The sequence below is a fragment of the Salmo salar genome, chromosome ssa19 (genome assembly GCF_905237065.1).
Source record: "Salmo salar chromosome ssa19, Ssal_v3.1, whole genome shotgun sequence".
Taxonomy (NCBI): Eukaryota; Metazoa; Chordata; class Actinopteri; order Salmoniformes; family Salmonidae; genus Salmo; species Salmo salar.
The window spans coordinates 56,960,113-57,213,948 of record NC_059460.1 but is presented as its reverse complement, the minus strand read 5'-3'; the positions used below and the strand labels follow the sequence as shown (position 1 = coordinate 57,213,948).

At 42.7% G+C, this 253,836-nt stretch overlaps 18 protein-coding genes across 41 annotated transcripts; 9 read left to right on the top strand and 9 right to left on the bottom strand.

The window, feature by feature from the left end:
* Positions 1-16,596: 16,596 nt before the first annotated feature.
* On the top strand, positions 16,597-28,510 carry rhot2 (ras homolog family member T2). The gene is made up of 19 exons (XM_014158910.2): positions 16,597-16,822; positions 17,817-17,875; positions 18,445-18,526; positions 18,778-18,821; positions 19,989-20,042; positions 20,233-20,285; positions 20,442-20,550; positions 20,742-20,843; positions 20,959-21,057; positions 21,718-21,826; positions 22,005-22,125; positions 22,465-22,549; positions 22,782-22,927; positions 24,742-24,842; positions 25,655-25,785; positions 26,018-26,098; positions 26,197-26,319; positions 26,478-26,680; positions 26,863-28,510. Exons 1-19 carry the CDS (start codon positions 16,786-16,788, stop codon positions 26,978-26,980), a joined length of 1,857 nt encoding a protein of 618 aa, XP_014014385.1. The 5' UTR covers positions 16,597-16,785; the 3' UTR covers positions 26,981-28,510.
* A 5,370-nt stretch (positions 28,511-33,880) lies between these two features.
* h1-0 (H1.0 linker histone) lies at positions 33,881-35,380 on the bottom strand. Its single transcript, XM_014158911.2, has one exon. It carries the CDS (start codon positions 35,107-35,109, stop codon positions 34,513-34,515), a length of 597 nt encoding a protein of 198 aa, XP_014014386.1. The 5' UTR covers positions 35,110-35,380; the 3' UTR covers positions 33,881-34,512.
* Positions 35,381-58,250: 22,870 nt separating this feature from the next.
* On the top strand, positions 58,251-114,453 carry LOC106579218 (rhomboid-related protein 1). 2 transcript variants are annotated; one of them, XR_001322610.2, is made up of 9 exons: positions 58,251-58,712; positions 73,078-73,236; positions 80,272-80,496; positions 81,366-81,514; positions 82,566-82,678; positions 106,408-106,508; positions 110,863-110,923; positions 111,399-111,742; positions 111,996-114,453. XR_001322610.2 is itself a non-coding variant. In XM_014158912.2 (8 exons), the coding sequence occupies exons 1-8, from the start codon at positions 58,674-58,676 to the stop codon at positions 111,668-111,670; spliced, it is 1,119 nt and encodes a 372-aa protein (XP_014014387.1). In that variant the 5' UTR covers positions 58,251-58,673; the 3' UTR covers positions 111,671-114,453. The 2 variants fall into 2 exon arrangements, 1 of the variants encoding a protein (XP_014014387.1); XM_014158912.2 differs by having other exon boundaries at positions 111,399-114,453.
* A 6,935-nt stretch (positions 114,454-121,388) lies between these two features.
* On the bottom strand, positions 121,389-123,983 carry zgc:112496 (uncharacterized). Its single transcript, XM_014158917.2, has 6 exons — positions 123,770-123,983; positions 123,183-123,355; positions 122,817-122,910; positions 122,460-122,619; positions 121,980-122,132; positions 121,389-121,742 (listed from the first exon to the last, which is right to left on the bottom strand). The coding sequence occupies exons 2-6, from the start codon at positions 123,314-123,316 to the stop codon at positions 121,567-121,569; spliced, it is 717 nt and encodes a 238-aa protein (XP_014014392.1). The 5' UTR covers positions 123,317-123,355; positions 123,770-123,983; the 3' UTR covers positions 121,389-121,566.
* Positions 123,873-132,157, top strand: wdr24 (WD repeat domain 24). Of its 4 annotated transcripts, none has more exons than XM_014158914.2 (12): positions 123,873-123,948; positions 124,428-124,529; positions 124,882-124,943; positions 125,136-125,619; positions 126,690-126,867; positions 127,042-127,714; positions 127,841-127,950; positions 128,035-128,150; positions 128,306-128,410; positions 128,751-129,091; positions 129,408-129,592; positions 129,948-132,157. In XM_014158914.2, exons 4-12 carry the CDS (start codon positions 125,139-125,141, stop codon positions 130,114-130,116), a joined length of 2,358 nt encoding a protein of 785 aa, XP_014014389.1. In that variant the 5' UTR covers positions 123,873-123,948; positions 124,428-124,529; positions 124,882-124,943; positions 125,136-125,138; the 3' UTR covers positions 130,117-132,157. The 4 variants fall into 4 exon arrangements, with proteins under 4 accessions (XP_014014389.1, XP_045558498.1, XP_014014391.1 ...); XM_014158916.2 differs by lacking the exon at positions 123,873-123,948 and adding an exon at positions 123,993-124,011; XM_014158915.2 differs by lacking the exon at positions 123,873-123,948 and adding an exon at positions 124,064-124,280.
* A 236-nt stretch (positions 132,158-132,393) lies between these two features.
* anks3 (ankyrin repeat and sterile alpha motif domain containing 3) lies at positions 132,394-137,346 on the bottom strand. Of its 3 annotated transcripts, none has more exons than XM_014158918.2 (16): positions 137,244-137,346; positions 136,706-136,920; positions 136,415-136,613; positions 136,152-136,273; positions 135,978-136,059; positions 135,730-135,847; positions 135,457-135,612; positions 135,182-135,307; positions 134,897-135,012; positions 134,631-134,798; positions 134,378-134,502; positions 134,060-134,201; positions 133,687-133,957; positions 133,494-133,565; positions 133,283-133,386; positions 132,394-133,161 (listed from the first exon to the last, which is right to left on the bottom strand). In XM_014158918.2, the coding sequence occupies exons 2-15, from the start codon at positions 136,876-136,878 to the stop codon at positions 133,304-133,306; spliced, it is 1,953 nt and encodes a 650-aa protein (XP_014014393.1). In that variant the 5' UTR covers positions 136,879-136,920; positions 137,244-137,346; the 3' UTR covers positions 132,394-133,161; positions 133,283-133,303. The 3 variants fall into 3 exon arrangements, with proteins under 3 accessions (XP_014014393.1, XP_014014394.1, XP_014014396.1); XM_014158919.2 differs by having other exon boundaries at positions 133,295-133,386; XM_014158921.2 differs by having other exon boundaries at positions 134,664-134,798.
* Positions 137,347-137,753: 407 nt separating this feature from the next.
* cssa19h8orf33 (chromosome ssa19 C8orf33 homolog) lies at positions 137,754-144,664 on the bottom strand. Of its 7 annotated transcripts, none has more exons than XM_014158925.2 (6): positions 144,290-144,664; positions 139,538-139,650; positions 138,921-139,429; positions 138,741-138,831; positions 138,429-138,575; positions 137,754-138,154 (listed from the first exon to the last, which is right to left on the bottom strand). In XM_014158925.2, exons 2-6 carry the CDS (start codon positions 139,563-139,565, stop codon positions 137,931-137,933), a joined length of 999 nt encoding a protein of 332 aa, XP_014014400.1. In that variant the 5' UTR covers positions 139,566-139,650; positions 144,290-144,664; the 3' UTR covers positions 137,754-137,930. The 7 variants fall into 7 exon arrangements, with proteins under 7 accessions (XP_014014400.1, XP_045558496.1, XP_014014404.1 ...); XM_045702540.1 differs by having other exon boundaries at positions 144,358-144,631; XM_014158929.2 differs by lacking the exon at positions 144,290-144,664 and adding an exon at positions 140,314-140,663 and having other exon boundaries at positions 137,754-138,093.
* h3f3d (H3 histone, family 3D) lies at positions 140,744-143,174 on the top strand. Of its 2 annotated transcripts, none has more exons than XM_014158930.2 (4): positions 140,744-140,852; positions 141,956-142,097; positions 142,201-142,354; positions 142,721-143,174. In XM_014158930.2, the coding sequence occupies exons 2-4, from the start codon at positions 141,970-141,972 to the stop codon at positions 142,847-142,849; spliced, it is 411 nt and encodes a 136-aa protein (XP_014014405.1). In that variant the 5' UTR covers positions 140,744-140,852; positions 141,956-141,969; the 3' UTR covers positions 142,850-143,174. The 2 variants fall into 2 exon arrangements, with proteins under 2 accessions (XP_014014405.1, XP_014014406.1); XM_014158931.2 differs by having other exon boundaries at positions 140,790-140,885.
* A 703-nt stretch (positions 144,665-145,367) lies between the features above and the next one.
* Positions 145,368-146,684, bottom strand: uqcc4 (ubiquinol-cytochrome c reductase complex assembly factor 4). Its single transcript, XM_045702541.1, has 2 exons — positions 146,479-146,684; positions 145,368-145,923 (listed from the first exon to the last, which is right to left on the bottom strand). The coding sequence occupies exons 1-2, from the start codon at positions 146,565-146,567 to the stop codon at positions 145,596-145,598; spliced, it is 417 nt and encodes a 138-aa protein (XP_045558497.1). The 5' UTR covers positions 146,568-146,684; the 3' UTR covers positions 145,368-145,595.
* A 615-nt stretch (positions 146,685-147,299) lies between these two features.
* chlsn (cholesin) lies at positions 147,300-163,992 on the top strand. The gene is given in 6 exon segments (NM_001146629.2): positions 147,300-147,339; positions 147,680-147,830; positions 147,965-148,099; positions 162,091-162,320; positions 162,597-162,678; positions 163,042-163,992. Coding segments are annotated over 5 exon segments (753 nt in total). The 5' UTR covers positions 147,300-147,339; positions 147,680-147,695; the 3' UTR covers positions 163,213-163,992.
* On the bottom strand, positions 148,101-151,736 carry LOC106579224 (G-protein coupled estrogen receptor 1). 2 transcript variants are annotated; one of them, XM_045702539.1, is made up of 2 exons: positions 151,721-151,736; positions 148,101-150,996 (listed from the first exon to the last, which is right to left on the bottom strand). In XM_045702539.1, the coding sequence occupies exon 2, from the start codon at positions 150,724-150,726 to the stop codon at positions 149,713-149,715; it is 1,014 nt and encodes a 337-aa protein (XP_045558495.1). In that variant the 5' UTR covers positions 150,727-150,996; positions 151,721-151,736; the 3' UTR covers positions 148,101-149,712. The 2 variants fall into 2 exon arrangements, with proteins under 2 accessions (XP_045558495.1, XP_014014398.1); XM_014158923.2 differs by lacking the exon at positions 151,721-151,736 and adding an exon at positions 151,613-151,673.
* LOC106579223 (uncharacterized) lies at positions 155,408-161,051 on the bottom strand. The gene is made up of 2 exons (XM_014158922.2): positions 160,845-161,051; positions 155,408-156,909 (listed from the first exon to the last, which is right to left on the bottom strand). Exons 1-2 carry the CDS (start codon positions 160,845-160,847, stop codon positions 155,860-155,862), a joined length of 1,053 nt encoding a protein of 350 aa, XP_014014397.1. The 5' UTR covers positions 160,848-161,051; the 3' UTR covers positions 155,408-155,859.
* Positions 163,993-167,709: 3,717 nt separating the features above from the next.
* On the bottom strand, positions 167,710-174,201 carry gnptg (N-acetylglucosamine-1-phosphate transferase subunit gamma). Its single transcript, NM_001141599.2, is given in 11 exon segments — positions 167,710-168,129; positions 168,271-168,352; positions 168,519-168,644; positions 168,861-168,943; positions 169,052-169,166; positions 169,347-169,440; positions 169,572-169,655; positions 169,869-169,923; positions 171,292-171,359; positions 171,468-171,522; positions 174,069-174,201. Coding segments are annotated over 11 exon segments (912 nt in total). The 5' UTR covers positions 174,136-174,201; the 3' UTR covers positions 167,710-168,046.
* A 13-nt stretch (positions 174,202-174,214) lies between these two features.
* Positions 174,215-179,917, top strand: tsr3 (TSR3 ribosome maturation factor). The gene is made up of 6 exons (XM_014158932.2): positions 174,215-174,659; positions 175,234-175,444; positions 175,680-175,873; positions 178,448-178,615; positions 178,848-178,902; positions 179,023-179,917. Exons 1-6 carry the CDS (start codon positions 174,539-174,541, stop codon positions 179,180-179,182), a joined length of 909 nt encoding a protein of 302 aa, XP_014014407.2. The 5' UTR covers positions 174,215-174,538; the 3' UTR covers positions 179,183-179,917.
* A 733-nt stretch (positions 179,918-180,650) lies between these two features.
* pdpk1b (3-phosphoinositide dependent protein kinase 1b) lies at positions 180,651-190,798 on the top strand. The gene is made up of 14 exons (XM_014158934.2): positions 180,651-180,849; positions 184,908-185,180; positions 185,425-185,467; positions 185,579-185,716; positions 185,865-186,009; positions 186,234-186,331; positions 186,492-186,567; positions 186,730-186,798; positions 186,956-187,052; positions 187,233-187,406; positions 187,575-187,798; positions 187,979-188,036; positions 188,293-188,445; positions 188,621-190,798. Exons 1-14 carry the CDS (start codon positions 180,826-180,828, stop codon positions 188,732-188,734), a joined length of 1,686 nt encoding a protein of 561 aa, XP_014014409.1. The 5' UTR covers positions 180,651-180,825; the 3' UTR covers positions 188,735-190,798.
* Positions 190,799-191,225: 427 nt separating this feature from the next.
* Positions 191,226-224,159, top strand: kctd5b (potassium channel tetramerization domain containing 5b). 5 transcript variants are annotated; one of them, XM_014158935.2, is made up of 8 exons: positions 191,227-191,867; positions 210,006-210,114; positions 210,268-210,359; positions 212,760-212,855; positions 213,044-213,148; positions 220,406-220,531; positions 221,824-221,891; positions 222,552-224,159. In XM_014158935.2, the coding sequence occupies exons 1-7, from the start codon at positions 191,646-191,648 to the stop codon at positions 221,866-221,868; spliced, it is 795 nt and encodes a 264-aa protein (XP_014014410.1). In that variant the 5' UTR covers positions 191,227-191,645; the 3' UTR covers positions 221,869-221,891; positions 222,552-224,159. The 5 variants fall into 5 exon arrangements, with proteins under 5 accessions (XP_014014413.1, XP_014014410.1, XP_014014411.1 ...); XM_014158938.2 differs by lacking the exon at positions 213,044-213,148 and having other exon boundaries at positions 191,226-191,867; XM_014158936.2 differs by lacking the exon at positions 221,824-221,891 and having other exon boundaries at positions 191,241-191,867.
* Positions 224,160-229,050: 4,891 nt separating this feature from the next.
* ube2ib (ubiquitin-conjugating enzyme E2Ib) lies at positions 229,051-241,622 on the top strand. 4 transcript variants are annotated; one of them, XM_014158940.2, is made up of 7 exons: positions 229,051-229,942; positions 239,469-239,548; positions 239,759-239,842; positions 240,084-240,156; positions 240,488-240,597; positions 240,690-240,769; positions 240,844-241,622. In XM_014158940.2, the coding sequence occupies exons 1-7, from the start codon at positions 229,870-229,872 to the stop codon at positions 240,905-240,907; spliced, it is 564 nt and encodes a 187-aa protein (XP_014014415.1). In that variant the 5' UTR covers positions 229,051-229,869; the 3' UTR covers positions 240,908-241,622. The 4 variants fall into 4 exon arrangements, with proteins under 4 accessions (XP_014014415.1, XP_014014417.1, XP_014014416.1 ...); XM_014158942.2 differs by having other exon boundaries at positions 229,051-229,959; XM_014158941.2 differs by lacking the exon at positions 229,051-229,942 and adding an exon at positions 231,265-231,414.
* A 4,380-nt stretch (positions 241,623-246,002) lies between these two features.
* On the bottom strand, positions 246,003-253,812 carry LOC106579378 (interleukin-21 receptor). Of its 3 annotated transcripts, XR_006760747.1 has the most exons (9): positions 253,622-253,812; positions 252,436-252,580; positions 251,891-252,093; positions 250,028-250,188; positions 249,774-249,942; positions 249,575-249,662; positions 249,387-249,465; positions 248,616-249,295; positions 246,003-246,120 (listed from the first exon to the last, which is right to left on the bottom strand). XR_006760747.1 is itself a non-coding variant. In XM_014159218.2 (8 exons), the coding sequence occupies exons 1-8, from the start codon at positions 253,689-253,691 to the stop codon at positions 248,876-248,878; spliced, it is 1,335 nt and encodes a 444-aa protein (XP_014014693.1). In that variant the 5' UTR covers positions 253,692-253,812; the 3' UTR covers positions 248,474-248,875. The 3 variants fall into 3 exon arrangements, 2 of the variants coding, with proteins under 2 accessions (XP_014014694.1, XP_014014693.1); XM_014159218.2 differs by lacking the exon at positions 246,003-246,120 and having other exon boundaries at positions 248,474-249,295; XM_014159219.2 differs by lacking the exons at positions 246,003-246,120; positions 252,436-252,580 and having other exon boundaries at positions 248,460-249,295; positions 253,622-253,800.
* Positions 253,813-253,836: the final 24 nt, after the last annotated feature.

Genomic DNA, 253,836 nt, shown 5'->3' with positions numbered 1-253,836 from the left:
GAAGACGTGTTCGTAGAGGGACGTGGTTTACCTAGCTAGCTAGACTACTGGTGCCAAAATTTGACAGCAGGGTGTTAAAGGTTTCCCCTATTTATCTATGGCAAATATACTTCTAGGGTTTCACTTTCATCCGTATCTGGTGTTAGCTAGTTACTGGCCAGCATTGGGGAAGAAATTCTGTTTGGAACTCCGACTCCGTTGTCATGTCAGTGCGGCTATGAACTGCAATAGAAGAGACATGCCAAACGATGTATACAAAATGATTGATATCATGGCAAGGCATGGTTTATGTACATGGTCTGGCAGTCAACAAATGTAATCGATGAAGTCAACCCAGGCTTTTTCCTGACCAGTTTCAAATGAAATTGTCCAACATGAACTGAGACAGGATGTTGTCTATATCGATGCGGTTACAAAAACCAAACAGTTGGATAGACAAATAATTTGTGAACCCATGATGTGATGTATGACAGGATTGGATTGGAATCTTATTTGAGTTGAGCTTCCTGTATCAGCACATTTGCTTGAGATGATCTCGCTGCAGCATTGCATCCAAGTTGCTGGCAATCAAGGTGAGCTCCCCACCCACTCAGACTGGTCCTTCAGCCTTACTGATAGTTGGAGGTAAGAGAAAAGGTCAATTCTGAGCATTTGAATCTGGGTGGGGGGGGTATTATGGGTGATGTTTTAGTCACTCAAAAGCAATTTTCTTTGGGAAATATGACCTTTTTAAGCTTATGGTTTCCGATTTTGTAATTGGGTTTATACTCAAAAGCTCATGTGTATAAGTTATTTTTGTTATGTGACTGGATGGCTTTAACCTTTTATCTCCGTTCCCCTAATGTTGATAGAGCAACTGATTAGCTGTAGTTACGCATTATGCTGTTAAATGCAATACTGTACATATCGTCACAAATGAAAAGTATGATTGCGAAAGGGAGGGAACACAAGAATAGATCAAAGGATAAATATTAACAGAGAGTGTGTGAGAACATGCAATAGTTGATCACACATCAACTCAGAAAACGTCTTGCACTTGAACCCTGTGCTTTCTTCCAAGTGTGAGCTCACTGAGTAGCTTAATAACTAAAGCCTTGGTTCGGACAGCAGGTTTGTATTATCAAGAAAGCATGGGATCCAAGCATGGGGGGGTTTCTCACCCATCTACACACATTCCCCCATAATGACAAAGGGAAAACCTGTTTTTAGAAATGTTGGCAAATTTATTGAAAATGAAATATCTCATTTACATCATGCCCCTGAGTCAATATGTTAGAATCATCTTTGGCAGTGATTACAGCTGTGAGTCTTTCTGAGTAAGAATCTAAGAGCTTTGCACACCTGGATTGTACCACATTCAAGCTCTGTCAAGTTGGTGGTTGATCATTGCTAGGCAGCCATTTCCAAATAGATTTGTCAAAAGTGTAACTAGGCCACACAGGGACATTTAATGTCGTCTTGGTAAGCAACTCCAGTGTATATTTGGCCTTGTGTTTTAGGTTATTATCCAGCTGAAAGGTGAATTTCTCTCCCAGTTTATGTTGGAAAGCAGGGGTTGAATACTTATTGACTCAAGACATTTCAGCTTTTCATGTTTTATTCATTTGTAAAAACAAAAATCTAAAAACATAATTCCACTTTGACATTATGGGGTATTGTGTGTAGGCCAGTGACACAAAATCTCAATGTAACCAATTTTAAATTCAAGCTTTAATACGACTAACAACAAAAAAACACAGGTTGGGAATAGTTTCTGGAGGCATTGTATATACAGTGTGTATATATGTGTATATATATATATATATGTATATATAGTATATAAACACTGAGTGTACAAAACATGCTCTTTCCATGACATAGACTGACCAGGTCAATCCAGGTGAAAGCTATGATCCCTTATTGATGTCACTTGTTAAATCCCCTTCAATCAGTGTAGATGAAGGGTAGCAGACAGCTTAAAGAAGGATTTTTAAGCCTTTGAGACATGGATTGTGTATGTGTGCCATTCAGAGGGGGAATGGGCAAGACAAAAGATTTAAGTGCCTTTGAATGAGGTATGGTAGTGGGTGCCAGGTGTACCGGGTTGAGTGTGTCAAGAACTTCAACGCCGATGGGTTTTTCATGCTCAACAGTTTCTTGTGTATCAAGAATGGTCCACCACCCAAAGGACATCCAGTCAACTTGACATAACTGTGGGAAGCATTGGAGTCAACCTGTGGAATGCTCTTGCCCCGACAAATTGAAGCTGTTCTGAAGGCAAAAGGGGGGTCAACTCAATAGTACGACGATGTTCCTAATGTTTTGTACACTCGGCAGCATTGCAAATCTTGACACACTCAAACTGGTGCGCCTGGCACTTACTACCATACCCTGTTCAAAGACACTTCAGTCTTTTGTCTTGCCCATTCACCCTTTGAATGGCACACATACACAATCCATGTCTCAATCCTCTCAAGGCTTAAAAATCCTTCTTTACCCTGTCTCCTCCCCTTCTACACTAATTTGAAGTGGATTTAACAAGTGACCTCAATAACTGATCATAGCTTTCAATTGGATTCACCTGGTCAGTCTGTCATGGAAAGAGCAGGTGTTCTTAATGTTTTGTTGTGTGTGTGTGCAACTGTTTCAGAATGTGCTTCTCTACAACTTATCTGTCATGATTCTGGTCTTACATATGCGTATGCGCCCAATAAAAATGTGATAAGATTTATGAACACATTGACCAGAAAAACAGCTTTTGAGCATCATTGACGATTTAATGTATTTTGACCAGTGGAGGTTGCTGAGAACGGCTCATAATAATGTATTTGATACCATTCCACTGATTCCACTCCAGCCATTATCACGAGCCCGTCCTCCCCATAAGGTGCCACCAACCTCCTGTGATTTTGGCTGACCCATACATTGTCTTTCAGCCATATGTATCATATAGATATCGATGAGTGTAACCTCTCCATCTGTGGAGAACATTTGCATCGGCAACTACATCTGTCAGTGCCAACCAGTGTTCATGGTTGACGCAATTGGACAATGTTTGGGTAAGAATTGTGAAATAATATGTATGCGTTTGTCTTAAGTGTAAGCCTTTCCTTGTCATCACACTAATCTCTCTGTGTGCACTACTTCCTTTTAGTTTTAAAGGCTCAGTGCAGACAAAATGTGGGTTTTTCTGTGTTTTTCGTATCATGTTGAACAAAAGAACAGCTGATGAAACTAACACTGTAAAAGTGTGAATAAAATATGAACAGTGTTTTTTTCCTGATTGTACTTTCAACCAGCAACTATCTACACAGGACCTTCTTGTCAGCAGGATTGCATAGGTGGGAGTTTTGGGCTTTCCATGGTGACATCACTATGCAGTAAATTGAAGGTACCACATTCATCTGTACAAACAATAGTACGCAAGTATAAACACCATGGGACCACGCAGCCATCATTCCGCTCAGGAATGAGACGCGTTCTGTCTCCTAGAGATGAACGTTTCGGGTGGTCTTCCACAAACTTCCCACAATAAGTTGGGTGAATTTTGGCCCATTCCTCCTGACAAAGCTGGTGTAACTGAGTCAGGTTTGTAGGCTTCCTTGCTCGCACATGCTTTTCAGTTCTGCCCACAAAATGTCTATGGGATTGAGGTCAGGGCTTTGTGATGGCCACTCCAATACCTTGACTTTGTTGTCCTTAAGCCATTTTGCCACAACTTTGGAAGTATGCTTGGGGTCATTGTCCATTCGGAAGACCCATTTGCGACCAAGCTTTAACTTCCTGACTGATGTCTTGAGATGTTGCTTCAATATATCCACATCATTTTCCTACCTCATGATGTCATCTATTTTGTGAAGTGCACCAGTCCCTCCTGCAGCAAAGCACCCCCACAACATGATGCTGCCACCTCTGTGCTTCTTCACGGTTGGGATGGTGTTCTTCGGCTTGCAAGCCTCCCCCTTTTTCCTCCAAACATAATGATGGTCATTATGGCCAAACAGTTCTATTTTTGTTTCATCAGACCAGAGGACATTTCTCCAAAAAGTACGATCTTTGTCCCCATGTGCAGTTGCAAACCGTAGTCTGGCTTTTTTATGGCGGTTTGGAAGCAGTGGCTTCTTCCTTGCTGAGCAACCTTTCAGGTTATGACGATATAGGACTCGTTTTACTGTGGATAATGATACTTTTGTACCTGTTTCCTCCAGCATCTTCACAAGTCCTTTGCTATTGTTCTGGGATTGATTTGCACTTTTCGCACCAAAGTAAGTTCATCTCTAGGAGACAGAACGCGGAATGACGGCTCCATGGTCCCATGGTGTTTATACTTGCGTACTATTTTTTGTACAGATGAATGTGGTACCTTCAGGTGTTTGGAAATTGCTCCCAAGGATGAACCAGACTTGTGGAGGTCTACCATTTTTCTTCTGAGGTCTTGGCTGATTTCTTTTGATTTTCCCATGATGTCAAGCAAAGAGGCACTGAGTTTGAAGGTAGGCCTTGAAATACATCCACAGGTACACCTCCAATTGACTCAGATGATGTCAATTAGCCTATCAGAAGCTTCTAAAGCCATGACATCATTTTCTGGAATTTTCCAAGCTGATTAAAGGCACAGTCAACTTAGTGTATGTAAACTTCTGACCCACTGGAATTGTGATACAGTGAAAAAATCTGTCTGTAAACAATTGTTTGAAAAATTACTTGTGTCATGCACAAAGTAGATGTCCTAACCGACTTGCCAAAACTATAGTTTGTTAACAAGACATTTGTGGAGTTGTTGAAAAACGAGTTTTAATGACTCCAACCTAAGTGTATGTAAACTTCCAACTTCAACTGTATATTCAATATGAAAATATATTCAGGTTAGTCTGGCTGCAGTGTTCATTTAAAAAAAAAAAAAACAGAGGTAGAGGTTGTGGTGAAGAGGGACAGGACACCACCCCGAGGACCAGTCAGACTGACCAATGAGAACACCCTACTTGACACCACCTTGGAGACAGCGATCAGCGAGGACAGGAATTACCCAAGTACAGTCCCACTCAGCAGCAGTGGCATTAGGCTTCTTAGTGACAACAGGCTTAAAGAGGCGAAGCCTGAAATCCAGATGATTCCGGTTGATGAAGACCCAACTCAGGCCTTTCTTTCTCCTGCTACGTTAGATTAATTGGTCAGAGGGTGGAGAGGTCAAGCCAACGTTGCACCTCAATGGTGTCCAACTCCACCCACGCTGTATGCTCCTGCACCAGAGATCTGCATATAATGACGAGATGCACATGTCTCCGCACAAACTTTGGGAGTTGACCCAAAGGCGGTAAGGCAGGCGACAAGCTTAGGTCAAAAGTAAGCCCATAGAAATGCACTGGTCTTATTTTGGACAGATTTTGGCGAGAGTAAAACGTCTTGCTTCGCCTCTCCCTCTCTGCCTGCACCCATCTCAGCAGCTTCACCCTGTTCAGGGGAGTCCAAGAGTGAAAGGTGATGCACAACAACACTGTAGAACTACTAAGAGGAAAAGGAGTCTGACTGCCACATCGCGGACCGCACAGTAAAACCCCCTGCCTAATAAATATCGTTATGTATGCACGTTAACAATCACTTTGCACTATACACATAATATATAACATTTACATTTACATTTAAGTAATTTAGCAGACGCTCTTATCCAGAGCGACTTACAAATTGGTGCATTCACCTTATGATATCCAGTGGAACAACCACTTTACAATAGTGCATCTAAATCTTTTAAGGGGGGGGGGGTTAGAAGGATTACTTTATCCTATCCTAGGTATTCCTTAAAGAGGTGGGGTTTCAGGTGTCTCCGGAAGGTGGTGACTGACTCCGCTGTCCTGGCGTCGTGAGGGAGCTTGTTCCACCATTGGGGTGCCAGAGCAGCGAACAGTTTTGACTGGGCTGAGCGGGAACTGTGCTTCCTCAGAGGTAGGGGGGCCAGCAGGCCAGAGGTGGATGAACGCAGTGCCCTTGTTTGGGTGTAGGGCCTGATCAGAGCCTGAAGGTATGGAGGTGCCGTTCCCTTCACAGCTCCGTAAGCAATCACCATGGTCTTGTAGCGGATGAGAGCTTCAACTGGAAGCCAGTGGAGAAAGCAGAGGAGCGGGGTGACGTGAGAGAACTTGGGAAGGTTGAACACCAGACGGGCTGCGGCGTTCTGGATGAGTTGTAGGGGTTTAATGGCACAGGCAGGGAGTCCAGCCAACAGCGAGTTGCAGTAATCCAGACGGGAGATGACAAGTGCCTGGATTAGGACCTGCGCCGCTTCCTGTGTGAGGCAGGGTCGTACTCTGCGAATGTTGTAGAGCATGAACCTACAGGATCGGGTCACCGCCTTGATGTTAGTGGAGAATGACAGGGTGTTGTCCAGGATCACGCCAAGGTTCTTAGCACTCTGGGAGGAGGACACAAGGGAGTTGTCAACCGTGATGGCGAGATCATGGAACGGGCAGTCCTTCCCCGGGAGGAAGAGCAGCTCCGTCTTGCCGAGGTTTAGCTTGAGCTGGTGATCTGTCATCCACACTGATATGTCTGACAGACATGCAGAGATGCGATTCGCCGCCTGGTTATCAGAAGGGGGAAAGGAGAAGATTAATTGTGTGTCGTCTGCATAGCAATGATAGGAGAGACCATGTGAAGATATGACAGAGCCAAGTGACTTGGTGTATAGCGAGAATAGGAGAGGGCCTAGAACAGAGCCCTGGGGGACACCAGTGGTGAGAGCGCATGGTGCGGAGACAGATTCTCGCCACGCCATCTGGTAGGAGCAACCTGTCAGGTAGGACGCAATCCAAGCGTGGGCCGCGCCGGAGATGCCCAACTCGGAGAGGGTGGAGAGGAGGATCTGATGGTTCACAGTATCAAAGGCAGCAGATAGGTCTAGAAGGATGAGAGCAGAGGAGTATAAAGAAATATAAGTAATGATGCGACACTTGGTTTTTGTTTCATATATCCCATCCATAACTTTATTGCAGAAATGCACAATTAGTCTTGACATTTGTTATTATCGTTTCTCTATGTTGAGTCGACGCGTCATTATTACGTTGTAACAGTCACTGGTATCATCTAACTTTATAATTGAACTGATATCCTTATCTACAAACAGTTAAAGTTCTAGGTAATGTCTTCTGTTTGTCTCCGCTGTTACCGGCCCCATGTCTGCAGCATGGAAGCCAGCTGTGTTCTGGTAAAGGAGGTCCGACCGGAATTCCGTTGTTAAAGTATGGTCCCGGAGGGGAATTGGGAAGTGCCACCCCTCTGTTCACTGCGGGAGAACACTTTTTGCTTCACATGTCGAAATTCCAAAGTACCTTTCATACATTGATACTGTTAATGCTAAAATAACTATGTATTTCAAATCTGATCAGCACCCTGAAACGTTATATTACGATCATGTGTATTGAAAATGTATATCTTGCGAAACTCACCTTCTACCAGACAATGGAACTGTCCACTCACCATACACCCAGTATACCAAACATTAGGAACAACTTCCTAATATTGAGTTGCACTCTCCCCTTTTGCCCTCACAACAGTTTCAATTGGTCGGGGCATGGACTCTGCAAGGTGTTGAAAGCATTCAATGGGGATGCTGGCCCATGTTGACTCCAATGCTTCCCACAGTTGTCAAGTTAGCTGAATGTCCTTTAGGTGGGCCATTCTTGAAACATGAAAAACGGTTGAGTGTGAAAAACCCCAGCAGCGATGCAGTTCTTTACACAAAGAGGTGCGACTGGCACCTACTACCATACCCCATTCAAAGACACTTACATCTTTTGTCTTTCCCATCAAATCAAATTTATTTATATAGCCCTTCGTACATCAGCTGATATCTCAAAGGGCTGTACAGAAACCCAGCCTAAAACCCCAAACAGCAAGCAATGCATGTGAAAGAAGCACGGTGGCTAGGAAAAACTCCCTAGGAAAAACTCCCTAGAAAGGCCAAAACCTAGGAAGAAACCTAGAGAGGAACCAGGCTATGAGGTGTGGCCAGTCCTCTTCTGGCTGTGCCGGGTGGATATTATAACAGAACATGGTCAAGATGTTAAAATGTTCATAAATCCGATGATACCCCAGAACAGGGCCAAACAGGCAGGCTATAACCCCGCCCACTTTGCCAAAGCACAGCCCCCACACCACTAGAGGGATGTCTCCAATCACCAACTTACCATCCTAAGACAAGGCCGAGTATAGCCCACAAAGATCTCCGCCACGGCACAACCAAAGGGGGGAGGGGGGGGGGCGCCAACCCAGACAGGAAGACCACGTCAGTGACTCAACCCACTCAAGTGACACACCCCTCCCATGGACGGCATGGAAGAACACCAGTACGCCAGTGACTCAGCCCCTGTAATAGGGTTAGAGGCAGAGAATCCCAGTGGAGAGAGGGGAACCGGCAAGGCAGAGACAGCAAGGGTGGTTCGTTGCACCAGCCTTTCTGTTCACCTTCACACTCCTGGGCCAGACTATACTTAATCATAGGACCTACTGAAGAGATAAGTCTTCAGTAAAGACTTAAAGGTTGAGACTGAGTCTGCGTCTCTCACATGGGTAGGCAGACCATTCCATAAAAATGGAGCTCTATAGGAGAAAGCCCTACCTCCAGCCGTTTGCTTAGAAATTCTAGGAACAATTAGGAGGCCTGCATCTTGTGACCGTAGCGTACGTGTAGGTATGTACGGCAGGACCAAATCGGAAAGATAGGTAGGAGCAAGCCCATGTAATGCTTTGTAGGTTAGCAGTAAAACCTTGAAATCAGCCCTTGCCTTAACAGGAAGCCAGTGTAGGGAGGCTAGCACTGGAGTAATATGATAAAAAAATTGGTTCTAGTCAGGATTCTAGCAGCCGTATTTAGCACTAACTGAAGTTTGTTTAGTGCTTTATCCGGGTAGCCGGAAAGTAGAGCATTGCAGCCTAGAAGTAACAAAAGCATGGATTTTTCTGCATCATTTTTGGACAGAAAGTTTCTGATTTTTGCAATGTTACGTAGATGGAAAAAAGCTGACCTTGAAACAGTCTTGATATGTTCTTCAAAAGAGAGATCAGGGTCCAGAGTAACGCCGAGGTCCTTCACAGTTTTATTTGAGACGACTGTACAACCATCCAGATTAATTGTCAGATTCAACAGAAGATCTCTTTGTTTCTTGGGACCTAGAACAAGCATCTCTGTTTTGTCCGAGTTTAAAAATAGAAAGTTTGCAGCCATCCACTTCTTTATATCTGAAACACAGGCTTCTAGCGAGGGCAATTTTGGGGGTTCACCATGTTTCATTGTAATGTACAGCTGTGTGTCGTCTGCATAGCAGTGAAATTTAATATTATGTTTTCGAATGACATCCCCAAGAGGTAAAATATATAGTGAAAACAATAGTGGTCCTAAAACGGAACCTTGAGGAACACCGAAATTTACAATTGATTTGTCAGAGGACAAACCATTCACAGAGACAAACTGATATCTTTCCGACAGATAAGATCTAAACCAGGCCAGAACTTGTCCATGTAGACCAATTTGGGTTTCCAATCTCTCCAAAAGAATGTGGTGATCGATGGTATCAAAAGCGGCACTAAGATCTAGGAGCACAAGGACAGATGCAGAGCCTCGGTCTGACGTCATTAAAAGGTAATTTACCACCTTCACAAGTGCAGTCTCAGTGCTATGATGGGGTCTAAAACCAGACTGAAGCGTTTCGTATACATTGTTTGTCTTCAGGAAGGCAGTGAGTTGCTGCGCAACAGCTTTTTAATTTTTTTTTGAGAGGAATGGAAGATTCGATATAGGCCGATAGTTTTTTATAATTTCTGGGTCAAGATTCGGCTTTTTCAAGAGAGGCTTTATTACTGCCACTTTTAGTGAGCTTGGTACACATCCGGTGGATAGAGAGCCGTTTATTATGTTCAACATAGGAGGGCCAAGCACAGGAAGCAGCTCTTTCAGTAGTTTAGTTGGAATAGGGTCCAGTATGCAGCTTGAGGGTTTAGATGCCATGATTATTTTCATCATTGTGTCAAGAGATATAGTACTAAAACACTTTAGTATCTCCCTTGATCCTAGGTCCTGGCAGAGTTGTGCAGACTCAGGACAATGGAGCTTTGGAGGAATACGCAGATTTAAAGAGGAGTCCGTAATTTGCTTTCTAATGATCATGATCTTTTCCTCAAAGAAGTTCATAAATGTATTACTGCTGAAGTGAAAGCCATCCTCCATTTGCGAAGGCTGCTTTTTAGTTAGCTTTGCGACAGTATCAAAAATAAATTTTGGATTGTTGTTATTTTCCTCAATTAAGATGGAAAAATAGGATGATCGAGCAGCAGTGAGGGCTCTTCGATACTGCACGGTACTGTCTTTCCAAGCTAGTCGGAAGACTTCCAGTTTGGTGTGGCGCCATTTCCGTTCCAATTTTCTGGAAGCTTGCTTCAGAGCTCGTGTATTTTCTGTATACCAGGGAGCTAGTTTCTTATGACAGATGTTTTTAGGGGTGCAACTGCATCTAGGGTATTGCGCAAGGTTAAATTGAGTTCCTCGGTTAGGTGGTTAACTGATTTTTGTCCTCTGACGTCCTTGGGTAGGCAGAGGGAGTCTGGAAGGGCATCAAGGAATCTTTGGGTTGTCTGAGAATTTATAGCACAACTTTTAATGCTCCTTGGTTGGGGTCTGAGCAGATTATTTGTTGCAAACGCAATAAAATGGTGGTCCGATAATCCAGGATTATGAGGAAAAACATTAAGATCCACAACATTTATTCCATGGGACAAAACTAGGTCCAGAGACATGTTGGACAAAACCCACCGAGTCGATGATGGCTCCGAAAGCCTTTTGGAGTGGGTCTGTGGACTTTTCCATGTGAATGTTAAAGTCACCAAAAATTTGAATATTATCTGCTATGACTACAAGATCCGATAGGAATTCAGGGAACTCAGTGAGGAACACTGCATATGGCCCAGGAGGCCTGTAAACAGTAGCTATAAAAAGTGATTGAGTAGGCTGCATAGATTTCATGACTAGAAGCTCAAAAGACGAAAACATCATTGTTTTTTTTTTTGTAAATTGAAATTTGCTATCGTAAATGTTAGCAACACCTCCGCCTTTGCCGGTTGCACGGGGGGTGTGGTCACTAGTGTAACCAGGGGGTGAGGCCTCATTTAACACAGTAAATTCATCAGGCTTAAGCCATGTTTCAGTCAGGCCAATCACATCAAGATTATGATCAGTGATTAGTTCATTGACTATAACTGCCTTGGAAGTGAGGGATCTAACATTAAATAACCCAATTTTGAGATGTGAGGTATCACAATCTCTTTCAATAATGGCAGGAATGGAGGAGGTCTTTATACTAGTGAGATTGCTAAAGCGAACACCGCCATCTTTAATTTTGCCCAACCTTGATCGAGGCACAGACACGGTCTCAATGGGGAAAGCTGAGCTGACTATGCTGACTGTGCTAGTGGCAGACTCCACTAAACTAGCAGGCTGGCTAACAGCCTGCTGCCTGGCCTGCACCCTATTTCATTGAGGAGCTAGGGGAGTTAGAGCCCTGTCTATGTTCGTAGATAAGATGAGAGCACCCCTCCAGCTAGGATGGAGTCCGTCACTCCTCAACAGGCCAGGCTTGGTCCTGTTTGTGGGTGAGTCCCAGAAAGATAGAATTTGTAGATAATTGGCCATCTTTTGGGAGGGGCAGAACACAGTTTTCAACCAGCGATTGAGTTGTGAGACTCTGCTGTAGAGCTCATCACTCCCCCTAACTGGGAGGGGGCCAGAGACAATTAATCGATGCCGACACATCTTTCTAGCTGATTTACCTGCCTGTGCCATTAAACCCCTACAACTCATCCAGAACGCCGCAGCCCGTCTGGTGTTCAACCTTCCCAAGTTCTCTCACGTCACCCCGCTCCTCCGCTCTCTCCACTGGCTTCCAGTTGAAGCTCGCATCCGCTACAAGACCATGGTGATTGCCTACGGAGCTGTGAAGGGAACGGCACCTCCATACCTTCAGGCTCTGATCAGGCCCTACACCCAAACAAGGGCACTGCGTTCATCCACCACTGGCCTGCTGGCCCCCCTACCTCTGAGGAAGCACAGTTCCCGCTCAGCCCAGTCAAAACTGTTCGCTGCTCTGGCACCCCAATGGTGGAACAAGCTCCCTCACGACGCCAGGACAGCGGAGTCAATCACCACCTTCCGGAGACACCTGAAACCCCACCTCTTTAAGGAATACCTAGGATAGGATAAAGTAATCCTTCTAACCCCCCCCCCCTTAAAAGATTTAGATGCACTATTGTAAAGTGGTTGTTCCACTGGATATCATAAGGTGAATGAACCATTTTGTAAGTCGCTCTGGATAAGAGCGTCTGCTAAATGACTTAAATGTAAATGTAAATGTAAATTTACACGCTGAAGCTATGTTGCGCTTCGTGACCTCTGACTGTTTCATCCTTATATCGTTGGTGCCGACGTGGATAACAATATCTCTATACTCTCTACACTCGCCAGTTTTAGCTTTAGCCAGCACCGTCTTTAGATTAGCCTTGTAGCCCTGCCCCCTGGTAAACAGTGTATGATCGCTGGATGATTCGTTTTAAGTCTAATACTGCGGGTAATGGAGTCGCCAATGACTAGGGTTTTCAATTTGTCAGAGCTAATGGTGGGAGCCTTAGGCGTCTCAGACCCCACAACGGGAGGAGTAGAGACCAGAGAAGTTTCGGCCTCCGACTCGCTTAATGGGGAGAACCGGTTGAAAGTTTCTGTCGGCTGAATAAGCGACACCGGTTGAGCATTCCTACAGCATTTCCTTCCAGAAGCCATGAGAAAGTTTTCCCATTCACCCTCTGAATGGCACACATACACAATCTGGATTTAACAAGTGACATCAATAAGGGATCATAGGTTTCACCTGGTCAGTGTGTCATGGAAAGACCAGGTGTTCTTAATGTTTTGTATACTCAGTGTATATTCTTGAGGTAAAACTCCCACTTGTCAGTTTTTTATTTTTGAAGTTGATTCATGAGTTTATTTTTATGTTACATTCTGTTCTTCACTTTTTGACTTCAATTATTTTTGAAGTTGAAGCTTTAGGACAGTTTGTTTTCATTTCAATTCAGTTTATTTGTCTATTTTAATACTTTTTGGTTCATCTTTTCCTGGCATTTTAATACTTTTTGGTTCATTTTCTCCTGGCATAATTTGTATCTTTTGCAAGTTGAATGTCACAAACGGTGCCGTGTTGAAGGGAAGACCAAAATGCAGCGGGTATGTGGATACTCATTCTTTTAATGGAAAAAACAAAAAGCATCCACAGGAAAAACAAAACAATACTCACAACTAGACAGTGCAGCAGGCTCAATAAACGCAGTGCTCACAAACAATTACCCACAAACACACCCTACTAATATAGGACTCCCAATCAAAGGCAACTCAACACACCTGCCTTCAATTGGGAGTCCAATCCCAATTAACTCTACATAGAAAACAAACCTAGAACCTATACCCACAACTAACTAACTAAACCTAGAAATACATAAACACAGAGCAGTGCCCAAAACCCCCGGAATACATAAATAAAACAACCTACTACCTACACCACCACCCCAAACCATATAAAACAAATACCCTCTGCCACATCCTGACCAAACTCCAACAACAAATAACCCTTAACTGGTCAGGACGTGACATTGAAGGACTAAAACTCCTCATATTTGCACCATATCTCAGTGTCTCTCGTTGCCTACTTTGTCATCCGTGACAGTCTTAGATCTGTGACAGAAACACACTACAGCCTATGTCAGTGTGTATCATGCTTGGTGATAGTTTTGTCATGTTTTTATGTCGTTTTAGAAGGCTGTGTGTTCGATGTGAGTTGAGTATCCATGTTTAGACGTTCTGTGTTTGATTCCTCATTGACAGAAAAATGGCCAGGTGATGCAGGTGGGTTGGAATTTCTGTGGTGCTGGCCTGTGTGGTCCTATCCCTGCTTAAAGCCTGTGGTGTCACCCTATCAGCCAAGAAACACAATGGAGGCCACCGGTCGCAACAGCATTTTAACCTCAACTTAAATCAATGTTTTTTTCCTGCAATTCCATGCAGTAGAACCCATTCAAAACATGTTATCAATAGTCTGCCAATAATTTGTCATTATTCGCCATTCTGACTTGCCTAGTTAAATAAAGGTTAATTATATACTGCTAAAAAAATAAAGGGAACACTTAAACAACACATCCTAGATCTGAATGAAAGAAATAATCTTATTAAATACTTTTTTCTTTACATAGTTGAATGTGCTGACAACAAAATCACACAAAAATAATCAATGGAAATCCAATTTATCAACCCATGGAGGTCTGGATTTGGAGTCACACTCAAAATTAAAGTGGAAAACCACACTACAGGCTGATCCAACTTTGATGTAATGTCCTTAAAACAAGTCAAAATGAGGCTCAGTAGTGTGTGTGGCCTCAACGTGCCTGTATGACCTCCCTACAACACCTGGGCATGCTCCTGATGAGGTGGCGGATGGTCTCCTGAGGGATCTCCTCCCAGACCTGGACTAAAGCATCCGCCAACTCCTGGACAGTCTGTGGTGCAACGTGGCATTGGTGGATGGAGCGAGACATGATGTCCCAGATGTGCTCAATTGGATTCAGGTCTGGGGAACGGGCGGCCAGTCCATAGCATCAATGCCTTCCTCTTGCAGGAACTGCTGACACACTCCAGCCACATGAGGTCTAGCATTGTCTTGCATTAGGAGGAACCCAGGGCCAACCGCACCAGGATATGGTCTCACAAGGGGTCTGAGGATCTCATCTCGGTACCTAATGGCAGTCAGGGTACCTCTGGTGAGCACATGGAGGGCTGTGCAGCCCCCCAAATAAATGCCACCCCACACCATGACTGACCCACTGCCAAACCAGTCATGCTGGAGGATGTTGCAGGCAGCAGAACGTTCTCCACGTTCTCCAGACTCTGTCACGTCTGTCACATGTGCTCAGTGTGAACCTGCTTTCATCTGTGAAGAGCACAGGGCGCCAGTGGCGAATTTGCCAATCTTGGTGTTCTCTGGCAAATGCCAAACGTCCTGCACGGTGTTGGGCAGTAAGCACAACCCCCACCTGTGGACGTCGGGCCCTCATACCACCCTCATGGAGTCTGTTTCTGACCATTTGAGCAGACACATGCACATTTGTGGCCTGCTGGAGGTCATTTTGCAGGGCTCTGGCAGTGCTTCTCCTGCTCCTCCTTGCACAAAGGCGGAGGTAGCGGTCCTGCTGCTGGGTTGTTGCCCTCCTACGGCCTCCTCCACGTCTCCTGATGTACTGGCCTGTCTCCTGGTAGCGCCTCCATGCTCTGGACACTACGCTGACAGACACAGCAAACCTTCTTGCCACAGCTCGCATTGATGTGCCATCCTGGATGAGCTGCACTACCTGAGCCACTTGTGTGGGTTGTAGACTCCGTCTCATGCTACCACTACAGTGAAAGCACCGCCAGCATTCAAAAGTGACCAAAACATCAGACAGGAAGCATAGGAACTGAGAAGTGGTCTGTGGTCCCCACCTGCAGAACCACTCCTTTATTGGGGGTGTCTTGCTAATTGCCTATAATTTCCACCTGTTGTCTATTCCATTTGCACAACAGCATGTGAAATTTATTGTCAATCAGTGTTGCTTCCTAAGTGGACAGTTTGATTTCACAGAAGTGTGATTGACTTGGAGTTACATTCTGTTGTTTAAGTGTTCCCTTTATTTTTTTGAGCAGTGTATATATTTTAAATACACCATTCTGTATGTTTGGCACTTTATTGGTGTATTTCAATTGTCACAAACGTGGTCATTGTTTTGGTTCTAAGATTCTCATGCCAATATTAATACTTTATTTACTTTCTTGTGATTTTACTAGAGGCAACCCTGACCTATAATGGCTAAAGATAAAGTTGTGGATATATTCTGAACCCCCAAAAATACATAAATGTATTACAACATAGATATAACAATAAATTGCGAAGTTAAAATCTGTCAATTTTGTTTAACCTTTTTATATGATGTGCATAACAACTTTATCCTGTGCCTACGTATATGAAATTGTCTAGTTGGCTGCCTGGAGACCTGGACCATACATCTGAACAGTGACCAATCTTTGATTTGATTAGTTCGACAATGTGCAGATTATATGATTGTTATTTAAAGTAACGTGATAGCCGCCATGGTGGCCCCCAACACTTAGGTTACATTAAAGAGGGTTTGGTAAGACCAATAAACATACTACCAATACTGATGACCAATTTGTATCTTTATAATACAGCGTCTGACTGTTATCCATCAGACTGATTGGTTAGAGCCTGTAAGAGAGCCTGTAAGTAAGCATTTCACTGTAAGGTCTACACCTGTGGTATTCGGCGCACGTGACAAATAAACTTTGATTTGATTTAAGTATTGGGAAAAATGGACAATTAAATCTGACATTGTGGAGTCAATAAATTGGTTGTTTGCTTTTTTTGTGCCTCAGGCTTATAGAGAGGACATTCTTAAAACCTGTAGTCACTTGCTGTACTTGGTACACATGATATTGTTACAGTAGCTACAAGTTCGCCCACTCTATGGACGACAGTGGGCGCTATTTTTGGCTCTCTTGAACCGGAAGCCACTAGATTTCTCCTTGGGTGCTGCTCGCTAACTGTAGCTACTAGCTAGCTAGCTGGAATGGGTCCGAGAGGTAGCTAGCTACCTGAACAGCGGTTAAAAAGTCAAACTAATTTAGACGCATTAGACCCAGCAGAGTACACTCATTGGAAAAGGGAGCGAAACATGAAACGAGATGTCAGGATACTGTTATTGGGGGAACGTAAGTCAATTCTAATTTAATATTGACACACATATTTAGCGCGCTAACGTTAGTTAGCCACTGTACAGCTAACGCCTTAACGTTGCCAACGTTGTTAGCTACAGACTGCCTGATGGAAACCTGCAGTTTTCTGGATTCCCCCCCCGTGAATTACTAGCTAATTACCTAATGTTATAGCATTGCCAGCCATCCCATCATTATGATTTAGGTACATAACATAGCTAGTCTAACATTAGCTAGTTAGCCAGCACCAAATCTGACAGTACTAGTCAGTACGTGTTGTTTTGCACATGCACTTACAGTACTAGCCTACGTTAGCTAATGTTAGCTAGCCAAGTTAGTAGCTAGGTAGAACTATTTAGCTAGATAGTTAACTGTCAACATGTTTTCTCATTCGTTAGCTAGCTAACTAACTTAGATACCTTGCCACCAAGTGTGCTAAAGAGCATGTTTGTTATTTGACATGTTTTGCTGACAATATTGGTGGTTGGTGGTTCGGGGAAAAAACAGATCTATTCTAGCTAGTTAGCTAACTGTTACAAGTAACTACCCCCAAGTATTTTCCTAATTGTTATCTTTGTATCCCTAGCTGCATTGTAAGTTTAGCTACTTTGATTGCCCCTTTATTTGAATAGGCTATTCATGAACAGGGCTATTCATGAACAGACCTATTCATGAACACTGAACCCATCGTGTCCAGGACGTGGAAACTCAACAAGAGAATGTCAGAGAGAACCCCTTATCAGGCCGTACTCTGTGGTTAATAAAATAAAGACATTTAACTAGCTAGACTTAGTTATAGTTCAGCTTAAGTATTAGCCCCCCATGTAATCCAGCTCTGGCTACTTATGAGCTGGAGAATGTGATCTATTTACCTGAGGGTATGACCTCAAGGTGAAGTGTGTTTTGCAGTCCAGAAATACTCTTCTTCCATGCTTCATTTTCCTCCTTTTTCAGTAATGTCTCGTTCCACTTTTCACCCCTCTGTCAACAGCCAAGGTGGGCAAAACATCACTCATCATGTCATTGGTTGGGGAGGAGTTTCCTGAACATGTAAGTGTAGCTATGACTGTACATTCCCACTGGTTTATTTCTCAGTTTTGTCTGCAGTGCTGACACATCTATCAAATTATACCCACCGAATGCAAACACTACATTGATGACTAAATAGTCAGCTTATTTATAAAAGATGTATCCACTGACTACTGCTACACCGTACAAAAGCAGTATTCTCATTGGCTTGGTACATTCAAAGTTTGCATACACATTGTCTGCTATCTACACCACAGCACACAGAAGGTGGCTCTATTCAGTTTGGTGTCGGCGATAACCATCAACTGTGAAAGTGTGATTGGTAGGGAAAATAAACCTCCATTAGTCCTCTTTACTTTGCATATATAAGCACTCGTTATTGTAGTATTGTACTCATAATATGCCACTTCTCCTCACCTCATCCAAAAAAGAGGACATTTCCAAGTCATTATCCCAGTCTCAGACAGTGTAATGCCTAAACACTCCTCACACTCTAATCATGAAGTTAATTTCAGCCTGTCAGTTCCAAGCTAATTAAAGGTTAATGGAATCCCTCTGTCAAACTGTTGAATCTATATAATCCCCCTTAGGTGCCCCTCCGAGCTGAGGAGATCACTATCCCTGCCGATGTCACTCCAGAGAAGGTGCCCACACACATAGTGGACTACTCAGGTGAGGTGCTGTTCGCTCAGTGGCCTAATACAACTCTCTTGCTGTAGTCTGTGTATGTGCCTGTGCGTCTCTATGAAGACCAAATATCTTCCTAGCTGCCAGAAAGTCTTGTCTGCAAGCTAACAGAACTGCTGGTTAAGTGTAATTGCTTGCTTATCGGTCCAATTCAGTGCTGCTGCTGATGAGGTGCTGTGACTGTTATCAACTGGTTATCAGTTGATTAAATTGAGTGCATTGTTTTGGCCCTACAGAAACGGAACAGACTGATGAGGTCCTCAGAGAGGAGATTATCAAGGTAAGGCTAGTTCTCAGTGTTGACCCACTTCTTCCTTAGCTGAACGCTCAAGGGTGAAGTTTCCCCTAGGTACAGATCTAGGATCAGCTTCCCCTCCCTCAATCCTAACCTTAACCATTAGTGGGGAAAATACTAAACTGACCCAAGATCATCATCTAGGGGAAACTTCACGCTACACCTAGCTGAACAGGTAGTGCTAAGCTATTAATTGAAATATCTGTTATTTTTCTGTTTTTAAACAACTAATTGACTGACGTCGGTTAAATCATTTTTTAGTTTTTTTTCCTGTGAGCTCAATGCGCAGAAAACATGATAATATACTACAATGACCATAATCCATTGCGTGGCTGCTTGTCTGGTCTGTTTCTTTTACGCCTGCCACGTAAGAGATAGAAGAATGTGCAATCAAGAGGGGATACATAGAGAGCAGTTGCTTTGCGAGGTATTGTTATTCAGCAGTCATAAAAGTATGCCTTATTTACGTTGAAAACTACAAAAATAGTGATTTTGTCAGACAGCATAGGCAGCAGCTCTAAAAAGATGAGCTGATGACTTGGAATGAAATAATAGTGATCAAATAAAACAAATGTAATATACACAACAACATAAATATTTTATTAAAGTAATGTGAATAACTTTGTGTTGTATTTATTATGGATCCCCATTAGCTGCTGTCAAAGCAGCAGCTACTCTTCCTGGGGTCCAGCAAAATTAAGGCAGTTATACAATTTTAAAACAATACAATACATTCATTACAGAATTCACAACACACTAAGTGTGTGCCCTCACTTATTAACTGGTGGTTAATAGGTGATAAGCTTTAATGGGGAGTCACTACCATCATGGGACTTTTATTCATTGTTTTAGTCTGTGTTACAGCATTCAACCCACATAGTGCATTTTTAATGTTTTAAAAAATATATATTTTTACTAATCTAACCGAAACCTAACAGCTGTCAAAGTGCACTAATGAACAGGAGAAGCATCTGTAGATGACCACCAGTTGATCTCGCCTCATTATTTAATCATGTGTTGAGTATGTGTGGTAGTGAGCCTTTCCCAGCTGTACCTTACAAATTCACAATCATTTGGAGAATGTGTTCGATTGCGTGCTTTAGTTGACGATAAAGACCTTGCACTCCAATCATGATTTCTCAACTCATGCAGGCCAACGTGGTGTGTGTGGTCTATGACGTCACCCAGGAGGAAACTATAGACAAGGTATCCTCTCTCACACATGTGCACTGTTTTTGATAGAGCTTAAATTTCCTTCTTGGAAAAACCAATATGGAAGCATTTGGCATGGTATAACAAGCATTTGTATAATGTAGCCTACAGTATGGGACCAATATGATAAATGAGAGATTTTATTAGTGTTTTGCTATAATTTCTTATGCTACTCGCCTTTCAGATCCGAACAAAATGGATCCCCTTGGTAAATGGCGAAGCAGAGAAGGGGAATAAGTATGTGCATACTGTTGTTTCAATGACATGTGCTTAGAAGCTTGTGTGTGTCGTCGTTGCCTTAAAGTGTTGTGCTTGAACTAGCCTCTTTGGCCTTTTGTGTCATAAAACATTTGGATATCTTTGATCTTTAATGCATTCCTTATGATGTCACAGAGTTCCCATAATCCTAGTGGGGAATAAATCGGACCTTCGCTCTGGGAGCTCCATGGAGACCATTCTACCTATCATGAACCAGTTTTCTGAGATTGAGACCTGTGTTGAGGTAAGGCTTGCATCTCATAACTCACTCTGCTCTCTTCAGCTGCCTCCCCACTCACTCAACGCAATGAGGACCTGGTTTCACACCAATAATTACTCCCACCGATCTTATGCAAACAATATTTAGTTAAACTGTTTTTGTTTGAACACACCTATGATTAGGGAAACCTGAGGTTTTGACTTTTCTCTCCCAAGTGTTCTGCCAAGAACCTGAAGAACATCTCTGAACTGTTCTACTACGCTCAGAAGGCTGTGCTCCACCCCACCGCCCCGCTCTACGACCCGGAAGACAAACAGGTCAGGGAGGACATTTTGAGGATCGCTTTAGCTTATACCTTGGAATGACCTGGTTTTACTGCGGAATCTTGGTTGTTGAGTGTTAACTGTGTCTGTGTGTTGATGTTACTTCCAGTTAAAGTCAATGTGTGTCCGAGCACTTAGCCGAGTCTTCAGCATCTCAGACCAGGACCATGACCGCATCCTCAGTGACACTGAACTCAACTGCTTCCAGGTGAGAATCAAATAACACTCATCCATCCATCCTCATCCTTTAATCTATCAACCATACGTCAATTAATCTATTAATATATACACTACTAATATATACACTAAAGTTTGGGGTCACTTAGAAATGTCCTTGTTTTTGAAAGAAAAGCCAACAAAAATGTGTCTATTAAAATAACTTGAAATTTATCAGAAATGCGCCTCACAAGTCCTAAAACTGTCAGCTTCATTAAATAGTACCTGCAAAACACCAGTCTCAACGTCAACAGTGATGAGGCGACTCAGGGATGCTGGCCTTCTAGGCAGAGTTGCAAAGAAAAAGCCATATCTCAGACTAGCCAATAAATATAAAATATTAAGATGGGCAAAAGAACACAGACACTGGACAGAGGAACTCTGCCTAGAAGGCCAGCATCCTGGAGTCGCCTCTTCACTGTAGACGTTGAGACTTGTGTTTTGCAGGTACTATTTAATGAAGCTGCCAGTTGAGGACTTGTGAGGTGTCTGTATCTCAAACTAGACACACTAATGTACTTGTCCTCTTGCTCAGTTGTGCACTGGGGCCTCCCACTCCTCCCACAATGGCATGGCCATTGGAACACCGGGTATAGTTTCAACTCTCTCTGTGCGTGTGTGTGTGTGTGCGTGCGTGTGCGCGGTTCCTCAGAAATCGTGTTTCGGGAACCCTCTAGCCTCTCAAGCTCTGGAGGACGTGAAGACTGTGGTGTGGAAGAACACGAGCGACGGGGTGCAGGACAATGGCCTTACCCTGAACGGTGAGGGATGAGCCTACAGTGAGATGGCTCAGCCTATAAAGATATAGGACTTGTTGGGTTTAGCCTCTGGTAAAATTGTGAAATTCAATGTTGCTAGTAGCGGCAATAGTTAGTATGGAGCCGACGTGATAAGATGGCGACATAACAGACCTGATTCTATTGTATCCTCTATCACCAGGCTTCCTGTTCCTCAACACGTTATTCATCCAGAGGGGTCGGCACGAGACCACGTGGACCATCCTGAGGAAGTTTGGTTACGATGACTCGCTGGAGCTGACGGATGACTACCTATACCCACAGTATGTGTTCTGGCTCCACTACTTTATGTTTCTGACCCACTCACAGACATATGTTAGAGACAGTTGGTTACCTCCCCCATGTAATGTGATATTGAAGATGATACTGCACGGGTATTGTCACAAAGGTTTTTGGTGAGTCAGTGTTTTCCAGAAAACATCCTGCCCTTACACGATTTATGTTAATTTGTCAAGCCAGAGTGATATATCGTCCGTTAGCTAAACCTCAGACAAGTAACGTCTCGTGGGTTTGTGTGTGTGTGTGTGTGTGTGTGTGTGTGTGTGTGTGTGTGTGTACGGTAAGCCCAGGTATTTATATGGCTGTTTGTTGTGTGTTGCCAGGTTACGGGTTCCCGTGGGCTGCACCACTGAGCTCAATCATCTGGGTCACCAGTTTCTCCAGAGGCTGTTTGACAAGTATGATGAGGTGTGTGACCGCCTCAGTGGCCATCAATCAGGAAGTCCATTTATTTATATCCATCTGTCTATTTGTCAACAAAGCACTAAGCAGGTTATATTTTTAGCGGAAAGAGAATACACATTTTAGGCATTGAAATGTACCCCCACTCCAACAGCATGGCTGTTTTTATGGCTGCTGACAGTTTGTTAGGACTTAGTGGTGTGTTTTACCCCTCTATCAATATTCATTTTTACACCAGGATAAAGACTCTGCCCTCTCTCCCGCGGAGCTTAAGAATCTCTTCAGTGTGTTTCCCTACATGCCCTGGGGCGCAGACGTGTACACGGCGGTCTCAACCACAGACGAGGGTTACATCTCCAATCATGGCTACATGTGTCAATGGACGTGAGTATTGACCCTTGTTCGCTTTGTAGCCATCTTGGTATGTACAGTGCCTTCGGAAAGTATTCAGATCCCTTGACTTTTCCCCAATTCTGTTACGTTACAGCCTTATTCTAATATGGACTAAATACATTTAAAAAATCTACACACAATACCCCATAATGACAAAGCAAAAACAGGCTAGAAATTTTAGCAAATTTATTACAAATAAAAAAACAGATACCTTATTTACATAAGTATTCAGCCCTTTGCTATGAGACTCGAAGTTGAGCTCAGGTGCATCCTGTTTCCACTGATCATCCTGGATATGTTTCTACAACTTGATTTGAGCCCACACTGTCAGCTGTGGTAAATTCAATTGATTGGACATGATTTGGAAAGACACACTTGTCTACATAAGGTCCCACAGTTGACAGTGCATCTAAGAGCAAAAACCAAGCCATTAGGGTTGAAGGAATTGTCCGTAGAGCTCCGAGACAGGATTGTGTTGAGGCGCATATCTGGGGAAGGGTATGAAAACATGTCTGCAGCATTGAAGGTTCCCAAGAACACAGTGGCCTCCAAGTTTGGAACCACCAAGACTCTTCCTAGAGCTGGCAGCCCGGCCAAACTGAGGAATCGTTAAATAAAGGTTAAATACATTTTTTTAAATAAAAATCGTGAGAAAATGGCCTCAGTCAGGGAGGTGACCAAGAACCCGATGGTCACTCTGATAGAGCTCTAGAGTTCCTCTTTGGAGATGGTAGGACCTTCCAGAAGGACAACCATCTCTGCAGCACTCTACCAATCAGGCTTTTATGGTAGAGTGGCCAGATGGAAGCCACTCCAGTAAAAGGCACATGACAGCCCGCTTGGACTTTGCCAAAAGGCACCTAAAGACTCAGACTAAGGACTGATGAAACCAAGATTGAACTCTTAGGCCTGAATGCCAAACGTCATGTCTGGAAGAGACCTGGCACCATCCCTACGGTGAAGCATGGTTGTGGCAACATCATACTGTGGGGATTCAGCGGCAGGGACTGGGAGACTAATCAGGATCGAGGGAAAGATGAAAGGAGCAAAGTACAGAGTTTCTTGATGAAAACCTGCTCCAGAGCACTCAGGACCTCACTGCGTGGGGGGGGGGGGTTCACCTTCCAACAGGACAACGACCCTAAGCACACAGCCAAGACAACACAGGAGTGGCTTCGGGACAAATCTCTGAATGTGCTTGAGTGGCCCAGCCAGAGCTCGGACTTGAACGCGATCAAACATCTCTGGAGAGACCTGAAAATAGCTGTGCAGCAACTCTCCCCATCCACCCTGAGAGAGCTTGAGAGGATCTGCAGAGCAAAATGGGAGAAACTTCCCAAATACAGGTGTGCCAAGCTTGTAGCGTCATACCCAAGTAGACTCGATGCTGTAATCGCTACCAAAGGTGCTTCAACAGAGTACTGAGTAAAGGAATACTTATGTAAATGTGATATTTCAGTATTTTCTTTTTTATAAATTAGCAAACATTTCTAAACCTGTTTTTGTTTTGTCATTATGAGATATTGTGTGTGGATTGATGAGAGGGGGGGGGAAACATTTTAATCAATTTTAGAGTAAGGCTGTAATGTAATAAAATGTGGGATAAGTCAAGGGGTCTGAATAAGGCACTGTAGCTTTGTGTGCATGTCTGTCAGACAATGTGTGTATGTCAGCCATGGGGGTTTTTATGTTTAGAATTTCTGTGTAAGGAGGTCCGTGAGTACAAATGAATGTTAGGTTAGGACAGTGAGTGTTTTCCTATTCCCTCCTCTAATTTCACTAATGTGACTACTCTCCATATACAGGCTTTCAGCGTACCTTGACATCCATCGCTGTCTGGAGTACTTGGGATACCTGGGCTATTCTATTCTCACTGAGCAGGACTCCCAAACCACTGCAGTCACAGGTCTGTGACTGTACGCATGTCAACACATCTTTTTGTTTTGTTTTTACATTGCTGCAAGTAGCCTCTCTGGGAAAATAGACTGTATGTTAACAAGAACCTATAATCCTAGTGCCGCAGTAAACCTCACTCGCTGTACATAGAGGAGGATTAAAACTATAATCTGGTTCACTATAGGCCCTACAGACGGAATTATATCCAGTACATGTATGCCTTCTGAGGATGTACAGTGACTCTGAAAGGTCAACTTTGAGTATGCTATTTGACTGGTGTGAAGACTACCAGAGTGTGTGTTGTGTAGTTATTATATGCGCTGCTAACACAAAATTCACACATTTATTTGAGGGTACCAATAATGTCGTAGTTGCATTCCTTCAATTGGTCATTTAGTCAATTAACCTCAACCCACCTTCCAGTGAAACCAAGTGGGATTGTTTGAAGCGGAAACCTGCATCCACAAGGGTGCTTCAGGAACGCTGGTTGGTGTGTGTAAAACTGAGGGCGTGGCTGCATGGGGTAGCAGGATTAGGGTAGGGTGACGTAAGTCTCACACCCACTCAGTCTGTGCCACAGAGTCTAGCAGGTTTAGCTGACCCTGCTATAAATGTGGGAGAGGTCCTACCACCTTAGATCAGATTCAAAATGTATCCCGCATTACCCACAAGGGGAAATACGATTATGTTTGAAATGCTTTGATAGTGCTCCATCATATTAATCAATGGTTCCCTGTCCTGATATGTTTTTCAGTGTATGTGTACTCCCTGTGTTTTCGGTGTGTGTCTGTATTGGCGCTATCCGTATGTGTCCCTCTGCAGTGACGCGGGAGAAGGCTGTGGACCTGGAGAAGGGCCAGACTCAGCGGTCGGTGTTCCTATGTAAGGTGATCGGACCACGGGGTACTGGGAAGTCTGCCTTCCTCCAGGCCTTCCTCGGCCGAAACACAGCGGTACGATCATCTCGCTGTTGTTGGCCTGTTATTTAGACTAAATAGCGATACAGAATCACACATTCCTGGAGGAACCGTTTAGTACTTTGTTACTAGTAGTACGCCTTGAACTCTTCATTGTAAAACCATCCCGCTTTGTCAATACGTGTTCGAGCTGAGAAATGATGTTGAAGACCCCAACTACTAACATTGCTACAACTAATGAGAGTAACAGTCGGTGTGTTTGTTTCAGAGAGAGGAGCGTTCCACTGGTGGCTTTTCCCTCTACACCATAAACACTGTCCAAGTTAGCAACCAGGAGAAGTTCCTCATCGTGAGTTCCGTACCTTTTTACTTTGACCTCAACTCTGACCCCTGACCGTTGGTAGAGTACATTAGCCTCACCTCCCATCTGTTGTCTTCCCCTGGCAGCTCTACGAGGTGGACGTGGAAACAAAGTTCCTAAAGGAGTCGGATGCGCTGTGTGACGTAGCCTGTCTCATGTATGATGTCAGCGACCCCCACTCCTTCGACTACTGCGCCAGCATCTACAAGGTGTGTGGGATATCATGTCTTCTTCAGAGCTTCTCTGGTTTTCACAGATATCAGGAATCTGTTCAATGTCTCCCTCCTTTCTTTCTTCCCCACATCCTCTTTCTCTTCGCCATATCCCATTCCTCTTCATCCACATCTGTCTACTTTCCTTTCTGTAGCAACACTACATGGACAGCAGTATTCCCTGTGTGATGGTGGCCTCCAAAGCGGACCTCCCCGAGGTGAGACAGCTCCACGGGATGACCCCGGCAGAGTTCTGCTACAAACACCGACTGCCTCCGCCGCTCCCCTTCTCCGGCCTGTCCCTGGACTCCACCAGCAAGAACATCTACACCAAGCTGGCCTGGGCCGCCATGTTCCCGTACGTATGAGTTCTCTGTCACATTTGACAAACTGTTGGTCCCTCTTTCAATCACTCACCATTTAATCTATAGTTTCGCGATTCAGTGTTGAGAAACAGGAAAATCATGTCACTTTTTTCATGTCTGCACCTCTATGCAGTTTCATATGTCCTTTCATTGACGCCTTTGTCCCCCCCCACAGACATCTGAATGGCTCCGACATGAGCAATACATCCTTCTGGCTGAGAGTGACGCTAGGAGCAGCAGTGGTCGCGGTCCTAGGCTTTGCCATGTACAGAGCTTTCGCCCGACAGAAATGACTAGGCTCCTGACCGGAGCCCACCTTCCCTCTTTTTTCCCCACAACCCCAATCTCCAGACCAATCCTCCAGACCAAGCGCCTAGACACACTAGACCAGACAGACCAGACAGACAAAACACAGATACGGTTTACTTTGTCATGATTTATACCCTAACCTCCCCTCTCCTCGTCTTTGCTCTGCTCTTCCAGTCTACTCCAGTTAGTCACGTCTTCTTGACTGACTGTAATAATCTCAGTCAAAATGGAGGTGCGTGACAATATCTCTCACCCTCTCCTGACCACCTTTGCTCACTCTGCCTTATGGTGTCAAAATCCAGGCTAAGGAGGTATCCTCCCTGTGCGCAACGCAACGATTCCCCCAAGAGCTGCTACGAATATGTGGGTGCTTTATCAAATGAGGATATACAGATACAAGAAGAGAGACATTTCAAACCCAAGACTTTTCCACATGCATCCACAAGGTGTTCAGGAGAATGGATAGATTTATTTTTAATGTGTGGTCTTTCCTAAGGAAGAGAATCTCAAAATGTAATAGCAATTTGGAAGAACATATCAAACTTTAAAAAGTCTGGTGCTGGTTAGAAACCAAAATGGCAAATTCAAACAGTCCATATCACGGGAGGGGTGGGGGGGGTGAAGACAAGCCTTCAAGCACAAGCTATGGAGGACCCTGCTGCAAGGACGTAACCGAGCAACAGACACTCTGAGCGGGCACAGGAAGTCCCCTGCAGAAGCTAAAGACTTGTCTTCCCATTGACCAAGCCACTGAGATAGACTTTCAGACCTGATTTGCCAAATACAGAAGCCTCTCTCTTACGGACCGTTCCAGTAAAATACATGCTTATCACTCCATTAGCTTCTGCTACAATACTACAGTTGTGGGTGAAATTAACTAGATACATTTATTTATGTAAAAAAAAAAATAATAATACAAAATAGCAGTAGTTGTGGCTTGCCAGATTAGAATTGAGAAGGAAGCAATGTCTTGTTGAGAGAAGTGACTATATTGTATTCGATTGATGAAAAAGAAACACTGAACTCTGTAATGCATCCTCCTTACTCAAAGTAATCAGTCATGTTAAAACAGCCAAATCATTTTTATTTTATGGTATTAAGACTAAATCCTGCCCCGTGCAAATTAACGCTTTGAATGATCATTATAAGGAAAATATCTGCCTCCCCTGGTCTTGGCTTTTATGTGCATTCACCACAAATTGGAACTTAGGCCCCAAATGTTATTTCTGATAAATCAGCCATGTGTGTGGGTGCACATGTATATTTGCATGTGTGCATACATGAACCTGTGTGTCAAGATTTTGATTGTATAATTAATTTTCCCTTTTTTTTCTCTTTTTTCGTTTTAAATATGGGAATCACACATTTTTATTGGTTGGTTATTTTAGTTGGGGACCTGCTATTGCCACAGAAAAAGTGATGTGGATCTTATTGATTGAAAGGGATATCAAAACAACTAAAGTGAAATGCTGAATAAAACAAAACAAGGATTGTTTACTGCTTTGCCAAACTTCTATCCTTGACTGTCAGACTGTTTGAGTATTAGAGTGTGTTGTTGGTGCGTGAGTAAAATCACTGGGGAAGCCAAGCCAAGCCCCCCCGCCCCCCCAAAAAAGGCAGAGATAGTAAGTAAGAAGACAGTGGTATAATAAATTAAATCACACCTTTTTTGTTTTATCACAAAACCTGGATAGCAACCTCTGTCCAGTGACGTCCACAAAGCAAATTGCATGTACAGCAACAGACAGTTACATGACCTACAGCATGGTCAAGCAAGTTCATGTTTCTGACATTTTCCGACCACTAAACAACTATTGATTTAGAATCACAGAGAGTTACCGCCAGTTACAAAGCAAACAGGAGGTGCCTCTGCTATTCCAGCACCATTTGAACTTTAACATTTCGACATCATCAAATCAACTCTGTTAAGTCTTAAGACAGTGACAACTAAAATATACCAAAAACAATTTAGTCCAATCAACATAAGCTAAATATGTTGCTGTCCATAGTTCTGATTTTTTTTTTTAAATGCATCTTTATTTAACGTTCTCATTTACAACTGCGACCTGGCCAAAATAAAGCAAAGCCGTGCAACACGAATAACAACACAGAGTTACAGTCAATAACACAATAGGGGAAAAAAAGTCTATATACAGTGTGTGCAAATGAGGTAAGATAAGGGAGGTAAGGCAATAAATAGGCCATAGTGGTGAAATAATTACAATTTAGCAATTAAACACTGGAGTGATAGATGTGCAGAAGATGAATGTGCAAGTAGAGATACTGGGGTGCAAAGGAGTGAAAAATAAATAACAGTATGGGGATGAGGTAGTTGGATGGGCTATTTACAGATGGGCTATGTACAGGTGCAGTGATCTGTGAGCTGCTCTGACAGCTGGTGCTTAAAGTTAGTGAGGGAGATATGAGTCTCCAGCTTCAGTGATTTTTGCAATTCGTTCCAGTCATTGGCAGCAGAGAACTTGAAGGAAAGGCGGACAAAAAAGGAATTGGCTTTGGGGGTGACCAGTGAAATATACCTGCTGGAGCGCGTGCTACGGGTGGATGCTGCTATGGTGACCAGTGAGCTGAGATAAGGCGGGGCTTTACCTAGCAAAGACTTATAGATGACCTGGAGCTAGTGGGTTTGGCAACGAATATGTAGCGAGGGCCAGCCAAAGAGAGCATTCAGGCCGCAGTGGTGGGTAGTATATGGGGCTTTGGTGACAAAACGGATGGCACTGTGATAGACTGCATTCAAAAAAAAAATCAGTGTTGGAGGCTATTTTGTAAATGACATTGTGAAGTAGAAAAACATGTTAACTCACCCTACTTGTAGAGAAACGCCAATGCCATCCTCTCTCTTTCATGTTGATGAAACTTTCTATCACTCTGTCATACAGTACACGTTTTAATTTTTTTGTTGTCCTATGCTACCTGGCTAATTGCTTGCTCGCCAGCCTACCTTCCAATCATGGGTAACCTTAGCTAGTTAACAGTAGCCTTCTACATCTAGCTACATATTAAACTTCCATCCTCTCAGGCCAGGAGCACAACAATGTATGAATTAGTGGTTGGATCAGAATCACCGTTATAATCATTGGCCAGTACGGATAATTAACTAAAACCACAAGTCCAAATCCTTATCTCCATCCATGGCTAATTAAGGAAAGGGCCAATTTTAGCTAGCTAGCCACCGGAGGACAACAACACAACGAGATGCAACAATTCGTGTTTTTCTGTCAATGATGTTTGCTCTCAATGGGCTTTGATAGGAGTGACTCCAAATCCCCGGTGAGTCTGGCACTTTTTTTTGGTGCGCTAGGACCATTCACAGTTTAGTATACTTTTTTTGTCATGTGAGGCCAGATGCTCTCTGGCTTCCCTTGCGTTCAGTGCTATGGGCAGCAACAATGTCATACTCGTTTGGACCAGACAGCATCATATACAGTTGAAGTCGGAAGTTTACATACACCTTAGCCAAATACATTTGAACTCAGTTTTTCACAATTCCTGACATTTAATCCTAGTAAAAATTCCCTGTCTTAGGTCAGTTAGGATCACCACATTATTTTAAGAATGTGAAATGTCAGAATAATAGTAGAGAGAATGATTTATTTCAGCTTTTATTTCTTTCATCACATTCCCAGTGGGTCAGAAGTTTACATACACCCAATTAGTATTTGGTAACATTGCCTTTAAATTGTTTAACTTGGGTCAAACGTTTCAGGTAGCCTTCCACAAGCTTCCCACAATAAGTTGGGTGAATTTTGGCCCATTCCTCCTGACAGAGCTGGTGTAACTGAGTCATGTTTGTAGGCCTCCTTGCTCGCACACGCTTTTTCAGTTCTGCCCACAAATTTTCTATAGGATTGAGGTCAGGGCTTTGTGATGGCCACTCCAATACCTTGACTTTGTTGTCCTTGATGCGTTTTGCCACAACTTTGGAAGTATGCTTGGGGTCATTGTCCATTTGGAAGACCCATTTGCGACCAAGCTTTAACTTCCTGACTGATGTCTTGAGCTGTTGCTTCAATATATCCACATCATTTTTTTCCCTCGTGATGCCATCTATTTTGTGAAGTGCACCAGTCCCTCTTGCAGCAAAGCACCTCCACAACATGATGCTGCCACCCCGTGCCTCTTCACGGTCGGGATGGTGTTCTTCGGGTTGCAAGCATCCCCCTTTTTCCTTCAAACATAATGATGGTCATTATGGCCAAACGGTTCTATTTTTGTTTCATCAGACCAGAGGACATTTCTCCAAAAAGTACAATCTTTGTCCCCATATGCAGTTGCAAACCGTAGACAGGCTTTTTTATGCCGGTTTTGGAGCAGTGGCTTCTTCCTTGCTGAGCGGCCTTTCAGGTTGTGTTGATATAGGACTCGTTTTACTGTGGATATAGATACTTTTGTACCCGTTTCCTCCAGCATCTTCATAAGGTCCTTTGCTGTTGTTCTGGGATTGAGTTGCACTTTTCGCACCAAAGTACATTCATCTCTAGGAGACAGAACGTATCTCCTTCCTAAGCGGTATGACGGCTGCGTGGTCCCATGGTGTTTATACTTGCGTATTATTGTTTGTACAGATGAACGTGGTACCTTCAGGCGTTTGGAAATTGCTCCCAATAATGAACCAGACTTGTGGAGGTCTACAATTATTTTTCTGAGATCTTGGCTGATTTATTTAGATTTTCCCATGATGTCAAGCAAAGAGGCACTGAGTTTGAAGGTATGCCTTGAAATACATCCACAGGTACACCTCCAATTGACTGAAATGATGTCAATTAGCCTATCAGAATCTTCTAAAGCCATGACAACATTTTCTGGAATTTTCCAAGCTGTTTAAAGGCACAGTCAACTTAGTGTATGTAACTTTCTGACCCACTGGAATTGTGATCTGTAAACAATTGTTGGAAAAATTACTTGTGTCATGCACAATGTAGATGTCCTAACCAACTTGCCAAAACTATAGTTTGTTAACAAGAAATTTGTGGAGTGGTTGAAAAACGAGTTTTAATGACTCCAACCCAAGTGTATGTAAACTTCTGACTTCAAATGTAGATGGCCTACACATAGAGACAGAGGGGCGCTGTGTCGCTCGAATGCTTTTTCAAGTGAGATCCATTCAGCCGGAACATTATGAAACACAGAGAGACAAAATATAAATTATTTTGTTATTTATTTGTCCATTTCTTTGGGAAGCCTGGCTTCCCTTTGAATCCATTAATACACACCACTAGTGTGCACTGGTTCAATGTGTGTTTAATGTGAGGGCCCAAAGGCATATGGCTAAATATCAAAAGATTTTGTGCAAAACTCCACATAAAATTATACCGGTTTTACATAAATGCATTGATAATATGGTAAAAGGTATAGCCTAACAGAATGGTGTGACTGGTTATGCTATCAGAACTCTTTAAAAAAAAAACCGTTTCTGATGTGCCCTCTGCTTATTTATCTATTTTTTTCGAACTCTTTTGTACGTGAGCAGTTGGCATCCTCTGAATTTAATGAGGCAACTTTGCGGTTAATAATACTATATGGGCATGTCACTATATTGTGACCAAAAACATTCACAAATTCAAATACGGCAACCTTTTAAAATATATGTTATATTTGGAATGTGAAAAACGGCAACCTTTTAAAGCATATTTTATATTTGGAATTAACTCCTGTCTCGACCCAAGTGCATATTTGTCATGAAGAACTACTGAACGCAAAATAGCTGTTCACTTCGGCTACCTTCACAGGCAGCTGTGAAGTTGAAATGGTAGGATAGGCCTACCAGGACCAACCAAGAGTTTTTCCTTCTTTACAAGCAGTAAGTAGCATAGCTGAATAACTGAAATATTGATGTTTAAAGTTGTTCAAAAGTAATAGAAAATAAATGCTAGACTACTTTGAAGAAAAGAACGTTTGAATATTCTTGTCCTTTTAGAAACATTTTAAACTGCACTGAAAACCGCATGAAAATATGGAGAGCGACCAGGAGATGGAAGTATCGAGTTAACTTCAGGTAGAAAAAACTGTTTTCTTTAGGGGTGGCATCCTTTCCTTGTCCAAATCCCATCTGCACTGTACATACAGTAGGACAGAAAAAAGCGATGGCTTAAAACAGATGCTCCGCTCCAAAAATAATGTTGCTTCACCTATAGTTTAGGCCTACATTACAGAGAAATGATACAAGGAAATTAGCGAAGGATGCTTCTTTAGCTCGACTCAGTTCCTGACCTTTAGTTCGGGCTAATGGGCTTGGTTCAGGATTTGGAAAATGTACTTTCTTTAAAGGTGTACCTTGAGAACATAAATTACAAGTCTAGTTTATTTAACAACACAGTTTTTTTCAATACTTGTTGGTAATTGATAGGCACATGTTCTAAAACTGTAATAGCTTTGTCAGTTTGTGTAGGTAGTGTCACGTATGTTTGCAGTGTTGGTTGATGTCTGTTTTTGTCTTAAGACGTGATGTCCTAACTGTAGCGTAGAACTACATCTGCCCAATAAAATAAAAAGCCTTGAAGTGGGCTTTCTATGACCCCAATTCTAGGTAATTTAATCATATAGGACATTTTTAGGTCTGCGGTAGCTAATAGTTTCAGTCAAAACGCATAAACCACATAAAACATTTATTCATTATGTTACCAATTTGGATACCGGGGCGCATAACGTCATACGAGTCGAACATTTTCAGCTGGTTGCAGATGTCAAAGAAGCTCTCCTTTTGACTCGTTTTATATGCGTAGAATTTAGTTAATAATTGTTTCATTCCTGAATAGCCCCTCGATTACGTAATCTGTGCAATTCATTCAAATAAGTGTTGCGAACGGTAGTTTAGACATGTACGCCTACGCTTGCTTAAAATGCGCGTGAAGTTGTGACACATATTTCGATGAGAAAAGTTTATTGTATTATAAACAGTTTCAAAAGTAATGCAATACATAGTCCACAGTGTATTACAAATAGACTGAATTAATTGAACATGGTTGGTTTTCAAAGTAGTAGCATTAATTAATTGAACATGGTTGGTTTACAAAGTAGTAGCATAGAGTCCGCATTTGGAGCCATTACGCATCACATGAAAATCTTGCTGACGTCCATTGGCTACACAGTTCTATACATTGTATAGTTTAACAATGCTCGCTATTGAAACGTGTGTTTTCAGAATTTCAGAATGACCTCGTGCAAAGAGAACAATAACTATTCACTTGTTCCAATAGCCTAAACAATAATAATTCCAGATTAGTGTCACATATATTTTCTAACAGGTCCATATGCTACAGGTTTCAAAGATCACAGAGGAATAATAGCCTACATAGTAGCCCAACAATTAATGCTGTCACACACCAAAACTTTAATTCCAGACCCTCTTTTACTGCATCAATGGAGTGGAAAACAATAGGTAAAAACGTATAAGTTCGCATGAGACCATACAAAAATAATATTACATATACGAAAAACATTTCCTCAAAGTATTTACAGTGACTTTTATTATAATAAGTCTCTCTGAAATGTCCATTTACTTCTTCTTTGCGGCTTTCTTGGCTGCGGCCTTGGGTTTGGGTTTCGCAGCTTTGGCCTTCTTGGGTTTCGTTGCCTTGGCTGGCTTGGCCACCTTGGTTTTCTTTGCTACTTTCTTGGGCTTTGGTGCCGCTTTCTTCGGGGACTTTTTCACTTTCTTCACTGCCACTTTTGCTTTCTTGGCTTTTGCTGGTGATTTGGCCACCTTCTTGGGCTTTGCAACCTTCTTGGGCTTGGCAGATTTAACAGGCGACTTCTTTGCTTTCACAACGGCTTTAACTTTAGGTGCCTTTTTGGTGTCCTCTGCTTTAGCCAGTTTGAAGGAGCCTGACGCGCCGATGCCTTTGGTGTGGCGCAGGACCCCTTCACTCACCATCCTCTTCAGGGACAGCTTAATCTGAGAATCGGCATTGTCCCCCACCTTGTAGTGGCTTTTGATGTACTTCTGGACAGATTGTCTGGACGCACCTCCACGGCTTTTGTCTGCATGGACGGCTGCCTTAATCATATCCGAGTATTTCGGGTGTGAAGCAGGTTTCTTGGGTGCCTTCGCCTTTTTTGCCTTTGGGGCTGGAGCTGCCGCCGTCTCTGCCATAGTTGACTCGTGAGAGTTGTTGAATTCTGTGAGAATATGTGGGTTCAGTCCAAGTATTCCCGTCTGTCACAAAACGTCAAAAGCGGCTAAATAAATACTTCCTAACTTGTAATAGTCCTGGAAAGGTCCGGGTTTGCTATAACGCAGAGCTTTATAATACAAAAAGTTGATGTAAATTTGCCACACACGATGGCGCGTCACAGCTGATTTTCTATTAAGGCATCTTATTCTACAAACGTTCCTCTGACTTTATGAAGCGTACGCGCGGACGTGATTGAGAACACCAACCGCCAGCAGCTGATCCAGCAAGCTCCATGGAACTCACGTAGTCCCGTTTGTGTTTCTTCATCCTCGAACTCTTGCTAAATTTAAAAAGTATTGAATTGCATATGTCTACAAAATCGACTGGCTTGAAAGTAGACACTTTGGGCTTTACGGGCATATTAATATTTGTATAGAATTCGCTGACCGATAAACTTTTATTTCATGAAAACCTACCCGAAGCACTGCGCGTTGTTATCAATATTGAAGAATTCCGATTAAATTGACCCAAACAGACAGAACCGACGATACAAATGACGAATGCATAATGAAAATGAATCAATACTTTAACGAATGCACATGGTTTGACCCGTGCAACAGCTCGTTTTTGCTTTTAATACACCGATATAATTTTCGAACTAACACAGCCCGGCCATTGACTTTGAGTGACGTGGTCGAGATTATTTACTGTTAAACCTCCTATAAATAAATGACAGAATATGTGATGTATGGGTAAAGCATCTGATGTTAATATAGATTTATATAGGCTTTAGTGGAATGGTTACGTTTCATTTCTTTGATGTTTTAAGGCAGAATTGGGAATAAACAAACTGGCACTATGCTTCTTGCGACTGTGCTCCATTGTCAGGAAAGTTGCCAACACCTCCAAAGATCTGCTTCTCTGATAATAATTCACGGAATCTGTCAACATTTTCATCAAAGAAACATGATTATCTGATATTTGACGTGGTATTCGCTCAAGTGTGAGTGACTACTATCTACACAAAACTAAACCTATGATTTAACATAGGGCGCATTGATGACATTCTTTTGTTCAGTGGCTGGTAGTCTATAGGAGCGTCGACTGAACAACATGACGACGCGTGGATCAACACATATTTCCCACTGCTATACATGTTTGATGCGCAGTGATGCAGGCTACATTTGTTACAACAGGAAACATTGCAATTGTTTGTTTTTATTTCAGATTTTCATCTGATATTTTTTCCCTGTAGCTCAAACGCCATCTTGGATCCCTTAGTAAAAGTCATATTACTTTTTAATTCATTTTCTGATATTAGGTCTTTATAACTGTTATCAATAAAGTAATTGTGACGTACTATTTTTCCTAATATATATATATATATATATTGTAATCACAACTTTTTATGTCATACTTTGCAGTTGGTCCATAACGTCACATAACACTGTCAAGCAGGTTTAAGCTAATTGTAGCAGGTGATGTTTCCAATTTTGACCATTATTCAAGTAGTAGGATACCTAGCTATGCCCATAGCCTACTAGTCATCAAGCGTATGTATTAAAAATCGTATGAAAAATGTATTCAAAATCTTATGGAATAGACTGCACAAAGACGGACCAAGACTATACAGTTTTGCTGTATGCTCTCTCTCTCTCTCCTTCCTCGCTCTGACCCTTTCTCTCCTCCCTCTCTCAGATGAATAGCCTATAAGTGCGTGTGCGACAGTATGTGTGGGTTAGTGGGTGAATGAGTGAGTGTTCATAAGGGAGCGCGCTAAATGAACGAATGAATGCGCGCGCACTGTCGTTCGGTATGTAGTGAAAATTCGTATTCACGCTGACGAGTGCCAACAATTTGAGAGCAGTAGTGGTCGACCTCTTTCGGACATTCATGGCCTCCTTAATCGATATTAGTCCATTTTCTAGTGGGTCATTATGGTCACAGAACACTCAAAAGTGTCAGAAGAATGGTAGTTCTTCCGTCGGGGGTTGTGCCTAGGGTTTGGTGCTGAAAACAGCACCCAAACGCACTTCTCGCGCTACAAGGCCACTCCCTCCTTTCACCGACAGAGGGACGTCTTTAACAATGGACGGACGGCCTGTTGGGTCAACAGAATCCATCTTTGATTATTTGAAGACCATAATGAATCAGTAGTCAATTCGCCAACTGTAGAGTTTGTAAATTAATTGACCTATGGCTACTGTAAACATACCCTCACTTGAATCTGTGCAGGATCTCCAGCCATTTGTAAGACCTCGCAATCATTGCATAATAGTGCCATATTTGGGTGTTTTGCTCCTGTTTCTGATGTAAGGTGTGTTGTGATTGTTAGATGTAGGAAATTTACAATTATTGATTAATGATGGTGATGGTTGTTAGAATGATGGAATTAGTAATAATAAGTAACATAATTATACATTATTGTCTGTATTTAAAAAAAAAAAATTATGAATAATTATTATGACAGGCGTAGGCAATCAAGAACTTATTAACAATTAACTTTTGCAGACAGTGCAGCCTAATGATAAGAACACAATTGACTGTTAAGAAAACACAATTGTTATTTAGCATTTTTCATATGACAACTCCCTGTCATGCCCATATCCTGTAGGGCTATAATAATAATTACATATTTCAAAGCTTGCATATTCAGAAAACAAAGTTCACAATACTTTAAGAAGTATAGGCAAGTCAGGTAGTTTACAATACTTTAAGAAGTATAGGCAAGTGAGGTAGTTTACAATACTTTAAGAAGTATAGGCAAGTCAGGTAGTTTACATTACTTTAAGAAGTATAGGCAAGTGAGGTCTAAGTTTGCACATATACATCAATATATTCTTAGAGGAGAACTAAAGAATAGTGTCAGAAATTCTTAGTCTTAGTTACATCTAAATGTATCCCTTTGCCAAATAGTAATTTTAGCCTTTCATTAAACCCTCTCTAGATCTGGTGTGCGGTGCCGCAGTCTCAAAGTATTATGGGAAATGTCAATCTCCATGTTGCTCAAGTCTTGTGTGTTTATTATGGATGGTTGCCATGGAACCATTGTCTTAGGGTGCAAACAAATACAGCAAATTGGATCTACATATACTACGTTATATGAAAAGGTTTCCATCTGAGACCCTCAACTGTAGTTAGATACTCTGTAGAGTTTCGTCACTTTTGAATACATTCAGATGAAGTGAGTGCACATGAAAGAGTAAATCAATTATCCTGAAGGTGCACTGTACAACTATTTTGTTTGATGTTATGTCCTTGCACAGTTGTTCTGTGTTCACTCACACACATGCTGTTACTGTGTGTGAGTAACTTTTTTACTTTTGACAGTTGTGACAACACGAGTGTCTGGGTGAGCAGGTGACGGAGAACAATTGCAGCAGCCTGCACCACAACCCTCATGCATACACACACACACACACACACACACACACACACACACACACACACACACACGCACACGCACACGCGCACACAACGCCACACAGAGCAGTTTGTCTGTATGGGGCACCAGCCAAAGGCTCTCTTTGTGAATCACTCAACCTTCCTGCCCCCTAAATACTGCATCTCCCCCTGAGCTGAGTATTTAGAGCAGGTAACTATTTCCACTGTGACAGCTGTCCCCCCCCCCCTTCCCCCCTGACAGTCCCCTTATCTGAAAGGCACCTGTGTGATGTCAGTCAAGCCAGCAGACTTAGTCTGATCAAGGCTGTTCTAGCTATTATAGTCCATGCCTTTGATCCACGATAAGAATATAACCATTAACTTACTCTTTATTGCTTTTGAGTTGATATGTCGTGTCAGCAGAAGTATGTTTCATTTCAGTTTAACACCGAAATTGAATATATAAGGACCACTTTCAATTTGATCACATGCTATAACCATTCCATCACAGTGTTTTTAGGAAAGGCCTTTGATCTTTTCATCGTGTAGCAGGTTCCTTTCTAGAGCAGTGTACATCTTAGCATACATCTTAGCTGACATCACAAGCATTGAAAACATTAGGCTACATATTCTACAGCTCTCAGTAAGTTAATGCAGCAAAGTTGTGTGGCCAATGGGCATCTTGTTTTTGGACCAGCAGCAGAGGTCCAAGACTGTCAAGGCTTTTTCTCTGTTGGTCATCTAGATGTATCCTAGCTACCTCTTTCAGCTCTGATTTGGGTGTTGAGGTTAGATATATTGATCATATTTCACTGGAGCGTGGTTAAGTGTTCTGAAACCATTCTAATCTTCAGAATTATTTTGTAAACCATTAGTTATCTACAGAGCCTAACAATGTCATGATGTGTGAGCATTGGTTAAGCTTCATACATAAAGCTTTGTTGCTGACTGACAGATATCACGATCTGGTTTGAAATAGTAAATACTTTTTTTTTTTATTCACATGCGCCGAATAGGTGTAGTAGACCTTACCTTGAAATGCTTGCTTACAAGCCCTTAAACAACAATAAAGTTTTAAGAAAATAAGAGTTAAGAAAATATTTACTAAATAAACTAAAGTAACACAATGCAATTATGAGGCTATATACAGGGGGTACCGGTACCGAGTCAATGTGTGGGGGTACAGGTTAGTTGAGGTAATTGAGGTAAATATGTACCTGTAGGTAGGGGTAAAATGACTATACATAGATGATAATAAACAGTGAGTAGCAGTAGTATTAATAAAAAAATTAGGGGGAGTGAGGACATTGCAAATAGTCCGGGTAGCCATTTGGTTAATTGTTCAGCAGTGTTATGGCTTGGGGGGAAAACCGGTTATGGAGCCTTTTGGACCTAGACTTGGCTCTCCAGTACCTCTTGCCGTGCAGCAGCCTATTTGTTTTCTTTCAAATATTTAAGGTGCACTTGATTCATATAGCTTCCTGACTTAACAGAATGGAATCAACGGAAAAGTACAAACCCCGCCTACGCACCTTAGGTATTTGAAAGAAAACAAATACTTTTTGGTCCCGGGCTTTTGCTCTGAAGTTGGGCCTTGATGTTAACTCTTTTCACCAACAGATGGCAGCAGCCTCCTAATAGGGGCACTATAACAGTGTTAACCTTAGCCTTCATATAGCTTACAGTCTAGGGTGACTTCGACCTATGTTTTTTGCCAGGGCAGTCTGGTTTTCAATCTTGTGTCAGAAGGAAGATGTGAGATAGAAAGTCAAATGTAATATTGCAAATATATGGGCAACTGCTCAGGTTTCTGCCAGTGATAAAGGCAGCATTAGTACTGCAGTCCATTAGGGGTGCTTGGGTAAAATCACTGGGGAAGCCAAGCTAAAAATGTATAAAACATTTAGCAAACTATGTGTTTTGATAATTGCGTTGTTTGCTCTATAACCTGTTAGTTCATATGCCTTGCCACCGTGATATTTTTGTTTTTTAATTGTTTATTATATATATTTTTATGATATATAGGCCTAAGGCCGAGACAATAATAAGACAGTGGCAGAATCAATTCAACCACGCCTTTGTTTCATTACAAAACTGGATAGCAACATCTGTCTTGTGGAGTCCACAAAGCAGATTTCATGTAACAAACAGTTACATGACCTGTCTACACCATGGTCAATCAAGTTAATGTTTCTGAAATTTTAGGAAAACTATTTATTTAGAACACCGGAGAGTTACCGCAAGTCGCAAAAAAACAGGAGCTGCCTCTACTATTCCTGCACCATTTCAACTTCAACATTTCAACATCATCAAATCAGCTATGCTTTGTCAAGGGAGGCCAAATGCTCCTAGTCAATGCTATGGGCAGCAACAGTGTCATACTCTTTTTGACCAGACAGCATCAGATAGATGGGCTACACATACAGAGACAGAGGGGCGCTGTTTCGCTCGCTCAGATGATTTCTCCGCGAGATACATTCAGCCTCTTGCGAAATTAAGGGAAATTATGAAACACAGAGAGACAATAACTTATTTTATATTTTTTTCTTGGTCAATTTTATGGGGAAGCATGGCTTCCCTTGGCATCTATGAATACACGCTACTGCTGCAGTCAGTATTAATCTGACACACAGACCAATTCAGTGGTTTTGGACCTTCCTGGTCAACCTAGGTAACAGGCATTGAGGATAAATATTCAACCTTCCACAGCAGTTCTGTGATTGCCTGGTTGCCACGGTGAATTGGATTGGTTGTTGTGTCCAGACACTAGAGTACTCTCCACTCTGTTCACTCCAAAAAACAACAAGAGTTTATTATTGCACTACCTCAGCTATTCCAGTTTTACCCTTATCATTGGAAACTGCTTAAAAGGAGCGAGGCTTGATTCAACTCACGAAACAAATCTCTTTGCCCTGACACCAAAATGTCGAAACGTTGCATATATTCTAAACAGTTCAGAACCTCCTCTGGGACTTCAACATTGCAGAGATCTTGCAGAGCAATGCAGATCCCATGTGTACATCTGGGCGATGGCAAAACCTATCAACCTTGAGCATTTTGTCATCCTGTGAAGAATAACCTTAATGCATTTTATGCGGTAAGAATGTGAACTCAAACTATCATATCTGTTTGTGCTCTTCCTTTCTCTTTCTCACTTTCTTTTACTTGTTTTCACTCTCTTCTCCTCTCCATTCTCCCCTCACTCTCTCCCTTTGTCTTTCTTGCTTTCCCATGGTTTCACTCCTCTCCTCTACTGCACCCTCTCTCTTTCTTAATTTTTTCTCTTTCTCCCTCCCGATTCCTCCCTAATGATTGCATAAAATAGGGCATTTTGGACTAAAACTGTGTCAGTCACTGACCCGATTCATTCGGCTGTCGTCTTCATCACATGGGTGATTCCCCCCACTGCACATTAACCATCGCCGGGCATCTGAAAGCGAGAGGGTCAGGCATCATCTATCTTAATTCCCATCATTCAGCTCTGATGACTTTACCCCAGAGAGAGTGATCCCAAAACCAGCTTGTACCTTAATCTCGGGGCCTGTTAGCTGCAAAACATTTTGCAATGGAAAACATAGCGTTTCTTATTGGACAAGTTAATAAAATACCTTCGTTTTTCATTCCATTGATACGTTTTTATTTCGTTCATTACTACTCTTTTCTAATACATCGACTATCCAGCTCTTTCCAGCAGCAATTGCAAAGGCCTTGTTGATTGTGTTCGAGCTCTTGATCTTTCTCTCATCTATCCATCTATCCATCCATCCATCCATCCATCCATCCATCCATCTATCCATCCCTCCATCCCTCCTCCCTCCCTCCCTCCCTCCCTCCCTCCCTCCCTCCCTCCTCCCTCCCTCCCTCCCTCCCTCCATCCCTCCATTTCTCTCTCTCATTCACTCTCTCCTTCTCCCTATCTCCTTGTCCCTCTCCTTCACTGAGACCCTCAGCTCTTGAATGGTGCAAATGTTATGTAAAATAATTACTGGCTGTTGGTGTCTTTGTATAATCTGTACCCTTCCGCCCTCTTAGAGAGACTAGAGGAGGGCTGAGTCACAGGCCAGCACATTACTCTAATGAAGTAGGATCCACGGTGATGGACACACACACACACACACACACACACACAGTATTTATATTACTCTAATGAAGGCGGAACTGTGTAATAGATACACTGTACACACACTCTAATGCAGAACAACCTGGTAGAAAAATGCTCATCCATACATCCTCCCACCCACACTAACACTTATAGGCTTGTATATGCTAATGAAGACACTCTTGCAATATGGGGTCACACATACACACACACACTGGATAAAGACCTGCTTTAGTGCAGGCCGCACACGTTTAAACTTAAACATCCATTCTACGGAAACACACCATGATAAGCTGCCTTACGGACATTAGGGTCATTAAGCCTGTTAACAGAGTGCAGGCTGACTGGCGGTCTAATTAACGTGTGTTCCTCTCCGCCTGAAAGGCCTCGTTATTCTCCCCCAGGCCTCTGACGTCCTTGTTAAAGACAAACTAACTGGTTGTGTTTGGTCTTTCTATCGAGGTGAATAGAACAACATGGGGGGCTTAAGTCAAACTCAAGTGAGGGATCTTTCAGCCAGTGAGGCCCATCTTGTGTTTTGGTCTTGACGGTCCTGATCTCAACATTTATTTTATTTTATTTATTTTACCTTTATTTAACTAGGCAAGTCAGTTAAGAACAAATTCTTATTTTCAATGACAGCCTAGGAACAGTGGGTTAACTGCCTTGTTCAGGGGCAGAACAACAGATTTGTATCTTGTCAGCTAGGGGATTCGAACTTGCAACCTTTCGGTTACTAGTCCAACGCATGGCAGGAATGTTAGTTTATAGAAGATTTTGTTTTAAGATAGGAAAGGTGTTAGTGTTGGGACGTTTCTGATGCTCCCACAGTTGTTTTATAGGATAAATATTTGTCTCAAGGCCAGACTGAAAGATTACATTAACCACGTTTCCATCCACACTTTTTATGCATGTACAATCATACCATGTATAAATAAAAATAATCACGAAAGCTGTGATGGAAACGGGAATTTTCGGTACCACTTCATAAATGCCGACAGATAATTTGTTAGTTCGACATGGTGTGATCTTTTTGTGTAGGTAAAGTTAATTAATGCAAGAAATTGCAGTGCAAATGCCATTATGCGCAAATACTGATATAATAACCATTATATCGACGTTTAAACTTGGAGTCGCACAATGATGGTGTGTGGTCCACCCACTACAACTAGAGAAACCATGCAGTTTATTAGGCTACAGATGAAATAAATTATGATGAACTTCACAGGGTGGTGAAAGTACACAGTGATCTTGATGCTCCTTCCCTATAAATATCGATGGTCTAATTCTGGTGACATGATGAGCTTGACTGCCATTTGACAAATAAACATATTATCCATAATAATCTCATCATGTAGACCAGCCTACCCGCACAGTCTACCTGCATTGTATCTGCCAGCTGTTGGATAGAATGCACGTGCCAAGACCAGAGAAAGCACATGTTCTATTTAACCAGTAGCGGTGCCTGGGTAATATCAGTGAGAAAGCCAATCCAAGCCAGTAAAAAAGCCATATTACAACCTATGTTGTGATATTTGCGTTGTTTTCTCTATAACCCACTCATTAATATGCCACCTTAATATACACTAAGGCCGTGATAACAAAAAGACCACAGTTACATTGGCGAAATAAATTCAACTTCACATACATTTGTTTAAATGTCCCTTTGGGCATGGTGAAGTTATTAATTACACTTTGGATGGTTTATCAATACACCCAGTCACTACAAAGAAACATGCATCCTTCCTAACTCAGTTGCCAGAGGAAGGAAGGAAACCGCACAGAGATTTAACCATGAGGCCAATGGTGAATATTAAACAGGGTTTAATGGCTGTGATGGATCAAAACTGAGGATGGATCAGCAACATAGTTACACCACAATACTAACCTAAATGACAGAGTGAAAAGAAAGAAGACTGTACAGAATAAAAATATTCCAAAAGATGAATCCTGTTTGCAATAAGGTACTAAGTAAAACTGTAAAAAATGTGCCGAAGAAAGTAACGTTACGTCCTGAATACAAAGTGTTATGTTTATGGCAAATCCAACATAACACATCACTGAGTACCACTCTTCAAATTTTCAAGCATGGTGGTGGCTGCATCATGTTATGGGTATGTTTGTCATCGGAAAGCACTAGGGAGTGTTTTAGGATAAAAAGAAGCAGAATAGAACCAAGCACAGGAAAATTCATAGAGGAAAACCTGGTTCAGTCTGCTTTCCAACAGACACTGGGAGACAGTGTTCCCTCTAAGTTGCGTGCATGCGAGGCACTCAGCAGCCCGGAGACTGCCTTGCAGAAGAAATATCAGCCCACTGGAAAGAAACACAAGATTGAACTTCGCATCGGAGTAGGATTCTATTGCGCACAACTCAGCCTGTACTCAACTAAAACCAGTGTGGCATAGCCAATCAGAGCTGCAGTAGGCCTATCTGCAAATCGACCATTACCATATATGGATATGTGCCATTTACTTTGAACTGGACTGTGTTTACAGCTGTGGTTGTGAGTAGATGCGCTTGTTTTGAGATCAAAGCAAAAGCTGCATGTAGCCACGTGTGCACATTTTGTTCATATTCTTTGCTAGTCAGTGAGTTATTAACCCAGTTATAGATCATTTGTGTTCAGCAATAGGGGAGTGATTGCTTCCTGCAAGAGCACAAAACATATACATTTCTACACATCTTTGAAAAGCAAGTCAGGTAATGAGCTTTTTTGTCTTAAAGGGACAGTGTTTTATTTTGAAACAGGCTTGAATAAGCTAAGTAGCCAATAGGCAGAGGGTAGCATCATTTGTCTGATTCTCTGTAGTAATGGTATGGGAATAATAATGCATTTTATTTTGTAAAGTGGTTTATTGCATCAAACAAAACAACAACATTTTCAGTCACCTCATTGTCTGAAGGACAAGTGGATAAACAGGTTCATGTCAAGCCCTGCATGTTTTTTTTCAAATGTTTCATGGAATGTAGGCCAACATTGAACACCACACACTGGCTGCTACTGTAGGCTGAATGATAGGACAGCTATTTCCATGTTAAAATGTTATGTGATGCATTTTCTCCATTGTTTTTGATGGTAGGCCACTCTGGTAGTCCAACACTATGATCAAATAGCCACAGTAGCCTACTTGGCCACTGTTAAAACTTTAACTTAAAGCCGGTACAGCCTCAGTGTTCACAGTAAACGTACGCTGGAAGTTGCACAGAATTTTCACAACTTTCAAGTTTGCTCTCAGCAGACTTGACATTTGCTCAGTGCCGCAAAATAATTGAGGGAACATTGCTAGGAGATAAATGCACCTTTCAGCAGGACAATAACCTAAATCTCAAGGCCAAATATACACTGGAGTTGCTTACCAAGAATACATTAAATGTTCCTGAGTGGCCTAGTTACAGCTTTGAATTAAATCTGCTTGGAAATCTGTGGTAAGACTTGAAAATGGCTGTCTAGCATGATCAACCACCATGTGCCAATATTGTACAATCCAAGTGTGCAAACCTCTTAGAGACTTACCCAGAAAGAGTCCCAGCTATAATCGATGCCAAAGGTTATTCTAACATGTATTGACTCAGGGGTGTTTAATTTTCAATACATTTTTTACATTTCTAAAAACATAAAACATATTTTATTGATATCATTACGAATTCAGGCTGTGACACAGCAAAATGTGGAATAAGTCAAGGGGTATGAATACTTTGTGAAGGCACTGTACATTCATCTGCCTGGAGAGTGTGGGACTGTGTCATTCAACCAAGATTAGTAGGCTCCCCTCATTAGGAAAACACCCAGTCAGACAGTGCTAAGAGTGCAGGTGTGTGAGCCCACCCAGGGGACCACCCGTCAGAGACCACTCCATCTCTTACTGACAGGAGAGTGGCATTGGTGAGAGGTCATCGGGGCGTCATATCTGACCTGAATGATCTGACTACATTTCACCATACTGTAACTGCTTTCCAGTTCCTGACTTGACGTATTCGTTTGAGTTTGTTGTGGTGCAAAGGGTCTCAACAGTGCATCTCCAGCGAACCTTTTTCTGGGTAGTTTTCTTGGCTTCATCCCAGGACGTTCCTGCCTTCTTCACCTCTTCATTTTTCCTTTATTTTTCCCTTTGCCACTTTCTGAAGTCGACAGCTTTCCGGTCATACCTGTGGGCACGATTCACTGTGTTAATGAGGTCTGGATATTGATGTTGTCTAAGATGAGGTCTTTAGTCTGAATGTATTTACCAAGAGCTGGAGAGTCACAGTGTGTGGTACAATTACGAGACAAACAGAGAGAGAGAGAGAGCAAGAGAGAGTCTCTGTCTTGTCACTGGGCCAGAGGCAGAGCAGAGCACCATAGGAGCTGAGAGTTGGCACTGGACTGGGAATGGAGAGGGGTTCATAGCTTATTGTTGTCACACATTGATGACCTCATACACCAGCAGGTCATAAATGAGCCACAGCAGCCTTACCACATCGTTCAATTGGACACTAATAAACCAATTCACTTCATAAGGCAGGATTTACTGAATCCCCCGCCATCCTCATTGTCCTTAAAATAAGTGATTATGATTTATGCATTCGTGAATAATATTGTGTTCTCTGCTAAGGTGAGCCCCATCTGAAATAGGTCTGGTAATAGCACTGCTCCTACCACGGCTGTCCACACATGGGGTTACGAGTCGCCATTCATCAATCTGATGTTCTGACCCAAATCTGATGTTCTGACCCTCAGGCCCCCATACAGCGGTCTCTTTGTCATTTACATTTATTATGCATGGGATTAACATAAAAAAAGGCTTTGCACTGGTATTACTTGTAAGGATCTATTGTACGCCAGGTATTTCTGCCGAAGTGTTATTGCAGTGGTATTAATTTGCGTGTTACCACGGAGGGGGATTCGGTATGCCATCCAAACTCTCTCTCTCAGTTATGCATGCCTGTTTGTGAGTGTGTGTCCCCGATTGCATGTGCTATAATGTCAAATCAAATTGTATTGGTCACATGCGTCGAATACAACAGGTGTAGACTTTACAGTGAAATGCTTACTTACGAGCCCATTCACAACAGTGCAAAGTTAAAAAGTAAGACAAGTATTTGCAAAAAAAAAAGAAATAGTAACACAATAAAAACAATAACGAGACTATATACAAGGAGTGCCAGTACTGAGTCAACGTGCAGGGGTACGAGGTAGTTGAGGTAATTGAGGTAATACAGAATGCACGAAGGGGTAAAAGTGACTAGGCAATCAGGATATATAATAAACAGAGTAGCAGCAGCATATGTAAAGTGTGTGTGTGTGTGTGTGTGTGTGTGTGTGTGTGTGTGTGTGTGTGTGTGTGTGTGTGTGTGTGTGTGTGTGTGTGTGTGTGTGTGTGTGTGTGTTGCGTTAATAGTCGTATATGTGTTGGAGTGTCAGTGTAGTATGTGTTAATGTAGTATGTGTTCGTGTCTGGTTAGTCTACTGAGTTGCATAGAGCCAGTGTAAGGGAGTCCGGGCAAAACAATTAAGTTAAATAAATAATATAGGGGGTCAATGTAAATTGTCCGGGTAGCCATATGATTAATAACAGTTCTGCAGTCTTATGGCTTGCGGGTAGAAGCTGTTCAGGTGCCTTTTGGTCACAGACTTGGCGCTCCAGTACTGCTTGCTTGCTGTGCGATAGCAGAGAGAAAAGTCTATGACTTGGGTGGCTGGTGTCTTTGACAATTTTTAGGGCCTTCCTCTGACACCGCCTAGTATACAGTGTCTTCGGAAAGTATTCGGACCCCTTGACTTTTTCCACATTTTGTAATGTTACAGCCTTATTCTAAAATGTATTCAATCGTTTTTTCCCCTCATCAATCTACACACAATACCCCATAATGACAAAGCTAAAACATATATATATATTTTTTTACAAATTTATTGAAAATAAAAAACAGAAATACCTTATTTACATAAGTATTCCGACCCTTTGCTATGAGACTCGAAATTGAGCTCAGGTGCATCCTTTTTCCATTGATCATCCTTGAGATGTTTCTACAACTTGATTGGAGTCCACCTGTGGTAAATTCACTTGATTGGACATGATTTGGAAAGGCACACACCTGTCTACATAAGGTCCCACAGTTGACATTAGAGGTTGACCGATTATGGGCCAAAAAAAAGTCATTGCCGATTAATCGGCCGTATTTTTATTTATAATAATGACAATTAAAACAATACTGAATGAACACTTATTTTAACTTAATATAATACATCAATAAAATCAATTTAGCCTCAAATAAATAATGAAACATGTTCAATTTGGTTTAAATAATGCAAAATCAAAGTGTTGGAGAAGAAAGTAAAAGTGCAATATGTGCCATGTAAAAAAGCTAACGTTAAAGTTCCTTGCTCAAAACATGAGAACATGAAAGCTGGTGGTTCCTTTTAACATGAGTCTTCAATATTCCCAGGTAAGAAGTTTTAGGTTGTAGTTATTAAAGGAATTTTTCTCTCTATACGATTTGTATTTCATATACCTTTGACTATTGGATGTTCTTATAGGCACTTTAGTATTGCCAGTGTAACAGTATAGCTTCCGTCCCTCTCCTCGTTCCTACCTGGGCTCGAACCAGGAACACATCGACAACAGCCACCCTCGAAGCAGCGTTACTGTAACGGCTGTTGCAAGGAGAGGACCAAGGTGCAGTGTGGTACATGTTCATCATGTTTATTAGTACTGAACACTGAATCAAAAACAAAGTGGAACAAAGCAGGTGAAAAACACAAGACAGAAAACAACTACCCACAAAAACCCTGTGGGAAAAGGCTACCTAAGTATGGCTCCCAATCAGAGACAACGATAGACAGCTGTCCCTGATTGAGAGCCATACCCGCCCAAAACAAAGAAATACACAAAACATAGAAAACAGAACATAGAATGTTCACCCTGGCCTAACCAAAATAGAGAACAAAAACCTCTCTATGGCCAGGGCATGACAGTAACCCCCAAAGGTGCGGACTCCGGCCGCAAAACCTGACTCTAAAGGGGAGGGTCCGGGTGGGCCTTCCTTACGGTGGTGGCTCTGGTGCGGGACGTGGACCCCGCTCCACCTTCGGCTTGGCCCACTTAGGTGGCGCCTCTGGAGTGGGGACCCTCACCGCCGACCTCGGACTGGGGACCCTCGCAGCGGGCCCCAGACAGGCGGGCGACTCTGGCGGCTAAGGACTGGAGGGCGACTCTGGCGGCTCCTGACTGGAGGGCGACTCTGGCGGCTCCGGACTGGTGGGCGACTCTGGCGGCTCCGGACTGGCGGGCGACTCTGGCGGCTCCGGACAGGCGGGCGACTCTGGCGGCTCCGGACAGGCGGGCGACTCTGGCGGCTCCGGACAGGCGGGCGACTCTGGCGGCTCCGGACTGGCGGGCTACTCTGGCGGCTCCGGACTGGCGGGCGACTCTGGCGGCTCCGGACAGGCGGGCGACTCTGGCGGCTCCGGACAGGCGGGCGACTCTGGCGGCTCCGGACAGGCGGGCGACTCTGGCGGCTCCGGACAGGCGGGCGACTCTGGTGGCTCCGGACAGACGTCAGGCACAGGACTCACCAGGCTGGGGAGACATGCAGGAGGCCTGGCTCTTGGAGCAGGCACAGGACTCACCAGGCTGAGGAGACATGCAGGAGGCCTGGCTCTTGGAGCAGGCACAGGACTCACCAGGCTGGGGAGACTTGCAGGAGGCCTGGCTCTGGGCGCAGGCACAGGACTCACCAGGCTGGGGAGACATGCAGGAGGCCTGGCTCTGGGAGCAGGCACCGGATAGACCGGGTCCTGGAGACACACTGGAGGTCTGGAGCGCACGGCCTGCACAACCCCTCCTGGCTGAGTTGTCACTGTAGGCCGGCACGGGCGGAGCGCAGGCACAGGACGAACTGAGCCCTCCCAGCACCCCGGAGACACAGTACGCAGAGCCGGCGCAGTATACCCTGGGCCGAAATGGCGCACTGGAGGCCAGACGCGCTGAGCTGGCACAATCCGCACTGGCTCGATGTCCACTCTCGCATGGCACTTGCGGGGAGCTGGCCTATACCACACCGGGCTATGAGCGTGTATGGGCGACACCGTGTGCACTTCCGCATAGCACGGTGCTCTCCACGTCACCAGCTCCCCACAGTAAGCACGGGGAGTTGGCTCAGGGCTCACCCCTGGCCCAGCCAAACTCCCCGTGTGCCCCCCAATTTTTTTGGGGGGGGGGCTGCCTCTCGGGCTTCCTTGCCAGCCATGTGCCAGCATAGCGTTCGCTCCACTCTCCTGCTGCCTCCGCTCTCCTGGCTGCCTCCACCTGTTCCCATGGGAGGAGATCCCTTCCAGCCAGGATCTCCTCCCATGTGTAGGATCCCTTTCCGTCCAGGATATCCTCCCATGTCCAAGAGTCCTTCTTACCACGCTGCTTGGTCCGTTTGTGGTGGGTAGTTCTGGAGCGTCTGGGGGTCTCGGTCAGCTTGACCTCCGGTTATCACCCCGAGAGCAATGGGCAGGTGGAGAGAGTGAACCATGAGGTGGGTAGGTTTCTGCGGTCGTATTGCCAGGACCGGCCAGGGGAGTGGTCCAGGTACGTCCCATGGGCAGAGCTGGCACAAAACTCACTCCGCCACTCCTCCACTAACATGTCGCCATTTCAGTGCGTGTTAGGCTACCAGCCGGTCCTGGCACCGGGGCATCAGAGTCAGACCAAGGCTCCTGCGGTGGAGGATTGGGTGCAGGGCTCCAAAGAGACCTGAAGGGCTGTCCAGGAATACCTCAAGCAAGCAGGTGGACTGCAGAAGAGGAGAACTGACCGCCACCGCAGTGAGGCCCCCGTATTCGTACCGGGGGACAGGGTCTGGCTCTCGACCCGAAACCTGCCCCTCCGCTTGCCCTGCCGGAAGCTGGGGCCGCAGTGTGTGGGGCCCTTCAACGTTCTGAGGAGGATAAACGAGGTGTGTTACAGATTACAACTCCCTTCCTATTATCGTATTAACCCCTCGTTTCATGTGTCTCTCCTCAGGCCGGTGGTAGCTGGTCCCCTGCAAGAAGGTGAGGGGCCTGCAGTACCTCGTGGACTAGTTAAAAGAAATTCATGTTAAGAGGCAATATTAACTAAATATGCAGGTTTAAAAATATATACTTGTGTATTGATTTTAAGAAAGGCATTGATGTTTATGGTTGGAGCAACGTGTACCTAAGCGATTATATGCAACGAAGGACTGGCTAGATAAACTAGTAATATCATCAACCATGTGTTGTTAACTAGTGATTATGATTGATTGATTGTTTTTTATAAGATAAGTTTAATGCTAGCTAGCAACTTACCTTGGCTTCTTACTGCATTCGCGTAACAGGCAGGCTCCTCGTGGAGTGCAATGTAAAGCAGGTGGTTAGAGTGTTGGACTAGTTAACCGAAAGGTTGCAAGATTGAATCCCCGAGCTGACAAGGTAAATATCTGTCGTTCTGCCTCTGAACAAGGCAGTTAACCCACCGTTCCTAGGCCGTCATTGAAAATAAGAATGTGTTCTTAACTGACTTGCCTAGTTAAATAAAGGTCGATTTCCGATTGTTATGAAAACTTGAAATCGGCCCTAATTAATCGGACATTCCGATTAATCGGTCGATCTCTAGTTGACAGTGCATGTCAGAGCAAAAACCAAGCCATGAGGTCAAAGGAATTGTCCATAGAGCTTCGAGACAGGATTGTGTCGAGGCACAGATCTGGGGAAGGGTACCAAAAAATGTCTGCAACATTGAACGTCCCCAAGAACACAGTGGCCTTCATCATTCTTAAATGGAAGAAGTTTGGAACCACCAAGACTCTTCCTAGAGCTGGCCGCCAGGCCAAACTGAGCAATCGGGGTCGAAGGGTCTTGGTCAGAGCTCTAGAGTTCTTCTGTGGAGATGGTAGAACCTTCCAGAAGGACAACCATCTCTGCATCACTCCACCAATCAGGCCTTTATTGTAGAGTGGCCAGACAGAAGCCAGTCCACATGACAGCCCGCTTGGAGTTTGCCAAAAGGCACCTAAAGACTCTCAGACCATGAGAAACAAGATTCTCTGGTCTGATGAAGCCAAAATTGAACTATTTAGCTTGAGTGCCAAGTGTTACATCTGGAGGAAAAGCTGGCATCATCCCTACGGTGAGGCATAGTGGTGGCAGCATCATTCTGTGGGGATGTTTTTCAGAGGCAGGGTGTAATGATCGTCAAAAGGAGTAGACCAAGGTGCAGCGTGGTATGTGTTCATCTTGATATTTATTTTAACTCTGAACACTTAAACAAAACAATAAACAATGGAACACGACCGTCACGTCTTGCAGGCTTTACACAGCAGTACAAAAATAAGATCCCACAACTCAAGGAGGGAAAAGGGCTGCCTAAGTATGGTTCCCAATCAGAGACAACGATAGGCAGCTACCTCTGATTGGAAACCATACCTGGCGAAAACATAGAAATATAAACCATAGAATGCCCATCCCACACCCTGACCTAACAACATGGAGACATAAACCGTCTCTCTCAGGTCAGGGCGTGACAGTATCCCCCCCCCAAAGGTGCGGACTCCCGGCTGCCAACCTGAACCTATAGGGGAGGGCCCGGGTGGGCATCTATACTTGGCAGCGGCTCTGGTTCGGGGTGTAGCCCCCACAGCGCCCGCTGATCCCCCCGCTTCTGTGTCGCCAGAGGAACCAGACCGTGGACCATCGCCGGAGGCTCTGAACTGCCGACCGCCGCTGAAGACTCTGGGCTGCAGACCGCCGCTGAAGACTCTGGGCTGCAGACCGCCGCTGAAGACTCGGGGCTGCGGACCGCCGCTGAAGACTCGGGAATGTGGACCGCCGCTGGAGGCTCCGGACTGGGGAGCGTCGCTGGAGGCTCCGGACTGGGGAGCGTCGCTGGAGGCTCCGGACTGGGGAGCGTCGCTGGAGGCTCCGGACTGGAGAGCGTTGCTATAGGTTCCGGACTGGGCAGCGTCGCTGGAGGCTCCGGACTGGAGAGCGTTGCTATAGGTTCCGGACTGGGGACCGTCGCTGCAGCCTCCGTGCCATGGATCATCACTACAGGTTCCGCGCCATGGATCATCACTGGAGGCTTTGTGCCATGGATCATCACTGGAGGCTCCGGGCCATGGCTTATCACTGGAGGCTTCATGCCATGCATCATCTCTACAGGCTCTGGGCCATGGATCATCCCTACAGGCTTCGTGCCATGGATCATCACTGGAGGCGCACTGGAGGTCTGGAGTTTAGGGCTGGCACACCCCGTGCTGGCTGGATGGTTATTTTAGCCCAGCAAGGGCGGAGCGCTGGCACAGGACGAACTGGGCTGTGCTGGTGAACGGGAGGTACCGTGCATAGAGCTGGCGCATGATAACCTGGGCCGAAGAAACGCACTGGAGACCAGGAACGCTGAGCCGGCACACTTCTTCCTGGCTGACGGCCAACTCTAGCACGGCAACGGTGAGGAGCTTGCACCGAGCGCACCGGGCTGTGAGTGCGCATTGGCGACACAGTGCACATCACCGCATAACACGGTGCTTGCTCGGTCACTCGCTCCCCACGGTAAGCACGGGGAGTTGGCTCAGGTCTCAACCCCGACTTTGCGAATATCCCCGTGTGCCCCCCCCAATTTTTTTGGGGGCGCTGCCTCTCGGGCTTCCGTTGTTTCCTTGCCTGTTCCTCCCAGTATCGCCGTTCCGCTTTTGCTGCCTCTATCTTCTCTTGCGGACGGCGATACTCCCCAGGCCTTGTCCAGGGTCCTGCCCCATCCAGGATTTCCTCCCAGGTCCAGTCATCAGGCCCACGCTGCTTGGTCCTTTGGTGGTGGGATCTTTTGTAACAGTTGTGCAAAGGAGTAGACCAAAGTGCAGCGTGGTATGTGTTCATCTTGATATTTATTTTAACTCTGAACACTTAAACAAAATAATAAACAATGGAACACGACCATCACGTCTTGCAGGCTTTACACAGCAGCACAAAAATAAGATCCCACAACTCAAGGAGGGAAAAGGGCTGCCTAAGTATGGTTCCCAATCAGAGACAATGATAGGCAGCTGCCTCTGATTGGAAACCATACCTGGCCAAAACATAGAAATATAAACCATAGAATGCCCACCCCACACCCTGACCTAACAACATAGAGACATAAACCGTCTCTCTCAGGTCAGGACGTGACACAGGGACTGGGAGACTCTGGAGAGACCTGAAAATAGCTGTGCAGCAACACTCCCCATCCAACCTGACAGAGCTTGAGAGAATCTGTAGAGAGGAATGGAAAAATCTCCCCAAATATACGTATGCCAAGCTTGTAGCATCATACCCAAGAAGACTCAAGGCTGTAATCACTGCCAAAGGTACTTCAACAAAGTACTGAGTAAAGGGTCTGAATACTTATGTAAATGTGATGTTTCAGTTTTCTATTTTTAATAAATTTGCATTTTTTTTCCTAAACATTTAAAAAAAAGAACAATAACTGTTTTGTGTTGTCATTATGGGGTATTGTGTGCAGATTGATGAGGGGAAAAAAATAATTTTATACATTTTTTAATAAAGCTGTAATCTAACAAAATGTGGAAAAAGTCAAGGGGTCTGAATACTTTCCAAAAGCACTGTAGAGGTCCTGGATGGCAGGGAGTTTAGGCCGAAGTGATGTACTGTGACGTACACACTACCCTCTGTAGCACCTTGCGGTCGGATGCCGAGCAGATGCCATACCAAGCAGTGATGCAGCTAGTTAAGATGCTCTCCATGGTGCAACTGTAGAACTTTTTCAGGATCTGAGGGCCCGTGCCAAATCTTTTCAGCCTCCTGGAGGGGAAGATGTGTTGTCGTGCCCTCTTCATGACTGTGTTGGTGTGTTTGGACCATGATAGGTCCTTAGTGATGTGGACACAGATGAAATTGAATCTCTAGACCCGCTCTACTACATCTCCTTTGTCTTGCTGACGTTGAGGGAGAGGTTGTTGTGCTGGCACCACACTGTTAGATCTCTGACCTCCTCCCTATAGGCTGTCTCATCGTCATCGGTGATCAAGCCTACCACTGTAGTGTCATCGGCAAACTAAATTATGGTGTTGAAATTGTGCACAGCCACGCAGTCGTGGGTGAACAAGCTGTACAGGAAGGGACTGAGCACGCACCCCGGGGAGTTAGGGTCAACTATGGTGCCTTAATGAACAGCATTCTCAAGTAGGTGTTCCTTTTGTCCAGGTGGGAAAAGGCAGTGTGGAGTGCAATAGAGTTTGTGTCATCTGTGGATCTGTTGGGGCGGTATGCGAATTGGAGTGGGTCAAGAGTTTCTGGGATGATGGTGTTGATGTGAGCCATGTTCAGCCTTTCATAGCATTTCATGGCTACCGATTTGAGTGCTACGGGGCGGTAGTCATTTAGACAGGTTAACTTGGCGTTCTTAAGCACAGGGAGTATGCTGGTTTGCTTGAAACAGATATTACAGACTGGGTCAGAGAGAGGTTGAAAATGACAGTGAAGACACTTGTCAGCGTCCTGGTAATCCGTCAGGCCCTGCGGCCTTGTGAATGTTAACCTGTTTAAAGGTCTCCGGAGAGCGTGATCATACAGTCTTTCAGAACAGCTGATGCTTGCCTCGAAGTGAGTATAGAAGGAATTTAGCTCTTCTGGTAGGCTTGTGTTACTGCGCAGCTCTCGGCTGGGTTTCCCTTTGTAATCAGTGATAGTTTGCAAGCCCTGCCGCATCTGACGAGTGTCAGAGCCGGTGTAGTAAGATTCAATCTTAGTCCTGTATTGAAGCTTTGCCTGTTTGATGGTTTGTCGGAGGGCGTAGCAGGATTTCTTATAAGCATCTGGATTTGTGTCCTGCTCCTTGAAAGTGGCAGCTCTAGCCTTTAGCTCAGTGCAGATGTTGCCTGTAACCCATGGTTTCTGGTTGGGGTACGTACGGTCACTGTGGGGACAACATCGTCAATGCACTTATTAATGAAGCCGGTGAAGATGTGGTAGACTCCTCAATGCCATAGGATGAATTCCAGTCTGTGCTAGAGAAACAGTCCTGTAGCTTAGCATCTGCTTCATCAGACCACTTCCGTATTGAGCACGTCACTGGTACTTCCTGTTTGAGATTTTGCTTGAAAGCAGGATTCAGGAGGATAGACTTAAGGTCCAATTTGCCAAATGGAAGGCGGGGGAGAGCTTTGTATGCGTCTCTGTGTGTGGAGTAAAGGTGATCTAGAGTTTTTATCTCTCTAGTTCCCTCAAACTCATCTGAACCTTGAATCTAGTTCGACACAATGTGTTTCCCTCTAATCAGGGACTGATTTAGACCTGGGACACCAGTGTGTAGAATTAATTATCAGGTTGTACAGAAAACCAGCAGGCTCCGGAACTCATAGGGTAAGAGTTGAATACCCCTGCTCTAGTTGCACAGGTGACATGCTGATAGAAATGAGGTAAAACGGATTTCAGTTTTCCTGCATTAAAATCACTAGCCACTAGGAGTGCTGCCTCTGGATTAGCATTTTCTTGATCCATTCCACTCGTTGAGTGCGGTCTTAGTGCCAGCATCGGTTTGTGGTGGTAAATAGACAGCTACGGAAAATACAGATGAAGACTCTCTTGGTAAATAATATGGTCTACAACTTATCATGAGGTATTCTAACTCAGGCGAGCAGAACCTCGAGACTTCCTTAATATTGTTAATAAAGAGACGCACACCGCCACCCCTGATCTTACCGGACTCTGCCTCTCTACCACTCTGTCCTGCCGATGCATAGAAAAACAAGCTAGATTTACACTATCCATGTCCTTGTTCAGCTACGAATACGAGAAGCATAGTATATTACAGTTCTTAATGTCCCATTGATAGGATAGTCTCGAACGGAGCTTGTCCAGTTGATTTTCCAGCGATTGCACATTCGCCAATAGAACAGAGGGTAGAGATGATTCATTCATCTCACCATGGTGCCCGCACGCCGGCCACTATAGCACCGTCTTCGCCTTCTACAAGTGTCGGCAATTAGTGTCCTGTCTTTTGCATCCGACACATTGAAGTAGAAGTCCTCGTCCAAATCGAGGTTAGTGGTTGTTGTTCCGATGTCCAGAAACTCTTTTCGGTCACAGGAAACGATGGTGGAAACGTTATGTACAAAAAAACTTTAAGATCAATGCAAAAAAGACACAAAATAGCATTATTGGTCAGGAGCCTGTAAACGGCCGCCATTCCCACCGGCGCCATTCTAATTACAATGTGCATCCTAGTGTGTTTGAGTGTAATGTTTATTCACATTTGTCTGTTACAATATGTGATAGGCCTGCATGTAGATGTATGCATATAGTCCTTCTGTTCATAAGTAGCTTAAGTGTTTAATTATTGTCTGTCTGTCTGTCTGTCTGTCTGTCTGTCTGTCTGTCTGTCTGTCTGTCTGTCTGTCTGTCTGTCTGTCTGTCTGTCTGTCTGTCTGTCTGTCTGTCTGTCTGTCTGTCTGTCTGTCTGTGTTACAGATGTGCCTACGTGCATCCGTATCTGAGGCCGCAGTGGAGCTTATCCTCTCCCCCTCTCCAAGACGCCCTCCTTGCAGTGAGGAGAGGAGCTACAGCCAGTGGCCCCTCCTTCTCCGGTTCTCATTGGCCGAGAGGAGCCACCTCCCTCCTCTATCTCATTGGTATGCAGGCAGTGCAGTGTGAGTGAGTGAAGAGAGAGGAAAGAGAGAGCGAGAGGGAGCAGTCAGTGCTGTAGGGAGGAGGAGAGTGAGTGAATGAGAGCTTCTGGATCTGCTGTTTGATTGTTATGCTGGGCTGCCTCCTTCCACACTGCACTGGCACAACAGAGTACCCTGCCACCACTACAGACTGCTGATTACTCTGCTAGTTAGCCACACTGCTAGCAGGAGAGCCAGGGGCCACCAGGAATCAGGCAAGCTGGGCTTCTCCATCCTTTGAGCAGGGGACGTAGCCACGTCGTGGAGTGGAGGGGGCTAACACTACGGTTTAGGCACCCGCTCCTACTTCATCCAAACATCCCTCTCCCCACCACCACCACCAGCAGCAGCCCGCTCGCTCCTCCCTATGCCCTTGTCCTCGGCGGCTCCTCTCAACTCCCTGGCCAGTATATGGATAGAAGCTCTCTGTTTCAGCTCATACAAGAGCAGGTAAGCAAGCAAAGCAGCGATTGGGGGTTTCTATGGTTACCGTCTCCTGCCAGCAGCCAGCCGCTGTCTGTCTATCTAAAGATGTAAGGCAAGAGGCAGGGGTGAGAACTGCTGCTAGGGGAGAGGGGAGTGGGAAAAGGGGCATGTCGGCACACTGGGGTGGAAGGTGTAGTAGACTGATGCTACTGAGGAATACTCAGGCAATGTAGGGTCATGGAAGAGTAGCCCTTTGAAGGTGAGGTCAGATCATGGATCACAGTTTGCTGAGGTGGCAGTGGCGTGTTCTCCTGGTTTACCTGTGCAGCAGTGTTATGAATTCATTGATTGTAGGTAGCGGTGGTCATGAGGTAACTTACCTGGGGATGGTTGGTCCTGACCTGATGATTATACTGTGAACAGTGGGCCACTCATCTGGGCACTAGTTCTGGTTGTACCTGTGTTATTGTGTGCCATAGGTCTGTCTAGACGTCTAGTCTTTTTCCTAGTCCTTGAGTATCTCAAAGACACTCAGAGATGTTACTCTTGGCCAAAAAAGAACCCAGAGGCGATGCTGTGCTCTGCAATATCAAGGTCCAGCACACAGACGGCCACAGACGGCCACAGACGGCCACAGACAGCCACAGACAGCCACAGACAGCCACAGACAGCCACAGACAGCCACAGACAGCCACAGCCTCAAGCACCTTTTCAGCTCTCTAAGGAGGTATTTATTCATCTTTGAACATTCTTCACATTTTTCAGTTCTAGTATTTAAAGTGTTTTGTTAGCTAAATCAACGCCTACTTTATTGCTTGTGTGTGTGTGTGTGTGTGTGTGTGTGTGTGTGTGTGTGTGTGTGTGTGTGTGTGTGTGTGTGTGTGTGTGTGTGTGTGTGTGTGTGTGTGTGTGTGTGCGTGCTAGTGTTCATCTTATCAGTCCGCCCTCCCTAACCCTAACCCCCCCTAACCCTAACCCCCCCTCATCCCTCATTCATTTTATTAGCTGACTGGACCATCCCACTGTTCTGAGGCACCAGTGGGGGATTTGCCTGATTGATAGATAGAATGGGCAATCATACTGCTGAGAGGGAGGCATTGATTATCTGCTGCAGGGTCTAAGGGTCACGAGGGGCCTATTTGTAACACATTGATCAACAGACTTAGAGTGTGTGTGTGTGTGTGTGTGTGTGTGTGTGTGTGTGTGTGTGTGTGTGTGTGTGTGTGTGTGTGTGTGTGTGTGTGTGTGTTTTACCTGACCTTTTTTCAATATGTGTGTGTGTGTGTGTGTGTGTGTGTGTGTGTGTGTTTATGTATGACAAGGAGAAAGCCACCAAGGAATATTGGGTGAATGTCAATGTGGTTAAAGGATGTGCTGTGGTCATGGTGGTGGTTTTCAAAGTTCCCAAGAAGCAGCAGGCATAGTGGATCGTTTGTGAGCAAATCCTCGAAGGTACACAGGTGACAGCGAGATCATTTACTTGTAGCTTTAATGTGTGAGGTTTCAGTGGAGAAACACTCTTTATGTTAGAGGGCTAGTTGCAGGCACCTCTTTCGTATTGGGCTGCTACATCAGACTCTGCAGAGAGAGAGAGAGCGAGAGAACGCTACATGAGTGACTTTATTAGTCTTTGTCTGCAGGAGGTAGCTGTGCTGAGCTCAGGCTGTTTCTGTTCAACCCCCCCCCCACACACACACACACATATATTTATATAGCAATGACACTTAATAAGGAAACTGGGAGCTAGAGCTCCACCATCACGGAGCCATGTGATCATTAGTTGATAAATATCTCCTCTGCGATTCCCCTCCTTACAGAGTTATTTTCCCCTGCTCCATAAAGGACAGGGTTATACCGTTTTCACGTATATATGCCAACCACAGCATGGATAAGGTTCTTATGTTCCCTTTCTTTTCCTAGAGGTCTGATACCGTCAGTGTGGTGCTTTTCATGCACGGCATTTGAGGAATGTCTCTTGACGTTTTTTTTTGTGTGACAGTGCTGGATGTGTAAATGGAAGAAAATGTAGTAATCGGTTCGAGAGAGAGAGAGCTGTTGTGGTGGCCTGGCTGCCACCATCTTGCAGTCAGTCAGTGCCACAGTAGCCTAGAATGCTGCAGCCGTATGATAATTACAGAGTGGCCCAGTCAGAGAACAGCTGTGGATACCCGGTTAGCTCAGACACTAGCGCTATGCTAATACACTGCCACGCAAGTACTACTGCAACACTTGTACTACTCTCATAATACTGCAATACTCAGATGCTTCATGTATACTACTACACTACTACACCACTCTAATACTACTACAGTACTATACTGAGTGTACAAAACATTAAGGACATCTGCTCTTTTCATGACATAGACTGACCAGGTGAATCCAGGTGAAAGCTATGATCCCTTATTGGTGTCACCTGTTAAGTCCACTCCAATCAGTGTAGATGAAGGGGAGGTGACAGGTTAAGAGCCTTGAGACAATAGAGACATGGATTGTGTATGTGTGCCATTCAGAGGGTGAATGGGCAAGGTAAAAGATTTAAGTGCCTTTGAACGGGGTATGGTAGTAGGTGCCAGGCACACCAATTTAAGTGTGTCAAGAACTGCAACTCTACTGGGTTTTTCATACTCAACAGTTTCCCGTGTGTATCAAGAATGGTCCACCACCCAAAGGACATCCAGCCAACTTGACACAACTGCGGGAAGCATTGTAGAGTCCACGCCCCTACGAATTAAGGCTGTTCTGAGGGCAATATTAGGAAGGTGTACTTAATGCTTTATACACTCAGTGTATATTACTGCACTTCTACTACTACAATGCTAAATTAGTACACTCATGTTACTACAGTACTTCATAGATAGGTACTGCAGAAATAATTACTGAAAGTACCTAGAACTTTCTTGTTTTATTTATGGCTTCGGTCTGTTCCCAGGTCAGGGTCTTCTCCCCTTCCCCACTGTAGTGCTGGTTGCTCAGTTAAGTGAGGTCTGCACTGGGGTCAGCCTCAGTGGCTGGTTGCTCTGCTGACGGTAATAGAGGTCCTGGGGGTTAACAGAGCGGTCATTCCCCTGCAGCCTCCTTCTCATCCGCACTATTTCCTCCCCCTATCTTCATCCATCTTCTTCTACTTGCTCCCACCATATTTTTCTTCACCCTATCTCGTCCTCTTTCTTTTCGTTAACCCTTTCACCCTCTCCATTCCTAGGTACTGGTGTCACCCCCACTTGGGCCCTTAGCCCTCCCTTCTTTCATCATCCCTTTTTCCTCAGCTCATCCTTTTATCCATTCCCCTCATTATCTCTCCATCCATCTATATCCATCTTTTCCTACTCCAGTGCTCCACCTCCCCCTCTAACCTTTCTTCATCCCCTCTCTTCCCTCTTTATCTCCTTCCATCTCTTCTTCACACACACGTATATTTATATAGCAATGACATATAATAAGGAAACTGGGAGCTAGAGCTCCACCATCACGGAGCCATGTGATCATTAGTTGATAAATATCTCCTCTGCGATTCCCCTCCTTACAGAGTTATTTTCCCCTGCTCCATAAAGGACAGGGTTATACCGTTTTCACGTATATATGCCAACCACAGCATGGATAAGGTTCTTATGTTCCCTTTCTTTTCCTAGAGGTCTGATACCGTCAGTGTGGTGCTTTTCATGCACGGCATTTGAGGAATGTCTCTTGACGTTTTTTTTTGTGTGACAGTGCTGGATGTGTAAATGGAAGAAAATGTAGTAATCGGTTCGAGAGAGAGAGAGCTGTTGTGGTGGCCTGGCTGCCACCATCTTGCAGTCAGTCAGTGCCACAGTAGCCTAGAATGCTGCAGCCGTATGATAATTACAGAGTGGCCCAGTCAGAGAACAGCTGTGGATACCCGGTTAGCTCAGACACTAGCGCTATGCTAATACACTGCCACGCAAGTACTACTGCAACACTTGTACTACTCTCATAATACTGCAATACTCAGATGCTTCATGTATACTACTACACTACTACACCACTCTAATACTACTACAGTACTATACTGAGTGTACAAAACATTAAGGACATCTGCTCTTTTCATGACATAGACTGACCAGGTGAATCCAGGTGAAAGCTATGATCCCTTATTGGTGTCACCTGTTAAGTCCACTCCAATCAGTGTAGATGAAGGGGAGGTGACAGGTTAAGAGCCTTGAGACAATAGAGACATGGATTGTGTATGTGTGCCATTCAGAGGGTGAATGGGCAAGGTAAAAGATTTAAGTGCCTTTGAACGGGGTATGGTAGTAGGTGCCAGGCACACCAATTTAAGTGTGTCAAGAACTGCAACTCTACTGGGTTTTTCATACTCAACAGTTTCCCGTGTGTATCAAGAATGGTCCACCACCCAAAGGACATCCAGCCAACTTGACACAACTGCAGGAAGCATTGTAGAGTCCACGCCCCTACGAATTAAGGCTGTTCTGAGGGCAATATTAGGAAGGTGTACTTAATGCTTTATACACTCAGTGTATATTACTGCACTTCTACTACTACAATGCTAAATTAGTACGCTCATGTTACTACAGTACTACACTCCTACCACTTCATAGATAGGTACTGCAGAAATAATTACTGAAAGTACCTAGAACTTTCTTGTTTTATTAATGGCTCCGGTCTGTTCCCAGGTCTGGGTCTTCTCCCCCTCCCCACTGTAGTGCTGGTTGCTCAGTTAAGTGAGGTCTGCACTGGGGTCAGCCTCAGTGGCTGGTTGCTCTGCTGACGGGAATAGAGGTCCTGGGGGTTAACAGAGCGGTCATTCCCCTGCAGCCTCCTTCTCATCCGCACTATTTCCTCCCCCTATCTTCATCCATCTTCTTCTACTTGCTCCCACCATATTTTTCTTCACCCTATCTCGTCCTCTTTCTTTTCGTTAACCCTTTCACCCTCTCCATTCCTAGGTACTGGTGTCACCCCCACTTGGGCCCTTAGCCCTCCCTTCTTTCATCATCCCTTTTTCCTCAGCTCATCCTTTTATCCATTCCCCTCATTATCTCTCCATCCATCTATATCCATCTTTTCCTACTCCAGTGCTCCACCTCCCCCTCTAACCTTTCTTCATCCCCTCTCTTCCCTCTTTATCTCCTTCCGTCTCTTCTTCATGCCCCAGCACTCGTAAAAGGGAAATGCAAAAACGTGTAACCATGGCAACAATGTGGTTTGTCAACGCGTCATCCTCCCGCTGTTGGATCGCTTCAATAACAGCTGCCTTTCAGCACCATCCCCTCCCTCTTCTCCTCTTTCACCCCTCCTCCCTCTCTCTGTTTCCCCCATCTCTTTTCCTTTCTTCCTCTGTCAGACAGTCATGAACCCCACTACCCTGACTAAGCAAAAAGGCTCCGCTTACAAGCGTCATTCACGCGACTCCGTTTTCCAAATTAAATGTATTAATTGTTAATTGTTCTAACTACCAACAAAGACCAATCCTTCACCACCTCTTCACCTTCTCAGAAGATGGTTGCTCCTGGTACTTGTTAAACCAGGCTGGTCTCATAGACTAGACGTAACATAGTAAACAAAAATAAGGGATATTCAAATCAGTGCGATATGTTACGTTTGGTAGGCTTATATAAGACAGAAGGTTACTTAAGGGAATAATGAAAAGAGATTTGCGCCTTTGAATTTTATCACGGACAACTTTAGCATTTTAGCTAATTAGCAACTTTTCAACTACTTACTACTTTGCAACTCCTTAGCTTGTTAGGTAACCCTAACCTTAGCCCTGTAATGTAACTCCTAACCTTAACCTTAACCCTAACCCCTAGCGTAGCTTACATTACCACCTAGCTAACGTTAGCATTAGCCACCTAGCTAATGTTAACTCCCAGTAAATGATAGAAAAGATCTTTGGTTAAATCACATTATCTGGTGAAACAATCTGTAGTTAAGAGAGCTGGTGATCAGCAAATGATGGGAGAGGTATTCATGATGAAATTGCCATTCGAAAGAAACATACAGTAAGTTCAGGGAACACTGCGGGAGAAGTGTTGTCAGATCAAACTGCCATTCAGCTCCTCTTGAGTCATCTTCTGCTTGAAATCCCGCATATGTCCAATCCATCGAGAGGGATACAGTTCTGCTACAATGACACACGCAGGCAGAGGAATTATGTTTCTCCACATGAATCCACACCAGGAAAAAGCCAAGGCACCACACGGTATTGTCTGTAAAACAAAAAAGTATAATAAATTATACTCCTTTGCAGAGTTTGAACGACAGAGAAACTGTGCCAGCATAACAACATTAGGGTAGACTAGTTGAACATGCATACATGTGTACAGGCACATAGATTACATTTAGATATCTAGCCTAATAGACCCCTTTCTGTGTTTGCAAACATTGCCGCAAGAGAACGACGTGCGTAACTTGGTGGCAGAACAAAGGGGAGTTCTTATAGAACGGCAGCAAAAAAAAACTATTTACATGTTGCTTATAAGTGCATTTCGCACTACTTTTGGATTGCAAGGCTCGTATGAATGTCCTACTTAATATAATGTTTTTGTCATCATCGCAAATCAACTGCATTATACTTTAAAAAACTATCAAAACATAATTGTAAGCGTATGAGAACCCCAAAAAGTTATTTTGTTTAGGCTATGTTGAATGGGCGCAGATGGCGATGGCTTTCTCACTGCCGTCAAGAGTTGCACGCATCTGTGCGTGATGTCAGTGTGATGTGTACTAGAAAAGGGTCTATAGAAATATGGCATAACTCTCAACCTTTGCACAGTGACCAGACTGTACAAATGTACCTAGGTAGTTAGGTAGACATCTAGCTACAGCCATGTCTATCAGGCATGATTAGGCAAATCTTTTTTTATATTGTAAAACCAACTTATCAGTTTTAGAGATTTACAACAGTTAAATTGTTGTATTGTTGTTTCTACTCACTGTTAGCTACTAAACTTAATAATTGTTATTGACGTCTGTGATTTTGAAATCATGACCAATGTCAACCCTCATCAATTATGTTACATGTTACATAGCTGGCAAATACAACTATTTACAGTTAATGTTACATGTTTGCTAAAAAGTTACAAACGCAAGGCCTGGCGCATAGTAACAAGTTAGCAGGTGCCAGGCTAACTAGCTAGCCAACTCCAGCCGTGCTAACGTTTGCTGGTAAACCTAGCTTTAGGTGGCTGGTTGTAACGTTGTAGCTTGCTGTTTAGTAGCTAGCCATATCTACTACTAAAAAGAGAAGAGGTTTTACAATCGAGATACAATAGATCTCCGATTGTAACAACTAATCTACTTTTAGTCATAGATATGACTACCTGTAGTTGTTTAGCTAACTTAGCAAGCTAGACTTGCTAGCTAGCTACCTGTAACACATGTTAGCCAGCAATACACAATATGAGTTTCAGTAGTTAAACTAAAGTTAGCTAGATAGCTAGGGGGCTTGCAGGAAAAATAACTTACTTAGCAAGCCACCATATTTGTAATCTGCCCTCTTGGTGCTGCCATCGGCTGTAGCTGAGCTTTTAGCTAAATCTAACTCTTTGTTTCAAATCCTCTTCGCTATATTCCGGTTGAAACATGTATAGTTGAATGTCACCATGTAGCAAAAAAAATGCTCCATTGTCGAATTCGTGTTGGTGAGAGGAATCACTTGAAGCCATTGCGGTCTGGTCAGTTTTTTCAGTTATGCCCAAAGGATTGTGTTATTGGTGTCCGTCTCCATTTCAAAAAAGCCTGCCTTAGGGGAGAGACAGGGCAAGAGCACGAAGCACCACCCCACATGGGTTGTAGTCTTTCAGAGACTGGAGAAAAGGTGTCAGCTTGTATATTTAGCAATGAATCCGTTGATAGGAACATCATTGAAAGACTTCCAATGGCTCTATCGAACAAGGACAACCATATCAAGGACAAGGACAACCATATCAAGGACACCAGAAGCAGTCATAGGGTGTATCAGTCAGCGTGCAAAGCCCAGACCTTCCTCCTGGGCAATTATGTATGAAACACATCTCACTGACCTAGAAATGCCTCGGACATGATGAAAACAAGCCCAGATTCTCCCAGGGTGAAATTCCCCTTTAATGTTTCACTACTTTTATTTTTTTGAAATTCACTGAGTAGGATGGTAATCCCCATCCTCTTTTGAGGAGCCTCCTGGTTGAAGGGCTCTGGCTAGTCTTACGTAGACAGCTAGAAGGATGAGTCAAGAAGCTAACGTTAAACGGAGCGTACCTTAGCAGGCTACTAAGTTCTCATAATAACTTTGCTTTACAGAGAATAGACTACTGAGACAGAAAGTGATGTGATGCTCAGTGGTGAAGCTGAGGTAGGCTGCAATGCATGCAGAAGGAAGCAGAGGAGACAGAGGGAGAGAGGAAGCAAGCAGAGAGAGAGCTTAGTACAGTGGTTCCCATACTTGGGTACTAATCTAATCAAACAAGTTAGGGAAAAGATACAGTATGTTTCAATATGAACATTCCACATAGCCTATCTTCCCTACATTAAGATGCAAACAAAGTTCTAAAAATGTTTTTGTTTATATCAGTGGTTGTTCGTCTTATCTCGATTGCCCACTGGAGTTTAGTTTACCCAATACCCACTTTTTTTTACCTCTATATCACTGATATTAATATAGAATAGTAAGTAATATTCTAGAAATTCATGTGAATGTGATAATACGATCATCTGTGTGCTCCATTGATGTCTGTTTGTGCGGAGCTTGATTAGTAATGCCTAGGAATACAAACGTGAAGGCTCTGTAGTTTGAGAAAAGAGATATCCATGTGAAGAGTTGATGATTTCATGCAATTCATCATTATAACTGACTGAACAGTCGCTGATGCTATACATGTCAGTGTCAATCACTTCTCATATTTCCCTCCTTTCAGGGGTATAACATTACAATTGTATAGCTAATAGGCTATGTGTTTGTAGATTGATTGAGGTGAATGAACCTACAGCAGCCAAGGTAATAATGGCTGGGGTAATTTTTGCTAGTATTTGCTGTTTTCTTTGCTTGTCCCCCCCCTTCCGAACCTCACTAAAACTCAAACCATGATTATGGTCCTGCCCTCCCATTCTCCCCCTCCTATCATCCTAGTGTCCTACAATCAGCCTGTGTAAAACGCTGGTTGTATCTGCACCGCTTCGCTCTCTCTCCTTGGCACCGGGGGCAGAATCGACTGTGATTCAACAAACCTCCGTGAAACACACAGTAAGGGGATTAAGTAAATATAGATCTGAGCCTTCTTTCTTTCTTGGTTCATTTTCATACATGCATTCGCTTTAGCTGCATTTCAGGAAGCCTCATACAAGCTCCAGGCAGTCAGGCCCAGCCAGCGAGGGGCCCCGGCGTTCAGCAGAGATTACCCAGTGTGTGTTATGTCACGAGTTGACTGATTACCAGTTTGTGTGTGTGTGTCCATATCCGCGTGTTGCAAATTAAATGTTATTTGTCACATGCACCGAATAAAACAGGTGTAGACCTTACAGTGAAATGCTTGTGTCCGTGTCCACGTGTGTGTACATTTGTACGTGTGCCTGCCTGTTGGGATTAAAAATAGCTTTTACAACAAAGTGTGATAATGAAAACACAGGCATTTACAGTAGTTGCTGCTATTAGCATTCAGAAAGGGTAGGGTGCTAACATTTGATTGCTAGTATCAACAGAGCTAACATGCTACCATCTGACTTGAACCATCATCAGAGCTTACACACTAGTACATGTCTGCTAGTACCCTGCCCCTGGGTTAATAAATAAATAACAAGAGACCTGGGGAGGGTGAGCAGTCGATTCATTTGAATTAAAGAGTTGGTTTTGTTCAATTAAACAGCTGTAAACGCTGCTGAAATCAGTACAGTGGAGGAGGAAAATAACTCCACAAAGAGAGAGTGATAGGCCTTCAGAAAGTATTCATACCCCTTGATTTATTCCACATTTTGCTGTGTTACAGCCTGAATTCCAAACTTTTTTTCTCACCCATGTACACGCAATAGCCATAATGACAAAGTTAAAACGTGTTTTTAGAAATTTTAGCAAATTTATTGAAAATTAAATACAGAAATACCTCATTTACATAAGTATTCACACCTCTGAGTCAATATTTTGTATGCACCTTTGGCAGCAATTACAGTTGTGAGTCTCTAAGAACTTTCCACACCTGGATTATGCAACATTTGCCCATTATTCATTTAAAAATTCTTCAAGCTCTGTCAAACTCAGTAGCCTTGTTTTCTCAAACGATTGCGTCGCCTGGTTCACCAACTACTTCTCTGATAGAGTTCAGTGTGTCAAATCGGAGGGCCTGCTGTCCGGACCTCTGGCAGTCTCTATGGGGGTACCACAGGGTTCAATTCTTGGGCCAACTCTTTTCTCTGTATACATCAATGATGTCGCTCTTGCTGCTGGTGAATCTCTGATCCACCTCTACGCAGACGACACCATTCTGTATACTTCTGGCCCTTCTTTGGACACTGTGTTAACAACCCTCCAGACGAGCTTCAATGCCATACAACTCTCCTTCCGTGGTCTCCAACTGCTCCTAAATACAAGTAAAACTAAATGCATGCTCTTCAACCGATCGCTGCCTGCAACTGCCCGCCTGTCCAGCATCACTTCTCTGGACGGTTCTGACTTAGAATTTGTGGACAACTACAAATACCTAGGTGTCTGGTTAGACTGTAAACTCTCCTTCCAGACTCACATCAATCATCTCCAATCCAAAGTTAAATCTAGAATTGGCTTCCTATTTCGCAACAAAGCATCCTTCACTCATGCTGCCAAACATACCCTCGTAAAACTGACCATCCTACCAATCCTCGACTTCGGCGATGTCATTTACAAAATAGCCTCCAATACCCTACTCAACAAGCTGGATGCAGTCTATCACAGTGCCATCCGTTTTGTCACCAAAACCCCATATACTACCCACCACTGCGACCTGTACGCTCTCGTTGGCTGGCCTTCGCTTCATAATCGTCGCCAAACACATTGGCTCCAGGTCATCTACAAGACCCTGCTAGGTAAAGTCCCCCCTTATCTCCGCTCACTGGTCACCATTGCAGCACCCACCTGTAGCACGCGCTCCAGCAGGTATATCTCTCTGGTCACCCCTAAAGCCAACTCCTCCTTTGGTTGTCTCTCCTTACAATTTCTCTGCTGCCAATGACGGGAACGAACTACAAACATCTCTGAAACTGGAAACACTTATCTCCCTCACTAGCTTTAAGCACCAACTATCAGAGCAGCTCCCAGATCACTGCACCTGTACATAGCCCATCTATAATTTAGCCCAAACTACTACCTCTTCCCCTACTGTATTTATTTATTTTATTTATTTTGCTCCTTTGCACCATATTATATATATTTTAACTTTGAACTTTCTTCAAATAACAAATCTACCATTCCAGTGTTTTACTTGCTATACTTTATTTACTTTGCCACCATGGCCTTTTTTGCCTTTACCTCCCTTATCTCACATCATTTGCTCACATTGTATATAGTCTTATTTTTTTTCTACTGTATCATTGATTGTATGTTGTTTTACTCCATGTGTAACTCTGTGTTTTTGTATGTTGTCGAACTGCTTTGCTTTATCTTGGCCAGGTCGCAATTGTAAATGAGAACTTGTTCTCAACTTGCCTACCTGGTTAAATAAAGGTGAAATAAAAAATAAAATAAATAAAAAAAATGGTTGTTGATCATTGCTAGACAACCATTTTCAGGTATTGCCATAGATGATTTTCAAGTAGATTTAAGTAAAAACTATAACTTGGTAAGAAACTCCAGTGTAGATTTGGCCTTGTGTTTTAGCTTGTTGTCCTGCTGAAAATTGAATTAATCTCTCAGTGTCTGGTGGAGAGCAGACTGAACCAGATTTTCCTCTAGGATTTTGCCTGTGCTTACTTCCATTTCCTTTTTATCCTAAAAAACTCCCCAGTCCTTAACGTTTACAAGCATATCATAACATGATGCAGCCACCACTACGCTTGAAAATATGGAGAGTGGTACTTGCTAATTTATTGGATTTGCCCCAAACATAACATTTTGTATTCAGGACAAAAATGAATTGCTTTGCCCACATTTTTTGCAGTTTTACTTTAGTGCATTGTTGCAAACAGGATGTAGGTTTTGGAATATTTGTATTCTGTACAGGCTTCCTTCTTTTCACTCTATCAATAAGGTTAGTATTGTGGAGTAACTACAATGTTGTTGTTCTCCTATCACAGAAATTCAACTCTTCAACTGTTTTAAAGTCACCATTGGCCTCATGGTGAAATCCCTGAGCAGTTTCCTTCCTCACCGGCAACTGAGTTAGAAAAGACTGGGTGACTGGGTGTATTGATACACCATCCAAAGTGTAATTAACTTCACCATGCTCAAAGAGATATTCATTGTCTGCTTTAGGTGCAATAGGTACCCTTCTTTGCAAGACAATGGAAAACCTTCCTGGTCTTTGTGGTTGAATCTGTGTTTGAAATTCACAGCTCGATTGAGGAACCTTACAGATAACTGTGTGGGTTGGGGTACAGAGATGGGGTAGTCATTCAAAAATCATGTTAAACACTATTATTGCACACAAAGTGAGTCCATGCAACTTAATATGTGGATTGTTAAGCACATTTTTACTCCTGAACAAAGAGGTTAAATACTTATTGACTCAAAACCTTTCAGCTTTTCATTTTTTATTCATTTGTAAACATTTCGAAAAACATAATTCCATTTTGACATCATGGGGTTTTGTTTGTAGGCCAGTGACCCCAAAAAATCTTGATTTAAGCCATTTTATTTTCAGGCTGTAACACAACAAAACACACACACACACACACACACACACACACACACACACACACACACACACACACACACACACACACACACACACACACACACACACACACACACACACACACACACACACTGTATCAGGCACTCCCAGGGATTTTCTGATTGATCTTCCTTGCTAAATTGAGCTGTAAAGCTGTTGACCTTGTGGCAGCTGCAGTATAGACTGGTACTGCCAGGCTCAGTGATTGTACAACCAGTCTCCACTCCTGATCCTGAGGCAGTCAGGGAAATTACCTCTGCCCACTGAGTCACAGGGCCATCTATATTCAGAACGAAATGGCCCAAACCACAATGGGGAACATTGAGAGTCCCTCCTATCTTTACACAGACCAACATGATACACACTGTGGGTGACTCCAGAGTGATGCAACAGCTGAAAGACCACTGTTCCGCCCTGGAGCGACAAGGAGCTGTTGGTTTACTCTCAGATGACTAATGAGTCTACGTTAGCATTACTGGAAACATAGTAAAGGGCTAGGCACTGAGCGGTCGTCCCATGTGGTCTGTTTGTGCTGGATGGGTTTGGCCTTAGGTAAACTCATTCACAGGCACAGCTAGACACCCTAAAGAGAAACTAGCACTGGATATTAATGAGCCATTGAATCAAATTAAATTGAATATTTAAAAAAGGAAGGAAAATAGGCAGTTGATGACGGATAGATACAGTACAAACATAAAAACACAGTCGGACGAGGGCTCATACACACTGTACACCACACGCACATACACGCTATACTTTATGGGCCATTTTTAACCGGCACTATTTCGGACGGTTAAACTCTGGCGATTTTTATGACACTCCCCCACTTAAATTAATCACGGGTAGACCGAGGCATGCGAGCTTCAGCGGTAGTAAGACTCCAGAGAATCTAATGCTCTCTACTGATTTCATTCTGTACAACGACATATGGTGACAGCGGTGGGATTTCAGTCGTACAGTGGGTTCAGGTCACGGTGTACCATTTTGACATGTTGGCCCATTTTGGTTATCAGTCCTGCCAAATGACTGATGTTATCAGCCTGCTCTTTTCTTCTCGCCTGCCCATTTAATTAGAATAAATACAGCTAGCTAGTGTTCTGTTTTTCAGCAGGTCTAATTCTTCCATTGACGTTCCCACTGATAGTATGGCTTAATTAATGCTGCTCTCATTGACAGACTCTTCTCTCTTGGCTCCGTTGCTCTCCATTGTCCTGGTCTGTCTGTTCTATTGTGTGTCTGCTGTCGACTGTTGTCTACGGACTAGTTGATAACTACAGTACCTCTCTACATAACTGTTGCCTATTGAGCGCAGGATGCTTTTAAAAAGCACTGCAGAAAAGATGTGTTCTGATGATCAAGAATGGGAGGTAGAGAAAGAGAATTATTCGAAATGAACAGGATTAATTCCCTTTCAATTTACTCAACGTAGGAAAGGAATGTCACTTTTCAAATCTTGAATTCCCTGAATTGAAATGGAATTGAGCCGATCCTTGCTAATAAGCACTACTACTAGAATCATCAACAGCAGCATTCTGATCAGCCTGCACTGATATTCATGTGTTGTTGTGTTTTGCCAGCTGGACCCAGACAACACCGGTTTCATCGCAGTGGAGAACTTCACCAGTCTGGTGGAGCACCATGAGCTGCAGCTGGACCCCTCCAAACTGGACATGCTGTTTGCCCTGGTGCAGAGCAACGAGGATGGACAGGTGTGCTACCAGGAGCTCATCGAGCTGGTGAGTGACTGGGAACGGACACACACACACACACACACACACACACACACACACACACACACACACACACACACACACACACACACACACACACACAGACACACACACACACACACACAACACACACACACACACACACACACACACACACACACACACACACACACGTATAGTACGTGCACACACTTGCTACAGAATGATTCGAGAAAAGACAGGTTCATGATGTCAAAATGCACCTGCCCATTGCAGTTTTTAGTTCTTCAGAAAGAGGTTTGATCTTTTTAATTAAATGTAATTATAAATACACACAAACACACACACACACACACACACACACACACACACACACACACACACACACACACACACACACACACACACACACACAGTGATACATTATACTGTATTAGCTGTTGGTGGAGCAAAGGGGAAAATCCTGCCTCAGTGTCTTCTACTGAGCAGTGTTCTGAGTTCTGATGCTGCTAGGAGGTCAGAGACATTCTTATTCATTCCTCTCCACTTAACCTGTCTGTGTTTAGACCTTTGTTCCTATATATCGAATTAATGCAAAGCCTTTTAAAGGGGCTGAGGTGATTCTTAGCCCTGAGTGTAGCCGTAGACCAGAGCATGTTTCTTCTTCTCGCAGCATATGGGTTTAAGCAGCGTGATTAATTCAACACGATGCAATTCCTGACATGTTTTCACTTCCCTAAGCTGGTTCATTCCTTCGCTACTGTTCTGCTCATGGTTTGTAATGAAAGCTGTTCCATTTAGTTCCCCTTCCAAATGCTCAGGTCTCGCTTCTAGTGTGTGAGCAGCAATGCAGATGCAGGTGCTCTCGCTGACATTCCAACCCCTTCCTTTAGTTTGCCCTTCTCCTATCGTCCACCCCTCCCTTTTTGGATCTTCATGCCTCTTCCTTCTGTTACTCCCTCCATCCCAGATGTGATACTCTTCCCTCCGACTACTCCCTTCTGCAAATCTGATCCTCCTTTAATAGTATCCCTTTATTCATAACGTACCCCCCTCTCTCCCCAATATCACCCCCCCTTTCCTTTAACCCCCCGTCTCAACCGCTCAGAATTTATTTTCTTCTCCGTCACCCGTGCAGCTCCAGATCGTATGTTAAAACCCTCCCCAGGTTTAGGCAGCATCAGCGAGACAGTTTAATATTCACCGTCAGCCAAATGCAAATTGGGTTCGATCAGCCAGGCATTGGTAGTAGCAGGCAGTAATCTAAGGTAATTTGAGATTGCTCAGCCTCACAGAGATATCGACATCCATGTCTGATTGGTAAAGATTTGTCTGACAAACGTGTGCACACACACAGTTTGCATACATTTTTCACTGAATGGGCACAGACACACACTCACAGAGGACGTGCACTTGCTCACTAACACATGATCAGGGAGGCTAATACATACACACACAGACTCATTCATCATACACATGCTCAGCGTACAAATTTGCTGACTAATTTGGATGATATTCAAATGCTGACGGGAATCTGCTCTCTTCTCTGTGTGATGTGTATCTTATAGGAGCAGGTCTGTATTGGTGGCGCTCTGGTTTAGTTTGTCGGGGAGAACATGCAAATGTAGCGTGACATTTTTAACCAGGTCATAACCAAGCTGACACCCCCCAGCCTCCCTCTGGTTGTCTTCTTCTTCTCTTTCTATCACGTTTTATTTTTCCTTCTCTCTTCCTCCTTTTGTCCCCTCTTTCTTTCTCTCTATCTATCTATCTATCTATCTATCTATCTATCTATCTATCTATCTATCTATCTATCTATCTATCTATCTATCTATCTATCTATCTATCTATCTATCTATCTATCTATCTATCTATCTATCTATCTATCTATCTATCTATCTTTCTTTCTTTCTTTCTTTCCATCTCCTTCACTTTTCCTCTGTCTGCCTGCCTCTCTCCCTCCCTCTCCTTCAGGGAGATTTATAAGAGGGACACCATTGACAGTATGTGATGGATGAATGGTATTTTGAGTTGGAAAGCGCACAGCTGCCATTGTATTATCTCCAGTGTCTACAGTCTGCCGTATGGCCTGAATTAAGACCTGGCAAAGAAGATAAAACACCCCTGCCTGTGGAGCTGGAGCAGTGTGTGTGTGTGTGTGTGTGTGTGTGTGTGTGTGTGTGTGTGTGTGTGTGTGTGTGTGTGTGTGTGTGTGTGTGTGTGTGTGTGTGTGTGTGTGTGTGTGTGACACTGTGTGTGTGACAGTGTGTGTGTGACAGTGTGTGTGTGACAGTGTGTGCTTGTGCATGTGTGCTGTGTGTGTTTTCACACATCTGTACACTGTGCACTCTACATACTGTACATTAGCGTTATGTCTAGCCGTTTGGCCCCGAGGCTTGGGACTTTCATCCTGTTGGTCTGCTGAACAGGGATGTTAAACTTTCCTTTGCGATATTGGTCTTCGGGCTCGGTGTGAGTTGTTGATCCACACATACTGTCTGTACGTGATTGGGTGTAAATGTGTCGGAAGCGAGCTCTTGGCCCAGTAGCGTGTGGCTGCGTGAGTGTGTAAATGTGTTTGACTTCATGTTTTTCATGCCGGCTGATCGGAGCCAGAGAGCTCCATCGGACCAGCCTGAGGGATGAATAACTAGCGCTCCACTAAAGCCTCTCAGGAGGATCGCAGACCTGTACTCCGAGAGGCCCACACACACTTACAAACACACACACACACACACACACACACACACACACACACACACACACACACACACACACACACACACACACACACTTACAAACACACACCTCATTGTCAGGTGACTGTGTTCAGGAAATATTCCTTTCCCTAGTCATTGTTCCTCCTTAATCGGAGATACACCAATACGGATCCCACCACTGCCACCATCTGCCAGTGTGCGTTGTGTTTTAGTCATGGCAGACAAATATATAAAACGTTAGGCGAACTTTACCAAGCATGCTTCAGTCAACTACAGTACATAGTGAAGTGACAATATTTCCGGTTTTCTGTTTAACACTAATATTGCTGCAGGGATTCTGTGTTTCTGCTTCACTTGAAGAGGGGACGAGGTTGACACCCTAAGCCCAGAGCACCGTTTGTCACTTGTGACCTGACTGAAGCTCTCTTTGGGAGTGTTTAGAGTCCCCAGCAAGGCCATTTGGGATATTTAGTGGCTCCAGTGTGGTCGTTCTAGTGTTTAGAGACTTCAACGGAGTCGTTCTGACAGTATTTAGTGCCCAGGGTGCATCTGTCTTCTGAGTTGACGTGCAGGGTCTCACTGGAGGGAAAGACAAAGAGGATACAGATGCACCTTATCATCCCTGACACACACACACACACACACACACACACACACACACACACACACACACACACACACACACACACACACACACACACACACACACACACACAATGGCTGTTCATCGTACATACATACTGTACATCAGCTCCACACACACACACCCTCGCAACACACACACACACACACACCCTCGCAACATACACACACAAACACACTCTCGCAATACACACTACAAACTCAGGCAAGCACCATGTCTCTTTTAGGTGGGTTGCTGGCTCTAAAGTGGTGCACTTTGCTTAAGTGTCGTGGAGTGAAGGTTTTTCCAGTTTAGGTCCTGATGATTAAACCATGAAGGAGGGTTATGGCTATGGGCTGCTTGGGAGATAAAGGTGGGCTCTCATTTTAAAAGGATTTTGGTAGAATGGCTCTGAGAATCTGGGTCAGTGGAAAAGGTGGGCGAACACAGTGATTACTGTGTGTGTGTGTGTGTGTGTGTGTGTGTGTGTGTGTGTGTGTGTGTGTGAGTGAGTAGTGGTGAGTGGTGTGAGTGGGTGTGTGGTGAGGAGGGTGAGTGAGTGAGTGTGAGTGTGTGTGTGTGTGTGTGTGTGTGTGTGTGTGTGTGTGTATTTAATAGCTTAATAATGCATTATTAATGACCAGTAAATGAGAAGTAAATGGTGTGCTGATCCTGTTTAACAGAACTAAGTGATGGTGAGTCATTTACTCCATGGTGATTCAGGACTTTTTTATTTAACCTTCATTAGGACATTAGGATTCCAACCTGGTTCTGCACAGTATGTAGTAAATCATTTAGTTACATTAATTGAATGAGCTCTGCATTGCTTGCTGTTTGTGGTTTTAGGCTGGGTTTCTGTATAGCACTATGCGGCATAGCCTAGTAGCCTAGTGGTTAGTGTTGGACTAGTAACCGCAAAGGTTGCAAGATCGAATCCCTGAGCTGACAAGGTAAAAATCTGTCGTTCTGCCCCTGAACAAGGCAGTTAACCCACTGTTCCTAGGCCGTCATTGTAAATAATAATTTGTTCTTAACTGACTTGCCTAGTTAAATAAAGGTGAAAAAAGTGATATCATTAATACATTTGATTTGATTATTCATCAAGCTAGCTAGCTTTTAGCAGTAGGACTCTCTGACTGTGCACCTGGAGGACTCTCCCAATCAGCGATTCATGAAATAATTTCAGCTCACATTGTTTGGTGAGCATCAGGCCCAACTTTGGAAATGTTCTGGAATGGATAGCCTGAATAATTTAGAATGACTCCATACCGAACTCAATATACACATGTACCTCTATAAAGAGACGACTATGGATCAAATAGCATCTTTATGTTTCATTATTAATTCAAACTATTGAGCAGTACAGTATTGACCAAACACCAGTACTAATTAAGTCATGAAGGACAGAGGCTGGAGCTGAGTACCAACATGTACTGTAACCACCCTGCTGTTTTAAATACACACACACACACACAGGTACACACACACACCGATGTCAATTAGGTCCAATCCGGTCTCCCTGGAAGGGAATTGTATCTATAGCTCCATCCTCAGACTTAGCCTTTAATATCAATTATTTTCCCTGGCATCTCCTTCTTGTAAGGGGAGTTTTAGCAGCGTACCATGTTGATGCCAGAGTCTGAGGTTCTCATGAGTAGTGATGGGATGTGATGCTAGCACACCCTGCTAGAGTGCTCCTACTGAGTTTCTCAGGGCTCACCAGTCAAGTCGTCAGCTCCCGCGCTAACGCGCTTTATTGTCTGCCTCCCTCTCTCACGTCCCGAACTTCAAAGGCCGCTTAATGCTCATGTTAGAAGCGGCGGTTCCTCATGTCGGGTGGAGAAGGCGGGGCAGAATGAGAAGTGTCTATCGGGAAATGTCTCCCGGGAACATTCGGGAGCACAAATGTCAAGAGAGCGAGATGAAACGTGCCACTAAGAGGAGAGGCAGCAGGTGTTTTGGGAGAACGAACAGATAAAACACTGGAAACACAGGCATCGTTTAGAAAATAAATCCCACAGAGAAGAAAAAAAATATGTTTGTGTATACATCCCCCAACCACACACAAACACCTTCCTTTTATCTTAAGTCTTCTAATAAAGACATTATTGAAGACGGGTGGAAACAATTCACTTCCGCAGTCCAACGGCAGCCGTCCTTTCCCGGAGCGAGTCGATCCACACCGGTATCCCATTTTCCCTCCCTAATTTCCCTTTCCTTATTTCCTAATGTCTCCCACCCACCCCCTCTCTTCTGCTTTCCTCTCCCTCCTAGCGCACGTACAGTATAATTACATTTCCTGGGCTCGATCTCCGTGCTAAAATATGCTGTGGTGCATCCACGGGAGGGCCGGCAGCTCCTCTCGTGCTCACGCTGGTTATCGCCATGCCACAGGCCCACACTCGCTCATTGTTCAACCCCGGCATCGTAATTACTTAATACGTGTCTCACGGCATCCCGCTCCGCTAAACTTCCCCACCACCATCCACCACCGCTCTACAGACTAACTATATTTCTGTTATTATTAAATTATTTACTTTAATATCCTCAGACAGCTAAGATCCATTTGTATGTGATTTGTTTGTTTATATATTTCTTAGTCTCCTTATTTTTCTTTCTTTAATTAGGGCTGTATTGATATTGCCCCCAATTTCTTTCATTATTATTATGCTCCCCACAATGTCCGGATTTAATGAGCCTGCACACAACAGCACCTAATGAATTACGGTTGGTTTGCTTTAGCTGCCTGTCTGGGGGGGGGGACTATGACAACTGCTGCAGTACAGATGGATACAATAGGAATGTGGCTTGCAATATTGCCTGTGTGTCATCTTGGATTGAAGCCTTTCTCCATTGTATAGGTAAACGCAGATCGGTTTGCTTTTTCCACTGTCCTGTCCTTGTGGAGCTTTCAGATTTATCTTCGCTATAATTTTTTGTTCAATTTTTTATATTATTTAAGAGGACGTTCATTTTCTTCCAGATTCATGCTACAATATGTGTCTTATCTAGTAATATCTAGTGATATTTTGGGCTTCAACTGTCAGAGTGATGGTTGCACCAGGGTGTTTTCTCAAGGTCCTACCAAAGCAGCAAACATCCAGGGTTCCATGTACCATGTCACGCTAGCCCCCAGCAGTGCCGTTACTGCTAACTTAGCAAACCTGGAGTCTCCATGATAACAGGAACCTGTCACCCGTCTCCCCACCGCATTCTCCTTCCCTCCTCCTTTGGTAAAACAGTTCTACTCAGCAGAGCTTTGCCCCTCAATGGCAAAATCACACATTTATTTTGAGTGAAGAGAGTGTGTACCTGTCAAGGCAAGGCAGCACTGAAATAATCTCCTCCATTTTTAGCACTGAACGGTTCAAGTTGACGTACGTCTTTACTCTCCCATGGAAACTGGAAGAACGGAGATTCTCTTTGTTTAAAGTTAGCACTTTGAATGTCTTAGCCCCAGCTAGGCTCATGGCTTTTTGGTTCTCTGTGCCTTCAAAAGTTTGCTTCAGCACTTTTGGAAGACATGGGGTTACTGCATAATGGTTGTGTTTTAACTTCTTAAAGCAGTTGGAGGTATTTAGCATGCCAATTGTAATTAGCAATCAAATTATAGCTTTCTCTGTCAGATTCAAAGAAATACTAACTTCTCTCTCTCTCTCCTTCTCGCTCTCTCCTTCTCTCTTTGTCTCTCTCTCTCTCTCTATCTTCCACCCTCCTCAGATGAGCAGCAAGCGCTCCAGCAGTTTCCGACGGGCCATCGCCAATGGCCGCCGCACACTGCAGCGGGAGATCCTATTGGACGAGACGGGCCTGGGCGTGTACAAGCGCTTTGTGCGCTACGTGGCATATGAGATCCTGCCCTGCGAGACAGACCGGCGCTGGTACTTCCACCAGAACAGCTTGTGTCCCCCTCCTGTCTTCATGGCCATCATTACCATCATCCAGGTGAGAGGTCTAAGATGAGTGAGCTGCTCATTGTTAAGACTTTATTACGTTGTGACCCACCTGAAGATGTTAGTATTAACGTATGACCTTTAAAATAAGCAGTGCAATGTTTCTGGCATAAAACATACTTAGCTTGAAGAATGAGGAAATGGATGTGACCCGATAATGGGCACTGGGCAGTCTGGACACTGACCCACGCTTTGGTAAACAGTGGTTAAGGGTGCGTATATTCAATGCCCGACCTCGAAGGCAACACTGTCAAATTGGCTTTCATGTTCGGATTCTTGGATTCTTATCAGCAACTGATGTCGAACTGGGCAACCAAGCCAGTGGAATATTCTCTGGCCAATTTAGGGATGTTAATGGAACAATTTAGTGACGGGAAAGAAAAGAAAACCACCAGACCACTTTAGCCCGGGTGGCCATGACTTGAATAGGCAATGCTATAAAACCTGCTGCAACTCAACGAAGCCACAGCACTTCCTCTTCTAACTCAGTGTCATTCTGAAGAAAGCCAAGTACTGTAAGTGCTCTTAAATGCTTCACAATGGCAGTGAACGGTCTGTAATGACAATTTGGCTACGAAAAATACTATTTCCCGTTCATTTAAATTCATTGAAATGATGATTAATTGATCTATGAAAAGGAGCTAATGGAATCGGACCAGCTGTGTGTGTCTCTCTCTCTGTGCATCGCCTGTCGGTGCCAATGGAAGTCTTCAACAAAAACAAAAAGACAACATTCATGGCATTTATTAGCTGAATCCCAATTGGCTCTCATAACAGAACTCTGTACTATAAGATATAAATGAGTGTCTGAATGAAGAGACGCGGGTATGAACCCAGCGCGTGTGTCGCCTCTCCCGTCAGATCATTGTGTTCATGTGCTACGGCATCATGCTGAATAAGTGGGTACTGCAGACATACCAGCCAGACTTCATGAAGAGCTCCCTGGTGTACCATCCCAGACACCGCCTCCAGGTGTGGCGTTTCTTCAGCTACATGTTCATGCACGTTGGGTAAGAAACCACTCCACCTCATTCACACACACACACACACACCGTCACTCACTCACAGTGCGAAGCAAAATGTAATTGATACTGCATTGTCAGATAATAGACAGGGTTGATGGATAGACGGTGATAGATGACTTCTGTAGATACCTTTGATGAAGTGTCTAGACCAAAGGAGCTGATTTAAAACACTAAATCAAATCAAATGTATTTATATAGCCCTTCTTACATCAGCTGATATCTCAAAGTGCTGTACAGAAACCCAGCCTAAAACCCCAAACAGCAAGCAATGCAGGTGTAGAAGCACGGTGGCTAGGAAAAACTCCCTAGAAAGGCCAAAACCTAGGAAGAAACCTAGAGAGGAACCAGGCTATGAGGGGTGGCCAGTCCTCTTCTGGCTGTGCCGGGTGGAGATTATAACAGCACATGGCCAAGATGTTCAAATGTTCATAAATGACCAGCACGGTCAAATAATAATAATCATAGTAGTTGTCGAGGGTGCAACAAGTCAGCAACTCAAGAGTAAGTGTCAGTTGGCTTTTTCATAGCCGATCTTTGAGAGTATCTCTACCGCTCCTGCTGTCTCTAGAGAGTTGAAAACAACAGGTCTGGGACAGGTAGCACGTCCGGTGAACAGGTCAGGGTTCCATAGCCGCAGGCAGAACAGTTGAAACTGGAGCAGCAGCACGGCCAGGTGGACTGGGGACAGCAAGGTGTCATTATGCCAGGTAGTCCTGAGGCATGGTCCTAGGGCTCAGGTCCTCCGAGAGAAAGAAAGAAAGAAAGAAAGAAAGAAAGAAAGAAAGAAAGAAAGAAAGAAAGAAAGAAAGAAAGAGAGAATTAGAGAGAGCATATTTAAATTCACATAGGACACTCGATAAGACAAGAGAAATACTCCAGATGTAACAGACTGACCCTAGCCCCCCGACACATAAACTACTGCAGCATAAATACTGGAGGCTGAGACAGGAGGGGTCAGGAGACACTATGCATTATTCCTTTGTCATTGAGACCAGTGTCCTCCTCCTGTTCACTGTCCCTGTTCACTGTCTCTCAGGTTGGAACAGCTGGGGTTCAACGCTCTGCTCCAGCTGATGATCGGTGTTCCCTTGGAGATGGTCCATGGCATCCTACGCATCAGTCTGCTCTACATGGCTGGTGTAGTGGCAGGTGAGTGTCACTGTGTTAGCATCATTGGTTGATGTGATACTATGGTGGGTTAATGTGTTAGCATTGCTGTATTTATTTTACTGCTGATAGTACTGTATTTTGGTACTTTGGTGTTTTAGTATATTATTGTGTTGGTGTGATATTGTGGTTCCTTTGTGTATTAGTCTGTTCCACATGGCTGATAAGTTAGCCATAAAGGGTAAGTGCGCACTACTGTTCTCATCCAACACAGTGGTTTGTATAAGTGTTTTAGTATGTGCACTTCAAAGATCACGTACTGTCGTGGTCTGTTTGATCCTTTTGATATATGAGATCGACCGGCTCGATTCAGTCTTATGTAGCAAAATTTGTATTGGTGTTTTTTACATTGGATAAAAGTAGAGACTCAGAGCTAGAACATTGTATAGCATACTCTACAGTTGAGGAACAATGGGAAAGTAATTCTGCTTTGAAAGTTGACAAACTTGTAACCCCACTTTTGAGAAAATGTTCCTTGAATAATTTGGTATCCCTACTGGAGAGCTCTTCTTTGTCTACACCCATTCAGCATCGTTCACACCCTCTTAAGCCTTAGCTCCACCCGTCTCTTTAAGGATTCACGTGAGGCCATGTGCTAAACAAAGTGAGTACGGTAGTGTACTAAACAGCCAAAGGTTTCACGACTAAAGGCTTGTTTTTACTACGTCTATCAACATGTCTTTAGCTATACAGTTGTCGTAGTGACATCAGGAACATTCTATTGTCGTCCGACATCAAACTTGTTGTTGTCTTTATGAATAAGTAGAAACACAAAAACGACAGGCTGCATGACATTAGCAGCCTGGTGGTCCAACATCGCATAACTGGTGTATTTTAACACCAACAAACCCATCTGTTTAAAAATGAATTTAGTATATGTCAATCAAACAAATTAGGCAATGTTTTGTTTCATTTTTAGCGTGTTAGCTATCTACAGTGCTGTGAAAAACTATTTGCCCCTTTACAATTTTCTCTACTTTTGCATATTTTTATTACAGAATGATCTTCAACCAAAACCTAATATTAGATAAATGGAACCTGAGTGAACAAATAACACATAATTACGTACTTATTTAATTTATTTCATGAACAAAGTTATGCAACACCCAATGCCTCTGTGAAAAGTAAATTCCCCCCTTACACTCAATAACTGGTTGTGCCACCTTTATCTGCAATGACTGCAACCAAATGCTTCTGTAGTTGTTGATCAGTCCACTGATCTGCTTTAACTCAGCAACTTTTGTGAGTCCAGGTCACATAACTGTATATATATTGAACCACTTTTGTTCAGAGCAGGAGCTGACGCACATGAAGGACTGTTGACAACAAACTTCCTTTCTTTCCGTCCTCCTCATTGGCAGTGTGGAGATTGAGGCCTATGAATCCACTTTGATTCTGTGATGATGTGGTTTCCGTTGCCATATCCCACCCCCACTACTGCAGAAATCGTATCGACACTGACGCACAAAACTATTGTTTCCATAGCTCTCTTCCATCTACATTCTGCATTATTTTGTTTTCTGACTTCGTAAATCACTTTCTCAATTACTTTTATTTGATTGCTGTCAGAAGCTGAAGCCTAATTCCAATTTAGCGATATTCATTCATTTTGCTAGACCTGAATAATTTCATGGACTGTTTCTCAATTGTCTACTAAAAACAATTCTTTCACTACCCCTGTTTTCCTCCTAGCGTAGAGATGTAGGATCTTAATTTGTGCCAGTTTGCTACAGCAGCAAAATAATCCTTCAACAGGAAATATGAATTATTATGTGGGTTATAATTAATTGATATTTTTGTAGGGGTTGATATATTTTTCGTAAGAGAAAATCAAGTCTGAAATTTCAGTGGAAATTACAAACTTCAGAAGCCTTGTTAAACCGCAAATACACTGCACGTTTTATATTTCCTGTATTGCAGTAAAGTTCTCCAGCAACAGTGTGATCAAATTAAGATCCTACATCTGTAAGCTGGTCTAAATGTCGTTCAACTCCTTGTACTCCCTGAAAATGACGCACACACACACACACAGTACATGCTCATGCATTATTGGAGCTTTGATGAAAAAAAATGTATGATGACAGAATCGCAGAGAGGTGGAAAGAGAGAGAGAGAGAAAGCGATAGGGGGAGAAGCTGAGTAATGCAGGCTTCATCTATCTGATATTGGCATAAGAGCAGACAAGATTGTTGGATTTGAGATGCAATCAAAACTGAAGGGGGAGGAAAAGCAGTGGCAGACCTTTTCGAAGCAGGTGGAGCAGTGCCAGGGGAGTTTACATTTTTTAATTTATTTTTTATTTCACCTTTATTTAACCAGGTAGGCAAGTTGAGAACAAGTTCTCATTTACAATTGCAACCTGGCCAAGATAAAGCAAAGCAGTTCGACAACATACAACAACACAGAATTACACATGGAGTAAAAACAAACATACAGTCAATAATACAGTAGAAAAATAAGTCTATATACAACGTGAGCAAATGAGGTGAGATAAGGGAGGTAAAGGCAAAAAGGCCATGGTGGCAAAGTAAATACAATATAGCAAGTAAAACACTGGAATGGTAGATTTGTAGTAGAAGAAAGTGCAAAGTAGAAATAGAAATAATGGGGTGCAAAGGAGCAAAATAAATAAATAAATAAATAAATACAGTAGGGGAAGTGGTAGTTGTTTGGGCTAAATTATAGATGGGCTATGTACAGGTGCAGTGATCTGTGAGCTGCTCTGACAGCTGGTGCTTAAAGCTAGTGAGGGAGATAAGTGTTTCCAGTTTCAGAGATTTTTGTAGTTTGATCCAGTCATTGGCAGCAGAGAACTGGAAGGAGAGACGGCCAAAGGAGGAATTGGCTTTGGGGGTGACCAGAGAGATATACCTGCTGGGGCGCGTGCTACAGGTGGGTGCTGCTATGGTGACCAGTGAGCGGAGATAAGGGGGGACTTTACCTAGCAGGGTCTTGTAGATGACCTGGAGCCAGTGGGTTTGGCGACGATTATGAAGCGAGGGCCAGCCAACGAGAGCGTACAGGTCGCAGTGGTGGGTAGTATATGGGGCTTTGGTGACAAAACGGATGGCACTGTGATAGACTGCATCCAGTTTGTTGAGTAGGGTATTGGAGGCTATTTTGTAAATGACATCGCCGAAGTCGAGGATCGGTAGGATGGTCAGTTTTACGAGGGTATGTTTGGCAGCATGAGTGAAGGATGCTTTGTTGCGAAATAGGAAGCCAATTCTAGATTTAACTTTGGATTGGAGATGTTTGATGTGAGTCTGGAAGGAGAGTTTACAGTCTAACCAGACACCTGGGTATTTGTAGTTGTCCACATATTCTAAGTTTTACTTGTATTTAGGAGCAGTTGGAGGCCACGGAAGGAGAGTTGTATGGCATTGAAGCTCGTCTGGAGGGTTGTTAACACAGTGTCCAAAGAAGGGCCAGAAGTATACAGAATGGTGTCGTCTGCGTAGAGGTGTATCAGAGACTCACCAGCAGCAAGAGCGACATCATTGATGTATACAGAGAAAAGAGTTGGCCCAAGAATTGAATCCTGTGCCACCCCCATAGAGACTGCCAGAGGTCCGGACAACAGGCCCTCCGATTTGACACACTGAACTCTATCAGAGAAGTAGTTGGTGAACCAGGCGAGGCAATCATTTAAGAAACCACGGCTATTGAGCCTGCCGATGAGGATGTGGTGATTGACAGAGTCGAAAGCTTTGGCCAGGTCAATGAATACGGCAGCACAGTACTGTTTCTTATCGATGGCGGTTACGATATCGTTTAGGACCTTGAGCGTGGCTGAGGTGCACCCATGACCAGCTCTGAAACCAGATTGCATAGCGGAGAAGGTGCGGTGGGTTTCGAAATGGTCGGTAATCTGTTTGGGGTTTGGGGTTCATAGGCTCAGCCGGGACTCAAAATCACAGGTTCAGGTAGGGTTATAGGGGGACTAATGATGAGAGGTACATGTACTAACAGGGGAGTTGTGAGAGAGCGAGGATTGACTTCCAGGTGAGAGGTCAATGGGGCCAACCGCCGCAGCTCTAGGCATAGTGGGAGGGTAATAAAGACACGGAACCCCGAGCCCTCTTGCCTTCGGCTAACATTTTACATGAAAATAACAGGCAGACATTAAATGGGGTGGGGGGGGTGGGGGGTGGGGGTGGGGGGGGGGGGGGGTTACTGACGCTCCGACTGGAGTTTTAGTTTGGCTTATTTAATGGCAGACACGATATAGCAAGCCTTAAAGCTTTATGCTGTTGGAATACATTTTCTGTGATATGAAGTTTGAGTTAGGGCCCAGCAGCAGCCTCCATTAACATACTGTAGGCGATCATAACAATACATTTTCTACTGTGCTTTCCATGGGTTATTCCAATATGCCAATCTTTTGTGAAGTTAATGCCTACCTCAAGGAGAACAACCCTGTGACGTTGAGTCTTCTTTTTCATTCAAGTCTCTGTTTTTCCCAGAAATCTCCTCTCTTTGATTGTTTGTGAATTATATAAAAGTTGCCCAGGGATACAGATTACTGGAACTCAGTTTGTAGCCTCATGTTTATATGCATGTTTTGTCTTGCTTACGAGTTCAATCGTGTCAGAATGTGTTTGTTTTTCTTGGAGAGCAGTAGACCTCACAGGGTTTAGTCGTGCTCTGTGATTACATCCTCACAGACCTTCAGCAGCTAGTGAGCGTGTGTCTTCACTCGCGGTACAAGAGTTATAGGGAGTCGATTATACACAGTAAACATGTCCAATCTATAGTTATTTTCAGGTTTCTCTTTTGAGTAAATATACCATCAGCTCTTCATTAAATTATGTGGAGGATGATGAAGCCTTGCTAATCCATGAAAGCAGCACTGCTGGTTTTCAGTATTCACCAGAACATAGCCTAATTAATTCATTATTGTAATAGAAGGTCACTGCACAAAGCCTTGTATTTCCAAGTGTAAATACGCTTATACTTTCATTAGTGTGTGTGCATTAGTGTGTGGGTGTTGACCGAAAAGCAGTGGACCTTGTAGGCCTATAGGGACCAGTGGCGGCTGGTGACCTGAACAATTTAGGAGGATGGGAGACCCACGGTATAGGCAGACCGCACAGAGACGACAAAGCCTGTTTCAAAATTGTTAATGGCAAATTCTTTTATAACCTTAAACACTTAAAGACATTAAGAGTAAAATATGTTGGGGAATGGGAATGAGAGGTCTACTTACACAGTGTTGGAAGGGAATCACAGTAGTGACTGAATGAGGGTATGAGGCATGAGTGGAGCTGTTCAGACTTGACTTCAGTGCAGGACAGGCTCATCGTGGTTGGACGGTGTTGGAGAACAGTGCGACACTTCCGCTGAGGGCAGGACAGGATTTGACTGGGAAGTCAAAAAACAAGAACACAACGCAGATAGACAAAAAAAAACTAAGAATGAGTTTGTCCAAGCCAGGATTAAAAACACATTGATGTGTATGTGTAATAACGTGATTGTGTTGGTGTATATGATTGACTCTACATACAGTAATGAGAGAACATTGACAGGGTTTCTTACAGTGCTTGGAGAGGAAACATTCAATGTGCCAATGGATGAGAGGGCACAATCAGGTCATATCAGGAGAGAGTTGACACGTAGTGGAGTGGACATCCCTTCTTAATCAGGGAACGGGAGGGGACTTAGCTATAAATACAAATAGCAGATCCATTCTATTAGAGCAGTACCATCATAGGTTTGGGCAACACGTTTCTCCATGAAGTTAAACTCAGACATCTCAGACTTCACAAAGTAAAACACAGACTGCGCATCAAGGTAGCCAAATAAATGTTCCTGAATAAAGCCCTGATCATCCACATAACTGACACTAACTAAGAACTGCGAGCGACAGCTGATGTCTGTGATTTCATCCATTTACCATGCGATAACATGTGCTGCGCCAACCTCTCTTTTAATCTCACTTGTAATGGATGATGCAATGGAAGCCATCAAATCATTCTGAATTGATTTTGACTGTAACAGAGACGCAGGAAGCAGGTGCAGTCGGTGAGTTCAATAGGAACGACCAGAGTGAATACAAAAACATGAACCATGAACATGAAAACAGGAAACAATACTACCTAATGGGTGATACAACGGAGTGCTAGATAAAGGGGAAGTCATCAGGGAGTGATGGAGTCCAGGTGTGCCTCATGATGGGGCGCAGATGTGCGTAATGATGGTTGCCAGGTGTGCATAATGATGGGTTGCCAGGACCGGTGGTTAGTAGACCGGTGAAGTCGAGCTCTGGAGTGGGGGAGCGGGAGTAGACGTGACATCGACATCCCAGAGAAGACAGTAGATACTTCCATGGCCGAGCAGCCGCACACAAGCCTAAGATCACCATGCGTAATGCCAAGCGTCTGCTGGTGTGATGTAAAGCTCGCCGCCATTGGACTCTGGAGCAGTGGAAACACGTTCTCTGGAGTGATGAATCATGCTTCACCATCTGGGAGTCTGACGGACGAATCTGGGTTTAGCGAATGCCAGGAGAACGCTACAATGCATAGTGCTAGCTGTAAAGTTTGGTGGAAGAGGAATAATGGTCTGGGGCTGTTTTTTATGGTTCGGGCTAGGCCCCTTAGTTTTAGTGAAGGGAAATCTTAACGCTACAACATACAATGACATTCTGGACGATTCAATGCTTCCAAAAGTTTAGGGAAGGCCCTTTCCTGTTTCAGCATGACAATGCCCCCATGCACAAAGTGAGGTCCATACAGAAATGGTTTGTCGAGATCGGTGTGGAAGAACTTGACAGGCACAGAGCCCTGACCTCAACCCCATCGAAACACTTTTGGGATGAATTTGAACGCCGACTGCAAGCCAGGCCTAATTGCCCACCATCAGTGCCCGACCTCACTGATGCTCTTGTGGCTGAATGGAAGCAAGTCCCCGCAGCAATTTTCCAACATCTAGTGGAAAGCCTTTCCAGAAGAGTGGAGGCTGTCCATGATTTTGGAATGAGTTGTTCGACAAACAGGTGTCCACATACTTTTGGTCATGTAGTGTATGTGGAAAAATCCATACTGTAGCTCCCATATCAACATATTCATTCAAACAAAGATAACAAATATGGCTTTGCAGTAATGCTGATTTTCAATTCGAATAATGGTTTCAATCCATCATTGAGTTCTCTCTTAATGGGTTTGATTCAGGAGCATTCTGTTGGGCATCCAGTTATCAATGTGATAGAAACCTGAAACGGGGCTGAATCGATTTTTTTGTTTTCTCTGTTCTTCAGTTTTGTAGAAATTGCTATGATATTTCTACAACGCGCCTTGTATTGTTTTGAGAAAATATTCACATTTCTTTGCAAGGGACCTGTGTGGGTTGACAAGTCATTGTCGATTTTGTCTCATAGTTTCATCATGTCTTGGATACACATTAAATCGGTATTAAGGAGTCCACATTGTATTTCCCAAAGGGGAAATTTAAGGCATATAAATTTGATGCGCCATGATATGAGATGGATTAGCTATCCTTTGTATTTGATATAATATTTTATCAGAATACAATGTCAGAAACTTGGCCCTCTTTAATCTCTTCCCAGGAAGTTGATTTGTATGAGTGTTGTTGTGGATACCTGGTATGGCTGTCGTGTTACAGAGGATTCCGATCAGACAGTTATTTTCCCTTTTCTTAGGCCCAATGTGGGAAAACTTTAAGCCAGCCTTTAGGGAGAGGGAAAGGGAGAATGAGAGCACAGTAGAAGAGTAGAGAGGAGGAGAGAAGAGGGTGCAGAGAACACAGGGCTAGATAAATCACCTCGGGTGCCAGGGAGAGGTGACTCAGGGTGTGACTCAGACACCCTGGCACTGAGGCTCTGACTCCAGGCGGAAGGATATTTAATATTCACTGTGGTCTGATTTGAGAGAGAGGAGACACTCTTTTGGCTTATGTAGTTGTCAATATGGCTTTGCTTCTGCTAGCTGAGTCACTTGCTTTATTATACGTTTGGTTCTGTGAATTTATGAATGGTGTTCTACACTACACAGTACATTAGTAGTATAGCCTGTACTGAGCTCTGTTTAACCTGTATTTGTTTATAGACCCTGGTGTTGCATTAAGCCCCTGGCCTTGTGTGTAGTTCTGTGGCTGTGAGTGCCTCAATGTAGTCTCCCGGTGGCAGGGTAGTGTGAATCTGCATTGAGGAGGCAGGCAGGGTGACCTTGGCGCGGTGCAGTGGGTGGCTGGTTCATTGGCTGCCGGTGTGATTATGGTAATCCCCCAGCCCTCCTCCATGGGGCCCTTCTCACCGTCAACCCCACCACACAATGTGGCACCATCCAGGCTCACTTCCTCTCCCAGTCTTCCCTCTGCGGCCTCACTGGTAATGATACCAATGATAACGGATGGCTTTAGTGTAGTGCAAGTTGTTCAACCTCATCCGAGGATCCTGGAAGTGTGGGGGTGTTGCCCATCTCATGCTTTGTTGTAATGCAGCAACACCCTCCTGGGTGATGCACGGTGACCATTTTGTGCCAGAATCCTTTCTGAAGTGTTGTGGTTGTCCCAAATAATGACTTTATATTCTATTTCTGTGGGTTGTCCAGTTACATTCTGTTTGTTTCCATTGGACACTGAACAGTGGCTCCATAACCTTGAGCAAAAGCACAGGACTGTATTTCATGGATGTTTTCTTGGCAATCTTAAAAAAAAATTGGAATCATTTTCTCCCAAGGTCATCTGTTGTGTCTGTTTGCTGAAAAGTAGCCGTGACTTGAGGACGATATTGGTTGTGACTAGAATCTACACTCTTAGGAAAAAAGGAGCTATCTATAACCTAAAAGGCTTCTTCGGCTGTCCCCATAGGAGAACCCTTTGAAGAACCCTTTTTGGTTCCAGGTAGAACCCTTCTCCCATTGGGACAACCGAATAACCTTTTTGGAAACGTTTTTTTTAAATAGTGTATTCACATACCAGTAGCCACTCATACTTACCAGCACAGGCATTCACACACACCCAGAGACACAAACAGTACAAACAAACACCATAGTATACACCACACTTACACTCTCATTTGCTTATGCAGCCCCCCCCCCTCTCTCTCTCTCTCTCTCTCTCTCTCTCGCAATCTCTCAGAAACACGCAAACACACGTGCACACCACACCCAGAGGTGAGATGTGATTATATCTGGCCTCTGACACCCGGTGCTGTGTTGAATGGTCTCTTCTCTCAGCAGCTCTGAGGATGTGACTGCTGGTGACTATTGATTTTTCTCGGTGCCCCCTGTGCTTCCGGGAAACATAAATATTATCATATTTTTCCCAGCCTGACAAATTTGGACAGAGTAGAACGCTGCCTGTGATAGAATAAACCGAATCAATCTCCGAGGAGACCAAGGGCAAGGTGTCTTTGGACCGGGTGTTTTAGCACAGCGCAAATGTTCCGAATTTTATATCTCTCTGTGGGATGATTTGAAGCGCTGCTCTCGCATCGCACTCATGTTTTTATTGCTGTTTTTGTTTTTATAGAGTAGCGTTTAAGGAACCCTCTGATTATGTGGAACTCAGTGTTTAGACTGGGCTGTTGTGTTGTTTGTACATTGAGCTTAAATGTTGTCTCTCTCTGGCTAATATGACCACACTCACTGACACACACGCTCACACATAGGCTCAAAACCACATGCAGATACACTCCCGCTCACACACATCCACGCCACACATCAACTCCATGACTGCTTCTACTGGACTCCTATTTATTATTACTACACAATGACTATGTATTATTACTGCACAATGACTATTTATTATGACTACACAATGACTATTTATTATTACTGCACAATGACTATTTATTATTACTGCACAATGACTATGTATTATTACTGCACAATGACTATTTATTATTACTGCACAATGACTATTTATTATGACTACACAATGACTATTTATAATGACTACACAATGACTATTTATTATTACTACACAATGACTATTTACTATTACTACACAATGACTATTTATTATTACTGCACAATTACTATTTATTATGACTACACAATGACTATTTATTATTACTGCACAATGACTATTTATAATGACTACACAATGACTATTTATTATTACTACACAATGACTATTTACTATTACTACACAATGACGATGTATTATTACTACACAACGACTATGTATTATTACTACACAATGACTATGTATTATTACTACACAATGACTATGTATTATTACTACACAATGACTATTTATTATTACTACACAATGACTATGTATTATTACTACACAATGACTATTTATTATTACTACACAATGACTATGTATTATTACTACACAACGACTATGTATTATTACTACACAATGACTATGTATTATTACTGCACAATGACTATGTATTATTACTACACAGTGACTAGTTATTATTACTACACAATGACTATGTATTATTACTACACAATGACTATTTATTATTACTACACAATGACTATGTATTATTACTACACAATGACTATGTATTATTACTACACAATGACTATTTATTATTACTACACAATGACTAGTTATTATTACTGCGCAATCTATTTCAGAACTCCCCGGCACGTGTAAATATCCTACTTTCGTCTGAGTGCCTTCTTGTATTATATTTGAGCAACATTTGATCCTATTTTTATTGATTGAGTTTTTATTGTTATTATTCTTTATACACTTACTTGCTTCCCTATTGTTGTTGCATTGTCTAGTGGTGAACCTGCAAGTAAGCATTTTGTTGCACTGTGTACTCCATGTGCATCATGTGTATACAGTATGACAGAAAACAAACTTCAACTTGATATGGGGACTCTGGTGGTGTGCTGTGACTGGATGTCCAGGTGTAAGTGTTTTGAAAGGACTCATTCCCTTGGTGACCTGGTATGTGTGAACTGGGGATGATGAGTAAAAGGCCTCAGTCTCCTCTTTCCGTTAAGGTCATTCGTCGATTTGAATCTCTTCCTCTGTCCTCTGACTCTACACCAAGCCAGGGAGATGGATTGTGGTGGCAGATTGGATGGGGACTGATTGTAGATTGTTCCGCTCCCCTTAGAGAAAAGCCACAGAGAGGAGGATGAGGATATTTCCTTTATCTTTCCGTGCCCACGAAGGACCAGAGAAGGGCTGGCAGGGAGAGGGATCTCTATATCTCTATCCCAGATATACCTCCATATTTTAAACAAACTTTCCCAGATTGACAGGACCATTGCAGTTCTATTGGGACTTGAAAATGGACTCCCGTCAAGTAAATGACCTTTGGCGTTATGCCCATATCAAATAGAGTAGACAAAAGCCCATGTGAAAGATGGCTAGCCTCCAGTTATGTCACCCCATCCACCCTCATCCCGCCCACTCCTGTCCGCCACTCATTATCAAGACCAGGCAGTAGAGTTCCCGTATGCCCTCATCCTGTTGCGTGTGGCTCTTGTTGTGTAATGACTGCAGATACCACTCCATCAGAAATCTATTTGACCAAGGAACAAATGTGCACAACTTTATAGATCTGTGCTGTATAAGGTTTAAGGCTAAGGTTAGGTTTAAGATAAAGGCTGTGTTTGTTTCCTTGCAAAGATGTTCCATGTGTGTTTATCCCAGTGTAACAGAACAATGTGTTGACCTTCTGACCTAAGCTCAGTTGCAGTCCTTTCATGTGCACCACTTGTGAGCATTCATTCCCCATTGCAGTAAACTTGTGTTGATTTTAGATTGTCAAGGTTGCTGATTACAATTTCCTAGTCATGTTTACTGTGGCTGCCTCCTCTCTCAACCTTGTTCTCTGCAGCACTGCAAACAGCACACTAATTCATCTCTGTCTCGTTAAAGGATGTCAGTTTCACTTTGCCTGAAGAACAGTGGTTACTCCTACTCCGGGTAAACCCCCCACCCCTCGAGAAAACACACACCTGCCTTTTGTTAAGTTTCCTGCCCCCATACGCTCTCTCTACTCTCTCTCTCTCTCATCCTCTCTCTCTCACCCCCTTTCTCTTTCTCTCCCTCCCTCTCCCTCCATTTCGGCTTGGGAAATAAATCTGATCAGGCATTTCCTCAGTTTATTAGCCCGGCGAGGCAGCCTTTCGAGTGGGAGAGTGCTGACTGCAGCACCTCTCACTTGCAGGGCCGGGAGATGTAATACATAGCAGATGTATCTGTCTGAGGCGAGCGTGTACAAACTGAGCAACCGGAACTTCAACTAAACAATCCTCTCAGAGGATAGAAATAGCCTCTATTGAAAAGATCTTTGAAAGGAAGAATTCTCAAGCACCTGAGTTCGGTTTAAGGCTGAGGCAAAGTGGAGTGTAGTTCATTTCAACCGTTTGGTATTGATTATAGACACACATCAATGACGATTACCACGATAACATTTTTAGAAAAACACGCTGTCCATGCATGCAGTTTAGTCTGGGTAATAGCAAACTATGTGGGATCAGATATCAGACACGGTCATCGCCGTTCCGTGAATTGAGAGCTCTGGCGATGATGAGTTGACTGACAAAATGTTTTATATCCTTCCTTTCGCAGTGAAGGATTAAAAGGAACGGGGTATGTGAATCACGGAGTGTGTGAATCACATGAATAAATCACCCCTCATTGTCCTTGCAGCGTCCCTTTCTGATTCACTTATTGACTGGCCAATCAGAAAATGCTGCTCAATGCATGTTAATGCTCTGGGCCAATTAATCAATTGGTGTCCTTAGTGCTCCACACAGTTTGGGTCATATAATAAAATAGGTTGACAAATCCCACGTTTTGGTTAAGCTCTTATCTGTCCAAAAATCACCTAAAATGTGTAACGCTACAACGATACTTTAACCTGTTCCACCTACAACTGTTTAACCCTGCTGTGCTGTTGAAATACTCTATACGGCAGCTATCCTTTTGAAGGATTCTTAAGTTATTGCATCATTTTATGTTCTGTTCTGTAGCTGCCAGTTGAGCCACTGGAGTGACTCCCTTAGGCACTCAGCTCTGGTCTGGGGTCAGTTTTCCCTTGGTCATGGTTAGCCATTGCTTAAGGGCATCATCTACTAACATCACTGCCAATCTGCTTGGTTTAGTTTGACAGGCACAACCAGAATCAGTCGAGTTCGCCCACAAAAGAGGATCATCATCACATAGTCACTGTAAATGTGACCCTGAGTATATAGTGTAAAAATGCATTCTATGCATTACAAGAGGATTCATACTGTAGACATACTGTGCGCACATATATATATATATATACACACACACACACACACACACACACACACACACACACACACACACACACACACACAAAGACCAGGGGGTGAACTTGATGATGCTTGGAAAATCAGCACAGTAAATGCATCTGCGCATGAACTGTAAACTGCCAACAACACACAGAAATAATCTGAGTCCTCACGTCTGGGCTCCCGATGAGTGAGATATCCCTAAATCTCCAACTCCCTGTAAACAGGAGAGCCCAGATGACAGGCCCTGGTTAATAATCATATCCAAAGCCCTTTAACCAGAGCTGTGCTAGCAGGAGGAGGGAGCTGTGTGAAAGACTTCTGTCCTCCCCACGGACTCCTTCGCTTCTCTTTCAGGCCGGGGGTCTTTGGGCTCCCTCCCTCCCTGCTCCCCCCACTTTACTACAGATGCGGCGTCCCGTCAGCGACTAGTGTCGTGTGGCCCTGGGCCGCTGGCTACTTAATAGGATGCAGCCATAGCGATGTGGCAGCTCGCCGCGCTAGTGCTAAAACAGTGTAGTGTTGTTATGACAGCCTGCCAACTACATTACATCTCTGTGCTGTGTTTTAAAGGAAACTCATTCATAGTATGAGTATCATGAGTTACTCTTGCATTTGTACTGTGAATTCACCTTTGCAGTTCAAATGTACATGAAAGCTTCACTTACAGTTAGTCTTAACTGGAAAATTAATGCTGTATTGAAGTAATAATTGAACCATATTGAATTTATATTTTTGAGGATTCGAGGAACACATCTGAGAGTAGCCTGTGTGAAAGTTGCTCCAATTCCATTTTTTCCCGTGACTTTGAAGAGATCAGAGAGCACTCAGTATGTAATTGCAATTTCTTGGAACCACAAAAAAATGGGGGAATATGGATCTTTACAAGTCTTCAGCTGCTGCACTCACTTCATCAAGCGTCGGATCCTCCGGAAATCCATGTAAAATAGAACCGTGAGTGTCGGGGGGGAAAGGGGGGGATAAACGACTCAGGAAACGCACTCCGATTTCCATCTGTCATCTGATGATGATCACCACTGCCACCACAGGCTGACAGGGCACTCTTTAAGGAGCCCCACACACACACACACACACACACACACACACACACACACACACACACACACACACACACACACACACACACACACACACACACACACACACACACACACACACACACACACACACACACACACACACACACACACACACACAGAATATTAATGGAATAGGCATTATAGATGAATGCCCGCACAATTTTATTTTATCAACCCTTTTTCATTTCTGCTCATTTCCATAATTAGTGAAGGCTGACGGTGTCCTTGTGAACAACTGCCACTGTGATTAACTGCTTAAAATTCTGTCTTACTTCACTTTGGCGGGTACAGTAGAACAACAGTGAGGACACACTGTGACATGTTGTAGTATGATTGCGATGTCTGTGTAGATTGCACGGTTTAAAAAACACATTTGCGACAAAACCAAGTTTTACTTTGTAATTCGAGACAATAATTTGAGTGAGGAGAGGTTTTATCAACATTTTTGCTGTAAATGATTTGACAATGTGTGCCTACACAACTAGACAGTACCTGCTACCCATATCATTACATATAAATATAGTGATAGCGAAGAGATACTTCACGTCTAAATTTTTTCCACTCGAGTCTCTGTCTGGCCGCATTAGCTTTTTGACCCCATCATGTATTTTGCCGGTGTCTGAAACGCCTTTACTTAACCAATCAGGTTACGTTCACAGTCTAGCAGAGGAATTGGCCCATAGCCAAGCTATGCAGATCTCTAACTAGACTTTCCTTATGAATACAGGACCAGATAGTCACAAAAAGAATTGGAATAAAATTGTATTGTATTTGTCACATGTGCCGAGTACAATTGGGTGTAGACTTTACCGTGAAATTATTACTTATGAGCCCTTTCCCACAATGCAAAGTAAAAGTAAGAAAATGTAGCAAATAAGACCAAAAAAATAACTGTAACACAATAAAAACTAAATAACGAGGCTATATACAAGGAGTACCGGTAGCGAGCCAATGTTCAGGGGTGCGAAGTAGTTGAGGTAGTTGAGGTTATGTACATGTAGGTAGGGGTAGAAGTGATTAGGCAATCAGAATAGCTAATAAATAGAGTAGCAGCAGCATATGTGAAGAGTGTGAAAATGTGTGTGTGGTGTCAATATGTATGTGTGTGCGTGTGTGTGTTTGGTGTGTGTGTGAGTGTATGTAGTGTGTGTGTATGTGTATGTGAATGTGTATGTGTGTGTTGGAGTGACATTGTAGCATGTGTGTGTGTGTGAGTCCAGTGAGTGTGCATAGAGCCAGTGCAAGAATGCCAGTGGGGGAAAAAAAGGGGTAGCCATGTGATTAACTGTTCAGCATTCTTATGGCTTGTGGGTAGAAGCTGTTCAGGAGCCTTTTGGCCACAGACTTGGCGCTCCAGTACCGCTTGCCGTGCGGTAGCAGAGAGAACAGTCTATGACTTGGGTGGCTGGAGCCTTTGACCATTTTTAAGGCCTTCCTCTGACACCGCCTGGATTGTGGGGAGCTCGGCCCCAGTGATGTACTGGGCCGTACATGCTACCCTTTGTAGCGCTTTGCAGTCAGATGCCAAGCAGTTGCCATACCAAGCGTTGATGCAGCCAGTCAAGATGCTCTTAGCGTTGCAGCTGTATAACTTTTTGAGGATCTGAGTGCCCATGGCAAATCTTTTCAGCCTCATGAGGGGGAAGAGGCGCTGTTGTGCGCTCTTAATGACTTTGTTGGTGTGTTTGTGCCATGATAGGTCCTGTGGACACCGAGGAACTTGAAACTCTCGACCGTCTCCACTACAGCCCTGTGAATGGGGGCGTGCTCAGCCCTCAGGTCCTTTGTCTTGCTGACGTTGAGGGGGAGGTGGTTGTCCTGGCACCACACTTCCAGGTCTCTGACCTCCTCCCTGTAGGCTGTCTCATCGTCATCAGTGATCAGGCCCACCACAGTTGTGTCGTCAACAAACTTAATGATGTTGTTGGAGTCGTGCGCAGCCACACAGTCGTGGGTGAACAGGGAGTACAAAAGGGGACAAAGCACGCACACCTGAGGGCCCCAGTCAGCGTGGCGGATGTGTCGTTGCGTACTCTCACAACCTGGGGGCGGCCCGTCAGGTAGTCCAGGATCCAGTTGTAGAGGGAAGTGTTTAATCCCAGATTCCTTAGTTTAGTGATGAGATTGGAGGGCACTATGGTGTTGAACTCTGAGCTGTAGTCAATGAACAGTATTCTCATGTAGGTGTTCCTTTTGTCCAAGTGGGAAAGGGCAGTGTGGAGTGCAATAGTGATTGTATAAATGTAAATGTAAATGTAATCTGTGGGGCGGTATGCGAATTGGAGTGGGTCCAGGGTGTCTGGGATGATGGTGTTGATGTGAGCCATGACCAGCCTTTGAAAGCTTTTCATGGTGTTGGGTTCTGAGAATATGAAATATACTTATTCATGTCACTGAGGGAGAGAGGGTAATGTATAATGTTTACATTATATCAGGGATCCTATTGAAAGACTGAGTGCAGAGAAGTGATCACATGTGGCAGGTATTGATGGATTAGTGATGAAGGGGGGTCGAGGTCAGGTCAGGTCACGTTAAGGGAGGAAGAAAAGTGTATGGCCCATATCACTTAGTGTCCTGCCTAGCAGTAGAATATACAATGTTTGTACAGATGTGTAGGAGGAGACTCCGCCTAGGAGGAAGGGTTAAATACCAGTGCTTGTGTGAAAATGTTTTTGTCCTGTGCAGCTGTATTGATCCTCATGGAAGAATAAACTTGGTTGAGCTTTCATAGTGTCCGCTGAGTTTTTTACTCTGAGAATTAAAACCTAACAATGGCTACAGATGTGAGTGCTTCAGATCGATAGTCCTATAGACAGGTTACCTTGGCGTTCTTGGGCACAGGGACTATGGTAGTCTGCTTGTAACATGTAATTATTACAAGCTGGGTCAGGGAGAGGTTGAAAATGTCAGTGAAGACACTTGCCAGCTGGTCAGCGCATGAGTACAAGTCCTGGTAATCCATCTGGCCCTATAGCCTTTTGAATATTAACCTGTTTAAAGATCTTACTCACATTGGCTACTGGAAGCGTGATCACACAGTCGTCCGGAACAGCTGGTGCTCTCATGCATGGTTCAGTGTTGCTTGCCTCGAAGTGAGCAAAGAGGGTATTTAGCTCATCTGGTAGGCTTGCGTCACTAGACATCTCGCAGCTGGGTTTCCCTTTTGTAGTCTGTAATAGTTTGCAAGCCCTGCCACATCCGATGAGTGTCAGAGCCGGTGTTGTAGGATTCGATCTTGGTCCTGTATTGACACTTTGCCTGGTTGATGGTTCATCAGAGGGCATAGCAGGATTTCTTATAAGCATCTGGATTAGTGTCCTGCTCCTTGAAAGGGACAGCTCTAGCTTTTAGCTCAGTGCGGATGTTGCCTGTAATCCATGACTTCTGGTTGGGATATGTATGTATTGTCACTGCGGGGAAGACATCATCAATGCACTTATTAATGAAGATGATGACTGATGTATTAAACTCCTCCATGCCATCAGATGAATCCTAGATCATATTCCAGTCTGTGCTAGCGAAACAGTCATGTAACTAAGTATGCGCTTCATCTGACCTCTTCCTTGATACTGATACTTCCTGTTTGAGTTTTTGCTTGTAAGCAGGAATCAGGAGGATAGAGTTATGGTCAGATTTGCCAAATGGAGGGTGAGGGAGAGCTTTGTATGCATCTCTGTGTGTGGAGTAAAGGTGATCTAGTGTTTTTTTCGCCTCTAGTTGCACAGGTGACATCCTGGTAGAAATGAGGTAACACAGATTTCAGTTTTCCTGCATTAAAATCACCGGAGTGTCACTAGGAGCGTCGCCTCTGGGTGAGCATTTTCTTGTTTGCTTATGACCCATACAGCTCATTGAGTGCGGTCTTAGTGCCAGCATCCGTTTGTGGTAATAAATAGACAGCTCTTGGTAAATAGTATGGTCTACAACTTATCATGAGGTATTCTTACTCAGGCAATCAGAACCTTGAGACTTCCTTAATATTAGATTTTGCACACCAGCTGTTGTTAACAAAGAGACGCACACCCCCTCCCCTGAGCTTACACAAAGCTGCTGTTCTGTTTTGCCGATGTATAGAAAAACCAGCTAGATTTATATTGTCTATGTCCTTGTTCAGGCACGACTCAGAGAAACATAGGATATTACAGTTCTTCAGATCGCGTTTATAGGATAGCCTCGAATGGAGCTCGTCCAGTTTATTCTCCAGTGACTGCACGTTCGCTAATAGAACAAAGAGTAGACGCGGCTTATCCACTCTCCGACACAGTCACGTCAGATGTCCCGTGTCGAGGATTTGGATCTGGTCTTGGGACAATGGTCTTTCGCCTCCGACTCATTGAAGTAGAAGTCCTCATCCAAATCGAGTTAGTGACAGATGTCCAGAAGCCCTTTTCGGTCATAGGAAACGATGGCGGAAACATTATGTACAGTAAAAGGAAAAATCAGCACAAAATAATAAACAAATAGCAATTGGTCAAGTGCCCGTAAAACGTCCGCTTTTCCTTCCAGCGTCATTATCATTATCTTTTATGGAATTGATTAAATCATCTGACTGGTCTGTGTGGCGTGTATGGTGCCTTCAGAAAGTATTCATACCCCTTGTTCTGCATTTTGTTGTGTTACAGCCTGAATTCAAAATGGATTAAATATAGTAAAAAAATTGAAAATGAAAATGAAATATCTAATTTACATAAATATTCACACCCCTGAGTCAATAAAGTTAGAATTACTTTTGACAGCAATTACAGCTATGAGTCTTTCTGGATAAGTCTATACGAGTTTTTCACACCTGGATTGTACAATATCTATCTGCACATTATTCTTTTAAAACTTCTTCAAGCTCTGTCAAGTTGGTTGATCCTTGCTAGAAAGCAATTTTCAAGTCTTGCCATAGATTTTCAAGCCAATTTAAGTCAAAACTGTAACTAGGCCACTCAGGAACATTCAATTTAGTCTTGGTAAGTAACTTCAGTGTACAGTGCCTTCAGAAAGTATTCAGACCCCTTGACTTTTTCCACATTTTGTTAGGTTACAGCCTTATTCTACAATAATTTTTGTATGTTCTCATCAATCTACACACAATACCCCATAATGACAAAGCAAAAACATTTTATAATCTTTTGCCAATTTATAAAAAAAAAAAATGAAATATCACAAGTATTCAGAACGTAGCTGCGCAGCTATTTTCAGGTCTCTCCAGAGATGTTCGATCGGGCTCTGGCTGGGCTAAAAAACATCCCGACAGCATGATGCTGCCATCACCATGCTTCACCGTAGCGATGGTGCCAGGTTTCCTCCAGACGTGACGCTTGGCATTCAGGCCAAATAGTTCAATCTTGGTTTCATCAGACCAGAGAATCCTTTAGGTGCCTTTTGGCAAACTCCAAGCGGGCTGTCGTGCCTTTTACTGAGGAGTGGCTTCCGTCTGGCCACTCTACCATAAAGGCCTAATTGGTGGAGTGCTGCAGAGATGGTTGTCCTTCTGGAAGGTTCTCCCATCTCCACAGAGGAACTCTGGAGCTCTGTCAATGACCATCGGGTTCTTGGTCACCTCCCTGACCAAGGTCCTTCTCCTCTGATTCCTCAGTTTGGCCGGGCCAGCTCTAGGAAGAGTCTTGGTGGTTCCAAACTTCTTCCATTTAAGAATGATGGAAGCCACTGTGTTCTTGGGGACCTTCAATGATGCATAAATGTTTTGGTACCCTTCCCCAGATCTGTACCTCGACACAATCCTGTCTCAGAGCTCTATGGACAATTCCTTTGACCTCGTGGCTTGGTTTTTACTCTGACATGCACTGTCAACTGTGGGACCTTATATAGACAGGTGTGAGCCTTTCCAAATCAAGTCCAATCAATTGAATGTACCACAGGTGGACTCCAATCAAGTTGTAGAAACATCTCAAGGATGGAATGGAAACAGGATGCACATGAGCTCAATTTCGAGTCTCATAGGAAAGGGTCTGAATACTTATGTAAATAAGGTATTTCTGTTTTTTCAGTTTTAATACATTTTCTAAAATGTCTAAAAACCTGTTTTTGCTTTGTCATTATGGGGTATTGTGTGTAGATTACTGAGGAATTTGTTTTATTTAATTCATTTTAGAATAAGGCTATAACGTAACAAATGTGGAAAAAGTCAAGGGGTCTGAATACTTTCCGAAGGCATAGTATTGTTGTCCTTGGGTTTTAGGTTATTGGCCTGCTGAAAGGTGAAGTTGTCTCCCATTGTCTGTTGGAAAGCAGACTGTGCCAGGTTTTCCTCTAGGATTTTTCCTGTGTTTAGTTCTATTCCGTTTGTGTTGTATCCTAAAAAACTCCCTAGTCCTTGCCGATGACAAAAATACCCATAACCCATAACATAATTCAGCCACCACCATGCTTGAAAATAATATATATGGTACTCAGTGATCTATTGTGTTGGGTTTGCCCCAAACATAACGCTTTATATTCAGGACATAAACTTAATTTATTTTCCACATTTTTTGCAGTTTTACTTTAGTTCCTTATTGCGAACAGGATGCATCTTTTGTAATATTTGTATTCTGTACAGACTTCCTTCTTTTCACTATGTCATTTAAATTAGTATTGTGGAGTAACTACAATGTTGTTGATCCATCCTAAGTTCTCCTATAACAGTCATTCAACTTTGTAACTGTTCTAAAGTCACCATTTGCCTCATGGTGAAATCCCTGAGCGGTTTCCTCCTTCTCCGTAAACTGAGTTAGGAAGGATGCCTCTTTCTTTGTAGTGACTGGGTGTATTGATACACCATCCAAAGTGTAATGAATAACTTCACCATGCTCAACTGGATATTCAATGTCTGCTTTTATTTATTTTACCCATCTACCAATAGGTGCCCTTCTTTCGAGGCATTGGAAAACCTCCCTCTTATTTGTGGTTTAATCTGTGTTTAAAATTCACTGCTCGACTGAGGGACCTTACAGATAATTGTATGTCTGGGGTACAAAGATGAGGTAGTCATTCAAAAATCATGTTAAACACTATTTTTGCTCATAGAGTCCATGCAACTTACATGACTTGTTCTACAAATGTTTACTCCTAAACTTATTTAGGCTTGACATAACAAAGGGGTTGAATATTTATTGACTCAAGGCATTTCAGCTTTTCATTTTTAACACATTTTTAAACATTTCTAAAAACATAATTTCACTTTGACATCAGTGTGTAGGCCAGTGACACAAAATCTAAATTTAATCCATTTTAAATTCTGGCTGTAACACAACAAAATGAGGAAAAAGTCAAGGGGGTGAATACTTTCTGAAGGCACTGTATGAAGGCACTGTACGTATGCAAGTAATTTTGGGAAGCCAATTACATTTATCTTCCAGAGTAATGCTAGGCTTTTGTTATATAAGGTCAATGGCATTCATTGACAGTTTTCTTGAGCATCCTAAACAAATTACAAATGGTATTCAATGCTGCTCCACTTTAACTTATTTCTATAACACTTTCAGTCATTTGTGACAGAGAACGTACACTACATGTCCAAAAGTACTGGACACCCATTCAAATCAGTGGATTTGGCTATTTCAGTCACACCTGTTGCTGACAGGTGTATAAAACCGAGCGCACAGCCATGCAATCTCCATAAACAAACATTGGCAGTAGAATGACCCGTACTGAAGAGCTCAGTGACTTTCAACGTGGCACCGTCATAGGATGCCACCTTAACGACAAGTCAGTTCTTCAAATTTCTGCCCTGCTAGAGCTGCCCCGGTCAACTGTAAGGGCTGTTATTGTGAAGTGGAAACTTCTAGGAGCAACAATGGCTCCGCAGCGAAGTGGTAGGCCACACAATCCTACAGAACGGGAATGCCGAGTGCTGAAGCTTGATAGCCCGTAAAAATCATCTGTCCTCGTTTACAACACTCACTACCGAGTTCCAAACTGCCTCTGGAAGCAACGTCAAGCACAAGAACTGTTCGTCGGGATCTTCATGAAATGGTTTCCATGGTCGAGCAGCAGCACACAATCATATTATCACTGTGCTCAATGCTAAGCTTCGGTTGGAGTGGTGTAAAGCTCGCCGCTATTGGACACTGGAGCAGTGGAAACATGTTCTCTGGAGTGATGAATCATGCTTCACCAGTCCCACGGACAAATCTGGGTTTGGTGGATGAAAAAAAAAAGCGCCTTTATTTAACTAGGCAAGTCAGTTAAGAACACATTCTTATTTACTGGGGACAGTGGGTTAACTGCCTTGTTCAGGGGCAAAACAAAATATTTTTACCTCGTCAGCTCAGGGATTCGATCCAGCAACCGTTCTGTTACTGACCCAACGCTCTAACCACTAGGCTACCTGCCCCAATGCATAGTGCCAACTGTAGAGTTTGGTGGAGGAGGAATAATGTTCTGGGGCTGTTTTTCACAGTTCGGTCTAGGCCCCTTAGTTCCAGTGAAGGGAAATCTTAACACTAAACATTGTGGCAACAGGTAGTAGAGAAAGGGTAGCAGGTAGCAACTTTCCTGTTTCAGCATGACAATGCCCCCGTGCACAAAGCGAGGTCCATACAGAAATGGTTTGTCTGCACAGAGCCCTGACCTATTCGAACACCTTTGGGATGAATTGTAAGACCGACTGCGAGCCAGGCCTAATCGCCCAACATCAGTGCCGACCTCACTAATGCTCTTGTGGCTGAATGGAAGCAAGTCCCTGCAACAATGTTCCAACATCTAGTGGAAAGCCTTCCCAGAAGAGTGGAGGCTGTTATGGCAGCAAAGGGGGAACCATATCCATATTAATGCCCATGATTTTCGAAAGAGATGTTCGACGAGCAGGTGTCCATATACTTTTGACCATGTAGTGTATCAGAAGCCAATGCTTCAGTATAATCTACATGGGATCAAGAGGACATTATAGTATCGTAGCAAGAGTATGTCATAGATAAACCCTCCTATTATGGTCTCCATGTGGTTTGTGTAGATTATGGTCTTTGTAGCTGCCCAATTTAATATGTGTCTAAGTACAGTATATAAGATAACATTTGTGACTATGGTATTTTTTGTTTAATGTGGCTGTTCTGTTTAATGAGCCTGGTGGTGGTGCTTGCAGCTATAGTGTAAGCATGTGCACAGCAGCACAGAAGAGAAAAGCAGTATGCGGGTGTATAGATATAAAGAGGGAAAGTCAAGGTCAGCTGACGACAGACAGACAGGATGTGTTCTTTTGGGTTCAGGGGAATGCTGGGAGGAAGGTGACTGAAATTGCTATGGTGATGATGAGTAACCTAACCCTCCTTCTCTCTCTTTTTCTCCCTCCCAATATTTTTCGCAATCTTTTTCACTCATGCGCTCTCTTTCTGAACATTTCTCTCCTTCCGTCTCTCTTTCTCTCTCTCTCTCCTCTCCCCCTCTTTCTCTCTCTCCATTTCTCTCTCTCCAGGTTCCCTGACGGTGTCCATCACAGACATGCGTGCTCCAGTGGTGGGGGGCTCCGGGGGTGTCTACGCTCTGTGCTCAGCGCATCTGGCCAACGTCGTCATGGTAACTGCCGTCATTGTCGCCTTCATTGTCACACTTGATAACGGTACCAATGGAGGACAAAATGTCAGAGAAATCCCGAAATCCTTCTGTTTTTGTTTGTGTTTAGATAAGACTCTTGTGCTTGCCATCATCAAGCTCTGCAGGTGTGAGTGGGATGTACAATGGTAGCGATGAGTTTTAGTAAGGATTCCATGCCAGAGAGCACACACAGAGAGTGGGTCCCTATCAATATGATGAGATAAGGACTTTTTATAACCGGCTAACAAGCACTTTTTTGGATAAGAGCCATCGAATATTCCAGAACCCCCATGATCACAGCTTGTCAGAAAGGAACTCTGCATTGGGCTATTGACTTGACTTGAAAGGCTGTTTTGATTCCACCCTTGCTCTGTTATTCATTGTTTTCCTTTGTAATTTATTCTTAACACCTCTCTATTTAGAAGTGCCAAACTCTATGCATATGGGAATATTAAAGGCCATGTCAATCTGTTCCTCAGTACTCCCTAGGTGCCTGGTCTGCCAAATATCTCCGCAACAGAAAACATAAAATGTGTGATCACACTGTGTATGTGTGTGTGTGTGTGTGTGTGTGTGTGTGTGTGTGTGTGTGTGTGTGTGTGTGTGTGTGTGTGTGTGTGTGTGTGTGTCAGCATCAGTGTGTCTGGATGTGCGATGTCTCAGCACATTCTGTCAGAGGACTCAGGGCTGTGTAAGATCTGATGAATGACTCTTAGTAGAGAAGGCCTTCACTACAGGCAAAAGAGATGCCAGCAAAAGTCGAACTCAAAATGCATCAGCAGCCCCAGAGTAAAGAGTTTAAACTTTGACCCCTACTCCCAGCAAACTAAGCGTCTGTTGTTTATTATGCCTGGCCCTTGGGTTCGTTTTTTCTTCTTTGTGTCTCGGGGGGCGGAAGTGTTTTTACTCCAGTAGACCTCATCTATCTGTCCAAAAGCTTTTATCGTCAGTTATTTGGATGAGACGGTTCAACAGAGGTTTTGTCTCACTGCTGTCAAGGCCATCAAAATGATTTACGTTAAATCGGCTGAATGCCTCTTCATCTCTACATTAAAGTTCCGACTGAACAAGAAATCTGCACCTATCCTGGTTGAATTAACACTTTAATTTGTCCTCCCACGGGTAACTAGAGACCGCATTAACCTTTTATGTACTGTATGTTGATCTTATAATTTGTTGAAAACTTAAGTGTCATACTCACCCAAGGTTAAAGTGAGAAAAACGTTCAATTTTATTGCCTGTGCGCGCATGTGTGTGTGTGTGTGTGTGGAGTGTAAAGCTGGTGGGAAAAAAATGTTATATTTCACCTCATTTTAGCATTCTGTCACAAAGAGCACCTGTTCAACTTAATAAAATCCTTTTAGAGCTAGGAGCCCCGCTAGCGGGACAACTTCCAGTGAAACTGGAGGGTACGCAATTCAAATAAATAATCATAAAAATGATGGATATTTAACATTTAGGTACATATAAGTGTCTTATATCGGTTGAAAGCTTAAATTCTTGTTAATCTAACTTCACTGTCCGATTTACAGTAGCTATTACAGCGAAAACATGCCATGCGATTGTTTGAGGACGGCGACACACGTCAAAATATTTTTCCACCGGCACAGGTTTCATAAATTCACAAATAGTGATTAAATATTCACTTACTTTTTGAAAATCTTCCTCTGATTTCTCATCCAAAGGGTCCCAGCTATAACATGTAGTGTCGTTTTGTTAGATAAAATCCTTCTTTATATCCCAAAAAGTCAGTTTAGTTGGTGCCATCAATTTGAGTAATCCACTCGTTCAACAATCAGAGATTGGAATCCAAAAATCTACCCCTAAAGTCAAAATATGTTTCTATTTACTCCTCAGATACCCTAAAATGTAATCAAACTATAATATTTCTTACGGAAAGAAGTATGTTCAATAGGAAACCGATTTTAGCAGGTGCATCCTGTCTTCATGGCGCGCGCAAACACATATTTCCAAGACTGTGTCCCTGTACTAAAACTGATATTTCTTATTCATTTTTGAAGTTACAAGCCTGAAACCTTGAACATAGACTGCTGACACCTGTCACGACTTCCGCCGAAGTCGGTCCCTCTCCTTGTTCGGGCGGCATTCAGCGGTCGACGTCACCGGCCTTCTAGCATCGCTGATCCACTTTTCATTTTCCATTTGTTTTGTCTTTGTTTTACACACCTGGCTTCAATTCCCCAATTACATGTTAATTATTTAACCCTCTGTTTTCCCCATGGTTTTTGTGTGTGTTTGTTTTATGTATTTCGGTCCTTTTGTGTGGGCTTAGTATTTCTACATGTATTTGGTAATTTTGAGTAAAGTTACTTTTATTACTCATCTCTGCTGCCCTGTGCCTGAATCCTCTGCACCAGCTACACCCAGACTTTTACAACACCCCGTGGAAGCCATCGGAATTGCATCCAGGGAGCTAATTTTCAATATGACCTTATACTTGCCATTCTAAGAGGATGGTCTCTAAAAAACAAAAAATTCCGGTTGGTTTTTCTTTGGATTTTCTCCTACCATATCTATTGTGTTATATTCTCCTACATTATTTGAACATTTCTACAAACTTTAAAGTTTTTTTTTTCCAATGGTACCAATTATATGCATATCCTGGCTTCAAGGCCTGAGCAACAGGCAGTATACTTTTGGCACGTCATTCAGGTGGAAATTGAGAAAAAAGGAGCCTTAAGAAGTTTTAATAAAAAACATGTTTTCCCATCTCGAGAGGTTAAATAAAAAAATGACTATAGTAAGTGCCTATTAAGCGCCAAACAAAGTAACAAGGTTGCCTGTAACAGGATTTAAAACTTAATTTTAAATCCTCCATAACTCCCCTTGTGACAGGGGGAATGGAAGCCTGTTGTGTTCAACAGGGAGGGGCAATTTAATGTAAGCTTCACACATTTTTATTTTATTTTTAAAACATTTCTAGTCTGTCCATCTATGGGTAACTGGGTTGACGTTTTATGCTCGGCCCGCTCAGTTTTCCACTACGAAACACCAGAAAATGGCCAAAAAGCATAGAATCAGCTCACCTGCTTTTACGCTATGATTTCACTAGTGTAGATGTTTTATTTTTTATTGAGCAACAAGCTAAAGGATGAAATGAGATTAGCATTGCTCATAAGAATGAAGACCTTTTGAAAACAGACATTTCTTTTCAGAGCTAATGTAAAGGATGTACCACTTCCTCCCGATTCGGCCCATACCTGGCACGAACAGGAACACGTGACCTCTGCCTTAAACACGTGACCTCTGCCTTAAACACGTGACCTCTGCCTTAAACACATGACCTCTGCCTTAAACACATGCGACTGGCCTCCTCAAGCGTCTTAGCCAAACGCGCCACCTCAAAAGCTAGCTAATGAGGCAATGCAAGCGGGACACTTAATGCAGAGGAGTAGTTTTCACACATCCCCATGTTCTACACTAACATCGTCTTGATGTAGAAATGCCAAAGAAAAGTATTCAGCTTTTAGAATACTGTACAAAAGCACCCATTATCCCCTTGTCTCTATGAAGGTACAGCTTCACTTAAATCCCTGAGCTTGGTATTGATAAGCAAAATGGAGGATACACTTCTCTCCTTTGAGAGCACCGGCATGTTAAACAAACCCAACTTCAGCAAGGAAAAAATAAGGGAAAAGTGAGTGTCTCTATCACGTGAATGCCCCCCTTCTCCCCTCTTTACTTATGCTGCTTGGTTGACCTCCCCCTACTCTGACACTTGTCATTTATTTGTGGTATTATTGCACTTTTACGGGGCCCTGCCGTCCCATAGACGAATAGGCCGAGTTGTGTGTATAGGCCTGCACTTTATTGACTTTCTTTAGGATCTTTAATCTTGCGTGGCACTCGGCTTTGCCTGCCTGGCTTCCTCTGCAGGGAGCAAAACACTGCTGCTTCCTCCCGGTCTCCTAGGACCTAGAGGATATGAAGAGGGACGAGATTGGTGCAATCCTTCATCCTGGGTAATAAATATGTTATTCTGAGGCAGAAACCTTTTGTATTATCCCAGGAGGAACACAGGGTGTTTTATTGGGCCGTTCTCACCCTCCGTAAAGCTATCTTAACCCTGATTAATAGAACGGCAGCGAGGTGGAACCACTGATTTGAGACCAGCCAGGTGTATAATCATGTCTCTGTCTAGTAGGCCTGTCCTCATCCTACTTGTATGGAAGTGTATGTCTGATTGCTGTGGTTTACACATGTTCCCTACAGAATGCAGAGATGGTGGAGATACTCACTGTGTAAGCTGTAAATATACAGGTCTTTGGAACTGACTGTTTGTGATTGACTTGCCGCTTGTCTCTCTGTTTTGCAGAACTGGGCCGGTATGCGGTGTCCATACAAGCTCCTCCGCATGATTCTGGCACTGGTGTGCAGTAAGTTTCATACTATATCCATATAGCCATTCAATATCTACACTATTTTCAAATCAAATTGTATTGGTCACATTCACGTGTTTAGCAGATGTTATTGTGGGTATAGCGAAATGCTTGTGTAAAAACTTGAGTGGGCCTTGTAAAATGAGTTGAGGTATTGCTTCAAGTGCAATGGGGAGGAGTGAGTGGCCCTCAGGTTGCAGATGGGATATGTGGTATTTTGTTCAGAGGATATGACTTATGCTGTATGGCAGTGACTTTTCCCAATTCACTATGACTTTTGTCAGTGTGCAATATGTCCCGTCCGTCTGTCCCGCGTCTGACTTCCCCATACCTCAGTTTAGTGTATCCTTAACCAGCCCATCTCTTTTAACATAGCCTTAGCCTTAACAAAGCCCTAGTCTTGTACCGTATTCAAAACTCTATCTGCCAAATCCCACATTTCCACTGATATTGATGACTTCTTCCATTGCAGTGAGTTCGGAGGTGGGCCGTGCCGTGTGGCTGCGCTTCTCCCCGCCCTTGCCCTCCTCGGGGCCCCAGCCCAGCTTCATGGCCCACCTGGCGGGGGCGGTAGTGGGCATCAGCATGGGCCTGCTCATCCTGCGCAGCTACGAGGAGAGCCTGCAGAAGCAGTGCTCCTGGTGGGTCATCCTCTTCTCCTTCATCACCTTCCTTCTCTTCGCCATCTTCTGGAACATCTTCGCCTACGAGCTGCTGGGGGTGCAGCTTCCACCCGCTCCCTGACACCAAGAAGCTCTCTCTCACTCCATTACATTTTCCTCTCATTGTCACATGTCAAGACCCAGCGTCTTCGCCGTATCCTTTTCCTGTCCGCTCAGCCAACCCCCCGGCAACACCATTCAAAACACAGGAAGTTAGTTAATTCAAAACTGTACAGAACAGGAATAATTTTTTCCAATGTACCCATATCATCATAGAATGATCTCTGTTTTGTGGTGGGAGGGAATTTGGTAGCAATATATGCAGGTGAAAGATGTGTAGCTGTCTTCATATTCTCATTGTGGAGCATCCCTTTTGTCTTTTGTGTTGAAGCTTAACCCACCTTCAGGTCGAACCTGTCAGAGAGCCATTTTGATTAATACCATGCAGCGTCAGCTCTCCTTTGCGTTCAGAGTGGGTTTATGACCCTTGAGGTGCTTCTTACTGGACAGATGTGTTTTCTGTCAGTATTCCTCACTGCCCCTTTTAAAGACATGAGGCAGAAGGACACCAGTGTTCTACTGCTCAACATGCACCTAAACACTAGATCTACACTGTGGAATAAGAATTGGAATTCACAGGAATAGGTATTACATGTAACAAGGCATGCAGCTAGGAAGGTGTAAAAGACAGAGAAGAAAAAAAAATCTATGCTGAAACCGTGATATCCTATTTCCCCACCATCACCACTGTGGTGCTCATGTCCCTAGTAGTCATTGTCATTCTCATTTTCCACCCAACCTAAATGCTTCAGCAGGTTAGCATAATCTCTAGCAGTACCATACCCTAGCCTGCTAAAGCACCAGCATCTCATCTAGCTCATGCTCTAAGGTTCAAACTGAGACGTCTGCTCTTTACACCCTGGACACACCAACCCGCACCCTTCTCCGGTGTCCCCGTCTCCAAGAACAACCACTGCCTGATGCTGTAAGTCAGCGCGGGAACGCAAAGAGAGCGACACAGGCCCCTGTCTATTCTCACTCTAACAGACGGAACTGGGGAGGGCAACGGACATGTCATCATCGTCTGACCTCTGACCTTCGTGTCCCAGCGGGCATTGGGTTCAGTCTGTCAAAGCCCAGTCTATACCTCAGTGTCTCATTCTTAGGGACTGTATACTTTTGTAAAGGAATGTACACACACAAAAAAAGGAGTGTTAATCATTTATTTCTGTTTCTTTGTTGTTTGGGAAAACAAAAGAAGAATGTTTCAAATGGTGCAGACGTACTGCTATGATTGTTGTTCTTATGATTACTCTCACTATACAGCTTTGATCCTCCGAAAGTAAATCGACAGCAGACATCCCTGGTTACTATGATGAATGAACATCAATGAAGCAAGTTACACTCATCTTTATAAATCTTAGTGCTTTACAGAATAAGCCATAGAAGAACCAATTCAACGTAGAAATGGAAAACAAAGGCAGAGTGAAAACAATCAGTGACTGTTTGCTGGTATATGCTTCGGTGAACTTTCTGCCGTGTAGTCCTCATTGGTAATGTCAAAGCTGATAATAAAATATGTCATATGAGTTATGTGGCAAATGAGACAGGATGACAAAGCCAAACTGTTTGTGCAAGAACATGCTTGAGAAATGCTGGACTGTCACTCTCAGGCGACCTTAGATATTTGTTGATAAACACATCTTAAAACCTTGGTTGCCAGATAGAATATTTAGACACACGTTACTGCATGGTTGCCAGATTCCAAATCCCCCCAGTGTGGTGATGCCTGACGCCAGTCTTTTTTGGTTAATGACACATTTTGGATAGAGAAACCTGCCACAAATTAGCTCATTGATTGAATCAAGCAAATGCTAAGCTTTGACTAATCTTGAAATTCCATTCACTTATTTAATTTCTGTATACTTTTTTTTCAGTCTGTAGTCTATTTAATTTGGAAGGTTTCTTCTGACTGCTTTAGAAAACTTTTAGAGTTCCAATGTTGACAGTTGGTCTCAGACATAATCCTCAGCATACATGATTATGCCACTGACAGATGATACAGGCATACTGAGTGTGCCATAACTTTATGAAAGGTGAATTCTATCTAAGAGGAGGATAATTGTGCCTCGTAAGCTAAAGAATCCATAGCACATTAACCGAGAAAAGGCATAGGGCTGATGAAAGGGCTATAAACTAAATACCAATGTTATTGTAAAACACATAAAACTGTTAAAAGGTTCAATGCAGCCATTTTTATCTCAATATCAAATCATTTCTGGTTAACAATTAAGTACCTAACTGTGATTGTTTTAAATTAAAATTGAAAAAAATTTACTTCTTAGAAAAGAGCAATATCTCAATAAATAATTTTGCTAGGACTGAGTGAGGAGTGGAAAACTGAAAACTAGCTGTTATTTTCAGAGAGGTTCTTATGGGTCTATTAACGAATTTACTGCCTGGTGATGTTACCAGGCAGGCCAAAACTCCATCCCACCAAAACAGGCAGACATTTCAGGTGGTCTTTTCAAACAGTTCATATACTAAAAAGGCATTATCATAATTTTCACAGTATTATTCCAATCCTCATAGCGTGGAAATATACTGTATATAAAACAAAGGAGAATCGCATTTTTGACTGCACTGGGCCTTGAATAGGAACCTTCCAGGAAGTGAAAACTAAACGACTGAAGGGGTGACAAAAGCTGAAGTACAAGGTACAAGCTTATATTTCTCCACCCTTAAAAATGCACCCAGGTCTCAGTTAAAGCAGGCTTTTTAATTGTATTTTTAAATCACTGTATGTCTAATAAATCACTGTGTGTTTATTTTATCAAAATTACTCAAAATATATGTTTAATCATTTATTTCTCCGAGACTCTTTTTTGCCATTGAAATGCTCAGTCTGATTGTGCAGCGTGTCAATACGAATGTAAATATATTTACATACACAGCCCTGATTGGCGTATAGGATCTTCTAGACTCCAGAGCCTACCCCGCTTACCCCTTCAAAGTAGGAGGCATAGAGATCCTATTAAATGACTAATTCCTCAATGTTCCAGAATGGGGTGAAATGGCAGCCATTTTGGTCAGGGAGAAATCCAAACCAGTCTAATTGGAATTAATGGCAGTAAAGGCATAGGTGATGTATTTTCTGCTTTTCCTTATGCAGGAAAATAAAAGTAAGGCATGCGATATATCAGAAGTTGTTTAATAGAAATACTGCCATATACAGTATATACAGTTGAAGTCGGAAGTTTACATACACTTAGGTTGGGGTCATTAAAACTAGTTTTTCAACCACTCCACAAATTTCTTGTTAACAAACTATAGTTTTCGCAAGTCGGTTAGGACATCTAGTTTGTGCATGACACAAGTAATTTTTCCAACAATTGTTTACAGATAGATTATTTCACTTATAACTCACTCTATCACAATTCCAGTGGGTCAGAAGTTTACATACACTAAATTGACTGTGCCTTTAAACAGCTTGGAAATTCCAGAAAATGATGTCATGGCTTTAAAAGCTTCTGATAGACTAATTGACATCATTGGAGTCAATTGGAGGTGTACCTGTGGATGTATTTCAAGGCCTACCTTCAAACTCAGTGCCTCTTTGCTTGACATCATGGGAAAATCAAAAGAAATCAGCCAAGATCTCAGAAAAAAAAGTTGTAGACCTCTACAAATCTGGTTCATCCTTAGGAGAAATTTCCAAATGCCTGAAGGTACCGCGTTCATCTGTACAAACAATAGTACACAAGTATAAACACCATGGGACCACGCAGCCGTCATACCGCTCAGGAAGGAGACGCGTTCTGTCTCCTAGAGATTAATGTACTTTGGTGCGAAAAGTGCAAATCAATCCCAGAACAACAGCAAAGGACCTTGTGAAGATGCTGGAGGAAACAGGTACACAAGTATCTATATCCACAGTAAAACGAGTCCTATATTGACATAACCTGAAAGGCCGCTCAGCAAGGAAGAAGCCACTGCTCCAAAGCCACCATAAAAAAGCCAGACTACGGTTTGCAACTGCACATGGGGACAAAGATCATACTGTTTGGAGAAATGTCCTCTGGTCTGATGAAATAAAAATAGAACTGTTTGGCCATAATGACCATCGTTATTTTTGGAGGAAAAAGGGGGAGGCTTGCAAGCTGAAGAACACCATCCCAACCGTGAAGCACGGGCGTGGCAGCATCATGTTGTGGGGGTGTTTTGCTGCAGGAGGGACTGGTGCACTTCACAAAATAGATGGCATCATGAGGGAGGAAAATTATGTTGATATATTGAAGCAACATCTCAAGACATCAGTCAGGAAGTTAAAGCTTGGTCGCAAATGGGTCTTCCAAATGTACAATGACCCCAAGCATACTTCCAAAGTTGTGGCAAATGGGCTTAAGGACAACAAAGTCAATGTATTGGAGTGGCCATCACAAAGCCCTGACCTCAATCCTATAGAAAATGTGTGGGCAGAACTGAAAAAACACGTGCGAGCAAGGAGGCCTACAAACCTGACTCAGTTACACCAGCTCTGTCAGGAGGAATGGGCCAAAATTCACCCAACTTATTGTGGGAAGCTTGTGAAAGGCTACCCCTGAAACATTTGACCCAAGTTAAACAATTTAAAGGCAATGCTACCAAATACTAATTGAGTGCATGTAAACTTCGGACCCACTGGGAATGTGATGAAAGAAATAAAAGCTGAAATAAATCATTCTCTCTACTGTTATTCTGACATTTCACATTCTGAAAATAAAGTGGTGATCCTAACTGACCTAGGACAAGGAATTTTTACTAGGATTAAATGTCAGGAATTGTGAAAAACTGAGTTTAAATGTATTTGGCTAAGGTGTATGTAAACTTCCGACTTCAACTGTATACAGTGCCTTCGGAAAGTATTCAGCCTTATTCTAAAATTGATTAAATTGTTTTTTTTTCATCATCAATCTTCACACAATACCCCATAATGACAAAGCAAAAACTGGTTTGTAGACAATTTTGCTAATTTATTAAAAATAAACAAAAATATAACATTTACATAAGTATTCAGACCCTTTACTTAGTACTTTGCTGAAGCACCTTTGGCAGCGATTACAGCCTCAAGTCTTCTTGAGTATGACGCTACAAGCTTGGCACACCTGTATTTGGGGAGTTTATCCCATTTTTTTTCTGCAGATCCTCTCAAGCTCTGTCAGGTTGGATGGGGAGCGTTGCTGCACAGCTATTTTCAGGTCTCTCCAGAGATGTTTGATCGGGTTCAAGTCTGGCCTCTGGCTGGGCCACTCAAGGACATTCAAAGACTGCGTTGTCTTGGCTGTGTGCTTAGGGTCGTTGTCCTGTTGGAAGGTGAACCTTCGCCCCAGTCTGAGGTCCTGAGCACTTTGGAGTAGGTTTTCATCAAGGATTTCTGTACTTTGTGCCGTTCATCTTTGCCTCGACCCTGACTAGTCTCCCAGTCCCTGCCGCTGAAAAACATCCCCACAGCATGATGCTGCCACCACCATGCTTCACCGTAGGGATGGTGCCAGGTTTTCTTAAAAAGTTCAATCTTGGTTTCATCAGACCAAAGAAAAAGTCAAGGGGTCTGAATATTTTCTGAAGGCACTGTATATATGAGCACTTTGGAGTAGGTTTTCATCAAGGATTTCTGTACTTTGCGCCGTTCATCTTTGCCTCGACCCTGACTAGTCTCCCAGTCTCTGCCGCTGAAAAACATCCCCACAGCATGATGCTGCCACCACCATGCTTCACCGTAGGGATGGTGCCAGGTTATATATATATATATATATATATACAGTTTATACAGGTTTTATACCAATTTTCTGTATAAATAGCCTCTAAAATAGACCGTCAAAATGTTTGTTTACTTGGAAAGCTGTGAGTGCTATTATATGATACAATATCAGTACTTGTTGAATTTACAACTTAACTGATTTCAGCCAGTGTATGGCTGTGGATTGACTGCATTGTTTGAATGGCAAATGGCAGTTACTTTTTAAATTAATGTAATCATTCCTCTAAATCTGGCTGGCTAGCTAGCTAACAAACATACAGTGCATATAAATTCTTCAAATTCATTGTTTAATACCAAATCTTATCACAGCACTGGCAAACCATGGTTGACTGTGATGTCATGATATGGGCCAAAAACTCCATCCCACCTGATTTTCTTTCAAACAGTTCTTACAGAAAAAGGGCATTATGATAATCTTCACAATTTCAGTGTTATTTCGACCTCATACTGGGGTTTTTTATCACGTTTTTAACTGCACTGCCCCTTTAAGTTATTTGTTCTTAATGTATGATCAGTCTCAAATAAGTCTCCAATTCTGTATTCATAGACATGCTCATTTTTTCCTCTCTCTTTTCACCATGGCGTATGAGGCAGCCGTTGGGGGAAATAAGAAGTGCATATATCCTAATTAAGCAGGCAGAGAAAAGTCATCAGGAGTGGTTTATTAGCCATCTGTAAGCCAAATTACCTGGCCCTAGGCCGCCTCCAAAGACAGCAGCACTAACAACTCATCTTCTACAAAAGCCAATCCAATCCCACTCTCCTTTTGGCTATGAAGCTGTCTGCTTTATCCAGACAGCCGAGGATCTGGGGGGAGAGGCATAAACACTGTAATGAAGGAGCAAGTGTCATCTACAGGCTGATACGTGACAACTTTGCCATGTGCCAAAGTGTGACTGTGAGCGATGCAGGGAGAGGGGGAATAGAGAAAGAGGGATGGAGGTGGCACCACTCATAAAACACCATTGGGGTCGTAAAGCAGCTGTGTGTGCCTTCATATCTTGTCGTGTGCCCATCACAACGCCTCGGGCGTCGGAAGTGATGTATGGCTGTTACGCAGGGCTCAGTTCTACCAGAACCTGGGGCTCCACCAGTGTAAACATATCTTCTTCTTTCAGTAAATGTGACAAGCTGCATGATGTTGATTTAATTGCTGTCTTTTGTGTGACATTTGTTTTCATCTACATAGGTGGGCCTGGTGAAGAATAGCATGAGTAGAATAGGGGCCGCCAGCCAATCATACAGTATCGTGATCCATTTTATCAATGATGCTCTATTGATTAGAACACCACCACCACCTTTTTAGTGAGTGGTCTGAAGACCCCCCCCCTCGCATATTTGTCAGTGTCCATGAATAGCCTAACACCTTGAAGGTCGTATTGTTGTTGAACCACATCCCAATTAAAGGACGTCACTGTTGAAAGAGAGTGGAACCAACGTACCATCTTGCCGTGTGCCCTCCATTTTCCTCGGATGCGTCAACCCCTTAGTTGACATCATTCTATGGGGCCGTTCTCAAACAACTCCCCCTGTTCATTCCTTCTCTGCTTGTCCGTGTCTAAATGCAACAACTTTTGTAGCAAGCATACTTGAGATTTATACTGTTATTAGATATTCCAGACCCATGTGTTTTGTCATAGGTGAGCTTTTTTGCACTTGTTGTAACGTGATAAACTGGCATGTCATTGTGCCAATATGTTATAGTGCCATTTTGTTCTTTATTTTATGCTTTCATAGGTATTACCTCCTTACCACAATCCGTTGTGCTCTTACGGATAATGCCTTGTTACATCCAGTGCATCTACACCCTAAACTTGGCTGTTGCGTTTGTGTGTGATTAAAGGCATCAGGTTAGGAGGATCACTGCACTGCATCACTGATCTGATCTTTATATTTTATGGATATGTAGATCAACCAACCTTAATGATATCAGTATGCAGTATCTGCTTTAAGCTGATGCTTGTGACCAAGCAGGATGCCTTCTCCTAGTATGTGTCAGCGGTGTACTACTTGAACATGGGGTACTGTAATGCAGTACTGTATGAGGCAAGCTACTGTAGCTCATTAGCCAGATAAACTTATTTTCAATAAGAATCAAAGCAAGCAAACCAGCACATTACTTTCTCAGTATCCTTCTAATACAAAAAAACTTGATAGCAGTGTAAATCCACACATGGTTTGACCAACATACAACTATCAACAGTTATCCAAGTTGTTTTCATCCATCTCTAGACCATTATAATACCAGTATATGGAGGTTTTGAATGCAGAATATGGTACAATATTATGGATAATTGAGGCAGTTTGGTTTAAGGTCATGTGTGCTGCTGTGGTAGTTTTCACTGGCTGTTATCTTGCATTGATAAAATGGTGCCAAGCTTCGGCAGTTAAGTTTCCAAATCCAGACCAGAGGTTGTACCAATACAGCTTTACAAAAAAATAATTTAAAAAAATGAACAAAGAGGCTATTTTTCTCTGGGTCACCAAGAAACAAATGAAAACTAAATTTAATGTAAATATGGATAGTTTATATTAAAGTCCTCATTAATTATTTCATGATGTATTGTACTTTTTAAATGTTCTGAACTGAACCATTTTCTATTGTATATATTTTGGTTTTATTTTCTACTGTTCATTGTATTTGCTTTAATTTAGGAACAATACGAATAAAGAACAATACTGTGGAAATGTCTCATCATCCCACCGCTATATTTATTATACTAGCCACCTTGTACATACACTACATGACCAAAAGTATGTGGACACCTGCTCGTCAAACATCTCATTCCAAAATCATGGGCATTAATATGGAGTTGCCCCCCCTCCTTTGCTGCTATAGCAGCCTCCACTCTTCTGGGAAGGCTTTCCACTAGATGTTGGAACATTGCTGCAGGGACTTGCTTCCATTTAGCCACGAGCATTAGTGAGGTTGGGCACTGATTTTAGGTGATTAGGCCTGGCTCCAGTCAGCTTTCCAATACATACCAAAGGTGGGGTTGAGGTCAGGGCCCTGTGGAGGCTGGTCAAGATCTTCCACACCGATCTCGACAAACCATTTCTATATGGACCTCACTTTGTGCATGGGGGCATTGTCATGCTGAAACAGGAAAGGGCCTTCCCCAAACTGTTGCCACAAAGTTAGAAGCACAGAATCGTCTAGAATTTCATTGTATGTTGTAGCGTTAAGATTTCCCTTCACTGGAACTAAGGGACCTAGCCTGAACCATGAAAAACAGCCCCAGACCAATATTCCTCCTCCACAAAACTTTACAGTTGGCACTATGCATTGGGGCAGGTAGAGTTCTCCTGTCATCCACCAAACCCAGATTTGTCCGTCGAACTACCAGATGGTGAAGTGTGATTCATCACTCCAGAGAAACATTTCACTGCTCCAGAGTCTAATGGTGGCGAGCTTTACACCGCTCCAGCCGATGTTTGACATTGCCGACGTTAGGCTTGTGTGCGGCTGCTCGTACATGGAAACCCATTTCATGAAGCTCCCAACTAACAGTTATTGTGCGGACGTTGCTTCCAGAGGCAGTTTGGAACTCAGTAGTGAGTGTTGCAACTGAGGACAAAGCGCTTCAGCGGTCCCGTTCTATGAGCTTGTGTGGCCTACCACTTCGCGGCTGAGCCGTTGTTGCTCATAGACGTTTCCACTTCACAATAACAGCACTTACAGTTGACCGGGGCAGCTCTAGCAGGGCAGAAATTTGACGAACTAAGTTGTTGGATAGGTGACATCATTTGACGGTGCCACGTTGAAAGTCACTGAGCACTTCAGTAAGGCCATTCTACTGTCAATGTTTGTCTATGGAGATTGCGTGGCTGTGTGCTTGATTTTATACACCTGTCAGCAACAGTTGTGTGGCTGAAATAGCCAAATCCACTAATTTGAAGGGGTGTCCACATACACTATATATACAAAAGTATCATCAAGTGGGCACTACACATTGTGGGTACATGGGGTGAGTCAACCAAGCACCAGATGCTAAATAAATCCTGTTTAAAGATTTCATTTGGAAGTTTATTTGCAAGTTACACTGTAAAACTAGACATACCATAAAGACAAAACACTACTGCCATAATGGTGAGGTAGCCTGACATTCTTTCATCCCAGTCATATTCTCTATAGTCAAATTACAGGCTTGACAAGGTAGTTTTCTGACGAAAAAAGTTTACTTGGTCCTCTGTCTCTTAGCTGGCCTGTCATTGGTCTCCGGGTCTGACTTATTGTGAAGGCTGTTCTCTAGATTCACGTCCTTCAGCAGGGGGAGCTGCAGCTGATTGGCTATAGCCCATGCCCACAAACACAGCTCCACCCTATGGGGGGTCCAGTCCCGCTCGCTGTCCACTGAGGAAGATGGAGGAGGCGGGTCAACAAACAACATCAGCATAGATTACGGCATGGGGTTACGGCATAGTTCCCCCCCCCCGTCTCACACACACACACACACACACACACACACACACACCAGGAGGGAGCCTATTGCATATGGAGCAAAACTACAATGTTGCAGATAGATAATATTTGGAGCCACTGAATATGTATCCACAAATGTGCATTACACACACACACACACAATCTCACCTTTGTTAAGTGTTTGTGTGTGTGTAGCCATCTTGTTCAGGTAGAGCGCATAGTGCCTGGGTGTGTACTGGATGGGCCCCAGTCCAGGGATACTTTCAACGGCCTCGTCGGCCATGAACGCAGCCTGCTCGGGAGCTCCTGCTGCCAATACAGCTGGAACACAACGGCCAGTCAAAGATAGTCCAAGTTAAACTGTGCCCCTTACCGGATTGCTGTAGTTTCCTGAATATTAACTACGCTTTGACAGTGTCGGGAACCTCCGTCCTGCATTGTGAGCTTTGTTCAGCGTGCTAAATTGAGATGAATAGGCCTAAATCAATTTATCCCATTAAGAAGGTGACTGAACCAACATTGTCTAGGTTACTTTTTTTTCTACTCTTGAAAAGAAGAAAACATGTCAGCCTTCTCAGTCTTAAAAATTGCCTAAAAAGTGTTTTCTCATCCTGTGAACCAGACAGACAGCCCCTGGGTGCTGCTGACCTGAGGCGGTGGCTGGGCCCAGGGCTTTGAGAGAGCTGAGTTCTGTGATGGCTGCCTGGACGTCAGGGAGGAGACTGAAGGCCTTTCTAGAGCACTTCTCCACCATCTCATCACTGTTAGAGGCCACGAGCTGCTGCAGCCGCGGACGGAACTTCCCCCTCTGCAGGTGATACAGTGCCAAGACATTTCACAACCAGTCAGGGAGCAGGGAGTTTAAAGAGATTTCTTTGTTCATGGACTGTAAGGAAAGCATAGTTACTAGGATTTTTATTTTAATTTCAAATTATTACCTGGAATATCAGAAACATTCACTTACTACTTAGTCAATAAAGCTATGCATCTATCTGCACTACTTACAGTGAGCTTCCACTCCATCAGTTTCACCAGCTCTGGTTGGGTGATGTATTTGTAAGCACGCCCAGCGATGGCTACAGGCAGCTCCTCTTGATACCTGGCCAGAGACGAGGCTCAGACTAAATATCCCATTTACATTTAAGTCATTTAGCAGACGCTCTTATCCAGAGCGACTTACAAATCCCATGTTTACTGACATCAATCAAAGGGCATGCATAAATGTCATTGAAGGATTCGGCATCCTGATAAATTGAAAGCTCAAATCTATGTGCGTTTATGTTAATTAATGTGACAGATTGACTGTAGTTGTGATGATAGTCTGCTCTTCATTGATACCTGGTAATGGGATCATATATGTGCCACACTTACCATTTATCCAAGGGAAGCAGTTTTCCAGACTTCTTGCCCTTCCCAAGGGACTTGGCCTCCACTACCTCCCAGTATTTCCCATATAACTTTCTCCAGACAGCTGGGTCTTCGCAGGCGAATAGTGCTCCACTCATTGCTCTATAAAGGGTTAATGGGCCAAAACCACCTCAGACCTGAGTAGACATTACACAGAGGAATGTTGTTATTCCCCAAAACTCCTGAGGGAGGAGGGACTTTTCCCCTGACACACTGCAGATGACAGCTGCTATCTAAACCTTTATATACATTCTAAAGTTCTAAAGTTGACAAGCCTCATTCTCAGTTCTCAGTTCAATAGGCCTACTCTTTTCAGTTCAATAGGCCTACTCTTTTCAGTTCAATAGGCCTACTCTTTTCAGTTCAATAGGCCTACTCTTTTCAGATCAATAGGCCTACTCTCTGTATTGATATTCATTCTGGCCCAAAATAGCCTATTCAATAGATAGATGTGCATGAACTGAAACTGTATGGGAAGAACAACACAAATGCATTCAGCTGCGACTTCAAAGTCATGATGTCAGAATAATAAAAGGTATAAAAACACTTACCATCCAACTGTGTAGAACAGTAATAAAATGTTACAAAACAAACTATGAACGATGAATGAATTCCTTTCAGAACATGTACTTCCGTTTTGTAATGCTTGTTTTCGCTAGATTCATGGTAATAACAGTTACAACTTCCGGTTCTTCAGTGCAGTGAACAACAATTTTTTTTCAAAAGCAAGGTTAGTCCTCCAAAATTAGCGCCAATTGTTGTGCACTGAAAACATTTATATTGGCAAATAACGGTACCTTTCTTGTCAACTAATATTTTGAACCTGCTAGTAAAATAATTAGCATCATGTCATCCGGCTGGCATGTTGAAACTAACGTTTAGTACTTTAGCAAGTTAACGTTAGCTAGTAAGCTTTATAGTCAGCTCCCAGGTGATTTCTGCTCGCAAATTAGAAGACAAATGTTCTTTATTGAAATGCATTCATTGGCTGTGTGTCTCAGTCTTGTTGTTCCTGGTGTGAGGTCATTTCGAGAACGTGAACGAAACAATTAGTATAGCTAGGTACGTTAGCTACCCTAGCCAGATGCTAGCTAATATTTATAAACATTTCAAATGACAGGTCATAAACTTCCCTAAACATTGCAAAGTTCATTTTAAGCAATGAATGGTCATCTTAGTTTTATGCGCCCCTCTGTTATAATCATGCAGGAATCTGGAGAGCTGGGAGCATTAAGCAGTCCGCCATGCACTTCGGGCAAAGGGGGGTGAATATTCTCTTGAGCCATGTTATAGAAGACTATTGGGTTGTAGGTAAGCGCTGTTTTGGTGTAACTTGTGAATGTTTAATCTGGTTGCTGTAATTGTCTCAGCCTCAGTGACGTATCAGTGTAGCTACTCTTTAAAGATAATTTGATTTTGAAGAGTTGCAATGACAGCTTTTTGCTCCAGCTTGGACCTCAGCACCTGAACAGGAAGGAACTTTGTCTAAGTAGATACTGGTTAGGCCTAGGTACTATCAGGTCGTGGCTGGCTGGTTGGAGCAAAAACCTACAGACACACTACTGAATGGGTTCCCTTTCTCAGCCCCACAAGATTAACATATACATGTGGATGATTGTTGAAGTGGAGGATAATGACCCTTTTCTCTGGTGACCTCTGACAGGACTGTATGAGGAGGCCTCTGTGTTTCTCTAGAGGCAGAGAGGATCGCTGCTGCTATTTGGAGTAAGTCCATTGGAATGAATTAGAGATTACAGAGTCTTATAAGTATGTGACAGACCACTGCCAACAGCACAGCTCAAGTACCAAACTGAGCTCTCCTCATAGCTGTAGTGCCATCTTCTGGTGAAACTATGGCCATTCTTTTGGAATTTCCCAATATAATTTCCCCAACCACCCTTCTGTGTCCCCCACCAGGCCATGGAGAAGATGTCGCGGGTAACCACAGCCCTGGGCAGCAGTGCCATAAGCGGACGCACCATGTTCTGCCACCTGGACGCGCCCGCCAACGCCATCAGCGTGTGCCGCGATGCCACACAGGTGGTGGTGGCCGGCCGCAATATCTTCAAGATCTACGGCCTGGAGGAGGAGCAGTTTGTGGAGAAGCTCAACCTGCGCGTGGGCCGCAAGCCCTCGCTCAACTTCAGCTGCGCCGACGTCATGTGGCACCAGATGGAGGAGAACCTGCTGGCCACGGCTGCCACCAACGGGGCGGTAGTCACCTGGAACCTGGGCAAGCCGTCGCGCAACAAGCAGGACCAGCTGTTCACCGAGCACAAGCGCACGGTCAACAAGGTGTGCTTCCACCCCACGGAAGTCTACATGCTGCTCAGTGGCTCCCAGGACGGCTACATGAAGTGCTTCGACCTGCGCAAGAAGGAGTCCGTCAGCACCTTCTCAGGTATGTGTGTCTGTGGATAGTTCTTGCACTCTTTTGAGGTTGAACCCAGGAGTTACACCTTGGGTGGAGTGTAGAAATACCTACCCGGGCCTGGTTTCCCGATAGCGATGCAATTTAGGCTTACAAGTGTTTTAACGATGCATCGTTCTTACAACGGCCAAAGATGTTAACATGCGTTTCCCAAAACACCACGCAGAAAGAACGTTCACTGAGTGCGTTGTTGGAGCATGTGTCAATACTGATAGGAAGAAAGGCAGCGCTGCTCTTTGATCAGCTTTCTCCATTCAAATCTTACCTTAACATAATAATTATTCCACAATACTGACGACAGATCAGCTCCTAGACAGTTATCACCTTACGGCTGCAAATATTGAGGTGGCTTATTCTAATGCTTACCCTATAATGCACTAAATCTCCAATTTAATTTGGCACATCATTGCGCACATGTTGTTACACATCATTAAATATATTGAGGCAAAAATGACAGTGTAGCAACGAATAGAACTCAATTGACTGAACATGAAATTGATTTCCATATGATTTAAATGTATATGCCTATGTAGGAATGCAGTTATCTCAGTTTTCATTTAGAACATATTTTTATCCTTCACTTGCAAAGACATTGGCAACTTTGTATTTATAGTCAATTTCTTTCCGAAGTTATCGGCTGTCAAAGAGAGACAGATAAACAACTTGATTCTATGTTGAGCAGAGATCTTCTGTGTATAAAGTGACGCAGAAGGGCAAAAAAAAGCATCTAACGATGCACTTAGCTGATCTATGAATGGTTTGTGGTAGTTGATAAATAACAATAGTTTTTGAAGTGCGTTTTTACTAACGATGGTTTGGGAAACAGCTGGGTGATTTTCACGATGCTGCTACGAAGGTTCTAATGATGAACTTAACCTTAAGATGCTTTTGGGAAACCGGGCCCTGCTCATGTCCAGGAATGCCTCTGGGCTACAAAACAAACAGCATCTTATTATTTACTAAATAAACAACATAGTCGTACGACATGGTAACGTACCTGGCCTGAGAACATTCCTGTTTATCGATGTTATTTTTTTCAGGTCAGTCGGAGAGTGTAAGAGATGTTCAGTTCAGCATGAAGGATTACTTTACTTTTGCTGCTTCCTTTGAGAACGGTAACGTCCAGCTGTGGGACATCCGGAGGCCTGACCGGTATGAGAGGATGTTCACAGCCCACACCGGCCCTGTGTTCTGCTGTGACTGGCACCCCGATGACAGGTAGGCAGAGGCTTTAGAGAAAGACATGTTGAAAAAGCATAGATGTTTGCAGTGGTTGACCATTCATCTAAAGTTAATTTTCTTTAGATGCAGTAACCATTCTTGCTTACAGTGTGGCTGTTGATTCACCTGATTCAACAGCCACTTTGCTAATGTATTGACCTCTGTCTGCAGGGGTTGGCTGGCCACTGGCGGCCGGGACAAGATGGTGAAGGTGTGGGACATGACCACCAACCGGGCCAAAGAGATCTACTGCGTCCAGACCATTGCCTCGGTGGCACGGGTCAAGTGGCGTCCTGAGAGGAAGTGGCACCTGGCCACCTGCTCCATGATGGTGGACCACAACATCTATGTGTGGGACGTCCGACGGCCCTTCATCCCCTTTGCCACCTTCGAGGAGCACAAGGACGTGACCACGGGCATCGTGTGGCGCCACCAGCATGACCCCTACTTCCTGCTGTCAGGCTCCAAGGACAGCACGCTCTACCAGCACATGTTCAAGGACGCCAGCCGGCCCGTGGATCGGGCCAACCCCGAGGGGCTGTGCTTCGGCCTGTTTGGCGACCTGGCCTTCGCCGCCAAGGAGAGCCTCATCAGTGGCGACTCCAACAGGAAACCCTACCCGGGTGGCGACCGCCGCTACCCAATCTTCTTCTTCAAGAAGCCCGATCTGACGGAGCAGTTTGCCCACGTGTCCAGCGCCCTCAGCGTGTTCGAGTCGTCTCTGGAGAGCAGGCGCATGGACTGGTTTGTCAAGACGGCGCGCCTCTACCTCCTCGGCGGCAAACCCTTCGCTGAGCTGTGCGACCACAATGCCAAGGTGGCCAAGGAGCTCAACAGACCTCAGGTTGGTCAGTCTTCCCCTCAGAGATGAGCTGCATTCATTTACACATATCCAATTAAATATTGTTGTGGAACTAAGTAGAGTTTTGAGGATCACTAACAAACCTATTTCATATTTCCCCATTTGAAGGTTTCTACTACATGGACGATGCTTCGGCTCATGTTCTCAGATCCAGCGAACCTCTCGACACCTGGTCCAAATAACATCAGCAAACTGGGCAACCTTCCTTTAATGAACAGGTACTGACCACAGGCTTTACATAAAACACATAAGCTGAAAAATAGTGTGGACAAACTAAAATCCTTTTTTTGTGTCCGCCCAAGTTTCAGTATGAAGGAGATGGGGACGGAGAGCAGGCTGGACCGTAGTAAAGGAGAGAGCAGACAGGACAACATTCACCTGGAGCCTGGGAACTCGCTCATCAACAGCAACAACGATGGTGAGAATAAACTAAAAACATTCAAGCTGCTCCCACTTGACTGAAGAAATGAATCAACATATAGGTTGTTTTTGTGAACCACATTTAGTAGAATGTTACTTACTATGATGGATGCAATAGATGAGTAAACAATACAGAGATTTGTCCAACTGCAGAGAATGAGGAGACCGAGGGGAGTGAGGGACAGGCGGAGTACATGTTTGGTGACGCTGAGCTGGATGACGATGACCTCTACTCTATGGAGCACGAAATCCAGGCCGGTGAGTCTGACCCCAACACAGGTCGTATACATTCAACACTGATGACTTGGACTCTCCGAGGGTGTCCAAGGGGGAGTTGGGGAAATACATATATATTTTCCATTTCACACCTCACACTCGTACAGGTACATGCAGGGAAACGGGTACAAGGTACACTTGTACATGCAGGGAAACGGGATAAATATAAGCACCCCCCTATTTGACCTTTGATGTAGCCAATAGCCTCCACTAACCTTATATGTCGAATGCCATTTCAATGGAGGTTACAGCCATGTTTCATAGCTAGTCTATGATCTACGCCTAGTACTTTCTGAGCATTATTCTTCTCTGGTGCTTTCAGTGGAAGAACAGGAGTACACGCTCCCCCAGGAGGCCTTCCCGCTGCGCCACGAGATCATGGACAACCCGTCGGTCCCGGAGCACCTGCAGCAGGACAAGGCCGACTCGCCGCACGCCAGCGGCAACGAGGCGGAGGTCATGTGCCTGACGCCCATAGAGTCCCTCTCACTGATCGCCATCTCGCAGCCGCTGTTCAGCCCCCACCTTCCCGCCCGCTTCTTCTGCCCCGTGGTCAGGGAGATGCTGAGCCACTACGCCGAGCAGGGCGACGTGCAGATGGCGGTCTCGGTGCTCATCGTCCTGGGAGACCGCATCCGTAAGGAGATCAACGACCTCACTCAGGTGTGAGCTAGGAATATAACAGTTGTCATGGTGAAGAACTGAAGCTTTCTAATACGGATAATGTTGAGAATATGTATGGTCGGTTCCTGAACCAGAATAGAAATTCAATGATTATGTGTTGCATAAAATTAATTGGGATGCTCTTGAGAATTCTGAATTCTGAACGATTTAACATGGCTGATTTGGTTTACAAATAACTGCTTGATTGACTAAATAATGATGGAGGTTAGAGTCTTGGTAATCTGCATGTCTTCCAAGCTGACAAATATTTTGTTCATTTCGGCATGTTCTAATAATAGCGTTGACCCTATTTCAGGAGCACTGGTACATGTCCTACATTGACTTGCTGCAGCGTTTCGAGCTGTGGAACGTGTCCAACGAGGTCATCAAGCTGAGCACTTGCAGCGCCATCACCTGTCTGAACCAGACATCCACCACTCTGCATGTCAATTGCAGCAACTGCAAACGGCCCATGAGCAACAGGGGCTGGATCTGTGACCGGTATAACTTTGACCTACCTAACACAGTAAATTGTTAAGTGAAGGGTTACTAACCTATGAGAAACAATCTAGAAAGGCATTAACAGTGTAACTAAATGGCAAATTACATATTTCTAGATACGCTCAAATCAAATGTATTTATTAAGCCCTTTTTTACATCAGCAGATGTCGCAAAGTGCTATACAGAAACCCAGCCTAAAACCCCAAACAGCAAGCAATGCAGATGTAGAAGCACAGTGGCTAGGAAAAACTCCCTAGAAAGGCAGGAACCTAGGAAGAAACCTAGAGGAGCCAGGCAAGAGAACATTTGGAAAGTTGTGCAATATAGCCACTTAACTTCTTTGCCTGTTCCCCAGGTGCCACCAGTGTGCCAGTGTTTGTGCCGTGTGCCACCATGTGGTGAAGGGGCTGTTTGTGTGGTGCCAGGGCTGCAGTCATGGCGGGCACCTGGAGCACGTGATGAACTGGTTAAAGAGCAATTCTCACTGCCCGGCCGGCTGCGGACACCTGTGTGAGTACACCTGACCCTCAGCTCCACCCCCGCCCAGCCGGCTCTCTGTGAGAGGGAGAGCACCTCACCTCACCTGGCTCACGCTGGCCTGCGTCTCACACTCCAGGCTGGCCTCTCCAAAGACTGGGGTCCACAGGGGGGTGGCCATGGTAGCAGGATGGCTGTATTGGAAGATAGGTCGGTAAGACTGGCGTCCAATTCATTAAACCAGTCGGAGAGGAGAACGAGGGATCATGTACCTACCGTATGGAGCACTTAAAAGTTTGGGATGGGCCCCCTGGCCTATTCAGTGCTCACTTTGACAATGACAGAAACTCAAAGTTAAGTGAACACAATCATCTGTGCCCGTCAAAAGTTTGGACACACCTACTCATTCAAGGGTTTTGCTTTATTTTTACTATTTTCTACATTGTAAAATAATAGTGAAGACATCAAAACTATGAAATAACACATATGGAATCATGTAGTAACCAAAGAAGTGTTAAACAAATCAAAATATATTTTATATTCTAAAAAGTACCCACCCTTTGCACACTCTTGGCATTCTCTCAACCAGCTTCATGAGGTAGTCACCTGGAATGCTTTTCCAACAGTCTTGAATGAGTTCCCACATATACTGAGTGCTTGTTGGCTGCTTTTCCTTCACTCTGCATTCCAACTCTTCCCAAACCATCTCAATTGGGTTGAGATTGGGTGATTGTGGAGGCCAGATCATCTGATACAGCACTCCATCACTCTCCTTCTTGGTCAAATAGCCCTTACACAGCCAGGAAGTGTGTTTTGTGTTATTGTCCTGTTTGAAAAACAAATGATAGTCCCACTAAGTGCAAACCAGATGGGATGGCATATCGCTGTAGAATGCTGTGGGAGCAATGCTGGTTAAGTGTGCCTTGAATTCTAAATAAATCACCGACAGTGTCTACAGCAAAGCACCATCACACCTCCTCCATGCTTCACTGTGGGAACCACACATGTGGAGATCATCCGTTGACCTACTTCGCATCTCACAAAGACTGCGGTTGGAACCCAAAATCTCAAATTTTGACTCATCAGACCAAAGGACAGATTTCCACCGGTCTAATGTCCATTGCTCGTGTTTCTTGGCCCAAGCAAGTCTCTTCTACTTATTGGTGTCCTTATAGTGGTTTCTTTGCAGAAAATTGACCATAAGGGCCTGATTTATGCAGTCTCCTCTGAACAGTTGATGTTGAGATGTCTGTTACTTTAACTCTGTGAGGTGCAATCTGAGATGCAGTTAATTGCAGATTTCTGAGGCTGGTAACTAATGAACTTATCCTCTCCAGTAGAGGTAACTCTGGGTCTTCTTTTCCTGTGGCAGTCCTGATGAGAGCCAGCTTTATTATAGCTCTTGATGGTTTTTACGACTGCACTTGAAAAAACTTTCAAAGTTCTTGAAATTTTCCAGATTAACAGACCTTCATGTCTTAAAGTAATGATGGACTGTCGTTTCTCTTTGCTTATTTGAGCTGTTCTTGCCATAATATGGACTTGGTCTTTATATTCTGTATACCACCCCTACCTTGTGACAACACAACTGATAGGCTCAAACACATTAAGTAAAGTAATTCCACAAATTAACTTAAGGCACACCTGTTAATTGAAATGCATTCCAGTTGACTCCCTCATGAAGCTGGTTGAGAGAATGCTGAGTGTGCAAAGCTGTCATCAAGGCTACTTTGAAAAACCTAAAATATATTTTGATTTGTTTGAACACTTTTTTTTGGTTACTACATAATTCCATGTGTTATTTCATAGTGTTGTCTTCACTATTATTCTACAAAGTAGACAATAAAGAAAAATCCTTGAATCAGTAGGTGTGCTCACACTTTTGACTGGTACTGTATATTTGCTGAAATGGCCTTTTGTTTTTGTAATTCAGTGTGTTGCTCAGCTGGGCGGAACAGTTTGCTCTTCTAAATGGATCATTTGTATGTAAATAGCGATAAAGATGTCTGTCTTGATGTGGACTTTATTCATCAGATAACTAATCTCCAGCACTGTTTTCTATGGCAATAAAACATTTTGTGAAGCTCAGCTGTCTCTGTATCATAAACCATGTGAACTTGTATTAACCCAGTCAGTGAGTGACCTTTTGAATGGGACATATTGCCATAATGCTTACGGAACTAGAATTTGAAAAGGGATAGATTACATCTTAATCAAATTGTAATTAATAATCAAAGACTGGCATACTACAATGTTATTGAGAAATGACCATTGTTAGATAAAATTGCCTGGAAAGTTAACCTAATAATGCACAGGTTTCAGACTGACACGATAAAACATTTATTGCGCTGTTGATTATACACTACATTCACTGAAGTCATACTTAAGATATGTGAACATGAACAATAAAATGGAAAGTTTGAAAAAAAAACATCCCAGAAAACACAGTTAAACATTATAGAAGACACTAGTAACATAGGCGTGGTGAAAGATTAACAATGGAGGTTACAGACATTGTTTCCGTTCCAGACGATACATTCAGCAGGACGACACTTCCTAACATGCAACAAAACACATTTTTAAAAGTATTTTAAAAAAAATCTAAAATGATCAATTCATATACATTTATTCTCTTCATGTCAAAGATCAGTTTAGTTAAAAACATGAGTGATCTTTATTTTGTTTGGCTGCATCATTGATCACAGCATGCATGTGTCTCATACATATAGGATAGGAGGACAGAGGATCTACTGTCAAATGTTTCACAGCCAGACAGCCTTGCCAAAGGGAGCTGGCTGGTTTATCAGCTTTCCCCCAACTGCATCTCTTAATTCAACTGAAGCAGTCCACCAGCACAGGCATGTGAGGGACAGCTGCCCTTGCCCGTTTGTCGTATCCCTGCAGTAGCTGCCAATGGCCTCTTCCATCTTTGGCCAGGCTAGAGGCCACAACCCCTGGCCCATTCGGGAGCGCCTGGGAACACTGGTCCTCGGCCCACTGTATCCAGTCAGGCCAGCTGGCCTGGCCCACTCCCAGTCCATTGAGTGTGTTCAGGGTGGCATGTTCACCCTCCGTCAGCATTGTCAGGAAGCCTTTTGAAGACAGAATTGAGACCCAGAACTTCTTACTCATGTTGATAGGGTCCTAGCTACCTAAAAAATGGTTAGCCATTCATGTTAATGGTTGGCTTTAGCACCTAATGTCTATACCCACCCAGACACTAACCAGTACTGCCTAAGGCTGTTCCCAGCTGTCTGTGACCTTCTCTAGGACACTCAGTCTCCTCAAGTTCTGCAGGACAGCCTGGAGGGTCTCCCCTGGCAGGATCAAACAACCAGACACACTCAGACAACAGTAGCTCTCATAACAATGGTTAGCATCCGAGCACTGGATAGATTTGAAAACCTGCGATAGTTTGTCCTACCTAGCTCCTCTTCATACGAATCCAGCGTTGTCATTAACTCCGAGACACTGGTGGACTTCAAACCTTCTCCACCTGAGGGAAAGAACGAGAAGAGAAATAATAAGTTGCTTTCCAAAGGAGTGGCAGAAGGACATTTGGTTTTGGGCCCATGCAAATGACCCGTCATCCAACAATGCAGCTCACGGCCACCCACCTTTTCCACCAGTATCGCCTTTCAGTTTTCCGTCGCCGTGGTAAGGACTTCCGTTGCCGTCGGCACTGAGGCGAGACAGGAGCTCGCAGCGGCAGGCGCGGGCCTTTTCTAGCACGGCATTCATGTCCTGGGCCAGTCTGTGGTTGTCTACCAGCTCTGTGTGCACCTTCCTCCAGGCCATCTTGTACTCCATCAGGCATCCCTCCATCACTGTGCGTAATTCCTTCTCCTGAGACATCTGGCCCTGCAGGCCCTCCACCTCCTCACACCGCTACACCAGAGGGGAGAAAGAGGGGTTGGGGGATGAGAGGAGCGATGAAGTGGTTTAGAAATAAGGTTTTGGTTAGTTTTTGCTTCTTTATCGTGTAGACACCTTATGTAGCTGAATGGCCATCTCCTGCATCTCAGCCTCCAGCTGGTCAGCGTAGGCCTGCTCCAGAGCGTCACTAGGTGGCCGGGCACTACTGTGCCAACGTGCAATCGCTGAGGTCATCTTGCGCTTAGGTCCAAAAAGCCTGCAGCGGAGAAAACTAAGTAGATCAGAATGGAGAGACGTGCGATATTCTATTGTGCCCAGAGTAGGTCTGAGATGGACAGACAAAGTCAGTAGCCGATAGAATGTGGGTATGTCCCAGACAGTACGAGAAGGCTTTGGAGCCAAAGCTAGGTACGAGAGAGCACGGCGACGTACGTGATTCCCACTTCCTTAAGGTCATTCTCTGTGAGGGTGAGGAATATCCTTAGGTCAATGTCCTGTTCCTCCAACAGGGGGAGGTACTTGGAAAAGCCAATCTGCTCCAGGAACTCAGCCAGATCCTACAAGAGGGCAGGGGTCAAAGGTCAGGTATCGATCAGACACTGGTCGAGGGAAAAACACAACAGAACTCACTGAACAGCATGAAATATTCATGAATGTATAGTGATCCAACAACACTGACACGTGCCTTGGGACCTGCATAGTTGGGACGACCACCTACAGGCGAGCGCATCCCACAGTTCCCTGGGCCACCGGGCTGCACCGTTTCACTGCTGCTACCATGGCGACCTTTGCCTTTACCGTGATGACCCTTGTTTGCGCGGCGGGAGCAGCTCTTTTTAGCCTGATCCGAGTCCTAAAAAGGACAAAGGTACATTGTGAATGGAGGACAAAAGGGATCACTGGAATCACCATTGTGGTATGTGAATGCGTCACCGTGCCTTGTGCGGTTACCTCGTTACTCTCCAGCGAGCCCTCCCGGCTAAGTCCGATCACGCGGGGAAGTCCCTCGCTGCTGCTACTGCTGCTCCTCATGGTGGGCATGTCGTTATCAAAGAAGGGGCTCTCATCTATAGCGGAATCACAGCAGCTGGATTAGCAACATGGCGGAATGGGTAGAAGTGTAGACTGGTATTTCTGTGTAGAGGAAACGTGTAACGTTGCTGCTGTTGTAGGACGATCTACTGCCAAATAAGTGAACAGGTGAACGGTTAAGAGTGCTTAACTATGTAGTCATACCTCTGCTGCTGTTGCTCTGGCCGTCCAGCTCGTTGATAGGCGAGGTGACATCACGGAAACACATGCCCTCACTCTGCTCCCCGACATCACGGAATGCAATGTATCCCGGGGGCGCCACCGCTGGCTCTATAGGAATGTGAATAATAGCTATGTCAAACAAGGTCCAAAAGGACAATATCTGGCAGCAGAGCAGTAATTGGATTCAGCACAACCATTTCAACTTCTTCTGTGGAATAGATACAGCTGTAATAGAGAGGTAACCTAAAGAACGCTACCTGAGTGTTTGCTGGGGCCTCCCACTCTGAATTTGGCGATGGCTTGAGGCCCATCGTGGATGCTGGGGCCTTTGGCTCGGCTGCGACTCAAGCGACTCAGTCTGGGGGTAGCACTGCTGTCAGAGTCCTCCGACGAGCTCAGGTCCTCAAAGTGTCCTGTGGGGGACAGACGTAGGTGCAATGAGAACCTAAACTGCTCCACCACAATTGTTCCAAAACTTAAAAAAGGTCAGACTTAAAGAGTAATCTTAGTAAGCAAATCCTCCCCTGCACCTGTTTTGGCTTTAGGAGAGCGCATGTCAATGAGGCTGGCGATCTTTGTGTGGCCGTACATCATAGCCAGGGCACGGGCGGTCTCTCCTTTGGCATTCCGCTCATCTACTTTGACACCCTGAGACAAGAGTTATCATATACAAACTAGGTTTCAGTACCCCTTCAACAGATTTGCATCAGGTACGTATTTGAGACTAACATATGAAAATGACAGTACTGTAAATACTAGCAAACGAAAACCTACTCACGTGGTCAAGGAGGCATTGTACAATGATTTCATGTCCAGAAGCAGCAGCCTCCATCAGCGGAGTGAAGCCAGACCCTGGCTCTCTGCAGGTGAGAAACGTGTCATTACACACCTCATGATTGAATAGTGGGACATAGATTGTTGTGGTTGTATTAATTTGACTGACGATACTCACTTCACATTGACATTGGCATTGCTATCCAGCAGGAACTTGACCATCTGCTGGTGGCCAGTGCTGGTGCAGTGGTACAGGGCTGTCCAGCCTCGAGAGTCCTTCAGCTCCAACTCAGCACCTTGCTTTTGGGAGATAAAACTAGGAAATGTTTTCATAGTGTACAATAACACCACCACCACCCATTACACTAAAATTAAACCTAAACTGAGGTTTATTTGAGGTGAAAATTAGAAAAATGTTTGATTCAGAAAAGTAAATCTGACCTGCATTAGGAAGTAGGCAATGCTTTCATTCCCACAGCTCGCTGCCAGCATAAGGGGTGTCAGACCTTTGCCAGTGGTGGCATTAACGTTCACTCCAGCCTCCAGCAAAAGATTAGCAATGTTGTCATGCCCAATATATGAGGAATACATCAGGGGAGTCCAGCCACCAATGTTCTTGCTGTCCAAGTTCAACTCCCCTCTAAAAAGACATAGCAGTACATTACTATCAATGAGTGTTGAGAAGCATCCAGTCTCTCTCTCACAAACACACACAATTGATGAGGTACTTACTTTTTAATACACTCTGATACCACATCATACTGGCCAATAGAGCAGGCGGTGTGGAGGTCGAGGGGTACATCCAATTCTTCAGGTCGTACTAAAGTGTTAATGTCCCCTAGCCACAGGGAGAGGCTGACACCAAACTGCTCCGATTCACTCGCCTCATCGCTCAACTCCGACATTCTCAACCCAGACCAGGCAAGCTCCCACTGCACCGCTGTAATCTGCACACAAGATACCCAATTTAGAAAGGATGCCATGGAGAAATGTTTTCTAGCGAGCAATCTTTGGCCTGGTCCCATACTGTATGTGTTGTAGCCAACTCTTCTGTCATTGTCATGTAGCTAGCTAAGAAAACAGGCTAAGCAAATTTGTAGCCCCTTTTTGGATGGGGCTAACAACAGCAAACTAGCTACGTTAGCTAGCTAACGTTCGTTATCTAGCCATTTTAATATAGACTCACACGCACACAGTCAAAAACTGACAGGGCTGTTGGACAGAGGAAACAACAGATATATTAAGCAATAGTTTAAGCATTTAAATTTACCGTAAAAACTAGTTATTTTGAGTTTTTCTTCAGTTGCCCAGTCTTCAAGACTTCTCTTGTTTGCTTGTGTTACAATTACATTTGCTCGGGTGACTGCCCAAAGTTGTGCAGTCAATATTTCTGGTAGTTGTAGTCATTTTTCTTTGAGAACTAAATGCTTAAAGTAAACATTTGGGTGGGTAACTTCATTTCCCATGATTCCTAGCTCCAGAAACAGTCAGGGTTTTGTGGACTCTCCCCGGTCAAGACCTTTTAAACCTCATTATGTACATCATATTTACCCCAGTCATACAGTATTTGATTGATAGAGATACACAAAATAAGTAGCAAGAGAAACTATGGCATGAAATAGTACACACTGAAGCTGCCCCATGGGCACATTTGTAACGTTGTTCTCCCTCCTGAACTCAAGACCACTGTTGCTGGACAATGCTAACCTTTCAGTTTCAATAAAGGTAGAGATGGTCGTAGATTGATGTAACTTAAATGAATTCATGCGAGATGCAGATATTTACCCAAATTGTCCATTTTATTAATCAAAAGGTTTACAATACTTAATCAAACCACAACCAATAGCATTATAATCAACCAAAACCATTCAAAAGCAAAGAACTTTAAAAATTGATTAATTTGTATTTGTCTATAGAGTAAGACTGATTTCTTGAGTAAATACTTCCCCAGAGCAAATCAGAGGAAGTTAAAGCAGAACTCTTCATTAGCAGGAGTGAAGACAAAAGTTGAGTTCTCCTGGTTCAGCACACTTGTGTTTGGAGTCTGTGCCTGTAAATTCTCTTGTTGACTCGTTGCATTGGATTTTAAGTGTAGAGTCTCTGTTTTACCTTCCGCTTTCCTGTGGAAAATAGACTTCTTAGCAGGGTCTGTCACTACTTTGACCTGAGCCGATGTCATTGCTGAAATATAAAAAGATAAATACTTAGTTGCCACATATTTCTATCTATCATCATTTGCAGTATTTCTGGTCTGACTTTAGTGTAAGCTGCATGTTTATTTTTTTCCACTTCAAGCCTGTTTAAATTTGAACTTATATGTGTCTTGCTGTATCGTTAGATATTACTTCACTGTTGGCGCTAGGAACACAAGGACTTCGATACACCTGCAATAACATCTGCTAAATATTTGTATGCGACCAATAAAATGTGATTTGTACTCATTGTACTCACTCACCAGCCTGAATCAATTTGAACTGCTTGTGCTTCTCCTCCTCCATCTTCTTCCTGTAGTCCCCAGACATGGCCCTCATCACCTGCCTCTTCTTTGCCAGGGGGGCTTTGGAGCTGCGCAGCGTCTTAAGGGCACGAGAGGCCTCCTCCTCTACAGACAGCAAAGACTCAAGATATAATCCCACATCAAACTTTTTATGCATCTCATAACAATCTACTTCTTCACTGTTGTTGTTATGAACATCTCACATTTGAATGTACTGTTTATCGTACACTTCAGAGATCAACTGGATTCTAGAGTCTAAACTACACCCACTCTGTTTTGGCGTAGCCTTCAGAGTAGCCATGCCCAGCTCCAGCTGCTCAATGCACCAGTCAAGCTCTCTTTTTAGCTGCTGTTCTGTAGTCTGAAAAATACAACCAAAAGTTGAACTGATATACACCAGCCACACTGAATCAAATATAAATACTAAATTCAAACAACACCATCACCCACCAGCATTGTGCCATCCTCCCCACGAGACCCTTCTGTGTCTGTCAAGTTCGTCATCTGTTTTTGCTGTCCTTCACTGGCTTTTTTCTTATGACCAGATTTCTTATTTTTCTTGGCTTTAGAAGATGTGGTTGGCTCAGGTGCTTTAATTACTTGTTGAGCGTTTTGGCCCTGAGGCTTTTCCTCTTTGGACTCTTTCAGGGCTACAGCCCCTGAGGGTACTGGTGTGCCAATTTCTTTCTCCATCTTCCCTGGTGTACTAACAGGGGTTTGGAAGTTGAATGCAAAACCAGAATCCTGTTCTGTCGAAGAGGTGGATGTTTTTGTCAGTAATCCTGCAAACTGGTGTTTCACATCTGAGAGGGCAGTTTCTGCCCCCTGTGCTGCTGGTGCACCCTCAGGGAAGAAGTTGAAGGTGAAAGAGTTTTCACTGCGTACCCAGAGTTGTTTCTCTGTTCTGCTTTGTTGGTTCTGTTCGCCTTGGGCAGTGTCATTCACCTGAGGCTCAAAGTCTGCTCCAAAACATACAAATACAAGCACATGCAGAGACACAGTATTAAAACAGACTACAATGCATAAGAATGTAAAGGAATTTCTTGTAATGACTTGTTGTGTCCTACCTATGACCAGTGTCTTATGCTCTGTCATGATTCACTCAGTTCCAGCTATTTCCAGATGAACACTCTGAAGACACTCATATAACTTCTGTTTCAATCAAATGAGATGTAGATTGCTGCAGAAAGATTATGCCAAAGCTGAACATGACATCTGAACATGACATAAAGTGTCACTAGCGGACGATCAAAGTATTGTTTTTGCACCCTTAAGGCCCTTTCTCACCAAGTCTGTTGCGTTTTTTTTTGTACGAATTGTTGTTTATTAAGATATAGGCTAATGATATAACACGAAGCTTAGCCTATAGGTCTAGGTCTATCTAGGTCTACCTGGCTACGGCTGGTGAGTGTAGGCAATGCTCGCTGGGAAGCAGTTCCCTGCGCTTCACTCAATTTGCTTGCGTTGCCATGTCTAGACACAATTGTATATGTTACAGTTACCTAGAATCAGTTTGTCAAATAATGATGGGGTTTAAAAAATAAAAAAAACATGCACACATGCTGTTTATCATATAATTCCCTGTGCTGAGACACAAACACGATCAGTCTGTCAGACAAGTTTACCTTTGTGATAAAGATCACGTGTCCCTGATAACGATTTCTATTGGTCAACATCTTTTTTTGGAAAGCGAAAATACGCAAAAATCGAACCTGTTTCGAATAAATAATGGGCGGATTGCAGCAGGACGATATTTCACAATTGGTGTGAATGGCGTCATAAACAAGACGTGCTCGTATTTATGTTTTTAACGGACCTGGTGAGAAGAGGCCTTTATGCTCACCTTTGAAAAGATTCACAACGCTATTTCAAGCAACCAAATAAAAATGTTTGGCAGACTTTCTTCGACAGGCATGCATCACCAAACTGTATCAAATACATGTATGACTAATTCTAACTGTGGCTATGTATTTACCGGGCATGCATCAAGCATTGTGTACACGTCCATCCTTATTCCGAACCGGCAAAGTTTCCAAATACTTTTGGTTCCGCTTTTCATATTTTTGTTGTTGCCACTGTCTAGATTGAAAATTAACTAAAAAGTGTTACGTTTAATTTGTTTACCGGTATGTTATTTATCATTAAACTAGTCTCACATTTCGCTTGGATAAACTTGTTACAAATTTGATTCAATTTGTAAAGAAGACTGCGTCATTTTGGTTTGACCAATACAAAGCGTTTTGCTGATGTTTGTGGGCAGGTCTACAAATCAGACATAAAAAAGTATAAATAGAATGTGCCGTTTCCGCTTAACGAACAGTCACCGAAGCGGTTCAAGACAGCATTTGAAAAAAATATTGAACGTCTGTTTTGGTCACAGAGGTAGCAAGCTAAGATTTTATCTAAATTAATACGGTGTGTAAATGTGTGGTGGTTCATGTCAATGTTCGTTTTGATATTCTGTAGGTAGCCAAAACTATCAAGCGAGGTTTTGTTGGTAACGTTAGTTAACTACTGTAAAACAGAACTGTAGTTTGTCTAGGCAGCTAACTACAGCACCTACCTAGCATAACGTGTTTAGTAATGTTTACGATTTGCGACATACAAGCGACTCGTTTTTGATTGTGCTGTGCGTTCTACGATTTTCGCTGAGTAAGGTAACTTACTTCACCCAGGCCTTGAAGGCCATTGTGTGGCAATGGGAATATGATTCCTCGGTGTAGGCGCCATGTTACAAAATGGGCAGCTGCCGGGCATCTTTGAAGATAAACGAAACGTGTAGGTTACAAGCCGCGTAATGGTGGCTTGAAAAGCAGATTAACAGTAGTTGGTGCGCACATTCTTTTGAACTAGCGTTCAGTTTGGTTTGCCCTTAACAATCTATTAATGAGCAGTTAATTACTGATGTGGATGTTAGTTTTAGCCAACTACTCACATCTTGGTACTATGTAAAATGTCTAGTTAGAATAGTTAACGTTAGTTTCAATTGACCCGCCACCGGTTCAGATAGTTGGCGCCCTGGCTACTTCCAGTGTGTTCAACTATGTCCTGTTCCTGGCCAGCCGACTTGCCAGTTATCAAGTGGCTATCTAGTAATCCCATATTCCACACGATTACAATTATATTTTCCAAAGCTAACGTTATTAAACTACACAATGCTAATCTCGATTTGTCATTTTGGTGGTTTATTTTTATTCTATCATGGCTGCCGTTTCCTACTAGCTGCGGTAGCTAACTTGGCGTTATTATAAGGCCCGTATGACGCTAATATTAGCCTATTGACTGTAGGTGCATGCCAACTGATAACTACATTTACATTTACGTCATTTAGCTATTTACTGCAATAATCTAGAGCAACCACACTAGCCAGGTCTCAACTAGTCAATTTGCTGGCCTTCAGTAACCTTGACTAAGGATCAGTTTGCGCTTACTTTAATACTAATGCCACTCTTTTCCTTACACATTTGAATTTGATATATTTTCAGAAGTCAATTGAGCCATGGCACGTACTAAGCAGACCGCCCGTAAATCCACTGGCGGAAAAGCGCCCAGGAAACAGCTGGCCACCAAGGCTGCAAGGAAAAGCGCACCATCTACTGGCGGTGTGAAGAAGCCTCACAGATACAGGTAACACTTTTCACCTGGAAGTTCTCGATTTTCTGCCATGTTGGACTTCTGGGCAAATGTTTTGACTCGCCTGCAGATACTGATTTTAATGTGTTTTGTGTAGGCCGGGTACAGTGGCACTGAGAGAAATCCGTAGGTATCAGAAATCCACTGAGCTGCTGATCAGGAAGCTGCCCTTCCAGCGTCTGGTCCGTGAAATTGCCCAGGACTTCAAGACTGACCTCCGCTTCCAGAGTGCAGCCATTGGCGCTCTGCAGGCAAGTTAACTTTATGATTGGAACAGATTGATTTTGTTAGGTGTAGTCACATGGGTGCTGATTTTAGAATTACCAATGTTAAAGCAACATTGGACCACCCAAAGTGGTGAGCCAGAGTGGCCTTGCTTCCAACTGTGTCCCAAGTAACTGATGTAATGGTTTGCTGCTGCACTAAAAGGGATACTTCGGGAGCATGCTAGCAGATACCATAGACTTCCAGTCATTGCACTAAGGCTAGTTAGCGTTGGCTCGCAAAACTTACTTCCTTCATACTGGACAGACATAAAAATAGTCTCCACAAATTCAACTATCCCTTTAAGATGTAATTGTTACTTTCTGAGAAATGCTTGTTTTCTCCAAATACAGGAAGCCAGTGAAGCATACCTTGTTGGCCTGTTTGAGGACACCAACCTGTGTGCTATCCATGCCAAGAGGGTCACCATCATGCCCAAAGACATTCAGCTGGCCAGGCGAATCCGAGGCGAGCGTGCATAATATGAACACTTTTTGAACTCCCTCTTTGGAGGGTAACTAGGTGGGTGGGCATGGTTGGGGCTGTGTTTTCTCTGAACTATGAATTAGTATGTACTAGTTTCAATTAATTTTGTAATGTCTCATTGGTAGGATAAAGGCTTGTGATTTATAGTACAGAAGTAGCAAGTGTCTTGCCAAACATTCCTAACCTCTCAGGTTTTGAAAGTGTATTTTAGAAATGGTTGATACCTTCAGGTCATCTTGTAATGTGCATGAGTCATGTGGAGTAGAACTGTTTTTAATCTCATTATGGCCATTTGTTGTAAATAAACTTTCCACTACCTCATGTTTGGTTTATTACCCCCTCTTCTTTTATGGACATTCTGGGCTGACAGTGTATACTTTCTTGGCCTTGCGTGAGGTGAGGCATAGTAGACACTAGCCATGAGTGGCAACGTTAATTCTGTACAGTTGCATTTTCACAATTTCTTTGATAGGGAGGGATCTTTGTCTATAAAATGTAATCGCTCAGCAATTTCCTGGTTGAAATTCTACATTCGCCTAATTTCTGTTTGGGGGGAAAAAAAGGGTGTAGAATCATTGTACCCTCTAAACCGCTGTGATATTTTCCATTACAAAAATATTTTCAGCTGGTGTACAAAACCGAAAGTAAGACATACGATATTTGCCGTGAAGACTAGAAATCATGAAAATGGCTTAATTTCATCCCGTTGGGCCAAAGACTTGCGGCGAAGTCGTTTACAGCAAAGTGGTTTCACTTTACGCATAAACTTCATTCGATATGCTACGTAAGTTACTACAATGTCGCAAATCATGAATTACGTGCTCTAGTCATGTGACAACGAATGCCATGTTACATTATGCCTATGTTGGCGACTGCTTAATATGCAGCTGTTTTAAAGGGCAGATACACAACAAAATGGACGCCCCGCGTTTTCGGTAGAAAACTGAGGGATGGCCCTAGAAATGTAACAATTCTCAGATGAGAGCTGTGGATGCAAGGAATGACCATCCATAATATCAACATTGTTTTAACCATGAGGCTATAGTTTGTTTACCAACATGGAAAAAAAGCTTTTAGGTTCTCATGGAGTGTACCAGTTGAATTAAGTTCACGAGGCATTTACAATCAATGGATGTAATTTAAGTCTGTCAAATGTTAGTTTGAGCTTGTGTCCATTAGGCCTGCGGAATTTGTCTGCATGAATTTGAGCAATAAAAGCCTCTTCAATATGTTGGGATCCGCACTATTCAGCTGTTGCAAGAGCGCTTTCGTCACTGGCTGTCCACTGGTATCAAAACGATTGACAGTTCAGTGCTCGAGTTCAACCATTATTGGGTTTAAATTTACATTTGTGAACTGCCAAATAGCGCAAATAGCTTAATAGGAGTGCAGCAGTGTGCTTCACATCAATGCGCTAAGTATCCGTATCGCCTTACCTCCAAGCGTTTTTTCAAGTTGGATAATCTTTGGATGCAGACAGTAGTCGCACCGTCGGAAGACATACCTTGGGCTGTAGTCTACAACTGCATATTCCTGCTCTTTTCCCGCGAACCAAACTGTCAGTGACTCGCTCAGGTGGAACAAATTAAATGTGCGTATTTTTTCGATGCTGATTTAAATTCAGAAAGGATGTTTGCAAAAAATACTTCTCAATGAAAAGTAATTATCGAATAAATCTTTTTTTTCTAAAGTATAATCTGATTACAATATTTTTGCTGGTAATGTAACGGATTAGTTGCCGTTTTTGTAATCCCTTACATGTCCCCAACCCTGTCCATAGCCTACACTTTCCATTATTGGCGAGCATGCGCAAAAACCAGAGTGGGCATGTTTGACAAAACAATCAGTTGAAAATGTGATGGAAACGCTGAACTTTTTGGTATGTGGAAACTTGAACGCCAAAATGCTTTGTGCGCCACACCACACAGCATTTTACTCACAAGCCATTTTGGAAAGCCATCTGGTGGGGAAAATGAAGATTTTAGAATAGTTGCACAAATCTGTCGCCAATTGGGTGGAAATGTAAACCTAAATCGGTAGTTAGGACTAAATTAAGGCTTAATTGAAGCAAAATTACTATACAAAGCAAACATGATCAGTCAAAGAACATTTCACAACCAGAGGTTAAAACAAGTGGCTCTACTAAAGGCATTGCTTCCAATACATTAACTACAATTGCATTTCTGTGTCTGCAAAACATTCAATGTAATGCAACTTGGTTAATTTCACTCAGATTTGCTTAGTGTACATGTCATCCTGCAGTGGCTAGGTAATGGCCCCTGCCATTGTATGTCAAGTATAAACTGCATCAATGTTACCTTCACACTATTCTGACAACTGGCCAGGTTAACGTGTTGTATTTCCTATAGGGTTTTACATTTAGAAAAATAAGTGTGATGTGAACCATTTTGATTGACGTCAAAGGATTTGTACATGGAGATAGATGCAGACCGAGTGAAAGTGGAGCCTGTATCAATATTTTCCAACAGAACAGATTGTCAATTGATCATAGTCTAAATCTTGATGGTGAAAAATTTAATGACAATTGGATTTTGGACAATAACTATTGAGCCTCTGCACTTATGGACACAGGTGGACAATAGTCAGAACATTACAATACATCTTATGAACATTGCTCTTCGGTCTGGAAGCATACACCAATTGTGCATGCCATAGACATGGCCTAATCTAGCTAAAATAAATAGCCTTAAATTATACTTTTTTTTTTAAAATGGCACAATATTAGCTAGATTTGCTTTGTTCTTCATCTGAGAGTAAGCCAGGTAACTGTTCATAGAGATTCTTCTCAAGCTGTTCATCAATAACCGTCTCGCCCCTGAGTGCGCACCACAGCAAGAAGCTCACCCCTAAGAGACTGATGGGGAGGACTTTCCACCATGGCCGCTGATACTTGCTTCCCAGGGACTGGTCTACATTCCAAGTCTTGTGACTGGCTTTACTGCTAGAGAACTTGATGGGTTGACTAAACTCTTCATCATCCTCATCTGCTGGTTTCTTTGACTTAGCCAGGCAATGGGAGGTCAAGCAGAGGGTCCGTATATGGTTCAATCTCAAAAGAAAAAGAGAACAACCTTTTTAGAATCTACAAAAACACTTAAAAAGCCAAAGTGACAACTGTTACATATCAAGAAATAGAATTCAATACAATACTGCCACCTGTTGATGTATTTTGGAAGCTGGCCTGGGCTGTGCATTCTATCATCTTTTGGCTACAACACACAAGCTATTTAGCAATCATGTAATCTTTTTCCTTTTCATATTTGAAAGAGCTTCAGATATGCAGCTACTCATGATCACAGATCTGACCGCAGGAAATGTAAGTAACTAGCAATCCCTGTTAACTAATGCGTAAATCACTTCTAACTGAGCATATATGAGGTGCCGGAAGCTTCAATAGAACTCCCAAGTCAAATCGGAAGGTCAAATAACCAATGACAGTACATTGGGAACACTCATGCGAGTGATGATTTTAAAACCTGAACCAAATGTGTACTACTTTGCTAACTTGCCTCTGTCAGGTTTGACTCATTGTCATTGTACCACTCACTGTCCATGAAAGTGAACATAAATAGCTATCTGGCTATATTTCTCATATTGTACATACCTCAGCTTTGTCTTGATACCACCAATCACAATCCCACGACACAGAGAATAGTGTGATAATCTAGATAAAACACGTCCTATTCTCGACATTTTGTAGAATGGTCATGTCATGGCAAAATCCTCAATTCGATGCAGGTCATGTAACATTTCGTCACACATATAACAATGAGACAGATATTTCACCGGATGTATAAATGTGAAGCATCCGGCTGGCGTTTCCACTCACTACCAAATATGGTGATGACAGTAACCGGCAGTGGGAGAAGATGGAGCGAGAGGGAACTGCGTTTTGTAGACTTTAACCTTAAATAAAAAATAAAATAAAAGCCGTTGTCGAGGAGAGCAAGAGCGAATTGAGTTATTGCACACGCGCACTTCACAAGGTGGGCGTTCCCTATCGGAAATATGCAAATACATTCTCGCTAGCTTTTGCTTGGCCCTGCCCAACTCCCATTGGAAACGACAGGCTTTGGTCTATCTTGGGTTTAGTTAAAATACATCTTTGATTTCCTTGTGCAATGCATTGTGTCCGTCAATAAATTCGTTTGCGAGATGTTCGAGAGGAAGAGGCCTTTGAATTTTATACTATAATCCTAAATGCTAAAGATCACAAATGCAATATACTGTGCTTGCATAAAATGTTGGACAATATTGTCATCTTTTGTAATTGCAAGAGCATTCACCTTGAGACTACAAGTCCCAGCACACTTAGGAACGTAACTAATCTCAAATCACCAATCACCGAACTGAAATGACTATTTGACCAATCACAACAAGCTAAGCGACAACACTTCCTGATTCACACAACGCATGTTGGTGTTCATGCTGCTGAGGTCAACGAGAGTACAGTTATTCTGTTACAGTAAGTTTATTCTTGTTAGTAAGTTATTAACATCTTTTGAATGTAACCTGCTTTAATTTTTGCTAACATGAAACAATAAAGCATGTCAAAGATGCTGAAACTAAATGGCAAGCTTATAACGTTATTGTGGTGTAATTAGCACTGTTGATAGCTAACGTTACAATAGCTAGCTAGCTAGTCAGTGTAAGTATCATAGCTAGTAATAATGAGCTAGTTTTCAAAGTAAAATTGTAGCTAAACGTCATATGAGAGTCATGACTTTTACCTTGACAGATATGTCAGGATGTCCATTGTCCAACACTGTACTGTGAAGCTAGCTAACTATGCAATTATGTTTCAGGAACAAGTTGGTTATCATGGCAAAGAGTAAATCATGTGAATCAGAACCCAAAAGAAGTGGGTCCAAAAGGAAGAAGTTGAATTCAAATGAGAGAAATGTCTGCATTGATGAAAGCAAAGTGAAAAAGAAAAGGAAAAATACTTACATTGAGGCAAGTATGGTAACAGTAATATGGTGATTTAAAAAAAAAAAAAAAAAAGATTGCATAGAGTCATATGTCATGACATTTCTTGTAAGCTGAGCTCATCATGATGAAATATTAAATAAGGTCTTGCACATTCCAAGGAGGCTCCTATACCAGTCCCCACAGTGTCAAAGAATACTTCAGAGGACGTGGTGACAAATTCAAAGAAACGCAAACAACCAGCAGATGATGCACAGAAGGAAAAGAAGCAGAAGAAGAAAAACAAAACTACTGGGGTAAACTGCTATATATTCCTGCTTTATTCATTTAATTTACAGAAAAAATGTTGTATGGTGACACCTCTAGATGGGGCCGCACACACACACACACAAAGCTTTCTACACATATTTGCCCATGGAAGTGATCAGAAATATATATATATATATATATATATATATATATATATATATATATATTTATAATTATGAAATTATCTGAACACTCTGTTACTCATTTTGCTTATGTTGTAGGTTAGACCCTATTTTACATCATCTGAGGTATTTTTGTTGTGCTCGCCATCAGTTGAGACACAGCATGCCTTTCAATACAGGGTGGTGGGTGTCATGTTTTGGCTGATAAATGTTCTAAAATGGGAATACAATTGAAACATTTTTACTTTCAAATGGTAGCACAAAGATAGTTGGAGGTCCACACATCAGAGAATGTTTATTTGAATGGGAATATCAGTTTTAAATTACACCTTCAATCTTCTTTAGGAAACCTGTTGGAATCATAGAAATAAAGATAATAGAATATACATTTCCATTTAAGTAGACATTTGACGATGGGTGGACTGGCACCCATCTTTGTGGTAGTAATTGGAAGTTCTAAATGTCCATTTATTTTATATTTCATTGATGTACTAGCTAAATTGTAGTGGTCTGAAGGGATATATCCATTCTATGAATTCTATTTCTACGATTGAAATGACACCCACCCTTATTCAAGAGTATGCTGTCTCAACCGATGGCGGACACAACAAACACCTCAGATTATCTAAAATGGGTCTAAACTATAAAATATGCAAAAATGAAGAAAATCAGAGTTGAAGCTTTTTTTAGACGTTAAAGTTTAAAATGACAATAAAGAAAAATGTTTCAAGAAAATAGTTGGACAACCCTGTTTGTAAGCTTCCATTCAGCCACAAGAGCAGTAGTGAGTTTGGGCACTGAACTCAGGCCTGGTAAGCAGTTGGCATTCCAATTCATCCCAAAGGTGTTCGATTGGTTTGAGGTCAGGGCTCTGTGCAGGCCAGTCAAGTTCTTCCACACCGATCTCAACAAACCATTTCCGTATGGACCTTGCTTTGTGCAGGGGGGCATTGTCATGCTGAAACAGGAAAGGTCCTTCCATAAACAGTTGCCACAATGTTGGAAGCACAGAATCGTGCTGCTGCTCGGCCATGGAAACACATTTCATGAAGCTCCCGACAAACATTCCTTGTGCTGACATTGCTTCCAGAGGCAGTTTGGAACTCGGTAGTGAGTGTTGCAACCGAGGACAGACGATTTTTACACGCTACGCACTTCAGCACTCGGTCCCATTCTGTGAGCGGCTGAGCCGTTGCTGCTCCTAAACGTTTCCACTTCACAATAACAGCACTTACAGTTGACCGGGGCAGCTCTGGCAGGACAAACATTTGACCAACTGATTTGTGTAAGTCAAAGGGAGTGAGGTCAGAAAGTGATTGAAATCCTGTCCAGGGCACACACATGTTGGTGAGTTTTGATTTGAAGGATGGATGGCTGGTTTGTAGAGGCAGCAGGAGCTTTGGAGAGGTTGTGTGATGGGACTGGTACTTTTAAGTATGGGACAGGGGCAGGAGCTTGCAGTGGGTAGGCCAGAGGGGCTAGCTACTCCAGCAGGAGCTGTCTAACTTGGCCCAGCTGATGTTTTCCTTGATGAAGCTCCTTAGCTTGTCCTGGAAGGTCTCCCCCAGGAAGCTGTAGACCAGGGGGTTGAGGCAGCTGTTGGAGAAGGCAGCCAGGTTGACCATGTGGGCCGTCAGAGGGTAGTCATGCCACAGCGTTCCATCCACATCGCCTCTCAGCAGGTGCACGCTGACAAACATGTTCTGCGGTAACCAGCAGGCGAAGAACACCAACACGGCCGCAGAAATCATCCTCAAAGCCTTCCGCTTCTGTGGCCGCCGCTGCAGCCCACTGTGCTCCCTTTGAGCGCTCACCAGAACCAGGGCGATCCTCCAGTAGCAGAGGCCCAGCACGCAGAAGGGCAGCAGGAAGCCCAGCGTAACCTCCAGCCACTGGATCTGGGATACGTTCGCGAAGCAGAAGTGGAGCTCCCCGGCGTGCTGCACCTGGGCCACGGTGAAGGGCAGCAGGGTGAACAGGGCGGAGGTCACCCAGATCAGGCAGCAGGTCAGACGGGCCCGGGGCATGCTCCTGCCCAGACTCATTGAGCCCGCCAGCACCACAAACCGGTCGAAGCTCATCCAGGTCAGGAAGAAGACGCTGCTGTACATGTTGACCTGCAGGAACAGGGCCATGAAGGTGCACAGGGCAGCCATGTCATAGTAGTGCTCGCTAAGGTTGAACACCTCGATCAGGGAGTCAGCCACCAGGACCAGGTCGGCAGCCGCCAGGTTGACAAAGTAAAGGTCGGGGGCGGTCATGCGGCCCTTGTGGCTCAGGTTGACGGCCAGGATGAGGACGTTCCCGATGAAGCCCACGGGGAAAAGGAAGATTGTGTAGAGGCAGGAGAGGAAGACGCTGATGGTGTAATGCTGGTGGGGGTCAGGTTCCTCTCCTGCCAGCCCAGATGAGGTGGCTGAGGAGCTATTCAACTGTTCTGTGACGTTGCTATAAATCGCAACGGGATAGTCCATGTACGTGCGCACCTCCATGTCATTGTCTGGTCTGGTGTCTGTCTGTGTCAAATGTTACAAGCTGTCATTTTGAGCCTGCAGTTGAACTCTAGCCCCAAGTTGTAATTTACAATGGGGTATCAAGGAGTTGTTGCCAGGTAAAAATCCCACATCAATAATAACCACTGCTGATAGTCTCTTTGTTTCTCACTCAAAGGTGTGTTGGCGTTTGGACACAAATAGTCACAGTGCTTTTTAGAAACACACTCTCTTGGTTCAGGTTGAAGGGTTGATGGCTCACTCACGGTGCTAGGAAGGGGATAAATAATGAAATGGGTAAAATCAAATGTTATTGGTCACATACACATATTTATCAGCTGTTATTGCGGGTGTAGTGAAATGCTTGTGCTCCTAGCTCAAACAGTGCAGTAGTATCAGTGCCCTTCAGTTGGTTTAAGTAACAACAAAAATAATTACTTAATCATTATTTATCTGAGAAGATTTGTCCTTCTTCCTTGCAGATGTGTGAACTAGCATAAATGAAAGCATGAAAATGTATGCAGTAGTAAACATTTTGGAACAAATGTAACTGGAACCGCACACTACATGTACAGTGGCTGATGAGGACATTTCTATGGCAATATCTTTACCATATAAGAGAAAGTTATTCTCGCCATGCAGCCTGAAAAAAGATACAAATCTTCTATACTAAAGACAACTTGAACAGAGTATTTTAACATGATCAGCTAAATACTTGGTATTGGCTTTCTGGCATTAGCTGAACTATGGGTTTTTTTAATATATTTTTTAAAACTATGGATTGTTGTCTCTCTTGTCCTAACTTAAGAGCTTGACTGACTCACTCTTAAGCCAGTCTGAAGCACTTGCCCTTTAGAGGGTGAGGTAAGAGGAAAAGCAAACTTACATTGTTGACTTCCTGTGTTGTTTTCATTACCAGAATGTATAGCTCATGTCGAGATCTTTCTCTGTCAGTGTAGAGGTATAACAACCATCACCAATCAATTCTCATTACCTTCCAACGACTGAGGCTGTGTAGACTTTCCTTACTGGCTCATCCCCCAAGTCATTTGACGTCACCCGCTCCTCAGCATAAGATAGAGATGTATGCAAACAGTCCTCTCTCTCTCTGCTGTTGTCCTCAGCTATAGCCGGTCTTCTCTACTGTTTTCTGTTACTTGAGACTGATTCTTAATGATTTTTTTTACACAGTTTTACTGTTTTTGCTCTATGGAAGGAATTTTTATTCAAGTATAATCATCCATGCATGAAGGGTGGATCATTATGTAGAATGTTCAAATATATAAATAAGGGAGTCACTGGGTATGGGTAACTTATGGGGAAACTGGAAACTGCCTCATATTTACACAAAACAAGATGGATGGCAGAACTGGTATGCTGTGGTGGAGAGTAGGGTATGTTGAGCCATTTTTTACATTCAACGTCAAGGGAAATGTAGTGTTATTTCTAACAAAGATATCTACATATATTTCAGGATGTTGTTTATCCCTGGAAATAAGATTTCATGATGTAAACATAACAGTTTTGAAAACATAGCTTGTCCAATAAGGGGTCTCTGTGTACGGGGTAAGTTGGGCATAGGGACAGGGTAAGTTGAGCCACCTTGGAGTAAGTGGATGGTGGTTGTCTGTGACAGTGGGTGATGGTAGTGGTAGGTCAAAGTTTAATTCATGGAATGGGGGTGTGGTATATCTTAGATCTGTATCTGAATGTAGGCATACATTTATGTTCAATATCACTTACCCTTCCATTTCTTCACCAGTTGTCTGGGACATGGATGTTATTTCGATGTGCCAATTCGTGGGCAAGTTCTCTGCATTTGAGACGAATAAGCCCATAAAACTGGTCAGTGAGATTAGATAAGACCCTGCTACTCTATCATATCCTCTTTCGCACAGGTGTAGGTGTTCTTTTTTTTGTCAATGTTCCTCTTCAGTGTCATTCAGTTAAAAATTGTATCCCTTTGCTGCTACTCGAATGTACTTTTTCCCTTCTCTCACTTCCTTAGCTGCTCTCTCAAGAACCACAAGGGGGGCTAGACTTGCTTGTTTTACGTTTGTATACGTACGGCATGATGACGGCTGCTCTGTAACCATAAAAATGCACAATATATTTTGTTGTTCATATCCATGACACATTGCAAAAATAGTGTGCATAAAACAGACAATTGTATCATTAGTATGGTGACCATTTGCTCATCTTACCCCAAGGCAAACATTTTTACTATAATTATCCCACACAGCTACAAGGATGCACTTTCATTTTTTATTTAACTAGGCAAGTCAGTTAAGAACAAGTTCTTAAGGGTTAACTGCCTTGTTCAGGGGCAGAATGACAGACTTTTAGCTTGTCAGGTCGAGGATTCGATCTAGCAACCTTTCAATTACTGGCCCAACGCTCTAACCACTATGCTACCTTGTAGCTGATAAGAGTCCCCAACTGATGTTATAAAACAATCACCTTTGGTTTAGATACAAGCATCATGAAACCCATAACACCAATTAATTTGATTTTCTGAAAATCATTTTGGACTTAACTTGCTTACCTCTATCCATGTGGTTTCTTCCTTCAGACTCCATTTTGTGTATGGCTTCCTAGAAACAAGGCATGGCTCAATTAACTCTTTGGCTCAACTTAACCCACTCTCCCCTATATAAAGTTACGCCATCACCTACTCAACACAACTTAAGGACATGTTTTCACCGTTGGAAATGTTCTTGTGAGATCTCTATTTAAATATATCTGAGTTTGTCAATCCATTTTTAGATGAGTCTCTGCCATCTATGAACAGGAAGCCCCTGGCTGCTAAGATTTGACATTTTCTTCATCACGCTACTGATTACTACCATAGGATGCTTGAACTATATCCAGTCCAAAAGAAACTTACACCAATGTTTTGGCAAGCTTCTCTTTAGTACATTCCTTTAGAAAATACAGTGCATTCGGAAAGTATTCAGACCCCTTGAGTTTTTCCACATTTTGTTATGTTACAGCCTTGTTCTATAATTGATTCAATTGTTTTTCCCCCTCAATCTACACACATTGCTCTATAATGACAAAGCAAAACCAGATTTGTATAATTTTTTTGCACATTTCTAAAAAATTGAGAAATCACATTTATATAAGATTTCAGACCCTTTACTCAGTATTTTGTTGAAGCACCTTTGGCAGCGATTACAGCCTTGAGTCTATTTGCGGAGTTTCTCCCACTCTTATCTACAGATCCTCTCAAGCTCTGACAGGTTGGATGGGGAGTGTCGCTGCACAGCTATTTTCAGGTCTCTCCAGAGATGTTTGATTGGGTTCAAGTCCGGGCTCTGGTTGGGCCACTCGAGGACATTCAGAGACTTGTCCCGAAGCCACTCCTGCGTTGTCTTGGCTGTGTGCTTAGGGTTGTTGTGCTGTTGGAAGGTGAACCTTCGCCCCAGTCTGAAGTCCTGAGCACTCTGGAGCAGGTTTTCATCAAGGACCTCTCTGTACTTTGCTCCATTCATCTTTCCCTCGATCCTGAATAGTCTCCCAGACCCTGCCGCTGAAAAACATCCCCACAGCGTGATGCTGCAATCACCATACTTCACCGTAGGGATGGTGCCAGGTTTCCTCCAGACGTGACGCTTGGCATTCAGGCCAAAGAGTTCAATCTTGGTTTCATCAGACCAGAGAATCTTGTTTCTCATGGTCAGAGTCCTTTAGGTGCCTTTTGACAAACTCCAAGCAGGCTGTCATGTGCCTTTTACTGAGGAGTGGCTTCCGTCTGGCCACTCTACTATAAAGGCCTGATTGGTGGAGTTCTGCAGAGATGGTTGTCCTTCTGGAAGGTTCTCCCATCTCCACAGAGGACCTCTGGAGCTTTGTCAGGGTGATCATCGGGTTCTTGGTCACTTCCCTGACCAAAGCCCTTCTCCCACGATTGTTCAGTTTGGCCAGGTGACCAGCTCTAGGAAGAGTCTTGGTTTAAGAATGATGGAGGCCACTGTGTTCTTGGGGACCTTCAATGCTGCAGAAATGTTTTGGTACCCTTCTCGAGATCTGTGCCTCGACACAATCCTGTCTCAGAGCTCTATGGACAATTCCTTCGACCTCATGGCTTGGTTTTTGCTTTGACATGCACTGTCAACTGTGGGACCTTCTATAGACTGGTCTGTGCCTTTGCAAATCATGTCCAATTAATTAAATCAATTTAATTTACTACAGGTGGACTCCAATCAAGTTGTAGAAACATCTCAAGGATGATCAATGGAAACAGGATGCACCTGAGCTCAATTTCGAGGCTTATACCAAAGGCTCTGAATAGTTATGTAAATCAGCTATTTCAGTTTTTTATTTCAAGTACATTTGCAAAAATGTGTAAAACCTGTTTTTGCTTTGTCATTATGGGGTTTTGTGTGTAGATTGATGACAAAAAATATATAATTTAACCAATTTTAGAATAAGGCTGTAACTTGGTAAAAGGGAAGGTCTGAAGACTTTCCAAATGCACTGTATTTCCTATGTAATGTGTTTTCCCACTATTCAGTTGTCATATTGTGGCATTGAGTTTGAATGGGTTTTTGTGTAAAACATGTTTATGCCAACACAGCCACTGTCTGTTTCTTGGAAGAGGGGTGTGTCAAATAGCAAGTCTAAGTGTAGAAACAGTAGCACATAATGTCAGTTGAATTAGTAGAAATAGTCTTGCCAATGATTGTTAATGGTTTATTTGTCATTGCACAACTTCGTTTTACACTAAGTCGTTTGCAATTTCACTATCATCATATTTGAAAAGTCACCAATGAAATGTACAGACATCGTTCGATTCACAGAAGAAAAAAAAAATCACATACTAAAGTCGGTTGGTTGGTGAAGTAACAGTACGCTGATCATACATGAAATAAGATTATAATCGTTAGGTTGAAAAAGTTACAAAAAAGTACATTGGAAAACAAAACTGAATAACACTATTTACAGTCTTCAAATTCAAGCCAAAATTATATGTAAACGATCAGCAAGTAAACTTCCAGAATGTAGCCTTGCTTTTAAGTTATCTGCTGTCAGCTTCTAATATATATGAATCAACGCTTATAGGGATAGATTTGGCGGTCTTAAAAAAGGCATAATATTCCTGAATCCAGAATGTCTGAGATGGTTATTGACCTAAGGGTTATAGTCCTGAGTGTCAGTGATCTCAATATGGGGGGCCATGATCTGTCTGTGGGTCTGTCGGCCCCCCAGGCCCCGGCAGCAGTCGCGGAGCTGCCTTGTCACCTCCAGAAGGCTCTCCCTGCACGGCCTATGCAGCAGGAGCACTAACACTAGACACACACAACTCCCAGAGAACATCACAAACTCGGACACATGCATGAACGCCCTCTCGTGATAGCTGAGATCACCAGCCTGCTGCATCCCTGCCCCCCTCACCAGCACAATGCCATGGAATAGCTGACATACAAATATCACCACAGCCACGGCCAGGAAAACTGGACCTTCCTCTGATCCGGAGAGGAACCGGCTGCTGGATTTCCATTGGCGGACGCAGCCGCCTGTCAGGAGCCCCAGCAGGAGGAGGTAGGGAATTAGGAGCCCTAGACAAAGCTTCGCCATGGCATAAGACCTTCCTGCCTCAGCTGGGTCTATAATACATATGCCCTCCAAATGCAGTTCCTGGGGGGGGCCTCTGAGTTTGGCTAGCACCAAGGAGCACAGGATAGAAACCAGGACCACCAGAGCCACACAGACCCCAGGCCTCTTCAGCAGGGCGTGAGTTGGGGTGTCGAAGGTCAGGGCGTATCCCATGAACACCAGGAGCAACAGCCCGCAGAGGGATGCCATGTTGACGGTGAAGGCGAGTGCAGCACAGCCGATGTGTGTTGTCACCAGGTAGCTGGGCCGGTGTGCTACGGAAGAGAGGGAGAGGAGCAAGAGAAGGAGCTGGGAGCTGGAAAAGGCCCAGAGCAGGGAGTCCAGCCAGGCCAGGTGCCTCTGGGCTCTGTAGGACCGAATTAAGCCGTAGAGTAGAATGCATGCCGAGGCCAAGCCCAGCACGGCACAGAGGGCATAGACGTAGTTGGCCCTGGATGTCAGGTCGTTGGCTGCGATTTTGGCAATGAAGTCTGAGGTGTTCAAGGGGCTGGATGTTGAGGTGATGTTGAAGGGTTGCATGTCGGTGCTCATCTCAGTCTGGGGCAGAAAGTCTGTTTGATTTGCCTTGTGTCCAATGAGGAAAAAAGAACACATGGCAATTTAGAACAATAAGAGCGTACACAATCCAATTTTCATTGATGAGATTACACAACACTGTTCCAGTTACAACATGACCATCTAATGTTCAGTCACTGAGCATTTGCTTTGTTCCTGCAGTTACACACCAAAGACGACATTATAAACAATGCCAATACAGTCACACCAAATAAAGAGTTAATGAAACGTATAGATATGAAGAAATATCAAAACCGTTGTCGGAAGCCTTGTGTGCTTTCACAGGGTGTTACTGAATGTGTTTGGGCTGGTATCCAGAGGAGTTATAAACTCAGCAAAAAAAATAAATGTCCTCACTGTCAACAGCGTTTATTTTCAGCAAACTTAACACGTGTAAATATTTGTATGAACATAACAAGATTCAACAACTGAGACATAAACTGAACAAGTTCCACAGACATGTGACTAACAGAAGTGGAATAATGTGTCCCTGAACAAAGGTGGGGTCAAAAGTAAGTCAGTATCTGGTGTGGCCACCAGCTGCATTAAGTACTGCAGTGCATCTCCTCATGGACTGCACAAGATTTGCCAGTTCTTGCTGTGAGATGTTACCCCACTCTTCCACCAAGGCACCTGCAAGTTTCCGGACATTTCTGGGGCGAATGGCCCTAGCCCTCACCCTCCGATCCAACAGGTCCCAGACGTGCTCAATGGGATTGAGATTCGGGCTCTTCGCTGGCCGTGACAGAACACTGACATTCCTGTGTTGCAGGAAATCACGCACAGAATGAGCAGGATGGCTGGTGGCAATGTCATGCTGGAGGGTCATGTCAGGATGAGCCTGCGGGAAGGGTACCACATGAGAGAGGAGGATGTCTTCCCTGTAACACACAGCATTGAGATTGCCTGCAATGACAACAAGCTCAGTCCGATGATGCTGTGACACACCGCCCCAGACCATGACAGACCCTCCACCTCCAAATCCATCTCGCTCCAGAGTACAGGCCTCGGTGTAACGCTCATTCCTTCGGCGATAAACGCGAATCCAACCATCACCCCTGGTGAGACAAAACCGCGACTCGTCAGTGAAGAGCACTTTTTGCCAGTCCTGTCTGGTCCAGCGACGGTGGGTTTGTGCCCATAGGCCATGTTGTTGCCAGTGATGTCTGGTGAGGACCTGCCTTACAACAGGCCTACAAGCCCTCAGTCCAGCCTCTCTCAGCCTATTGCAGACTGTCTGAGCACTGATGGAGGGATTGTGCGTTCCTGGTGTAACTCGGGCAGTTGTTGTTGCCTTCCTGTACCTGTCCCGCAGGAGTGATGTTCGGATGTACCGATCCTGTGCGGGTGTTGTTACACGTGGTCTGCCACTGCGAGGACGATCAGCTGTCCGTCCTGTCTCCCTGTAGCGCTGTCTTAGGAGTCTCACAGTCCGGACATGGCAATTTATTGCCCTGGCCACATCTGCAGTCCTCATGCCTCCTTGCAGCATGCCTAAGGCATGTTCACGCAGATGAGCAGGGACCCTGGGCATCTTTCTTTTGGTGTTTTTCAGAGTCTGTAGAAAGGCCTCTTTAGTGTCCTAAGTTTTCATAACTGTGACCTTAATTGCCTACCGTCTGTAAGCTGTTAGTGTCTTAACGACCGTTCCACAGGTGCATGTTCATTAATTGTTTATGGTTCATTGAAAAGGTATGGGAAACGGTGTTTAAACCCTTTACAATGAAGATCTGTGAAGTTATTTGGATTTTTACCAATTATCTTTGAAAGACAGGGTCCTGAAAAAGGGACATTTCTTTTTTTGCTGAGTTTATTACAAAGTCGGTTCAATGCTTTAACCAGCAACAGTGCCTTCCGAAAGTATTCATACCCATGGACTTATTCAACATTTTGTTGTGTTACAGCCTGAATTAAACATTTTTATGAAAGTTTTTTTTTTTCACACCCATTTTTTTTTTTCACACCCATATCATTTTAGATTACTTAAGATTTGAGCAGATTTATTTTTTTGAATACCTCACAAATGATCGGAATGACAGCCTACTTTGACACTGGGAATCTGAGATCAAGAAAAAAAACTTCAATACATCAATAGCCTAGACCTAGGTGTGTAAAAAAAGATTTCCAGTTTCACTGACTCACCCAACGATGCGCACCTCACTCACCGGCGATGGCTGAAGCCTCTCTCGTTTTACTTTGTAAATCAATGCCGTTGAAATATTGCAAAAGGCCTGTTTTGTTTGAATGCTGCTCACTGACCGATTTGCCGCACGTTCCCAACTGTAGGCATGCCTTTTGAGTGGGCTACTCACAATACACAGCTAGGCAATACATTATTATTATTATTATTATTTTAAAGCTATTTATCCTCTGTGGCTTAATTATAGACTTTATTTCTGAACAGACAGAAGTAATTCTAAATAACTTTGGCAAATGTATTTCAGTTTATATGGGGTGTTATGTCACCTCTAGCATCGTTGCCGTGGCTATGATTCTATTATGAAATAAATTATGAAATGCAACACTGGAGAGAAGAGAGTTGCAGCCTCATGTCTGTCAGAGAGCGGGAGAGAGATCATATAAGTTAATGTCATTCTAGTTCTGAGAGATACAGAGGCGCTTCTCTCTCACCACAGCAATGGCCATGCGACGGTCTATAGGCTGCGATGTTGCATAAACCCAGGCCGGTCCAAGTCAATTCTGAAAATATCAGGCACGTTTTCACATTAAGTTATTTGGGTAGTAGGAGAATTGCAGAGGCAACTTGAATTACCTCTGATTGCTTTAATTTTAACGTTTACATTGCAAACTGTGAAAATGAATTTTTCATGCCAAGAAAGGTACCGGATCCTGGCAAATGGGTTCCCAGAACGAAACAGTCCAAAACTGAGTGGTGCAGGATCTGGCTCAAATTAAACGCAGGTTGTGTTGGATTTGCCCCAAACATAACACTTTGTATTCAGGACATAAAGTTAATTTCTTTGCCACATTTTTGGGAGTTTTACTTTAGTGTCTTATTGCAAACAGGATGCATGTTTTGAAATATTTGTATTCTGTACAGGCTTCCATCTTTTCACTCTGTCATTTAGGTTAGTATTGTGGAGTAACTACAATGTTGTTGATCCACCATCAGCTTTCTCCTATCACAGTCATTCAACTCTGTAATTGTTTTAAAGTCACCATTGGCCTCATGGTGAAATCCCTAAGCGGTTTCCTTCCTCTCCGGAAACTGAGTTAGGAAGGACGCTTATATCTTTGTAGTGACTATTGATATACCAATAGGCGCCCTTCTTTGCAAGGCATTAGAAAACCTCCCTGGTCTTTGCGGTTGATTCTGTTGTCGAATTTCACTGCTTGACTGAGGGACCTTACAGATAATTGTATTTGTGGGGTACAAAGATGAGGTAGTTATTCAAAAATCATGTTAAGCACAGTTTTTGCACAAAGAGTCCATGCAACTTACATGACTTGTTCTACAAATTTTTACTCCTGAACTAATTTAGGCTTGCAATAACAAAGGGGTTGAATACTTTTTTACTCAACACATTTTAGCTTTTTATTTTTAATTAATTTATAAAAAGGACTAAAAACATAATTCCACTTTTACATTTATGGGGTATTGTGTGTAAGCCAGTGACACAAAATCTCAATTTAATCCATTTTACTGCACCTGCTTTCCCCAAAAGAGCATCACACTAAGATGGATGTTACCATGTCATTCAGTTTTGCAGAAATTGCTAATTTTACCAACATATAAAAACTACACACTGCCAGCTCTGTGTTGGCTCTCTCAGCAGGGTAGAGAACCTCCTAGTCCCTTATTTCTCATAGACAATATCTAAGAAAACGTTGGTTTGTGGACTATCACCACATAGACCTCCCCATACCCTGCTTTGAGTAGGAAGGAACTCACTGCACACAAAGCAACAAATGTTTCCGCTTACCATTTTCACTTTCGGCTGGAGTCTTCTGTTTATTTTCACTAACTCTGTCTGCCAAGGCGATCTAAAGTCTCATTCTCTTGGATTGATGCATGTTGCGTGGATATAGGCGAGCAGAGCAAGTCATCAAGTTTCAGTGGAGAGGTTGTTGTATTTTTATTGGCTACACCCAGCCAGCATATTCTGAGAATGACTTGGTGGCCACGTGATCTAAATCTTTTCCTCCCACACTTGTTTTTTTTTTATGACTATAGAAACCCACAAGAAACATGTCCCTTGTTTGAGTTTGTCTGAGAAGGTGTCTGTGTTTTTCATATGAATTACACTTTTCTTTTTTGGAAGTAATGGGGTTTACTTTTCCAAGAAACTAAATCCAAAATGCTAAATCTTTTCAATTCATCAATCTTCTCTTGTACAAAGACACATGTACCCTTTGCCTCTCGACGCAAGATCCTCTTTTTCCTAATGTGTTTCAGTGAAACGCAATGGCTTTAAAAAAAATAAACATCTGTGGAGCAGTTCAGTTGACTTATTTTCACAGTGGAAAATTCTCTGAGCATCAATGGAACTATTTTCACTGGACTTATTTCAAACTGTGTACGTCAGATTCACCCCTGTAAATACACAGAAATGGAAAATGCCTGAAGGGTGTCTCTGGTCTCGCGGTAGCTTGAATCGACACTCTGCTCTCTTACCTTCTCTTCTGCTCTCTCCCTATTTGCTCCTTTTAGTTCTAACAGCTTGAAATGTTCTTACCCCTTAGTCTTTTAAAGTGGCTCAATATACTTTCACCGTACTATGATCTTCATTTCAGTAATGAGACGGCTGAAGTTGCACGGACTCTTTTTAATTGAAAAGTCATGTGTAACATTTGGCATGTGATGGAAGGCTGTTTATTTTCACTTTGCTAGAGACAGGATGTTGGAAGGCGCTCTTCTGATTTAACCTGAGGTGCGGTTGACCATATTGAACTTCAGAATGTGTCTCTCGCTGGCCTCACTTTGCTGTAGATGCAGGAAATGGCCCTTGAACAGCCAAGGGACAGGAAGTAGCCTCAGCCCAGCTGGAGGCAAGACACCCCTCACTTATGTTTTACCTCCATCCCTTAGCAGAATGAGATATGAAATGAATCTGATATGTAGTTAAGTCCAATAAAAGTATAAAAAAATAAATCTTATTCAGTACATTGTGGAGATAATTAATGACAGTGTGATTTAAAAAAAAATAAATCCCTGGTTTTGTTGAGCAGAGTCCCGAGCCAATCATAGTCCCAGCTGCAGCAGAAGATGAGGAGGAAGATAAAGTGATGGAGGGAGAGGAGGACTTGAGTCCAGAGGAGAGACGAGTCCTCGAGAGGAAAATGAAGAAGATTCTGAAAAAGGAGCAAAAGGATCAACTTAAAGCTGAAGGGAAGACAGAAGACAAAGATGAGGCCTCCAAACCCATTGCTCCCCAACAGGCGCTAGACTACCTTACCTGGTAAGTGAGGAGAGTGCACCATATGAATCACACCCACACACTGCGACTTCAAGTAAAACGGATATCTTCTGTTTATTGCACTCTTCACTGCTGATGTTGCTGTATGTTGGACATAAATGTCCCCAAACACATTCCAAATTGAGTACTACTGTGCAATCAAATTTGCTACAGTACTGGATGATCACAGTAAAATGTAGCTTGTTAGCAACCTTAAATACAGCATGGTGTTTGTTGGAGGTGATCTATTATCTATTTTGTCTTTCTCCATCTTTGCAGTTGGGCTGAGAACCGTAAGGAGTGGAAGTTCCAGAAGACCAGGCAGACGTGGTTACTACAGCACATGTTTGACTCAGAGAAGGTAAACTGTCCTAAGACCTGAGTGGAAACCCTTTTCATCCATCTAATCAGATATTGATTGTGCTTTTTACAAACACTTTTCTTGCATGTAGTCAAACCTAAACCCCCAAAGAGCAATCTTAGGGCTCCCCCTGTTGGGAGAGGTTGCTCATCTGTGTTGAGTGTCTCCTTTCAACTGCCAAGTAACAGACATGACTTTCTGTGCAAATATGTTATGACACCCTTACCTGTATCTCACCTGAAATAGAACGTATAGCCTTTATAATATACTAATTAGGTAGTTATTTCTTTTAAAATCCTAAGAAGTCAATGAGGCCGTAACTTTTCTTACATAAGGACAAAATCACGTTCTCTGTCTCCACAGATCCCAGATGAGAACTTCTCTGTGCTTCTGTCTTACCTGGAGGGGCTGCGTGGGGGGGCCAGGGACACCACCGTGCAGAAGGCTGAGACATTGGTGCGGGAGGGGGAACAGGACACAGATGCCCAGCAGAGGATACAAAGAGCTAGGGAAATCATCCAGCTGCTTTCCTGACAAACCACTACCATTATTCTAGATGATCAATCAAATACCACCACAGCCCCACCACCACACTCAAAGGGAATATTCAGTTCACTAGAATCTTATCTGCTGGTTCCTCAATTAATGCAGTGTGTGGTATATTCACTGTGTATACAAAATTAAATGGCAAGCATCCATGGTTGCTGGGATTTTGATACCAATGAATTCCATATTATGTTCACACATCTGTTAAGTATTGTGATGCTGTACGTTTTGTTATGACATGATGTAATGTGAATAGATCCATGGTTTCATGTAATCAAACTTGTCATTTGCCAGTAGATGAGTCATTTAAAGCTGCAATATGTAACTTTTTGGGCAACGCTGCCAAATTCACATAGAAATGTGAGTTATAGATCTGTTATTTGCAATGAAAGCAAGTCTAAGAAGCAGTAGATCTGTTCTATGTGCGCTATGCTTCCTGTGCTTAAGTTTCGGTTTTTACTTTCAGTTTTGTACACCAGCTGAAAATACAATATTTTGGGTTATGGAAAATGTTTCACAGCAGTTTAGATGGTACAATGATTCTCTACACTATACTTGCTTGTTTGGTCACATAAACTGAAATCAGGAAAACTATTTGAATTTTAGTAACCAGGAACTTGTGCATAGTGCCTCTTTAACCCTTCACAGTACTCTATTCTAAAGCAGATTGTTAATTTTGCTGGGGGAAGATGGGCCGTTTGTGCTTCATCTGTATCCTCAATGTGAGGTAGCCTTTTTAACAGTTTGTCTGGCTATATACAGAATATATATTGGAATTCCCCCCCACAAAAATAATAAATGAGTATGAAGTATAAAAAAATTCTGTAACAAGAGTAACACATTTTATTCAAAGTCTTGCACACTAGACTGCTATCAAGCCAATGTTTCACTGTTGCAGTACAACCAATGCAACTTTTGGGAAACTGAAGTGAGTTCTTCAAGACTACTTCTTGAGTATGCAGTTTGCCCCGCCTGTGTTTTGGCCAATGGCTAATAAATTCAGCTGTGACTGCGATCAATGCCAAGCAGAGACCAGGGCCTGGTCCAGCATCAACCATCAACCAAATCTACCATAGATTTGCACCCATTTTCCATACCCCACCCTACCATGAGACATCCATGTCTTCATCACTGGAAAATATAAATGGTTAAGTTTTGACAACCTTACAAACAGGGTTGTCAAACTATTTTATAAAAAGCTGTTTAATGATAAAAAAGCGTAAACTCAAATTTGTTTCATTGTCGCATAGTTGTAGTTTAGACCCTTCTGTGTATAAAGTTGATGCGGGAAGGCAAAAAATGATCTAACGATGCACTTAGTTATTTAGAAAACTGCCTCAGACCAGCTATCGTTTTCAAATGCAACTTTATGAACAAGTTCTCTGAGGCAGGCATTAGATTACAACTTTTGACCATCACTCTCTGCCATCAGGTGAGTATGAATTAATTATCAGCAATTGTCTATATGGTGTAGCTAGCTATAGCTGGTCCTTCCCTCCACCAAATAATGGCAGAGATAGGAATTAAGATTAATCGTTCAATTGTTCAATCATTCTCAATGGTAATGTGATTATAAACTGGGTGGTTTGAGCCCTGAAAGCTGATTGGCTGATTATAAACTGGTTACCAACATATCAGACTGTATACCACGGTGTGACAAAACATTTATTTTTACTGCTCTAATTAGGTTGGTAACCAGTTTATAATAGCAGTAAGGCACCTCGTGGGTTTGTGATATATGGCCAATATGCCACGGCTAAGGGCTATGTCCAGGCACTCTTCGTTGTGCCGTGCTTATGAACAGCCCATAGCTGTGGTATATTGACCATATACCACACCCCCTCGGGCCTTATTGCTTAAGTATACTCTGTATCTGTAGAGACATTGGTGGGTGTACTGCGTATGCCTGTGAATGGCCACCACTACACATGCACCACTTGGTTATTGAAGCTGGCAGTGACACTGCTGCCCTTCCTTGCATGGTATGGCTCTTTCCCCTTTCATTCCTTCTTCCCACCCTGCCTCCTTACACCCAGCTTTAAGCATTTCATCCCTCGTTCCCTTCCTCCACACAACTTTAAGCGTCAACCTCTCTTTCCTTCTATCCCTCCCTCAAGCGCTCCCCTGCCCCATAATCGGAAACATTCCCTTTAATGGATATTTTTTTTTTACCATTCCTCTCCCTTAGTTTAATCTGGCTTGTTGTATAATAACATATTTCCATCTTCATTCATCTTCATTCCATAGAGACGCTGGATGCATAGTTACAGTCTCTTACAATCACTCACATGTTCAGTAGAGAAACACATCAGCCCATGGCCCGGTTTCCCAAAAGCATCTTAAGGCTAAGTTAATCATCAGAACCTTCGTAGGAGCATCGTTAAATCTCAAATCAAAAATCTAATATCATTTTATTGGTTGCATACACGTGTTTAGCAGATGTTATTGCGGGTGTAGCGAAATGATTGTGTTCCTAGCTCCAACAGTGCAGTAATATCAAAAAATACACACAAATCTAAAAGTAAAATAATGGAATAAAGAAATACAGAAATATTAGGATGGCAATGTCGGAGTCCAGAGTATGTATGTATGTATATATAGTACCAGTCAAAAGTTGACACACCTACTCATTCAAGAGTTTTTTAAAGATTTACTATTTTCTACATTGTAGAATAATAGTGAAGACATCAAAACTATGTAATAACACATGGAATCATGTAGTAACCAAAAGTGTTAAACAAATCAAAATATATTTAATATTTTAGATTCTTCAAAGTAGCCACCCTTTGCCTTGTTGACAGCTTTGCACATTCTTGGCATTCTCTCAACCAACTTCACCTGGAATGCTTTTCCAACAGTCTTGATGGAGTTCCCACATATGCTGAGCACTTGTTGGCTGCTTTTCCTTCACTCTGCAATCCAACTCATCCCAAACCATCTGTAGCTGCAGCTGTATTCATCAACCTGGCCAAGGCTTTCGACTCTGTCAATCACCACATTCTTATCGGCAGACTCAACAGCCTTGGTTTCTCAAATGACTGCCTGGCCTGGTTCACCAACTACTTCTCAGACAGAGTTCAGTGTGTCAAATCAGAGGGCCTGTTGTCCAGACCTCTGGCAGTCTCTATAGGGGTGCCACAGGGTTCAATTCTTGGGCCAACTAATTTCTCTGTATACATCAATGATGTCGCTCTTGCTGCTGCTGGTTCTCTGATCCACCTCTATGCAGACGACACCATTCTGCATACTTCTGGCCCTTCTTTGGACACTGTGTTAACTAACCTCCAGACGAGCTTCAATGCCATACAACTCTCCTTCCGTGGCCTCCAACTACTCTTAAATGCAAGTAAAACTAAATGCATGCTCGTCAACCGATCGCTGCCTGCACCTGCCCGCCCGTCCAGCATCACTACTCTGGACGGTTCTGACTTAGAATATGTGGAAAACTACAAATACCTAGGTGTCTGGTTAGACTGTAAACTCTCCTTCCAGACTCACATTAAGCATCTCCCATCCAAAATGAAATCTAGAATCGGCCTCCTATTACGTAACAAAGCATCCTTCACTCATGCTGCCAAACATATCCTCGTAAAACTGACTATCCTGCTGATCCTTGACTTCGGCGATGTCATTTACAAAATAGCCTCCAACACTCTACTCAACAAATTGGATGCAGTCTATCACAGTGCCATCCGTTTTGTCACCAAAGCCCCATATACTACCCACCACTGCGACCTGTATGCTCTCGTTGGCTGGCCCTCACTTCATATTCGTCGCCAAACCCACTGGCTCCAGGTCATCTATACGTTTTTCCTAGGTAAAGCCCCGCCTTATCTCAGCTCACTGGTCACCATAGCAGCACCCACCCGTAGCACGCACTCCAACAGGTATATTTCACTGGTCACCCCCAAAGCCAATTCCTTTTTTGGCCGCCTTTCCTTCCAGTTGTCTGCTGCCAATGACTGGAACGAATTGCAACAACAACAAACAAACAAACAAAAAAATCACTGAAGCTGGAGACCCATATCTCCCTCACTAACTTTAAGCACCAGCTGTCAGAGCAGCTCATAGATCACTGCACCTGTACATAGCCCATCTGTAAATAGCCCATCCAACTACCTCATCCCCATACTGTTATGAATTGTTTTGCTCCTTTGCACCCCAGTATCTCTACTTGCACATTCATCTTTTGCACATCTATCACTCCAGTGTTTAATTGCTAATTTGTAATTATTTCGCCACTATGGCCTATTTATTGCCTTACCTCCCTTATCTTACCTCATTTGCACACACTGTATATAGACTTTTTTTCCCTCTATTTTGTTATTGACTGTATGTTTGTTTATTCCATGTGTAACTCTGTGTTGTTGTTTGTGTCGCACTGCTTTGCTTTATCTTGGCCAGGTCGCAGTTGTAAATGAGAACTTGTTCTCAACTAGCCTACCTGGTTAAATAAAGGTTAAATAAAATAAAAAAATTGCTCAAGGCTGTAACTTTTTATTTTCTTAAAAAATGTATTTTCTGGATCAAACAATTTACATCTTCAGTGTCCTTCCTTTGATAGCAGAGGTGTGATTTCTGTCTAGACAGACAATGGAGTTGAAAAAATATATTCTAAGAATGTAGCTATGCCATTGGGGAGTACAGGTACGCCTCACAGTCAAGAAAACATGGTTGATTCTCTAAAATTGTATTTAGAATAAACACTTTCTTTTTTAACTTTAATTCTCTAATATGGAACTGCCATGTTTATTGTGTGACATCTGCCTTCTCTGCTGTTCAGTTAGTGGTCTGCAATATTTTGTGTAAATGTCTGGAATCCTCAGAGTAGGTCTACGATGAGGCCGTTGTCCCCCCTCAGGTGCTGATTTTGCACAGTCACACTCACTGGAATCTTCTCCTTAGCTGTCCGTAATGGGAGGGAAGGGTGCAAACATGTTAACATTGTACGGACTAATGCAATCGTAACTTACAAAGGGATTCCTTTCCTACATCTATTCATGGAGAAGTATGGACTAGTACATGAAGAATAATGCTCACACTCACCTGCCTTTGAATCATGGGGAATGTTATGTTGAGTGAGGAGAGCTTGCAATCTCTCAATCTCTTCCCTTTGTTTACGGACGTCCTGCATAAAACAAGCATCCGTAGAAATGTAAACAAATACAACTTCACAATGACATTTCATGTATATGGATAGCTAAACTAGAGCGTTAGCTGAAAGCTCTAAATGTCAGGGCTTCCATTACTACTCATGGTCGCGAATGGTTTTGGATTCTCTCCAGTGAACTTACCTGATTGCATTTCTGCAAGGAATCATGTGTCTTTGAGGTAGTTGTGATATCCGGCCTCTCCTTTGCCTTCTGGCTCTTTAGGAAACCAGCATCCTCAAAAATATCCCTCAGTAGATTATTGTAGCCCTGTAATACACATATACACGTTAAAAGACTTCTTAAGCGCTTTCCAGACAAGAAGTGAAACTCCGGAGTGGATATCGCATATATCATTGAAAATGAATAGGCCACCCCGCCTGCCGCTTTGTCTGCGAGCACCTTTAAACTCCTATGTAGTCCTACACTCATATAAGTGCTATGAAAGGGCAATGTCAACACCTATGTTAGTATGTAAAGTCGTACCTGCTCAGTAATGAGGTTCTCATAGCGGGCCTGTTCGACTTCATCCCATTCCATCTGCAGCTTGTCACTCAGAGTTGGGTACACTTGATGAGAGGACACACGTGTGTCTCAGAATGTAAACAAGCACCATCTTAAAATGTTAATAATTAAAAAAATGTTTTTTAAAGAGTCCCTGCTTTTGCTCGTCTTACCTAAGAGAGAATGTGGGTGGCATACAAGTGGGGTCTCAAAGCTTAGAGAATACACACAGGTAGTGGGCTCTGACACTTGAGCCAACTTGCTACTTCCACCGCAGGTCAGAATGACCTAGTGAAACGAGAGAATTTGTTTTTCACAAAGAACAGTAACCTCAACATTCAACTCTGCGATGTCTTTAGGCCTTTCACAAAGCTCGCTGACCGGGTTTGCACGTTATACTCACAAACGCTCGCCAATCCTGCTTTGTCAATTGGCCTCTGGAAGGAATGAGCACAAGCAATTTATTACCTTTGTTTGCCTATTTTTATTCCCACAGGCATCTCCCTCTCTCATCCACATGGCCAAAAAGGTGTTGTTCACAATCTCCCACTCCTGCCAGATTCTGTTGGAAAGACAAAGGGTGTAAACTGATGAATGGAAATAATGTATTCACAGGATAACATGCTTCAATGAATCTGATTCACCTGATAGGATGAGTGCAGTTTGAAATTGTGTTGTGGAGGATCCACTCACCCCAGTATGCCACTGTAAGCGTTCCACCTGAATGACTGCTCATGCTGGGTGATGTTGTGGAATGGACAGAATTCATATTTATACCTAAACAAAATAACAACACAATGATGTATTCTCAAATATACCTATTTTCTACACATGTCATCTTGCAGCCTTGACTAGCGGTGAACCAACCAATTGGAAAACTGGTACAGAAATCAAAGATGAGTCCTAAACAGTTTGATCGAAACTTTGCCATAATGTTCACCGCAGCAATTAGGTGTTGATTTTGTAGGCGCTCAGTTTCCCAGTACTTACGTGGACTCTATGTAACTGAAGCACTTTCCTGCTAGTCGGTGGAGATGTGCTGGTCCTATAAGAAAGGATTAGCAATGTTATGAAAAGAGCACAAGTAAAAAACAGGGCTGTATGGTCATACTGAATACAGTGCTAGGTATGGTCATACTGAATGCAGTGCTAGGTATGGTCATACTGAATACAGTGCTAGGTATGGTCATACTGAATACAGTGCTAGGTATGGTCATACTGAATACAGTGCTAGGTATGGTCATACTGAATACAGTGCTAGGTATGGTCATACTGAATGCAGTGCTAGGTATGGTCATACTGAATACAGTGCTAGGTATGGTCATACTGAATACAGTGCTAGGTATGGTCATACTGAATACAGTGCTCGGTATGGTCATACTGAATGCAGTGCTCGGTATGGTCATACTGAATGCAGTGCTAGGTATGGTCATACTGAATGCAGTGCTAGGTATGGTCATACTGAATGCAGTGCTAGGTATGGTCATACTGAATACAGTGCTAGGTATGGTCATACTGAATACAGTGCTAGGTATGGTCATACTGAATACAGTGCTAGGTATGGTCAGTTTAGACAGACAAGTAACTGCCAAAATAAAGGAAACACTTGAGTAAATGAGGGATAGGAAGTATATTGAAAGATGATGCTTCCACACAGGTGTGGTTCCTGAGTATATTAAGCAATTAACATCCCATCATGCATAGGGTCATGTATAAAAATGCACAGTTGCCCATTATTTTGGCTACCATGGCTAGAAGATAAGATCTCAGTGACTTTGAAAGAGGGGTCTCAAAGGAGCATAGGGGGTTTAAAGTGTGTGTGTGTGTTTGTGGCTCAGTCATCAGATCTCAACCCAACTGAACCCTTATGGGAGATTCTGGGATGGCGACAGACAGCGTTTTTCAACACCATCAACAAAACACCAAATGATGGAATTTCTTGTGGAATAATGGCGTGCATCCCCTCCAATAGAGTTCCAGACAGTTGTAAAATCTATGCCAAGGCGCATTGAAACTGTTTTGGCGGCTCGTGGTGGCCCAACGCCCTATTATGACACTTTATGTTGGTGTTTCTTTTATTTTGTCACCTGTATATTCTTGATTAATCACATGATCTGCCAGTGTTGACAGAATTAGATAATTACTTGCAAACACCATCTCCTTTGCTTTCACAAATGTAAACCAGTTGGTGACGTATTGTGATTTCATTTACCTCTGTATTAGGGGATTCTTTTTCCAATTGTTTCAATCCTTTGATTACTGAGCAACAACGAAAAAGGGACCAGACTACTGCGGTACCTTCCCACTGCTGGTGAAAGTAGCAATCTGTACTGCTATACCTATACAATACCTTATTGCAGTCTGCAGACCATAATGTAGTTTTAACCCAGTAAGTAATACGTATTCTTATTACCTGACACTGGGCCTGGAGTCACCTTGGGCTGGAGTCTACTTCCTTGGGCCAAAAAGGGATTGTTGAGCCTAGAGAAATAGGAGGGAACCACATTACACTGACTGAATTAGTATATTTTATACATTTAACTTTTGAAACATATATAAATGCAATTATAGAATATCATAAGGACTTACCCAAATGTATTTGGTTCCTCAACAATCTTCATTTTACCAGCAAATGAATAGGGGCCTAAAATAGGAATTTTAACAAGAATAAACCATCTGCATCCACACTAAAATTAGAAACATTTGAAGAAGACTGAAGAGAACTTAGAAGCTATTGTGCAATCCTTTCAAGCACACTTTGTGGGATGGTCCTCCCTCTAACATTCTGAGCAAGAATTTAAATAATAAAAATGAGTTGCTCCTACAATCAATTACAAACTGAGCATGTTGCCTCAATCTACCGCAAGGCTTTTTTTAAGAAGATCAATGAACCGATCACTTAATGTATATGGAATTCAAAGCAACCTAGCGTTGCCCTTGAGAAACTAATGATGTCAAAATATAAAGGAGGCATGGCACTTCCAAATATTAAAACATATTACAAGATAAACCGTATACTGGCTCTACCCACCAAAATAACCCGTTGGTTAGCAATTGAAGAAATATCCCACCCCATGCCACTTAGATTGATAGCATAGGGAATACTTCCCAAATATCTAAAAGGCCATCCAAAAAGATCTGCTTCTTGGAATGTTCTTAAAATAGTTGGAAATAAATACGCAGTTTCCATATGTACCTCTCTCCAAGCAACCATCTGGAGCAATCCACACATATTAATCAATCAATCACAGACCAGTATTGTGGAGAGATTAGCTACAGATGGGAGTTTGGATAGTGGAGGATTTGTATAAAGATGGTAAAACTATGGATCTGAATGAACTGAAGGAAAAGGACGGCTCTATCAACCATTTTACAATCATTCAGATTGTTCAGGCAGTCAAGTCGGCATAAATAACCATTTAAATATAAACATGAGTTTAAAGAATTGGAAAGTTTCATAAAGGATGTCCATTCCAAAAACCACCTGGCATCAAGTGTATAAATTCTTAAACGAAAAACAAGGGCACTACACACTTCCCTTAAGAGAGAAATGGGGTAAAAATGTGAATATATCATATACAAGTAACTGAATGGGAAAAGGTATGGAAAAACAGTTTTAAACCGTGCAGAATCTAAAACACAAATGGTTCAGTATAATATAATTAATAGAACCTACTGGACTCAAAACATACACATGGCAAAAATGACAACCAACAGCAAATGTTGAAGATGTATATCAGATGATGTTGGTCAAGTGTCTTAAACTGGAAGCATATTGGAAAATAATATTCTCTCTATTTCTAGGAGCAATAGAAAAACAGACTACACACAAATGCAGCCTTTATCTCGCTGGGAAAATACGCCAAATGCTTCCATGCTTAGGACACTAACTCTCATAGCTAAAAGGGAAATTTAAAGCATTGGAAAAAAGAGGAGCCGCCCTCATTTGCAGAATGGCTCCAGCTGTCAATGAATAGCCAACTGTAACATTTTTGAAAACTATTGCAAATGGACATGGAAAGTCATATGAATACGAACAAATATGGGCTAAGTTTGAAGCTACTGTCTTGAAGTGATTGAAAACGGGGAAATGTATGTAATTTATAATTAACACTAGTGTGTATTGATGCTAATACGTAATTTGACACAAATCATGCTCATAATGTGAAATTGCTCAAATTCTAATAGTTTGCCTAATTTCAGTTTGTGTACAATTGTATTATCTAAACCGTTGTGAAATATATTTTCAATAACCAAAAATATTGTGTTTTCAGCTGTTTGAAGCTGGTGTACAAAACCGAAAGTAAAGGATGCAAAAACAAAACTTGGCACATATAGAACATAAATGGCACATATAGAACATACCTACCGCTTCATATCTATTCTCAATGACATTGACAGATCTATAACTCACATTGCTATGTTCATAGACATATTGCAGCTTTAATTAAAAAAGAAACATTTGAGCGACATCATTTGTCAGCAGGGTTAATCTTGAATATACAAGAAAATACACATAAAATAAAATCCAGAGCCACATAACATCAAAATATATACAGTATCAGTCAACAGTTTGGACACACCTACTCATTCCAGGGTTTCTATTTATTTGTACTATTTTCTACATTGTAGAATAGTTAAGACATCAAAACGATCAAATAACACATATGGAACCATGTAGTAAACAAACAAAAAAAGTGTTAAATCTAAATATATTTTATATTTCAGATTCTTCAAAGTAGGCACACTCTTGGCATTTTCTCAACCAGCTTCATGAGGAATGTTTTTTCCAACAGTCTTGAATGAGTTCCCATATATGCTGAGAACTTGTTGGCTGCTTTTCCTTCCCTCTGCGGTCCAACTCATCCCAAACCATCTCAATTGGGTTGAGGTCTGGTGATTGTGGAGGCCAGGTCATCGGATGCAGCACTTCATCAATCATGATTCCATGTGTTATTTCATAGTTGATGTCTTCACTATTATTCTAGTAAATAGTAAAAATAAAGAAAAACCCTTGAATGAATAGGTGTGTGCAAACTTTTGACTGGTACTGTATATATTTAACTGCTCTATATTTTGGTTACAATGTTTGAGTTCGCAATCCGCTCCTCTAAAACCTAACCCGGAAGAACCCTTGAAACGACAGATGCTGTTTTGTTTGAGTACATGAATTAAGTGAAAAATACTTACTCAGCAGGGTAAGACATAGCAGACATATCCATAGTAAATGTAGTATTCTAGTCGATGTATAATACATGATTAGTGGACTTTTATTTACTTTGCTAGCTATACAATCCGTGGCTATATTTTTTTGTTTTACAGTAGTGGTCACGTGACTATTAGGGAAACATGGGAAGAAGTCAGCTGACCAAAATACACGGTCTGCGCGTGCGTGTTAGTCCTTCCTCCGTACAGCGTGAGCACATGGAAAGTGAACGAAATTGTTGTTAATACTTTTATTTAGTCAACTAAAGCGACACCAAATAATCTCAAAACAAGAGGAGCGGAGTACACATGTTTTCTATGTCATGTTGGTAGCTTGCTTGGATGTTTACTTCTGTTCTGTTGGACCAGTTGATTCAAGTGCTACAAAGTCAGGTTAACGTTACATTTTTTCTCAGTCAATTAACAGTAGGTAGAGAGAGTCTGACAGTTCTGACATGGGGCGAAAGAAGCAGGGTAAATTTGAACGCCCAGTGAACAAGGGGAAAGATAAACGACACAAGATGAAGGGGAAATCTCTTGAGTGTTTCACAGAAGAGATGCATGATGCATTGCAAGGTACAGTATGCCTCTTCCCGAAACAGTCACGTTGTGTGCATGTGTGATCATATAACTTCAACCTGGTCTCAGAGTATGTCGTATTATTCTGTATGTAAATCCGAGACCCCATTTAGAATGATATGTTACGTTTAGTATGGTATGTATTAATTTGTATGATCTGTTTTGTATGATATATTACGAATTACAATTCGTATTATCTGTTACTAGGAGTTAGTGGTTAGGGTTACATTTCGGAGATAGGGGAAGGGTTAGCTTAAAGGGTTACGGTTAAGGGAAGGATTAGCTAAAAGGGTTAGGGGAAGGGTTAGCTAAGTAGTTGCAAAGTAGCTAAAAAGTAGTAAGTAGTTGAAAAGAAGCTACAATTTTAAAGTTGTCCATGATGAGATTTGTTATGCGTAGCCATCCACCCTGAGCAACTACCCTCCTTTTGTTTTTGCCTTAAGTAACCATCTGTCTTATGTAACCACACGTAACGTATCATACTAAATGAGGTCCCTCGGATTTACGTACAGAATAATACGAAATGCTCCGAGACCAGGTTGGTAACTTGGTTGTTTTTTCTCGGTTTCAGCCAGCCTGCAGCCTGATGATGCAGGGGAGGCTGCCCAGGTGAAGTTGCCCTGCCCCCTGGCCATGTGGGAGCTGGGCCACTGCGACCCAAAGCGCTGCACAGGAAGAAAGCTGGTCCGCAAAGGCTTTGTTCACAACCTACGCCTCAACCAGAGGTTCCATGGACTCATTCTGAGCCCTATGGGCACCAAATATGTCTCACCAGCAGACAGGTGAGTGATGCTTTTGACATGGCCAAAACCCTAAGCACATCATGACCACTGATAGATCAAAGGGCTGGATATAATTTGACCATACCTTTACCCTTTCACTGTCTGTGAGATCAGGACATGTTTAACCGACCACAACCATCAATTTCTAATCAAGATTATTGGGGCATATCTCAATAGTATATGCAAGTATTTGTGATGTTGAAGTCAGAGTCCTGTGTTTTCTTTTATTTTTCAGGGACATTGTGGCTCAGAATGGACTTGCTGTCATTGACTGCTCTTGGGCTAAACTTGAGGAGACGCCCTTCAATAAGATGATAGGTAGTCATCCTCGGTTGCTACCGTACTTGGTTGCTGCCAACCCAGTGAACTATGGGAAGCCCTGCAAGCTGTCTTGTGTGGAGGCTTTTGCTGCCACCTTCTGCATTGTGGGTAAGACTTGAGCTATTCTGCAGTTCATTCATAACCTGTGGTGTCGTATCGCATTTACCTGAATAGAAGATTTGACACAAATGCCCAGTGGTCAGATGACGCAGATGCTAAGCTACAGGACTGTTTTGCACAGACTGGAATATGTTCCCGGGATTCTTCCAATGGCATTGAGGAGTACACCACATCAGTCACTGGCTTCATCATTAAGTGCATTGGTGACGTCGTCCCCACAGTGACCGTACGTACATACCCCAACCAGGAGCTATGGATTACAGGCAACATCCGCACTGAGCTAAAGGGTAGAGCTGACGCTTTCAAGGAGCGGGACTCTAACCCGGACACTTATAAGAAATCCCGCTATGCCCTCAGACGAACCATCAAACAGGCAAAGTGTCAATACAGTACTAAGACTGAATCGTACTACACCGGCTCCGACACTCGTCGGATGTGGCAGGGCTTGCAAACTATTACAGACTACAAAGTGGGGCACAGCCGCGAGCTGCCCAGTGACACGAGCCTACCAGACAAGCTAAATTACTTCTATGCTCGCTTCGAGGCAAGCAACACTGAAGCATGCATGAGAGCAAGGCCTCCCGAGTGGCGCAGTGGTCTAAGGCACTGCATTGCAATGCTAGCTGTGCCACTAGAGATTCTGGGTTCGAGTCCAGGCTCTGTCGCAGCCGGCCGCAACCGGGAGACCCATGGGGCGGCACACAATTGGCCCAGCGTCGTCTAGGGGAGGATTTGGCTGGCAGGGATGTCCTTGTTCCATCGCGCACTAGCGACTCCTGTGGCAGGCCAGGCGCAGTGCACGCTGACACGGCAGCCAGGTGTACGGTGTTTCCTCCGACACATTGGTGTGGCTGGCTTCCGGGTTCAGTGGGCATGGTGTCAAGAAGCAGTGCGGTTGTGTTTCGGAGGACGCACGGCTCTCGACCTTCGTCTCTCCCGAGTCCGTACGGGAGTTTCAAGCAGACCACCATAGTCCCTAAGGTAACCTGCCTAAATGACTACCGACCCGTAGCACTCACGTCTGTAGCCATGAAGTGCTTTGAAAGGCTGGTCATGGCTCACATCAACACCATTATCCCAGAAACCCTAGACCCACTCCAATTTGCATAACGCCCCAACAGATCCACAGATGATGCAATCTCTATTGCAATCCACACTGCCCTTTCCCACCTGGACAAAAGGAACAGCTGCATGAGAATGCTATTCATTGACTACAGCTCAGTGTTCAACACCATAGTGCCCTCAAAGCTCATCAACAAGCTAAGGACCCTGGGACTAAACACCTCCCTCTGCAACTGGATCCTGGACTTCCTGACAGCCGCCCCCAGGTGGTAAGGGTAGGTAACAACACATCTGCCACGATGATCCTCAACACAGGGGCCCCTCAGGGGAGCGTGCTCAGTCCCCTCCTGTACTCCCTGTTCACCCATGACTGCACGACTCCAACACCATCATCAAGTTTGCCGACGACACAGAGGCCTGATCACCGACAACGATGAGACAGCCTATAGGGAGGAGGTCAGAATCCTGCCCGTTTGGTGCCAGGATAACAACCTCTCCCACAACTTGATCAAGACAAAAGAGATGATTGTGGGCTACAGGAAAAGGAGGGCCGAGCACACCCCCATTCTCATCGACGGAGCTGTAGTGAAGCAGGTTGAGAGCTTCAAGTTCCTTAGTGTCCACGTCACCAACGAACTGTCATGGTCCAAACACACCAAGACAGTCGTGAAGAGGGCATGACAACGCCTATTCCCCCTCAGGAGACAGAAAATATTTGGCATCGGTCCTCAGATCCTCAAAAGGTTCTACAGCTGCACCATTGAGAGTATCCTGACTGATTGCATCACTATCTGGTGTGGCAACTGCTCGGCCTCCGACCGCAAGGCACTACAGAGGGTAGTGTGTACGGCCCAGTACATCACTGTGGCCAAGCTTCCTGCCATCTAGGACTTCTATACCCGGTGGTGTCAGAGGATTGCCCTAAAAATGGTCAAAGACTCCAGCCACCCTAGTCACAGACTGTTTACTCTGCTACCGCACGACAAGCGGTACCGGGGTGCCAAGTCTCTGTCCAAAAGGCTTCTCAGCAGCTTCTACCCCCAACAACTAATTAAAATTGCTACCCAGACTATTTTAATTGTCCCCCTCACCCCTTCTTTTACTCTGCTGCTACTCTCTGGTTATTATCTATACATAGTCACTTTAACTCTTACCTACATGTACATATTACCTCAATTACCTCGACTAACCTGTGCCCCTGCACATTGACTCTGTACCGGTACCCTCTGTATATAGCCTTGCTAGTTATTTTTCTGCTGCTTTTTAATTATTTGTTATTTTTAAACACTTATTTTTCTTAAAACTGCATTGTTGCTTAAGGGCTTTTAAGTAAGCATTTCACTGTAAGGTCTACACCTGTTGTATTCGGCGTGTGTCACAAATAACATTTCATTTTATTTAATCTATACAAATTAATTGGTTTTACCATCAGATTACCTTAGTAGTGTTAAATGTTGGCAGTGTCATGATCAATCATTAATTAACATGTCTGAAATGCAGGTTTTCAGGACCTGGCTGTGATTCTGCTAAGGAAGTTTAAGTGGGGGACTGTGTTTCTGGATCTGAACAAGACTCTGCTGGATCGCTATGCAGCTTGTCAGTCAGAGGAGGAGCTGCTGGCTGTGGAGAAAGAGTACCTTAACACCCCTCCTGAGAAAGAGGAGTTTGGTAAGTTACTGTTGGAGAAGTTTGGGATCAAATCCCAGGAAATATTTGGAGTTGAGTGAGGGGTGAATGTTTAGCCATACAAGAAGGTGTTAAGAAAACTGATATGCCTTTGGAGGGAGCACTTTTGATGTCATACATAGAAAGCTTAGTCTTTAACATTTTACTTTGAGTGTTTGTGTATTTCTTCAGAGACTGTCTTGAACCAAAAATGTCTAATCCATTGTCTTTGCAGATCCATTCGATGTTGACTCAGGGAGAGAATGCATGAATCTCAACAGACCCCCTCGGTAATAAAGACGCATTGCTTTGTATTGAATTGAAAATCATAATATATTTAATTCATTTCAGTTTCACATTTGTTATGACAACTATGTTGGTAAATGGTATTGCATATCATCTTTGTTTAGTGTTGCTGAGGAAGAGGATGATACAGAGAGTGATGGTGAGGAAGCTGGAAGTTCTGGAACATCAGAAGATGACAACGATGATGTCAAAGAGGAAGATGGGGAAAGGAGAGAGAAACGAGATGAGGAGGAAGAGCCAGGAGAGTCATCAAAAGTGCAATGAAAAATGTGGATATACTTGGGACTTTGAGGAGAATGGCAAGACTTCTTCACTATGTGAAAGTGAAGAAATTGAGGCCCTTTGTTTACTAAACATTGTGTAGGTTTACATGGACACTTATTTGATAATAAACGGATTATGGCAATTGGCCGAGTATGGCAATAGGCATGTAAACACTTTACTCTGTTTATCTTAATCGTCATATGGTCACAATCGAAGTAAGCATATGTCGATTAAAACACCTGGTTTTCTGATCAATATTTATAATTATTAGGACATGTAAACTGCATAAATCTCGTTCCAGTAGTGTATTTGACCTGCCAGCACCAGTAGGTCAATCCTCCCTCTTGAGGGAGTGACGTAAGTTTGGAAAAACTGAAAGTAGGCTATACATTTTGGAAATACTTTTCAGTACAAACTTTGTGTCCGAACTCAGAATCAAGTAGGCTTCGCAAAAATAACATGGTCGCTGTGGTAGAACGTTTATTTTGATTGGTGATTTTTATGCATTTATTTCTCATCAGGTAGCCTGATTCCAGATGTGTCAATGTAAACATGGTTATTAGGGAAATCGTCCATTTTGCAAAGCATGTTAACGTTTTAAACGAACTATTAAATTAATCTGACTATCAACAATAATCGTATTATTGTGTGCATGTAACCTTAGTCAGTGTCTATACATTCTTAATTCAGTAAAATTTAATTGACGAGTATTAAATTGAATTGAAAGTAACGCAATTACGCCTCTTAATCTAAGTTTGTGTCAATTATGTGAGTGAAAAAAATAGGATATTGTAGCGAATTTAACCCAACACTTAGTGACCTCGTCAAGGTGCAACGGTTAAGGTCTTGGCTTGACTGTCGCTGAACCTGAGATCGAGTCCCGGTCAGGGCTACATCCTGAATTCGCTACACTGGCGTCAGAAGTCGGGGGGCAGTCGTGGGACAATTGGGGAGGTGTGTACACGTCAGGAGCTTTGTTATAGAGAATCGTGGGGACACGTTCTCAGAAAGGAGGGGGTAATATAGCCACCTCGACAAGAGATGCATAACAGTTAAGGTGTTAGCTTGACAGTCGTTGGACGTGGGTTCGAGTCCCTGTCAGGGCTACCCACCGGGTTCCCTACAATATGAACAAGAAAAGCAGCAGAGATGGGTATTCAATGACATAGGCATCAATAGCAAAGACAAGATATTGAGTATGAAAAGTGTGTGGATGGTAGAAAATATACTTGAACATGGGTTGTACATGGACATACTAAGTCTCAAACATTTGAAAGAGAAGACCATGACATGGAGTATCTGCAGTGTGAATACTATATACAGTAAAGGCTTATTATATAGACGTAACGTATTTTGTATGCTGCTGATTATTAGTTATGCAATGCAAAGGCGCTTTGAAATAGGCTTAAGCAATACGTTTTTGAACTTTTCCTGAAACGACTATCGCCGTCTTCATATTGACGGAGTTCAGTTGAAACGATGCGAAGGGGGCGGATACAGGGAAGTAGGCCTATCATCTTCTGTCTTTGCGGTAACATTGTTGTGGAACGACGTCACAGCTGGAAAAATGAAGGTGCAGAGGCAGCCATTAATGGAGGTTCTGTAATATTTTTTTCCCAAATAAATACTCGCGGAAAACTTCCATGGCAAGAGCTACAAGTCAAATTGTGAGTATTGGCTCTTTCATCCGAATTTCAATTCGAAGCCGTTGCTCAAGATGTATTGTTTGGCGGCAGTTTGACAACATTTTCGATGTGTTAGGCCCTCATTTAAAACAGCGCAGCAGTACGAGGACCTCTGACTAGCTAACCAAAACATTTCGACCAGTTACAAGGAATAGTCGAAACGACCATATGCCAATATATTTGCACCTTGGTGAACTTCTAGTGAAATGGTTTGAAAACGTGCCCCAATCTAGGGATGGAAATTGTCGCTTTAACTGCTTTTTTTCGTCCTTATTCTATCTAGTTTAGCCAATCAATTTTCACGGATTCCAGTGCCAATGGGCTGCATTGGCTAGCCTAGCATGAGGACAAAAATGGCAGTTTAATGAAATACCGCTAGCTAGCTAGATTAAATCTGATCGATTTGACAAATTGTTGTGGGATAAATACTAACTAACGGTACAAGACGCGGTCCATCCCTTTGAGGTAACTAGCTAACGTTACGTTTTCAAACCTTTTTTCACTTCAAGTTCACCGAGCTAGTTTGACCAGCTTGATTACTAGCGTAAAAATGTTGGTTTGGTTAGCAAATAGGAACATTACCTTAACGTTATAGCTGGGTAGTTTTACATTGTTTGAAATGTGGTAACGTTAACGACTGTATGTAGATACTTTTGGCTATTCTGTTGGATAAATTAGCTAGTTTGTCAATTAAGTTATCCTGCCAGCATGCTAGCCCGCTTTACTTTTAGCTAACGTAAGTGAGTTGAATTCCAGGTTGTTAGCCAACTTGGCGTTTAACTGGCGGTTGACTATTCAACACAGTAACGTTCGCTAACCGTTGCTACCAAGCAAAGCAAAGGGATTGCTGACTAGTTAATTAAGTAGGAAGCTAACTTGTTGTTGGACACTTGAAGCTTCCGCTCTAGAATTAGCCGATGATGCTAACAAACTAGTTGGTTACGTTAGCAGACTGAGACCTATGTAAAGGCGCATCCTAGCTAAATAACCGAATCAATACGATGTAACGTTAGGTAGTTCGCCGATGGATAAGGAACCAATCTGGCCACACCTTGTTGTGTGTCGCGGTTGACGAGCTACAGTAGCAGCTCGCTCGAGATTTCACTTGTCCGTGTTCGACTAATAATAATAATAAATGTCTCCCTTTCGCTAAACTGCCTAACTAGCTGAAAAAGCTAGCTAGCTTCTCATTTCTCAGCCTTAACTGGGTAGCAAGCTAACGTTCGCTAGTTAACTCAGTTTACAATTTAGGAAGTCGATATTTATAGAATCTAAAGCTTTTTATTTGGCCGGTGATGTCTTTAGATAGTGCTTGTATGTTTGCCACTTTAAAGAGGAACTGGCTTCCTGATCATTCGTGATGCTTGCTTACTAAGTGAAACAACCGTTGGGCGTCCTCGCTCACATTCGCAAGCTGTTAGCCAATGCTAATTTGCTTGTTAGCATTAGCTAGTTAATGACAGGATGGTAGGCGGGATGCTAGTTAGCTATTTGCCTAAGAAAATGCACCACATGATATCATTGTTTTTTTTTTTGAGCACCAGTCAATTAAAAAAAAATATATTGTCATGAATTTAATCGTATAAGCATTTGGTGTCAGCCATTTGACGTCTCTCACTGGAGGACGTAAGTGGGATTTTTCTTCCAGGGAAAGGGTTGGGTCAGGAGTTTATCTACTTCACATTGTCTTGTCAACGAGATAAATCTCCACCCCTTGTGATTAAATTGCCCCATAGTGAGCATAAGGTATGAGGTTACTTACTGATCATGATGACCTAAATAGCTAGATGATTCAAGAATGTCCACATTATATTATCATTTTTTTGTTGCCTTGAAGTTTTGCCTCATCCTCAACTAAGCATGTCTGGAGTGGAACGAGCCCAAGGTTGTAAATAGAACATAATGCTCTTCACCTGTGCTCCTACTTGGGCTTGGAGCCCTGCCAGCTATCCTTATTTTCAAACACCTAGCCAACCTGTCTCCCAGACATGACAAAATGTATAGAAATGACACTAATCCTGACTCAAACGTGCAAAGGAAATACTGTCCCCTGACAGTGGGGATTAAATTAACATGTCTTTATTAGATTACCTCATGCACATGTTGACAGTTTTGTACAGTGTGCTTTCCTGCACATGTCTAGGTTAAGTTAGCCTGCCTCCTCATGGGGCCCTCAGACCCTCCAGAGAACAGAGTTTAGGCTGTTTTTGTTCACACCTACACTCTTAAAGAACTGTGACTGAACATGGCATAGCGTAGCCCTTTACACTCGTACCCATATACAGTTTGTAAATGGCTGATTTGTGCCTAAATTGGCTGTACAGTAAGATATGCTATACAGGACTTCAGAGCTCAGGGTCAGCGCTTCACAGCGCTGTATGGGTTTTGACTGACAGCCATTCTGAACTTGAGCACTGCACACCTTAAGAAGTTGCCTCCATCCCTCCCGCTTATTGGAAACGGTTGCAGTAGTTTTTTTGTCTGAGTGAGGGAAATGTTGTTAATTAAGAGGAGTTGATGTCTTTGGAATGATGAGAGGTTGAGGATAATAAGTACCGTTGTCATACAAGCAAGCCAAACACCCTTAAGTCCAAATGTGCATTTCACATTTCTATATCATAAAATTCATGTAATATACAGTGTCAATGTTTATGGTCACTACGTTTGATGTACTGTTAAAAGATGACATGGCTTTATACCTTGGGTCATTCTGAACAGAATGAGCCTGTTTGTTGTATTGTGAAGAAAATTTGCCTTGGACTACGCATCTGAATGCCCTCGTGACTCCATTCTATGCGCACCACAATTACAATCTGCCTCTATGAATTGCCTTGTGACAGCCTAACGATGTAAGATCCTATTTTCTAATGTTGGCAGTAGAACTAGCTTTCAAATGATGCCCACCTTACCCAGATTGCGATTTCTAATGGACTGTTTTTGGATTGCGTAAACAACATTAATTGTGTGATGTAGGGGATACAGGGCTGTGTTCCAAACAAAACAAGTGTGCGTGCTCTAGTTCCTCAATGGCACAGCTATGAGGGTATTATTCTTATCATGTTACTGAATGTATCCTGTGTATTTTAAGATTTCGTTATCAACAAATGTGGCAAAAAGTACAGTCATGTAAAATGCAGATAAAATCAAGTGTAATGTTTGGATTGAGTCTTATCAGGTGAATGGTTGTGTACTCACTATTAGTCATATTTTTCCATAATCTCTAAACTGTTCCCTTTTAATTCCTATCATGGTTATGCATCTGCTTTCAATATTTCTTCTGTTAGAAACATTTCAATTTAGCCCTATCCACATAACACATCGCACTGAATGTGGATTTCCTATTCATCTACCGACTGTTCACTGCGCTGTTGACGTCTGACTGCAGACATTTTCACGCATTTATACATATAAAATCGGGTTGCACTGTCTTCACAAGTACTCTCGGCAGGAAAACGCTATTGGTGTGTTAGAGACAAGACATTAAACATCAAATTTGATTGGTCACATGCACGTGTTTAGCAGATGTTATTGCTGGTGTAGCGAAATGCTTGTTTCTAGCTCCCAACAGTGCAGTAGTATCTAACAATTTCACAATACACACATCTAAGTAAAGGAATGGAATTAAGAATATATAAATATTTGGATGAGCAATGTCAGATCGGCATAGACTAAGATACAGTATATACATATGAGATGTGTTCCATTATTGAAGTGGCCAGTGATTTCAAGTCTATGTATATAGGGCAGCAGCCTCTAAGGTGCTACTGATGGCTATTTAACAGTCTGATGGCCTTGAAGATAGAAGCTGTTTTTCAGTCTCTCGTTCACAGCTTTGATGCACCTGTACTGACCTCGCCTTCTGGATGATAGCGGGTGAACAGGCAGTGGCTCGGTTGGTTGTTGTCCTCAATCATTCACATAACGGAGAATGATTGAGCAAAAAAACTTGATGATTTAGATGGCCCCAAGTCTAGACAGACCATCATCACTATGTTGTGGGTAAGTCACCTAATGTCGCCCCTTTCTCCTCTCCCTTACAGTATGATGTTGTGCCCATTCAATCCAGCGTTGTCATCTGTTCCTGCCCACATCCATCAATGGTAAGAAATCAGCCCGACTCCTGCTCGCCACTTGGTATCCCAGGCGCAAGTAGCAGCCACTGTCCTAGCATGGATGGCCCCACCTCCGAGTCCCGGGCTCCGGGCAAGCCTACCAGCCAGGGCTCCGAGCTCCGGCAGGCCCCTCAGCCGCGCAAAAAGAGGCCAGAGGACTTCAAATTCGGCAAGATACTAGGAGAGGGCTCGTTCTCAACCGTATGTAGCCTGCATTCCATTTTACTTACGAATTAGTCTCAGATAGATGTTGTTACACGCAAGCATTTTTGTGGTCATATACTCCAGTGACTCAACTTCAATTAATGTTTATTGTAAAGAATGGCTGAGTAGTTTCAATAGATTTTAAATTAGCCTGGCACCTCATTTACTATGGTGATGAAGTGGTCTACTGCTTTAGTTGTAGAAATAGATTTTCTTCAAACATTGTATTTTTTTCCTCTAGGTTGTCCTTGCAAGAGAACAGGCAACGGCAAAAGAATATGCAAGTAAGTTGAATTGTAGGCATTCACGTCGAACTCCGTGCAAAGTTTCTGTTTATCGTGTTTTCTTTTGTGCTATTTACCCTCAACTTCACTCCTAACTTTTCTCTCTTCCAGTAAAAATTTTGGAGAAGCGGCATATTATGAAGGAGAACAAGGCACAGTACGTGAAAAGAGAAAGGGATGTGATGTCAAACCTAGATCACCCATTCTTTGTCAAACTCTACTTTACATTTCAAGATGATGAAAAGTTGTGTATCCTTTAATAAGACGAGACCACGATGACTCGGAGCCTGGCTGCATCACTCACTTATCAACTTATCTAGTCTCTGTATGATTCAAATATTTTGTCTCTTGTTTGTGTTCCTTTGACTTGTAGTTTTCCTTAACAACTTGCTATCAGATTTTGGCCTTAGCTATGCTAAGAATGGAGAGCTTTTGAAATATATTCGCAAAATCGGTTCTTTTGATGAGACCTGTACTAGATTCTACTCTGCGGAAATTGTTTGCGCACTAGAATATTTGCATGAGAAGGGGATTATTCACAGGTAGGAAATGTCTGAACCGGTAAGCCTGTCATATGTTACAGGATATTCTAGTTCAATTTATATAATACATTTTAACATGAAATGTACAATATTTGTATGAATGACTCGACTTGTAAACTTGCTGCCACTGTTTACACAAATGAGCCCTTCTTGCTATGCCATATTCTGTTATTGAAAATGTAGATTGAGTAGGTTCCCTCACATTTGTTTACTTTGTCTTTCAGAGACCTTAAACCTGAGAATATTTTACTGAGCGAAGACATGCACATCCAAATAACAGACTTTGGAACAGCAAAGCAATTATCTTCCGATAGCAAACAAGGTAGATGTTTATCAACAGTTAGCAATAATTGCGATTTATTCCTCCCTGAACATTCCCTTATTTTATATTTTTAGTTTAATGCCCAAATTTGTTCTCTTTACAGTTTTGATCAGTCACATCAGGTGTGTTGTCTGATTCATACCCCCTTATTGTTTTGCAGCGAGAGCAAACTCCTTTGTAGGAACTGCGCAGTATGTGTCTCCAGAGCTGCTGACAGAAAAATCTGCCTGCAAGAGGTAACTGGGATTCGAACATGGAGTACCTCTTCACAACTCACTTGGTTTTCTTCTACTCCCTTTGTAGTGTTGTGCCAATGCATTGTTTTTCCATACAGTTAGTGAATGTCTGTCCTTCTCCCATAGGATATCATATTGATATCAACTGGTTGTGTGTTTCAGCTCTGACCTCTGGGCCTTGGGATGCATAGTCTATCAGCTGGTGGCTGGGCTACCACCCTTCAGAGCTGGGTAAGTAGAGCACGATGTCTGCTTGCGGCCTCTCTCACCTTTTTTTTTGTTTTAGGCTAGTACTAAACTTGTGATTAACTAATCTGGATATTATGTTTTATGGAGCTGCTCTTACTTCTACTTCACAAACTGTCCTTCTGTGCTTACTTCTGACCAGAAACGAGTACCTAATATTCCAGAAGATAATCAAGCTGGAGTATGAATTCCCAGAGAAGTTCTTCCCCAAAGCGAAAGATCTTGTTGAACAGCTTTTGGTAGGTCTTGTTTTCATCAATATACTCAAAGTAATACGAGCACTGTAGTATAGGTTGTACAACATGTTATGGTGCATCTCTCGATCATCCACAGACTGGATTCATTAATTGTAGTAAGATTTTAAGGCTATGGGTCAGTGTGTGTGTGTTTGTATATTAATGTAATTCTGTTTCTCTCAGTCGCTGGACCCCTCCAAGAGAATCGGTTGCGAGGAGATGGGAGGGTACGACCCCCTGAGGGGACACCCGTTCTTCGAGACCATCTCCTGGGGAGACCTCCATGTGCAGACGCCACCCAAGCTCACCCCCTACCTGCCAGCCATGTCTGAGGATGACGAGGACTGCTATGGAAACGTGAGACACTTCCACCCATACATAGAACTTGGCAACCATGTCATATTGGCTTGTGGTGATTTTTCAAGAATCCTGTTAATTCATTGGATCTATATCTTTGTGCCATGCAAAAGCCCATGCAATAATCCAACTAACCACCTTCTGCCCCCATCTCCTGTATTTCCCCAGTATGACGACCTCCTGAGCCAGTTCAGCAGCATGCAGGTGGCCCAGTCCAGCTCGTCCCACTCGCTCTCCACGCCTGAGACCATTCCCCCAGCGCCGCAGAGGTCCAGCAGCAACATTGAGCAGTACATCCACGACCTGGACAACAACTCGTTTGAGCTGGACCTGCTGTTCTCCGAGGAGGAGAAGCAGCTGCTGCTGGACAAACAGACCAGTGGAAACCCCTGGTGAGCCCCACTCTGAGGAACTCTCTCCTAGCAATACAAAAAAATTGGTTTGACCATGAACATTTGATGTTGGAATGTACATTGATAGTTTGAAGTGTGTTGTAAGAACTTTTTGTTTACATTGCTTAGCTTTGCTTGGAAGTACTTGCTCATAACCCTTACTATTACTGGCTTACACAGGCACCAGTTTGTTGAGAATAATTTGATCCTGAAAATGGGCCCAGTGGATAAACGGAAGGTGAGTGGAAGCCAAACTTTACATCACATTTCAGAGTTTTCATAGTAAGTAAGTTCATAAGACTATCACTTTGAACTTACCAAATGTTTAGTTGTTGACAATGAGGAGCAGTGTTTGTGTGTAGTTTCACTTGTTAGAGCTGGAGAAAGCTGATTCTAGGTCAGCAGCGAAGGGGAATACCATCTCTGGTGTGTAATGCCACGCTCTTAGAACTAGCCCCCTCTGGTGGTGATCTCATGCCATGATTCCATTACAGGGCCTGTTTGCTCGAAGGAGACAGCTGCTCCTCACTGAAGGGCCACACCTGTACTACGTGGACCCTGTCAACAAGGTCCTGAAGGGGGAGATCCCCTGGTCCCCCGAGCTGCGTCCAGAGGCCAAGAACTTTAAGACATTCTTTGTCCACACGGTAAATGTTAACGGCAATTAACACTAATGACTGTAGAAAAAATTATATTGGCAAAAAGCAACCGTTTGTAGCTTCAAACTGACCTGATCACAAACTTTGGTCTCTTCTGACTATATTGACTTTCTCAGCTTTGAATGTTTTTTTTTATTTGGTCTTTGTTGGCATTTATTTACAGCCCAATCGAACATACTATCTGATGGACCCCAGCGGAAATGCAGACAAGTGGTGTAAGAAGATCCAGGAAGTGTGGAGAAAGATCTATCACAAGCACCAAAATCTTGGCCTATAGGAGAGCAGTTCCTCCTGCGCCACTCCTTCCTCCTAGCTCTGAGGCCAATCACGGAGCAGAGTGACACCCTCCTGAGTGCCCTTCACAGCAATGTAAAAAAAACACAAAAAAAACAACAATTTTAGAGACGCTAGCATCTATGGCATCTAGACCTTGTTTATTTTCCTTCTCTGAAATAAGCAGAACCAATAGGAAAAAAAAGACCATGGGATTTAAGGTTTGCTTTGCTTGTTCTTTGTGCTCTCTGTGAGGCTTCTAAATGCATTTTTCCATGTGTTGATGTGACTGCTTCCATGCACATCGGCATCTTGTATATTCTGCAATGTAAAGGGAGAGGACAGGCTTGTCTGTATAATTCCACTGGCATAAGGTACCATTCGGACCACCTGAGTGCAAGGACTGGTTTACTTGTTCAACCACAAAACACAGTCCAGCATCACTTGTATACCAGAGCCTATCCTAACACAGTATGACACTCAACCCAGTTCTTAATCCAACATTGTATGCCTCTGTGATCAGACCTGAACTTCACACACACACACATTCTCCATACTTAGAGCAGACTATTGCCTGGTTCAGTATCGCACTGCAACCAGGCACTAACCAAATAAACTATATTTTTAGTCTGACCCCCATTGTCCACAAGAGTATAATATTTTAATTGGTTTTCAAGGCTCTTGGTACTTAATGATTGCAGTTCAGTTTGAGTCTGTAGGTTAATGTTTCGGAGTGGATCGCTGGTCCCCAAAGTGAGGCGTAGCTATGAATAGCTCTGTGCTTCAGCATTGGTTCTCCAGAGACTGAGACTATGAGGGGACAGTCCCTAATAGTAGACCCATTACATTGCCAATACGGGGTAGGTGAACATGCCACTAGCTTGTACTCTATCATAAGACCCGCTTAGCTTTCCTGCACGGCCAGTTTTGTAGCTCAGCCTTGTCTGCTTCTCTCCCAGGGCACTGGCGATGTAGTTTTATTAAAGTTAAGGTGGGTATTTTGACTGCATTGGCAACCATGGCTAATATTATTGAATTATTTGGCTGTTCTTTACCATTCACTGGCTATTTCTTTGTGGTTTGAATACTTTTAGTTTTTTGGGGGTGGGATTGTCGGTTCATCTTAAGTATGTCATGTTTAAAACTAAATCTAATGCTGACCATGTTGAACAGCTTTGGTGATAAGGAAAGCATCAACAGAGCATTACATCCATAATACTATACTATCATTTCTTGGAAGCAATCACAGTAAAGCTGTAGTCCCAGGGCAAGTTGGCAGCTTTGCCTTGTTTGGGTTATCAAGGTTCATTGGGAGTGTTCCTATGGTTTTTCTACAATGTGATACATGGCCCAATTATGGCCCATGTATCAAGCGATTGATTTGCCTTTGTGACTGGAGCGAGTGAATAGTAGCCGCGGGCCTCTGGTTTGGGCTGAACGTGCTTTGATGTCAGCTAAATGGTATCTGATCCAAATAAGAGATGAAATTGCTGTATCTATCTCTCTAAAGTAAGGAAACACTATAGAAAGTGTTTGCTCTCTTGCTAGACTTTTTTTTTTTTATCAAGTTGGGCGACAGTCGGTTACATTGTATGTAATACTCTACCTGGTTTGTAACCGACTAGAACTGTGATGTACAGACAATGTATTATTGAACTCTGAAGCAAGAAATGCAATGATATTAGGATACAGTTTTTGTATTTTTATTCTTGTATAAGGTTATTTGATGGCTATTGTTTAGCCTCTAGTTCATTCTGTGTTATTTAAATTCTAATATATGAATCATATTTGGATTGAAGTCATGTTCAGGGGCCATGTTGTGTATGTATTGAGATGTAAAGCCTTTGAATGTGAATAATTATTGTAAACTATAATATTTTACAGCTTTCTTTTCTTACTATATCATATACATTTTCTATTTGCGCAGTAATTTAATCATATATTTCTGATAATTTAATGAATCTGTTCATTATTTGTGCGCTAGGTCAGTAGTTGAATGATGAATTTTCCACGTAATGCTTGGTAGTCCAGTAATTAAAGCATGTAGGGATTTAGGCATACAATAAAACCATGCCTCTTGTCTTCTGTTACAACCTGACAATACATTTGTAATGTTTCACCAGTCATGTATCTGTCCATCAGCGTAGTGTTAAATTGATACAATATGAAGACTTGCAAGAAAGTGTTAACATTCCAACATAGCTGTCGAAATATAAGTAGGTCTACTGTATCCTGATTTCAATATGTTGTGTACATTGATAGGAATGTTATGTATTTCAGAGATGCGTTTGAAATGATTCTGCTCACTGCATATTATGCTATTAAGTGGCGTGGTAGGCCTCTAGTAGATGGAGGAAAAGGAGTGGTATCGCCTGGGGTGCGTTCAGTTTGATTAAACGTATGCTACGTTTCGTAACTGCTCGTACTGAACGACACGGTCCCACGTTCTTGAACCTGTTCTTTTTATAGCTGCTCATGTCTTGAACAGACTAAGTGTCAAACTCGTTCCACAGAGGGCTGACTGTCTGCAGGTTTTCGCTCCACCCTTGTACTTGAATTAAGGTCACTAATTAGTAAGGAAATCCCCTCACCTGGTAGTCTAGGTCTTGATTGAAATGAAAAACGCTTCGGCTCGCGGTGGTGAGTTTGACCCTCCGAGACTAAGAGGTGCGTTTGCGCCATTTGGATGGTGTCTGGAAGCAATGAGTGACTTATTTAACGGGCAGCGGTGCATTTTGAATCCACAACCCATCCCCTCTATTTTTTAACTGGTCGTTCAGAACAGCACCGTTTACGTTCCCTTACGTTTTTTTTCGTACTGAACGCAGCCCAGTGCATGGCGTGGAGCCTACTGGAGAGGAAAAGCTTCCTGTCAACAGCCTCACCCAGTCATACCAGAGGGCGTAGAAGAGGGGATGGCAGAAAACAGCTCCGATACTTGTGGTTCCGTTTATCGGAGGTGTTTGACTCATTCTACCGGGGAAAAAACCCAGTCAACCAGTAACGGGGTATCCAAATGGGTTCGCTTGAACGTGGGGGGAACGTATTTCTTAACAACACGACAGACGCTGTGCCGAGATCCGAAATCATTTCTGTACCGACTGAGCCAGGCTGACCCCGAACTCGACTCTGATAAGGTAATGTTAGCCGAGTTAGCTAGCCTTCTCCGGGTTTCTTGTGTCAATGGTGAATAATTCAATGTCTGGGTTCGCCTAACTAGGTTGTCGGCAAATGTAATGGTATGTAGTGAAAGAGATTTTATGACCGATTGCAATCGACTACTAGCTAGCTAGTTTACTAACGTTAATTCCAGATTCCCGACAGCCGTCAAACGATGTACACTACAAGACCAAACGTATGTGGACACCTGCAAGTCGAACATCTCCATTCCAAAATCATGCGTATTAATATAGAGTTATGGTCCATCCCGCTATAACAGCATGTTGGTACATTGCTGCGGGGACTTGCTTCCATTCAGCCACAATAGTATTAGGGAGTTCGGTTACTGATGTTGGGCGATTATCCCTGGCTCTCAGTCGGTGTTCCAATTCATCCCGAAGGTGTTTGATGGAGTTGAGGTCAGGGCAGTGTGCGCAGGCCAGTCAAGTTCTTCCACACTGATCTCGACAAACCATTTGTGTATGGACCTTGCTTTGTACATGGGGCATTGTCATGCTGAAACAGGAAAGGGCCTTCCTCAAGCAATTGTCACTAAGTTGGAATCACGGAATTGTCTAGAATGTCATTGTATGCTGTAGCATTAAGCTTTCCCTTTACTGGAACTAAGGGGCCTAGCCCGACCTGAAACAGCCCCAGATAATTATTCCTCCACCACCAAACTTTACAGTTGGCACTATGCATTGGGGCAGGTAGCGTCCTCCTGGTATCCGCCAAACCCAGATTTGTCCGTCGGACTGCCAGATGGTGAAGCGTGATTCCACCACTCCAGCTGACGCTTGGCATTACGCATGGTAATCTTAGGCTTGTGTGCGGCTGCTCGGCCATGGAAAACCATTTCATGAAGCTCCCAACAAACAGTTCTTGTGCTGACATTGCTTCCAGAGTTGTATACCCTTCAGCACTCGGGGGTCCCGTTCTGTGAGCTTATGTGCTCTACCACTTCACGGTTCAGCCGTTGTTGCTCCTAGATGTTTCCACTTGAAAATAACAGAACTTAGTTGGCCTGGGCAGACTTGTTGGGAAGGTGGCATCCTATAACGTGCTACATTGGTAGGCACTTAGCTCTTCAGTAAGGCCATTCTACTGCCAATGTTTGTCAATGGAGATTGCATGCATCTGTGCTCGATTTTATACACCTGTCAGCAAACAGCCGAATCCACTAATTCGAAGGGAAGGGGTGTCCACATACACACACACAAGTATCTAGTTGGTACTGGTAGCCTGTTAGCTAGCTAGCAGGAGAGCAGAACTGGTTCTCTAGTTACCAAGGTAGCTACAAACATTGTAAAGAGTTGGTTGATACAACGTAGACTAACAAGCTAGAATTAGCTCAAGGAAATTAAATGATCATACATTTTCATCTTAGCTTCCTGAAATGGCTCGCCAGTCCTCCCCTCCAGTGCGGTCTTTACTGACTACTTGTTAGAATGCGTGCGTATTAGGTTGGCATTGAGTGCCTACATAAGTCTCAACAATATACCATATTACCTTCTTGAAATATGCATTTTCAGTGTCATAATTAATTGTATGTATTTTTGTATTGGTGACCATGTCCAGTTTAAGGACACTGGTATTTTCCATTGAGACTTTAACATTAATTGCTGCCAGTGTATTATGTTAATAACAACTTTAAGTGATGGGTCGAACGGCTCTTTTTGGTGAACGTCGGGAAACCGAATCGCATCTGTGAAAGAGCCGTTCAGCTGTGATTTGCATACAGCTACTACTGCTTTTTTAGTTTAAAAAAATGTTTTTCTGCAGAGAAGTTAAAAATAATTATCGAAATGGGGTGAATCCTCACTGCAGAAACAAATAGTGGGGAGTGTGTTAAACTTTTTTAACTGTTAAGAATTTGACTAGGTAAAAATGTATTTGACCGCGCATTTCAGGGTCTGACATAATGGTGGCCTACCTTTTTTGTGCTTTACATTGGAGATTTGCAATGTTTTTATGGTTCTAGGTCGATTTAAAAAAAATTGTAAGTTCAACCTGAGCATGAACAATATTATTTCCTAATTAAACTACTTTCATATTTACCTTGGATGTGTGAATTTAAAGACTACATTTGTCCTTTATTTGCCAAATTGAATGTTATTGTTACTACAAAGTAGGATACAGTCTCAAAATGTTTTTTCAGTCAACCAGATTTCATAGCTTTTGGCAATGGCTCACAGAATTTGTTTTGGTACTCATTTGTCCCCCTGTGTTCTGACCAAGTCGGAAGGTTAATGAAACAATATATATTTTTTAAATGTGTCTGAGTGCTAGTATAGAAAGAACGCTGATTTGGACAGGCAGTGTTACAATCGTAACGTTTTGGAGGAAATGTTGTTATTGTGGACGCGTTTCGAGTATGATTGTATGCAAACTTTCTGTGCAAAGCTTGCTTTAATCAAGTGCTTAGGTGATGTATAATTGGTTTCCTTTCTGTTTGTCAGTAACTTATTCGTTCTAAGCGTAACGGATGTGACCGTTACAGTCTGCAACACTGTATAACGCGATCATGATCAAATGTTCATGCCCATTCTATTGCTTGCCCTAGTGTGCTTATTTGCAAACAAGCTAGCTGGCCATTTTCATAGTGTTATCTATTTTGGGTCTACTCACGTTATCATGTGAACTGCAATCATGTTTTTCTGCTAACTGGAGCATTGCATAATTAAGTTCTTAAAAATCCATACAATTTCACCGGTCATGCTGAGTTTGTTTACTTCCTTGAGTAAGGACGGGTACCCGTCAGTGACAATGTATCTGTGTGTCTGTCCTGCACGTGCTTGTGTACTGCAGCTGTCAAGCCTGAGGTGATTTACGATCTGACAAGAAATGTCTGTGAAAGTGCAAACCCTGCACCAGTGGTAGGTTATATTTCAATTAAATCTTTTTACTATTTCACCTAACGAAAATTAAGATAAACCCTAAATAGGATTGACGTCAACAAAATGACATGTCAAGATACAGTATAGATAAGGAATGAGTCCAGCTAGCTCAAACAAGGGAATGAAATCAGTGTATCAATCCCAGAATCTAGGGTTAGAGGTATTCACTGAGTTTACAAAAAATTAAGATCACTTGCTCTTTCCTTGACACACTGACCAGGATGTCTCTCAATGAAAGCCATTATCCCTTATTGATGTAATTTGTTAAATCACCTTTAAAATCTGTGTAGGTGAATGGGAGGAAACAGGTTAAAGAATATTTAAGCATTGAGACAGAAATTGTGTATGTGTGCATTGAGGGTGAATGGGCAAGACAAAAATGTGTCTTTGAATGGGGTATGGTAGTAGGTGCCAGGCGCACCGGTTTGTGTTAAGAACTGCAACGCTGCTGGGTGCTCAACGGTTTCCCGTCTGTATCAAGAACAACATGGGCCAGCATCCCTGTGGAATGCTTTCGACGCCTTTTTAGAGGGGGAGTGCAACTTAATTAGGAAGATGTTCCTAATGTTTGGTATATTCGACGTGTGTGTATTTACAGGCAGTTTGTGGGACTGGTAACAGATAAAGACTGACTCAGATGCTGTTGAAATGCAGTTCTTGAGGAGAAACGATTTTTGTACATCTTGCTAGCCAAGGACGACCAGACTTGGGTGGCTGCAGGTCATGTTGTTCAGTCCCTGTGTCAATTTGTGGACAATATAGGGAGAGGGGGTACAGTTTCATAGAGCCTGTGCTGGCAGATTAAAGGGTGTTAGATCAAGACAAAGCCTCATCTTAATAATACACTTTTTTAAACAGTGTATTCTGTTACTCAGTAGGTGATTGATAACATTTAATATTTTAACACATCTGTCATGAATGATCTTGAATTAAATTACTGAAACGTTGTACATTTGAAATGGAGTGCAGTGTAATTTGCTAACTGTCTTTTGGGACCCTGTCACATACCATTTTCCTCTAGTGTTATTATGAAAGTGCAAATATTTCCGATTGAGGTATGAAGCACTCTAATTCGCAATGAAAATGAGAGATTTTTAAATGCATTTGTTTTAGCACATTTGGGCATTCATGGAACTCAAGTACACTTTGATAGCCTATGCAATAACTATACAATATACTGGTGAATTCTTGGTTCTTTGAGGTACAGTGCATTTTCAGATGACGACAAAAGTATTATGATGACGTTTGGTGAAATATATCTCATATAAACACACATTTTGCACAGTCACATAATGGTACAGTCGTGGGCAAAAGTTTTGAGAATGACACAAATATTCATTTTCACAAAGTCTGCTGCCTCAGTTTGTATGATGGCATTTTGCATATACTTCAGAATGTTATGAAGAGTGATCAGATGAATTGCAATTAAATGCAAAGTCCCTCTTGCCATGCAAATGAACTGAATCCCCCCCAAAACATTTCCACTGCATTTCAGCCCTGCCACAAAAGGACCAGCTGACGACATGTCAGTGATTCTCTCGTTAACACAAGTGTGAGTGTTGACGAGGACAAGGCTGGAGATCACTCTGTCATGCTGATTGAGTTCGAATAACAGACTGGAAGCTTCAAAAGGAGGGTGGTGCTTGGAATCATTGTTCTTCCTCTGTCAACCATGGTTACCTGCAAGGAAACACGTGCCGTTATTGCTTTGCACAAAAAGTGCTTCACAGGCAAGGATATTGCTGCCAATAAGATTGCACCTAAATCAACCTTTTATAGAATCATCAAGAACTTCAAGGAGAGCGGTTCAATTGCTGTGAAGAAGGCTTCAGGGCGCCCAAGGAAGTCCAGCAAGCGCTAGGCCCATCGCCTAAAGTTGATTCAGCTGTGGGATCGGGGCACCACCAGTACAGAGCTTGCTCAGGAATGGCAGCAGGCAGGTGTGAGTGCATCTGCACGCACAGTGAGGTGAAGACTTTTGGAGGATGGCCTGGTGTCAAGAAGGGCAGCAAAGAAGCCACTTCTCTCCAGGAAAAACATCAGGGACAGACTGATATTCTGCAAAAGGTACAGGGATTGGACTGCTGAGGATTGGGGTAAAGTCATTTTCTCTGAATCCCCTTTTCGATTGTTTGGGGCATCCGGAAAGAAGCTTGTCCGGAGAAGACAAGGTGAGCGCTACCATCACTCCTGTGTCATGCCAACAGTAAAGCATCCTGAGACCAGTCATGTGTGGGGTTGCTTCTCAGCCAAGGGAGTGGGCTCACTCACAATTTTGCTTAAGAACACAGCCATGAATAAAGAATGGTACCAACACATCCTCCGAGAGCAACTTCTCCCAACCATCCAGGAACAGTTTGGTGACGAACAATACCTTTTCCAGCATGATGGAGCACCTTGCCATAAGGCAAAAGTGATAACTAAGTGGCTCGGGGAACAAAACATCAATTATTTTGGGTCCATGGCCAGGAAACTCCCCAGACCTTAATCCCATTGAGAACTTGTGGTCAATCCTCAAGAGGCTGGTGGACAAACAAAAACCCACACATTCTGACAGACTCCAAGCATTGATTATGACCTCTGCCATCATCAGGATGTAACCCAGAAGTTAATTGACAACATGCCAGGGCAAATTGCAGAGGTCTTGGAAAAAGAAGGTTCAACACTACAAATATTGACTCTGCCTCAACTTCATGTAATTGTCAATAAAAGCCTTTGACACTTATGAAATGCTTGTAATTGTACTTCAGTATTCCATAGTAACATCTGACAAAAATATCTAGACACTGAAGCAGCAAACTTTGGAAATTAATATTTGTCACTCCCCAAAAAAATGTTTTTATATGCATGTATATATTAACAGAAGCTCAAAGTTAAGTAAACACAATCATATATATGATTGTGTTTACTTAACTTTGAGCTTCTGTCATTGTCAAAGTGAGCACTGAATAGGCCAGGGGGCCCATCCCAAACTTTTAAGTGCTCCATACGGTAGGTACATGATCCCTCGTTCTCCTCTCTGACTGGTTTAATGAATTGGACGCCAGTCTTACCGACCTATCTTCCAATACTTCTGGCCACGACTGTACATTTTCCTCAAGTGTATGTATGACTTTTTTTTTGTGTAGCCAAGCCTTATTTTCAAAGTGGCTATTCATATTTTACCTTAAGACTTTGAGATTGACATATTAGCCAAAGTCAGTCATTCTCCCAAAAATGCCTGTACATATCTTCCATAATGCAAGTTGTTTAATTATTAACATTTTTATAATTTTGTCTACACTTCCCCTATAGGGTTCTAGAAACATACACATTAACATTTTCATTTATGCTTGATAAGTCAATTCTGTGAGACATTTTGTTTCTCATTTTGTGTGCAAATGTCACATCCATAATGCTGGAATTGCCCTTTAAGCATTTTGAACGAAGAGCCAAATAAGCATACTTGTTTACTGGCTGGAGTCAAATGAGCCGGCTCACCGAAAAGACTCGGAATGCCCATCACTACTAGTGTTTTTGTTTCCATCAAGCTTGTGACACTAAATACTTGTGGCAAGCAGAATCAACAACCTCCATCATTCAAGACTGTCGTTTTAGGGCTTGAACACAACAATGGCGTTTGCTTGCCGAGAGTACTTGCGAACTGAGTGCAAACCAATTTTACATGTAGAATCATGTGAAAATGTTGGTAGTCATGGCCGAGATCCGTGTAACAAGTACATTTGGATAGCCAAGCTTGTTTCACCCTCGTTGGTGCTAGATATCAACAGATAATCCAGTAGGGGCTGGAAATTATAGTGAGCTTCGATTGGTCAATAGCAACGCGACGTCGCAGAATATTTACATAATGTTCAGCTTTCTCCAACTTTGGTCCCTCCCTGTTCATGCTCCCTTAGCCATGCTATTATCGCCCAATGGTCCCCTTCCCACTTAGCTTCCCTTCATTGAAAATGAATGGGGCTCCTTTGTTTCGCCCCCAATGTGCTACGTGGATTTCCGGTGTCAGATGTCAACAGCGCGCTGAATGAACAGGAGTTCCACATTCCGTGTAACGTGTGCGACCCAGTCCAGTTGGCTATTATGTCAATGCAAGCTGAAAAGTACCCTGGGCCTTGAGTTGGCTCCAAGTCAGAGCTGGTCCAACAGAGCCGCGGCCCAGTGAGAGACGGGTGCCGGCCTGTGTAGATGGAAACAGAAGTCTGAGCGTTTTGGCTAAAACTCTGGGGTAAATCCTCAATGGAAATGCGGCATAAGGGATTCAGACTACTGTATGGCGTGGAATGAACCAGTGCCCAAATGTGCGTTGGCTAACTGGTTTGAATGCTTGCATGAATGACATTCCAGCCACGTGTGATGAATTTCCTATTCATCCACTGGGCATAGAGGAAGAAGCAGTTGTGTATGGGCAGCACCAGTTAGTGTGATGCTGCTCACACACAATGATAATAATGAAATGCATGCACTTGTTTTTTCAAGGTTAACGTGAGTTAATTTAGACAAATATTGTTCTGCTGTGACATTTCTAAAATGAGAATGCTAGAAGAGGTAAGCCTAGCTCCAAATAAGATTGTCATGCAATTTAGATTTCTTCTTGTCACAGTGCAAGGGAAAGTTGACTGACAGCTGAAATAAAAGCCAGATAGACGATGGCAAAATAAATAAATAAATCACTGTTTTCTAATAGGCCTAGTAACCTGCCCTGCAAATGAAAATGCCTTAATATCCAACATCTCTCTCCTTTCCCCCACTTTAGCTCTGTTTTTAAACACACACACACACACACACACACACACACACACACACACACACACACACTGACTACCATCCTTCATCCCCTTCACCCTCTGGCTGTGTGTCTGGTCTGGAAGGAGCAGCTTGTATGGATATCTCTCTCACTGGCTTAGTTCATGTTCTAGTCTTTTCCAAGTGTGGTGGGGAGCCAAGGGATGACGTCACTCCCCTCCCTGAATGGGCTGTATGCTTGTATTGCGTGAGAATCAGGGGCCTCTGTTTTAGGGTTGGGCATTTTGAAATTATTACACTATTATATCGTTCATTTTGTTTGCATATCTGGATCGTCGAAATGCATGTTTTTAAAAAATGAATTTTTCTTCAATGGGGACTTGCTCGCATACCCCTATCCACATTGACGGGACCGCAGTGGAGAAGGTGAAAAGCTTCAAGTTCCTCAGCGTACACATCACTGACAATTTATGGTGTGTGGTAAAGAAGGCGCAACAGCGCCTCTTCAACCTCGGGAGGCTGAAGAAATTTGGCTTGGCCCCAATGACCCTCAACTTTTACAGATGCACAATTGAGAGCATCCTGTTGGGCTGTATCACGGCCTGGTACAGCAACCAGAGGGTGGTGCGGTCTGCCCAAAGAATCACCGGGGGCAAACTATCTGCCGTCCAGGACACCTACAGCACCCGATGTCACAGGAAGGCCAAAAAGATCATCAAGGACAACAACCACCCAAGCCACGGACTGTTCACCCCTCTATCATCCAGAAGGCGAGGTCAGTACAGGTGCATCAAAGCTGGGACAGAGAGACTGAAAAACAGCTTCTATGTCAAGGCCATCAGACTGTTTAAATGGCCATCACTAGCTGGCTACCACCTGGTTACTCCACCTTGCACCTTAGAGGCTGCTGCCCTATATACATAGACATGGAATCATTGGTCCCTTTTTTAAAGTGACTACTGTTGCACTTAAATGTTTACATACTGCTTTACTCATCTCATGTATATACTGTATTCTATTCTACTGTATTTCAGTCAATGCCACTCTTGACATTTCTCATCCTAAATTATATATTCCATTATTTTACTTTAGATTTGTGTGTATTGTTACATACTACTGCACTGTTGGAGATAAGAACACAAGCATTTTGCTACACCCTCAATAAAATCTGCTAAAAAGGTATATGTGACCATTAAAAAAGAGGCAGTGCACTCTGTTTCAGCACAGACTGGTGTTGAGGTGCGCAAGAGGAGCAGGGGCCGGTGTTGAAGGGTGCAACTGCAGCCCGCAATTTGGAGTTCCTGTGTGTGGGCATTCCTGCATCTGCATCCTCTCTTTAAGCTATGACTTTAGTACATGGGCAGGGGCGCTCCAGTACAGTAGATGGTGGTAATTCACCATAACGTTGGATGCCAACCGCTGATAAACCCCACAAGAAGAGGCAGGGTCGACAACGGTAGCTAGCTATAGCTAGTACACACCGGTAGAGTGTCCTTCGCCCCTGCGTGTCGGGCATTGTTTTCCCGCAGTTCTGTTAACGACGGTGAGGGCACGTGTTCGGCAGGCAGAAGCAAATGACACTGTGTGCTAGCTTAGCCAGCTACTCCAAAGGATGACTCCAGTATAAAGGAGGTGTAGGTGACAGTGTGCTAACTAGCGAGCTACCACAGTGTCACAAACTAGTAAGCTAACACACTGTGTCCCTCCCGCCTTCTGTGCTAGCTGGAAACGGGGGCGACCGGTAGACTGTGTCCCAGGCACGGTTTTCTCTGGAACACGGTTGAGTTGAGGCAGGAACACCCCAAATTGTGGGCTGCAGTTGCACACTTGGGCGTGTCTGACACAAAGTAGCCAAACCAACTCGCAAGTTGGACAAACTTGTTGCTGTGATAACTTACCTATCATCTCATCTGGTAGTGTCTGTCTTGACTGCATTAAATCTATTTTTAAATTAGCAAGCTAGGTACACTAGCCAGTTAAGTTAGTTAGCCAGCTATCAAGGCTAATTGAGGCTTTTGCTGCGCTCCTCACGTCCTTGTATACAACTCATATTAAACAGCCTACCTGTTGGTTAATCATTGTAGTCTACTCATTTAACCAACTTAATTATGGAATTGTAATTTGCATACATGGAGCCTCTTGACAGTAGTGCTGCTTTGATTGATCAACAATAACAAGCTACACATGGGAAAGTGTGTAGGCTACCGGTACTTATTGTTTATGGGGCACACTAACTTGTTTTACTAACATTTTGTAATGTCATGGTCTATCCTTGTATGTAGCAATGTCACATAGATCATTTAATTTCAGACAACGCCTTTTCATTGAAATGGGCCTAAAATGTTTGTCAAAAATGAAGACACTCAAGTATTCGAATACTAACATCTGTTCGGATATTCGAATAACCTTGCCCAATGCCCATCCCTACTCTGTTCGTCCATCTGTCAGCAGCAGCTTGCATTTCACTTCTCCCCTCCGCCCAGGGGGGAACAACAGTATTTTTTTTTGCTTGACTCCCAAAACACGTTCAAACCACCTCATTATTGCAGTCCTACTTGGAAGACAAATGTTGCTTTCTAGAGCGGACTGGCATGAGCATGATGCTGCCCATTTGCTTATTAACTTATAAAGGCCTATTTAGTTTGAAAATAGGTGACGTGTAGGAACTTGAATATTTCTGCTGGGGAAACTAGAATATTTCTGCTGGGCGCAGCCTTGACAGATCCCATGGGATGATGCACTCTATGCAAATAAGCCTGTTCTTTACCGTGTTTTGTAGGCTATAGCCTGTTCGGACGGAATTAGTACAGCGGCGGCCGCTGAATACCCGGTACGCGAGATGGTGGTTGTCAACAAAGCAGCATGACAGAAATGAATGCTAGCTTTGCTAACCACCGGTAGTTAATTTTGAAGAAATGTAAAGTGATATGTGCATTTGAACAACATAAATACACCTATTACATTTTGGTATGTCAAAAACCGAATGAACACTGCTGCACATGCTGCCACTGTTTTGGACAGGATAGGTTATACTATGTAGAACGAGCAGCCAGCTCACGAACTAACGAGTGCATTAGGGAGAACGCCACAAGCACGCAGATGCAAGTGAAAACGTTATCTAACTGGGGATAGCTAGCTAACTTAATGTTACAAAGCATGATGCGCTAACCAGTTAACGTTCATTCTGAAAACTTCATATTTCCGGGTTGGTCATGAGTTTAGAAAGACTTGACATTGGCATGGGAGCTAGCTAGCTGCGTAACAAATTCTCTATTTCGCACAATTGCTGTAGCTGGCTAATTAATTTGATCATGCTTTGAGATACACCTGGTTTTATGCTGTTATAGTCCGCACATGTTACCCTGTCACCCACAGTAGAACCTGACAAACCACATCAAGGTGAAGCATTAAAATTGCCCATGCTTTTTTGTCCTACTAGATCCGCGATGAGAAGGTTCTAGCTAGTTAGTCCTTCGACTCTTGTTTGTCTGGTTTCAGGTCCCAGGCTCCTATTTATTTACAAGTTAATTACAATTTGCTTTAACTCCATCTGATAAACGTGACTAGATCTGCTCTAGGTTCCCATCTTCAACCTACTGTCACTGGCGGAAGTAAGCAGTGTGGTGCGAGAGACTCTTTGGGAGGAGACTAGAGCGGAGCTCCAGAAGTTCTGACTGAACGCACATTTGAGTGCACCAGGACCGTCCATTTACTTTGTGCTGTTTGCTATGGGCAGCCCCCCCCCTCATAGCAAATAGCTGGCAATTCTCGCACGATATGCACGGCCTTTGCGCCCACTGAGGCGGAGCTGCCGCTGCTGGCAGTCAATGAGGGGCACAGTATTAATAGTAAGTAACTGAACAACATATTTTGAACAATATATTTTTGTAATAGGAAACTGTGCTCATTGTGCCGTACTTTTGAGCATTTAAAACAATCCATGAATTCTCCAAACTGCTACCTGTTTTTCGTTTTTTTTCATTCAATTGGCACTTATAACAGAAGCTTGGAGTGGAGGTTTTTTGTAATTGTGCGTGAAGATGTTTCAAGGTCATGCAGATGATAGATAATAGGCTACACTAATAACTCGTGCTTGGCTGCCAAACAGCCTATATGTGTCCCCATAATATTTAAATTGTGGAATTGACATAATCATTATTTTAGCGATACATGGTAGACTTTCGTCCTAATAAAGTGATTTTTAGCTGCTGAACAGTATTTGCGTTTGAGACTGGATGAGGAAGTGAACTTGCCCTTTCCAAAAAGTTTAGCTCAGTCGCTTTGCGATCTATTGCCTAGGAAATTAACAGCCAGGGTTTCATTAAATAAACTATAGGCACAATACTCTTTATTGCACATTTAGGCCTAATTAAACTAACATTTGCTCAATTTCAATTCACTGGCACAATGTACACTGAACAAAAATATAAACACAACATGTGAAGTGTTGGTTTCCTGAGCTGAAATAAAATATCCCAGAAATGTTCCATACCCACAAAAAGCATATTTCTCTAATTCTGTTCACATATTTGTTTCCGTCCCTGTTAGTGAGCATTTTCCCTTTGCCAAGATATTCCATTCACCTGACAGATGTAGCGCATCAAAAATCTGATTTAAACGGCATGATCATTACACAGATGCACCTTGTGCTGGGGGCAATAAAAGGTAACTCTAAAATGTGTATCGTGGTCACACGACACAATGCCACTGCTGTATCACGTTTTGAGGGAGAGTGTATTTCGCATGCTGACTGCAGGAATGTCCACCACAGCTGTTGCTAGAGAATTGAATGTTAATTTGTCATAAACGTTGTTTCAGAGAATTTGGCAGTACGTCCAATCAACCTCAAAACTGCAGACCACATGTAACCATGCAGTCAGGTCAAGGCCCTGGTGAGGATGAGCATGCAATAAGCTTCCCTGAGATGGTTTCTGACAGTTTGTGCAGAAATTATTCCGTTGTGCAAACCCAGTTTCATCAGCTGTCCGGGTGGCTGATCTCAGACGATCCCGGGACCTCCACATCCGGCTTCTTAACTTGCGGGATCGTTGCTCCATCACATGCCGTTGCGCTCATCTGCTAGCACCGTTAATCTCCATTACCACACATTCCCTTGGATTTACGGTTCTCAGTTCCTTTCATATTTTCATTTGCTCATGCAAATCTCCTAATCTCTCAATAGCCTAAATCGGTGTGTTTTTGGGTGGTTTTCCCAAACGTGAACAGCTGATCATAAATGGAGCGACCCAGCCCAATCCCCTGCCTAAGTGCAGATTGGGCTCTCAGGCTAATGCACTACATATCCCTGTCTGCCAGCAGCTTTGACTAATAGCTACCTTCAATATAAAAAGAGCTATTCCCATCAACCATAGTCAGCCCTATAGCCAACACCTTTCAAAAATGTTTATACATGAATTCATTTTGCACATGGTTGAGTGCAAGTTTATTTTTTTATATTTTTTGAGTCACTTCACATCCCTTCACTTGAACAGGAAGCACCAAAGACTGATGGCTAATTCAAGTGTTCTATTTTTGGCGATGCAGTATTGTTTACCACCTCAGGAAACGAGTGCCTTGGTCTTCCGTCACTAAGTCTGATGTGCTTCAGAAGGAGCTTTGCCTTATTCATGTTGACTGGAGCCTGTTTTGCACATTGGGGTAAGCCAGGGAGAGTGTGTAGGGGGGTGTAGTACACTCACATGCACGGTCACCACAACTAAGTTTCTCCCAAATTCTTGTTTCCAGAGGGAACTGCATCTATATTTTAAGACATTTCTTCCTGCTTTTATTTTGTTTAAATAAATATTGAATAGTATTAGATAATCACCTGACTTATGGGTCCTTTCTGCCACATATCTCTTAGTTGATTTTTGACTGATTTTGTGCACAGTTCTTGGCTAACTTGAAGTGCAGGTAGAACAAGTATTTTATCAGCCAAGTATACTGGGTCAGACGTCAGGTAAGTTGTGGATGGTCCGCAATCTAATGACTTCAGGACCATAAGCTTACAGGACCTCATCACTTTTTCCTTTGTTAATGTGAGATCAGACTACTCATCTGAACCAAATGCAGGGCCACTCAAGTGACATTCCAGCTCTCTGGTTTTGAGAGCAACATCAATATTTCAAGAATTCCATTGCATAAAATTCTTGTTCCTTTCCCATCTAATTCTTTTCATATTCCTATCCATTTGCCTGCTGAGAAGGCTTTCTCCATGTGCGTGAGATGTGCGGCCCGCATTTAGCGCTGGGTTCACGCCTGAACACTGGGAGGGAGGCAGTGTAAATATTTAACACTACCAGCTCCCTGCTCCTCCACTGCTGCCTTCACACTGCCATGCTCTAAACACCATGCCACAAATCACCAGAACCAGTGACAATTCGGCACCACCGCAGGACACTTGCAAAAATAGGCTAGCTATGGATGACTGTACATGCCTTGGTGGCCCTGCCGCATGGCGATGGAACACTCCAGAAGTTAGCCAGCTCAGTCGGTCGCGTAATCGAGAAGCAGTAAGCTGTGTCTCGATCTCCCTGTCGACTGATGGTTTCTGAGGCAGAGTAAATATTTTACGTTGCTCCTGTTTCTCCTCCTCTACAGGGATATTCCCCACCCAGAGAGTGCTTTGGACAGGAGTGATTTTCCCCTTTGCCAGCCCAGCCATGATGGAACTCTTTAACGGCCTCTTATGAAGGGAAAGCTTTCAGGGGCTTCTAAAAGGAGCTGTTCATTTTAGAACTTGAGACATTAATCCGTCATAAATTGTTCAGCTAAATGCACCGGCTGTGAGCCTGGTGAATGTGTGCCTTGAAAATGGTAGAAGAAGAAGGGGGGGGGACTGTTAAAAGGTCAGACTTCTTTGAAAATATACTGCTCAAAAAAATAAAGGGAACACTTAAACAACACATCCTAGATCTGAATGAAAGAAATAATCTTATTAAATACTTTTATCTTTACATAGTTGAATGTGCTGACAACAAAACACACAAAAATAATCAATGGAAATCCAATTTATCAACCCATGGAGGTCTGGATTTGGAGTCTCACTCAAAATTAAAGTGGAAAACCACACTACAGGCTGATCCAACTTTGATGTAATGTCCTTAAAACAAGTCAAAATGAGGCTCAGTAGTGTGTGTGGCCTCCACGTGCCTGTATGACCTCCCTACAACGCCTGGGCATGCTCCTGATGAGGTGGCGGATGGTCTCCTGAGGGATCTCCTCCCAGACCTGGACTAAAGCATCCGCCAACTCCTGGACAGTCTGTGGTGGATGGAGCGAGACATGATGTGCTCAATTGGATTCAGGTCTGGGGAACGGGCGGGCCAGTCCATAGCATCAATGCCTTCCTCTTGCAGGAACTGCTGACACACTCCAGCCACATGCGGTCTAGCATTGTCTTGCATTAGGAGGAACCCAGGGCCAACCGCACCAGCATATGGTCTCACAAGGGGTCTGAGGATCTCATCTCGGTACCTAATGGCAGTCAGGCTACCTCTGGCGAGCACATGGAGGGCTGTGCGGCCCCCCCAAAGAAATGCCACCCTACACCATGACTGACCCACCGCCAAACCGGTCATGCTGGAGGATGTTGCAGGCAGCAGAACGTTTTCCACGGCGTCTCCAGACTCTGTCACGTCTGTCACAGTGCTCAGTGTGAACCTGCTTTCATCTGTGAAGAGCACAGGGCGCCAGTGGCGAATTTTCCAATCTTGGTGTTCTCTGGCAAATGCCAAACGTCCTGCACGGTGTTGGGCTGTAAGCACAACCCCCACCTGTGGACGTCGGGCCCTCATACCACCCTCATGGAGTCTGTTTCTGACCGTTTGAGCAGACACATGTACATTTGTGGCCTGCTGGAGGTCATTTTGCAGGGCTCTGGCAGTGCTTCTCCTGCTCCTCCTTGCACAAAGGCGGAGGTAGCGGTCCTGCTGCTGGGTTGTTGCCCTCCTACGGCCTCCTCCACGTCTCCTGATGTACTGGCCTGTCTCCTGGTAGCGCCTCCATGCTCTGGACACTACGCTGACAGACACAGCAAACCTTCTTGCCACAGCTCGCATTGATGTGCCATCCTGGATGAGCTGCACTACCTGAGCCACTTGTGTGGGTTGTAGACTCCGTCTCATGCTACCACTAGAGTGAAAGCACCGCCAGCATTCAAAAGTGACCAAAACATCAGCCAGGAAGCATAGGAACTGAGAAGTGGTCTGTGGTCACCACCTGCAGAACCACTCCTTTATTGGGGGTGTCTTGCTAATTGCCTATAATTTCCACCTGTTGTCTATTCCATTTGCACAACAGCATGTGAAATGTATTGTTAATCAGTGTTGCTTCCTAAGTGAACAGTTTGATTTCACAGAAGTGTGATTGACTTGGAGTTACATTGTGTTTAAGTGTTCCCTTTTATTTTTTTTGAGCAGTGTATATACACGCACAGTACCAGTCAAGTTTGGGCACCCCAACTCATTCAAGGGTTTTTCTTTATTTTTTACTATTTTCTACATCGTAGAATAATAGTGAAGACATCAAAACTATAAAATAACACATATGGAATCATGTAGTGAACAAGTGTTAAACAAATCAAAATATATTTGAGGTTCTTCAAAGTAGCCACCCTTTGCCTTGATGACAGCTTTGCACACTCTTGACATGTGCATAACACTAGGATAGGCCACTTGTTCAGCTCAGAGCTGACATGTCAACGAGAGACTGAAACAATGTACAGATATGGCAACAGAGGCATGCTTCTAAATCTAGGTGGCCTGTCCTTAAAGCTGTCTATGAACCTTCATTGCTGCACATCAACAAAGTACAAACATGGCACAGTAATGTTATCACTATGGACTTGCGTCTGTTTAATTTAGCAGGACTTAAGTTTGTAAGTTTATTTTTTTTGAGGTGCCGCTACACCAGAAAATGAGTCTTAACTGACCTATTTCTGTTCTCCTGTACTTTCCACCTGTAACTGTGGTTAAATTAATGTCTGCAGAAGAATATTAAGGAACTGATGCACAGAGCATTTGGACTAGTTCATAACCCATGGGGGTCCAGTGGGGTATTTTTTGCCGTGGAAAGGAGGTCAGTCAGCCATGAATCTTCAGGTTCAGCACCTTAGAGAATGCTCTGAGACAGTTTCTCATTATTGGAAAGACCTAATAGGGTTTAACAACGTTTGATGGCAGTCTATCAATGGCGAAGGAAGAGGTGTTTGCCTAGCTTTGTTTGACCAAGGCCTGGAAAGTATGAAAATGAAGTGTGTGTTGTGTAAATTATGTTGGGACAGCTGCCAGCCCAGTGCCTCAGCTAATTTGTCTAGATCGCTGAAGCCAAGTACTCAAAAGTATGCAAACTCACACATCCTGTTGCATTAACGAGATTTGCGTTACATTTGTTTTGGGTTTCACCCCCCCACAAGTGTTTGTTTTTTTTATTTATTTTTTTTGGTGGTGAATGACATTCACTCTCCATTTAATTGTAACTTGAATTATTTGTTTTCCCCTGTTCTCGGTGCACTGGTGTTAACTGCAGATTGCTGACAAACTGTCTCAATAACTTCTGTGTTTTTCAATGGAATGAAGAGGGTGGTTGTGTAATTTGTTCCGTCTTGTTTTGCATTGAAGATGGTACAGTCGTGTTTTCCCTCTTGGTCCCCTCTGTGGATTCAGCCTCCTGTTCCAAATCTCATTCTGTTCTGCTCTAATTGTTTCAACAACCCATTCCCCCAGGAAACAAAGATATTTTTTATTTTTTTAATCGCAGTACTTATAACTAGTGGGCATTCCTATAAGTACTGTGATTTAGAACATCCTGCCTTTATGTACATATCTACCTGAATTACATTGTAACCCTGCACAGAGTTATGGTACTGGTACTCCCTGGATATAGCTCTATTCTGGTATTTTTTATTCCTTGTGTGACCATTAATTTTGTCACATGCGCCGAATATAATGGGTGTAGACTACTGTGAAATGCTTACTTATGAGCCCATCCCAATGATGGTGTAAAAATAATGGTTACACAAGGAATAAAATACCAGAATAGAGCTATATCCAGGGAGTACCAGTACCATAACACTGTGCAGAGGTACAAGGTATTTGAGGTAGATATGTACATAAAGGCAGAATGTTCTATTCACAGTACTTACTGGAATATTGCAATGCCCACTGGTTATGAGCTCAAGAGGATCAAACTCTGCGTGCTTCTGGGAATAAAGGCTAGAAATGATCATTGACTGCTGTGTGTGTGTGTGTGTGTGTGACTCCTCAACACTTGCAGGGATTATGAGCCCAGTAGCTTCCTCCATCATTCATATGGGTTTATGTTGGGGTTTCTGTTTCCTGATATATGCAGTGTGGTTTTGTGTGTTCTAACTTCTGTCCAGTGGTTTTCCTCTCTTCACTTAACGTAGTGGTCTTTGTCTGACAATGGTGAACTGTAAATCTTGACTTAATTATTTTCAATCTGTTCCATTTACAGGATGACACTGGTGCCTATCTCATAGACAGAGACCCCACATACTTTGGGCCGGTACTGAACTACTTGAGGCATGGCAAGCTGGTGCTCAACAGGGAGCTGGCAGAGGAAGGTAAGACTAGACATGTGAGATGAATGTTGCTACTAATGTGCACAGTGAAGCTGTTGGTTTCCAACATCAACTCTTAAGTATCCTCTGTAGCAGTCTGTTTTTAATATGTTGCTCATTCCTGCCAGAATGAATTCTTAATGTGTGTTTTTGAAGGTGTCCTGGAGGAAGCCGAATTCTACAATATCACATCACTAATAAAGCTCCTCAAGGACAAGATCAGGGAACGAGACTGCAAAACATCACAGGTAGGTGAACTTCCCAATCGTACGCTATTGATTTTGTATTTCTTCAAAACTCTTATCCCTTTTGTAAGGATACGTATCTTTTGACCAATGGTTAAAATAAACTCAGCAAAAAAAAGAAACGTCCTCACTGTCAACTGCGTTTTATTTTCAGCAAACTTAACATATGTAAATATTTATTAACATAAGATTCAACAACTGACACGTAAACTGAACAAGTTCCACAGACGTGACTAACAGAAATTGAATAATCTGTCCCTGAACAAATGGGGGGTCAAAAGTAACAGTCAGTATCTGGTGTGGCCACCAGCTGCATTAAGTACTGCAGTGCATCTCCTCATGGACTGCACCAGATTTGTCAGTTCTTGCTGTGAGATGTTACCCCACTCTTCCACCAAGGCACCTGCAAATTTTCGGACATTTCTGGGGCGAATGGCCCTAGCCCGCACCCTCCGATCCAACAGGTCCCAGACGTGCTCAATGGATTTGAGATCCGGGCTCTTCGCTGGCCATGACAGAACACTGACATTCCTGTCTTGCAGGAAATCACGCATAGAACGAGCAGTATGGCTGGTGGCATTGTCATGCTGGAGGGTCATGTCAGGATGAGCCTGCAGGAAGAGTACCACATGAGGGAGGAGAATGTCTTCCCTGTAACACACAGTGTTGAGATTGAGCATTTCGTCATTGCAGGCAGTCCGATTATGCAGTGACACACCGCCCCAGAACATGATGGACCCTCCACCTCCAAATCCATCCCGCTCCAGAGTACAGATCTTATTCCTTTGACGATAAATGCGAATCCGACCATCACCCCTGGTGAGAGAGAACCGCGACTCATCAGAGAAGAGCACTTTTTGCCAGTCCTGTCTGGTCCAGCGACGGTGGGTTTGTGCCCATAGGCAACATTATTGCCGGTGATGTCTGGTGAGGACCTGCCTTACAACATGCCTACAAGCCCTCAGTCCAGCCACTCGCAGCCTATTGCGGACAGTCTGAGCATTGATGGAGGGATTGTGGGTTCCTGGTGTAACTCGGGCTGTTGTTGCCATCATGTACCTGTCCCGCAGGTGTGGTGTTCGGATATACCGATCCTGTGCAGGTGTTACACGTGGTCTGCCACTGCGAGGACGATCAGCTGTCCGCCCTGTCTCACTGTAGTGCTGTTTTAGGCGTCTCACAGTACGGACATAGCAATTTATTGCCCTGGCCACATCTGCAGTCCTCATGCCTCCTTGCAGCATGCCTAAGGCACGTTCACGCAGATGAGCAGGGACCCTGGGCATCTTTCTTTTGGTGTTTTTCAGAGTCCATAGGACACTAAAGAGGCCTTTCTAAGTTTTCATAACTGTGACCTTAATACCGTCTGTAAGCTGTTATTGTCTTAACAACCGTTCCACAGGTGCATGTTCATTAATTGTTTCTGGTTCATTGAACAAGCATGGGGAAACAGTGTTTAAACCCTTTACAATGAAGATCTGTGAAGTTATTTGGATTTTTACGAATTATCTTTGAAAGACATGGTCCTGAAAAAGAGACCTTTTCCTTTTTTCCTGAGTTTAATTATGTAGATAATCCTTTGAGAAATCCAGTGGTCCAAACCTCATGTCTATCATAGTCCATTCAAAAGTTATTGGAGTAAGGAACCCTTTGTAGGATGGCCAGAATTAGGGTGACTAAATCAACGGAGGTCAGAGGAAAAAAAGTGGTCAAGTTTTACATTGCATTAGTTAGGCTGGATTCTGTGAAGAATTAAGGCTACTGGTACCTGAGAGGCTCACTTTCCCATTGAACTCGTCATTTTTCTTCTCAAATCCGCAGGACATAAAACAATAGACGTAAGATGGATATTGGTTTTGAGACTTAGAATTTTCATATTTTAGTGTATGCTTTTTATATCCTTAACTCCTGTTTTTCGAAGATTGCTCAGAAAAACAAGTGCATCTCTGTGAAATGTCAACAGAGCACTGAGCTTTTTATTTTCAAAGCCTTTTACATTTAATTCAGCTCGAGGACGATGGCTACAGAATGTAAAATCCTCAAGTTATGAGAAACCTACACCACAATGTCAAGAGCTTGGTGCTTATTATCGGATGTATTAGGTTACGAAATCTGACTTTTTGGATACAATGTTAATGATAGGTTAAAAGACCCCACTGAACGATTCAGAACATGAAGAATCAGATTTGTCTTGGTAACATGTATTTTAGGAAGTGACATTTCATCACCAAAGCATGTTTTCACCCACTGGGCAGAGGTGGGTAGATTCCCTACCCTTTGGGATTGCTGGCCTTTGGCTGTGAGTGCACTGTTAATCAATGCACCTGCTCCATCGCGCGTGTGTGTGTGTAGCCAGAATTCACTCAACTCGAATACCCTCTCGTCTCCCTGCTCTCTCCCCAGGCTCCAGTGAAACATGTGTACCGGGTGCTGCAGTGCCAGGAGGAGGAGCTCACCCAGATGGTGTCCACCATGTCAGACGGCTGGAAGTTTGAGCAGGTAATGCTGCCTCTCGCCACGAGGAGCCAAATGTCCTTTTATTTGTACTTCCCTCGACCCATAATCCTCACATCGCCCAAACAATCCAATTCATGAATTGGAAATTAACATAAAAAAAAAACTGTTACATTTTCTGTGTCTTATACGTGATCCGAGCATCCCTCTGTGCTCTGATTTGGTTGTTGCAGCTTGTCAGTATAGGTTACGGGCGGGCCCAGCAGTCAGAGTTTCTGCTGATTGTGTCAAGGGAGGTGAAGGGGGAGGAGTCTACTTTCCCAAGCCACAGCGGAGAGGTGTGTCCCACAATGTTCCGTCCACGGGCTGGTCACTGCATGTCCCCTATGTACCCATTCACAACCCTTTTGGCCTCTGTCCCAACTCTATGAACAGTAGGCAGCCATTTTGAGTTGATTTCAATTTTAAGATGTGTACTGTTTTCCAACAAAGGACCCAAATGAACACAGCACCCTTTCTATGTCTGTGTTTGATTATCCCCTCCCCTTCACATTTTTGTTTTCAGTTTGTTGGTTATATGCAGGTTGTTCCACAAAGAGTTATTGCTATTTTTATAGAAATTGTGTGGCAATATGGAATTCTAAAAGCCTGTTATATTATATGAAGTGCCCTTTTTAATACAGACCACATCGAATTTATTAAATCAGATTTTTATATGAAAGAAGGCTTGCTAAAGTGCAAAAAATGTAACCCTGTGTCACTTCTAGGACGATTTTTATCCCACTTAATCCCCAAAATAAAGCCCTAGTTATTTTGTTGCTTTGACAGTCATTTCTGAAGATTATTTATTTCCTGTGATTCATTTACGTCTGTCCCTCATTTTAAGGTCAACCCTGTTACGTGAACTGAACTCTCATTTTTGTTATGGTGAAACTATTCCTTAAAAAAAAAAATCTAACATTTGAATATCTAATAGTCAAATCCTAGTGTAAAAGCAGGTGAGCTGGTTCTACTCTTTGGACATTTTCCAGTGTTTTGTGGTGGAAAACTGAGCAGGTTAAAATAGGCAGGCTAGAAATGTTTCAATTGCCACCCCCGTTGCACACAACAAGCTGCCATTCCCCCTGTCACAAAGAGATTCAGGGCTGATTTTAAGAAGAAATCGTCAACCTTGTTTATTCTTTTAACCCATGCTAGTTGATGAGAGAAGGAACAGATTGAAGCCTGATTAGGCTATTCACCTTATGTAGCCCCACCCACTTGACCCAGTTCCTGATTGAACGCGGTTCTCTTCCACCTTATGGCCTATTCTGGCCCATTGACACACTGCAAACCCAGGGAGAAGCAGTCGCTAAACATAAATCACACTTCTCCAAATTATTCAACAAACTGCATAGAATCTGAAAGATTGATTATTAACATGAGGAAAATTATATATATATTTTTTACATTTTAATTTAAACATTGACATTTGTGCAGTTAGCATTCCCATAGACTCAACATGGATGGTTAGCTAGATAGCGTATTTAAACCATATATAATGGTTGTTATCCTCACAGGCTATTTCCCTTTTCACTCAAAGAGCAATACTTGAAAGGATGATTGTTAGACACGAATACCATTGACAAAAGACAGACACAATAGATTGGGTAGAGTTTGACAAAAACAATGTAAACGCCACACATGAGTTCCCCTTGGGGATAGATCCAGAATCTCCTCATTGCCTCCCATCAAAATTAGCCTACATTTAGGTTACTGTTTATGTATTTCACACTATGTTGAGGTAAAAATCTGAGTATAATGCTTGTGTGAATGTCAACCCCAATACTTGTTCATGTCACCATAATCTGCATTACACTCAAACTAATTCAACTACCACCGATTTTCTTTTCTTTTTTCTATATGGCTAGCTATGCTACCAGCTTATACAAAACAGGAGCTAGTATTTAGCAGAGATTTTTTTATTTTTTTATAAACCCAAAAAGGACAACTTCTAAATATTATGTAGGGTAAACAGCCAAATATATCCTAATCGGATTTTACTAACCACACTGTGGGCCTGTTAGAACACACACATCATGATGGATTTGACTGTTTTTGATTGGACACCAATGACGGCATCCTTGTTCTAGCCACGACGGTTTGCGTTCCATTGATCTCTTTGCTGCATGTGTGCCGAGAGGGTTTTCTGAAGATAACATTAGGTTTTTTCGATCTCTTGTGCCACATAACTAACTAGGTAACTAACATCCATGTTTTAGTATGTCATTGCTGTCTGATTGAAAACCTCTAAGTACATTTTTGCCAATTTTTATTATTTTACATGTAGGGTACATTGAGGTGAGCAGTAACTCACCTCAATGTACCCTGAATATTTCATAACATTTTAGGACCTGGAAAATATATTCCAAATAGCTTCTGAAGTCTTGAAATTGTAGGTTTGTTAATGGTCAAATATTGCATTTTTTTTCCCTATTTTCCTTCAGTGTCTGGAAGATGAGAGGTTTTCGTCAGACTGCGACAATATGGGAATGCTAACTGTGCTAATGTTGGCGGTTTTTTTTTCGACATTAAAAACAAATGTTTTTATTTCTACAATATTTCAAGAAGGAGAATTAAAATCTTTCAGAGTCAGTGCACTTAATGAAATAGTTTTGACCAATATAATATATATTTAGCTCCTCCCTGGATTTGCTGTGTCAATGTGCCGCAAGTTGGAAGGCACTGGCAACAAACTGACTGCGCCCTTGTTGCCAGGCTAAATAATGTGGCTAGAAAGTCAAATTTGACCCCAAAGTGTTAAAATAATCAATTTTGTAAGACTTTATCCTTCTGAAATGTTTGCACTTTGTCAAGCAATTAGTAACTGACAAAAAAAAATAACAATTTACCATGATTTCCAGGAGGGATGAAAAGTAATATATTTTGTATACTAAACAGAAAATGTTGACTCAATAGTGCACTTTGATACAAGCACCAGATTTGGCACAGAGGTAGATGTACCCTGAAGAGATAGATATGGAGCCACCCAGATTTGGCCTTGAGGGGGTGTGGCAGCCACTAAAACAAATATAACTCAGACATTTTAATACATATTCAGCTTCCATTCACTCAACTTGGTATAAAAAACATTGATCTTTCGAATGCAAAATTGGCACTAAATGTCTGATGGCTCCAGTGTGGCCATCTTTGTTTTCACATATAGTCCTCTTTAACCAATCTTGGTCCTCTATTCACACCAGGATTTGGAACCGGTTCAAGGAACAGAACTGTTATTTTAAAAGCATTGGAACTGGTTATTAACATTCAAGCATTTTTTTTTCACTCCCACAAACAGAACAAAGTGCCTATGCAAAGCCTTCACTCTGTCACTCAAACTTATTCCAGTGCCTGCCAGCTAAAAATGTGTAGGCTACCTGCCCCTCCCCCTCCGAAGTATAGTCTACTGACGTTACAAGCGTGTTTCAGAAATTAGGGATTTTTTTTATTAGAGAAGAATGGATTAACCTTTTCAATACTAGGTAAGGATACTATAGTTATTTCAATGGCTGTATTAACTACAGAAAGGTAAGATGTTTTTATTTTAATTCTGGTGCCGCGCTGCACACACATGCCTGTTAGCTCGCTAGCTAGCTCTGGTCCAGTCTCTGAAGTTCAGACATTCAAAGTTCCTCAATAGAAGCCGCTCCTCCGTAGGTATAATTCTGTGGGCCTAATTCAGATAATGCATGTCATAACAACAAGATGCCCAATGCTTCAAGCCTCCCTCTCGCTATGCGCAAAATTGTCACGTCGCGCCCCTACACTTGTCGGTCCAATGCATGTAAATAGCTAGCCCGCTCCATAGCAAGCTGCTCTATCTGCGCTGATTGGTGAAGTAATTTACTGTTGAGCTAAATGTAAATTTGAGGCTTTAAAAAGGAACAAAGGAACCATATAAACCATAATGTTTTTGTTTTTTTTCCGAACCGGTTCAGAACTTTATTTTGCTGGTCAGAACAGTGGAATGGAACTAATAAAGTAATGGTTCTGTTTAGAACGAAACGATTGGAAAATAATTTTGGTTCGAACCCGATTTCACACTGCCCTTGCCTTTTTGAATGAGTACTCTGCTCTCTTGCCAGTTCACTTCAACAATTGTGGTCAGAGTACTCTTACATTCACATTGCTGTGTTTAGAAATGAACCAAGATCATCTTCCAATATTGACTCAATCCACTATGGGTAAATGTTTAGGACAAGCCATACCATCAGAACCGGTTGGAAGATAATAGATTTAATTGAGTTCATCAAAGACCATTATAATAAAAATATTAAATATAATAATGTAAATATGACTGGTAACAGGATAAATGGCAGAATATTAACTGCAGATTGAATGCTGTATTTGAAAATTGTATATGTGATGTAGGCTACTGCCCCTAACAGTTTGTGTTGATTTTGTAATTTACTTGTGTGGTTTTCATGAAATGTTAGTTTATTCGATTGTGGGGCTTGAATAAAGTAACTTTTTTTAAAAATGTTTAGTGCTGATGCTCTAAATATAAACATTGTTTAACTCCACACATATTTTGGAATCCTTAAATTGCTGCTTACCGCCCAAAAACAGCACACATTTTTCCCCCCCGCCAACCTGCACATGTTCTCTCGTTTGTGGCACCAACGTGAGGGGTTATAGCAGGGTAAATGGTATTGCAGTAGCCTACTGCATGGTGTGGTAATAATGACAAGCGAGCCTGAAGAGCTTTGGGTTCACATTGCACTAAAAAAAGAGAACCGGACCGTGGACTTAAAGCCAACCGAACTCAGACCACCTCTCGAGTTTGACTCGCTCCAGGGGCTCTTGAGGGATCTGAATTATTTTGGAGCATTCGCATTGCACCAAACTTTAACCCAAACCGAGTTCACCAAAAATTTCTGAAAGGTACCAAGTGTAAAATAAAACGTAGGTCATACCGGTATGTCCAATTTAGCTCAATCGCCTATTTCTCAGCCTCTGAGTATCTTTGAATGAATAACAGAAAATGTGGATGAAATTGAGCAGAAAAATAACTGTTCAAACATAAAACTTGACTAAATGTGTAATGTTCAAATGTATGCTTATTTTGGGGAATTAACACCAGTTACTGCTTGACAGACTGTCTGTTTTGACTCCAAGTTGGTAATTGCAATGACCCCATTCAGTGCTTTTATGGTTTTGGTTTTAGGGGGTTTGTGTGCAGGCTGTAAGTGTGTGTGTGGATAAGCTCTGAATCTCCCCTGACCCCACTATCCCTTTGGGGGGGTAAGAATGATCACTGGATCTCCCTGAGAGCAGGAATCTCACTAATCTTCTTACAGGGTTCCTGATGGGAAGCCCCTTAAAACACTTCCTTGACCTTTAGCTTAAGGCTCAGCAGCAGTGAGCCCTGTCATCTGGGCACACGCACTCCGCTAACCTATTGCCCTAATTTCAGAGCCACCCAGTCCTGGTTTGTGTTCATTGGGAAACGTTTTGCAACAACAAAAAATATAATTATTATTCAGATTGAAACTTGTGTGATAATCCATTTCTGACCTTTTTTCTTCACTTTCGTGCTACAAACCCGATCCTGGGCTGCCTTGAGATTTTTAACCGATCATCCACACTAGGTTGGTGGAGAGGTTTGTGAATGCTTATTCAAAGTAACCTTAGCAAACAAGTGCTCTGCAAATTGACTGCACTTACAGAAAATTTGGGGTTGACCATATTGTTTGGCTTAAGTAGGTATCGCGATTGGTGGGAGTCAATCATGGTACAGTAGCTGGTAACTTTAACGTTTAGCATCGATTATAGAGTAGTCTAATACTTTTGCCTCCTGTGTGAGACGTCTCTTGGCAACAACAGGGCTCCTGCAGAAGTGGCTAATGAGTCTGTGAATGTTGAGACATACACACCCACAGAGTACACTGTTAAGTTCTCATACACTACATGACCAAAAGTATATGGACATCTGCTCGTCAAACATCTCATTCCAAAATCATGGGCATCAATAGTTGGTCCCCCGTTTAATGCTACAAGAGCCTCCCACTCTTCTGGGAAGGCTTTCCACTAGATTTTGGAACATTGCTGCAAGAACTTGCTTCCATTCAGCCACAAGTATTAGTGAGGTCGGGCACTGATGTTGGCCATTTAGGCCTGGCTCGCAGTCGGCGTTCCAAATAATTCCAAAGGTGTTTGATGGGGTTGAGGTCAGGGCTCTGTGCAGGTTAGTCAAGTTCTTCCACACCGATCTTGACAAACCATTTCTGTATGGACCTCACTTTATGCAAGGAGGCATTGTCATGCTGAACCAGGAAAGGGCCTTCTCCAAACTGTTGCCACAAAGTTGGAAGCACAGAATCGTCTAGAATGTCATTGTATTCTGTTGCGTTAAGAGTTCCAGTGAAGGATAATAAGGGGCCTAGCCCGAACCATGGAAAAACAGCCGCAGACCATTATTCCTCCAACAAACTTTACAGTTGGCACTATGCATTAGGGCAGGTAGCATTCTTCTGGCATCCACAAAACCCAGATTTGTCTGTCGGACTGCCAGATGGTAAAGCGTGATTCATCACTCCAGAAAACGTGTTTCCACTGCTCCAGAGTCCAATTGCGGCAAGCTTTACACCACTCCAGCCAATGCTTGGCATTGCACGTGGTGATCTTAGGCTTGTGTGAGGCTGCTTGGCTATGGAAACCCATTTCATGAAGCTCCCGACGAACAGTTCTTGTGCTGACATTGCTTCCAGAGGCAGTTTGGAACTCGCTAGTGAGTGTTGCTACTGAAGACAGACGATTTTCACACGCTTCAGCACTCGGCGGTCCCTTCCTGTGAGTCTGTGGGGCCTTCCACTTTGTGGCTGAGCCGTTGTTGCTTCTGAACAATAACAGCACTTACAGTTGACTGTGGTAGACTTGTTGGGAAGGTGGCATCCAATGACGGCGCTACATTGAAAGTCACATCTCTTCAGTAAGGCCATTCTACTGCCTGTGTTTATCCTTGGAGATTGCATGGCTGTGTGCTCGATTTTATTTTATTTTATTTTTATTTTTTTATACACCTGTCAGCGTCAGGTGTGGCTAAAATAGCCAAATCCACACATTTTTGAAGGGGTGTCCACATACTTTTGTGTGTGTATATAGTGTATGTACACACACACACACCGCCTGGTTGAACACTAAAGTTAAAAGCATTCGACTGAGTGGAGGAACATTTTGTGTTCGTCTGACATTGTCAAATATGTATTTGCATGACATCGTATCACCTCACCGTCTGCATGTTTGTTTAATGTGCTGTTATCCCTGTCTGTTTCGTTGTGTCCTTTTTAAAAGTTAACCTTTAAGAAAGGAACTAACATTTTAAGGAAGCAAATATGACCCCCCCACACACACACACTAATTTCTTTCTACATATTTGGAGTCTGTAGCCAACTCACCTTTTGTGTTCTGATCTGTTTCTAGCTCTGTCTTCTGTATGTTCTAAGTATTATCTAATGCTTTTAATTTCTGTTCAAACTCTTCACATCTGCTCTAAGTACACTGTAATCCTCTTCTTTTTTTTTCTCTCTGAAGCTAACTCTCTCTTCCCCTCCCAGCTGGTCAGCATTGGATCCTCTTATAACTACGGAAACGAGGACCAATCTGAGTTCCTTTGTGTAGTCTCCAAGGAGCTGCACAACCAATCATATGGCCCAAACAGTGAGCCCAGTGAGAAAGCCAAGGTGAGCCCCATCCTAAAATGTGTTTACACTGAAAGTAAGCCCAATGACAAGCTTGTCTGAATGGTGGATTGTTCTAATGTCTAAATGCAACACATTTACTAACTATTCCTATGAGACAGTGATATAAGTATCCCTAGTTTACTGATGTCAACCTTCATAGAAGAGTCCATTTTGAAGCAGATAGGCTTGGACTGTTGCACAGAGTAATTAATTGAATTTGGTATTTTCTGAAAAGTATTTTTTTAAATGGTCAATGACTTTGGTTAGCGATTAATTTACTGAGAATTAGCCTTCAATTAATCTATCCAAATCCTTTTCATAGCATTAAAAATGAACTGTCAACCATTTTGTATCTAAATCAAAAGGACAGTACGGTCATTTAGTGTACAGTTATTAGTCAGACCACACGCAGGCCTACATCCATTAATCCAGCTTTACAAGATTGAAGTTGTTAGATTTGACCTTTCACCAAAAAACTGAAACATTTGAATCCACATTAGGAGAACGCTAAGAGCATAGCCTTGAGGATTATTGGGACTATTAGTGGAGAATGTCATTCTTTCTGAGGGCTTTGGGAGCAGAGCAGCAGGCCTAGCAGTGGGAATTACTAGTCCCATCTGCTGGTTCCCATGTGGGCCCAGTCCTCTGGGGCCTGCTTCATACTCTAGCTAGTCCCAGACTTGGTAATTCTATTGAATTGTTGCTAATAGGCTGACATTAAGGAGTCTTGGATTCTGTCAGTGGTTTTAGAAGTCACATGGATGTAGTCTAGTTACAACCAGTTTTAGATTTATTTTCCTATTGATAGGAATTTCAATACATTTACACCAGAGGCTTTTCGCTTTAGTTCTAAACAGATTTGGATACGCCTATTACAGTACGTCTGTATACTAAATGGACTAAGGTGCAACGCAATCACAAAGGGACATCTTGAGGATGGGGGGGGGCTTGGATCGATTGCAGGTGAGTCGTAGTAGATATGAAAGGTGGTCTACCCTCTGACCCTTCAATGTCCCTCTGTTGTGATCGTGTCTTGAACCGGAAATGTGAGGGAACCCCTTTTGAGAATCAAGTCCCAATTAGTTGTAGTAATAGTTGGTGATACATCCCCTGTTTTGAGTCTTCATTTGACTGATGTTGGTTTGAAGGTAAATGTTTTGTAACATTTACACAACCTTGTTGTTTTATACCCCACTTTACCCCTGACATTTTCTCCCCTTTCATTTTCATTCTTGTAAGACTTGCCTGTCTTGTCTTCTTCCTGTCCCATTTGCATGCTGCATGTTGCTCAGAGCGAGGACGAAGAGACGGATTATGAAATGAATGACTCTGATTAGGGTTGAGCACTTATGACTCAACGGTGAGAGCTCAGCTGCCCTCCTTTCCTTCGACTCCCTCCATCTTACCTTTCCACAACTCCCCCATGTGTCTTTGCCCTGGTGCTTGCAACCCTGATCAATAAGATGATTATGTCTGGGCTTTTGGTCCTGTCAGGCTTTCAATCACTTCATAAGTCTTTTACACACTGTCTCTCTAGAACTAAGGTTGGCTGCAGTTGTCATTATTTACTTTTTAGCAATTAGCAAATATTTGCTTTGTATTGCTGACATGGAAACCAAGTGCACTTTATCTTAGGAAACCCCTCACCATATCCTATCCTCCCACTCGTGTGTGTGTGTGTGTGTGTGTGTGTGTGTGTGTGTGTGTGTGTGTGTGTGTGTGTGTGTGTGTGTGTGTGTGTGGCACCTGCATGTACTCGCTTGCTTGGATCATTGTGTGTGGGAAGGAAAGAGGTAAAATCATGTCGACTTTTGTTTAGATTCTCAAGGAAAATTAAACAAAGATGCATCTAAAAAAAATGGTACAATAAATTGATTTTTAGATTTAGTAGGTCTGTCCCATTCACAGATACCAGACTCAAAGATTGAGCTTGCTGCAGTGTAGTTTCACATTTACAGCTAAGTAATTGCAGGGATATTTTACTATATATTTTAACATGAACTGATTAATCCCTTTGCAGATTCTTCAGGAGAGGGGATCCAGGATGTGAATGATCAGTATTACAAGCACCAGGTATAGAGTACAATCGTATGAGTCATAATACCCATAAAACCTAGCAGTCAAACAGGGTAATGGTTACAATTGTTTTTCCACCAATCATTTTTCCCATAGGGGATTTTAGAAACACTTAAAATAAGGGCTGTGTTTTGTGTAGGCTTACCTTGGGGTGATGTTTTGATAACTGTGTAAATCTCTCTAGGACAAGATTACTTATCAATATATTTACCCACGAAAAAATGTAAATCTAACCACTAATGTGGCTATCATAAAGAAAAACAAATACGATGGTGATCTGGATGAGACTGCTGAATCGAGGCAAAGGTAAGAGTCTGGATTAACTATCTAATGATAGCTGAATGTAGTAATAAATTGGGAAAATTTCTTAAACTTGACTATTCTGTGAACTGTCTTGTGCAAGTTTTAAATTGACACAATACTTGTTTAGCAAAGGTTTTCAGCTAGAAATGACATGCAGGAGCTTGTAGGGATTTGTAGTCTTGCATGATGTCTACTCTGATGCTAATTAGCATTTTTGAATATGAGGGGAAATAGAAGCGACTATCTTGATAAGTCACCTTGTCCGAGAGGGATTTACATGGTTATCAAAACATCACATCAAGCCTAAACAAAACACGGCCCTTTTATTTTAAGTGTTTCTAAAATCACCTATGGGGAAAAATGATTAGTGTGAAAACGATTTGAAACCATTTCCCTGTTTAACCGCCAGGTTTTCTGGGTATTACGACACCTCCACTGTGGGGCTCTATAACGATGCAAACATATCCTTGACAAGGAAGAACCCGTCACACAACGGATAAGACTGTTAAGAGGGACGTACATTTGTTTGTGTTTTTCCTCCATTTTATTTTATAATGTAAATAAGTCTAGAGACTGTGTGCATGTAAGGTTAAACTGGACCATTTTTGAATTAGTGGCAAATTTCTTCTAACTAAAAGTGATGAATTATAATGTTTTATGCTATAAAACATAGCCATGGTCATACACGGCCAATGATTCACTCAGGGGCTACTTTTGAGTTTCTGTTACCTTCTCACTCCAGGATCTTGTAAGGGTTTATGATGATCAATCTCTTATCAAGCATAAACTGCTAAAACCTGTACTGTCAGTAGTAGTAGAAGGTAGTTAAGCATACTTATTGAGAAATTGGTCGCAAAAGAGACAGGGATTCTTCATTTTGTTTTCAAACGAGTTTAATGCTTCCTTTTCTGGTGTGTCCTCTGTATTTTAAATGGGACTTTCTGTTTAAAGCGTTTATTTAGGGGTTTAAGATATTTTTGAGAAGGTTGGGGTTTGCTAATGTTTTGAAGGTAACGGTGAAGGAATATATGTTAATATCCTTAGGGTTGTTGATGTGCATAATCTAAAAAGTCAATTTAATATTTAACTGTTAAACTGCACGTTTTGTACACTGTATAGTTAAACACAACTTCAAATGTAAGTTGTTGTACTGGATCATAGCTAGAAAGTCTTGACAATTTTAAATTGATAACTTGAGTTTTGCAATGTTTGTACATGGGTCTCTGCATATTAAGACTTGTAAATCAAGGTTCAAATGGTTGGTGTGCTGTTTTACTTAGAAAACACCTGAAATCTTTTGATATCCAATAATGTGGGCAATATACCTGGGCTCAGACATTGACTGTTATGTTGTAAAAAGATATATTGGTCTTGAAAGGCTACACATTCTTTGAGACATTTTTGTATTGTGTAGACTACAGCATTCCAAGCTAGTTGGAGGATGTGTACATTGCTTTCCTTACACTGCAACACTGTTTTAAGGGTAAATGCTGCATTTCAGGAGACTTTTTATACCGAGAATTGTTTCTGACCGGAGATGCGGTACTGCTCAACTTTTGATAGTGTTTCCTTTTCCCAGTGATGACCAAATCCAATGTCTTACGTGCCGCTTATACATGAACTTTTAGTGTCCGGGATAAGTAAACATTTCTGGTTGCGGGCACACGCACTCTGTATGTGCAGCAGGAAACATATATTGACCCACAACTATTTTACACACACTCTTTCCATGAAACAAACAGTTTTATATCATTAAAGGTGATTGGATGCATGTTTTTGATATACATACATACATACACACACAAGGGCTTTTAAAGTGGAAACTATGAAATCTGCAGAGGTTCAATTTAAATAAGTGTGTTTTGACAGCTAGGCTATGTTTACATTTGCTATAGTATTCTGAAGCCTTCCAGCGATCTTGCACTCCCCACTTACCTAAACATTGACTTGTTTGACTGGAGAAAAGGGAACAAGCACACCCCACTCTAGATAGACTTTAAATGCATGTAAATAGTTAACTTAATTTATGTTAACGTATACATTTCCAAGTGGTTTGCTACCACTTCAATGTTAGAGCTGGTAATCTCTTGTGGACAGACTACGTAAACATACAGTTGCAATTCCTGACATTAAATCCTAGTAAAAATTCCCTGTCTTGGGTCAGTTAGGATCACCACTTTATTTTAAGAATGTGAAATGTCAATAATAGTAGAGTAATTTATTTCAGCTTTTATTTCTTTCATCACATTCCCAGTGGGTCAGAAGTTTACATACACTCAATTAGTATTTGGTAGCATTGCGTAACTTGGGTCAAACGTTTCAGGTAGCCTTCCACAAGCTTCCCACAATAAGTTGGATGAATTTTGGCCCATTCCTCCTGACAGAGCTGGTGTAACTCAGTCATGTTTGTAGGCCTCATTGCTCGCACGCGCTTTTTCAGTTCTGCCCACAAATTTTCGATAGGATTGAGGACAGGGCTTTGTGATGGCCACTCCAACACCTTGACTTTGTTGTCCTTAAGCCGTTTTGCCTCAACTTTGGAAGTATGTTTGGGGTCATTGTCCATTTGGAAGACCAATTTGCAACCAAGCTTTAACTTCCTGACTGATGTCTTGATGTTGCTTCAATATATCCACTTAATTTTCCTCCCTCATGATGCCATCTATTTTGTGAAGTGCACCAGTCCCTCCTGCAGCAAAGCACCCCCACGACATGATGCTGCCACCCATGTGCTACACGGTTGGGATGGTGTTCTTCGGCTTGCAAGCCTCCCCCTTTTTCCTCCAAACATAATGATGGTCATTATGGCCAAACAGTTCTATTTTTGTTTCATCAGACCAGAGGACAGTTCTACAAAAAGTACGATCTTTGTCCCCATGTGCAGTTGAAACCGTAGTCTGGCTTTTTTATGGGGTTTTGGAGCAGTGGCTTCTTCCTTGCTGAGCGGCCTTTCAGGTTATGTCCATAGGACTTGTTTTACTGTGGATATAGATACTTTGGTACCTGTTTCCTCCAGCATCTTCACAATGTTCTTTGCTGCTGTTCTGGGACTTTTTCGCACCAAAAGTACGTTAATCTCTAGGAGACAGAACGGGTCTCCTTCCTGAGCGGTATGACGGCTGCGTGGTCCCATGGTGTTTATACTTGTGTACTATTGTTTGTACAGATGAACGTGGTACCGTCAGGCGCTTTGAAATTGCACCCAAGGATGAATCAGACTTGTGGAGGTCTACAATTTTTTTTCTGAGGTCTTCGCTGATTTCTTTTGATTTTCCCATGATATCAAGCAAAGAGGCACTGAGTTTGAAGGTAGGCCTTGAAATACATCCACAGGTACACCTCCAGTTGACTCAAATTATGTCAATTAGCCTATCAGAATCTTCTAAAGCCGTGACAACATTTTCAGGAATTTTCCAAGCTGTTTAAAGGCACAGTCAACTTAGTGTATGTAAACTTCTGACCCACTGGAATTGTGATGCAGTGAATTATAAGTGAAATAATCTGTCTGTAAACAATTGTTTGAAAAATTACTTGTCATGCACAAAGTAGATGTCCTAACTGACTTGCCAAAACTATAGGTTGTTAACAAGAAATTTGTGGAGTGGTTGAAAAATGAGTTTTAATGACTCCAACCTAAGTGTTTGTAAACTTCTGACTTCAACTGTAAATGGTACTGACCAATTTACGTAAGAATTTAGTTCTGCGTTAACCGAGAAAGTGCTGGAGACAATCTTATTTTTTTCCCCCTGTGAAATGGTGACTAGCTCAGTCAGCTTGAGGAGACTAGTGTCGGTCTCATGAGTATTGTTGCTGTGAGATTTGTAGTTTTTTTTTGTTTAGTTAGCTTGGTTCCATCTTAATCTTAGCAGTCTGTGTACTTTGGTTTTGACCTGTATAACAGCATCACAGTGGCTGGCTGCACTACCTATTCAGCAGCACCATTTTACACACTGCTAGACTACATGCCATGGTCATTTAACTTTAATGAAGAAAATTATTTTGTGCAGCAAAGTATCCAGTCTGTACTGTAAGATATGCAAGTTCCCAGTATATTGGGAAGAGTCAGCTGGTTACTTCATCACAGTCCACTGTAATGCATGATTGAAGACAGTCACACACAGGCCTATTATTCCAGAGTTGATGGAATGTACTTGTTCCACAATCAGAATTATAATGCTCTTGATATCGAAGATAATTATCAGAATGATGTCGTATCACTACACCTGTCACTTCTGACTATTACCATGATTTTATGCAATGTAAAAATGTTACTGGGATAGATGTATTGTCTTGGATAGGTTAACTTCAATAAAATGGTTTGCATTTCACATGTCTATCTCTGTTCTTTTTATACAGTTTGTAGCAGCGCACTCAGATTTTTTTGTAAGACTTTGTACATAAATACTTCAATCAGCGTACATCAATACGTCAATAAAATGCTCAAATTAAAACTACACCGAAAGGGACAAGACGAGGCAACAAAAATAATCCAAAAACGTATCTAATACTGTCACTAGTGGCAAAAGCAGTGCTTAGTTTGTACATTTTGGAGGCGCTGGAACAAAACATGAGCCGGAGAGCGAGATGACCCTGGGTGCTCTGAGGTACCAGTACGCATGAGAAGAAAAAAAAATCTCCTTTATAATAAAGCATTGAATGCTTTTTGTCATGTTTTTGCGTAGATCAGTGGCGTAGAGGCGCTTGTGAAAGTTGCACACATCGGTAAAAATGTGTAGTCTAGGGTTCGGGGGAAATGTGGCCTTTTTATAAACGCATTTGGTGCAATTCTACATTTTAGATAACTGGAGACTTTAGCAGAATATTCATTTTATACCTAACAAATTATCGAAATGACAGGCTACTTTAACACTTACAATCTGAGATCAATAAAAACGACCTTCAGTCCATCAATAGCATAGACCTCGGCGTGTGTGGTGACGCGCATTGTACAATATGAGGAAATTATAGTCTTAAAAAGCTTTCCAGTTTCACTGACTCACGGAAAATGAGGCTCAGCTCATTCACCGGCGTTGGCCGATGCGCTCGTGCCAAAAGCTTATCTCTGTCTTGTTTAACTTGGTAAAACAATGCTGTTCGCTCAATAGGCCTATTTGGAAGTTGATAAACAAACATTGGCAGTAGAATGGCCTTACTGGCAGATTAGTCTTTTCAGCAGGATCAATTTGCTTTCCAAACTATTTTCCCGCGACTGTATTTGAAATATTGTGAAAGGCCTGTTTTGGCTGCATGATGTTCACTGACAGATTTGCAACGCGTTCCCGACTGTAGGCAGATTGGGCTACACAATCCACAGCACAGGCAATAAAAAAAAAAGCTTGACCGTATTCCGAATTATTACATTTCTTTCTGAACAAACAGGAGCAAACTTTATCAGGGGTTCTGCGGCACCTCCAGAACCCTTCGCGCGACTATAATATGATTTGCAGGCTCAAGTCTATCAGAGTAGAGAGAAATCATATAAAGTGAATTTCATTCTAGTTCTGTGCGAGGTACAGGCGCGCTTCTCTCTCACCACATCAGGCACGTTTTCACGTAACGTTTTTTTTTTAGGGGGCTGCCAGGAGAATTACGGAGGAGTCAACTTGAATTAGCCTAACTCTGATTTATAATTTGTACATTGCCAAAAGTGATAGTTATTTTTCATGCCACAAGAGGTACCGGATCCTAGAAAATGGGTTCCGGAAGGACACTGTCCAAAACAGAGTTGCCGGATGCTGTTCGGGCAGGATCTGACTCAAATTAGGCACTGTACAAAAGCACAATGTCTGTCTTACCTGGAGAGGGAAAAATAATGATCATCCAAACTTCATAGCACCTTGTGTTGTAATCATATTCAAATAAACCAATAGTTTCAAAAGAGCAATTATCAAACTTCAGGTAATGATGGCCTCTTCACATTTATTGACAGACAACGACAGACCTGCTGGTCACTCTTACCAAATTGAATGTATACAGTGAACTGATACAGTAAACGTAAACAAGTAGCGCCCTCTAGTGTTATTCATTTGAAAATGCTGGTACTGTGTCGTCACTAGTTACCACAGTCACAAAGTCATATACCCCGCCTATTTCTACACAATCTGAATTTTTTTTTTAAACTAATTTTACCAACCTCGCATGCCTAACTCTAATCTTAAATTTAGAGCAAAAAGCTAATTGTTTTCATGAATTTGCATAATTTAGACGTTCATCCACGTTCTCCAAACGGGTGATGTGTTGCACCACTTCATTTAAATCTGGATCAATCTATGATTAACGGTTTTAAACTATGATTAGTGACATGTTACACCAATATATGAGGTATTTCGTGAGTTGAAACGAAGTAGCTAGCCTACTTGACAAATGAGGCCACGAAGCTGCTGTTCCTTGATAAAATAACAATTTAACGTTAGAACTACTGCAACTCCATTGTGAAAGGTTCTCATGGGTTGGCTGATTTGAAATAAAATCCGTTATTTGCCAGTACTAGACAGAAAACGAATTCGTTAGCTCCTGTAGCTAGCTAGTTTCTAAACCAAACTAGCTAGCATACAATATTATTTATTATTGTCATTACCTAACGTTATTTAACCATGTATTATTTATCCGCTAGCCACCTGATCGTGGCACGTCAAAGAAGTTCAAATTTCTCCGTTTATGAAAAAAATATATATATTGTCGGAGCTGATGGAGGAATTTTGTAACGTACTGGAGGATAAAATGACAGACAAACACGACTGTCAAAAAGGACACTTGAGCCATTTTATTCGACAAATGTAACGGCTCAACACGGATTGAAGAGAAGAAGGACCCAAATCGGATGAAAGCGTGATGGATTTTTTTTTTAAGCAAAAGTGAGAAAGAATGCGGCAGATGTGAGGCGGGGGCTATTTCAGACCGGACCCGGAGGGGGGCCTCCGTCCAAGGGAATTAATCCTATCGCCCAGAAAATATGCGAGATGATTCCCCAGCAGTTGTACCCTCTCCACAACCCCTATGATGACGACGGACAATTTGACCCACCAATATTTAGTAAGCATAAATAACTGGTAAATATAAATTCCTATAATGCACGTTAAAACTAACGTTCATGCTAACGTTACTTCACTAGAATGTTTTTGTTATCAGGCCCGTTACATGTTGCATAACATCATCATTCGTACCAAGGCTGGGCATATCATTAACCCCAATTCAATTGTTGTGCAAAATGGGCACGTAAATAGCCTACTAATAATGAGTTAATTATCATAAAACTCAACAGGATTCAACCTGTCACTAATTATTCTCTGAGGAACTCGTTTTGGTCTCTCCACAGTAAACATGCTGCCATTTTATCAGTTAAACCACCTAAAGTGGCAGTTTAGAATTCATCTCCAATCTAAATGTATATTTATTTTTGTATTAATTGAGCAACAGACTTCAAATTAATCTAGGTTTAAAGTTCAAACTAAATTTAGATTAGAGGAAGGATTTAATTTAACAAGGATTAATTTAAAACTAGGTTTAACATTTGGTGCAACAAGATTAATAGATAAACCTTGATTTAATCCAGTTTAAGAGTTAATCCATGTTGGTGCAACCCTATTTCTAAATTAAGAGTTACATTTGCACCCTCATTCCGAATGGTTAAGGTTTGGGATATGGTGAAAAAGAAAAAACAGTGTCCGACTGGGATTGAACATGCAACCTTCTGATCAAGAGTCTTTGGAGTTCACTAATCTGCCACCTAGCAAAACCCAATCCTACTTGATGGTAATAGTGCTCTGAAAGGTTGCTGGTTCGAATCCCAGAGGCAACTAGGTGAAAAATGTGTTGCTGTGACCTTGAGCAAGGCACTTAAACCTAAATTGCACCTGTAAGTCACTCTGGATAAGAACGTCTGCTAAATTAATAAAATGTGAAGCGAAAAAAAGGGTTCCTCAGGACATAGACATCCAATTTCGACGTCAATCTTCAACGATCTCTCTCAAATGTTTAGGATATAGACAATTTTGACTTTGTGGCTGTGGTAACAGGTAGAAAAAAATTGTGCTGCTCCTTTAAATTTTTAGTCGTCTACAAAATTGCCTGTTTGCACTTATTTGTTATATTACATTGAATATGACTATGTCTAAAATTATTATCCAATTCCTGTGCACATATTGAATAACTTACATGATGGTACATAATAATAAATGCATGTTCATCAACTGTCATTTAAGAATGCAAATTGTGCCCAAATCAATGCAGACCACATTGTGAACATTTTAGCCACTTAATTGTCAGTTATTTCAATTAACACAAACTAGTAACGTGGTGATGGTACATCAATCTCTCCATAACACCCAATTAATTATAAATATTTTCAGGCGGTTGGGAGGTTGCCTATGTCACTGGTCCTGTTATTTAGGCCGGACAGGAACGAGTGCTTTTTCAGGAGGGAAACTTCACCGGGGTTTTTCTTGATTAAAAGACGATTCATTCATACAGTTAAATAGTACGAGTCATTATAGCCATACAGCAAGGTAAGCGAATGTCGCCCAACAATTTTGTATTTATGCAATACGAGGTTAGCTTTACTATCTGCCTGAGTTTGCGCCATTTTCGCTAGTTGGTTGATGCATAAATGTGCGCCAGTTTGGGAAGCCTTAGGTTCTTTGTCCTGGTCAGTCATGGGTGGTATTGCAAATTCGTTTGAGGTTCCGCTTTAAGCCAAGGCAAGCGGACCAACATGGCAACTAATATGCATGGCTTCAGATGAGAAGAACGAGTCTCGTTGCCACAACGACGTAAAATCAACGACAAGTGCGCAAGTCTATGGTTTTTGTTTGCCAGCCGCGCGCCACAAATAGCCAGGCTACTTGCGCATGTTGTTGGCCAGTTTCTGTCTTGGAACTTGCTCTGAGTAATTTCTTTCTAACGTCACTATAGTCGCTGACATAACTAGCTACCTTCTAACGTGTTTTAGCCACAAGCGGACCAGAGAGATTTTGCTCAAACATGCTGGACTTGTTGCTGGTACAGATGAACAGCCGGATGTTATGCTAATAGCTAGCTATGATGTAACTTAGTGATATGCAGTTCGCTAACTATTCGACTTTTCGTTATTTTTGAACCTTTTATTTTTTTTACTGACGAGTCATGATGTTTGAGTGAATCGATCATTTTGGTTTTCGTTTACCTGCTGGCCGTTATTACTATAGTAGAAGGATTAATACGCGCTCCTCCGGAGACATGCACCGACCAACAACTGTAAAATAAATCATGCTGCAGCAATAACATAACAAAAATACATGGTTATAACTGTTTATTGATCTCATGTGTAAGAATACATGCAATTCATTAATTATTTTAATGTTTTGTAGAACCAAAACATGCACACAATGAGTTTCTGCAACAACAATAAAAGATACCCGAAAGGAATCGTTTGTGTTGCAGATTGCGAATGATATTGTGTTTATCACCCTCACCGCAGTCAAACAATGCATTCCGCCAAGAGTCGTAAACAATCTAGTCCGATTGCGGCCACAAATAGTCCCTGTTTCAAATGTATAAAAAAATAGTATTTGTATATAGTAATCAACAAATATAAATAGTTTTAAAGCACACTTTTACAAGTCTGTCACAAATGACCACTCAATAAGCCCCTTATGGTGAACGCGAAGCTTGTAGAATCATTCTTCTTTGCGTTTTCAGTTTATCATTTGCAGGTAGGGGCTCCTGCATGCTTTGGGCATAGATGGTAAATGAGTTAATGGGTGTTTCTCAACATGCACACTACCGTGCTCCACACTCATGCTCCAAGTGCGTTCTCCAAGGACATTCTCTTGACTATGTTCTTATGAGGACGGGCGTGTGGAGAACGCATTAAAACATTACATTTGAGGAGCACTCGCCCTACTGTATTACCTCACTGCACCTCCCCATTCACTGAACCTTCTTCCAGCCAGGACAATGGTAACAATAGAGACTAAACAAGATATACACTAAACAAATGTTTTACTTGATAATGATCAGGTAGATATGTGAATCGTAGTAATCTAGCTAGCCAGGTAGTTCAACAGGCAAAAATGACTTATGCGTGGTAGATGTACATTTTCTGTAGTTAGCTAGCTACCAATTCTTTGTGGCTACCTAGCTTGACAGTTACCCTATTTACTTGACTATGGACTTACACATTCACTGAACCTTCTTCCAGCCAGGACAATCGCAACAGTAGAGATGACGCAAGCAAATGTTCTACTTCATAATTAAAAAATATATATATTTATTTCACCTATATTTAACCAGGTAGGCAAGTTGAGAACAAGTTCTCATTTACAATTGCGACCTGGCCAAATAATGATAAACTAGCTATGCTACGTGGCCAAAAGTAGGTGGACACCTGCTCGTCGAACATCTCATTCCAAAATCATGGGCATTAATATGGAGTTGGTCCCCCCCACCCCTTTTCCTATTACAGCCTCCACTCTTCTGGAAAGGCTTTCCACTAGATATTGGAACATTGTTGTGGGGACTTCCATTCAGCCACAAAAACATTAGTGAGGTTGGGCACTAATGTTGGGCGATTAAGCCTGACTCACTCAGCGTTCCAGTTCATCCCAAAGGTGTTCGATGGGGTTGAGGTCAGGGCTCTGTTCAGGCCAGTTAAGTTCTTCTACCCCAATCTCGACAAACCATTTCTGTATGGACCTCGTTTTGTGCACAGGGGCATTGTCATTCTGAAACAGGAAAGGGCCTTCCCCAAAGTTGGAAGCACAGAATTGTCTAAAATGTCATTGTATGCTGTAGCATTAAGATTTCCCTTCACTGGAACTAAGGGGCCTAGCCTGAGCTATGAAAACAGCCACAGACCATTATTCTTCTTTCACCAAACTTTACAGTTGGCAGTATGCATTGGGGCAGGTAGCATTCTCCTGGCGTCTGCCATACCTAGATTAATCTCTGACTGCCAGATGGTGACGCGTGATTCATCACTCTAGAGACCGTTTCCCCTGCTCCAGAGTCCAATGGCGGCGAGCTTTACACCACTCCAGCCGATGCTTGGCATTGCGCATGGGGATCTTAGGCTTGTGTGCGGCTGCTCGGCCATGGAAACCCATTTCATGAAGCTCCCAACAAACCGTTATTGTGCTGACGTTGCTTCCAGAGGCAGTTTGGAACTCGGTAGAGTGTTGCAACTGAGGACAGATGATTTTTACACGCCTCTGCACTCAGCGGTCCCTTTCTGTGAGCTTCTGTGGCCTACCACTTCGCGGCTGAGCTGTTGTTGCTCCTAGACGTTTCCACTTCATAATAGCAGCACTTAGTTGACTGGGGCATCTCTAGCAAGGCAGAAATTTAATGAACAGACTTGTAGGAAAGGTGGCATCCTTTTCTGTAAGGGCCATTCAACTGCCAGTGTTTTATCTATGGAGATTGCATGGCTCTATTTTATACACCTGTCAGCAACAGGCATGGCTGAAATAGCTGAAACAACTAAATTGAAGGGGTGTCCACATACTTTTAGTGCATATGTGAATCATAATGTAGCTCACCAGGTAGTTTAACAGGCAAAAATGAGCCCTCAACTAATGTTATTCAAGGTAGATGCCAATTTTGTGGGTAGCAAGCTAACAATTCTTTGTGGCTATCAGGTAGCTCTATTGACTTATTACAGGCTTGCGATACGTAGGCAGGTAAACATGCCAAAATTAACACAGCTGGTATTTATTAACATATCAAGATAAAATATTGTAGTCAGGCAACATATGAGATGTGACTAGGCAACGTTTCATTCTGAAATCGGAGTATATTTTGTCTCGCTTCAGCTCAAATGTCTGACATTGATTTCAAGAAATGTGTAATATTTTTTTACGTGGTTGCAATTTTTTGCACACTTTCCGGTGAAGCTTGCGTCGACACATGCTTCAAAATATGTACAAACGGAGTGCGCATTTGAGAAGTGCCCTTCGTGATCCGTTTTGCCTACTTTGATTTGGACTAAAACGCTGACCCTCCAGTGCTCCAATGTGCATGCTCGGAGTACGGTTGTATGCATTTCAAGGAACACCCAATGAGTATGTTTACACGTGTACTAATAATTCAATATTAAACTTATTATGTGAGAAGGCAGAGTATGGCATTAGTCATGTAAACACCTTACTCTGCTTATCTTAATCGGTGTAAGGTCATAATCGAAGTAAGCATACGCCAACTAAAACACCTGGCTTTCTGAGCGATCTTTAGAATTATTAGGACATTTCATCGGTGTTCCAGCGGTTAATTAGATCTGCGCATGTACCGGCACCGGGTAGCGCAAGCCTCCCTCTTATGCGCGAGTAAAGTGAGTTTGAGAAACTGGAAGTATGCATCTTATACATTTCGACTGAAATTATTTATATGTCCGAACTCAGAATCAAAAAGTATTTGCAAAAATGACATGGTCACTGTGGTAGAAAGTTTATTTTGATAAATGCAGAAAATTTCCAATCAGTAGCCAGGATTATTAAGGAAATTGTTTTTCTTGTAAAGCATGTAAGCAGTTTAAACTATTATATTAACCTATCCACAGACGTTCCATTGACCAGATTGCTGTACATTCAACAAATCTGATCTAAGAAAGTGGATATTGGTCAAACCCGTCATGATTTACGTGTGCTAACCGGCCCACAACGTGGTTACTTAGTGCATTCGGAAAGTATTCATACCCCTTGACTTTGTCAACGTTATGTTATAGCCTTATTCTAAAATGTGTTTTTAAAAAATAGGTTTAGACACTTTTTCCCCCCAAAAAAGAGGGGGGTGGGGGGGATAATCACAAGTATTCAGACCCTTTACTCAGAACTATGTTGAAGCATCTTTGGCAGCAATTAGAGCCTCGAGTCTTCTTCTTGGATATGACACACCTGTATTTGGGGAGTTTCTCCCATTCTTCTCTGCAGATCCTCTCAAGCTCTGTCAGGTTGGATGGGGAGCGTTGCTGCACAGCTATTTTCAGGTCTCCAGAGACGTTTGTTCAGGTTGAAGTCCGTGCTCTGGCTGGGCCAGTCAAAGACATTCAGAGACTTGTCCCGAAGCCACTCCTGCATTGTCTTCTTGGCTGTGTGCTTAGGGTCGTTGTCCTTCTGGAAGGTGAACCTTCGCCCCCAGTCGGAAGTCCTGAGTGCTCTGGAGCAGGTTTTCATCAAGGATCTCTTTGTACTTAGCTCCGTTCATCTTTCCCTCGATCCTGACTAGTCTTCCAGTCCCTGCCGCTGAAAAACATCCCCACAGCATGATGCTGTCACAAACCATGCTTCACCGTAGGATGGTGTCAGGTTTCCTCCAGACGTGACGCTTAGCATTCAGGCCAAAGTTTCAATCTTGGTTTCATCATATCAGAGAATCTTGTTTCTCATGGTCTGAGAGTCCTAAGCAAGCTGTCATGTGCCTTTTACTGAGAAGTGTCTACTCTACCATAAAGGCCTGATTGGTGGAGTGCTGCAGGGATGGTTGTCCTTCTGGAAGGTTCTCCCATCTCCACAGAGGAGCTCTGTCAGTGACCATCGGGTTCTTGGTCACCTCCCTGACCAAGGCCCTTCTCCCCCGATTGCTCAGTTTGGCCGGGCGGTCAGCTCTAGGAAGGGTCTTGGTGGTTCCAAACTTCTTCCATTTAAGAGTGATGGAGGCCATGGTTTTCTTCGGGACCTTCAAATCTGCAGACATTTTTTTTCGTACCCTTCCCCAGATCTGTGCCTCGACACAATTCTGTCTCGGAGCTCTACGGACAATTCCTTCGACCTCATAGCTTGGTTTTTGCTCTGACATGCACTGTCAACTGTGTCAAATACATTTGCATTTACCACAGGTGGACTCCAATCAAGTTGTAGAAACATCTCAAGGATGATAAATTAAAACAGGATGCACCTGAGCTCAATTGAGTCTCATAGCAAGGGTCTGAATAATTATGTAAATAAGTATTCTTAATTTTTTTTTTATACATTTGCTAACTTTTCTACTAACCTGTTTTGACTTCATCAGTATGGGCTATTGTGTGTAGATTGCTGAGGAGTTTGTTTTATTTAATCCATTTTAGAATAAGGCTGTAATGTAACTAAATGTGGAAACGGTAAAGGTCTGAATAATTTCCGAATGCACTGTAAGTCCGATTTGGCTGTTTTCGCTGCGTAACATGTAGTTGTCTCTTTTTCAGGTTTAGAAGAAGTGACTCCTAAATTCTTACTCCCGTTTGTATAAGCTGGTTAGTATAGCTAGCATACAGAAATCGGTGGTAGTCAAATTTAATTTGACTGTAATGCAGTTGATTGGTAAGGATGACATGAACATGTTTGGGTTGACCTCCATACAATCATTGTACTCTGCTTTTTACCTAAACATTAGCATAAATTTAGGCAAATTTTGCTCTGGGGACAATGAGGAGACTCGATCTTTCCCCGACACGTTTCCAAGGTAATTCCATTGTTTTGTTCTAGTTCGATTGACCTGTTTACCGCGTCTACTGAACAAAAAATATAAATGTAACGATTTTACTGAGTTACAGTTCATATACGAATAACGGTCAATTGAAATAAATTCATTAGGCCCTATTAAACGGATTTCACATGACTGGACAGGGGCACAGCCATGACATAAATACTTCTCAGTTTCATCAGCTGTCAGGGTGGCTCTTCTCAGACGATTTGACAGGTGAAGAAGCTCGATGTGGAGATCCTGGACTGCCGTGGTTACATGTGCTCTGTGGGTGTGAGGCCGGTTTGGACGTACTGCCAAATTCTCTAAAACGACATTGGAGGCAGCTTATGGTAGAGAAATGAACATTCAATTCTCTGGCAACTGCTCTGGTGGACATTCCTGCAGTCAGCATGCCAATTACACGCTCCCTCAACTTGAGACGTCTGTGGCATTGTGTTGTGTGGCAACTGCACATTCTATAGTGGCCTTTTGTTGTCCCCAGCACAAGGTTCACCTGTGTAATGAGCATGCTGTTTAATCAGTTTATTGATATGCCACACTTGTCAGGTGGATGGATTATCTTGGCAAATGAGAAATATTCACTAACAGAAATGTTAACAAATTTGAGCAAAATAAGCTTTTAGTGGGTATGGAACATTTCTGGGATCTTTTATTTCAGCTCATGAAACATGGGACCAACCCTATATTGCGTTTTTATATTTTTGTTCAGTATATTAGTGACTCAAATGAACAATGTGTCGACCGATTTGTTCTTTGTACAGAACGAGTCAAAGATCAGTCAGTAATATCACTACTATGATGATAGCTGAGCTGAGTCAATGACAATATCAGACTAGATTACTAACCCTAAGGTGTCAGTTAAGGAAATGTGCAATCTGTAATACTTAGCTGTTGCTCTCCATTTACCCATTGACTCTTGAAGAGTACAACTCATATGCCTAATGAGCTGAGCTAGCTAGTACGTTAGCTTACCCCTTCATAACAAAGGCTGGTTTACTCTGTTTGCCATGTTTTAAAGCGATGTAACATTAGCTCGCTAGCTAGCTATTGCTACGAAATGCATGACAACAAGCATGCAGCCCGCAAGGACCAGAGTTTTGGATGCATAAAACTAAAAGCCTACAGTACACACTGGGAGGTTTCTAAGGATGTAAAGAGGGGAGATGGATGTAGCTAAATTGCTAATTCCATAAATGTCAAGCCCCAGTCTACAAGGGATACAGTTTATGCTTGCTATGGTTGCCAAATAATGTGATTTATATAACCAAAGGTTGTTGGTGTCCATTACTGGATGTTACAGGAAAGCCCCATACAAACCGGCACCATCGATTCTTCAACTAACCTGGTACTGGCAATACAATCTACTTTCTCGATTCTGGGAAACATTTATCTTATAAAATACCAAAAATCTTTGGTTATATCACATTGTATGCCTGATAAACTGTAGCATGTTAAATTTGACTGATTTTTAGGCTAGACTTTGTAAACCAGGTATCAATTTCAGCCTTCCAGGAATCTTGTTGCGTTTGGTACCTTTGTGCACCGGAGTGTACAAAACATTAGGGACACCTTCCTAATAATGAGTTTCACCCCCTTTTTTCCCTCAGAACAGCCTCAATTTGTCAGGGCATGGACTCTACAAGGTGTCAAGTGTTCCACAGGGATTCTGGCCCATTTTGACTCCAATGCTTCCAACAGTTGGCTGGATGTCCTTTGTATGGTGGGCCATTCTTGATACACACGGGAAACTGTTGAGCGTGGAAAAACCCAGCAGCGTTGCAGTTCTTGACACACTCTAACTGGTGCACCTGGCACCTACCATGTCCCGTTCAAAAGCACTTAAATCTTTTGCCTTGCCCATTTGCCCTCTGAATGGCACACAGACAAGGCATTAACAATCCTCCTTTAACCTGCCTCCCCTTCATCTACACTGATTGGCATGGATTTAACAAGGGACGTCGGTATAAGATCATAGCTTTCACCTGGTCAGTCTGTCATGGAAAGAGCAGGTGTTCTTTATGTGTTGTCCAATTGGTGTATGCAATAATGACACAGTCCTAAGAAATTAGATAACATGTATGTACACGTCTTTGAAAGCACATGTTTGTCACCTCTGCTGTTTCAGAAAGCCCACCAGTCATGTCAGGCATTGCATTGAGCCGGCTTGCTCAGGAGCGCAAAGCGTGGCGGAAAGACCATCCTTTTGTGAGTAGCAGTGTGTAGTTCTAGACTTTTTTTATTTGTAATAGTACACTTCTTTTTTTTATTTTTTACCAATCAGATTTTTTTTAACCTTTTTATTTAACTATGATAGGGATTGGGGGAAGTGTTTTATCCATTGTTCAAGAGCTTTGAAATGAAGGTTTATTTTTTTGCTTAATCTCACTCTTACTGTTTGATGCAATTCCATCTAAGGGCTTTGTGGCTGTGCCGACGAAAAATCCAGATGGAACCATGAACTTGATGAACTGGGAATGTGCCATTCCTGGGAAGAAGGGGGTAAGCACAGCCATTTATCTACACATGCAATACAGTTTCAAAGTGGAGGTGCCAAGTGACTTTGTTTATAGCATTCCGCCTGTGCGTAGTTGGTAGTAGATCATTTCAATAAATGTTTTTGCACCAACACTATGAAGTGGACATCTTGTATGAAACCAAAGAATGCTAGGATGAGGTCATAGTTCATCCTTGATCTTCATAGTCTGCAAGTGTTTGTGATCGATTATAAACTCTTCCCCAGACCCCATGGGAAGGAGGCTTGTTCAAACTGCGGATGCTGTTCAAGGATGACTATCCTTCCTCGCCCCCAAAGTGTGAGTTTCCTTTTAACCAGTCTTGTTTTTTCTTTTCTTATTACAATCCCCATTAGCTGTTCCTCATGCAGCAGCTACTCTTCTCGAGGGAAACATAATACAGAACATTGGGAACAGCTCAGTATTCGGGCCCAATACTTGAAAAATGCATCCTTCCCTCTTCCTTGACGTAGTCACTGATCTGACACTAATTTGATAGGTGTAAGCTAGGTATTTTTTTTTCACCAATTCAGTCAGATCAGGTGATCAAAGTTAGGAAGGATGTATTGGAACAGACCTTAGGTCATGAGATTAGTTCTATTTTAACTTTTTACTGATTTTTATTTTATAGGTAAATTTGAGCCTCCGCTCTTCCATCCTAACGTGTATCCGTCAGGCACAGTATGCCTATCCATTCTAGAGGAGGACAAGGACTGGAGACCTGCCATCACCATCAAGCAGGTTAGAATATGCTGGGGATCGACTTACAAGCTATAGCCACCAAATGGCTATGCCCAACTAATGTGATCTTTATGTTTTGTCATTTCTTACAGATCCTATTAGGAATACAGGAACTCTTAAATGAGCCAAATATCCAGGATCCAGCCCAAGCAGAGGCATACACAATTTACTGGTGAGTTCTGCTAGTATCGAAGGGATGCCTTCCTGTTTGCCGTGTTGTTTTACTAAACCCCTCTTTCTTTTCAGCCAAAACAGAGTAGAATATGAAAAAAGAGTTCGAGCACAGGCCAAAAAATTCTCCCCTTCGTAATGGTGAAGGCTTGGCTTCGGCAGAAGGAATGGGTCAAACACGGATCACCTCCCCTCTCTTTCTCTATGAATGTGCCCCTCTCACATCGGGACTTGCTTATAAGGACTTCTATTTAAAACTGATACATTCTGTGCCATCCTCTTTTCCTTTTTTTTGTTCTTAACCTCTGGGTTGGAGTGTGGCAGGCGCTGGGATGAAATGGGAGCCGTAGCACCCGGGCCGCTTCCTTTTTTAGCCGTATTACTTGTCTTGTGGTGCGAGGGACAGAGCACGGTACCGGTTTTGCCATCGACTCAATAAGCTTCTTTTTGAGGAAGAGAACGTTTTGGTTGTCTGTCTTTTGTTACATTTTTTTCCTTTAAAAAAACCTCCCTCTTGTATTTTCCTTGATTTTTAATTGTGTAAAATTAGCAATTTACTTAAATGTCAGTATTTCAACTGCTGTATAATGAGTGGCACTTTTTATACTGTATTATCTCACTAGTTTCTCTAGAATGCTCGGTCTGATTCTCTTATGCAGGTTTTCTATTCAGCATGCTGTAATATAAAATCTGTTGCCTTGGCTGTCTTTTTCTTTTGTTATTTGTAGTGTTTGCAATGTTTTTATTTTTTTATGGCCTCGTCTCAATGCAGGTAGGCTTACTTCTGTATCAAACTCTGTTTATAGGGTGTTTTGTTCATGTACGTGTTAGACTAAATAAACAGTTTCTATAAAGCCATTGTTATACTTTGTCTCGCAGTAAAACTAGTGTTTTAACAGATGCTGGCATAGAAATGTTGTAACAGCTATAGCTGGACCCCCCCCCAAGAAACACTATTTAAGATGCCATATTTTGTAGAAATGGTTTATTAAAACATATTCGTTTGATCATCATGATATAGTAAAACATCACATATTTGTTTACATGATAATGATACAGTATATTTGCACTTTGTATTTATGCAGAACATTTTAAAACAAAAACGAAGGTTCTTATCCCATGAGTAAGAATGAACACAATGTCTGTAGATGAAGAGGAAATGTGGCTTATATACAATATATTTTCTAACCTCTTCCATCCTAACGCATATCTGTCAGGCACAATATACCTGAAGACAAGGACTGGAGACCAGCAATCATCATCAAGCAGGTTAGAATATACTGGTGGTTAACAAATGCTGACGTGGAAATGTTTTAACTGCTGTAACCGACAACCCTCTCCCCACCCCCAAAAACGATTTTATAGACACTTTCAATATATCATATTTTGAGAGAGCATATTAAACCATGTTTGAACTCCACGATACAGAGTAAGACATCACACTTCATTTCCAGATTATTGAGGTAAAATCAAAAGAACATGATTTATAATATAGCATATTTGCACCAGAAGAGGTTGGTGGGAGGAGCTACAGGAGGACAGGCTCATTGTAGTGAGCTGTTACAATGAGCTTGGCCTCAAAGCTCCAGCTGTCTCTGATTTGCACTTTTACAATTTACAAAAACATTTTAAAACAAGAATTAAGGATCTTGTCCCAGTAAGAATAAACACATTTTCTGTAGATGAGCAAATGCAGTGAATTTACAATGACTTTTCAAGCCTGTATTGTATTCAATTATTTATATATACACTAGATTACTGATAGGGGACGCTGTGTTAAACTACAGTGCCTCCATTTTTCCACTCCCCTACCATTGTAAAACATATTGTGGAAGCTATAGAAATGTATTTATTAATGTCTACATTTGTTTTTTCCGTGTGTATTCTTTACAGACACTATAATGCATGCTTTTAAATTATGTGATCTAAACTCATATATATATATATATATATATAGTACCAGTCAAAAGTTTGGACACCTACTCATTCCAGCGTTTTCCTTTATTTTTACTATTTTCTACATTGAAGAAATTGAAGAATTATAGTGAAGACATCAAAACTATGAAGTAACACATATGGAATCATGTAGTAACCAAAAACGTGTTAAACAAATGTTTGGGGACACTTCGAAATGTCCTTGTTTTTGAAAGAAAATAACAATTTTCTAGGCAGAGTTGCAAAGAAAAAGCCATATCTCAGACTGGCCAATAAAAATAAAACATTAAGATGGGTAAAAGAACACAGACACTGGATAGAGGAACTCTGCCTAGAAGGCCAGCATCCCAGAGTCGCCTCTTCACTTGTCTGGGAGCAAGACGTTGATGTCCGCGACGGGGCTGGTTTTCTTTTTGTAAGAAACGTTCAAAGTTCTTGAAATGTTCCGCATTGACTGCTGTTCTTGCCATAATATGGACTTGGTCATTTACCAGAAAGGGATATCTTCTCTATATCACCCCTACCTTGTCACAAGACAGCTGATTGGCTCAAACACATTAAGAAGGAAAGAAATTCCACAAATTAACTTTTAACAAGGCACACCTGTTCATTGAAATGCATTGCAGGTGACTACCTTATGACGCTGGTTGAGAGAATGCCAAGAGTGTGCGAAGCTGTCATCAAGGCAAAGGGTGGCTACTTTGAAGAATCTCAAATATAAAATATATTTTGATTTGTTTAACCTCTCTAGGGCCAGTGGGACGATTTCGTCCCACCTACATAACAGCCAGTGGAATCCCGTGGCGCGTTATTCAAATACCTTAGAAATGCTATTACTTCAATTTCTCAAACATATGACTATTTTACACCATTTTAAAGACAAGACTCTCGTTAATCTAACCACACTGTCCTATTTCAAAAAGGCTTTACAACGAAAGCAAAACATTAGATTATGTCAGCAGAGTACCCAGCCAGAAATAATCAGACACCTATTTTTCAAGCTAGCATATAATGTCACATAAACCCAAACCACAGCTAAATGCAGCACTAACCTTTGATGATCTTCATCAGATGACAATCCTAGGACATTGTGTTATACAATACATGCATGTTTTGTTCAATCAAGTTCATATATCAAAAACCAGCTTTTTACATTAGCATGTGACGTTCAGAACTAGCATACCAGCAACTTCCGGTGAATTTACAAATTACTCACGATAAACGTTCACAAAAAACATAACAATTATTTTAAGAATTATAGATACAGAACTCCTCTATGCACTCGCTATGTCCGATTTTAAAATAGCTTTTCGGTGAAAGCACATTTTGCAATATTCTGAGTAGATAGCCCGGCATCACAGGGCTAGCTATTTACACACCCACCAAGTTTAGCCCTCACCAAAGTCAGATTTACTATAAGAAAAATGTTATTACCTTTGCTGTTCTTCGTCAGAATGCACTCCCAGGACTTCTACTTCAATAACAAATGTTGGTTTGGTTCAAAATAATCCATAGTTATATCCAAATAGCTGCGTTTTGTTCGTGCGTTCAAGACACTATCCGAAAGGGTAAAGAAGGGTGACGCGTTTCGTGACAAAAAAAATCTAAATATTCCATTACCGTACTTCGAAGCATGTCAACCTCTGTTTAAAATAAATTTTTATGCAATTTTTCTCGTAAAAAAGCGATAATATTCCGACCGGGAAACCGTGTTTTAGTACAAAGAGAAAGAAAATAAAAACATGGGGTCGCCTCGTGCACGCGCCTCAGTCTCATTGTCCTCTGATAGACCACTTACCAAAGGCGCTAATGTTTTTCAGCCAGGGGCTGCAAAGACGTCATTCAGCTTTTTCCCGGGTTCTGAGAGCCTATGGGAGCCGTAGGAAGTGTCACGTTACAGCAAAGATCCTAAGTTTTCAATAAAAAGAGTCAAGAAGCCCAAGGAATGGTCAGAGAGGGCACTTCCTGTACAGAATCTTCTCAGGTTTTTGCCTGCCATATGAGTTCTGTTATACTCACAGACACCATTCAAACAGTTTTAGAAACTTTAGGATGTTTTCTATCCAAAGCCAATAAATATATGCATATTCTAGTTTCTGGGCAGTAGTAATAACCAGATTAAATCGGGTACGTTTTTTATCCGGCCGTGCAAATACTGCCCCCTACCCTCAACAGGTTAACACTTTTTTGGTTGCTACATGATTCCATATGTGTTATTACATAGTTTTGATGTCTTCACTATTATTCTACAATGTAGAAAATAGTAAAAATAAAGAAAAACCCTTGAATGAGTAAGTGGGTCAAAACGTTTGACTGGTTATATATATATATATATATATATATATATATATATATAGATTACTAATGTTACTGTCCCCACTACAACAAAAATATATTTATTTTTCCTTTAAACGTCTAATTGAAATACTGTAGAAATCCATTAATTCCTATGGAGGACTGCTCTTATTAGGGAGTGGCAATATGGCCGACCGGTGGCTTCCAAGCCTCTCAATGACCAATACATGGCATCTGCTATCCAGGGTTTATATACATCATTGATTGAATTAGAGAAGTGTCTTGTCCAGGGTTTTCGGTCCCAAACTCGGTCCCATCATGAAGCTTTGATTATTTGAATCAGGTGTGTAGTGCTAGGGCAAAAAGGTGCTGTGGGGGTGGGGTCATACCATGGATAATTTATAGTACTAAAGGCCAAATTCAATATTCTAACAAATACATAGAAAAATATATAACATATATATATTTTAATTATATATGTATGTATATATATATATATATATATATATATATATATATATAACAAATACATAAAAAATATATATTATATATTTTATATATATATATATATAATTTTTTTAAATTATATATATATATATATAACAAATACATAAAAAAAAGATATTCTATATTTTTTATACATAACACATTCATAAATGGAAAAAAAGACAGTCAAACTATGTATCATAAGGAATAGGGTTTTGAAGTGTCTGTCCTATATCTAGGAGATATAAGAAAGCTCAGGAAATATATATATACTGAACAAAAATGTAAACACAACATGCAACAATTTCAATGATTTTACTGAGTTACAGTTCATATAAGGAAATCAGACTTTTTAAATATATTCATTAGGCCCTAATCTATAGATTTCACATGACTGGGCAGGGGCACAGCCATGGGTGGGCCTTGGAAGGCATAGGCCCACCCACTGGGGAGCCAGGCCCAGCTAATCAGAATGAGTTTTTCCTAACAAGACAGAAATTCTTCTCTTCATCAACTGTCCGGGTGGCTGGCCACAGACAATCCCACAGGTGAAGAAGCCAGATGTGGAGGTCCTGGGCTGGCATGGTTACACGTGGTCTGCACTTGTAACTCCGGTTGGACATGCTGCCAAATTCTCTAAAATGACATTGGAGGCGGCTTATGGTAGAGAAATGAACATTAAATTCTCTAGCAACAGCTCTGGTGGACATTCCTACAGCCAGCATGCCAATTGCATGCTCCCTCAAAACTTGAGACATCTGTGGCAAAACAATTGTGTTGTGTAACAAAACTGCACATTTTAGAGTGGCCTTTTATTGTCCAAAGCACAAGGTGCACCTGTGTAATGATCATGCCGTTTAATCAGCTTCTTGATATGCCACACCTGTCAGGTGGGTGGATTATCTTGGCAAAGGAGAAATTCTCACAGGGATGTAAACAAATTTGTGCACAAATTTTGAGAGAAATAAGCTTTTTGTGCGTATGGAAAATTTCTGGGATCCTTTATTTCAGCTCATGAAACATGGGATCAACACTTTATATGTGTCATTGTCGTGTGTTTAGGTGGCAGGGAAGTCAGGCGCAGGAGAAACCAACTTGGTGTAACTGGAGTAGTTTCATTATTATAAAACAAACTCCAAGAAACCAACGTACATAAAAATAAACATGGGTAAACATACCCGTCGCACACCTATACAAAATTCACGAACACATAACCACAAACAATCTCCGACAAGGACATTGAGGGAAAACAGAGGGTTAAATACACAGCATGTAATTAATGGGATTGGAACCAGGTGTGTAGGAAGACAAGACAAAACCAATGGAAAATGAAAAATGGATCAATGATGGCTAGAAGACCGGTGACGTCGACCGCCGAGCACCACCCGAACAAGGAGGGGCATCGACTTCGGTAGAAGTCGTGACACTATGTTGCATTTATATTTTTGTTCATTATATACTGCTCAAAAAAATAAAGGGAACACTTAAACAACACATCCTAGATCTGAATGAAATAAATAATCTTATTAAATACTTTTTTCTTTACATAGTTGAATGTGCTGACAACAAAATCACACAAAAATAATCAATGGAAATCCAATGTATCAACCCATGGAGGTCTGGATTTGGAGTCACACTCAAAATTAAAGTGGAAAACCACACAGGCTGATCCAACTTTGATGTATTGTCCTTAAAACAAGTCAAAATGAGGCTCAGTAGTGTGTGTGGCCTCCACGTGCCTGTATGACCTCCCTACAATGCCTGGGCATGCTCCTGATGAGGTAGCGGATGGTCTCCTGAGGGATCTCCTCCCAGACCTGGACTAAAGCATCCGCCAACTCCTGGACAGTCTGTGGTGCAACGTGGCGTTGGTGGATGGAGCGAGAAATTATGTCCCAGATGTGCTCAATTGGATTCAGGTCTGGGGAACTGGCAGGCCAGTCCATAGCATCAATGCCTTCCTCTTGCAGGAACTGCTGACACACTCCAGCCACATGAGGTCTAGCATTGTCTTGCATTAGGAGGAACCCAGGGCCAACCGCACCAGCATATGGTCTCACAAGGGGTCTGAGGATCTCATCTCGGTACCTAATGGCAGTCAGGCTACCTCTGGCGAGCACATGGAGGGCTGTGCGGCCCCCCAAAGAAATGCCACCCCATACCATCACTGACCCACCACCAAACCGGTCATGCTGGAGGATGTTGCAGGCAGCAGAACGTTCTCCACGGCATCTCCAGACTCTGTCACGTCTGTCACGTGCTCAGTGTGAACCTGCTTTCATCTGTGAAGAGCACAGGGCGCCAGAGGCGAGTTTGCCAATCATGGTGTTCTCTGGCAAATGCCAAACGTCTTGCACAGTGTTGGGCTGTAAGCACAACCCCCAATTGTGGACGTCGGGCCCTCATACCACCCTCATGGTGTTTCTGTTTCTGACCGTTTGAGCAGACACATGCACATTTGTGGCCTGCTGGAGGTCATTTTGCAGGGCTCTGGCAGTGCTTCTCCTGCTCCTTCTTGCACAAAGGCGGAGGTAGCGGTCCTGCTGCTGGGTTGTTGCCCTCCTACGGCCTCCTCCACGTCTCCTGATGTACTGGCCTGTCTCCTGGTAGCGCCTCCATGCTCTGGACACTACGCTGACAGACACAGCAAACCTTCTTGCCACAGCTCGCATTGATGTGCCATCCTGGATGAGCTGCACTACCTGAGCCACTTGTGTGGGTTGTAGACTCCGTGTCATGCTACCACTAGAGTGAAAGCACCGGCAGCATTCAAAAGTGACCAAAACATCAGACAGGAAGCATAGGAACTGAGAAGTGGTCTGTGGTCCCCACCTGCAGAACCACTCCTTTATTGGGGGTGTCTTGCTAATTGCCTATAATTTCCACCTGTTGTCTATTCCATTTGCACAACAGCATGTGAAATTTATTGTCAATCGGTGTTGCTTCCTAAGTGGACAGTTTGATTTCACAGAAGTGTGATTGACTTGGAGTTACATTGTGTTGTTTAAGTGTTCCCTTTATTTTTTTGAGCAGTGTATATAATATATGTTTGTTTTTTTTACACATATTTAACCCCTCAATTTTGTTGGCACAAAACTTCCTCCATATTTCCATTCATTTGTATGGGTTACCTTTAGATGAATCTTGTGTCACTTGTGGGGGTCAAACCGTTCGCTTGCTACAGACGTTTTCGTGAGACGACCGATTTTCGGGATGTCTCCTGGTCTAACAGCGCTGTAGCTCTGCCAATTTCCACCGCAGATGTGGAAGGGAGACATGGGCGGATCTGGTGGATTGAGACGCAGCCCATACAAAAACATATCTCTAGCTTAAACTGACGGATTTTGATTGGGATTTTGTATTGTGTTGCTTAGATTGACGCACCGGTGCGTCAATAGATTCTAGGGGTAACTTCCTGACAATTCCCAGTGTCTGATAGGGTGCAGTAGTCACTGCAGCTGTACACGTTGCTGTACCAGGCACACTCCTGCTCCAGAGATGTGGTGCTGTGCAGCCAACACCCCGAGTCTGCTTCGATGGTGCTCTCTGGCTCACTCAGAGACACACTCTTCAGTGGGCCTCTGGGTGCCGGGAGTGGTGACCTCAGAGATACAGCATAAGCAATTCCCAGGTAAAGCACATCAGACACTGGGTTAGACAGGTTGTCGCTGGGGCCCTCCTGGATCATGTGATGGGGCACCAGTGAGGAGTGGTCATCCAGGACCGGTATGGTCTCAGTCAGGGTGTCGATTCGCAAGGTTTCCTCTGTCTTGAGTAAGTCTGCCCCAGAGCCTGGGGTCACAACCCAGCTCTACAACCACAATAACCACAGTGTGTTAGTGTAATGTTCACGTCTCGTTGAGAAGTATTAATACATCAAGGGTGACATAAGACTTCCTTACCCTGAAGTCCCCCTCACAGTCAGCATAAAGGGACTGGAAGTATGGTGCTGGAGTTGGGATGAAGATGGATTTATTCAACCTGCAATATATGAGAAGTTTCCACACCCCATGAATTATGTGATAAAACACATGCATCTGTTCTTCCACCCACTGTAAATGTCACCAAAGGTAAGGTAATCCAAACGTACCTTACAATTGGAATGTAGCACAGAATTAGCAGTACTGGAACCAGCACACATAAGATGGCAGTAAATGTGTTTGTTGGAAGTTCTCCGACTAAGGGGACAAAGAACATTGGAACAGCATTAGCCTGAAGAAACACAAAACAGGCAAGTAGTGGGCTCAAATTGTTCTGGTAAAGTTCCTAATGTCTTGACAGAACCATACCTTTTTGTGTGGGATCAGTCCTCCAATGAGCCTCCGATGCCCATTCACTCCACTGGCCTTGAAACTGTTGTTGGTTGGGGATGGACCTCACGTTTACAGTGTACTCTGTGTCTGGCTCAAAATTTTCATTGTTCACTGAGATGTTAGTTGAGTGGCGAACTTCGACAACCTGTGGGGAAAAATACGAGGAAATAGATCCATTTATTCTCCGGCTTTATTTTAGAAACATCTTTAGCAGTATTTGAGTGTCTTACGTTGCCTTGGTGGCCACTTCTGTAGAACCAGAGTTGGTACTTCAGGTTGTCAGTCAGAAGATTGCCAAATTCTAAATACTTCTCATAGCTACTCATCCAGGTAACATGGTATTGACTTGACATCCGGTTGATGGTGAGATTGAATGGTGGATTGGGTTTGACTGGGGAGAGAAAGACACTTATGTCAAAGATTTGGGAGGAATTAAAGTGTCCACAAAAATAAAAGCTTCCCATGGCCGGTCTGCTCATTAGGCAGTATTAAGCGGTCGTCTACGGCAGCAGATTGACGAGGGCGGCATTTTCTGAGCTAAACTGACCAAGACGCAACTTCAACAACAACACATAAAATCTCATATAATTCTGCCCAAAAACAATAACAATTTCTCTCATCCAGTGGCATATGGGCTTTTTAGGTGAGCGCTGATGCCGCCCTGTGATAAGCAGTGTCCATTCCTAGTGCGCCTATCCAGGGTGCTGTTGGAGAGACACATCGCTGCGCGGCTCCACCAACGTTCCGCAAAAAAATGATCTAACATAAATCATGTAGCAGATATGGGATATGGTTGAAAGAGTAGCCTACAGTCTGGAGATAAAATGTATGACAATGTAATGAGATGGACACTTTTTACATCATGCAGGTTTCTCTGATCAAATAGCCTAACCTAAATGGTGCTCAATCAAATAAAAAAATGCGCTGTTATGTTAACAAACATCATATCCTACAAACAGGACAGGTCAAGGTAAAATGGACAGTATGGAATGGACAACCACAACCACAACTGAGTCAATCACCACCTTCCGGAGACACCTAAAACCCCACCTCTTTAAGGAATACCTGGGATAGGATAAAGTAATCCTTCTAACCCCCCCTTAAAAGATTTAGATGCACTATTGTAAAGTGGTTGTTCCACTGGATATTATAAGGTGAATGCACCAATTTGTAAGTCGCTCTGGATAAGAGCGTCTGCTAAATGACTTAAATGTAAATGTAAACTGTTGTCCAAGAGTTTCACCCCATTGTCATGATCAGTGGTTTCAAGTTTGTATCCGTATCCAAACATAGACGTCTATAAATTACTTATTTTCAACCTACATTCAGAACAAAAAATTAGCCTGATTCCAACATCCGGAAAATACATATTTTCAACGTCTGGAAAATAGTAATTTTCAACATCCATTTACGTCATTTAGCAGACGCTCTTATCCAGAGCGACTTACAGTAGTGAATGCATACATTTCATACAATTTCATACATTTTTTTTTTTTTTTTTCTGTGCTGGGAATCGAACCCACAACCCTGGTGTTGCAAACACCATGCTCGGAAAATAAGTATTTTCAACTTTTATTCAGAACCACAAAATTAACCTGATGTCATCGACCTGGAAAATATGTATTTTAAACATATGGAAAATACCTTTTCACTTTTCATTCAGAACCTAAAATGAACCTAACTTCAACTTCTGGAAAATACATCTTCATGACGTCTTTTCTACTTAATTTTGCTTACTGGGACCATTCTAGTTTTGGTGGGCAGCATTTTTTGGTCTAGCCTAGGGCGGCAGAATGGCAAGGACTGGCCGGTTATGATTTACTTTACAGTGCCATTATTACTGTGTAATGATTCCTGTAATTACAGTGTACCATGTACTGTAATTACTCATTATTACGCTGTAATTACAATACTTGTTATACTGTAATTACATGAGTAATTGCACAGTAATAATGGCACTGTAAAGTAAAGTGTTTCCTAGCTTCCCGAACCAACAACTTCAACAAGTAGCTATGCTTGTCAATTGAAGTTTGCATGTGGGTAGGCATATCACAAAGTCCTGTTTGTATTGTAATACTGTAATAAGCACTTACTATGCTTTACTGGCATGTATTCCTTATCCAGCAAGGTGGCGGTTATATGTCCATTGCTTCTGTTGTGATAGAGAGTGATCTTAAAACTTGAAGTGTCAAAAAAAAAATCTGGCTCCTCATCAGGATCTGGATCAACAGCAGAATCTGGATGTGAAGTGTCCAATGAACAGGAGTAATAGCCATCGTTTTTCCTCAGCTTCCCACTGTGTAATGAGTGGAAGTGAACAGGAAAAAAATAAAGCAGGAATCAATATAAAGTTATAACATATCATTTACACACATTGCCTCAGTGTGTACTGTGTATACAGTGGTTCTTAACCTGGGGTACATGGCCTATCCACAGGGGGTACTTCGGAAGACTAATAAGAGCATAGCCCACTGCTAAAATGCACACGAGGGGTTACTTAGTCGGTACTCCAGGCAGAGCAAATGTGGTAGGGGGTAGACTAGGGGTACATTAACCAAAAAAGGTTGAGAACCACTATACTAATACATTTCAATTACTGTACTCAAATTTGAGCAATATGAAATAGTGGGGGTCTCACCCATCAAATACTGTCCCAAAAGTGAGGTCCTCAATGCGCAGCCAGTAAGAGGACTGGTCTGTATGAGCAACCTCTGGCAGGATGCTCAGGGAACAGTTAATGGTGAACAGGTAATCACTTACACAGTCAAGGCTATATTCATGACCTGGAAGAGTCCACATGAAATACAACTGTATAAGCACTGAAAACACACAATGGTGCTTTACACCTGGGTTTCACAAACTCAGTCCTGAGGCTCCCCCCTTGGTGCACGTTTAGTTTTTTACCCTAGCGCTATACAGCTGATTCAAATAATCAAAGCTTAATGATGAGTTGGTTATTTGAGTAAGATGTGTAGTGCCAGGGCAAAAACCAAAACGTGCACCAAGGGGGGAGCCTCAGGACTGAGTTTGGGAAACCCTGCTACACTAACCACAATATCCTTATCTCGCACACCACAGAGAAATACGCCATTCACACATAAATTCAACACAATATGTCAAATATATAAATTCTATGTTTTGATGCATTGCAGGATTAAACAGAGGTGTGATCAAATTAATACACTTCCTTATAAAGAAATACAAAATGTATTTAGCAAAGAATGAATTACATGTACGTTATATCGCATTTATTTCACACAGAATCTGTAATGGCTTGCAAACCATTACAGACTACACACAGACACCCTCAACTTACAATAGACATCAGTCAATATTACATTTATTTGATAATCGAGCATGTTTTGTTTCTCATATTTAAAGTTGATCATTTATTCTCCAAATTGTTTAACCGTAAACCCATGCCATTTATTGTTATATACATTTTTTTTTTAAACGACTTGCTCTTGTTCTTGATCAGTGGAACTAAACCTGACACAGGTGATGGTGATAAGTGAGTTAATTAACACAAAGCTTATAAAAAAGAGGCGAGTTCAGCAGGACACAACATTTTGGAATGTTCAGATAGAAATATGTTACGTAGAACAAACATGCATCTCTGACATGTAGAACAAAGTAATAATGTCTGCTCTATTCATGGCATTTCTGTCTGCGACATTCGACAACGTTCAGCAACTGAACGTGGCCCAGGTGTGTGCCAGTTTTTCAAAAGGGTATGTCTTGTAGTCTTCTGCTAATGTGGTGTTATACAAGCATAGAACTGTTTATTAACTTAGATAAATGTTAATTGTAAATGAGGTGTTTACCTGTTGTGGTATAATTCCCATTCAGGCAGACGATACTGTAAGACAGGACAATGGTGAGGAGCAGCCACATACTTCTGTATTCCCTGGGACACGTCTGTTGTTAACATAGATCAGGTATGGCATTACGTTGCTCTACTTTGACCTGACCTGGTCTTGTACCAAAGGAGCTTGACTAAAGTCTCTATGACAAAATAACTTGATGCCTGAAACTGAAA

Bases quoted from the DNA above. Each gene is read 5' to 3' on its own strand.
- LOC106579378 (XM_014159218.2), bottom strand. From the start codon at position 253,691: ATGTGGCTGCTCCTCACCATTGTCCTGTCTTACAGTATCGTCTGCCTG. The intron at 252,581-253,621 runs GTAAACACCTCA...GGACTCTTCCAG, and splicing joins TGGGAATTATACCACAACAG to GTCATGAATATAGCCTTGAC. The intron at 250,189-251,890 runs GTAAGTGCTTAT...TTCTCTCCCCAG, and splicing joins ATACATGCCAGTAAAGCATA to TCAAACCCAATCCACCATTC.
- LOC106579218 (XM_014158912.2), top strand. From the start codon at position 58,674: ATGGATAGAAGCTCTCTGTTTCAGCTCATACAAGAGCAG. The intron at 81,515-82,565 runs GTAAGAAACCAC...ACTGTCTCTCAG, and splicing joins TACATGTTCATGCACGTTGG to GTTGGAACAGCTGGGGTTCA. The intron at 82,679-106,407 runs GTGAGTGTCACT...CTCTCTCTCCAG, and splicing joins CATGGCTGGTGTAGTGGCAG to GTTCCCTGACGGTGTCCATC.
- rhot2 (XM_014158910.2), top strand. From the start codon at position 16,786: ATGAAACGAGATGTCAGGATACTGTTATTGGGGGAAC. The intron at 16,823-17,816 runs GTAAGTCAATTC...CTCTGTCAACAG, and splicing joins GATACTGTTATTGGGGGAAC to CCAAGGTGGGCAAAACATCA. The intron at 20,844-20,958 runs GTCAGGGAGGAC...TGTTACTTCCAG, and splicing joins ACGACCCGGAAGACAAACAG to TTAAAGTCAATGTGTGTCCG.
- zgc:112496 (XM_014158917.2), bottom strand. From the start codon at position 123,316: ATGAGTGGAGCACTATTCGCCTGCGAAGACCCAGCTGTCTGGAGAAAG. The intron at 122,911-123,182 runs GTAAGTGTGGCA...GTCTCTGGCCAG, and splicing joins CTGCTTCCCTTGGATAAATG to GTATCAAGAGGAGCTGCCTG. The intron at 122,133-122,459 runs GTCAGCAGCACC...GTTGTGTTCCAG, and splicing joins GGGCCCAGCCACCGCCTCAG to CTGTATTGGCAGCAGGAGCT.
- uqcc4 (XM_045702541.1), bottom strand. From the start codon at position 146,567: ATGTCGAGAATAGGACGTGTTTTATCTAGATTATCACACTATTCTCTG. The intron at 145,924-146,478 runs GTATGTACAATA...TTTTCTTTTGAG, and splicing joins GGTATCAAGACAAAGCTGAG to ATTGAACCATATACGGACCC.
- pdpk1b (XM_014158934.2), top strand. From the start codon at position 180,826: ATGGCAAGAGCTACAAGTCAAATT. The intron at 180,850-184,907 runs GTGAGTATTGGC...TCTCCCTTACAG, and splicing joins CAAGAGCTACAAGTCAAATT to TATGATGTTGTGCCCATTCA. The intron at 187,053-187,232 runs GTAGGTCTTGTT...TGTTTCTCTCAG, and splicing joins ATCTTGTTGAACAGCTTTTG to TCGCTGGACCCCTCCAAGAG.
- wdr24 (XM_014158914.2), top strand. From the start codon at position 125,139: ATGGAGAAGATGTCGCGGGTAACCACAGCCCTGGGCAGCAGTGCCATA. The intron at 127,951-128,034 runs GTACTGACCACA...TGTCCGCCCAAG, and splicing joins AACCTTCCTTTAATGAACAG to TTTCAGTATGAAGGAGATGG. The intron at 129,593-129,947 runs GTATAACTTTGA...CCTGTTCCCCAG, and splicing joins AGGGGCTGGATCTGTGACCG to GTGCCACCAGTGTGCCAGTG.
- tsr3 (XM_014158932.2), top strand. From the start codon at position 174,539: ATGGGGCGAAAGAAGCAGGGTAAATTTGAACGCCCAGTGAACAAGGGG. The intron at 175,445-175,679 runs GTGAGTGATGCT...TTTATTTTTCAG, and splicing joins TATGTCTCACCAGCAGACAG to GGACATTGTGGCTCAGAATG. The intron at 178,616-178,847 runs GTAAGTTACTGT...TTGTCTTTGCAG, and splicing joins TCCTGAGAAAGAGGAGTTTG to ATCCATTCGATGTTGACTCA.
- kctd5b (XM_014158935.2), top strand. From the start codon at position 191,646: ATGGCAGAAAACAGCTCCGATACTTGTGGTTCCGTTTATCGGAGGTGT. The intron at 212,856-213,043 runs GTAATGCTGCCT...TGGTTGTTGCAG, and splicing joins ACGGCTGGAAGTTTGAGCAG to CTTGTCAGTATAGGTTACGG. The intron at 220,532-221,823 runs GTGAGCCCCATC...CATGTTGCTCAG, and splicing joins AGCCCAGTGAGAAAGCCAAG to AGCGAGGACGAAGAGACGGA.
- anks3 (XM_014158918.2), bottom strand. From the start codon at position 136,878: ATGTCGGAGTTGAGCGATGAGGCGAGTGAATCGGAGCAGTTTGGTGTC. The intron at 136,614-136,705 runs GTAAGTACCTCA...ATGTCTTTTTAG, and splicing joins GTATCAGAGTGTATTAAAAA to AGGGGAGTTGAACTTGGACA. The intron at 135,613-135,729 runs GTGCAGGGGAGG...TGTCCCCCACAG, and splicing joins CTCTCCTAAAGCCAAAACAG to GACACTTTGAGGACCTGAGC.
- h3f3d (XM_014158930.2), top strand. From the start codon at position 141,970: ATGGCACGTACTAAGCAGACCGCCCGTAAATCCACTGGCGGAAAAGCG. The intron at 142,098-142,200 runs GTAACACTTTTC...TGTTTTGTGTAG, and splicing joins AAGAAGCCTCACAGATACAG to GCCGGGTACAGTGGCACTGA. The intron at 142,355-142,720 runs GCAAGTTAACTT...CTCCAAATACAG, and splicing joins CAGCCATTGGCGCTCTGCAG to GAAGCCAGTGAAGCATACCT.
- ube2ib (XM_014158940.2), top strand. From the start codon at position 229,870: ATGATTCCCCAGCAGTTGTACCCTCTCCACAACCCCTATGATGACGAC. The intron at 240,157-240,487 runs GTGAGTTTCCTT...TTTATTTTATAG, and splicing joins TCCTTCCTCGCCCCCAAAGT to GTAAATTTGAGCCTCCGCTC. The intron at 240,770-240,843 runs GTGAGTTCTGCT...CTTTCTTTTCAG, and splicing joins GAGGCATACACAATTTACTG to CCAAAACAGAGTAGAATATG.
- cssa19h8orf33 (XM_014158925.2), bottom strand. From the start codon at position 139,565: ATGACAGAGCATAAGACACTGGTCATAG. The intron at 138,832-138,920 runs GTGGGTGATGGT...TGTATTTTTCAG, and splicing joins GGGAGGATGGCACAATGCTG to ACTACAGAACAGCAGCTAAA. The intron at 138,155-138,428 runs GTGAGTGAGTAC...TTTATATTTCAG, and splicing joins GTTCAAATTGATTCAGGCTG to CAATGACATCGGCTCAGGTC.
- LOC106579224 (XM_045702539.1), bottom strand. From the start codon at position 150,726: ATGGAGGTGCGCACGTACATGGACTATCCCGTTGCGATTTATAGCAAC.
- h1-0 (XM_014158911.2), bottom strand. From the start codon at position 35,109: ATGGCAGAGACGGCGGCAGCTCCAGCCCCAAAGGCAAAAAAGGCGAAG.